At 35.3% G+C, this 288,358-nt stretch overlaps 1 protein-coding gene, 1 long non-coding RNA gene and 2 pseudogenes across 5 annotated transcripts; 3 read left to right on the top strand and 1 right to left on the bottom strand.

The window, feature by feature from the left end:
* Positions 1-32,013: 32,013 nt before the first annotated feature.
* LOC309611943 (uncharacterized protein) lies at positions 32,014-71,152 on the top strand. 2 transcript variants are annotated; one of them, XM_082357007.1, is made up of 3 exons: positions 32,014-48,638; positions 49,778-49,881; positions 50,780-71,152. In XM_082357007.1, the coding sequence occupies exons 1-3, from the start codon at positions 48,346-48,348 to the stop codon at positions 50,800-50,802; spliced, it is 420 nt and encodes a 139-aa protein (XP_082213133.1). In that variant the 5' UTR covers positions 32,014-48,345; the 3' UTR covers positions 50,803-71,152. The 2 variants fall into 2 exon arrangements, with proteins under 2 accessions (XP_082213133.1, XP_082213132.1); XM_082357006.1 differs by having other exon boundaries at positions 49,778-49,999.
* Positions 71,153-118,541: 47,389 nt separating this feature from the next.
* LOC309611953 (pleckstrin homology domain-containing family B member 2-like) lies at positions 118,542-130,223 on the top strand (annotated as a pseudogene). The gene is made up of 2 exons: positions 118,542-126,391; positions 126,529-130,223. The product of its transcript is annotated as a pleckstrin homology domain-containing family B member 2-like (transcript).
* Positions 130,224-132,234: 2,011 nt separating this feature from the next.
* On the bottom strand, positions 132,235-244,726 carry LOC309611964. Its single transcript, XR_014234863.1, has 2 exons — positions 243,421-244,726; positions 132,235-146,627 (listed from the first exon to the last, which is right to left on the bottom strand). It is a non-coding gene; the product is annotated as an uncharacterized lncRNA (long non-coding RNA).
* LOC309611951 (NADH dehydrogenase [ubiquinone] flavoprotein 3, mitochondrial pseudogene) lies at positions 158,397-191,169 on the top strand (annotated as a pseudogene). Its single transcript has one exon. The product of its transcript is annotated as an NADH dehydrogenase [ubiquinone] flavoprotein 3, mitochondrial pseudogene (transcript).
* Positions 244,727-288,358: the final 43,632 nt, after the last annotated feature.

Genomic DNA, 288,358 nt, shown 5'->3' with positions numbered 1-288,358 from the left:
GAATAGAAGGTATGAGACACTTGAGTCAGAGAAAAAAATTATTATTACTCACAGTACAGGTAAGCAGCATGAGCATCATGTTTCATGTCAGTTTAACTTGTCCCCAAGTTCCCCTTGGGAGTGACATGGAGGTGGTCAAGTTGAAGAGCACGTGCATGGTAACCTCGATTTAGGAAACCCAAATCTTTTATAATTGATTGAAACAAACATGGAGGGCATTTTTCCTGGAGGGATAAATTAACTTTATTATACTGGGCATTAAACAAGCACTTCTTTTGCTTCAGAGGGAGATACTTTCTCTATCTTCCAAGGCTGTTCAACATACAAACTACTCTGAAAAGATAGTCCAGAGTGATGTCCAACAATGTTTCTGCTCAAAGACAGTGGTGTGAGAGCACCATGGAAGACTGTCTTCCAAAAAGAGTAGGACCTCAGCAAAGCTGCCCTGAACCTATAGCATGATCTAGAAATAAACTTGTAAGGTAAGCAGCTGTGATCTGGGCCACTCATTATGTTTGCTGGAAATCATATGACTTCTTACTCTTGATCCATTTACCAAATTGTCACCAGCTAACTAATTCCAACAAATTAATGATCCTTCTACAGCCCAAACTTATAATAGTTGCAGTCAGTCTTCAACAGGAAAATGAAGGAAGAAGATCTACAAAGAGGATTCCCCTAACACTCTCTTGATATATATTTGTGTCAAGCTGTAAAGTCTCAACTGCCTGGATGACAACTAACTTGTAAATCACTTACAAATTACTTGAATTAATGAGTATAAAATTAATATTTGAGCAATTGATACATTGTAAATATTTTATAAGGGATTTATTTGCTATTAGTCATAATTGTATGTATTCTGTTACATGATAAATCATTTCAAAAGACTAGTGTGTCTTGTGAATGATTTATAAATATTTGCAAAAATTTGTCTCATACATTGGCCCATAAATAATTTGTCTTTTACATGTTACCACATACTTATAATCTTCTGTTTACCATAAATATTTGAATTTCTGAAAATGCATTTAATGCTACTGAGCTCCAAAATGATCTTTTGTAGCTTGCTGTGACTGAGAAGAATAGAAATAGCTTTGTGGGGGTTTGTTTGTTTGTTTTAATTTTAACAATTACATATATATTTATGCCTCTAAGTGTTTAGAGGATGTGACTATTAATGGTGAGATTGCTAATTTTTAACAATAACAAAGAGTTTATAAAATTAATAAACATCAATTTTCAAATTAACATTTTTGGAGACCTACATTCTTTATCAAGAAATGTTCCTGTTTCAAAATTCACTTCTGAAATCCTCTTTAGAGTAGTCTTCTTCATAAACTTGAACTTTTTCTGTGTTTAGTTTATAAACCTACCAAATTTATTTAAAAAGAAAATTCCCAAATTTCTCTAGTTTCCTCTCCATGTGCTATTTCTGTCACTTACAAATAACTTATTTCCTTATTACAACATTCACTCTTGAACACACTAAACCTGTGTTCCCCATCAGTCTTCCATCAGAAATAGTTTTTTTAAATGATAACAAAATTTCTCATATATATATATGTATATATACATATACATATATATGTATATGTATATATATATGAGTATTTTCTAACTGGAAAAGTAACATAGATTCACCATAGAATTTTACACAGTACAGAAAAATAAAAATAAGCAAATCTTTGCCATTAGAAATATATTCCATTGTTACTTTGATGAATATCCTACATTCTGTAGTCTTTCTGTTTTTTGTAAGTATAAATGTATATATTCTTACACAAATTTGCAGATGACACCAAATTTTATATTTATTTGCAGGCTATGAAGATGGTCTTTGAGGACATATACTGATTCAGAAACTGGGAATCTAGCAAATCTAGCTGAGGAAACTAGCGAATCTTAGACAGTGTATTTTGAGCATTTTTAGCTGTGATCTATATTAAGAAATATGTTTTTCATTGTGATCAATTATACACACATTTATACACACATTTTTAAAAAGTGTCATAAAACAATTCCCATTGTAACATCACTTTTAATATTTTCTACTCTATTTTCTATTTTAAAGTAACAAACTTTAAAATAGTTTCATTAGTAGGTTTCATTAGTAGGTCGTGGACAGTGGGTCACAAATTAGTAGTTTAGAAAACAATAATCTATGAGATGATTTATTTCCAGATCTGATAATAGACTCCTAAGTACTAATTCTGTTATCTTTGGGAGCTCATGGCTTCATTCAGTTTATCTGTTATAGCAGTCTCCAGACCTCTGTGACCACCTGGAGTGAATTACCACTGATTCAATCTCTGTTCCAGAGCAGAGTTTCCCAGTATTTGTTTCAGTTTTAATCAGTTTATGTCCTGACCTTACTAGTCCATAGGTGTTTTAACAAATCAAAACACTATATCTCAACAGTAGTACTACTGATGTTTTGGGTTGAATAATTTTGTTATGGAGGGCTGTCTTCTACATAGGATGTTTAGTAACATTCTTTTTTTTTAAATTTTTATTGGAGTATAGTTGATTTAAAATGTTGTGTTCATTTCTGTGGTATAGCAATATGAATAAGTTATACATATACATATATCAACTCTTTTTTAAGATTCTTTTCCCATATAGGTCATTTCAGAGTATTGAGTAGAGTTCCCTATGCTATACAGTAGGTCCTTATCAGTTATCTATTTTATATATAGTAGTGTATATATGTCAACCCTAACCTTTTAATTTATCCCTACTCCCCTGCTTTCCTCCTTGGTAACCATAAGTTTGTTTTTTACATCTGTGACTCTATTTCTGTTTTGAAAATAAGTTCATTTGTACCATTATTTTTTTTTAGATTCTACATATAAGTTATATCATATGATATATGTGTTTCCCTGTCTGACTTACTTCAGTCAGTATGACAGTCTCTAGGTCCATCCATGTTGCTGAAAATGGCATTATTTCATTCTTTTTTATGGCTAAGTAATATTCCATTGTATATATGTACCACATCTTCTTTATCCATTCCTCTGTTGATGGACATTTAGGTTGTTTCCATGTCCTGGCTGCCCTAAATAGTGCTGCAATGAATATTGGGGTGCCTGTATCTTTTTGAATTGTGGTCTTCTCTGGATATATGCCCAGAAGTGGGATTGCTGCATCATATAGTAACTCTATTTTTAGTTTTTAAAGGAACCTCCATACTGTTTTCCATACTGGTTGTACCAGTTTACATTTCCACAAACAGTGTATGAGGGTTCCCTTTTCTCCACACCATTTCCAGCATTTATGTTTGTAGATTTTTTGATGATGGTCATTCTGACCAGTGTGAGGTGATACAGGTTCTGCCTGTTTCCCTCTAAGAGTTTTAAAGTGCCTTACATTTAGGTCTTTAATTCATTATGAGTTTATTTTTGTATATGGCATAAGAAAATATTCTACTTTCATTCTTTTACATGTAGCTGTCCAGTTTTCCCAGCACTACTTATTGAAGAGACTGTCTTTTCTCCATTGTATATTCTTGCCTGCTTTGTCATAGAATAGGTGACCATAGGTACATGGGTTTATCTCTGGACCTTCTATCCTGTTGCATTGATCTATATTTCTGTTATTGTTCTAGTACCATACTGTTTTGATGACTGCAGCTTCATAGTATAGTCTGAAGTCAGGGAGCCTGATTCCTCCAGCCTCATTTTGCTTTCTCAAGATTGGTTTGGCTATTCAGAGTCTTTTCTGTTTCCATACAAATTGTAAATTTTTTTGCTCTAATTCTATGAAAAATGCTATTGAGGGACTTCCCTGGTGGTGCAGTGGTTAAGAATCTGCATGCCAATGCAGGGGACACAGGTTTGAGCCCTGGTCTGGGAAGATCCCACATGCCACAGAACAACTAAGCTCGTGCACCACAACTACTGAGCCCACACGCCTAGAGCAGGTGCTCCACAACAGGAGAAGCCAGCACAATGAGAAGCCCACGCAGAGCAACACAACTAGAGAAAGCCTGCACACAGCAACGAAGACCCAACACGGACAAAAATAAATTAATTAATTAATTAAAAAAATGCTATTTATAATTTGATAAGGATTGCATTGAATCTATAGTTTGCTTTGGGTAGTATAGTCATTTTGACAATATTGATTCTTACAATCCAAGAACATGGTATATCTCTCCAACCGTTTGTGTCATATTTGATTTCTTTCATCAGTATCATATAGTTTTTGAGTATAGTTTTTTGTCTCCTTAGGTAGGTCTATTCCTAGGTATTTTATCCTTTTTGATGAGATGGTAAATGGGATTTTTTCCTTGATTACTCTTTCTGATCTTTCATTGTTAGTGTATAGGAATGCAAGTGATTTCTGTGTATTAATTTTGTATCTTGCAACTTTTCCAAATTAACTGATGAGCTCTAGTAGTTTTCTGGTAGCATCTTTAGGGTCTTCTATGTATAGTATCATGTCATCTGCAAACAGTGACAGGTTTACTTCTTCTTTTCCAATTTGGATTCCTTTTATTACTTTTTCTTCTCTGATTGCCATACCTAGGACTTCCAAAACTATGTTGAATAAAACTGGGAGACTGCACATCCTTGTCTTGTTTCTGATCTTAGAGGAAATCCTTTCAGTGTTTCACCATTGAGAATGATGTTAGGTTTGTCGTATATGGCTTTTATTATGTTGAGGTAGGTTCCCTGTATCCCCACTTTCTGGAGAGTTTTGACCATAAATTGGTGTTGAATTTTGTCAGAAGCTTTTTCTGCACCTATTGAGATGATCATATGGTTTTTATTCTTCAATTTGTTAATGTGGTGCATCACAGTGATTGATTTAAGTGTATTGAAGAATACTTACATCCCTGGGTTAAATCCCACTTGATCATGGTGTATGATCCCTTTAGTGTGTTGTTGGATTCTGTTTTCTAGTATTTTGTTGAGGATTTTTGCATCTATGTTATCAGTGATATTGGACTGTAATTTTCTTTCTTTTTTTTTTTTTTTTGTCATATTGTTGTCTGGTTTTGGTATCAGGGTGATACAGTCAGCCTTCATCTCCCCAGGAGACACTTCAAGACCCCTAGGTAGGTTTAGCCCAGGTTCCTATGGAGGTACTGCCTTGTGGTTGTTCCCAGTGCATGTGAGACCTTGTGTACATCCTCAAAGAGTGGAGTCTCCGTTTCCCCAAGCCCTGTGGAACTCCTGCACTTAAGCCCCACTGACCATCAAGGCTAAATGCTCTGGGGGTTCTTCTTCCTGATGCCAGATCCCCAGACTGTCTTGGAGGGCTATTTTTATTTGGGAATGTCCCTGTGTAGCCTGAGTGGGTTTAATGCTTTTTGGTGTGCGTGCTCTTTTTGTTATAGATATCTGCCACCTCTTTCCTCAGTGTATGCTAGCCACTATCCCCTTGCTAGGAGGTGTGACTGATGTTGTGGTGACTAGAACCTGCCCTGGATCTTGAGCAGGTTCTCCCCTTTGCTCTGTTGGTGTCACTGCCCTGTCAGGAGCAGGGTCTGCTCCCTAGTTGTTGGAGCAGAGGCCCCCAGATCTGTTTCTTAGCTGTGTTTCTGATCTGCAGTGTGAGGTAGGTGGAATTGGAGCATTCCTACTGGGAGAGAAGCCACTGAGTGTACCTCCTTTGGAGCCGTTTACCTGTGGGTGTGCTCTGTTGTGTCACCTTTTACCCATTTTGTGAGCTCTCAGATTACACTGTTGTTGGCACTGCTCTCAGCCCCACCTTAATCATGGAGATGTTGGCAATTGGCCCTGGTGGCTCTCAGGCATTGTTTTCCCCAGGCCACCAGCTCAGATTCACTGAAGTCAGGTCCTGGAATTGCAGTAATCATGGATCTTGGATCTGGACATGCTATGGGCTCTATGGGGGCAGCTCAGATTCTGGCCTGGCCCTACCCCTGTGTGTACTTGCCCACAAAGTCTACAGCTGCTTAAGTTAGACCCATCTTGGCTGCAGGAGCACTTGTTGTCTTTTCATATGTACTGTAGGTGATGAGTTTACAAAACCAGTTGTGGGTGTGGCAGTCCACAGTTTGTGCAACTGTGAGGAGAGATTTCAGCTTTTCTTCTTTAGTTGTATGGCCCCTGGGGCTCGGCTGTGGTTTCAGCTCCACCTCTGCGTGTGGACCACCCACAGGTATCTGCTCCCAAGGCTGCCCCAGAGCACACAGCCCACCCCGGCGAGGAGGGGGGAACTGGCATCCAGGGCACGAGAGAACCTGCCCCAGTGGGGATGGGGCTCAGAAGAAGAGGCGGCTGCTGCCAGGGTTGCAAGAGCACCTGCCCTGATGGGAGCCTTTTCTAGTGCTCAGGAGGCAAGGGCTGGTGCATGGGAAAAGAAGCTGCAATGGCAGCCCCACCCTTCGTGCATCACTCAACAACGGCACTTCACTTTTATGGCAGTCCCGGTTTCCTCCACAAGCATTCCCGGTTGTGGATTTCCTCACTCCCATCTCCTCAGGCCATGCCCTCACAGCCAACAGCAGTCCTCTCCCTGGGTCTGCTCTCCAATCCCCATGTTCTAGCAACCAGCCTCTGTCCACACTTGTGGACACACCTCTCAGGATGGACTGTGCAAGGCTGTGGTAAGGACCATCTGTGTAAGTCTCACACTGTCCTGCCTGCCACAGATAAGTTGCTGTGCCCTCCTCCAATAGTCCCTGAAACTTCCCTTCTGTCCCAGCTGATCTTCCCACTGGTGAGGAACCTTCCCAGGATATAGGAACCTTTCCTCTCCTTCAGCTCCCCCGCAGGGGTACAGACCCTGTCCTGCTTCCTCTCCTCTTCCTTTTCCTTCTTCTTTCCTTCACGCTACCCTGTTATGTGGGGATCTTTCTTACCCTTTTAGGTGTGCGAGGTCCTCTGCTAGCGTTCAGCAGGTGCTCTGTGAGAATCGTTCCATTTGTATATATATTCTTGATACATTTGTGAGGAGAGATGAACTCCATGTCCTCCTACTCCTCTGACATCTTGACTCTTCTCCTAGCAACATTCTTGTCCTCTACCTACTGTATGCCTATAATAATCCTTGACATATGCCATTTATGATAATTAAAAATATTCACATACTTTATCAAATGTGCCCTGGGAGGGTGGGAGCAGAGCCATTCCAAGTTGAGAACCATAGCTCTATATGGTCAGGCATTTAATCAGGAAAAACTTATAGGGAGACAAAAAATGAAATTCAAAGTCAGCCCCACAGTAGGTCATTGTCATAGCCCCTACCATAACCCCAGCCCTTACCACCTTTTGTTTAGCTCACAAGTACCAGGAGACAATATGTTCACCATGGGCCTATATCATATAATTCTGGTGTGAAAGAGAGTAATAATAGTAATAATATACATTTATTATGCACCAGACACTGCTCTATATGCTTTAGATAACAACCCCATCCATGACTTGGAAAAGAACAGGGCACTTAAATGTCTTGTTTATTATGACCACAGAGGTCTATTAAGGATGGAGCCAAGATTTGAACCTAGGCAGTATGGCTTCAGAGTTTACACATTTACCTATCCTAACATAATTGTCTCAAGAATTCTGCACCTATAACTTGATTTTTAACAGACTGGTTTCTAGACATCTGTGCTCTCAAATGATCAGATGTCTGCAGAAGAGGGTTCCTGCAAAAGGGAGACACAATTCTTCCACTATCATCTGGCTATAGATTGTCCCTTTAGTACAATTCTTAACTAAGGTCATAGGGAGTAATTAATTCAGTACACTCTACCCATATTTTACTTAAAACTTTGCCCTCAGTGGATCTCGTTCTCTAAAGAATGTGTGTAATATTAAATTATCTCCTGGTATGGTAGAATCCACTTTGCTTGCCAGCCTCATTCAGCCAACCTTTCACCTCCACATGTATAATCTGACAGCTCACATACAAACCACAGACTGTCTGTGGTCTTAAGAGAAATGTCTGATGGATTCTTGGCTAATTAGTGGACTGGTTGATCTTGAGTGACAATATTTCATGTTTTATTAATTAAGCCTGCGGTGGAGGATGAGTTGGTGTAAGAGGGTTCAAGTGATACATCTCTTCCAGTGTCTGAGCAAGGCAGTTATATTGAACTAACTGTATTTGATTGGAAAATTGATTGTCATGTACAATTCAGACAGCCATCCCTTTTCCCCCAGTCTGTATTTCCCATGCTTCCATCTGAATTACATTAAGATCCAATCTCTTAGATCTAAGTTAATTTTTCTAGCCTTAGAGAAAAATACAGTCACAGTTTGGCTAGAAGGCAAGAAACATGTTTGAGTGTCTGTGCTATGATACATGTCATTTTCCTAGGCCGTGTTCAAACTGCCTTCACCTTCTCAGGTGTGTCTCTTTCTTTTTGGACGGAAGATTTTTTGTTTTTGTTTTTTTTTGGGTTCTTTTCTGACTGTGATAAATATGTAACTCTATTTTAGAATCTTCTGTTTTATGAGTCTTCCAAAAGCAGGAGCACTCTCAAGCATTGAAAATTTCATTTGTTTTAGACTCATATACATTGTTACAGTATATTTTTCAAAAAGATAAATTGTGATTCCAAGGTAAATATCAAATGAATACATGAAAATATTTTACTTAACTCATTAATTAATGAGGAAGCCAGTAAGATGTTATGGCCAGTTCAAAAAGCATTTAAGGAGAAACTTATTTATAGTCTATTTGACAAAGAAGTATCAAATTAACCTGCAAGTTAGAGAACTTTGCTAAGTCTGGGACCTTTAATAAAAAATAAACAATGAGATGAACTACATATATAACCCCAGTCACTTCTTGGGTGGCCTTTTCTGCCATATAATATTGAAAGATTGTGTCACCTACCTTTTCTGCCTTATTTCCAATACATGTGTAATTTTTGTATAGTATTAAAGTCTTCTCTATCATGAAATTTTTTATGAATTCCAAACTTTTGGAAATAAAGTGCACACAACTCAAGATTCAATTCCAAGACATAGAATCAAAGATCTAATTACATTTCCTTTCATGCCTTCCTTCTAATTTGTCCTTTGTAACACTTACAAGTATGCTTCCATGAAGTATGTATTTTCCCTTAAGCATAGATCTTGCCTTTGAGTGTGGTTCCTGTCTCATCATTATTTGCCCTTCTCAACTCGGTCTCTAAAATGCCATTTTTGTTTAATATTTTATCCAAGCAAGAGACCCAAAAGATAAGTGAGTATGGTATTTGATGAACTTGGACCAGATTGCACAATAGAATATTTGGAGTGTTTATGAACATGTATGTGTGTATACGTATGTGTATTACTTAATAACTGGAAGGAAGTATCAGATAAATTGTTATATATAATACCTACTACATTTTTTTACCCTGAATCAAAAGTTTTACATCATACTAGAAGCTGATGCCAAATGGATCTGAGGCTGCTAAACATTCAGTGGATGGTCGAGTCTTGACCATTTAATCTATATTGGCAGAGATGATCTAAAGCCCCCTCATAACTTATTCTTCTGTAGTAGCATGTCTATAAATGTAAATGCTGCAAAATTGGAAATATTGTTAAATGTGTACTTCAGGGACAAAAGAAGTAAATCTGCCATAGCACTTTTTTTTGGGAGTCATTATGTCACACCAATGAATCTGTGACAAACAAGACTTGGAAGCATATTCTGTAGACACTCATGCATGTTGAACAGAAATTTGCTTTGAGCTGTACTCCAAGTAGAAGGACAAGCACATTATTTGTTCTGAGAGATCTACCCACGTGAAGAGCTGCTGCTTCATACTTGTGACTCTCTTGATCTCCTTCAATTCTCGGGAGTTACTGAAGTTTTTGGTTTTAGCTCTAAGACAACCAACAATACCAGAGATGGTGGCTGCTCCATCATTCTGTGTCTCTTAGTACCTAATGATTAGCAGAGCCCCCTGCCGGCATGCAATGGGCATACAGAATGAACAAGAAATAAACCTGTGCTGTTTTAAGCCACTGAGATTTGAAGATTTTGTTACTGCTGTATACCCTAGCCACTCCTGAGGTAATACAAAAATGGTTTTATCATTAACTTAAAAGTCAATGAATAAACAAGTAGAAATAGACAAAACAAGCAGAAAATAGTCTGTAACAATTATTCGTTTCCTTAATGTGTATCAGAATCACCTGGAAGGCTTGTCAAAGCCCAGATGGCTAGGTCTCACTTCCAGAATTTCTGATTCAGCAGGTTTGGGGGTGGGGTCCAGGAATTTGCCTTTTCAACACACTCTCAGGTGATGCTGATGCTTCTGATATGGAAATCACACTTTGAGGACCTCTAGCCAGAAATACTTTCAAAAGAATATTAATGATGGTGAGAATGCACATATATTATCATAAAATAAAATTCCAATGATACAAGCAGGCTGGTTCTCTGATACCAAGGAATACATAAGTTAATGAATTGACTAAAAGGAGCAAAACCATATATAATAATATATGTATATGTTTTACTATTGTGATCTAAATACAAAATGATTTTAATTTCCTAAAACTAGTAATAATTGAAAGCATATTTCCTCTTGAGCAACTGACCTTTTTAATGATACCTTCATCTGATATATTTATTAAAAGAAAGTCAATTGAATTTAAAAAATAAGTTGTATATATAATTGAAAGTTTGCTCTCTTCTCCACAACTTTCTCATTCCCAGCTTCAGTCTGAACTTGCGGAGGGAAGGTCATCTCCCCATCAGCAGTCACAAACTTGCTTCCTGGTATCTGCTTCTCAAGTTAGAGTTAGAGGGAGTACATTCACTGTGACTGTCTGGTGTGTCAGCTGACCTCTTTTTGTTTGTTTGTAATTGTTGTGATGTGAGCAATTGCATATCTGTGTGGTGGCAATGATCTTAAAATGGTTATCTGTAAGGCATTAGGCTTTGAGTGTTGGTGAAAACCCTATGAAAGATGATTATTAATATGATGGGAAATTTAAACCCAAGCTGCTCAGCTGGTATTTGTGGTTCTTGGTAGTACTCAGCTATCTTCAGGCTCACCCATTCATTTCTTTGAAGCGAGTTTCTCTTCATGTGTGCCACTCTATCAGTCCAGCACACCTGCAGAGCCAGTTTCCACTGTTCCATGCTTTCTTATATGATACCAGGGTAACTTTTGGGGTCTGCTTTGATTTTTAAGTTCTAAGTGAAGAGATGATCCTTTTCTTCAAAGGTGTTACTTAAACTTTTCCAGAACTCTTAAAAAGTAATGTAGGAAAGCAGCAATTTTGTCCTGACGAGGGCTGCTACTCCAGGGAGACAGTCCACAGAGCTTCATGCCTTTAGAAACATTCAGACCAGAGAAAAACACTCACTTCTATGTTTAAGAAGAGCCAACATTCAGTGGACACACATTCAGCATAAATGTTCATCACTCTGACCTGGAGAGGGAGTAAGGCTGCTGTAGAGTTTTAAAAAGCAACACTCAATATGAAACTTCTAGGCTCAAAGTATGTCCTTCCTGATTCTGACCTTCTCTCTCAATGTCTCCTTTTTGACTTTTCCTAAGGTCCCTTATATTGCTCTTGAGGTGTATTGGGAGTCATTTTGCCAAGAACCAGACATACATTGAACTTGGCCTTGGAAAATTTGGTAATTTTATTTTCAATAGGCCAATTTTCTCCAAGATGACTCCTATTATACTTTGTAAACTCCCAGAGCAAAAAGAATCTTAATACTTCACACCATCATGTTATATAGTACAGTTATAGTGCATTACTTGATAAATGTGATGTTTTTACTTAGTGAGGAAATAAATATTTCATATTGGGTCCTGAAATAATTGATTAAAACTTTGAAGAAAAAATATATATTGAGGGTAGCTTATATTTACTAAATGTTTACAAAGCTTTGTGCTAAAGCCAATACTTTTAATGTCTTATTTGTTCCTCACAGTAAAAACAAGAAGTGAGTCATATAATCAAGGCCACATTGCAAATAAGGAAACTGAGGTTTGTAGAGGCTAAGAAAAATCATTAAACTCTTGGTTCTGATTGCATGTCCAAAGTGCTTAACCAGGTGGTTATAAGTCAAAGTGAGTTCTAGATGAATTTTAGGCATAAAAAATGAAGCCATAATAAACACAGATGCACTTACATGTGAAGATGATCATACTGCTTAGATAGACAGTAAATCAGATCAAATTAACTACATAAAAATTTAATATTAACAAAAAAATACATCTGAATTTCTGTGTTGGCTTAGATCTGGATATATCTGAAATAGATTTCAAAAAAAGAAAAAAAAAAAAACATAAAACATTCTTATCCCAGATTTGTCATCATCATCTGTGGAACTCATGAAATGATCATTCTTGACATAAGGTCTTTGAAATAGTGATTAGAATGGTAAGATATGGAACCTCCCTGTGACGACCTGTGACTATAAAAGAATATTATGGATAACTATTTTTGACATAGAAAAATATTAGTAATATGCTAGAAACAAACAAAAGTGAGTATGAAAACCATTTTGAAAATTTTAAAAAAATATTTGTACCAAAAGTAAAAGCAACAAAATAAAAAATTTAAGAAGGGACTACATCAAACTAAAAAGTTTCTGTACAGCAAAGGAAACCATCAATGAAATAAAAAGGCAAGCTACTGAATGGGAGAACATATTTGCAAATCAAAAATATTTGTTAATATCCAAAAAATATATATAAAGGACTCATACAACTCAAAAGCAAAAAACCAAACAGTTAAAGTTAAAAATGGGCAGAAGATCTGAATAGACATTTTTTTTTCCCAAAAAAGACATACAGATGGCCAACAGGTACATGAATGGACGTTCAATACCATTAATCATCCGGAAAATGCAAATCAAAACCACAGTGAGATATAACCTTGAACGTGTTAGAATGGCTATTATCAAAAAGACAAGAAATAACACGTGTTGGTGAGGGTGTAGAGAAAAGGGAGCCCTTGTACACTGTGGGTGGAAATGTAAATTGGTGAAGCCACTATGGCAAACAGTATAGAGGTTCCTCAAAAAATTAAAATAGAAATATCATATGATCCAGCAATTTCACTTCTGGGTATTTAACCAAAAATTATGAAAACTCTAACTCAAAAAGGTATAAGCACCCCCATATTTACTGCAACACTATTTACAATAGTCAAGATATGGAAACAACTTAAGTGTCCATCAACGAATAAATTGATACATTATATATATATATATATATATATATATATATATATATATACACACACATTATTCAGCCATAAAAAACAATAAATTCTTGCCATTTGCAACAACATGGATGGACTTTGAGGGCGTTATGCTAACTAAAATAAGTCTGACAGAGAAAGGCAAACACCCTATGATCTAGCTTACATGTGGAATCAAAAAACCAAAAACAAAAATAACAACAACAACAACAAATCAAACAAACAGAAAATCTTACAGATGCAGAGAACATATTGGTGTTTGCCAGAGGCAGGGGTTGGGGGGGTGGGAGAAATGTGTGAATGGGGTCAAAGTTAAAATAAATAAATAAATACACACACACACACACACACACACACACACACACACACAAATCTTAGATGTATTTAGTAGTTTTTTCTTTTCTGGACTATAGAGATCATAAAGAATTGTTTCTTCATATTTTCCTTTTTTACCCAAGAGTTCTACATTTCAGTAATAATACTCATAATTAGAAAAAATGATTTTTAAATTCTTACTATATTTGCTCTCCAATGTGTTATTTAACCTCTTTTAGAAATATTAAAAGATAATGTTGATGGAAATGGCAATTATGGTACATGTAGTGGAGGAAATGTGAGGAAGATAGGCCATGCACGTCTGAATTACTATACCTCTGCTTTTCCAACACCTGTTCTCAGACACCAATTGAGTGTCCTACCATTCAATTTAATTCAACTCTGGTGTTAACTGCCCAGAGTTAGCACAGACCCCACGGGTCAAGGATTCAGTCCTACAAGACTGCCTCCATTTTAGATGCTAGCCACAATTGGGGTTCCCAGGCTACCCACACTTCTGTCTGACTCATCTACAATTTTAGGGATGCCCATGAATCCCCTTCAAGTTCAATAATTTGTTAGAGTGACTCACAGAACTCAGGAAAGCACCATACTTACCATTACAGCTTTATTCTAAAGGATAAAACTCAGGAATAGCCAAAGGGAAGAGGTGCACAGGGCAAGGTAGGGAGGATGGTGCAGAGTCAGGTGCTCTATTCCCACAAAGAATCAATGTGTTCTCCAAACAAGAAACTTCCTGAAGCTCATTGTTAAGAGTTTTTACAGAGGCTTTATTACAGAGACATGATTGGTTAAATAATTGGCCATTGCTTACTAAACTCAATCTCCAGCCCCTCTCCCCTCCAAAGGAGTTATTAGGGGGCAGGACTGAAAGTTATTGGTTGTTATGGCAACAGACCCTATTCTGAAGCTACCTAGCCTCCCCACTCCCCACTGCACAGGAGTTACTCAAGGATTTCAAGGATTTGTGCCAGCAACTGGGAGGCAAGGACCAAATATATGTTTTTTGTTATACTACAGCCACAGTTAAAATCTATTAATTATTTGGTGAAAGATATATTTATAATGATTTCTAGAGATAAAACAAGAAAGATCTTAGTAAGCAAAAGCAAACAAAATGGGACTTCCCTGGTGGCACAGTGGTTAACAATCCACCTACCAATGCACGGGACACAGGTTTGATCCCTGCTGGGAAGATCCCACATGCCACAGAGCAACTAAGCCCGTGCACCACAACTACTGAGCTTGTGCTCTAGAGCCTGTTAGCCACAACTACTGAAGCCTGCATGCCTAGAGACCATGCTCCACAACAAGAGAAGCCACTGCAATGAGAAGCTTGAGCACCGCAACAAAGAGTAGCCCCCGTTCGCCACAACTAGAGAAAGCCCGTGTGCAGCAATGTAGACCCAACACAGCCAAAAATAAAAAAAATAAATAAAGTAAGTAAGTAAGTAAATTTATTAACAAACAAACAAACAAAAAACAGAAAACAGGATTTCAAGCCTTCTCTGTAACCTGGAAGAAAATCAGTAAAATTTAAATCTCCAATCTCCAATGTAAAACTTAGTAAAGCTGTCCTTCCTAGTCAGCCAAATCATGATGAACTTTGTAGCACAGAAAACACAACTTTGATATGGGTACCATGGAAAATCATTTTTCTCTCATTAAGAGGTTTAACCACTTCACCTGCCATCTAACATCTGATGGACGATTGTGAGTTATTGAATCTCCTCTTTTTAGACTTTGTGAACCAAACAATGTAGGATAGATGGCCTGCTCCCCACTGTGGCCACATCCTCCTTGAACAATTCCTATCTTTTAGCCATTTTGGCCTGTCTCCTTTATTTACAAAATTCTTAAAACCCATTCAATGAATTGATGATTAAAAATCGATACTTAGGTATTCTTTGCATCATTAAAGCAAGGAGCAGTTAAAATGTTACCATCATTGACTATGTTTGTCCAACAAGTTCTAAGATTGTAAATAATCTTGGCATCACAACTTAATTGTGATCAACCTGTACATGGGCATGTGGGCATATACCTTCGGGGTACTTCATCCATTCTGGGTACAAGCATCTACACAGATTTGTAGAACTATATAAAATTGGGAGGTTGTTATTAGCTATATGTTTTATGAGACTTTTTAAAATTACATTTTACTATGCAACAGGCTTTATGTGTTATAGAGATTCTGTTCTGTAAGAGTTTAAATGTTAGGTAGGGAATCAAGAGTTACAAATAAATTATGTTAAACAACAATATAGAATTAATAAATGTCTAAGACAATAATAAAAGGGGCTTATAAATTGGTGTCTAATTAAGTACAAAATGAACAGTACAAAAAATAGCAGGAATTTAGAAGGAGAAAAGAGCATTTAATGTGAATCTATTTTTGCACTCAGAATCTTAAAGTATAACCTTTATCAAAAAAAGATGATCACTGATTTGTAATTCAATCTAAAAAGGAGTATAAGTCATATTTTTAAAAATTATTTCCAGTTTTGCAGCACCCAAATGTATCTGTCTCATCAACAAACACTACAATTTATAAACCAACCATAATTCTTGCTTCAAAAGGTAACTGTTTACTACCAAATTAAAGACAATTTAAGCAGGTGTCACATATAATTTAACAGTTCATTATATTTCATTATTTTCTTATCTACACCTTGAAGAAATCACATTAATATTTGGGTTGATGTTTTAAATTTTTGATGTAGTTGTACTGTTCTCTGTTAAAAAAGAGATTGAAATTGAAAGGTTATAAAGTCTTGACAATATATTTTCATAAAGGACAATACTTGGAAAGGAAAATTACTTCATTCATGCAGCAGCAAGTCAATAATTCCCAAATTTCTACACTGAGAGTAGGATAGAGTTACACTTATCCAGTAACAGTACTTCAAATCCTGAAGGATCTAAAAAGCTGATTGTAAAGAAGTAATGATTTCAAATATAGCTAGTTCATTAGCATACATGCAGGCAATTTACTTTGCTCTTTGACATAAGTAATAAGATCTTGAGAATAGACATACACATATTAAAGCCATATTCCAAGCAAAGTAATTTATCTTACTTTTGAGGATACATTATTTTAAGTTCTGTGATTGATCTGGAGATAATTTCTAATGCCATGGCAAGGGAACCTGTGTCTCATCCCTTTTGATAGACTCATATTAAGAAGGCAGATTCTAAAAGGTGAAGTATTCTTTGAAAAACATGGAAGGTAGATAAAAAAGACAAAGAGCTTAAAAACAAATGCAACATTGAGAAAAGTAAGTGTACCTTTGGGATGGGTGAGAGCAATCAAGGGATTTTTGAGGAAGAAAATCAGAAAGGATCATTATTAAAAAGAGCATTTAAAAATACTACATCAGTGGATGAAAGGGGACTTTCAAGATGGTGGAGAAGTAAGACATGGAGATCACCTTCCTCTTCACAAATGCATTAAAAATAAATCTACATGTGACCACAATGTTCATTGAAGCTCTACTTACAATAGCCAGGACATGGAAGCAACCTAAGTGTCCGTTAACAGATGAATGGATAAAGAACATGTGGTGGCACATATATACAATGGGATATTACTCAGTCATAAAAAGAAATGAAACTGAGTTATTTGTAGTGAAGTGGTTGGACCTAGAGACTGTCATACAGAGTGAAGTAAGTCAGAAAGAGAAAAACAAACACTGTATGCTAACACATATATATGGAATCTAAAAAAAAAAAAAAGTTCTGAAGGACCTAGGGGCAGGACAGGAATAAAGATGCAGATGTAGAGAATGGACTTGAAGACATGGGGAGGGGGAAGGGTAAGCTGGGACGAAGTGAGAGAGTAACAATTGACATATATTCACTACCAAATGTAAAATAGATAGCTAGTGGGAAACAGTGGCATAGCACAGGGAGATCAGCTTGGAGTTTTGTGTCCACCTAGAGGGGTGGGATAGGGAGGGTGGGAGGGAGATGCAAGAGGGAGGAGATATGGGGATATATGGACATGTATAGCTGATTCACTTTATTATAAGCAGAAACTAACACACCATTGAAAAGCAATTATACTCCAATATAGATGTTAAAAAAAAAAATACATCTACATGTGGAACAACTCTTACAGAACACCTACTGAATGCTGGCAGAAGAACACAGACTTCCAAAAAAGCAAGACAATCTCCACATACATGAGTGGGGCATAATAAAAAAAGAAAAAAAAAAAAAGACAAAGGAATAAGGATGGGACCTGCACCTCTGTGAGGGAGCTGTGAAGGAGGAAAAGTTTCCACACACTAGGAAGCACCCTCACTGGCAGGGACAGTCAGGGGGAGCTTCAGAGCCTCAGAAGAGAGTGCAGCAACGAGGGCATGGAGGGCAAAGTGGAGATATTCCCACACAGAGGACCGGTGCCAAGCAGCACTCACCAGCCTGAGAAGCTTGTCTGCTCATCTGCTGAGGTGGGTGGGGGCTGGGAGCTGAAGCTCAGGCTTCATAGATCAGACCCCAGGGAGAGGACTGGGGCTGGCTGTGTGAAGACAGCCTGAAACTGGCTAGTGCACCACAGCTAGCCGGGACTGCTACCACTGCCACCATTGCCACCAAGGATCCTGTGTGCAAGTGCAGGTCACTACCCACACCCTCCTGGGAGCCTATGCAGCACGCCACCGCCAGAGTCCCATGATCCAGGGCCAAATTCCCTGGGAGAACACACAGTGTGCCAGAGGCTGTTGCAACTTCATGCTGACCTCTGCCGCAACAGGCATTCCCCACATCAAAATTGTGACTACCATACCTCTCCCTCTCCCCATCCTGAGCAAACAAGAGAACCCTAATCAGCCGCTGCTTTAACGCCCTGATGTCTGTGTGGGGAACAGATGCCAGAGGGTGGCCTACATGCAGAGGTGGGGCCAAAACCAAAGCTGAATCCCAGGAGCTGTGCAAACAATGAAGAGAAAGGGAAATTTCTCTGTGCAGCCTCAGGAGCAGAGGACTAAATGCTCTCAATCAGCTTGGTAAACCGTGTGTCTGTGGAATACCTGAATAGAAAACAGTTGTTCCTAAAATTGAGGCTGTAGACTTTGGGGGCAACTGTGGACTTGGGGTTTGCTTTCTGAATTTGATTTCTTTTTGGTTTTATGTTTATCTTAGTTTCGTTTTAGTGTTTGTTTTCATTTGTGTGTTTTCATTTGTGTCTATTGGTTTGGCTGAACTCTTGCTTTTTTATTTTTCCCTTTTTGGGAGTGTGCGTTTGTATGTTCTTTGTGTGTTTTGGCTGTTTAGTTTTGCTTTTACCATTTGCCTTGGGGTTCTGTCTGTTCATTTTTTTTCTGCCTTTTCTTCCATACCATGCAGCTGGTAAGGTCTTGGTGCTCCAGTTGGTTATTGGGCCTGAGCCCCCAAAGTGAGATAGCCAAGTCCAGAACACTGGACCACCAGACACCCCCCGGCCCCATGTAATATTAATCAGCAAGAGCTCTCCCAGACATCTCCATTTCAACACTAAGACCCAGCTCCACCAAATGGCCAGCAAGCTCCAGTGTTAGACACCCCATGCCAAACAACTAGCAAGACAGGAACACAACCCCACCCATCAGCAGACAGGCTGCCTAAGTCATAGTAAGTTCACAGACACCCAAAAACACAGCACCAGACATGGCCCTGCCTACCAGAAGGACAAGATCCAGCCCTACCCACCAGATCACAGGCACCAGTCTCCTCCACCAGGAAGCCTACAGAAGCCAATGAAACAACTTCACCCACTGTGCACAGACACCAAAAATAATAGGAACCATGAACCTGCAGCCTGTGAAAAGGAGACCCCAAACACAGTAGTTAAACAAAATGAGAAGACAGAGAAATATGCAGCAGATGAAGGAGCAAGGTAAAAAACCACGGACCAAACAAATGAAGATGAAACAGGTAGTCTACCTGAAAAAGAATTCAGAGTAATGATAGTAAAGATGATCCAAAATCTCGGAAATAGAAAGGAGAAAATACAAGAAACTCTTAACAAGGACCTACAAGAACTAAAGCTCAAAAAAAAAAAAAATTGATGAACAGCACAATAAATGAAATTAAAAATACTCCAGAAGGAATCAATAGCAGAATAACTGAGGCAGAAGAACGGAGAAGTGACCTGGAAGATAGAATAGTAGAAATAACTGCCACAGAGCAGCATAAAGAAAAAAGAAGGAAAAGAATCCAGGAGACTCTCAGAGACCACTGGGACAACATTAAATGCACCAACATTAAAATTACAGGGGTCCCAGAAGAGGAAGAGAAAGAAAGGGTTCAAGAAAATATTTGAAGAGATTATAGTTGAAAACTTCCTAAACATGGGAAAATAAATAATCAATCAAGTCCATAAAGTGCAGAGAGTCCCATACAGGACAAACCCAAAGAGAAACACACCAAAACACATGTTAATCAAACTAACAAAAATAAAATACAAAGAAAAAATATTAAAAGCAGCAAGGGAAAAGCAACAAATACCATACAAGGGAATCCCCATAAGTTAACAGTTGATCTTTCAGAGAAACTCTGCAAGCCAGAAGGGAGTGACAGGACATATTTAAAGTGATGAAAGGGAAAAACCTACAAACAAGATTACTCTACTCAGCAAGGATCTCACTCAGATTTGACGGAGAAATTAAAACCTTACATACGAACAAAAGTTAAGAGAATTCAGCACCACCAAACCAAACAAATGCTAAAGAAACTTCTTTAGGCAGGAATGACAAGAGAAAGAAAAGACCTATGAAAACAATCTGAAAACAATTAAGAAACTGGTAATAGGAAGATACATATCGATAATTACCTTAAATGTAAATGGATTAAATGCTCCAACTAAAAGAAATAAACTGGTTGAATGGATGCAAAAACAAGACCCGTATACATGCTGTCTACAAGAGACCCACTGCAGACATAGGGAAACATACAGACTGAAAGTGAGGGGATAGAAAAACATATTCCATGCAAATGGAAATCAAAAGAAAGTTGGAGTAGCAATACTCATATCAGACAAAATACACTTTAAAATAAAAACAGTAACAAGAGAAAAAGAAGGACACTACATAGTGATCAAGGTATCAATCCAAGAAGAAGATACAACTGTAAATATTTATGCACACAGCATAGGAGCACCTCAAAACATAAAGCAAATGCTAACAGCTATAAAAGGGGAAATCAACAATAACACAATCATAGTAGGGGACTTAAACAACCCACTTTCACCAATGGACAGATCATCAAAAATGCATATAAATAAGGAAACACAAGCTTTAAATGACACATTAGACCAGATGGACTTAATTGATATTTATAGGACATTCCATTCCAAAAAAACAGAATGCACTTTCAAGTGCTCATGGAACATTCTCCATGATAGAGCATATCTTAGGTCACAAATCAAGCCTCGGTAAATTTAAGAAAATTGAAATCATATCAAGTATCTTTTCCGACTACAACGCTATGAGACTAGGTATAAATTACAGGAAAAAAACTGTAAAAAATACAACAGATGGAGGCTAAACAATACACTACTAAATAGCCAAGAGATCACTGAAGAAATCAAAGAGGAAATCAAAAAATACCTTGAAACAACTGACAATGAAAACACGACTACCCAAACCTATGAGATGCAGCAAAAGAAGCCCTAAGAGGGAAGTTTATAGCAGTACAATCCCAGGTCACGAAACAAGAAAAATCTCAAATAAACTACCTAAACTTACACCTAAAGCAATTAGAGAAAGAAGAACAAATGAATAAATAAATAAATAAATAAATAAAACAAAAACAAAAGAGCAGAAGGAAAGAAATCATAAAGATCAGATCAGAAATAAATGAAACAGAAATGAAGGAAATGGTCACCTTATTTTTGATAAAGGAGGCAAGAATATACAATAGAGAAAAGACAGCCTCTTCAATAAGTGGTTCTGGGAAAACTGGACAGCTACATGGAAAAGAATGAAATTAGAACACTCCCTATCACCATACACAAAAATAAATTCAAAACGGATTAAAGACCTAAATTTAAGGCCAGACACTATAAATCTCTTAGAGAAAAACATAGGCAGAACACTTTATGAGATAAATCACAGCAAGATCCTTTTGACCCACATCCTAGAGAAATGGAAATAAAAACAAAAACAAACAAAAGGGACCTAATAAGACTTAAAAGCTTTTGCACAGCAAAGGAAAACAAGAACAAAACGAAAAGACAACCTTCAGAATGGGAGAAAATATTTGAAAATGAAGCAATGGACAAAGGATTAATCTCCCAAATTTACAAGCAGCTCATGCAGCTCAATATCAAAAAAACAAACAACCCAATCCAAAAATGGGCAGAAGATCTAAATAGACATTTCTCCAAAGAAGATATACAGATTGCCAGCAAACACATGAAAGGATGCTCAAAATCACTAACCATTAGAGAAATGCAACTCAAAAGTACAATGAGGTATCACCTCACACCAGTCAGAATGGCCATCATCAAAAAATGTACAAGCAATAAATGCTGGAGAGGGTATTGAGAAAAGAGAATGCTCTTGCACTGTTTGTGGGAAAGTAAATTGATACAGCCACAATAGAGATCAGTCTGGAAGTTCCTTACAAAACTAAAAATATAACTACCATATGACCCAGCAATCCCACTGCTGGGCATATATCCTGAGAAAACCATAATTCAAAAGAATCATGTACCACAATGTTCATTGCAGCTCTATTTACAGTAGCCAGGTCATGGAGGCAACCTAAATGTCAATCGACATATGAATGGATAAAGAAGATGTGGCACATATATACAATGGAATATTACTCAGCCATAAAAAGAAACGAAATTGAATCATTTGTAGTGAAGTGGATGGACCTAGAGACTGTCATACAGAGTGAAGTAAGTCAGAAAGGGAAAAATGGATACTGTATGTTAACACATATCTATGGAATCCAAATATAATGGTTCTGAAGAACCTAGGGGCAGGAAAGGAATAAAGACGCAGACATAAAGAATGGAATTGAGGACATGGGGAGTGGGAAGTGTAAGCTGGGATGAAGTGAGAGAGTAACAATTGACATATATACACTACCAAATGTAAAATAGATAGCTAGTAGGAAGCAGCCACATAGCACAGGGAGATGAGCTCAGTGTTTTGTGACCACCTAGAGTGGTGGGATAGGGAGGGTGGCAGGGAGATGCAAGAGGGAGGAGATATGGGGATATATGTATATGTAGAGCTGATTCACTTTGTTATAAAGCAGAAACTAACATACCATTGTAAAGCAATTATACTCCAATAAAGATGTTTTTAAAAAAATAAAAAAGAAATGAAGGAAGCAATAGCAAAGACCAATAAAACCAAAAGCTGTTTCTTTGAGAGATAAACAAAACTGATAAACCATTAGTTAGACTCATTAGGGAAAAAAAGGGAGAAGATTCAAATCAACAGAATTAGAAATGAAACAGGAGAAGTAACAACTGACACTGCAGAAATGCAAAGGCTCATGAGAGGCTACTACAAGGAACTATATGCCAATAAAATGAACAACTTAGAAGAAATGGACAAATTCTTAGAAAAGTACAACCTTCCAAGACTGAACCAGGAAGAAATAGAAAATATGAACAGACCAATCACAAGCACTGAAATTGAAACTGTGATGAAAAACCTTGCAACAAACAAAAGGCAGGACCAGATGGCTTCACAGGTGAATTCTGTCATACATTTAGAGAAGAGCTAACACTTGTCCTTCTCAAACTCTTCCACAATATAGCAGAGGGAGGAAGACTCCCAGCCTCATTCTACAAGGTCACCATCACCCTGATATCAAAATCAAAGTTTTCACAAAGAAAGAAAACTACAGGCCAACATCACTGATGAACATAGATGAAAAATCCTCAACACAATACTAACAACCAGAATCCAACAGCACATTAAAAGGATCATACACCATGATGAAGTGGGGTTTATCCCAGGAATGCAAGGATTTTTTGATATATGCAAATCAATCATTGTGATACACCATATTAACAAACTGAAGGATAAAATCCATGTGATAATCTCAATCGATGCAGAAAAAGCTGTCGACAAAATTCAACACCACTTATGATTAAAACCCCCCAGAAAGTGGGAATAGAGGGAATCTACTTCAATGTAATAAAGGCCATATATGACAACCCACAGCCACCATCATTGTCAATGGTGAAAAACTGAAAACCTTTTCTCTAAGATCAGGAACAAGACAAGGGTACCCACTCTTACCACTATTATTCAACATACCTTTTGAAGTTTTAGCCATGGTAATCAGAGAGAAAAAGAAATAAAGGGAATCCAAATTGGAAAAGCAGAAGTAAAACTGTCACTGTTTGCAGATGACATGATACTATACATAGAGAATCCTAAAGAGGCCACCAGGAAACTCCTAGAGCTAATCAATGAATTTGGAAAAGTAGCAGGATACAAAATTAATGCACAGAAATCTCTTACATTCCTATACACTAACAATGAAAAATCTGAAAGAGAAATTAAGGAAACACTCCCATTTACCATTGCAACAAAAAGAATAAAACACCTAGGAATAAACTACATAAGGAGACAAAAAACCTGTATGCAGAAAACCATAAGACACTGATGAAAGAAATCAGAGATCATAAAAACAGATGGAGAGACATACCATGTTCTTGGATGGGAAGAATCAACATTGTGATAATAACTATACCATACAAAGAAATCTACAGATTCAATGCAATCCCTATCAAACGACCAATGACATTTTTCACAGTACTAGAACAAAAAATTTTACAATTTGTATGGAAACAGAAAAGACCGTGAATAGCAAAAGCAATCTTGAGAAAGAAAAATGGAGCTGGAGGAATCAGGCTCCCTGACTTCATACTATACTACAAAGCTACAGTAATAAAGACAGTATGGTACTGGCACAAAAACAGAAATATAGATCAATGTAACAGGATAGAAAGCCCAGAGATAAACCCACGCATATATCATCACCTTATCTTTGATAAAGGAGGCAAGAATATGCAATGGAGAAAAGACAGCCTCTTCAATAAATAGTGCTGGGAATCTGGACAGCTACATAGAAAAGGATGAAATTAGAACAATTCTTAATACCATACAAAAAAACAAACTCAAAATAGATTAAAGTCCTAAATGTATAGGCCAGATAGTATAAAACTCTTAGAGGGCAAAATTGGCAGAACACTCTATGGCATAAATCACAGCAAGATCGTTTTTGACCCATCTCCTATACTAATGGAAATAAAAACAAAAATAAACAAATGGGACCTAATGAAACTTAAAAGCTTTTGCACAGCAAAGGAAACCATAAACAAGACGAAAAGACAACCCTCAGAATGGGAGAAAATATTTGCAAATGAAGCAACAGACAAAGGATTAATCCCCAAAATAAACAAGCAGCTCATGCAGCTCAATATCAAAAAAACAAACAACCCAATCTAAAAATGGGCAGAAGACCTAAATAGACATCTCTCCAGAGAAGTTATATAGATTGCCAACAAACACATGAAAAGATGCTCAAAGTCACTAATCATTAGAGAAATCCAAATCAAAACCACAATGAGGTATCAGCTCACACCAGTCAGAATGGCCATCATCAAAAAATCTACAAACAATAAATGCTGGAGAGGGTGTGGAGAAAAGGGAACTCTCTGGCACTGTTGGTGGGAATGTAAATTGATACAGCCATTATGGAGAACAATATGGAGGTTTCTTAAAAAACTAAAAATAGAATTGCCGTATGACCCAGCAATCCCACTACTGGGCATATACCCTGAGAAAACCATAATTCAAAAAGAGTCATGTGCCACAATGTTCATTGTGGCACTACTTACAATAGCCAGGACATGGAAGCAACTAAAATGTCCATCTACAGATGAATGGATAAAGAAGATGTGGCACATATATGCAATGGAATATTACTCAGCCATAAAAGAAATGAAATTGAGTTATTTGTAGTGAGGTGGATGGAGTTAGAGTCTGTCATACAGAGTGAAGTAAGTCAGAAAGAGAAAAACAAGTACAATATGCTAATACATATATAAAGAATCTAAAAAAAAAAAAAAAAGGTTCTGATGAACCTAGTGGCAGGACAGGAATAAAGATGCAGATGTAGAAAATTGACTTGAGGACACAGGGAGGGTCAGGGAAGGGTAAGCTGGGACGACGTGAGAGTGTAGCGTTGACATGTATACACTACCTAATGTAAAATAGATAGCTAGTGGGAGGCAGCTACCTAGCACAGGGAGATCAGCTGGGTGCTTTGTGACCACCTAGAGGGGTGGGATAGGGAGAGTGAGAGGGAGGCTCAAGAGGGAAGAGGTATGGTGATATATGTATTCATATAGCTGATTCACTTTTCTATACAGCAGAAAGTAACACAGCACTCTAAAGCAACTATACTCCGATAAAGATGTAAAAAAAAAAAAAATAGTGTAAAAATAAATAAATAAATAAATAAATAAAAATACTGCTTCAGTGGATGTTAATATTCAGAATTTGTCTAATTTAATACTAAAGTAACTGGCTAAAGGTCATAGAGACCTCCTTGTATGTAACTGAGAAAGTAAGTGTAGTTTGTGAATATTTTGGTATTAGTATTAGTCATAAGAAGCTAAGCTTTGCAGCAGTAACAAAACCCATCCATTCTCGGTGGCTTGGCACAAGATTCCAAATACCAGAGTTGTTGGTTGTGTTCAGGTGGCTGTATTTAGAACCTGCTCCTTCCTTAATGGTAACTCAGGAAGCCAGGATCTTTCCACAAGCCCTGGATAGAAAAGAGAGAGGATGAAGAATTCAATGAAGAATTCCAACCTGTTTTTAACTGTCTCAGGCCACAAATAACAGATGACTTTCACTCACTTTTATACTGAGCAGAACCCAATCATATGGTCCAAATTTAACCATCAGGGCTACTGAGAATTGTAGTTTTTCAGCTTTCCATAGGAAAGGAAAATGTTGTGGTAAACACATAACATAGTCCCTACCACAGTACTCTGGGGAATATAGGAAGAACTAGGTGAGTTACCAAAGGCTTTAAAAAATATAAACTTGAAAGGGAAAATTACTTCATCCATGAAGAAGCTAGTCAACATTTCACAAATTTCTACACAGAGAGTACAGTATTTTGTTTAATTAGTTGATACAGCATTACAAATTTCCAAAAGCAAGCTTCCTTGGGCCATATATATATTCATTAATTTGTTTTACCTACCAGGAGAAAGTGGACTTAAATATGTAAATTTAGACATACAAGTTTACCAGTGAGGAATAAAGGGGAAGGACAGATGAGAATCATTCTTCTAAAAGGAGAAATATATTGATTATATAGTATACTATAAAAAAGAGCATTGTTAAGTGCTGTTGTCATAGAAATTTGTGTTAAGTATTAGTCATATAATTTATGGGGCCCAGTAGGGGCCCAGAAGTCTTAGTAACCACAGACAATGTTTATTCTGTTTGGGTTTTTGCTTTGGTTTGAATGTTGAGACTGATGACACCTCACAGGCACCAAGAGGGTATGAAAAAGTTTATTACTCACATAATGAGACTTTCTGGAGAGAAAAGGGCAGGCTCCCAAGCTGGTTCAAAAATGGTCTTGAGCAAGCAGGGAAAGGAGAGTGGCATGGGATTTATGGTAGCTACAGGGTGGGGCTGGGCTTGGGTCCCTGCATACAGGATGGGGCTTGCATGGTTTTAATTTCCCACTTGCTCCAAGCATTCAGGTTTTCTTATTAGCTAACCCAGGTGTAGGAGAGAAGGGCAAAAGGGAATGGTAAGAATTCAAAACTATCATCTGTCAAACATAAAAATGGTGTCAGACTTTATGACAGTTTTTCTGGATCTCATCTAGTGTGTTTCAGTCATAAATAAACAGCATCTAATCCTACTCTTACTCAACATTTCAAATTGTGTGTGTTTTGGGGGAAGGATTATAAATATTAATAAGATATTGGAAAATTTATTTTTTATGACCTGAAAAGATTCCTTAAGCAAGCTATAGAAATTGTTACAAACATATATATTTAATATTAAAGGTAAAAATTATGAGACTACTCAAGTAATCATTCTGTTTCTGGCAGGCAGGGTCCTTGATATTCTTTGGGGTAAAAACCCACAATGGAATAAATACTGGAAAGTATTATGCAGCTAGAAAATTAAAAAGATCTGTATTCATAAATAGTATCTTCACACTGATTTCAAACATGAAAATTATACCATGGATTTGTTTTATTCTTTCATTTCTAACAAATGTTTATTGTATACCTACTATATGCCAGGCTCCAGAATCTTGGCAAATTTGAAAACACCTGAATAGTTCATATTCAGTTTGAAATAAGTACTGTAGAAATTCCCTAGTCATTCAATATTTAATTTTGAGACTGGAAAGTTTGACAAATAATACATGTTTTATTATACTTATCCCACCTAGCATAACTGCATACCAAATTAAAAATTAGTAGAAATTGAAACTGACATAAATGAACTTCAGGATGTGTTCTCTCATCTCAAGTACTGAAAGTAATCACACAGTTTGGGAATCTGGGGATATATATCATTTTGCCTTTAATGGAAAAATGTACAGCATCATTAGAATTTAGAAGGAACCAAGATGTCATTTAGTTCAAACTCCTAACTATTGCAAACCACTTTATACACTATTCTAGCAGTTGGACATCAGATACCCACGTTAATATTTGTACTAACAAGTTTTCACTACTTGCCAAGACAGGCCTTTATGTTATTTGTCAAAGCTGGAAAATTTTTTTCTTCAATGAAATCTATAATTCTTGTTATCCTGATGTTTTTCCAGGTAATCCTTTTGATTCTCCTTTAATGGCACTTTTTCTGTTAACTAGGGTTTTGATATGGTCCCATATCAAATATACACACAGTCCATGATCCATTTATACACACAGTCCATGATCCATTTCTTCAATTCCCATGGATTCAATATTAATACACACAGTCCATGATCCATTTCTTCAATTCCCATGGATTCAATATTTCCTTCTCGATATACACACAGTCCATGATCCATTTCTTCAATTCCCATGGATTCAATATTAAATGCTAATATACACACCCCTACCATTCTTTTTTTTTTAAACATCTTTATTAGAGTATAATTGTTTTACAATGGTGTGTCAGTTTCTGCTTTATAACAAAGTGAATCAGTTATACATATACATATGTCCCCATATCTCTTCCCTCTTGCATCTCCCTCTCTCCCACCCTCCCTATCCCACCTCTCTAGGTGGTCACAAAGCACCGAGCTGATCACTCTGTGCTATGTGGCTGCTTCCCACTAGCTATCTATTTTACGTTTGGTAGTGTATATATCACCCTTACCATTCTTAATTTCAGATATATCTATCTCGCTAGTCCCTGAATTGCACTAGTTGAAAATTCTCAAGTTTTTAAAAGTCAACAAGTCCAAAAGAGAATTCATTATTTTCTACCACAAACCATGTCATTCCTTCTGTGGCTGCTATCTTAGATAATAATATCATAATATGTAATAATATGTTCTTAGTTGCTCAAATCAGGAATATGGGCACTATCCTCAGTACCTCCCATTTCCTCAATTTTTGCCTGCTCCCAATTGCATGGTCCTGCTGCTTCTACTTCCTAGAAAGCTCTCATGTGAAGTCCTAAAATGTCATAGAGCATAGGTGCTAACAGAGCCTCTCTCTTGAGGAGACTTTCTGGATTAGAATAATGCTTCTGTGACTTACTACCTTAACTTCTCCATTTCTTGCATTCTTATCTGTAAAATGAAGCTAACGGTAGTGACTATATGTCAAAGAATTGTTGTGGGTCATTAAATACAATTATTGGAACAGTGCATGGTACACAGTAAGCACTTTATGAATCTTTACTATCCTCTCTATAGTTTTCTGCTCTTAACTCCCACTGGCATTTTCATAAGTCATTCATCATCTCTCAAGTGACATATTGCAGTAGACTCCTAACTGATCTCCAAGGTTCTCGTCTGTCTCACTTCATCCAGTCTTCATACCAAAGCCAAAATATGTTTACTATTCTTATTAAGATCCATTTATGACACCCTTGTTGCTGGAGTATAAATTCTAAACTTAAGTTAAAGCCCAAATGCAGCATAGCTGCCTTCACATTGCATGATCTGGCTTCTGATTACTTTTCTAACTTCACTTTATACCACCTCTTTCTTCACTTACTGCATTCTGTTTCCTTGAACCATTCATGTTCTTCTTACCTCTGAGTACTGTTGCCCTCTTTTGAAAACTCTTTCCATCTTGCCGACCCTCAATGCGGTATTTCCACTCTTGCCAATTGTGTCACTCTAGTATGTGTTCCAATTCTATCCCATTCTTTATTATAGCACTTCTGACATGGAACTAAAAATTGCCATCCAGAATTTTTCATCTGGGAAAAGGAGCAAGCACACTTCCCCTTTTTATATTACTATCATCTCAATCATTAAAGACAGGAATGTTTTACCCTACCTGAATCTCTTCTTTATTCTCAGTTCTCCAGTTTATTCCACAATACTGTTATGATTTCCAACATCCCAAGAGTCTACTCATCATACTCTATGTGAATTTCAAAGTGTAAGAAAACACAGTATATCAATTATTTTCAAACCATGATAAAATATTGAGAACTGAGATACTCTGTGTAGAAATTGGTACTCCATGCATTGTTTGTATAATATACTCTGACAAAAAGCTCAAAATATTTACTTTGATGACAAATTAGATAGCTCATTTTTAGAGTAGAATATCTTCCAGAAAGTTACATTTTTAATGTGAGAATTTTATACCCACACTAAATTCTCCTATTTCTCTTCCCTTCATTGGATAGCTCTTCATTAGGCAAAAAATGTGTTCCTAAATGTACTCTGTGTAAAAGTAACTCTACAGGTCTCAATAACTGTTATTTCAATGAAGAATATTCCAAAATTCAATAACGTTTGGGAAATAATGGATTCAAGCACCCTCTTTACTATAGAAATTCTCAAATATTTTAATATATCAATGAGCATTGAGAATGTCTGAGAGGGTGGATAAAACATATGACTTTCCCTTAAGGTTACTTGACCTTGGAACACTTTTGTGCAAAGCACATCATGGGACTAATGTAAAACCAATTTGGGACTTTTTTTTTTTCTAAGTGATAGATTTCTTTAAGAACTCTAAGATGATATATAAAACTTTCTTAATTACCTCCTCTGATGACCTTATTAAGATCTATATTAATACTTCATGTGGCCAAAACAAAGTAGATCTATATTATCTATAAATATATTTAGAGTTCATACTCACTCAGAACCCCAAATAAACTGCATTCCCCTCAAGAATTCTTCTTCTAGAATAAACTGGCTCTTTCCCATATATAAATAAATAAAGTGATTCAGTTGAATCATTCTAGTAGGTATCCTGCAGCTGATGTTTTTCTTGGTTTGGTTTGGTTTGGTTTCCTGTCTGCTATCGACTGAACTGCATTCCCACCAAATTTATATGTTGAAGTCCTAATCCCCCCAATGAGTCTGTATTGGGAGATGGGGTCTATAAAGAGGTAATTAGGTTTAAATGAGGTAATGAGGGTGGAGCCCTGATCTGATAGGATTAGTGTATTTATAAGAGGAAACACTAAACAGTACATTCTCTCTGCTGTGTGTACAATATCAAGAAGGTGGCTGTCTGCAAGCCAGGAAGAGAACTCTCACCCGAAAGCAAATCATGCTGGAGCCTTGCGGTTGGGCTCTTCAGCCTTCAGAACCATGAGAAAATAAATTTTTGTTTAAGCCAAACAGTTTATGGTATTTTGTTATGGCAGCCTGAGCAGAGTAATCCATTGCCTGATTAATCCACACATTAGTCATCCTCCATCAGATTTCCTCCATTATCTAAAATCAAGTGAGTGCCCTGCTAAAGGGGTACAGCAAAACTCAATAATTTTGATAATATGAATATTTTTGACTCCAGGGAATACTCATCATATAGTTCTTCCATCATTTCCATTAGGGTAGCTTTTATAACATGTACAAAATCTGAACTCATGTCTGATCTCCTTTCAATGCATTTTTATTCTTATATTATTTTGAAAAGCAAACAATAATGAGCATAGGAAATCTAAAATCCTTTTTAACACTGCAATTAATTCCTTGGATCTGCTAAGGAAATGACTTAGATAAGATGAACCAAGGCCCATGTTTGGTCCTCTCACCTCCCCTTCTACCAGCAATCTTATTTCTTGTCTGAGGGTAAACTCTAGCCCAGAAAACACAGATGAATAAATGACATCACCTGAGGCTAGTGACTGATCAGGAACTTGTCAACTCACATAATAAAGGCTTCCCACATTACTGTGTGCTTTTGTTGATTTATTATGATTTTCCAATGCCTTACACAGCAGAAACAATGGGCCTAATCTCCAACAAGGGAAGAGGAATGTCATATATGGAGAGATCTATTAAATATTTTCCATTCATGATACCAGGGTCTTATCATATTCATTCTCATTTAATCCAGATGAATTTGACATATGCTCTGTTACTAGAGAGATTAAAATATATTGTGTTCTTAATTTAAATAAAAGCCTCACTGAATCTCAGAAGTAAAGAGTACATTATGTTATTTGTAAACATGGAAATAGTTATTTGCAAAGGCACATGCTTTCCTTGATGGGCAAAGTAAGAGCATTCTTTAAATCAACATTTACAAACTCAGTTCTATAGAATATTAGTTCTGAAGGATTTTGTTAGGTAGTAAATTAGAGAAGGATATTGTGTTGGGACACATCTATTATAGAAAACCCAGGGTTAAACAAAGTGAAATGGGTTTCTTGACCACAATATTTCTGATATCTTTAAATGTTATAGGGTCTTGTGAATTTCCAAAGGGAGCATGTCATATGCAACATTTTATGAATTTAATTTGAACATAGGAACCTCTTTTGTTGTTGTGGTTGTTGCTGATGTTTATTTTTTGTTTCTTTGCTTTTATAGAAACCATCTTCTGTTAGTATTACACAGCACATTATAGAACATGCTCTGTACAGAAAGGTATAGGCCTCTCATGTTACGTGATTGCATAATGTTTCCACTTAAGTCAATTCTTATTTTAAAGATTCATTTAACATTAAATTCTAAGTAAATATGAAATATAAAGTTTGAGTCCTCACACAGAGTCATCAGCCTACAAGAATATAAATATCTATGCTCTATAGCAAAGTGGTTCTCAAAATGTTGTCCTCATACCAGCAGCACTGACATCACCTACTAGGAATGAATATTATCAGACTTCACCCCAGACTTAATGCATCAGACGTGCTGAGGGTGGGGCCCACCAATCTGTTTTAAAAAGCCTTTCAGGTAATTGTCATACATGCAACATTTGAGAACCTGAGAACCACTGATTTTGCATATTATAATCTAAACAGTGACTCAGACCTTAATCGAGTAGAATGGGCAGTTTTTTTGAAACTGGATTGTACCCCACCGTAGTACAAGCTCAACAATAGTAGACAGGGAATTGAGTAGCTAGCTAGCAAGGTATCATATCAAGAGGATAGAGCACCTGCCCAAGAGGTACTACAAGCAGAAGCAAAGGCTGCAGCAGGGCACATTGGATGTTTGAGAAACTGAGGTCATTTAGAGATCAGCAAAGCAGGTTTGGTAACAAATGACTGGGATTCATAGGCAGAAATCAGGTGCCTAGTAATATGGGCAAGAAAAAGACATTGTTCAGCCTTGGAGGAACCTGGATCCTAGAGATGTGCCAAGGCAGAGGAACTCAGAACTCCAGGGAACAAAACAGAAGGCAGTTACAGAATTTTGTTATAGGAACAATGCCGAGGTCCTGACACTACATGCATGCACTTGGACTAAGTAAAATTAAAACTTAGTTTCAATGATAGATAACTTGAGTTTCTGAACTTAGACTGGTGATGCTGGTTATGCTCTTCTGATTTAAAGGCAATTCAAGGTTATACAACATGCAGTATGGTAAATATGCCTTTATGAGATGCCATGAGGCTTTAGAAATTAGAGAGGTGTAGAGATGAGGAGCTTGACAAGGATCTAGGCTGGTTATTGCCATGAAAGTCTTGGAAGCATCAGCTAAATAATCAATTACTAACACTGTGTGGCTGTCATGGGCCTGTAGAGCAGAATGAATTTTCTTCCTTTGCTTCTCTTCACTGTTTGATTATCTGTAATTCTTTAATAGCTTCATCCAATAAATGGTCCTGCTTTCAGTGCTTCAATAAGCAAGGATATATGCTATGGATTGCATAAATTTCAATATTCTGTTTATTATTCTTGTAGATGTCTCCTTGCTGATATAACACTGATACTGAATTCCAGGTGTGGTTTGACTAGTAAAGCTTAGATTCAAACAATAACATTCTCTATTTTGGACATCTCTATGACTTGTTTTCTTTGGTGGTCTTGTTGTAATTCACATGCATTGATTGCTCAAAAAACACAAGGGTTTACAGATTGAGATACTACATTTTCTCTCCTTTCTTAGTTTCATGACAGGGATCACTTTGTAGTGTAGATCTACCACAACTTCACTCAAGCTACTGGCAAAAGTGTGGCATGAAGGCCAATGGCAGATGCCAGGGGCATCCTCCTAGAGGTCTCCTTCCCCTCACACTGTTTTATTATTGAGTGAAATTATTTGAAATATTATGACTTAGTCTACTTTTAATTTTCAAAGTATTTGGGTTTTTGGCATTCTGCAAATGATGACTCATCATTTACATCTTTAGTCTCAGAAGGTCATATATGAAATATTGTGAGAAGAGCTACAATAGAATGAAATTTAAACAGATATATATATATATATATATATATATATATATATATATATATATACACACACACAATATTTATAGTTTCTGATTTTAGATATTTCTTTATTGCATAATACAATAAGTAAAAGCAAACTCAGCATTACTAAGAATATTTATGAAAAATGTAATCAGAATGTTCGAATAATTGACCATTCCAGTCTGTATGTATCACATTCATAATTCCGTTTAGGCATGGTTTTCATGTCCTTGCTCTATAAATACTCCATGATATTCCTCAACCTGCATAGCTTTCAGAGGTTCAATAAATATTATAGTATAAAATCAAATTACTAATCAGGATGGTCTTGAAATAGAGCATAACTTGTTTTAGGCTCTTTAACATTTTAACATGAAAAATAAGTAAAATCAAAATAATTCCTGACTTTTAGAAGACAGTAAAAAAAAAAACCTTATGTTAGCTATAAGTAGAGAAAAAAAAATCAAAACGTCTCTAGAGGTGTGATATATTTCTTCCACTGTACGCTAGGAAAATACTAAGTGTGTTGTTTGACTCATTGAATGCCACCTTTTAATGGGGCCACAATCCCAAATTTAAAACTCTCTTCCATGTTGAGGGAGAAGGGGGAATCTAGGGCAATCAGTTTGCATAGCACTTGAATGAACCAGACATGGTGATGAAAGTGACCTGAGGGGAGAAGTTTGCTCCATATCATTGAGGAGTCCAGACAATAATTTAGTCTGAGTGGTGACTAACAGAAACCTTGCATCCTCCTTGTTTACACCAGGCTTTCAGCATAGATATGATTGACTTTTGTGTTTAAAGGATGAATAATCCAATATTTGGTTCTTAAGTCATCTGCTGAAATATCACTAATTTTTTCAAGAAGCTGTTTTCTCTAAAGATCTACTTGATCTCTCATACAATATCAAGCTTGAATTTTTCAGTTAAGAACTTTTCTAAGCCTACTTAAGCAAAGATGTTTTTTAGGTTTTTTGGTTTGTTGGGTTGGTTGGCTGGTTTGGTTTTTTGTTTAATCATCAATAGAGTTCCAAAGCTCGGTATAACTTGTTCTGGCATATGTAAATGCTATTAAAAAAAATATTTGAAAGTTTTCCTATTCAGAGGGTATAGCATTGTCATAATGTTGTCTGTTTTGTTAGCAGTTCAGTATTTCACATTAGACTTGAGGAAACAGTTGACCAAATATGGCAGTTTTAAATAACATGAAGAATATTATCAATGTAGGACTCTCTTTTGTTTACAAGAAACAGAAATAAACAGAATAAATTGTTGATATAAGCCAAATTTGGTCAAGATTTTTCAGGTATGACCTCTAGTAAATCACTTCAGGCAGGGGTGGGGTGGCAGATGGGATATATGGCTGATGTTGGATAAATGGAGAAGGTGGGAAGGGTTAAGAGAATCCTTGTAATTTGGGCAGGCACTCCAAAATGTTCTGCTACAAATCTGTTAAATAATTATTAAATTAAAAAATCAAAATGCCAAAGAACTATCTTTAATTTTTAAACTCATAGTCAATTCATTCTACTTGAATAATTAGGAAACATGGCCAGATATAATATAATCCAAATTTATAAATGTTAGCAGGAAGGTTACAAGAATCTGAGAGCAATAGCCTGTGTTCCAATGTGAAAAACTTCCTTTGATTTAATTTTCTTTAATATGACATAATTGTTTAATCAATTAAGATAGAATTTAACTTCAAATCTAATTTAAAATCATAGTAAGACAGAATGACTTTGAGAAAAAAAAATTCTTATACTTTATGCTTGTTTACTTTGATGTGAAAGTAATTGACAAAGCTCTTTTATTATTATTTTAGGAGAATTTGGAATTAAATGGATGCCAGCTATCTATTTAGTTCTTCAGAAAACCCACTAGTACCACCACATACTAGCACCATTCAGAATGCAAAATCTCACTTAATAAAGGATGACATAGACTATATAATTTCAATTTGTTTTAAAATATCAAATCAGACCAGTGGTTAGATCAGGATAATGTCCATAGTGAATCAGAGAATTGATGAGATATAGCATCACAGACTAAGGAAGTCAAGTGAAAATGGTTCAACTGATGTGTGCATAGGTATTTCCTTTGTTAAAAAAATGGGTGATCACTATGCCTTTTTCAGATTAGTAATCAATTTCCGCACAGTTCTCGCTCTCCTAGAAGATCATTCAACCTCTAACCCTTTCAAGGACACTTACTTTTTTCTCATATTGTTATTTAATTCTGTTTGAGTTACATCATGTCTCCAGAAGTAATTATGAATCCAGTTAGTTCATAAGGTATCTCATACTTCTTTTTTCAGGACTTCCTTACCTGAGGGTGGAACATACAGAAGGCACTTGATAGATACCAACATATTCTTCTTAAATTGCTCTGATATAGACTAGAAAGATTCTATAATATAGAGACAAAGCACTCAACATTAGGTGGGCTGTGGTGTACCAATTGCAAAATAATATGTTCATTTTTCTAACATTTTTTTTCTTTTATTGATAAAAATTACACAAAAGTTAATTGATAATTAATTTAAAAACCAAGGTTACACATTATCTTGTGTTTAGAAATTTGTAGCTTGGCAGTTTCATTCATTGACCACATGGCCTTTGTTCTTCATATACCCCTAGTCCAGGTGAGAATATTTCTGGTTGTCTTCTCATTTGGAGGTCTTCACGTCTTTTTATTCACCTCTCACACAGTGAAAGCTCACAGTGAGGACTGCCAGTAGGAAAAAAAAAAAAAATCAAAACTCACATTGTATACAATGTGCCTTGAAGGATCATTTGCCCAGATTTTGTTGGATTTTCATTCCAGTAGCTTTGTCAAACTTTGTGGTCAACTTTATTTCTTTGTGGTCTGTGGTACACCAAATCTTCTTTTGGTACAACATAAGTTTGAACACCCATGTTTAGAATTGGGAACAGAATTGCTTGACCAGGAAAAAAAAATAAAACAAACCAAACATGAACAAATGACATTTTTAAAAGAAAAATGAAATGAAAGCAATTTTAATAATCTGTTACACACACCTAACAAGGAAAACTGTATTGTTTCCCCAACTTCCCACCCACACCTGGTTTGATGCTCCCCCCACCTCCCACCCCCTGTGGTTCTCCAGCCCAGGAACCATGCAGTGTAGAAAAAGCAAAATATACAAACAAACCTATAGGTAGCTAAGGTGAAATCTATTTTTATAAGAACTTGACACTTTTACTATTTATATCCAGGAACATTTCTGTTTGTATGCTTTAAAGCAAAGAGAATTCTGTAGTTCTCCTGGTTATGCTGCAGGTGCATCCACTGCCCTCTTTAAGCAGTTTTTTATTTGTTTGTTTCCTTTCGTCTATGTCATAAATGTCTTAGGAACGATGAGCAGGCTGGATTGCGTGATTTGGACACCCATTCTCCTTTAAAATGAAGGCCTTCCTTCCCCGCGTCGAGTTCCCCAATGAGGAGTTAGTTGCCTTTCACGTTAGTTTGTTATTCTCTCAAGGTAAATGGCTGGGGCTGCAGACCTGGCTATGGTGGCGACGAAGCTGTGGTCGGGCCCGAGCTCCAGGCTGGGAGTTTCGTCCTGCTCTGGAGACACTGCTTCGTAGTCCTTGTTGACATGGAATGGCTGGTGAGCTTGGCAGTACCTGATCACCGGCTGGTCGTAGCTATAATATGGCAAGGGCTTCACGTGGTGTAGGATCTGGTTATGAGAAAGAAAGATACTGATTATAAAAATGCTTTGGATGAGAAGATGACACTCCTAGGATTGTATTTTGTTCTCTTTCATGGTGTTTTAAGTCATCACTTTCTGATCCAACTATAAATAAACATTAAACAAAATAACGCTTGTTAGTATGTAACTCAGTATTGTTTTGTCCATTATATATCATTTTATGTACAAATTGTATATATACCTTGTATATGAAATCATATATAAAGACTTTTCAGTGTGTGTCCTATCATCTGTCCATCCATCATTTATCATCTATCAACATAGCAGAAAGTTAGAAACAACCTAAATTCCCATCAAAATTTAACATAATTATGTTATGTTAAATAATTTTAACATATATTATGTACATGTACATTTGAATGCAGATAATACAAAGATTGGGGAATATCAACCTGTGTAATATGGTAAGATATGATATTAAGTGGAAAAATTAAGTTGTAAAGAATGTATAGTAGGATCCATTTTGTGTGAATAAAACTGTGAACATATACATTTTTTTTTTACTTTCAAAAATATCTTTATAAATCATTGAAATCTTTATTATGGACATATATAACTTTTATTTAACTTTTTTTTAAATTACAGTTTCTCACATATTATTACTAACAATTCTATAATTTCTGAACAAAAGTACTCTAGAATCATGAAAGTTGGCACATCTTTGCATTTGTAATAATAATGTTGTTGATTTTAAGCTAATAAGCTAAAATGTGTCTAATGTTAGAATAATAAACCTGAATAATGGTCTATAGAAATCTCTTTAATAGGAAATGCTGAAAATGTTAAAATTATAGTAATTTTGATTCTCTGTACAGCTTTTAATTATATCACAAATTTCCGATAAAGAAAAATGTCTCAAAACTAGAAAAAGGAAAATGATGATTGCTTAATTCTTGCTTTCATGCTACAGCATTTCTCATAACTCACTAGATCCAATATGACTCTTGATAACAGTCCACAAATGATAAAATTGCAAACCCTTCACTGTCCTGTAAGGTTAAAGGTAGTAGTGGCCTAAACCTTTGTCTCTTGGCTCCAGCCCCAGTTCTGTAGTTGGCTTTATGATGCTGGGCAGGGGCTTTGCAAATCACATTTCTGTTTTACCTGCTGCTCCCTGTTAAACTTTGCCAGTGGGGACCACTGGAGGGAGATGGCAAGACTAGAGAAGATAGAAGGACTGCTCTCTGCTTTTTCCTGCTCCAGATATTTACCCCAATAACACTTCTTCATTCTGGCTGCAGCAGTGCCTTTCCATAACAGCAGGTGATTCTGGTTTGTAATCTTTTCAACATTTGCATTTCCAACATTTGATCTCATCATGTCCCCCACAGAGACTCTAGCACCAGGGAAATATGAGGTTCATCTCCACAAAGCTCCTCCTCCAAGTGTTTGATTTTTAATGATTCCAACATGTTCCTTTAGTTCCTTAACTCTATAGGTGGTAGGAGTGGCAGTATTTCCTGAAGTTGCTGTCTATGTTATACTATGACACTGTCTTTTAGCCTTTTCATGAACTTAGCAAAAATTCTGTATTTACTTAGCACTACTTTATAAAATTCTTTGTGAAAATCTCTGATAGGTTGTCTGTCTCCTGACTGGGCTATATCTGGCTCTTTCTGTAGGTTAAACTGTGGAAAATGATAAGTTGTTATAATTTTATAATTTAGTAGAGAAGTTAACTGTGGCTTAATTGTTCTGTAGGAAGTTAACTAGTCTTATATCTCACTTAGCAACCTTATTTTCAGAATCCATTCCTCCAATTACTATATAAATACCTCAAATGCTCTTTAAACTAGGTCTTGTGTTTTCTTCCTGATATCCTTATTAATGTGTTGAATAAAATGTTGACACAAATTCACTGTCTGTTTGTATGAGAATTATGTTTTTAACACTCTATACTTATTAAGATAAAAGTCACCTCCTCACATTTTTAAAGATATAGATCAAAGCAATGTTTTCTATGGCAGATCACAACTCATTAGTGAGTTATAAAATCAATTTAGTGAATCCAGATAAACATTTTAAAAATAGAATTAATTAGAATAGAAAGTATCAGAGTATATCATACGAGTAAAGGTAAGTTGTTTCATAAAACTTTTGTTTCACATTTGTGTGTACATATGAGTATGTGTCTACTGAATCATACTGTGATTTTTTAAAAAATTGGGAATCACCATAAAAGATGCTTTTTAAAAATAATCAGAAAACATATTCAGATTACAGATTATTATAATGTGATTAGCGATAGCCTGAATAAATTTCCATCCTGCTTTTAACTATTCTTTTTTTCCTAACTCATAATTCACTGTTTTTCTCAATGAATGAGAAAATTAAACTAATATATATTGCTTTGTTTCTATGATGAGGCATATTTACTTCTAATGAAAAGCAAACACTGTTTTCATCAAGTATTTTAAGAAATATTGAGGAAGAGGTAACTTCTTTATACTTTGATATAACCTGAATATACAATTCCATCCTCAAAAAAAAATCTGAAAAAAATACATACTAGGTCAAAATTGGGATTTATACAGAGATTTTTTTAGACATTAGACATTAATTTCTCTGCTCATAGTGAAAGCAAGGAACAAATTATAAGACAACATGGCCGAATTACCAAATACTAAATATAAAGTTAGGTCTACCCCAAATCAATAGTTTTTTTTTTTTTTTTCTTTTTTTTCTTCTTACTCATATAGACCTGTGTTTGTCAGCAAGTTCTATTTCAGGAAACCTCATTGGATTTTGAAGTGTGTTGGATAGGTTGAGATATCTGTGATTGGTGTCATGGATCACCAAAACTCTGAAAAAGTGTAGAAATCAAATCATATTATTCTGACATTTCAGCAGGAAGAATTTTATGAAGAAGACCTCCTTACGAGTTACATAGTCCACTCTTACTTTTGTTGTTGTTGTTGTTGTTGATAGGTGAAATAGTATTACTTGAAAATATAAAAACTTTCACCAAATCATTTCCAATGACAGCAACATTCACTGGGTATAGAACATTTTTTGCACACTTTCATTTAAAGGAATGACTCATTATCTTCAAATTAACCAAATACCAAAAGACATCAAAATAAACATTAAGCATGGATTGTGATTTTGTTCACCATCTTGTATCCTCATGTATAGTCTTTCTCCAGTCATTGCAGTGAGAAGACACTTGAATCTACAAACATGTATGAGCAGAGAATGTGAGAATAAGACAGGGTCTTAAAGACCCTTCTGAAAACCAGGTTAATCTACAGATGAAAACCATTAGCTCATTTGTGAACATGGTTGAATTTCCAGTATAAAATAAAATCCCTAAAGTTGAACTATAATAGGAAAGAGCAATCCAATATCTAAGATACCGTGGTATTTGTCTTCAAACTTGTCAAGGGACTTCCATTAATTTCAGAGGCTTAGGTTTACATATTGCATCACCTCTGAACTCAGAAAATTTGTTTTGCTGTAACAGCTGTACCAGTTTATTTTTATGTCAATGAACAAGGGCTTCTGCCATTTTCTCTATTGTTTTTGAGACAAGCTTAAAACCTCTAGCAGAGTGAAAATATTGTAAAGTTATCCTGCACAGCAGCCCGATAGCAAGACTTCAAAAGCCAAGTGAATTGGCAAGCTCTGAAAGAGTATCTGCGATGTTTGCTCCTTTACATTTAAAGTCTATTCTGTAGGGCATTGTGTAATCAACTCACTTTGTGGTTTCTGAGGAACTGAGAGACTGAGGTTTTGTACTTCATAATAATAATGTACAGTACATTAACCACCTGGGTCCCTGTGTGTATCGTTGTTTCCAGCAGTCAAAACAAAGTATGCTTAAGTTCCTCTTAATGTGTATTTGGTATTTTTGTAAATGTGTTCTTAGAGCTTTTCCAATGGTCCCCGTGTTCCATCAGCTCTCTGATGGACTTCACTCTGTAGCACAGCACAACAACATTGCTTAAATATGGCCTCATTCACATGCTTGATTGCTCATTGACTGCCTTGGAAGCTGCACTTTATTTACAGATACTGGGTGTATTATGTGGAATGAAGGGAACTCATTGGGGGAAATATACTAAAATTCTGTTTGTTTCTCTCGAGAATATGAATATTTCAACTCAATTGCATTTAAACTTTTATAGAAATATATAAACTTCTATAGAGACATATTTCATAACTAAATTTGAGGTAGGTTACAAAGGGGAGGAAACATTATTATCACTAATTATGTCTCTTTAATTATCCCAAGTTTCCTGTGAATCCACTGAAAGAGGGAACAGTAATGACACCTCTTTTACCTCTAGAAATTTCAGATAACTCTGAAAGTACTCCCTGGTTCTCAAGAAAGAAGAATATACTGAAAAGGCATATTCCTACACAAATTTTACTCAACTTTGATAGTGTCTTTCCTGGAAACTGTGCCCTGTCTTTTGTTTCTATTCAGAGAGATGCAAGGACATGAAGGGTCACAGAGTGGCCCATTAACAGGGGCTTTCATTCCTACTTTGTGCATTCAGAAGCTTAACATCCTTAGTCTGTGTGCCAGTTTTCTAAAAACATTATTTACCTTTTGCCTAGAATATGTTTTTCTTCCAACATACTGAAGGGAATATAAAAGGACACACTTGTCTCAATTACAGTGGCCCATAGTGTTAGAGATTCAAAGAGGGAAGAGGAAAAGGGGATATTTTTAAATCTTAGGAGAAAGAGCAAAATTATAGAGGGATATGTGGCATTTCAAAAGTCTGAAAATTACTTCAGATCCCAGAGTTTTATATCCATAATAATTATATTTAAAATGAGAAATGAATGTCTCTAGTTAGTGAATGTGAGAGCAATGTGGACTCTTGATACATGTGATCATGAAAGGCTTTTGAAGTTCAGTTTTGTTTTGAGCATGAAATTCCAATACCATTACCCTCTTTTCTCAAAGGTATTAACATTAGTTATAAGTAGTTTAATAGCCTGATCATTCTAAAATTACTATGCACTATCATTAGTTTTATTTATTAACTTTTCATGAACATTGTTCACATTTCAGTATGAGTTCTTTCAGTTGAAGTCATAAAAAGTTGATTTTCAATTTCCTAAATGACATTCGGTCTCTAATTTTTAGAATTAAAGTGTAGTGTCTGACTACTCAGACCATCTAAAAAGTACCATCTTACAAATCTGGATGAGGAATTAAATATAGTTGAGTTGCTTAATGAAGATGGACACTTGGTTTATTGGAAATAAAATTGAAAAATGAAGGGCAATAGCTAAATGAATATATAACTTAGCCTTTATTCTACTTAATATATTAGTATTAGACAAGAATGGACAGGGAATAAGAAAATGTAAACAAGTTTGGGTACAGGTTTTTGCAGGATTTTGATACAAGCTGATAGAACCTCAACTCATTTAAGTTAGTTAGGTAAAATGGAGACAATTGACTCATAGACACAAGAAAGGATTTAACAGCAACATTGAGGGAAGTTCAAGGTTACCACTAAGTCTCAGGAGCAACTGAAACTAGGAACACAAATGTTACCAGGGTCCTCTCAGTCAACCATGCCTTATAATCTCTGCAAGTTATCTTCATGTCCTATCAGTTTCTCCTACATGACTACGACAGCTCCAAAGCTGTACATGTTCCAGACATAGTAGATTCCATAAATGACCACAGTTCTTAGTAGCTCCTTTCATCCAGAAATTAGAGCCTATTTCTCTTTGCCTTTAATACTGGCTGTCCTTGTAACTCTCTTTGGGCAATAGAAAAGTGGCGGCAACACTGTTTGGGTTGCAAGGCACTTAGGATCCTGGCCAGGCTAGCCACCACCATGAGAACAAGCCCAGGTTAGACCATTGAAGGATGGAAGGCCTTGTGGATCAACTGAGGCATCTTAGACTAGCTAGCACCCGCTACAGTCCAGAGAAGCTCATCACAGGCACATAAGCCAAAGAGCAAAAATCCCAGAGGAGGTTATGAGCATCTGACTGAGCTGTAAAATTAATAGTTCCTACAAACCTGATTCCATCCTTCACGTCTCAAGAGAGAATTAACAGTTACCTTTTCATAAATTTTACCTCCTTGGGTTTTGAATATCTAAAGACATTTATAATATAAAAGAAAAGAGACACTATAAGTAATGAACCAAAATAGTTTTATCAAATGACATTTTTAATCCCATTCTACAATGAAACATTCTTATTCATTTTATTTTTAAATACAGGCTTGCTTCTTCATTAGAAAACACTGATTATCTAAGCATTTAGTTTCTGCTAATTAAAAAGTAAAACTTTTAATATCACATGACATTAAAAAAATAGAGATGTTTGTGTTTTTCTATCACCATATCAAAGACTCTGAGAAATTCCTGCAAGACAGACAGGAGAATGGATCAAAAGAAAACTTTACTAGCATATAATTCAGTGCAACTGGAGGAAAGCTAGTTTGGGCTGGGGAAAGGTCCTTTGCAAACCTATGAGACACTCACCAGCTTTGAGTATCCAGGATGGTAAGGAAGGAAGAAAACTCAGGATTTTGAACAATTCCTTGGCCAGGAGTAAAACCAGAGAGAGATGCAAGAAGAGAATAAGCCGTCACTCCCAGGATTCACAGCGTGGGACACGAAGTCAAGCAAGGGTGTGCCTGAACCAGAAAATTCACCTTCTATTTTAGAAAATGGTGAGTTTTTCAAGTGACAAAAGTGAAACAAAACTCTGCCTGCTGTTTTATTTCTTGTTGTTCAGCTGCCTTCACCAATAGCTTCTCTCTCTGTGACCTACAAACTTCAACTAATTCACTAATTAATCAAAATCTATACACACACACAAAGACCTTCCTCCCTAAGCAGTAACTATAACAGTGAAGAATCTCCAGAAACAAGAAAGATTCAAGAATTCAAGAGAAGATGATAAATCAAGGGATTAAAGGGCAAGATTTGCTAAAAATGAACAAAAATAATTTTAAATGCATTCTTATTAAACTTCATCATCTAGACACTGATTAGGTACGTAGTAGGTATTCACATATTGATTGAATGAAAGAACAATAAAAATCTTATCTTTCCCCTACTTTGTTTTAAAGATTAAAATAAGTCATAAATGTGAAAAACGTAAAATAATCTATTAATATTTGTTAACTACACTCATTAAACATATGACCTTTGTTTTAGAAAAACTTTAAAGGAAAACAAAATGATAATGGTGCAAATTAATAACTGCCCCACTTCCATTTTGTTTACAGGTTTTAGCTTGTACACAAAGGCTTGTACACAGAGTTGTGTGTACAGTAACTCTGGCACGTAAAATGCACAATGCTAGACACACTGCATGTTGACTTTTTATATTGACTGGACTCTTTGGACCATTTCAAACTTAAGTTCTGACAAAATTTACATGGTAGCATTTGTTTTTCTTTTTCTGGTCTTATTTAAAAGTGGGAATGTGTAGTATTTGTGCACTCATGGTTGTCCAAATTCTAACTTTTAAGTCAGTGATGGGAAAACAGAACAGAACATCCACTTACAGCTTTATTGCTCTCTTACCAGGATGCCATGTTTGTGAGGTGTCCAGAGAGTTGATTAAGTTAATGAATGAGTACTAGCCATTCTTTGAAGTTCACTTTGACTGCATTAACAGGGAAGATTATTACATTAGCAGCACTCTCAGCATTCACTGAGGTTTTGGACTAAATAGCTGGGTTAAGTAGCTAATATTAACATCTAAAGGCTTTCCTCCTGTAGCTCTGGCCCCTGAATTTGAAAAAGTAAGGTGTCCCCAATAGTGCAATGAAAATGAACATACTATTTAAGTGAAATCTATATAAATTTGCTTCCAAAACACTTAAGTAAAAAATAGAGACAATAAAATATCAAAACCCACATTTTTCCCCTAAAAAAATATGGAAGTTTCAATGATATACAATGATGTGCAAAAGACAAGTCTTTTCTATAACAGAACTTGAGTCTGAATCTACTTCCCAAAACTTGAAAACAAAACTATACAAAAGAAAACAAACAAAAAGAAAAACAAAACATCAGCTCATGAAACACATTCAATTTAAGATTTACTTTGTAATCCTTTCTCAGAAATTTGGAAAAGGAAATAAATAAAAGGCAGCAGGAATGCCAATACTAGGAAGGTGCAAGCAACAGGCATTAGAGCCATTTTCTTTCCAAGTTCACTTCCAGTTTCTCCACACTGTTCAGAGTAGCTTATTTCTAGTTTCCATATGAAATTTTGTAGTATGTATTTTGTATGGTTTTTTTGTTAAATCATTAATAGTGTCTTTAACTTGCTTTATACAAGAGTGTATCTCTTCCAAATGTGACCTGTTCTGTTTTTGAAGATATACTCACTTTGTGATCCTCCCAAATAACCAATTCAAATAGTGCAGTGAGTATTCAGTAAAAGCTAGAATATGTTTAAAAATGTAAAGATAAAATGAAATGAAATTCACAAATAAGGAAGGTGATTGAGTTTCTTGCAGTCATGTATCTTTTCAGAGCAGAATTGTGTATCACAGGGTAAAATGTTAGAACCAAATGACGAAAGCAGAAGGAAGAAAACCCCAGAAGGACATACACATACTTGATAGAATGAGATGAGCAACCTGAGATGAGTAACAGAGTTTAAATAGAACTTTGGGGGGAACTGGCCGATCCTCATGAAAAAGAAGCATGGTGATGTATGTTTACTTACAAAAATCAGAGAAGCCCATTTAGAAAACAAAAAGTTTTTATTCTGGTTGAATTTTAGACTAGCACAGCAGAGTGATGCACAAGTCATACTGGTCTCATATTTTTTAATAAAATGTGTTAAGACTGAAATTAATGCCTGGATCTCTGCCATGGAGTACTTCTGAGGAGTAATTACATAAAAAGTAAATTTGCCATTATAGTTCATTTATTTATGCATTCATTCATTTACATGAAAATTACTTGTCACAGAGGTTGGCAAACTTTTTCTGTGAAAGGCCAGTAGTAAGTAGTAAGTAAGGCTTGTAACCCATATAGTCTCTGCCATAAATAGTCAACTCTGCCATGATAGCATGAAAGTACATAGGCTTTGACAAAATGTAAATGAGTGAGCATGGCTCTATTTCAATAAAATTGATTTATGAACATTGAAATGTGAATTTGATATAGTTTTCAGGTGTCACAAAACATTTCTATTCTTCTGTTTTTTTCAACCATTAAAAAAGTAAAAATATTCAGGTAGTGATCAATTTACTGTATACTATGCATTGTAGTAAGTAAGTATCTGCGAGGTATCTGAAGAGGAATAAAATAAGGGTATTTTACTCAAGGAGCTTATTCAGAACTGATAGAATGAGGCAAACCCAATTCCACTTCCCTGTGTTTTATATTGCATAACCCAAATCAAGAAAGCAGAGGGAGAAAAGTGTCCAGCCAGCGGGAATTGCAGGTTTCCTTGTGAAGATCCAGGTCTTCCACTTAACAGCAAAGCTCTCAGCTGATCCAGACAAAGAGCTGGACTTACACAACCTCGGTACTTAGAAGTCAGACTTAAACCTCCAGGTGGGAGTTCTGAAGTCACCATTCAAGTCATTTAGAGCAAACATGCTTGGGCAGAATAAACACCCAATGACCCTTTAGTGAAGACCTTAAGCAACACTCTTAAGCCAGTGAACATGCCCCTAGGTGTATGATGGTTTATAATGCAAAGCCCAAAAGAACTTTGGTGATTTTGTAAAAGAGGTTAGGTTCACAGGTCATCTAATTATAAACAGGTTTTTGTTTTGTTTTGTTTTGTGAAAAAGTTAAAAAGCTTTCTTTTCATTTCTCAATCTCACCAAGCCTTTTTCCATATCTGGGTCTCTGTACTCACCATACCCTTTGCCTGGGATATTCTTCTTCCAGCTCTTTGCAGTGAAATTATGTTAATCTCTTGGGGCACAGTTTAAATGTCATGTTTCTAGAGGGGCCTTCTCCAATCACTTTGTCTAAAATGCCATCCCATCCTTATTCACATACGTAAGCCATACCTTGTTTCAATTCTCTGTTGTTGTTTTCCCATCACAGCATTTATCAAAATGTTAAATATCCATGATTATATTTTATTTCTGTGTTGGGAACCAGCTGCAAGCTGACACAGTTCTTGCAGCTTAAAGCATGGCAAAGTCCTGCTTAATTCTTGACAGGACCCGAAAGAGTTATTAGAAAAGATATGAGTCTTGGCCCGTGAGGTTGCTTGAGGTTTCTCTAACTATAGTTTGTCCTTGGCATGTTTCGGTAATCACAGTCTGTTCTCACGCATGTTTATATTCTGGTTCGCAGAATGTTTTGTACTATAACTTCAACATTAAGGAAATACTGTCTGATGATTCTGTCTTGTGATTTTAACAAAAACATGTATTGCCTACTGCAATCTATAAAAAGGGTTTTGATGGGAGATAAAGTGTGTGTGTGCTTGTACACCACCCTCCTGACCCCGTCTCTTCTTAATCCCCTCACCTGCTCTCAGGACTTGTTCCTCAGTCTTACAGCGACTGACAAGTGGCGCCCGAACAGGGACCTGAGTACGTGGGCTGTTGAGAGGGACCCCGGAGATACTTCGCGTGCACGCATAAGGTAAGTGAGATTGTGCCAGGGGATGTTTTAGATGTAGTTTTTCTTTCTGTTTTGTTCTCATCAGGAGTAAAAATGGGGCAAACTGGATCTAAGGAACGACAACTTTTCGTTCAGCTACTGTACTCTATGTTTTCCACTCGGGGCGTTAAGGTTACGCATAAACAGCTTGATCGTTTTCTTCATTTTGTGCAGGAAATTTGTCCATGGTTCCCGGAAGGAGGAACTGTTAATATTCAAACATGGGAAAAAATAGGTCAGCAATTGAAAACTTTCTATTCACTTCATGGACCTTCTAAAGTTCCTGTAGATACTTTTTCACTTTGGAATTTGATAAGGGACTGTCTTGACCCAACTCATGGGATTCACAAGTTATTTAAAGCAGCGTCTTTATGCCGCTCTCCTTCTGCTCCTCAGTTACAAAATTTGTCTGAGGAACCTGAGCCTGTCTCTCCTACTGCGCCTCCCTTGTCGGTGAACGTGCCATCCTCAGAGTCCCTGGAAGACGATGATAAATTATCCTCAGAGGATGAGGCTGAATTGGAGGAAGAGGCTGCACGATATCACAATCCTCATTTTGATGATGGCATTTTTGCAGCCCTTAAGAATGCACCTGCGGGATCTGAAAACTTCCCTATATTAGATAAAACTTCATTTACTGCTCTAGCCCAAGCTTTAACTTGTGTAAAACATTTACATGATGTTACTCAAGATGCTTCCCTAGCCCCTGTTGGGCATTCTTCTGGTTTTTCCTTGCCAGTGAAAGTTCCTGATGAGTCCCCCTCAGTAGATCAGGGGTCTGTTTCTGTTTCTTCTACTTCCTCTCTGCCTGTGAGTCTTTCTTTTCCACTCCAAACTGCTTTATTTCAAGCTTCTAAGCAGGGGGAAGATATATCTTCTTTGGGGTTTAAAATAAAGAAGGGGGAATATACCACAATCCCGCACAATTTATTGCAACGTTCTTTATATACTTTAAATTTTTTGAATGTAGATAAGCAAGGACAGACAGCTTCAGAAAGATTTTGGCATCCTGGTGCCTTGCCTTTTGCTGAAGTCCGTTGGCAGGATCCTCTTACTAATCAATGGAATGGTCCAGATCCTGTATTAATATGGGGACGAGGGCATGTTGGTGTGTTTCCTAGGGACGCTGAGGATCCTCGTTGGGTGCCTGAGCGCCTGGTGAGGTTCTATGGATCCGGACCAAATGGAGAATTCCCTTCCCTGCATTATGGATCCGGACCTGATGGTGAATTCCCTCCCCCACCATATGGAGAGAATGCGACTCGACAGCATACTGTTAGGAATTTAACCGCTTTTGTTATGGCTTGTGTTCCATCACACTATGCTATTCTTACTGGTTCTGTGTACGTTTTCCAAAAAAAAGAGTTTGATGACATACGTTGTGATAATTGTAATTTGACAAATTGTATACCCACGGGGGAGTCCAATCTGAGATTTCTTCTTGCTCATCAGCCTCCGTTTGTTATGCTCCCTGTAAATGTTGCAGGTCCTTAGTATTCTAATTCAGGTTTGCAGGTCATACATGAACTTTCCCTTCTTTTACAATGGTCAAGCGATTTTTGGGGCTACTTATAGCTGGAATTACAGCGCTCATTGCAGTTATCGCTTCTGTAGTTGCTTCTGCTACTGCGCTGACTCAAAGTATCCATACTGCCACATTTGTGAATAACTTAGCCACTATTGTCTCTAATGCTTTGGGAACTCAAGAATCTATTGATAGAAAATTAGAAAGTCGTGTTAATGTGCTGGAAGAAGTTGTTCTTATTCTTGGAGACCAGTTAGCTGCTTTAAAACTGCCTTTTCTATGCGTTGTCATGCAGAATTTTCTGCAATCTGTGTAACCTCTAAGCCATATAATCATTCGCAATGGCCTTGGCCTCAGATTAAGAATCATTTATTGGGAATTTGGTCTCATTCCAATCTATCCCTTGATATTGTTCGTTTACATGAGGATATCACAAATATCCAGCATGCAGCTCCCCTAGATGTAAATCCAGTGGAAATTGCTCAAGACATATTTACCCAGATTACACATACTTTTGCCCCGAGTTCTCTTATTAACCTCCTTTATCCTATAATTGTTATTGGTATTTTAATATTATTGTGTATTTGTTGTTTTCCAGTCCTCCTGCGAACTGGCTTATGAGCAATTGCAGAACTCCGAGTCGGAATCTACAACCTTACATTAAAAAATAAGGAAGGGGGACATGTCGGGAATCAGATGCAAGCTGACACAGTTCTTGCAGCTTAAAGCATGGCAAAGTCCTGCTTAATTCTTGACAGGACCCGAAAGAGTTATTAGAGAAGATGAGTCTTGACCCATGAGGTTGATGGCGGTTTCTCTAACTATAGTTTGTCCTTGGCATGTTTCGGTAATCACAGTCTGTTCTCATGCATGTTTATATTCTGGTTCGCAGAATGTTTTGTACTATAACTTCAACATTAAGGAAATACTGTCTGATGATTCTGTCTTGTGATTTTAACAAAAACATGTATTGCCTACTGCAATCTATAAAAAGAGTTTTGTTGGGAAATAAAGTGTCTGTGTGCTTGTACACCACCCTCCTGACCCCGTCTCTTCTTAATCCCCTCACCTGCTCTCAGGACTTGTTCCTCAGTCTTACAGCGACTGACATTACTGTACTGTACTGTTTTCCCCCAATACTGTCAGAGAGCTTTTCTGATTGGTTTGCTGCTTTCTGGCTAGAATATTCCAATAAATACATGGTAAAAGAATGTATGAATTTATGAGAAGTATTAGAGAATTGGGTTTTATTTGGAAGAGGTTTGTCTCAGAAACTGTGAACTCCTCCCTTTCCTTTCTCTCTTTCCACTGTCTGTCATCCATTCTCAGCTTTGAATATAAAAGAGATGTACGATAACACACGAACATTTCTATCTACAAAAATTTGCATGCCTGGCATTGTGCTGAGACCTAAAGGTATGAGTATGACTACAGGTATCCATGACCTTAAGGAATCTATAGCCTAATATGGAAGACAAATGTGAGCAGATTTACAATGTAACATCACTTGTGGTAAAATGCAATACTGGAGGTGTATGAACAATGACAAGGAAGGAAAGAAGAGAGAATAAGATGCTTATCAAGTGGTTCCTGATTCAAAGAACAAATGTTTATGGAGTCACCAAGAGAAAGCCTGGTACCACATGTAGCTTCAATATAGAGTCAGCACATACATATTGCCATGGCACATGGCTTCCTAAGTGCCATTGAGAACCTACTTCCCAAGTGGTGTATAACAAAAAGCTACTTTTTAAAAAATCTTAGCAATCTACCCAACTTACCCACAACTTGCCCTTGTACAGAATGGATTCCTCACCCTCAGTCTCTTCAGCCATTGTCCACACCTCTCAGGTCAACACTGCAAATGAAGTGTTGCAAATGAAGCATCCCAAAGTTATATTAGGCAATGAGACTTACCATAACTCTGGAATATGGAGACAGCAGGGCATTGCTACAAGCTGCTTTCTCAGCTGTTGCTGAGAAACAAAACAATCAACCCAAGCCACCCTTAATGGAAGCCAAAAAGTACTGCACTTAAAGCAGTAGTTCTCAGGCCTGGCTGCAACTTTGACATCTGTGATGATTTTTAAATACTTATGTCTCATCCCTACCCCAGATCAACTAAATCTGAATTTCTAGGGTATGGCCTATTAAAAAACAAACAAACAAAACAACAACAAAAAACAACAAAACACCTCAGGTGATTCAAATGTGCAACTACGGTTGAGAACACTGCTTCTTTTTAAATTTAGAAGCCTTTCCTTTAAAGAAGTAGGCCCAACAGGGAGTATACAGTTTGATTTAACTAATTTCCCACACCTGCCTGGCTCAAAACAGAGCTGATTACTTCCCAATCAGAAGTTGACATACATGTGCACATAGGTGTGCCTTCTTTTTTTACCTTTCCAATTAAGTTTTTCTTAAGTTCAATTCATTACTGCTAATTATTCTGTCTCACCAATTTAAGCTTCTTCACTTGGCCCTATTCATATTCTTGTTGGTGATTATTCTGTCATCCTTTTAGTTATCATCAATTTGGCTATGTATATATTCTACTCTTTTGTCTAAAGTTAGGTGTAATTCAGTTAGGTAGGTTTAACAACTATTATTATACACATGTTTTTTTAAATAGCTACTTGTAGGGTGAATTTACCTTGCCTTGATGGCGAAGTGCCCATAAATGTTCAGTCAGCTGGAGAACTCCTTTGGCTAAACATTTTCACAATCTATTTATTTTCTTTTTTTAAAGTAACTTAATTTACTGGGATGGTAGTAATAGCCCATTCCACTTTGCACTATGGGTAAGAAAGGATAATTTTATCTACTTAAAAGATAATAAAGTCTCCCACTGTTGAAAAATATCCACACCTCCCAATTGTTTCCATCAAGTGATAAATTTAAAAGAAAAGAAAAAGAATTAAAACTCAAAAGTGTTAGCAAGTAAGCAATAATGACTAAGAAAAATCTTTGGGTAGGATCACTAAATTCATCTTTGCTTTAAAGCAACCTGATACTCAATTACATAGGGGGCTGTAAAAGGGGATCTTCTACTGCTGAAATTAGTAAGAGTTGACTTATAATTGATGAAATTCACTATCTGTGGTAGTAAATCAGAGGAGGAAATGATCTGCAGGTATGAGACTACAGACATCAGCTTGAAGAAGCTGTTCTTCCACCCTCCACCCATCACACCCACTGTCAGCTGCCACCTACCCCAAAGATCACAGGACTTATTTACTTGCCTCTTACTACCATGTTCCACAATGGGCCACCAGGTACACATGCTTATAGTTTCCCAGCACTACGGAGTATTAACTTTTATAGACTACCTCCATAGGTCCCTATTTTATTTATTTATTTTTTAATTTAATTTTTTAAATTGAAGTATAGTTGATTTACAATGTTGTGCCAATCTCTGCTGTACAGCAAAGTGACTCAGTTATACACATACATTCTCCTTTTTATATTCTTTTCCATTATGTTTTATCACAGGATTTGAATATAGTTCCCTGTGCTATACAGTAAGACCATGTTGTTTATCCATCTTATATACAGTAGTTTCCATCTGCTAATCCTACACTCCCAGTCTTTCCCTCCTCCATCCCCCTCCCCCTTGGCAACCACAAATCTGTTCTCTATGTCTGTGAGTGTGTTTCTGTTTTGTAGATAGGTTCATTTGTGCCATATTTTAGATTCCACATATAAGTGATATAATATGGTATGTCTTTCGCTTTCTGACTTACTTCACTTAGTATGATAATCACTAGTTGCATCCATGTTGCTGCAAATGGCATTATTTTGTTCTTTTTTATGGCTGAGTAGTATTCCATTGTATATATGTAACACATCTTCTTTATCCTTTCACCTGTTGATGGACATTTAGGTTGTTCCATGACTTGGCTATTGTGAATAGTGCTGCTCTGAACATAGGGGTGCATGTATCTTTTTGAATTATAGTTTTGTCCAGGTATATGCCCAGGAGTGGGATTGCTGGATCATATGATAATTCCATTTTTAGTTTTCTGAGGAACTTCCACAGCGTTTTCCATAGTGGCTGCACCAACGTACATTCCCACCAACAGTGTGGGAGGGTTCCCTTTTCTCCACATCTTCTCCAGCATTTGTTATTTTTAGACTTTTTAATGATGGCCATTCTGACCATGGGAGGTGGTACCTCACTGTAGTTTTGATTTGCATTTCTCTAATAATTAGTGATGTTGAGCATCTTTTCATGTGCCTACTGGCCATCGGTATGTCTTCTTTGGAGAGATGTCTATTAAGGTCTTCTGCCCATTTTTTGATTGGATTGTTTTTTTTGTTGTTGTTGAGTTGTATGAGCTCTTTGTATACTTTGGAAATTAAGTCCTTGTCTGTCCCATCATTTGCAAATATTTTCTGCCATTCCATATGTTGTCTTTGTTTTTTCTTTTTAATTTTTTAAAAATAACTATTTATTTTATTTTATTTATTTTTGGCTGTGCTGGGTCTTTGTTGCTGTGGGCAGGCTTTCTCTAGTTGCGGTGAGCAAGGACTACTCTTCGTTGCAGTGCACCAACTTCTCATTGTGGTGGTTTTTCTTGTTACAGAGCATGGGCTCTAGGCACACGGGCTTCAGTAGTTGTGGCTCACAGGCTCTAGAGTGCAAGCTCAGTAACTGTGGAGCATAGGTTTAGTTGCTCCACAGCATGTGGGATCTTCCTGGACCAGGGCTGGAACCTGTGTCCACTGCATTGGCAGGCAGATTCTTAAGCACTGTGCCACCAGAAAAGCCCTGTTTTTTTATGGCTGCCTTGCTGTGCAAAAACTTGTAAGTTTGATTAGGACCCATTTGTTTACTTTTGTTTTTATTTCTGTTACCTTGGGAGACTGCATACATCCCTATTTTAGAATGAAGCTAAATTGAGTAGCTGAATTGACACAATCCAGAGGAGTTGGGTGAATCCATCATTCTGTGGTTCATTTTTTTTTTTGACCAACACCCAAAATCTAAACTCTTCTGGGTGTCTAAACCCACTCTACACCATGACTATAAAAGTATTTTCCCCAACCCAAATTTCTTTTCTATATTTCCTAAAAAATTCCACCCTGGCTTCTTGAATTCTGATTGGATCATTAACTACCCTTTATCTTAAACCACTTCAGTGAATTGCATGTAGCTTCCTCAGCTGTTTGTTATAATTCACATACCTTTTACTTCTGACTATCTCAGCAGATCACTTCTAATCTACTGTTGTGTTCTAGTTTTATCTGTTTCTCCTAGATCCTGATTTCTGGGTGCTTGAACCTAGTCAAGGTATTTAGCCTAGATTCCTAATTTCCCACTGCTCTTAATAGTTCGATTTGAAAGCTCTTATTTCTGAGCTGTATCTTAATACAGATAAATCATAACATTTAACAAGGAGGCTGACACTTAGTGAATATGACTAAGAATGTTCAATAGAATGACTAATTTTTTAAGTGCCAACTTAATTGTGGTTTACTGGTTTACTGTTATCACTAATAATACTTATTATTTATAATAGTGTTATAAATAAGCTTATATATAACATATTAATATAAGTTGTATTATTATTTCATCATGAATTTAGACCCTCAGAGAAGCTCTAGATGCCTGGAATGGAGTCTAGCATTGAGAATTTGGTAAAAAAAGAAATCACAATATTCTTGGAAACATTTAAATTTTTTTTTTTTTTTTTACATCTTTATTGGAGTATAACTGCTTTACAATGGTGTGTTAGTTTCTGCTTTATACCAAAGTGAATCAGCTATACATATACATATATCCCCATATCTCTTCCCTCTTGTGTCTCGCTCCCATCCTCCCTATCCCACCCATCCAAGTGGTCAAAAAGCACTGAGCTGATTTCCCTGTGCTATGTGTCTGCTTCCCACTAGCTATCTATTTTACATTTGGTAGTGTATATATGTCCATGCCACTCTATCACTTCATCCCAGCTTACAGTTCCCCCTCCCCACATCCTCAAGTCGATTCTCTACAACTGCATCTTTATTCCTGTCCTGCCACTAGATTCTTCAGAACCATTTTTTTTTTCTAGATTCCATATATATGTGTTAGCATACGGTATTTGTTTTTCTCTTTCTGACTTACTTCACTCTGTATGACAGACTCTAGGTCCATCCACCTCACTACAAATACCTCCATTTCGTTTCTTTTTATGGCTGAGTAATATTCCATTGTATATATGTGCCACATCTTTATCCATTCATCTGTTGATGGACATTTAGGTTGCTTCCATGTCCTGGCTATTGTAAACAGAGCTGCAACGAACATTGTGGGACATGACTCTTTTTGATTTATGGTTTTCTCAGGGTATATGCCCAATAGTGGGATTGCTGGGTCGTGTGGTAGTGCTACTTTTAGATTTTAAGGAGCCTCCATACTGTTCTCCATAGTGGTGTATCAATTTACATTCCCACCAACAGTGCAAGAGTGTTCCCTTTTCTCCACACTGTCTCCAGCATTTATTGTTTGCAGATTTTTTGATGATGGCCATTCTGACTTGTGTGAGGTGATACCTCATTGTAGTTTTGATTTGCATTTCTCTAATGATTAATGATGTTGAGCATCCTTTCATGTGTTTGTTGGCAATCTGTATATCTTCTATGGTGAAATGTCTATTTACTTCTGCCCATTTTTGGATTGGGTTGTTGTTTTTTCATTATTAAGTTGCTTGTAAATTTTGGAGATTAATCCTTTGTCAGTTGCTTCATTTGCAAATATTTTCTACCATTCTGAGGTCTGTCTTTTTGTCTTGTTTATGTTTTCCTTTGCTGTGCAAAGCTTTTAGGTTCCATTGGGTTCCATTTGTTTATTTTTGTTTTTATTTCCATTTCTCTAGGAGGTGGGTCAAAAAGGATCTTGCTGGGATTTATGACATAGAGTGTTCTGCCTAAGTTTTCCTCTAAGAATTTTATAGTGTCTGGCCTTACATTTAGGTCTTTCATTCATTTTGAGTTTATTTTTGTGTATGGTGTTAGGGAGTGTTCTAATTTCATTATTTTCCATGTAGCTGTCCAGTTTTCCCAGCACCACTTATTGAAGAGGCTGTCTTTTCTCCATTGTAGGTACTTGCCTCCTTTATCAAAAATAAGGTAACCATATGTGTGTGGGTTTATCTCTGGGCTTTCTATCCTGTTCCCATGATCGATATTTCTTTTTGTGTGCCAGTACCATACTATCTTGATTACTGTAGCTTTGTAGTATAGTCTGAAGTCAGGGAGCCTGATTCTTCCAGCTCCATTTTTCGTTCTCAAGATTGCTTTGGCTATTCGGGGTCTTTTGTCTTTCCATGCAAATTGGGGAATTTTTTCTTCTGGTTCTGTGAAAAATGCCATTGGTAGTTTGATAAGGATTGCATTGAATCTGTAGATTGTTTTGGTTAGTAGAGTCCTTTTCACAATGTTGATTCTTCCAATCCAAGAACATGGTATATCTCTCCATCTCTTTGTATCATCTTTAATTTCTTTCATCAGTGTCTTATAGTTTTCTGCATACAGGTCTTTTGTCTCCTTAGGTAGATTTACTCCTATGTATTTTATTCTTTTTGTTGCAATGGTAAATGGAAGAGTTTCCTTAATTTCTATTTCAGATTTTCATCCTTAGTGTATAGGCATGCAATAGATTTCTGTGCATTAATTTTGTATCCTGCTATTTTACCAAATTTATTGATTAGCTCTAGTAGTTTTCCGGTAGCATGTTAAGGATTCTCTATGTATAGTATCAAGTCATCTGCAAACAGTGACAAATTTACTTCTTCTTTTCCAACTTGGATTCCTTTTATTTCTTTTTCTTCTCTGGTTGCTGTGGCTAAACCTTCCAAAACTCTGTTGAATAATAGTGGTGAGAGTAGACAACCTTGTCTTTTTCCTGATCTTAGAGGAAATGGTTTCAGTTTTTCACCATTAAGAACGATCTTGCCTGTGGGTGTGTTATATATGGCCTTTATTATGTTGAGATAAGTTCCCTCTATGCCTACTTTCTGGAGGGTTTTATCATAACTGGGTGTTGAATTTTGTGAAAGTTTTTTCTGCATCTATTGACATGATCATATGGTTTTTCTCCTTCAATTGGTTAATATGGTTTATCACATTGATTGATTTGTGTATATTGAAGAATCCTTACATTCCTGGGATAAACCCTATTTGATAATGGTGTATGATCCTGTTAATGTGCAGTTGGATTCTGTTTGCTAGTACTGTGTTGAGGATTTTTGCATCTATGTTCATCAGTAATATTGGCCTATAGTTTTCTTTCCTTGTGATATCTTTGTCTGGTTTTGGTATCAGGGTGATTGTGGCCTCGTAGAAGGAGTTTGGAAGTGTTCCTCCCTCTGCTATATTTGGAAGTTTGAGAAGGATAGGTGTTAGCTCTTCTCTAAATGTTTGATAGAATTCTCCTGTGAAGCCATCTGGTCCTGGGCTTTTGTTTGTTGGAAGGTTTTTAATCACAGTCTCAATTTCAGTGCTTGTGATTGATCGGTTTATATTTTCTATTTATTCCTGTTTCAGTCTCAGAAGGTTGTGCTTTTTTAAGAATTTGTCCATTTCTTCCAGGTTGTCCAATTTATTGGCATATAGTTGCTTGTAGTAATCTCTCATGATCCTTTTTATTTCTGCAGTGTCAGTTGTTACTTGTTTTTCATTTCTAATTCTATTGATTTGAGTCTTCTCCCTTTTTTTCTTGATGGGTCTGGCTAATGCTTTATCAATTTTGTTTATCTTCTCAAAGAACCAGCTTTTAGTTTTATTGATCTTTGCTATCATTTCCTTCATATTTTTTTCATTTATTTCTGATCTGATCTTTATGATTTCTTTCCTTCTGCTAACTTTGGGTTTTTTTTTTTTTTTTTTCTTCTTTCTCTAATTACTTAAGGTGTAAGTTTAGGTTGCTTATTTGAGATGTTTCTTGTTTCTTGAGGTAGGAATGTATTGCTTTAAACTTCCCTTTTAGAACTGCTTTTGCTGCATCCCATAGGTTTTGTGTCACCCTGTTTTCATTGTCATTTGTTTCTAGGTATTTTTTGATTTCTTCAGTGATGTCTTGGTTATTTAGTAGTGTATTATTCAACCTCCATGTGTTTGGGTTTTTTTACAGATTTTTTCCTGTAATTAATATCTAGTCTCATAGCGTTGTGTTAGGAAATATACTTGATATGATTTCAATTTTCTTAAATTTACCAAGGCTTGATTTATGACCCAAGATATGATTTATCCTGAAGAATGTTCCACCAGCACTTGAGAAGAAAGTGCATTCTGTTGTTTTGGGATGGAATGTTGCATAAATATCAATTAAATCAATCTTGTTTAATGTATCATTTAAAACTTGTGTTTCCTTATTTATTTTCATTTTGGGTGATCTGTGCGTTGGTGAAAGTGTGGTGTTAAATTCCCTACTATGATTGTGTTACTGTTGATTTCCCCTTTTATGGCTGTTAGCCTTTGCCTTATATATTGAGGTGTTCCTATGTTGGGTGCATAAATATTTACAATTGTTATATTTTTTTCTTGGATTGATTCTGTTATCATTATGTAGTGTCCTTTGCATCTTGTCTTTATTTTAAAGTCTATTTTGTCTGATATGTGAGTTGCTATCCCAGCTTTTGATTTCCATTTGCACAGAATATGTTTTTCCATCCCCTCACTTTCAGTCTGTATGTGTCCCTAGATCTGAAGTGGGTCTCTTGTAGACAACATATATACGGGTCTTGTTTTTATATCCATTCAGACAGTCTATGTCTTTTGATTGGAGCATTTAATCCATTTACATTTAACATAGTTATCAATATGTGTGTTCTGATTACCATTTTCTTAATTGTTTTGGGTTTGTTATTGTAGGTCTTTTCCTTCTCTTGTGTTTCCTGCCTAGAGAAGTTCCTTTAGCATTTGTTGTGAAGCTGATTTAGTGGTTCTGAATTCTCTTAGCTTTGCTTGTCTGTAAAGGTTTTAATTTCTCCATTGAATCTGAATTAAATCCTTGCTGGGTAGAATAATCTTGTTTTTATGTTTTTGCCTTTCATCATTTTAAATATGTCTTGCCACTCCCTTCTGGCATGCAGAGTTTCTGCTGAAAGTTCAGCTGTTAACCTTATTGGGATTCTCTTGTATATTATTTGTTGTTTTTCCCTTGTTGCTTTAATATTTTTTCTTTGTATTTAATTTTTGATCGTTTGATTAATATGTGTCTTGACATGATTTTCCCTTGGATTTATCCTGTATGGGACACTCTGTGTTTCCTGGACCTGATTGACTATTTCCTTTCCCATATTAGGGAAGATTTCCACTATAATCTCTTCAAATATCTTCTGAGTCCCTTTCTTTTACTCTTCTTCTCTTGGGACAATTATAATTTGAATGTTGGTGCGTTTAATATTGTCCCAAAAGTCCCTGAGACTGTCCTCAATTCTTTTCATTCTTTTTTCTTTATTCTACTCTGCTGTAGTTATTTCCACTGTTCTATCTTCCAGGTCACTCATCCATTCATCTTCCTCAGTTATTCTACTATGGATTCCTTGTAGAGAATTTTTAATTCATTTATTGTGTTGTTCATCATTGTTTGTTTGCTCTTTTTCTTCTAGGTCCTTGTTAAACGTTTCTTGTATTTTCTCCATTCTATTTCGAAGATTTTTGATCATGTTTACTGTCATTACTCTGAATTCTTTTTCAGGTAGACTGCCTATTTCCTCTCCATTTGTTTTGTCTGGTGGGTTTTTCCTTGCTCCTTCATCTACTGTGTGTTTCTCTGTCTTCTCATTTTGCTTAACTTACTGTGTTTGGGGTCTCCTTTTCACAGGTTACAGGTTTGTAGTTCCCATTGTTTTTGGTGTCGGCCCCCAGTGGGTAAGGTTGGGTTGTGTAGGCTTCCTGGTGGTGGGAACTGGTGCCTGTCTTCTGGTGGATGAAGCTGGATCTTATCTTTCTGCTGGGCAGGACCATGTCTGGTGGTGTGTTTTAGGGTGTCTGTGACCATATTATGATTTTAGGCAGCCTCTCTGCTAATGGGTGGTGTTGTGTTTCTGTCTTGCTAGTTGTTTGGCATAGGGTGTTCAGCACTGTAGCTTGCTGGTCTTTGAGTGGAACTGGGTCTTAGCATTGAGATGGAGATCTCTGGGACAGCTTTCACCATTTGATATTATGTGGAGCCAGGAATTCTCTGGTGGACCAATGTCCTGAAGTCAGCTCTCTCACCTCAGAGCCACAGGCCTGACACCCAGCTGGAGCACCAAGACAGTCTCAGCCACACAGCTCAGAAGATAAGGTAGAAAAAAAGAAAGAATGAAAAACATAAAATAAAATAAAATAATTGGAATAAAAAATTACAAAAAATATTAAAAATAAAAAAATTAAAAAGTAATTAAAAAAAGAAAGAAAGAAGCAAGCAACCAAGTCCAAAAACAAATCCACCAATGAAAACAAGCACTGAAAACTATACTAAAAAACAAAACAAAACAAAAACGGATAGACAGATCCCTAGGAAAAGTGGTAAAAGCAAAGCTATACAGACTAAATCACACAAAGAAATATACACGTACACACTCTGAAAAAGAGGAAAACGAAAAAAATACATATCTTTATACTTAGAATAAAAAGGAAGAGAGCAACCAAATCAATAAACATATCTACCAATGAAAATAATCTCTAAATACTAAACTAAGAAACGTAAAACCAGAAACAAATTAGATACAGAAAGTAAACTCCAAGTCTACAGTTGCTCTCGAAGTCCACCGCTTCAATTTTGGGATGAGTCATTGTCTATTCAGTTATTCCAGAGATGCAGGGTACATCAAGTTGATTGTGAAGATTTAATCCACTGCTCCTGACGCTGCTGGGAGAAATTTCCCTTTCTCTTCTTTGTTCGCACAGCTCCTGGGGTTCAGCTTTGGCTCTGGCTCCACATCTATGTTTAGGTCAACTGAGGGTGTCTGTTCTTCTCTCAGACAGGACGGGGTTCAGGCAGCAGCTGATTAGTGGGCTCTGGCTCACTCAGGCTGGGTGGAGGGAAGGGTACAGAATGTGGGGCGATCCTGTAGTGGCAGAGGCTGGTGTGACATTGCAACAGCCTGAGGTGTACTGTGTGTTCTCCCCGGGAAGTTGTACCTGGATCACAGGACCCTGGCAGTGGCAAGCTGCACAGGTTCCTGGGAGGGAAGGTGTCGATAGTGACCTGTGCTTGCACACATGATTCTTGGCGACTGCAGCAGCAGCCTTAGTGTTTCATGCCCGTCTCTGGTGTCTGCGCTGATAGCCATGGCTCACGCCCATCTCTGGAGCTCATTTAGGCTGTGCTCTGTATCCCCTCTCCTCACGCACCCTGAAACAATGGTCTCTTGCCTCTTAGGCAGTTCCAGACATTTTCCTGGACTACCTCCTGGCTAGCTGTGTTGCACTAACCCCCTTCAGGTTGTGTTCATGCAGCCACCCCCAGTCCTCTCCCTGGGATCTTACCTCCAAAGCTGGAGCCTCAGCTCCCAGCCCACACCCACTGGTGGGTGAGCAGACAAGCCTTTCAGGCTGGGGGGGATCCTCTATGTGGGGATCCTCTGTGCAGGGATCTCTGTGCTTTGCCCTCTGCATCCCTATTGCTGTGCTCTCCTCCATGGCTCTGAAGCTTCCCCCCACCACCTCCCATCTCCGCCAGTGAAGGGGTTTCCTAGTGTGTGGAAATTTTTCCTCCTTCACAGTTCCCTCCCAATGGTGCAGGTCCCATTCTTATTCTATTTTCTCTGTTTTTTTCTTTTTTCTTTTGCCCTACCCACTTACGTGAGGAGTTTCTTGCCTTATGGGAAGTCCTAGGTCTTCTGCCAGCGTTCAGTAGGTGTTCTGTAGGAGTTGTTCCACATGTAGATGTATTTCTGATATATTTGGGGGGAGGAAGGTGATCTCCATGTCTTACTTCTCTGCAATCTTGATGGTCTCTTGGAAACATTCAATTTTATATGGCCTCTTTAGGCAACCTAAGTACCATTTTCCAGGATGATAGGAAATTTGTGTTTAACTAACTAAAAACATGAAAAGGCCCATTATTTTTTTAGCTAAGCATGTAGTAAAACCTCATCGATTCAGATAAATAGATGATCACTTAATGAGAATTATAAATTATGTAGCATTTTTTAAAATGTAGTGAACTTCATTGAGTGAAACGGAAATTTGTTTCCCTAACCTAAGGTCAACAAGCTACTAGTGTATGTAGACCATGCACTTTCCTACCTCCATCACCTTGATGGATAGTGAGTTTATGTTAAGGTTAATTAAGATTAAATGAGCTTATAATGGTTGGGGTCCTGAATTCATAAGATTAGTGTCTTTATAAGAAGAGATGCCAGAAAGCTTGCTCCCTTTTGCTCCATGTGCACATAAAGAAAAGGTCATGTGAGCACACAGTGAGAAGGTGGTCACCTACAAGCCAAGAGAAGGAGCCTCAGAATGAAACCTACCTTGCCAGCATATTTGACTTACCAGCTTCCAGAACTGTTGTTTAAGTCAACCAGTCTGTGGTATTTTGTTATGGCAGCCTGAACTGACTAATATAGGCACGGTCACTACAGAATGGTGAGGTTTTGCATGAATATTGCTGGATGCTCTCACAGTGATGGAAGAAATGTGGCTGTAGTTGATGGATCATTTTGTGAGAAAGTATTGTTAATTCTTCTACAGAGATCCAGAAAAAATTCTTAAGAGAGATGAGTGAAATCCTGCTATTTAATAGCAGAGTACATGGGTTTTAGTTGTATTTATCTGATTTCTCAATGCTGGACTGCAAAGATCAATATATTGACTCTCACAAGATGCTGAGATCTCTCTCCTAGAAAAATATCTATGAGTTTAGGACAGAAATAATAGGAGCATGATGATTTGTATTCTTTTTTGAACATCTTCTCCCTTCCTCCATTATATAATGTTAATCTTTGTACTATTTAAGTGAAGCTAGAGGTGGGAGGGGGTTATATATGAGGGGATTTTTTTCCCTTCCTTCTGCCTTATTTTTAATGTTCGCTTGGAATCCAAGCTGAAGACATTTTTATACATCTAAGCTGTAGTTCTCATAGTGTCCAGCTGGGGACCTGACATCGATACAGTTTCCTAGGAACCTACAAGTCATGGTGCTCCTTGTCTTTTCATGTTACACCAAAGGCTTATGACTACTGCAAAAGGGACCAGGTAACTCTAATTTAATGCATGCCTTTGGACTGTAAATAGATTATTTTCCTTTTGTCCCCTCAGAATTCTTTCTGCTCTTCCATACTCTGCTATACCCAAAGAATCTCAATTTATAACTAGACTGCTTCACCAAGCTCTCTTGCTTTCCAGCTTTGATTAGTTTCAGTAATGAGAGGTATCCACTTGTGGTGGGAATGGTAGGTCAGAGTATTTAGTACTTGACACACATTCTGGCCTTACTACAGTTCTGCAGTGTCTGGTTCTTCTACAGCAGTGGTTTTCAACCTGGAGGAATTTTATCCCCCACCCTCATCCCAGGAATATTTAGTGGTTAATATCTGGAGGTATTTCTATTGTCGAGACTGATGCAAGACAAGAGATTGTCAGGCCTGAAATATTACTGGAATCTAGTGTAGAGGCCAGGGATGCTACTAAGCATCCTACAATGCACAAGACATCCAACAACAACAACAGAGGATCATCTGATTTAATGTTGAAGTACCACTGTCAAGGCGCCCCGTGCTGTAGTTACAGCTCCTTTTAAATGGACCCTTTTTCACAACTATAGTGCCTACTTAGATCTGATCACACTGTATCTTCCCTCTGCTCCTTCAGGCCTTGGGGGTAGGAGGTCAGGAGAAGCTTCCAGCTTTTTCTGTTTGAATTCTTCTCCATGCTTTGCAGATCTCCCATTAACGCTGCTCTCATTTCTATACAATTCCCTTCACTAAACTCTCTTTGATTAAAACTTTTAAGTGTACAGTGTTTCTTTGTGGGATTCTAAGTGACATGGAATTTTAGATTTACATGTAGCAATTGATATGAATATTTAACATCGTGTTCATTTTGCTTAAATTAGAAACTTCCACCAGTACTAATTGCTAACAGTTATTGAGTCGTGTCTTTGGTCCACCCATCTTTATAAGTGCTTGATGTGATCAACTCAATGTTCACAAGAGTTCTATGATTTGGGTGCTAATGTGATTTTCATTTAAAAGATGGTAAAACTGAGGCACATGGGTGAACTGACTTGAACAAGGTCACATACTGAAAACGGCTCTCAAGCCTGGGTGTTTACTACCTCAAGCAGTGCACTCTGTCTTCAGAAAAAAAAAAAACCAAACTGTATAATATCTATAACACAAGAAGCTATAGTTGGTGCTAGTGAATCATTCAAATAATCACAAAGAAATTTTCAGAGAAGCATCCAGGGCAACTCTTGGTGGCATTCTATACTCCACTCTGCATGTCCTTTGTTCCTCTTTCCTTTACTTCTCTGTCTTTACCTTCTTCTTGCCTCCTATCTTTCCTCTCATTTCCTTTTTGTTTCTCTTTTCCCTTTATTCTTGCATGCCTCTCCATTTCCACTCTTCCCTCCCATTGCCTTGCCTATTTTAACAAAACTTGGTCTTTCTCTGGCACCTAAATGTTAAAATAAACTAGGTTCATTTCTTAGTCAGAATGGCATTCAAACCATCAGGAACAGAAAGAATGTATGAAATATTAATTAAAGCTATTCGTGGGATTTAATGAAATGTTAAATATAAAATCAAACTTTATTTTTCCAAGTGCTAGTGTCTTGAAGCAACAATATAGCCAATTTCATAAAGAATTTTTGTTATGTAATCAATTGAATCTTAAAGCTTATACTTTAAAAACACAGAAAAAGCAGGTTTTAATTTATATTCATATTATATAGAGATATGAAGCTTTTTTAAAAGGAATAGTTTTTTTTTATTATGAGGGCTTTGTTTTGAAAATATGAAATGCTGATATTTAAAAGTAATAGTTTCTTAGAAAATACTTTTTAAAAGTGGGCAAATTGATTCATTCTCTAAGGAATTATGACGGTAAGGGAAAAAGTATACTCGTGTTTTACATGCAACAATCCTAAATATGTAACATTTTCTATCCCTTTTTTATAACAAATATGTACAGTACTTAACACCAAAAGCTGAGTTGGCCTGACACTTTGATAAATGGATGCATTGGTGGATGAGTGAAATAAGATTTTGTCTTAGAGGAAATACTGGCTTTTTATTAGGTCAACTGAGAATTTATAGTATGCAAAGAATTGGTGTTATTCTAAAAGAGGTTTAAATACTCTTTCTAAAGATATACAAGTTATTTTTTCCTAGGGAAATTATTTCCAATTTCTATGACTAATTGAGAGCAATGCACAACATGCTTGCCCTAAACTTACATATAGAAAGAGTTAAGACTGGAAGTTTATGCTTGTAAATTCAAAGTGCTCTTCTAACTCTGTCTTCTTTATGGACAAAAGTAAATCCTCAGAAATAAGAAAACAAAGCACTCTATTTCTCATGGCAATTTTCTCTGTAAATAACCCTCTCACAAGTCAAAAACAAAGCATTCTCTTGGCATTTCAGAAATTTAGCTGAAATCAGGATGTGATTCCTCCTGCCTAAAACTATCCAGGATAACTGAAGAATTGGGAGAGATTAATTGCCTTGTTCATTCTTTGCAGGGAATAGAATGTGCTGGGGACAGGCTATATTGAAATTCACGTGAAACTGACACAGAGAAATGTCTCCTTTAGATGTGTACAGCACTCTAACTAATGTTATAAAGAGGTCTGAACAAAGATATCAAATGAAGCATCCTGTGGTACTGCTTAAGAAATGACTCATGTTTCTTTGACGGCTGCTCATAATCACCAACTAGTTTCAGGCACAGTGAGGCTATAAAGTATGTATTTCAATTAATTGCCATAAAAAGAGGCAGGTGAAGATCATTAACTTCTCCATAGGACTTGAAGGATCATTCTGCTACCTTGGTTTCATAAACTGTCATTGTTACCTAAGGAACTCCTCTTCATTAAAATGACTAAATGTACCCTGAAAAAAACAAAAATATTTTTCTAAAATGATTCTACCATGTTCTTCTTATTCCCAATCTGATGTAGAACCAGAAAAAAAAATACTGATAAGTAAAATGAAGGGATTAATTTAGAAGATATTTAAGGTCCACTTTGACTTATTCTATGTTTTCTGTGAATACAAAAAAATTTTTTTTTTCTTTTGGGAGTAGTTGACAGTGATAATATAACTGAAGTAGTGAAATTAATTAGATGAATTTGGAATTTGAAATTTAAAAGAAGTTCATTTGTTACTGAAAAAAACACTAATATTTTTGCTAAGGTGATATATTCAATGTCCTTTAACACCTCGCTCCTAGTAGTCTAGTCCACACCACCTAGGAGCTTGTTGGAAATGCAAAATCTCAGGTCTCACCCCAGACTTAGTGAATCTGAGTCAGCATTTCAACAAGGTCTCTAGATGCTTCATATGAATGTTCAAGTTTGTGCCACACTGCTTTAGCAGATCGTTTCATAGCAATCATCTACCAGAATGGTGATGGTATTTATACTGGATAACCCCAATGTTTCCATCATGCCTAGATCAAAAAAGAAAAAAGAAAGAAAAGAAAAGGAAATCATTTTTTTTAGATTCCAGAGAAGTGGTCGTCTGGACCAGTAACAACAGCATGACCTGTTAACTTGTTAGAAACACAAATAATTGTACCCCTCTCCAGACCTACTGAATCAAACCTATGGGTTCAGGGCCCAGGAACCTGTGTTTGAACAGGCCCTACAGGTGATTCTGATGCACAATGTGACTATGAGAATGGGAGCTGAAGACTCACCAGATGTAGGTAATCAGGATGAAAAGCGGTTAACTGGAGTTACCAAATAAGAAGAAAACAGAAGTTCCAAAAAGAGGCTGAGAGTAAAAGGAAATATTTCCAAAAACAGTGCCATGTTTTAAAAGATTAGTAACATAATATATGCGGAATGGACTATGATTGTTATATTTTCTTCAACTCCATAAATTTTCCTTCAAAACTCATAAAATACTAGCTTCTTTAGAGAACCCATTTCTCCCAAACAGCATTGCTTTCTGTTCTGAACTCGCATCCCCATTATCTGTACAAGGAACCCTGTGGGATTGCTTCAAATATAAAAGTTTTAGAGGGCAGATATTTGGTCTTATACCTATGTAGCCCCCAGGCATCTAGCACTATACCTGGGATACAGTTGGTGTATAATATGTGTTTTCTATTTATTTGTTAATGTTTTGTTTTAGGATGAAAAGGCCTATTTATTTTCCTGGTTTAGAAGTCATCCTATTTTTTTTAAGATGAATAACTACCTGTAAAATACACTGAAGTCCTCTGATTAAAAATAAGCTATGTTAAGAATTTCTCCTTTTATATATTAAGCATTAAAAAAATCCACGAACAAAGTCATAGAAGGTCTTTTACCCCCCAATAGTACAATTGAAACATTTGACATAACATAAAATATGTCTCCATTTTCATCCATTTAAATTTCTAATTGTTTCTGGGTCCCTTGGAGAGCTTTTCTAGGTCAACTAAGTACTCACACTGTGCTACATGTTCCAAGAGTCCAAGTTAGTCTCATCTCTGTAATCCTCAAAAAATAGGATGCGAACAAATGCTCCTCATTTATACAACAGTTTGAAAAGATCTAAAGAAAAATTTGACTCTTCGTTAAATACAAGCCCTTGCAGGTATTAGGTTTCTTATTAACAATGTTATTCCTAGCTCTCTAATAATTTCCCTTTTCTCAGGTTCAATCCTGAAAAACAAAACAAAAATCATCAACAACAACAAAATGTGACAAACAATTGTTAAAAATACAGTGATATGATCACAAATGCCTAACCCTCATCATGTCTCACTTTCAACTCAAAGAAATGATTAAAGGATGAAAAAGTGTGTGTGTGTGTGTGTGTGTGTGTGTGTGTGTGTGTGTGTGTGTATACATGCAGGGGCTGGAATCGCTGTACCAGCTATTTGGAAACAGTGTAAAGTATTACCTTTTTGCCATGACCTTAGAGGACTTTGGGGCAATTTAATGCAACAAGAGACAGATAGAAGGAAAACAATGGCTGATTCAGAACTATTCAGTCTGATTTAGATGAGATTGACATAAAATCTCACTAAAATGACCTTATTCATGAGAATGAGGAATGGAAGTGGGGTGGGGCAGAAGCAACAGCTCCATGTGGAATCCTTTTAACAGCCATGCTTCCACAGTATTCTTAAGTAGCTGCCTGGGAGGTCCGAGACCCATTGCTGTCACTTCAAACAACTTTGGCTAGAACGCTTCCCTGGAGCATCAAGAAGGCTGTGTGCTGCACCTTGAATCATTGCCAGATGAATTGAAAAACAGTTTGGTTTAAGACTGACCTGGAATACACCTCGTGACAAATACAGTACAGAAGTGAGTCCAAACCAACACAGAGAGGACCTTTCTCTTGACAGACCCCAGGGACTGATCTCTTTCTTTGCCTCTAATGCTATAGAATCCTGAATTTAGAGTCCCTTCCACCTAATATCCAGAAGGACTCATGCTCTCCATGGGAGCAATGAGGGATCTGAGGAAAAACCCACCCAGGTGATTTTGATGGAAATTTCAGCCCAGAATTTTTCTCATGTCCTCAAAGAGAGAGGAAAAGAACAAAATAAACATGAAAACATAGATGCCAGGTGTGAGACAAATGCAAAAATTTACAGGAAATTACTTAAGAATAAGAAAGAAGTTGTTGTGGGCAAAAAGAACAAGAAATTTAGCAATGTCTAAATAAATGTTGATGGTGTACTAAGTACTAAAATAATGGAAAAGAATTATGGAAAAAGACAAATATGTAAAAGAAATAATAAACTGACCAAGAGAGCCTTTGTCTTCCCCTAAGCTGTACTAAACTTTGATCCTTCCAGACTATAGGCCACGTCCTTACCTTTTTTTAGAGCATTTACTTTAGAAAACTTGAAATTATAAATTCTTTCTCTGCGCTTGTGAGATGTAAGTCTTCTCCCAGCCTCTTGGCAGTTTTACAACCCAGGAATATCTTTCTCAAGGACATGGAGCCACACCTTTGAAATATACTCATTAAAAAATGGCCTAATCATATTAATCAATCTCCCCCGAATGTCCTCCAGTGACTTTCCACTAGCTCACAGAGGGCTTACAAACTGTCTGGTCTTTGTTTCAGCAGAGTTCAGTTCTATCTCTTTTCCTTGTTGCTGCAGTCTTTAGTAAAATCTTTCTTGCCTATTTAAGTCTGTTTAGTGGAATTTTTCTTTGACAAAACATATATATTTTAATAAAATCTATATATAGTATGGACCACATACAGTATATGTGGGTGAGTAAAATGATAAAGTTTTCATCACCATTTCATACAGGTATGTAGTTTCACTCTAAAAGTTGAACTGAAAGAAAAAAATGCTAATTCCAAAGTAGAGTCAAAGGAAAGAAACAACTAAAAATAAAGAATAAAATGTAAAAATTTAAATTAAATTAAATTTAAATTCTCAAAGTTGTGATATTTACACAGAATAGTACATCAAAGAAATATATAAAATCAAAATATTTTAGGGGAAAAATCCCTAGAAACTCAATGAGAAATTGAATAGTTCCTTTCAGTTTTCCATAGACCATGTGGACAAAATAATAAAGGCTATAAATGGTTTAATCATGGAATCAATGTTTTGTTTACTAGGAATAATACAATTTTAGAATTCTTAAATTCTTTTGTTCTCAAATATATCTTAAATTTAAGATGAGGATAGTTGTCCAGAGGGAAAAATTAAAATATAATAAATACAACCATATTAACATTGATTTTAAATTAGTTAATGATTTCTGAAATTTTAAATTGTTGCTGGGGAAACAATTTAAATTGTGAGGGCAACATATATTAGAAATGGGGATATACCAAACACATAGCAATTACTTAAGCCTTTATTAAAATTTATAAATTCATTAAAAATGGCTTTTAACCTTTATTCTTTTTTTTATTCTCTAAATGTGTATATATATATATATATGTATATATATATATATATCTTAGAGATATTCATGCTTAGGTGCAGGGAGTTACATGTACAAGAACTGACAGAGAACATTATTTACAAATGGCCAATGTTAATTACTATTGGGAACAATTCATATCCCACCAACACAGAATCAATAAATAAACTGTATCATTTTCATTTAGAGGAAAATGTAGAACCTTAATTTTTTTTGGTATTAAATAAATGAAAGCAAGCAAACTTAACATTTGCTTCAAGAAACTAAAACAAATTTTAAAAGATAATGAAATAAATCTGTAAGAGAAAAAGATATCTCAAGAAGGGATTTAACAAATTATTGAATAACATAAAAGAAAACAATTAAATATTAATAATTTAATTTTTTCTCTGAAAACTGCTATAAAATAATGACAAATATATTTTCCTTCTGTTAATCCATATATTCTCTTTTTTTTCCTGCAGTATTTAACAAATACCTTATTTAACAATTATTTAATTGCACTTTCCACTAAATCAGACCTTGGGAGATAGATACATGGTAAACAAAACAGGCAGGGTTTCTGTCTTATACAATGATGTTATATGATCAAGTAAAAAGGTCGGGTTGGGAAGATGGCATTTCTGGCAGAAGAAAAACAGGTGCAAAGGCATGAGGCAAGAGAACACAATAGCATTTTTGAAAGAAATTCAAGGTGACAATACTTGTGTGTGTGCATGTGTGTATGTGTGTGTGGTGTACTTTAATTGCAATGTTCAATTAGTGTTTCAAACTGAGATGGAAGAAAGATGTGTATGAGCTTATAGTAAAAGGACTCATAACAAAAGTGACTAGTAATATATAGATTATTCATTTATTCATTAGGAAAAATGTAGAACTGGAGGGTTAACAAAATGTTTGAATTTTCAAAAAATGTAAAATTGTCTTGCATTTTCTTTATTTTATTGTGAAAGTGAGAGAATGCAAAGAATTATTTTTGGAAACTAATTTCCAAATAAGCTTTTATATTTTGAATTAAAATATCCCTAATGTTAATGATATATTCACATTTATCTAATTTAATGTTCAGTCATAACTATAGATGTATCACAATAAAAGATGCATAGGTACCACTAGATTAATATTTCTGAAAAAGAATCCCAGTTTCTTCAGTTAAGATGTTATTCAGATAAATAACATATACTACATTAATTTATGCATTGTAATCCTATGCAGATGGAAGATTATGATGGAAACATATTTAAGGTCAGGAAAAAGCTTTCATATACATGCCAAATGAAAAATGGAGATCAGAAATTACTATATTTCCATTAAAATAAATCCAGCACATATGCCTGTGCATAGATATGTGAGTATTGTGTTTTTCACTGGGTGATGAATTTGAGCTGATTTTTGTGCTCTTCTTTTATAATCACATAATATGAGTAAATGCTATCTTTTTAAAATTATTTATTTTATGTAATTTCATTTATTTAAGTTGTATTTATTATTGGGTACCCCTGATTTTGAAATGATAAATGTAATGTTCTCCTCATTTCATGCATGAAGAGCTTCCCATAATCTTATTAATATCATAATTACACATCTGAATAACTTCTTAAAATACCAGTAACTGTGTTGGCCAGTAATTTTGTGAAGACTGAATTTCTTTCCATGTCATTTTTTATTTACTCATTTTCACAAAAATAAAATATTAAGACAGTTAAGTAAATATGCCTTAAAGAAAACTGCTCAGCCCAGCATGTAGTGAAATGTTTTAATTGTGAAATCAATTATTTTGCACAAAATTCAATTCAAATAGAAGTTCACAATAACTTAGTGGCAGACTGCACTGTAGGATGCATTGTAGCAATTTGGGTCTTTGTATTCTATCCCATCCTAATCCCTTAGAGGCAGTGTTCTCTTGTTGTTTACAATATGACTATATCAACATTCAATTATTTCTGCAGTTGAAAATAAACTATCTAGATGTTAGTCCTCCAAAGATTTCTTGCTACATGCATTCTTGAAGAAGAATGTAAGAAAGTATAAACAACTATTTGAAAATTCTGATCTTGTGTTTACATTGGTGTCTATATTTTGAATAGTCTGAATAAAATTTAAGAATAAGAACTTTTTAAATAGTTGAATAGCAGTATTGTAATGAGAAAAATCTTTTCTCAAATGTCTGGCTACAGTTTTCTTTCTGAAGTTAAGCATGTGGTAAAATTAATAATTTGAAGGATTAAGCAAAATAGAGCATTAATTTCTAATTTTGTGCTTTATAATATCAATAGTATTTTTTAAGTGGCTCAAGAAAACTTCTAATAAAGCCAAATTTCATGAGAGTGAATTTTGTTGGAAAACCAAATAGTCCATATCATATTTTAGAAGCAGATCATCACTAATCACCTTTTGTATGGTAATCCTGGAAGGATCCTTTTTTATTTAATTTAGAATGTGTTTCTATTTTCTACCAATAATTTAAATTATATCTATATAACATATTATTAATAATCTTTTTTCATAAAAACATATAAATAGAGTAAATTGTTTATGGTATATATTAAAATATTAAAGTAAAAAATATTTTTTTACCCTCTCAGATTTATATAATTGAGTTGCTGCAAATACCTGGTGGAAAATAAAATTGATTTTGATGTACGAGAAATTTAACAATTCTATATTTAAACTGTTAGCACGGCTTGAATCAATCATGTTCATGAATTTATTTATAAAGAAGGGCATTAAAATGCAAAGACCAGACATATAGAAATCTATAAATTTGGATGAGGAAGAAAAAGTATTGCCTGTTGGTCAACCAGAAACAAAATGAACCATGAGTAGAAATATCTTCAACAAGAGTTAATCAGTGACAGTGCACTTGACTGATTTCTGAGCAATATGCACTTTAGCTGAATGATACCTAGCTGCTCCTATCTCTTTAATAGTTTGTGACTCCAGAAAACATAAGGTATATGAGTATCTTGGCAAGCTATATCTTCAACCCTCACCCCAAATTCAACTTCATCTGGGAAACCTGCCATAATTGATTGGAAAAGAAGTACAAAGTTTTTCCTATTCATAGAGCAATAAAGAAAGCTTCTAGCTTATTTTCCAAAATGAAACATGAACCATTAATAAGCTACACTTAACCTTTTCCAAGTGATCAATTTTCCTTAGATTATAAGTTTGAAAATGGCAGAGAGTATATTGATTGTGAATATTTATAACATGTGGGGAAAAAATCAAGAAAACACAAATTATAAATGAGTAAATTGATTGTCTGGTTTCCCAACATCTCTAACACTTTCTTAGCAGTATTTGTATAATATTTTCAATTCTATCATAGGTTTCATTGTCATAACATTCTAAGAATAAAAATTAGTTGTAATTAAATTTAATGAAAACTTTGAAAATTTCTAATGTAACTCTTTTAATCCTTAAGGGAGTTGTCTGATTCAATTTTCCTTTACCTTTTCTCCACTCTGTCCTACAGAGGAGCAAAATAACAAAAGACCTCAGAGTAGAGAGGTAAATTAGTTTTAAAAATATCTACGGGAGGTGTAGATGAATTCAGACAGTTTCTATCACTTTGATTCCTGCTCTCTAAGTGGCCTCCTTTCAATTTTTTATCTTGTGTCAACAGGCTATGTGATTTCTGCAAAGTAATACAACATTTTCTTCGTTGACAAAATAAAAATAGCTTGCTTAAAGAATGCCGAGGGAACAGCATTTTCATACTGTTTCCCTTGATGTTTTTCTTTTTTTTCTTCATGCTAATAGCATCATAGTGAAGCCATTCTAGTCAGCAAGTTCCTGACACTTTGATTGGCTGAACACAGTGAAAACTTGCTGAGGAGCAAATTTGACTGTCACTTTTCTATTTCCTTCCATGGCCAGGTGACTTGGAGACCCCCAAAGGCATATGGAAGGGAAATACATATGAGTGCTCTGGGGAAAATTCCCATCTTGCTATCCACAGCTGGAGAAAGACAACATGTGACCAGGGAAAGGAAAAACAGTATCCATGCTATAAAGGAAGCAGTGAGCTGTCAGGTGGCCAATGATATCTCTAATAGAAAAGAGAGAAGAGTGTGGAAAATAAAAATGATTTGGAAAACATGATGGTTGGATAGAGAAAAATCGCTCCAGAGGTAAAGAGTGAACAACTGGTATAAGGAGATTTGATTTGCGCTAATAATATATAACTTGCCATTATTGGCAATTTTCAGCCTATGCTGATCTTTATCTCTTTAGATTATTCCTGTGTTGACATATGCAACCTGCTCTGCATAATCTCACCAATGTCAACAATTCCAGAGTTCAAGATCAACAGGTAGGAGGCCCATTATCTATTGAGTTCAACACAGAATATTTAATGATTAGGTGTTGAGTTGAAAATAGAGAGTGGGGGTTAAACACATGGAACAGGAAAAAAAAAAAAAGGAATCTTTTATGGAGTGAATAGGAAAATTTAGTACTTTGGTTAAATTTAACAAAGATAGCCTATTTTGTGAAAATTAAAAGAGTTACAGGGAAAAGTCTTTGTTTCAGTGGAAAATTATGCATTTCCCAGAGTATACTTTTCCAGGTTATCTATTCCTGATCCCACAGGAGTTATTTTACAACTATGTAAAATGATTCTTATCTATAGACAACAAAGACAGTCTTTCAGATGGAGGTTCAGTTGACTTCTTTTCCTCTCCATGGAAAAAGCCGCTTTCTCTTTATAAAATCATTTCAACAGTCCTTTATATAAATTTTGTGCTTCTTTAACTTCTTTGAACAAGTTGTAACATCTGTCTAGAATCTTCATTATGAGTTAAGTAAAATCTTTAACACATGTTCATTTTGCCTGTATGAAGTTCATGATTTTACCATATAAAAATTATTTTTTAACAGAGTTAATATGTGTAAAAACAATCAGAACCTCGTCTGGTATAAGGAGAGGTGAATAAATGTTGCAGTTGTTACTATTATTTTTTATGAGCTAGCATTCGTGATTCTACGTGATGGGCCCAGTCATGATTAGAACTGAAGAAGGTCAGAGCATAGTGAGATAATCAATTAAATAAATAGTTCCAGTACAGTGTGCTAAGAAATGTAATTGAGGTAAATGTAAGTTCCTGTAGAAATGTGGATAGAACAGCAATTGACTCTGCCTTAAGTTCAAGAGAAAAATGGGTTTGGGCTAACGCAACATTTGAGAGTTAGTTTAGAAACAGAGTTAGCCAATCACATTATTGTACCTAGCTATCCTTGATAAATAACTATAATCAGACATTGTAATATTAAACACAGAATCAGGACAAAGGCAATGAGTGAAAAAACTCTCTTTCACTCAATCAGAACTAAAATGAATTTGAACACAAGGTCACATTTACTAGAACTAGGAAGTGAGCAAAAGTACTAAGTGTTCTCTATTTGTGTAGATTTAGGAGTAGCTGAGATTAATCACAGCAAAGAAACACAAAAGACATAATTTAAAAATAAGTGCAAGGAAGCTTACAAAGCAAGGTTAAATTTAGATAAAAATTTAAGGCCAACTTTTTTTAAGGGTAATTACATAAGAAGGAAATCACATAAGGAGGAAATCACATAAGAAAAAAGTAATAATGCAAATTTGAAGCACTGTGTCTCTGTTCAATGTCCTCTTATATAATTATATCACTGTAACCTTAGAAAGAAGATCCTGTGAATTCATGTGAAGAAGAGAATATTAAAAGTTTTATTATAGTTGAGGACTCATAAACATAGGTTTTTATGCTAAGATCTGTGATAATAATGCTAAATGCTTTTATGTATATGGAACTTATGGTCTCAAAAATATTTTCTGTATACAATATTTCCTTTAAATCCCTAACCACTGTTAAAAAAGAAATTTTATTGAGAAAACTGAGTCAGACAAATAAATGCTCTTATACCAAGTTAAACAGCAAATACATCCTGCTTTTCTGGTTCTGCATTCTGTGCTTTTTCTACTACAAGCTACTTCTCAGTAAAAATGGAAACTTATGCTCTGGAGATGCTTTGGGGTCATAGAGTTCAGGGTTGAGGACCCATTAGGGATAAGGATAGAAGCTTTGTCCCTAATTCCTAACTTCTTTGAATTCCAGAAGAAGGGTGGGACAGAGATGGCAGAGGAGCCAATAAGTTACCCTTCTCTCTTGTCCCACCCTCAGACCATGATACCTAGAGGCAATAAAGAAGAATTGCATGTTATAATCTTTTATCCCAACACTATTATAGTTAGTTTACTTTTTGCCTTCTAAAAGAAATGCATTTTCTTTTTTAAAAAATGACACAGCATTTTGTTTTAGTTTACAGAAAACATGTAAAGATCAAGGCCAATCTTAACAACCCCTACATAACCATACTGGTTTCAATAAGGTTATTGTTTAACAAAGAAAACTGTGTAGTATAAGCCTATAGCTTTCTTGTTTATCTTCCTTGTATAGGACCAAGAATGCTAACTTGTTCTCAAATTCAGTTTGGGACATTGTTAGATGATGCATGCCTGGGGTATTGACTAATTTATCAACTTGCAGAACCACCACCTAGGATTTGTCAGGCTGTGCCCTTCAGAAATTGCCCAGACAAACAAATGAGGGAACTCAATTCCAACCCACACTCCACCTACACTTTCTTCCCCATGGGGAGCACCTGCCTGGAGTTGGACTGCAATTATTTGGAGGAGATGTTCACTGTTATTTTATTCCCACTGAGATTCTGTACGTGCTAGCATATGTAGTGATGAAAGGGAATACAAATAGCAGGGAAGACACTGGAAAAGTGGTCAAGGAGGTGAGGTTTGTCTTTAGAAACCCCTGCTTCTCTTTCCCAAACCCCTTCTGTAGTTCAACAGTCTCTTCTCCTCCTCACTCACTTCCATTCTAGTGTTCTCTCCCTCTTCCAATAACACTCATCTTCAAAGAGTAACTCAAAAAACATGATTCGTCTAATAATCCTTCTTTGGAAGGGCTTCTCCATTGCTAAATAAATCACTAAAGAGGGAAATTCTGAAAGTTAATGGGATTTAGTTTTTAAGCTTCAGTGACATTCTAACTTTATACAATTTTTATTTATTTTTTATTTATTTTAGCTTAGTGAGAACTTAAATTTCAGGAGGAGTTTATGACATCTCCGTAATGGTTGCCATGCACCATTCATGCTTGAATATTAGTCACAGTCATGAAGAAAGAGTGTTGATCTGGAATAGCCAAATTCTAGGTTCCCAAGCCTATGGTTAAATGTTTCAATGTCATGGAGCTAAAGGGCATGATCTCTTTCCATTTTTTAATGTCCTTCTCTTCTTAGAAACCTGATTTGGGCAATAACACCTTCTGAATGGACCCCAGAGAAGATCATGGTAATCAATAAATACTGTGCTACTACAATGGCAGGGCATGTTTCTTTACCTCACTCTAAATATGGAAAAAGGAAAAAAAAAAAACTCTCCAAAGTTCTTTTCTCAGCTACGTGATAAGCCAGTTTGATGTTACAATGACAAAGAGATAATTTACCAGGGATATAATTTGTTGGCTATTACTCTGATGGCCTCAGAGGACACAGAATCAATATTCCCTTGCATCCAGTGAGTTCCCTGAAGTAATGCAGGGTTACCTCTTCTCAAGTCAAAATTGGAATCAGAGAATGATAGAACCAGAGTCCATTAAAGCTGCAAGTGATCAAGGGAAGGATCTTGCCAAAACCCTGTTACAGCTAAGATATGTGGAAAGGGCTTCACAGAACACCTTCTAAACTTCTATGGTAATCATTTCAACAATTCTAGAAGTCAGTGTTAGGAGGCATTATCTACTTGAGGAAACAAAGCTCCTTGCCCAAGTCTATCCATGCTCTTTAATAGATTAGAAAATCAAGAGAAGGGCTTTTGATTACAAAATTGGAATATAAGACTCTTAGTTGATTATTAAATAATTTATCAGCAAATTTAGAAAAGAAGTAAATGAGAATATCATGTAAACACCAAGATACCATAAAGAAGACAAAGGGCTCAGGAACTTAGGGCCTCTACTTCAATATAAATATTCAATAGAGCAATAAATCCAATCCTACCAGACATGTAGGAAAATACAGTAGGACACAGTGGATACTTCTGAATTGTATACAAAGTTTTCTTAAACTGTGAGGATCAGCTTAAGACACAATTTCAGTACCTTTTATGTTCTCATATGGAGAAATGTCATAATGCAAATTGGTGAGAGAATGAGCTACGCAGAGTTACACCTTCTATGGATACACAACAGAAAGGAACTTCCGGTTTCAGAACTGTATTTATTTATTTTGCCAAAAAATTTTGTCATAGAGAATCAAGTCAAAACATTGTAACAAGCTAGTTTCCAATATGAAGCTTTAAAATCCCAGAGAATTCTTGGGGAAAAGCAAAAAATAAAAACCAAACAAAAACTTCTTAACTAGCTTAGCTTATCACCCACTCATGTTTCTGTATCAGATCTGGGTCATAAATTTTATTACATTTCAGTTTTCTCTATTATAGTGTTCTATTTCAGAAAGAAAGTCAGCTCTTCTTTATCTAAGCACATAAACCTAGAGGCAGGCAGAATACATAAAATACAAATGTCCATATTTAATAAAAGGGGGTTTTTCTGGTCATAAAACAAAGAACTTGCAGACTAAGAAAAGAAGATCAGATATGTGGTTTTTGATATTATGCTCCACCTATATGTAGTATTAGTTTGTCTCAGCATTTTAAAAATGTATATTAAATCATCTCAGAAAGAAAAAAAAAATCCATAATAACAACACCTTCTTTCTGGGCAAGAAGGAAGTCACTTTATACATTAAATTAAATACTAGCCCCCAGAGATTAGGAATATATAGAAATTCTGCCAAGTGCCATAGAATGCTAGTGTTCAACTCCAGGAAACATTTATTTGGCATATAGTCTGTACAAAACACTTGTTAGGAACCATGGTTGATTTAAAAGTAGAAAGACATATACCCATACTTTAAGAACTTAGAGTATACTAAGAAAGACATGTGTGTGTGGGCATGTGTGTGTGTGTGATGGCACAAGGTAAGCTTTTCTAAGTCTTCTAGTAGCTATCAGAGAACAGAGTATTCCAGGCAAGAAAAACTGCCTTATGAGTAGCAATGTTGATGCCGTGAATGGTCACTCTTCTGCTGAATTCTTGATGGAGACCCTCTACAGATCTCTGGAATTCTCTCTTCCCCCTTTTTAGTATTTTTTCCTGTAAGTGCTAGTAGTTACAGACACTCAGCTCTGTTCCTTAATTCAGGGAGTAATCTGGGGTGTCCCTGGGTACCCCCTCGCTGAACTGTGCCCTGGAAACTCATTCAAGGCAGTAAGCCAGAGCAATCACAGGGTTCACCTTGTTTGTCTCCATATCTCAGGGATCAATGTCTTTCATTGCTTGATGTCTAGTATCTCGAAAACCATTGTTTTATATATCTTGTCTGAGTTTTTATTTGTTCTGAGTGGGAGGGTGAAACCTATCTATCTATGTCACTCCATCTTGATGGAAAGTAGAAGTCTTCATTGATTCTATACTCTCTTAGAAGAAATTACTCATTTGCCAGTGAAGAAACCAAAGCTTTATCAATATTAAATAACTTCCTGAATTTCACACAGAACATGGAAGTATGAGTTAGTATTCACACTCAAGTTTTTAAGAAAGTAGGGTGCAGGGTCCTATATAATGAAGTGAATGGCTTATTCCATTTGGTTTCAGGGAACTTGCTCTCCCCTTGTTATGCTTCATATTTGTTCAGCTTTCCTTGACTCTTCCCACTATCAGAGTACTTAGATACAAACAATATTCTTTATTCTCAAAGCCTGCTTTCTTTCTGGGAGTCTAAAATCTTGATCATGGTGATTTTTTTCTGTATGTCATAGGCTTGGTTTTCAAATTTTTTATAGTTTCTTACTTATTTGGGTATATTGTTCTAACTTTATTTTTCTTAATTATCTATAATGCACATTCACTGACTTTTCATAATATTTTCTGTCTACATAACTAGTATATATGTACATTGTTTTTGAAAGAAACAATTCATAAACTCATAAAGAAAAGAATCACCTAATATCCAATCAAGAGTTGTCCTTTTCTTTATCTCTTGATGCGTACACATACTTTATGCTTTTTTAAAATTTGCAAAATTGCTGTCAACATTATTTTGGCACACTTTTTTATTTTCCTGAAAAGTAAAAACCAGTATTTTGAAGGCCACTACCAAATTTCTAGAATTGGTACAGAATGATTTTGGAATCTACCATTATGTGCATCAGTGATGTGGAATGTTTCATGGCCAGTGACTTTTCTTGGAAAACATTTAGTCAGGAAACTCAAAAATGCTATGGATTACTGAGAATTTTCTGCTGGAATTTTTTTAATGTTCAACACAGAAAATAGATGGTAATCTTCTTATTTTAAAGAATGTTTTCTTCCATTTCTTTCCCATTTTAGCAGAGACAGTAAAGAATTCAAATTACATAATATCTCTGTCCTCTAGACCAGCTGTGTTTTGTTTGTTAAATGTTTCAAGTGATTTTCAAACAGCTGGGCTTTCTCAGCCATATTTTACCCCAATTATATTTCTCCATGATCTCAGAGCTATTTGAAATGATTTTCCCCTTCATTCAATACACATGTTTACAGTAAAAAAATTGGAAAATGGAGAACAAAGTGATGAAGAAAATCAGTCAACTATAATTGTACTAACCAGTGATAAATAACGTAAACATCTTTTTATCACTAGTAATTTTTCTATACACATACACACAAGTGCAATCCTATTGTACATATTGTTTTATACAATTTATCCCACATACTATAGCTTTAACAGTTTCCAATTTTGTTACATATTCTTCTAGAGTATGAACATTAATATTTGCAATTCATTGCTACTACTCTACAACCACCTTCCTTTCCAAGGTCTCCCCCTGTCAGTTATGCCAACTTCATACCTCAATTGCTCATGCTTAAACCATGGACTCTTCCATGACTCTTCCCTTTCACAACCCACATCCACTCATCTTTTTAACTTTACCTCAAAAAAATCCATAATCTACACACTTCCTACCCTCCACTGCTAACTCCTTAGGCAGACAATTTTTTTTTTTTCCTTTTCTAGTCGACAACAGAAGGCTCCCTTCTTCCGCTTTACCACTCCTACCATTGGTTAAATAGGTCAGACCATGTACTCGTCTGCTTAGAATCCACCAGTTCCCTTCATCACACTGACAGTAAAACCCCAAATACATGCCTTGGCCTACAAGAACCTGTATGACTGTCCTGTGGCTCCTCTTTGATCAATCTTTATCCTTCTCCCCTCTCTCACTGGACTCCAGCCACAGCTGTTTTCTTAAGGACGCTTGAACATGCTATACTTCCTTCTGAGAGCCTTTGCACTTTCCATTTGCTCTGGCTTTAAGATCTTTTCCCAGACCCTCATGGCTCCTTTTCTCACCTCATGCAGTTCCTATTCAAATGTTATCACCTCAGATACCAACCTATAAAAAATATCACCTGTGACTTGCTGTTCTACATTTTGCTTTATATTTCTTCACAGCATTTATCACCAGCTGATATGGTATACATTTATGTACTTGTTTTACTTACTTTCTATATCCTTCATTAGAATGTAAGCTGAATGAAGATAGTGACATTGTCAGTTTTTGTTCATTGCTATATACCCACCACCTTCAAAGTGAGTGACACACAACAGTCACTCATAAATTGATTAAACCATTTTCTTTTAACTGCAGTTTTTATTTTCTCTTATAGACAATGATTTTCATCCTTAATTATAACTTAACAGTAAACCCTAAGAAGTAAATTACATCATTTAAAAGATGTTAACATTTTGCAAAACGTTTCTTAATAACAGGTTTTCCTAATTTATGATTCCACTAATAGGGTATGAGAATGCCTATATTCCCATAACCTATGAACGCTGAGCTTTATCATTTTTTTCTCTTATATTTTCCATTTACTTGTGAGATAAGATATTGTTTTTGCATTTTAGGTATTACTAATGAAACTGCTTTGAGATCATTTATGTAAACGGCCTGCTACATAGTGAGCTATCAGTACAGGTTAGTGATTCAAAAAAAAAAAAATTATAAATGGTTGTTTTTCTAAAAAGTCTTAAAATCTAAAGAAATTGTATTCCAAATATAAAAGACAGGTTTTCAGCCTGTTGCAACAACTTGCTTACTGAGTTTCTCGATAAAAACTGTGCCTTGAGATCAATGGATAAGCCACATTACAAAAGCATGCTGATTAGGCATGAATGTGTTTTCTCAAGGAACTAAAATCCAGGAGGCTTATTTCTAGTTATTATTCAATATTACAAACTCCCTCTTAGCATTTATGAATACTTGGGGTTATTTTGAGAGATACTGCACTATTTCACTAGTGTGGTAATATTGTAATCTTTCATTAAAATATTATGAACTAGATCAACTGAAAATAAATCAGGAGATATTTGGACATGATTCATTTGAGAGAGATATGGAAATGAAAAGTCCTTCTTATTTGGACAAAGTCCTCCAACCATCCCACCCCCACCTTAGCCCCATTGTTTCTTTAAGGTGCCAGCCACAGACCTTGAAATTTCTACATTTAGAAGCATTTCTTTCTGTTATGGCTTTGATCCAAAAGGCTATTATCAACATGCTTGAATAGAGTTCCTGACACCTTGTAAGCAACCCCAAATTTTCTTGAGTATTCAAGAATCTATGTTATTAAAGAAAAACAAACATCAGCACTCCATAACCCCTTAGCCCACATATTTTATCTAATTTCATAGTTGTCACAAAGCAGCTTTCAGAAGCTTGAAGCCCTAAAGACAGATGAATAGACATTTTGAAGAGTGAAAGATAAATGAGGGCAAACCAAAATGGCTGGGGGCTCTTGGGCTTCCAAAAGGCAGCAAATGTACACTGACTACTTGAAAGGAGGGCCGCAGGCCACCTGAAAGCCCAAGGGAACAGCCACACCATCACATATCTCTACATTGTGAGTTTATTTAAGTGTGAGTTTATTTATTTCCCTTCTACCTGAAGGGAAAATCCATTCCTTCGTGGCTATCATTTTAGCTAGGTTTGTCTGCCTTTGTTGCTGCAATGTCTATATCTGGTAGATGAATGCGTTCATGCAAGAAATCAACATAAGAAAACTGAACACCAACAGAACTGACTTCATGTGTGTCTGAGCTGTGTCCCCCCACACTTAGAAGGGCCTCATGCTTGCTCTTTTAATTATTTGTTGAACAAAGGCCTCACGTTTTCATTTTACTGATCCTAAACACGAAGGAGGCAGAGAATTAGAATCCAAATTCTCAATGGTTGAAAGTAAGCCTTCATTTCATTTGGAAGGTAGGAGATCGCAGGGATACAGTTGGAAAAAAAAATCACACACACACACACACACACACAGAGAAAAAACTGTATGTTTTTCTACCATGATCCTATTCATTGTTTTTATTACATAGTAAGTTTACTCCTTTACTTTTCTTATGTTAATCTCCCATTTTCCTTACTCCCATTATACTAAATATGTTTCATAAGAATTAAATTTCAAACACTGACCTTTTTTTCCTATAGCAATAAAACATTAAAATAACTTATACTTCTTTTGATAAATGGAGTTATTTGAACTTCATAAAGCACTAAGAAAAAATTTATAGTGTAACTGAATAATAAACACAGGTAGTAGAAGTCTTTGAGGTCTGGAAGGAGGAATGAAACAATGTATACTTCCTCCCATTTCATATATCTAATCCAATTTTCAGATCTAGGATCCATTCTAATCACTTAAACACCACATAAACTTCTCTGACATTTAATTATATTATGTGTATGCTTGGTACTATAGAAAGACCGACAGAATGAAAACTTCATTGAGTGTTTTCCTGGTTGCCAACCAATGAAATGCTCTGTAAGAACGGACAGTGGTTAACAAACACCTGGCCTGGCAGTAAATTCTCCAGTCTTAAGAGAGTTTTGGAAAGGTCTGAGAGAGGCAGCTTGCTAGAATGTGGTTTAAATTGACTGGGGATACTTGTTAGGATTGAAATGAGATCTAATAGGCTCGCACAACCTTGATAAGAGCCTGTTTCACCAAGAGACACAATTCAGAGTAATTATTGGTTTTTAATTATACTTGGGTCGCCTCCAGCCCCAGTGCTTTCCTATGAAGGAGACATGAAGAAGCTGTTTTGCAATAAGGTAGACTTTTTGTGCCTAGGCTGAAGGTGGGATAAATATTTAATCTGAAATGGTGCATTTACTGCATTTCTGCATTAAAATAGGCTTTTTCCAAGGTCAGATTTAGAGAAAGTTTGCATATGTTTTTGCTAAAAAATACTCAGATCCATTAAAGGAGGAATATGTATACATATTTCATGTGGAAAGGTGTGCATCAGGAAATCACCTCACTGGGGAATTGTTTATAGGAACTATTTTTCTTTACTTAAATCATGAATGGTATAATCTTGCTTTTGTCAGACGAGGCCTATCTCTCATCAGCTGTTTCATCAGATGTCTTTCATCAACCCTGGGCTTGCCTGACTTTCTCTCATTTCAGGGGAATATAAAAGCCCTGGGTCTGTCTCAAGACATGAAATCCCCAAGACATAGAGTATGAAAATATCTATTAATATTTTGTTCTTTTTAATTTGTCATATTCTTTCCATTAAAAATATATAATTCATGTGTTTTAGATGTAAACTACTCATTTATGTGAGCAGTAGAATAAATAATCCCAGGCAGCAAAAAATAATTAAGTAGTCCAAGTTAGCTTTTTGCACATTTCTTTCCTTTTGAATTTCAGATTAGGTTTGGTTGACAGGCTTTAGCTTTTATTACCCCTGCAGTGGTAGCAGGGGGCAGATGAGGAGGAGAGAGGGGTGTTATTTTTTAAATAAACTTTTTTAAAGAATAGTTTTGGATTTACAAAAAAATTTAGAAGAATTTTTACCAAAAAGATAGTATAGAGGGTTCCCATATTCTGCACAGTCTGTTTCCCCTATTCTTAACATCTTAGATTAGTGAATCCTTGGTATTACACTGTCACAGTTAATTGGCATAATATTATTCACTAAAGTCCATTCAGATTTCCTTATTTTTTACCTGATGTCATTTTCCTGTTCCAGGACACTGCATTACATTTAGTCTTTATGTCTCCTTAGCCTCCTCTGGGCTGTAGCAATGTCTCAAACTTTTCTTGTTTTTAACGACCTTGACAGTTTCAAGGCGTACTGGTAGGGTATTTTGTAGCATGCCCTAAACTGGGATTTGTCTGATGTTTTTCTCATGATTATACTGGAATTATGGGGTTTTCAAAGGAACATCACAGAGGGAAAGTGCCATTCTCATCAAATTTATCAGGGGTACATAGTATCAACATAACTTATCACTGGTGATGCTAATCTTGATCCCCTGTTTTAGGCAGTGTTTTTTGGATTTATACACCATAAAGTTACTCCTTACTCCCACCCCTTTTCCATACTGTATTTTGTGGAAGGAAATCACTATGCATGGCAACACTTAAGGAATAGGAAGTTATGATCTTTCTTCTTGAGAAGGAGTGTCTACGTAAATTATTTGGAATTCTGCACTGGACATTTTTCTATTCCCTCTCATCTCTTAATTGATCACGCATTAATATTGGTATGACTTCATGGATATTTATTTTACACTTTGGCTTACAATCTATGATGTTTATTTTGTTGTTTAAATTGTTCCAGTTTTGGTCATTGGGAGCTCTCCAGTTGGCTATTTTTATCCCTCTGACATGGGTATATGTTTTTTTAATAATATAATAATGATAAAAATAGTGAAAAGGCTTAAAAATCTGAAGAAATGCAAATTTATCATTCCTCTGGTCAAAGCTAAAGCAGAGGTTTTGGTGAAAAGGATGTTTTTCAACTTCTGCTCACTCTTTACATCAACTCTTACTGTTTTATTTTTGTTTTTTTTTTTAACTTCTTTATTGGAGTATAACTGCTTTACAATGGTGTGTTAGTTTCTGCTTTATAACAAAGTGAATCAGTTATACATATACATATGTTCCCATATTTCTTCCCTCTTGCATCTCCCTCCCTCCCACCCTCCCTATCCCACCCCTCTAGGTGGTCACAAAGCACTGAGCTGATCTCCCTGTGCTATGGGGCTGCTTCCCACTAGCTATCTATTTTACATTTGGTAGCATATATATGTCCATGCCACTCTCTCACTTTGTCCCATCTTATCCTTCCCCCTCCCCGTATCCTCAAGTCCGTTCTCTAGTAGGTCTGCGTCTTTATTCCCATCTTGCCCCTAGGTTCTTCATGACCATTTTTGTTTGTTTGTTTTTTAGATTCCATGTATATGTGTTAGCATACGGTATTTGTTTTTCTCTTTCTACTTACTTCACTCTGTATGACAGACTCTAGGTCCTTCCACCTCACTACAAATAACTCAATTTCATTTCTTTTTCTTACTGGTTTTAAAATCCCCAAGCAATGATAAAAGGAGGTAACACCTCCACTACCCAATTATTTCATATATGTTTCTCCACAAATAATGAGACTATTGTGAGAGAACACTCTCTCACCAATTGTAAGAATATTAACAAATTCCAGGACCTATCCATAGATCCTAGGTTGAAAAAAATAGTATATTTACCATGTAAATAAAACACAAATGAAGAATAAGCAATCCCTATAATGTACACTGTCTCTAAGTCAGATGTAGGAAACATCTGGTGTTGACATCACCAAGTGTTTATCTTTTTTAATTTTTATTTTATATTGGAGCATATTTGATTAATAATGTTGTGTTAGTTTCAAGTGTACAACAAAGTGATTCAGAAGACCTAAACAGACTTTTCTCCAAAGAACACATAAGATGGTTAAGAAGCACATGAAAATATGCTCAACACCAAGTGGTTTTAATGGTGTGAGTTACTGGCAGGTGGAAGTATAAAGTGGGTCAAATGTGTCCTTGAAAGCAACTCTTCCCTCTTCTTCTTTCCTGCTTCATTTTTTTCCTATTTCAGCAGAAAATGCCTCACCCCAGGGCACTTAGTGATTTCTGGCTGCCAATTTGACCCTACCTGTCATAGAGAAAAGCATCTGGTAAACCAAATAACAGAGCACACAATAAATCACCTAATGCTTTGACTTATTACTTAATGCAATTTCACTTGGCAGACATTTATGGAGTAGCAATTTTATGCTAAACAGGGGAATCGTGGAAAATAGCACAGCCTAGCAAGTGAGGCAGATACATACATAATCATGATTCAGTGAGATTAGAGACATTTAGTACGTATGCCTCCCTAAGATTTCATTTTTACCAATGGGATTTATGCGTGTTTTTTTTATTATTATTATTCTATAATATTTCAGGTGAATCACTAATTATAGAATTTTAGGCCTTAGAGGGTGTGATGATATGGAATTAAAAATGGGCATTCCCTTCATCTCACAAATGAAACCTAGAAAACTGACTATAGGTATTGTTTTAGTTACATGGGACTAATCTTTTAAACACCTCTTCATATTCTCACACACATGTGCATATTTATCATTGTATCCCTAGTACTTAGCACAGAACCTGATAATACATTTTTATAATAGGTATATATGCAATAAATATTTTTTGTTCATATACCTTTTTTGTTTCTTTTTATTTCACTTGGACATTAAAAATAGAGTGTATTTTTTAGAGAAGTTATAAGTTCACAACAAAACAGAGCAGAAAGTGCAGTTCCCAGATACCCTTGCCCCTACAAATGTACAGCCTCCCCCACTATTAAAATTCATTTGAGAATGAGAGGGAGAAAGGAAGAGAATTCGAGAGGGAGGGAACAGGCTGAAAGCAATGGTGAGTGCCAGGAGTAGGCATGGTTGTTTCTAGCATAAATGAGCAAGCAGTCTCAATAGCCTGTTAATTCTTTCTGATGTATAGTGGGCAATGATATTTCATGGGTAATATGGGATCAGATTGGAAGTTCAGGTTAGGTTGTTGCTGAGTTTGAGGTTATATAAATGTACCAAAGTCGACATGATTATTATAGAAGTAAAAGACATGAGGATTGAGGCCGTGTAAAATGGAGTTGGGGTCAGGATGTAGAAGAAGGAGCAATTAACTAACATTTATCAAATTACAATGCTGGGAATGGAATGAGTAATACCTTGTTTAATCCTCACAAGAATGGAAGAGGTTAAGTAACTTATCCAAGGTTGCACAGCTAGTAAGTTTATGAAATCACATTTTGTTATTCCATTCTTGACACTAGGAGTTCTGGGGAGCAGTTAGAATTGTAGCCAGAGAGTAAGGCTATGCCCATAACATATCTACTCAAGTCCTCAGCAACGTTCTTGGAAAACTTCCTTTAGTATCATTTTAAAATGCAAAGTGTTTTAAAATACTACTGTATGCTTAAATACTCTTTGAACAAGAGACATTTTTAATAATCCTATCAAATTTGCATTAATGAATCTGGGCTTCAGAGTAACATCATCTTGCTTCAGATATTCCAGTTTTATACATTTCAGGTGAAAGGACTGGTTTTCCTCTGCAGGGAAAAAGAGCTGTCATATTTATAATAGAGCATATCATCATTCATAAAATATAATCATGTTGGACATAACACTACAGGGTTTTATGCTCTCTTAAACTCTGAATGAATGAATATCCAGAGCAAGTTCTTTAAAACGTTAAGGATACAGATAGCAATAGAAGCATGGACATTGTGGTTTGTAGCCTTTGGTCAAGGAAAGGAAAAAATAAAAGCTACAGTGCATTATCCTTTGTAATATATACTTAAGCTGATGACATATTTCATAACCCTTAAAGATACTTTTCAATTTAAAAAATAATAAGACAAAAAGCAAATTAAAATTAAAAAGTAAAGTTAACTTTTACTTTTAAAGTAAACTTTTAAAGTAAAATTAACTTTTTAATGGAAATGTTTTCTTTAAACTTATGTTAAAAACATAGTGTTTTATTGATTTGTTGTGTTCCTTTAGTCAGTGAAAAGTACAGTAGAATTTACTTACTAGGACATACCCTCATATAATATCAAATTTCTACTTTAAAAACTCAGAAAAAAATACATGAAAACTATGATCTCCTCAGAGCCACGACCCATCGTATTACTGAACATGAAGTCTGAACTAAAACAGTCTCTCAAATTCCTCAGCTAGAATGAGCAAATGCTAAGAGGTAAAATGTATTGTAGAGTGAAAGGAAAGTGGTAACCAATCCTCCCTTTCTCAGTTCCTTACAAATAAAATATTGATACGTTCCAAATGTGCTCAATTCAATTAATATTTAAGGTCATTAAGGAGATAGCCTTGAACATGAAAGTTCACTCATGTATCACCACACCCACACCTGCAGACAGCCCTCTACCAGACAGATTATTGTCCACATATGTTTTCTAAGAATATCATTTTTAAAAAACTGGTTAATCCTCCCCCCAAAAAATAAAGAGACAAAAATCATATACACTACATAAAATTAAAAGATGAGAAGTCATATACATTAAATATTAGTGAAACAATTAAAAATAATGTCCTAAATAATTGTTGACATGGTTATGAAACAAAGCAAATAATAGAACAGTTTTTGAAATACAAAAAATGCAATAATATTGTGTTTAAAATTCCATATTATATTATCAAAAATTGATAAAATAAAATTATTAGTCTATTTTTATAGACTAAAATAAAGCTAAACATATTACTTTATAATTTGGGAATAAAGGTAATCAGTAATAATAATAGCCAGTATTTATTGCTGTCTCATACCATATGTGCATTACTTCATTTAATCTTCATTCAATAAAATCACCTGAGGTAGTTAGTAATATTTTCTTTATTATACAAATGAGAAAGCTGAATCATAGAAAAGTTACATTATTTGCTTGAGGTTATAAAAATAGTATGTATACATCCCAAATCAAAAGGCATAAATAGCAAATCAAATGTCATCCTCAATGTAGCAAAACAGAGCTAAGGAAACTAAGAAAGAACAACAAAGCATTTTGTAATTAAAGTAAAAACTGACCAATTGGGCCTGGAAAGCAAAGCAACAAGCAAACTGTATCTTAACATTCTGTTGATAAGTGAGGTACTTAAACATTGGTAGATATCACTTCATAACATTAAAAATATTACTATTTCAAGAAAATAATGGGTAAAATTGAAAATCAAAGACTTTGCCACCCGACAGTGATACTTTCATAATTTTCCACTCCTAAAACTGTGATTCACTTTCTAGATTGCTATTCTCAGCCTACCACTGCCATTAAACCTTCAATTGAGAAAATTAATATCACATAGAACTTGCTCAGATGCCAGCCATCCCAACTAAAATTTAATTTTCATGTGCAACCATCCTTTTTTCCTTCCTCCAATTTTAGTAACCTCCCTGTGAAAGGCCAATCTATCAACTTTCTGCTTTTTCAGGAATTCCAAACCATCAGTATACCCACTCTGTGATCTGAATCTTCAACTTCTCTATCTCCTTGGCACATTTTAATAGTGCCCATTTTAGCAACAATGGCAACTACAACAAGAAAAACTTCTGAATCCCACATGCCTTTCCAGGTACACATCTCACAGTTCTCTTGCCCTTTAGTAGAATGTCTTAAGCAAAAAAACAAAGGAAACTTAACATAATCTACTTCTCTTATTCTCATTCTATTTAAATCAGGCTTTTGCTCATGCTACAACAATGAAATTGCTTTTTAATTGTTACTAAGTTTAATTGGTGCTTTTAAAGTTCTCATCTTGCATGGCCTCTCTTTCAAACTCTGTTGGGTAGGCAGCCTTCCTACCTGGCCTCTCAATATTGGCATTTCTCAGGTCTTCATCTTGGGACTCACTTTCTTCTCATTTAACATTCTTTCTCTGGGCTCTCTAACTTCCTGCTGCATCAAATTAGAAAAGACAGTACTGAAGGCCAGATCAGGGCCAGGGCTATAGTTAATTCAGTCGGATTGGAGGAGACTGGAGAAGTTAAAGATTGCGTCAGACCTCCATAGGAGTGGGAGTAAAAGCAAAACAGAAATCTAGGGTAAATCATGGTTTCCTATTTAGACTTAGTTACTGGGAGGCAGAATCACTGGAAGAAATTTGTCATAAAAACAATGGACTATGTTTTAGATATGTTAATCTTTAAGGAATTATGAGACTTCCTTGGTGGTCCAGTGGTTAAGAATCTGCCTTCCAATGCAGGGCATGCGGGTTCGATATCTAGTTGGGGAACTAAGATCCCACATGCAGTGGGTAACTAAGCCCATGTGCTCTAAAACCTGCACACACAACTAGAGATAAGCCCACATGCCGCAACAAAAGATCCTGTGTGCCACTGACACAGCTAAATAAATAAATATTTAAAATAAATCTTTAAGGAATTAGATAGATCTGCTTACCCAACTATATATGACTATCTTTAGTGTTTTTTGCTTATAGAGAACTACTTATAATACATCGTCAATTATCAAAAATATTAATTGAGACTGAAACTCTTTGTTAAAAATAATAGAAAAAGTAAACTTAAGTATCAAGCTGGCAATACTGCTAATGTTCAGTTATAATCTAATACTATATAAAACCATGAATGCTATTATTGCACTAATAAAATAAAAAACCACTGAGGCAAAAAAGGAGCTGGAAGCCATTACAGCATATTAATTCTCCATGATATCCATTCTTTGGAGACTGGAAATAAGGGCAAACCAGTAGGATATCACCTAATGCATTTGACATTCATTTTCTGAACTAAAAATGAGGTGATTAGATGTATGTTTTGATGTAAAATCATGGGTTATATCAGCATACTAAGCATGGTGCTATATCCCAGTGATGCTATGAATATAAAAACTAGATGATTTATGTCATAGAGTGTTCTGCCTATGTTTTCCTCTAAGAGTTTGATAGCATCTGGCCTTACATTTAGGTCTTTAATCCATTTTGAGTTTATTTTTATGTATGTTGTTAAGGAGTGTCCTAATTTCATTCTTTTACATGTAGCTGTCCATTTTTCCCAGCACCACTTATTGAAGAGACTGTCTTTTCTCCATTGTATGTTCTTGTCTCCTTTATCAAAGATAAGGTGACCATATATGTGTGGGTTTATCTCTGGGCTTTCTATCCTGTTCCATTGATCTATATTTCTGTTTTTGTGCCAGTACCATACTGTCTTGATTACTGTAGCTGTGTAGTATAGTCTGAAGTCAGGGAGCCTGATTCCTCCAGTTCCCTTTTTCTTTCTCAAGATTGCCAAAAAACCAAAAAAACAAAAAACTAGATGAGGTGTTGATGAATATAAGAAATAAATGGAAACTGATTTTGAGCAGCCTGTGACCAAGGTAAGAAAAAATGAGTTGCTGCTACAACATAATGTGTCATATAATTGTGTAGCAAAATAAGGCCAAGCTTTTATGGAAGCACACATTTAAGAAGGGATGTAATCATCCCTTCTGCTTTGTTTAAATGCATTTTGAAACCAAGGTTCAACAGCTTGAGAAAATCATAAAAAGTGAGTAGGATAATTCAGATTTCTGGTCCTCTCTTCTCCAAGTGAAATTAAATTAAAATGGAAGAAAAATTGAGTGCATCCCTGGGTATTATGTACAATTGAGGATAGATGTCTGTCACCATGCTGCCCTGAGTTTTAATGTAATTACTGTGGGTTTTTTTTGTTTTTTTTAGTTTTCATAATTTCTGAAACATGATGTATTCATCTAGGTATAAAGCTCATAGAACCAGAATGAAAGACCTCAGAGACCAAATGCATTTCAATGGAAATCAGGAATCCAGTGAAATAAAAATAAATAACAGATATTGACATAATTTTGCAGCACCTGGCATGGATCATTTCCTTTGACTCTTCAGTCCCCTTGGTTTTAACTACTTTGAAAAGAAGTACACTAAGGAAATAATGTGCTGGTACATCCAGCAAATGCTCATTACAGTAGGGGAAGTGAAAAGGTGGGCTTTCTCCCTGAAACAGCTTCATTCCTACCTTATTAAAGTGGAGTATAAAGAAAATACAAAAATTTTACCAAATATGAGGGCAAAAAAATGTACCAAAAAATTTATTTATTGACCATCCTTATAGTGTACTGCCCGGTGTGTATTGGAACAGAGTCTAATAACTTTTTTTGAGGAAATCCTAAACAAATTAATCTATTCTGATTTTGGAAAATAATAGAACTAAATAAATGCTTACAATTTAATGAGTGAAAAAAAAATGAATTTAGTCCATGAAAATATTCAGTAAAATTTTGATAGAGATGATAGTCCAGATTCAAACAAAAATCATATATTCAGAAAAAAATGCTTTAGAAAAACAATAATGGGGAAATGAGAAAAGCAGAAATGGGACAAAATATAAATAGTTTTTATTATTTTACATTGAACAGAGTGAAAAGATCATATATTAGTCTTGATACAATGATTACAAAATGAAATGATCAGGTAATAAAGTAAAAGTTACCATGGTAAAATTTAAAATAGGTTACACAACATACAAATCACAAGAGGAAATTAAAGAAGCATACCTTGTCCTTATAGCAAAAGACTGGAGAAAATATATCCAGGTAGAAGAGAACAGAGAAACAAGTAAACTAGAAAGAATTAAGATGAGAAAGTATGACCAAATAAAACATCTTTAACTAAATTGACTAAAAACTTTAATTAAAATAAAAGGCTCTCACATTCAGTTAATGTGGTGATTTAAAAATATATTCACAGATTCTCTTATACTGCTCCCTTCAAGAGGTGAAGGCTAATATATTATAGTAATGCAAAAATAATTATTATCCATAGACATGAAAATTCTGTCTTGTCTGGTAGAGATTTAATTGACTCTTCCCAAACTCCCTTTCCAGTTTTTCCTCCATTTACACAATCATTCAATATTCTTGATCTATAAATATATCTGTTTTTTGCATTCTCTTTTGACCAGTTATGATATCTACCTGGTTTCCTCATAAATTAATGAGTAGAATACAAATTAGAATGTGTGTATTTTATTTCTGCATTATTGCCATAATTTTATTTTATTTTCGTGAAAAAAAATTGACATGTTTGCTTCAGGGAAAAAGAAAAGCTATTTTCCTTCAACTGATACTCATAGACCCTTATAAATATAATGTTTTCAGGTTCTCACTGGAGTGTCTTCATGTTCAACCAATTAATTATAAGCCATTTAATAAATTCTTATTTTGAGTGGTATCAATACACTCACTTCATTAAATTAAACAAACACAGTAGTTAAACAAAATAAGAAGACCAAGAAATATGCAGCCAATGAAAGAACAAGGTAAAAGCTCACCAGAACAAACAAATGACGACAAAACAGGCAATCTACCAGAAAAAAGAATTCAGAATAATGATAGTAAAGATGATCCAAAATCTTGGAAATAGAATGGATAAAATACAAGAAACGTTTAACAAGGACCTGGAAGAACTAAAGAGCAAAAAAAAAAAAAAAATGATGAACAACACAATAAATGAAATTAAAAATACTCTAGAAGGAATCAATAGCAGAATAACTGAGGCAGAAGAACGGATAAGTGACCTGGAAGATAGAATAGTGGAAATAAATACCAAAGAGCAGAATAAAGAAAAAAGAATGAAAAGAATCAAGGACAGTCTCAGAGACCACTGGGACAATATTAAATGCACCAACATTCAAATTACAGGGGTCCCGGAAGACGAAGAGAAAAAGAAAGGGACTGAGAAAATGTTTAAAGAGATTATAGTGGAAAACTTCCAAAACATGGGAAAGGAAATAGTCAATAAAGTCCAGGAAGCACAGAGTCCCATACAGGATAAATCCAAGGAGGAACATGTCATGACATATATTAATCAAACTATCAAAAATTAAATACAAAGAAAAAATATTAAAAGCAACAAGGTAAAAGCAACAAATAACATACAAAGGAATCCCCATAAGGTTAACAGCCGATCTTTCAGCAGAAACTCTGCAAGCCAGACGAGAGTGACAGAACATATTTACAGTGATGAAAGGGAAAAACCTACAACCAAGACTACTCTACCCAGCACAGATCTCACTCAGATTCAATGGAGAAATTAAAAGCTTTACAGACAAGCAAAAGTTAAGAGAATTGAGCACCACCAAACCAGCCTTACAACGAATGCTAAAGGAACGTCTCTAGGCAGGAAAAACAAGAGAAGGAAAAGACCTACAGAGACAAAACCCCCAAATTAAGAAATTGGTAATAGAAGCATACATATCGATAATTGCCTTATATGTAAATGGATTAAATGATCCAACCAAAAGACACAGACGGGCTGAATGTATACAAAAATAAGATATATATATATATATATGCTGTCTACAGGGGACCAACTTCAGACCTAGGGACACATACAGACTGAAAGTGAGGGGATGGAAAAACGTATTCCATGCAAATGGAAATCAAGAGAAAGCTGGACTACCAATACTCATATCAGACAAAATACACTTTAAAATAAAAATTATTACAAGAGAAAAAGAAGGACTCTACATAATGATCAAGGGATCAATCCAAGAAGAAGATAGAACAACTGTATATATTTATGCACCCAACATAGGTACACCTCAACACATAAGGCAAATGCTAACAGCCATAAAAGGGGAAATCGACAGTAACACAGTCTTAGTAGGGGACTTTAACACCCCATTTATTACCAATGGACAATCATCCAAAATGAAAATAGATAGGGAAATACAAGCTTTAAATGACACATTAGACCAGATGGACTTAATTGATGTTTATACAACATTCCATCCAAAAGCAGTAGAATACACTTTCTTCTCACGTGTTCATGGAACATTCTACAAGATAGATCATATCTTGGGCCACAAATCAAGCTTTGGTAAATTTAAGAAAATTGAAATCAGATCAAGTATCATTTCCAACCACAATGCTTTGGGAAAAGATATCAATTACAGGAAAGAAACTGTAAAAAATACAAACACATGGAGGCTAAACAATACGTTACTAAATAACAAAGAGATCACTGAAGAAATCAACGAGGAAATCAGAAAACACCTAGAAACAAATGACCATGAAAACACGACGAGCCAAAACCTATGGGATGCAAAAAAGCAGTTCTAAGTGGGAAGTCTATAACAGTAAAATCCTACCTCAAGAAACAAGAAACATCTTGCTTTAGAGAAAGCAATTAGAGAAAGAAGTACAAAAAAACCCCCGAAGTCAGCAGAAGGAAAGAAATCATAAAGATCAGATCAGAAATAAATGAAAAAGAAATGAAGGAAACAATAGCAAAGATCAATAAAACCAAGAGCTGGTTCTTTGAGAAGATAAAAATTATTGATAAGCCATTAGCCAGACTCATCAAAAAAAAAAAAAAGGGAGAGGATTCAAATCAACAGATTTAGAAATGAAAAAGTAGAAGTAACAACTGACAATGCAGAAATACAAAGGATCATGAGAGATTACTACAAGCAACTATATGCCAATAAAATGGAAAACCTGGAAGAAATGGACAAATTCTTAGAAAAGTACAACCTTCCAAGACAGAACCAGGAAGAAATAGAAAATATGAACAGACCAATCACAAGCACTGAAATTGAAACTGTGATTAAAAACTTTGCAACAAACAAAAGCCCAGGACCAGATGGCTTCACAGGTGAATTCTATCAAACATTTAGAGAAGAGTTAACACCTATCCTTCTCAAACTCTTCCAAAATATAGCAGATGGAGTAACACTCCCAAACTCATTCTACAAGGCCACCATCAGCCTGATCCCAAAACCAGACAAAGATGTCACAAAAAAAGAAAACTATAGGCCAATATCACTGATAAACATAGATGCAAAATCCTCAATGTAATACTAGCACACAGAATCCAACAGCACATTGAAAGGATCATACACCATGATCAAGTGAGGTTTATCCCAGGAAAGGAAGGATTCTTCAATATACGCAAATCAATCAATATGATACACAATTATAACAAATTGAAGGATAAAACTCATATGATAATCTCAATAGATGCAGAAAAAGCTTTCGACAAAATTCAACAGCCATTTATGATAAAAATTCTCCAGTAAGTAGGCATAGAGGAAACCTACCTCAACCTAATAAAGGCCATATATGACACACCCTCAGCCAACATTGTTCTCAATGGTGAAAAACTGAAACCATTTCCTCTATGATCAGGAAAAAGACAAGGTTGCCCACTCTCACCACTGTTATTCAGCATAGTTTTGGAAGTTTTAGCCACAGCAATCAGAGAAGAAAAAGAAATAATATGAATCCAAATTAGAAGTGAAGAGGTAAAACTGTTACTGTTTGTAGATGACATGATACTATACATAGAGAATCCTAAAGATGCTACCAGAAAACTACCATAGTTAGTCAATGAATTTGGTAAAGTAGCAGGATACACAATTAATGCACAGAAATCTCTTGTATTCCTATACACTAACAATGAACAATCAGAAACAGAAATTAAGGAAACAAGCCCATTCACCATTGCAACAAAAAGAATAAAATACCTAGGAATAAACCTACCTAAGGAGGCAAAAGACCTGTATGCAGAAAACTATAAGACACTGATGAAAGAAATTAATGATGATACAAACATAGGGAGAGATACACCACATTCTTGGATTGGAAGAATCAACGTTGTGAAAAATGATTATACTACCCAAAGCAATCTACAGATTCAGTGCAATCCTTATCAAACTACCAATGGCATTTTTCTCAGAACTAGAACTTAACATTTTACAATTTGTATGGAAACACAAAAGACCCCGAATAGCCAAAGCAATCTTGAGAAAGAAAAACGGAGCTGGAGGAATCAGGTTCCCTGACTTCAAAATATACTACAAAGCTACAATAAACAAGACAGTATGGTACTGGCACATAAACAGAAATATAGATCAATGGAACAGGATAGAAAGCCCAGAGATAAACCCACAAACGTATGGTCACCTTATTTTTGATAAAGGATGCAAGAATATACAATGGAGAAAAGACAGCCTCTTCAATAAGCGGTGCTGGGAAAAATGGACAGCTACATGTAAAAGAATGAAATTAGAACACTCCCTAACACCAGACACAAAAATAAGCTTAAAATGGATTAAAGACCTAAATGTAAGGCCAGACACTAAAAAACCCTTAGATGGAAACATAGGCAGAACACCCTATGACATAAATCACAGCAAGACCCTTTTTGACCCACCTCCTAAAGTGATGGAAATAAAAACAAAAATAAACAAATAAGATTAGTGAAACTTAAAAGCTTTTGCACAGCAAAGGAAACCATAAACAAGATGAAAAGACAACCCTCAGAATGGGAGAGAATATTTGCAAATGAAGCAACTGACAAAGGATTAATCTCCAAAATATACAAGCAGCACATGCAGCTCAATATCAAAAAAAGAAACAACTCAATCCAAAAATGAGCAGAAGACCTAAATAGACATTTCTCCAAAAAAGATATACAGTTTGCCAACAACCACATGAAAGGATGCTCAACATCACTAATCATTAGTGAAATGAAGATTAAAACCACAATGAGGTATCACCTACACCAGTCAGAATGGGCATCATCCGAAAAATCTACAAACAATAAATGCTCCAGAGGGTGTAGAGAAAAGGGAACCCTCCTGCACTATTGGTGGGAATGTAAATTGATACAGCCACTATGGAGAACAGTATGGAGATTCCTTAATAAACTACAAATAGAACTACCATGTGAACCAGAAATCCCACTACTGGGCATATACCCTGAGAAAACCATATTTCAGAAAGAAACATATACCACAATGTTCATTGCAGCTCTATGTACAATAGCCAGGGCCTGGAAGCACCTTAGTGTCCATTGACAGATGAATGGATCAAGGAGGTGTGGCACATATATACAATGGAATATTACTCAACCATAAAAAGATACAAAATTGAGTTTTTTTTAGTGAGGTGTCTGTCATACAGAGTGAAGTAAGTCAGAAAGAGAAAAACAAATACCATATGCTAACACATATATATGGAATCTAAAAGAAAAAATGGTTCTAATGAACCTAGGGACAGCACAGGAATAAAGAAGTAGATGTAGAGAATGGACTTGAGGACACTGGGGAGTGGGGGAAGGGGAAGCTGGGATGAAGTGAGAGAGAGCATTGACAGACATACACTACCTAATGTAAAATAGATAGCTAGTGGGAAGCAGCAGCATAGCACAGGGAGACCAGCTTGGTGCTTTGTGACCACCTAGAGGGGTATGAGAAGGAGGGTAGGAGGGAGGCACAAGAGGGAGTGAATATGGGGATGTTTGTATACATATAGTTGTTTCACTTTGTTATACAGCAGAAACTAACACAATATTTTAAAGCAATTATACTCTAATAAAGATGTTATAAAAGGAAGTATTTAATTTTTCTCATATATTAAAACAAATCCAAGAAACGAACACTGAATTTGCTAACCTAGAGTAATTGATAACTTTGATAAAATAAGTTTCATTGTATCTGAATGGATGGAATTCCACTTAGACTGTTGAGGAGACAATGAGAAATAAGAAAGAGGTGGTTACATACCAGCAAGTGTTATCTAAATGTTTTGCTATAAAGAAGACCAAAGAAATGCCATGGTAACTGCACAGAACATTTTTCCTTAATATTGAAGATGAAGATCATTACCAAATGCAATTGTTAATGACACAAAAAATTAGCAAACCTAACAGAAGAAGATTACAGAAAAACCACCAAGTTGTTTATTATAGCAGCAAAGAATTTAGGCTTACGTGTAAGAAGCAGCTGGTTTTGAATCCAAGTATCCCTGCACACTGCACGCATCTTAAATAAGTTACATAAACCCTTTCAGCATTATCCAATCATTCATAAAGGGAAAACCTTAAGTTTGACAATATTAAGGACTACACCAATATACTCCTTAAGAATTTGGAAAGTTAGAATATGCATTGTCATTGAAACATAAACTGCTACATAGAAATAAATAAATAAGTTTATTTATATATATGCAATTTATATATTATATAAAAATGGATATATATAAAACATATAATGGATATATATACACACACATATACATACAATATGCATTTTGAAATTCATCTGTAGGAAATAGAATATCTACAAAGCCAATATTTAACAGTACTTAAATGAATTGCATTAAACTACCTAAATAATCTTGTAAATAATCAGCCATTGAAGCAGAAATAAAAGGAATGTCACTGGGGAAGGTGCTGATCACAGTGATTCAAATACAATGCAAAAACAAGTGTACATTAGTCATCACCCCCAAACATCTCTGTTTCATATGGAAAGTCCATCTTTGGAGTAGAAATCACTATATTGTTCTATAGCCAAGGGGATGTCTGTTTCCATTTTTGAAAGGAAACTCATCACAATAGCAAGGGTGGCTTCTAGCTTTCTCAGGCAGGCACACTAAGCTTGATTGACTCCATTCCCTTGTTCTGTTTCCATGCTCACCAAGCCATTCTCATGCTCTTGTACACATCTAGCTCATGAAGAGGAAGTCCTGATGTGATGGACCTTTGAGTATTTCTCTGTCTTGAGACCATTAGTTCTTGTGGTAAATCAATAAAGTGGTTTCTAATTTCGATTTGGCTTCCCATAGCATTGTATGGCAGAAGGGAAAATGTGCTTATCACTCTGAGTTCAAGTATTTCCTCATCCTATGACGTTATTTTCCATTGTAAAATAATAAATCAGAAATTTGTGCATGTTTCAACTCTGGAGACATTTGAAATAGTCTCTCACGACCTAATTCTTCCCATGTACTTGAAGAGAAAGTTTTTGAGTCTTAAAAGAGCTGCCTCAAATTTCAGGGGTTTGTCCTTATGATTCACCTGCCCTACTGGTTACTGATTGTGAGTCTCCATTAAAACAAAAACACATACTGCTTCATTCTTTCCTTTGAATGTTGCTCAGATTTAGTCTAAGGATTATGATGATACTAGAAATTACACACTATGATGACTATGTCTTGATGGATTGACATGTATTTCATGGCATTGAGAAAATTTCTCATCTGATTTCTGAAAATGTGTTATTTAAATTGACCATATTTCAGATTCATGTACAAAAAGTTGTATATGAGGATAATGAATTGAGACAACTAATTTTATTTCTTCGATTGTATATTTAAGATCAACATATTGTGTACTGATAAAATTAGAAATACATTGTTGTAGTTTTAGGCAATATTAATATCTATCAAGATACCTTGTGCCAGATTTTAAAGTTATTTCTTCATGGGAACTAGATAGTTATAGTACTACTGTTATTGTTGCTTTCTCTCAGGAATCAGATTTTCCATTTTCCACAGTTAATTATTCTAAATATAACATCCTAGTTTGGGAACACAATAGAACAAATGAAATGTTATTTTCAAAATACACAGGAAAATGTCATTTGCTTTGACTCTAATTTGCTGTCTATGTTAGAAAAGTCTTGCTTAGACTCAAGTGTTTACATTTTGGATTTAATGAAAAGAACAATCATTCCTTTCATCATTTCTTTATTACTACCATTTTTGGAATAGAATTATCTCCTGTGTGTTTCTCCTTAACATTGAATGATCTGATGTAAGTGGTTGCCTGATTGCCTAAGCATGCCATTTAGGACACTACAGAGCACTCTAAAGAGTTGCTTCTCCCTCCCAAATTGCAGTTAAGTAGGAAAGTTCTTAAAACTTCAAGAGGCAAAGGCCATCTCCATTTCAGTGCTTCCATAATTGCATCTTATTTGGGCCCAAATGCCTTATGTGTAGTGTATAAAAATGGAACAGTAATATGAAGTGGAAGGGTTATCATCGTAATGCACATTTTAAAGAAACAGTGCTATTTCTCTTGACTTCCTATGCTTTGAAGTGTTCAGAGAATGAAATGATGACACTTATGAAGAATCTAAAAATTTCCTTCTTGGGGAGACATTCAAGGTAGTGGAGGAGTAAGACGTGGAAATCACCTTCCTCCCCCAAAATACATCAGAAATACATCTACATGTGGAACAACTCCTACAGAAGAGCTACTGAACATTGGCAAAAAACCTCAGAATTCTCCAAAGGCAAGAAACTCCCCATGTACCTGGGTAGGACAAAAGAAAAAAGAAAAATCAGAGACAAAAGAATAGGGGCGGAGCCTGCCCCTCTGGGAGGAAGCTGTGAAGGAGGAAATGTTTCCACACACTAGGAAGCCCCTTCACTGGCAGAGACAGGGTGTGGCAGTGGGAAAGCTTCAGACCCATGGAGGAGAGTGCAGCAACAGAGGTACAGAAGCCAAAGAGGAGAGATTCCCACACAGAGGATGAGTGCCAACCAGCACACACCAGCCCAAGAGGATTGTCTGCTCACCCGCTGGGACAGGTTGGGGCTGGGAGCTGAGGATCCGGCTTCGGAGGTCAGATCCCAGTGAGAGGACTGGGGTTGACTGTGTGAACACAGGCTGAAGGGAGCTAGTGCACCACAGTTAGTCAGGAGGGAGTCTAGGAAAAAGTCTGGACCTGCTTAAGAGGCAAGAGACCATTGTTTTGGGGTGTGCTAGGAGAGGGGATTCAGAGCACTGCCTAAACAAGCTCGAGAGATGGGAGCGAGCTGTGGCTATCAGCGTGGACACCAGAGATGGGCATGAAATGCTAAGGCTGCTGCTGTAGACACCAAGAAGCCTGTGTGCAAGTACAGGTCACTATCCACACCTCCCCTCCCAGGAGTCTGTGCAGCCCGCCACTGCCAGGGTCCTGTGATCCAGGGACAACTTCCCCAGGAGAACACAGGGCACGCCTCAGGCTATTGCAACATCATGCTAGCCTCTGCCGCCGTAGGCTTGCCCCACATTCCCTCCCCCTCCCTCCCCCTGGCCTGAGTGAGCAAGAGCCATCTAATAAGCTGCCACTTTAATCCCATCCTGTCTGGGGGGCAATAGATGCCCTCAGGTGACCTACACACAGAGGTGGGGCGAAATCCAAAGCTTAACCCCAGGAGCATTGTGAAAAAAGAAGAGAAAGGGAAATTTATCCCCGCAGCCTAAGGAGCAATGGATTAAATCTCCACAATCAACTTGATGTACTCTACATCTCTGGAATAACTGAATAGACAGTGAATTATCCCAAAATTGAGGCAGTGGACTTTGGGAGCAACTGTAGACTTGGAGTTTGCTTTCTGCATCTAATTTGTTTCCGGTTTTATGTTTACCTTTGTTTAGTATTTAGAGTTTACTATCATTGGTAGATTTCTTTATTAATTTTGTTGCTCTCTTCCTCTTTTTTTAAAACATATATATATATATATATATATATATTTCCTTTTTCTCCTTTTGTGAGTGTGTATGTGTATGCTTCTTTGTGTGATATTGTCTGTATACCTTTGCTTTTACCATTTCTCTTAGGGTTCTGTCTGTCTGTTTCTTTTGTTGTTGTTTTTTTTTTTTTGGTTGTTTGTTTCTGTTTATTTTACTATAGTTTTAAGTGCTTTTTATCATTGATGGTTTTGGTTTTTGGTTTGGTTGCTCTCTTCTTTCTTTTTCTTTTTTTATTATTTTTATTTTTAATAAATATTTTTTATTTTAATAACTTTATTTTATGTTATTTTTTCCTTTCTCTCTTTCTTTTTTCTTCTCCCTTGTCTTCTGAGCCATGTGGCTGACAGGGTCTAGATGCTCTGACTGGGTGTAAGGCCTGTGCCTCTTAGATGGGAGAACCGACTTCAGGACATTGGTCCACCAGAGACCTCCTGGCTCCGCATAATATTAAATGGTGAAAGCTCTCCCAGATACCTCCATATCAGTGCTAATACCCAGCTCCACTCAATGACCAGCAAGCTACAATGCTGGACACCCTATCCCAAACAACTAGCAAGACAGGAACACAGCCCCATCCATTAACAGAGAGGCTGCCTAAAATCATAATGTCACAGACACCACTGGATGTGGTCCTGCCACCAGAAAGACAAGATCCAGCCTCATCCACCAGAACACAGGCACTAGTCACCTCCACCAGGAAGCCTACACAATCCACTTAACCAAGCTTAGCCAATAAGGGCAGACACCAAAAACAACAGTAACTACACACCTGCAGCCTGTGAAAAGGAGACGCCAAACACAGTAAGTTAAGCAAAATGAGAAGACAAAGAAACGCACAGCAGGAGCAAGGTAAAAACCTACCAGACCAGACAAATGAAGAGGAAATAGACAATCTACCTGAAAAAGAATTCAGAGTAATGAGAGTAGAGATGATCCAAAATCTTGGAAATAGAATGGAGAAAATACAAGAAACGTTTAACAAGGACCTAAAAGAATTAAAGAGCAAAGAAACAATAAATGAATAATACAATAAATGAAATTAAAAATTCTCTAGAAGGAATCAAGAGCAGAATACCTGAGGCAGAAGAACGGATAAGTGACCTGGAATATAAAATAGTAGAAATAACTACTGCACAGCAGAATAAAGAAAAAAGAATGAAATGATTGAGGACAATCTTAGACAACATTAAACGCACCAACATTCAAAATATAGGGGTCCAGAAGAAGAAGAGAAAAGAAAGGGACTGAGAAAATATTTGAAGAGATTATAGTTGAAAACTTCCCTAATATGGGTTAGGAAATAGTTAATCAAGTCCAAGAAGCACAGAGAGTTCCATACAGGATAATCCAAGGAGAAACATGCCAAGACACATATTAATCAAAATTTCAATAATTAAATACAAAGAAAAAATATTAAAAGCAGCAAAGTAAAAACAACAAAAAACATACAAGGGAATCCCCATAAGGCTAACAGCTGATCTTTCAGCAAAAACTCTGCAAGCCAGAAGGGAATGGCAGGACATATTTAAAGTGATGAAAGGCAAAAACCTACAACCAAGATTACTCTACCCAGCAAGGATCTCATCAGATTCAATGGAGAAATGAAAACTTTATACCCAAGCAAAAGCTAAGAGAATTCAGTGCCACCAAACCAGCTTTACAACAAATGCTAAAGGAACTTCTCTAGGCAGGAAACACAAGAGAAGGGAAAGACCTACAATAACAAAGCAGAAACAATTAAGAAAATGGTAATAGGAACATACATATTGATAATTACCTTAAAGGTAAATGGATTAAATGCTCCAACCAAAAGACACAGACTGGCTGAATGGATACAAAAACAAGACTCATATATTTGCTGTCTACAAGAGACCCACTGCAGACCTAGGGACACATACAGACTGAAAGTGTGTAGATAGAAAAAGATATTCCACGCAAAGGGAAATCACAAGAAAGCTGGAGTAGCAATTCTCATATCAGAAAACATGGATTTTAAAATAAAGATTATTACAAGAGAAAAAGAAGGACACTACATAATGATCAAGGGATCAATCCAAGAAGAAGATATAACAATTGTAAATATTTATACATCCAACATAAGAGCACCTCAATACATAAGGCAAATACTATCAGCCATAAAAGAGTAAGTCGACAGCAACACAATCATAGTAGGGGAATTTAACACCCCATTTTCACCAATGGACCAAGCATCCTAAATGAAAATTAATAAGGAAACACAAGCTTTAAATGATACATTAAACAAGATGGACTTAATTGATATTTATAGGACATCCCATCCAAAAACAACAGAATACACACTTTCTTATCAAGTATTCATGGACATTCTCCAGGATAGATCATATCTTGGGTCACAAATCAAGCCTTGGTAAATTTAAGAAAATTGAAATCATATCAAGTATCTTTTACAACAACAATGCTATGAGACTAGATATCCATTACAGGAAAATATCTGTAAAAAGTACAAACACATGGAGGCTAAACAATACACTACTTAATAACCAAGAATTCACTGAAGAAATCAAAATGGAAATCAACAAATACCTAGAAACAAATGATCATGAAAACATGACGACCCAAAACCTATGGGATGCAGAAAAAGCAGTTCTAAAAGGGAAGTTTAGAGCAGTACAGAACTACCTCAAGAAACAAGAAACATCTCAAATAAACAACCTAACCTTACACCTAAAGGAATTAGAGAAAGAAGAACAAAAAAACTCCAAAGTTAGCAGAAGGAAAGAAATCATAAAGATCAGATAAGAAATAAATGAATAAGCAATGAAGGAAATGATAGCAAAGATCAATAAATTAAAGCTGTTTCTTTGAGAACATAAACAAAATTGATAAACCATTAACCATATTAATCAAAAAAAGGGGAGAAGACTCAAATCAATAGAATTAGAAATGAAAAAGGAAAAGTAACAACTGACACTGCAGAAATACAAAGGATCATGAGAAATTACTACAAGCAACTACATACCAGTAAAATGGACAACCTGGAAGAAATGGACAAATTCTTAGAAAAGCACAACCTTCTGAGACTGAACCAGGAAGAAATAGAAAATATAAACAGACCAATCACAAGTACTGAAATTGAGACTGTGATTAAAAATCTTCCAGCAAACAAAAGCCCAGGACCAGATGGCTTGGCAGGCAAATTTTATCAAACATTTAGAGAAGAGCTAACACCTATTCTTTTCAAACTCTTCCAAAATATAGCAGAGGGAGGAACACTCCCAAACTCATTCTATGAGTCCACCATCACCCTGACACCAAAACTAGACAAAGACGTCACAAAGAAAGAAAACTACAGGCCAATATCACTGATGAACATAGATTCAAAAATCCTCAACAAAATACTGGCAAACATAATGCAACAGCACATTAAAAGGATCATACACTGTGATCAAGTTGGATTTATCCCAGGAATGCAAGGATTCTTCAATATACACAAATCAAACAATGTGATAAACCATATTAACAAACTGAAGGTGAAAAACCATATGATCATCTCAATAGATGCAGAAAAAGCTTTCAACATAGTTCAACACCCATTTGTGATAAAAACCCTCCAGAAAGTAGGCATAGAGGGGACTTACCTCAACACAATAACGGCCATATATAACAAAACCACAGCCAACATTATTCTCAATGGTGAAAAACTGAAACCATTTCCAATAAGATCAGGAACAACACAAGGATGTCCACTCTCACCACTATTATTCAACATAGGTTTGGGAGGTTTAGACACAGCAATCAGAGAAGAAAAAGAAATAAAAAGGATCCAAAATGGAAAGAAGAAGTAAATCTGTTTACCTTTTGCACATGAGATGATACTGTTCATAGAGAATCCTAAAGATGCTACCAGAAAACTACTAGAGCTAATCAATGAATTTGGTAAAGTACCAGGATACAAAATTAATGCACAGAAATCTCTTTCATTCCTGTACATTAATGATGACAAATCTTAAAGAGAAATTAAGGAAACGCTCCCATTCACCACTGCAACAAAAAGAATAAAACACCTAGGAATAAACTTACCTAAGGAGACGAAAGACCTGTATGCAGAAAAATATAAGACACTGATGAAAGAAATTAAAGATGACACAAAAAGATGTGGAGCTATAGCATGATTTTGGATTGGAAGAATCAACACTGTGAAAATGACTATACTACCCAAAGCAATCTACAGATTCAGTGCAATCCCTATCAAACTATGAATGGCATTTTTCACAGAACTAGGACAAAGAATTTCACAATTTGTATGGAAACACAAAAGACCCCAAACAATGAAAGCAGTCTGGAGAAAGAAAAACGGAGCTGGAGGAATCAGGCTCCCAGACTTCAGACTATACTACAAAGCTACTGCAATCAAGATAGTATGGTACTGGAATAAAAACAGAAATATAGATCAGTGGAACAGGATAGAAAGCCCAGAGATAAACCCACACACATATGGTCACCTTATTTTTGTTAAAGGATGCAAGAATATACTATGGAGAAAAGACAGCCTCTTCAATATGTGGTGCTGGGAAAACTGGACAGCTACATGGAAAAGAATGAAATTAGAACACTAGCTAACACCATACACAAAAATAAACTCAAAATGGATTAAGGACCTCAATGTAAGGCCAGACACTATAAAACTCTTAGAGGAAAACGTAAGCAGAACACTCTATGACATAAATCACAGCAAGATCCTTTTTGACCCACCTCCTAGAGAAACAGAAATAAAACCAAAAATAAACAAATGGGAGCTAATGAAACTTAAAAACTTTTGCACAGCAAAGGAAACCATAAACAAGACCAAAAGACAACCCTCAGAATGGGAGAAAATATTTGCAATTGAAGAAACTGACAAAGGATTAATCTCCAAAATTTACAAGCAGCTCATGCAACTCTATATCAAAAAGCAAACAAACCAATCCAAAAATGGGCAGAAGACCTAAACAGACATTTCTCCAAAGAAGATATACAATTTGCCAACAAACACATGAAAGGATGCTCAACATCACTAATCATTAGAGAAATGCAAATCAAAACTACAATGAGGTATCACCTCACACCAGGCAGAATGGCCATCATCAAAAAATCTACAAACAATAGATGCTGGAGAAGGTGTGGAGAAAAGGGAAACCTCTTGCACTGTTTGTGGGAATATAAATTGCTGCAGCCACTTTGGAGAACACTATGGAGGTTCCTTAAAAAACTAAAAATAGAACTACCATGTTACCCAGCAATCCCACTAGTGAACATATACCCTGAGAAAACCATAGTTCAAAAAGAGTCGTGTACCACAATGTTCATTGCAGCTCTATTTACAATAGCCAAGACATGGAATCAACCTAAGTGTCCATCAACAGATGAATGGATAAAGAAGATGTGGCGCATATACACAATGGAATATTACTCAGCCATAAAAAGAAATGAAATTGCGTTATTTTTGGTGAGGTGGATGGACCTAGAATGTGTCATACAGAGTGAAGTAAGTCAGAATGAGAAAAACAAATACCGTATGCGAACACATATATATGTAGTCTAAAAAAAATTTAAAAGTTCTGAAGAACCTAGGGGCAGGACATGAATAAAGATTCAGATGTAGAGAATGAACTTGAGGACCCAGAGAGGGGGAAGGTTGTTGGGATGAAGGGAGAGAGTGGCATGGACTTACATATACTACCAAATGTAAAATTGATAGCTACTGGGAAGCAGCCACATAGCACAGGTAGATCAGCTTGGTGCTTTGTGACCACCTAAAGAGGTGGGATAGGGAGGGTGAGAGAGAGACGCAAGAGGGAGGGGATATGAGGATGTATGTATATGTATAGCTGATTCAGTTTGCTATCAAGCAGAAACTAACATACCATTGTAAAGCCATTATACTCCAATAAAGATGTTAAAAAAATTTTTTTTTACATAAAATAAAAAATTCCTTCTCAACTATTTAATGCAATGCTCCCTTTTGAGAGAGGACAAGGGAAAAGTGTACAGATCCATTAGGGAGTTAACAATTTCTTACTACAACTATGACGCTGTTGGTACCATGAATGTATGACTGAATTTTCCTTTGTGTTTTCAAAAACAGACCTTACCTCTTTACTTGCAAAAGACACTTTAACTAATTTAAGCTCATGTGAACACAGTGTCTACTGCATCCTCATAGAAAGTGAAAGCAAATTCATCTTTGAGCTCCCAGATTCTTTTCATTTTGCAGCTGTAGAAGAATGGAATAAATTTACTATGCCTACTACAAAAATTCTCTGCTCAAATAACCCCAAAGCTAACTTCCACTGGAGATTGGGTACACAGGCTTAATATACAGCCAAGGAGCAACTGATGGCTGGGATTGAGACAGTTATAGGTTGAGGGTGTCCATACCCATGTGTATGATGCTTGTCGAATGCAGGAAAACCTGGAGGTAGGAAAAGAAGGGAAGCAAGATGCAAGCTAGGTGTGACCAATTGCACTCTTTCTCCAATCCCACAAATATTAGGGTCTTTCCTGCCTAAAGTATTCAGCTTAATTCTACAATTTCTTAACTGAATTGGTCATTTTATTTCATAGAGAAGCTGCTCACCTATGACATCCGAGTTCATAGAATCTGCACTACAATCTGGTCCTTGATCATAGACTGTCAAGTGATTGCTTTTTGATTGGTTATGGCCTCCCTTTACCCTCTGTAATTACATATAAATTGCTTTTTTTTTTTACTGTTTAGTATACTGTTATGCATAAATCAATTACTAAGTTCATTTTGTTATATAAATGTACATGGAGAACCAGGCTTATGTTTAAATTAATCTGATTTTCTCTTCCATTTTTCTTTGGGTTGTTGATTTTATTAATGTGCCCAGGAAAAGTAAAAACAATGTGTCCTAGTGGTTTAGCAGCTTCTTGTTCTTGACTCCCCTAGAGTCCCCTGGACCTCTGCCTTACATTTTAATTAATCAGGATTGTAAACTTCATAGCTTTCATTTATACATTTTGAGGAAATTTATTTTTAGAATAGAATCATGGAGAATGAAGAAACATGAATGGCCATTTTGTTTACTCCCCCTTCTTTGGCAGGAATCCAGTGTCCTTGACAGATGTCCAAAGATTAATTGTCCATCCAATTAACCTTAGACTACCAGATGCATATATTGCAGGACTCTGAGCAGTTTTAACCGACCAATGTGTAATAAAATCCTCCCAGAATAGAAACAAATCTCATAATTTTACATGTAAGAAGTAACAGGAACTTGATTATCAGGGCTAGTGTTCTTTCATGGGAGAGTCTTAGAGACCCCAGATTCATCTGTGCCCAGTGTCCACATGAAACATTGTTCTTACCGTCATCAAAGTATTCACATTTCTATAAACTATATTATCTTATATTTAATTCCGCTATGTCCATTCTACTTTTATCCTTTAATTTTTACCTTCTAGGATTTTTATTTTCTCATTCCTGCAAAGTAATGGGAAAGGAATAATTAAGACTAGAAAGAAATTTCAGCCCTGCTTCCTTTTTTGTTGTCTATGTTTCTATGTTTAAAATTAGTTGTTTGCATGTGCTTTTGAGAGAGAGAGGGAGAGTTTGTGGGTGCATGCGTGTGTGTATAAGTGCTCCAGGGAGCATAACTATGGAATGGAATGGAGAATATTTGTATTTTTTGAATTCTGAAATTGTGTGTTTCAAGATTTTGTGTTCATATTAATATTAGAATCCTTGTTACAAAATTAAAAATTAAGCTTTGCATTATCAAAAATTCTTAAAAACAATGTTGTTATGAACTAGCATTGAAAAACATAAGAAAAAGAGTGTGTTTATTTAAAAGTAGATAAATTTTTATGTAAACTATTTCTATTTAAGGTAAAGCAAATGGAACAAATATGGTGAAATGTACCCAATGTTAATTTTAGTTTGTTTGATTTTTAGATCACAATTTTAGCTGTTATTATATATCTCTGATTCAATAAATAAAATATAAATATATAAACAAATGCTATAGTTCTAGTCATAGTTATCTTTAAAAACAGAGTTTTATGTGGTTACAATTTAGCACAATTGGTTTAAATTACTAGCCAATTACTTATTTTAAGGAGATTTTTATTTGTTTTTATAAATTTAGCAACGTTCCACCCCCTGCCTTGTTTAAAGGTGATGTTACTGGTGAAGATTCTTTATTTCTATTTTGTAATTGCACAACAGTGTATCATCGTTAAAAATATAATAAATTGTATGTGCCTCTATATATATATGAATAAAATATACAATGAATATATCTACAATGAACACACATACACACAACTATACACACACACACATATATATATATATGAATATATATTAAGAATTTCAGGTGGTTTGCAACTACTAAATATTATTTGCAACTTTAGTATTTCTGCCTATGTACTTTCATTTGTGTGTGTACATGGTGCACAAGCATTCTTTAAAAATAGCCTCTCTACATGGTCTCTGCATCTCTACCTCTCTGTTCTACACACATTTAAGAATACTTTAACCATTCCTTTGCACCCACTTAAATGGTTCCCTAATGTGTTTTCTGTTTACAATAGCTTTGCTGTGGACCCTCATCTATTTAATTCCTTCTATAGCATATATAATCCCGAACATAAAATTCATTAGCTAATAAAAAGGAGTATCCCTTGATATCTGATCATTCAGTTTTCAACCTTTGCTATAATGACTTGCAAAATGGAATTCGTGATCCATATTGTAACACTGCTATAACGAATATGTTCATATATCAGTGGAAATGTTGACATCTGAAAGAAAGGATGTTAGTATACTAACACCTTCGTTCAATCCCTCTCATGATATCCTATTGTTGTTACTAACAATTTCCCCATTTTTCCTGAGAATTTAGCCCTTATTGGGCTTCAATATTGCATCTACCAAGCACCTGTGGGCACTGTCAACCTGGGCGCAATTCAGACATCATCTTTAGTATCTTTACCATTTCTCTTCTTTATTTTTAGAATTTATATGGTGGCGCATGTTTGTTGCAGTGCAGAAAACAAATGCAATCTATAGCTGACACAGTATTGTATCTTTGTATTCTACATGTAAACATATCCTTTGGGGTTCATTAAACGTTAAATAATTTTAGAATTGGTATCTTAAGAACATTCTATTCTGCAGAAATCCTCAATGGATTTTTATATTGGTGGTTAAAAACAGTTTAAAGATTTGCAGGAAGATGTTTGGGGGTTTGGATACATTTGGAACCCATTCTTTTCCCTCAGTTTAAAATAATGCAATGCAGTTTACCACTTTCTGAAAATTTGCTCTCCAACACACTGGCAGACACAAATTAGGTTTTTATACTTATAGATGTCTATGCTCTACTTTATCTTATTGCTTTTATTTAGCATGTCTGAGTTTCCTATCACCAATGTAATTGTAAATCATTTGGAAATTTATCTTAGGCTTCTTTGCATCCGTATTGAGTCTAAAATGTGTTGCATGTGAAACAGGCACTTTACGCATATATTCAAGTTGATTAAAGCTTCACACACGCACACACACACACTCACACACATGGTTTCCCTGACCACCACGTGGATTGCTAATCTTATGTTTTCCTATAGTCTATTTTCAGATACATCATTTAGTTGCATCCTTGAAGTGATTCTTTTCTCTATCTTGTTTAACAGGGTAGAGAAGACTAAGAAACTCTTAGATCCTGGATGAAAATTTGTTAAAAGGTGAATTAATATTTTTACTTTTTCTATAATGTTTGAATTTTCTCACTGTATATCCAATATATTATATCAAAGATGTTTTAGAATGAATGTATTTTGATATTTATAGACTGAATTTGAATAAAAACATTCTAATTCCCAAGTCTTGCCATTTTAAATTAACTATAACTCATAGATGAGACAGTGTGATTGATTCAAAGCCAGCTATAACACCTCTAGTGTACTTAAAGATGTCCAAGACAAAGAGGACTGCAGGTCTCCAGGTATGATGTGATAAGGGCTTGATTAGAGTGCAAGGTATTGCAATAGAAAGCTAGGAAGGATTAGGAAAAGAGTCAATAGAACATGCTGATTGAGCTAACTCAGTAGGTAAAGAGCCCAGAGGAATTTAGACACCATCAAGTTGTTAATACTGAGAGAAAAGGGAGGATGTGGTACACTAGACACATTTTGATGCTATTAACAACATCAGAAAGTTAGAAAATAGAACATGTTTATTGGGTTGGGAGAGTTATGGTGGGTTATTTTAAGTTTGTGGTGACTGTTAGATATCTAAGTGGAACTGTGTATGAAATATGCATCTGGAACTTGGGTGAGTAAGCATAGTTGGAAATACAGATTTGGGCGCTGTAAGGCATAGAAATAACGGTTGAAACCATAAAAGTAAATGAACTCTTCAAGGGAGTGATCATAAAGCGTGAGAAGTTTTATTTTAAAGCTCTTATTTTCCTTTAAAAGAATCCTCTGTGACTTACCCATCCACATCCAAGCAGCAAACTCTGATTGTAAATATGCCATTTGTCTTGCAACTTTATATGGATGTTTTAAGTGAGTCAGAGTACTTGAATCCATAAATTTTTCTATGCCCAATATATTTTATCTCAGAATTGGAGAAAAATTATAAAAAACTTAAAAATAACTTAGCTGTCCTTATATACGATGCACCTTTCAAGTATATGATAGTCTGGTCACCATAAAAACTAGTAAAACTAGTAGAATAAGGTTGATAGTTAACTTTCTCAGTTTAACTATGTATTGGAATATCCACTTATAAATTTATATTAGTAGCTACATATTATCAATAAACATAATTTTATAATAAATTATAAAAATGATGTTACTAAATTCATAATAAAGTTTTAATTTTGTTAGTCTTTAAAGTTATTTAACTTCATCATAATGATGTTTGTAAAACAATTTAAATTATAAAAATTAAAATATTTTCTTTTTAGAGAAATTAAAAAGATAATATTTTGATATGTCTATATTTTAAATATATTGCTCTATTTAATTATAAGTAACAAAGATAATTTTTGCACTTTTCTATCTTTCTTTTTTCTCTTTTCCCTAATGGCATTAAATACCCTTCATATAAGTAGTTTTTAAAGAATGTGTAATACTCCATTGAACAGATAACCATGACATCATTGAAAGAGCTCTTATTTTTGGACTTAAAGGCAATTTCCAAGTATCAGTTACTCTAATTCTTCAATGAGAATATTTGTGCTTAAAATCTGGTTAGTCTTCTCTTTGCATATATTCCTAGACTTAGAATAGTGAGTCAAGGCTTGTAGGTGTACTTAAGGCTCTTGGTCCATATTGTTGCAATCATGTAAGAATTTCAGGTTCTAGGAATGTATGTAACGTTGTTGTAAGTAATTGGATTTTTGCCCATGGCCTCAAAGAGCAGACTTCTTTAATAGCTGTACAAGGTAGATTTAAGATCAGAGTACAATTAAGAGTCTCTTCATGCATTTCTATTCTGCTTGCTTTTTTTTTTTCTGAGCAATATATCATTCCATCATAATCATATTCATCATCTCTTTTATATAATATGTCATTTGACATGGATATGCTTTCTCCATGGTCAGTGGCTCAAACTCCTATTCAAAGATTGCTATTCAATTCTGAGCTAGGATTTGTGAGAATATCAAAATATTTAGTTTGTTAGCTTATACACTACTTGTATAGATGGTGCATATATAAAATGTATAGATCTCTTTAGAAAGATGATTCATATACCAAATTCATGAAGTAAGAATAGAAGAAACACTATGCATAATGTTACACAGCAATACTTGAATAAATGCCAAATGAGTGTAAACAAAGAAAGTTACCAGCTATTACATGGATCAAGTCATTAGCCACTGCAGCTGTTGACCTACAAGTATACCCAAAAAGGAATTTAGGATGAAGCATCCTGTGTTTTGGATACATGGGCCCCTAGATAGATGAAATGGAAGAATTTCAATGACCCTCAGATTCTTACATCTTTTCGTATATAGATAAGCACTAAAATCATTAACTGAGATATCTGATCCACATGACTAGCAGTAACATTTTACCAAGATGTATGCTTGATAACATGTATTTCTTACCTGAAAAAAAAAAATTATATATATCCAGGATGTTCCCCTACCTCTGTGGAGCAGTTTCTTAGCACTCCCGGAGAGGCTGTCTCCTGGGCTATAGTCCTCATTAAGTCTCCAAATAAAACTGAAATTCACAGCTCTCACATTGTGTGTTTTTATTTCAGTCAACATGAGTGATTTCAAAGAAGACCAAGGTCACCACTAGACCATGACCAATAAAAGGTTTTTCTTGGAAGACCATAAAGTTCTGATCTTCCCTTTATATGTGAAAAAGTTAATAATAGAAAGAAGACACATCAGTTCAATGACTAAATACTGTGATTTATAAGAAATATATATTTGGTCATTCAGATATGTTTGGTCTTTGTCCACAGTTCCTGGATCACAGGTCCCAAAACCCTTGAAATTTCCTGAGTGCTAAAAATAATGGAAGCATCTTTTGTCATAATATTTGGTCTCTTGTTATCACTTCTTGAAATCGCTTCAGAGCCAAAAATATAAAATGGATGTCTTGTTATTCATAACGCACAACAACTGGGTTTATCTTAATAAGGGGACTTTTGGAAGGCATGTAATGATGGGAGACTGTTTGCCAAGGGAACCATGAATAGACAGCTGGAGCTTTCAGTCCCACCTCCTGACCTTCTGGGAGGGGAGAGAGGCTGGAGATCGAGTTCAGTCCCCAATTGCCATTAATTTAATCAACCAAGCTTGTAATGAAGCCTCCATAAAACCCCAAAAGAGAGAGCTCTGGAGAGCTTCCAGGTTGTTGAACAAGTGGAGATGTAGAGAGAATGGAGCATTCAGAGGGCGTGGAATCTCTGTTCTCTCCATACTTTGCCCTATGCCTCTTTTCCATCTGGCCTTTCTGGAGTTATATCCTTCTATAATAAACCAATAATCTAAAAAGTAAAAAAAATTCTCTGAGCTCTGTGAACTGCTCTAGAAAATTACTTAAACCCAAAGTGAGGGTCGTTGGGACATCCAATCTATAGCAGGCCAGTCAAGTGACAACCTGGAATTGTGACTGGTGTCTGAAGTGGAGAGGGGAGGTAGTCTTGTGGGACTGAGCCTTTACCTGTGGAATCTGTCATTATTTCTGGGTAGATAGTGTCAGACCTGAGTTGAATTATAAGACAACTAGCTGGTGTCTGAGCATTGCTTATTGATATGGGGGAAAACCCCTCACCTCCATGTTGGAATTGGGTGATCAGAACTTTTACTATTTCAATGTTTAGTAAACTAGATGGTTTTCAGGAACTAATAATATCAGGATCCTTATAGTCTAACTCTGGTCTTATGTACATATTTCATCAAGAGTATCATCCCCATGGTAACATCATAAGCAGGATGTAAGAGACCAGTAATGGTTTAACTTAGCTTAAAGGAATCAAAATATCTGAATATTAATTCTTCCTTGTCAGTAATTTATTAGATATGTGACTTTGGTCCAACTACATAACTTTTCTGAGCCTCAGTTTCAATGTTTCAAAGACTCTTGGCATACTGCAATTTCTCCATAAATATTAGCTTTCTTCTTTGCTGTTTTGTTAATGTCTTTGATTATGCCCATGCCAACATTTGCAAGCACCTACTCCAGGGCATTCTCCATGCCTTCCTGTCTTCTTTCTCATTTTCATTTTCTTCCATACATCTTTCCAACAGGTCTCCCTTGTCTTGTCCTTTTGTTCCATCTTTAGTTGTAAAGACATGATAATGATACTATTGATAAACAGTTATTGAACAGTTAATATACACTAGAGACTGTGCTAAATGCTTTACATTCATGTCACTTAATTCTAATAACCCCATATGGTAAGATCTACTGTTACCCAAGCTTATTCTCTTATTCCATTAATCTCATAGATGGAATAAAGGTTCAGAAATAAGTACTGTCTTCAGTGTTACACAGCTGGGATTCAAATCCATATGTGGTCAGAATCCAAGATCTTGCACAATTCAGCATAGAATGTGTTTCACAAAGTCTAAGGAGGTGGAGAGAAAGATGTAACTAAAGTTTATGTTTGGCCATTAGTTGTTAAGATTGGTCCCATAGAAGTTGTTTTAATTTGTCTTTCCCTTCTGTTCCAAGAACATTTTAATATTAAGTTATATATAGTAAATAAAAATAATATATAATGTCATGAAATTAGAGGATTTTCCCCGTGTTGTATACAAGCAGGTGAAATGTTAGGATGGGATCATTCTGTCACCCTAGAAGTTAAGAATGAAGATAGAAGCAAAAATTTGGGGATGTTTAAGCATTTTAGTATTACTTAAATTTACATTCTCAAAAGTGTCTTAAACATCAACTATGTAATATACCAGAGATGCTTAATTGCATTTATCATTCAATTTATATTACTGTAAGAAATTATTTTGGTTGAGTTACCCAGAAGCATATTTTCAACTTGTTTTCTCTGCACAATATTTATAGTAGTTGTTTTTCTACTTCTAAGATTGTAATTAGTTTATATAAGAAGGCTTTCTGCAGTGTTTAATGTATACCCCTAAATCAAGAAGAATAACTCACTGAGTAGGAACAAATAATGTAACAATTTCAGACTCTATCCTACTGTTCTTCATGACAGTGTAAAAAAATTCAGCTCGTGGAAACCACTTCTAATTTTGTAACCTCAAGTGCTTTTGCAAATTAGTTTTAGAATCCATTTCCCATTTCCCCACCCAACCTCTATTGAAGTAGAGAGTGGCATTTTGCTTCTCATTTTACTTGAAACTGCTATTAACACTTACAAAGTTCTGAAATGTTATAGTCAGTTTCTTCTCTGAATCACACCTCCAATAACATCCAGAAATGTATGAAAATACGTTTTAAGTAATAGACGTTATTTTAATAAAAAATGATATTCTTGAATTGATAATGACATGGGACGTGTTAACAAGAGCTCATTGATAGACTTAAAGGGCTAAGTAACCCAAATATCACTTTTAAATTTGATCTGGGAAAATTTCATCAATATATGCTGGATTTAATTATCAATTATTTCAGGATACCTACTTTTTGTTCTGCAAACAAACCCATCCATTCAATTTGTCTTAGTTTACGTAATTATTTTGTTTTTACCCAGAACAATACTAGCAATAAAGTGTATAACATCCATTACTCAATAAAAAAAGAAAGGGAATTTGGATACCCATTATGGGAGCCAGATCACCTCAAGTCCTCTGTAATGTAAATATTCTGCACTAAAATATTTTTGTAGCATATTTCCTAAGGACATTTACCATAATATAGAGTTAATTATGAAACTGTTAAAAGATAAAAATAAATTAAGAGGCAGTGTGAGGAAAATAAGAAGTACTCTCCCAAATAATTGTTGACAACAGATGGAGAGTCAATGAAGTAGAGAGATACAGATATTTCATCCTCAAATGACAATTTCTGAAAGGGAAGTTCTCTAAGTATAAACACAAGATTGCATTAACAGTTCTAACCAGATCTCAGAGAATGTAAGACTCACAGAAGACAGGAAAGAAATTCTTAATTAATCTTTTTATAACTAAAAACATTTTACTGTCCCTAAATTCTCAAATTGTAATCTTAAATTAATAAGAAAGCAGTGAACTATTTTTACTGTACAATTACTTGACAATTTACAAACAGTATCCATTTTCCTTATAATAATTAATTATATTTTCTAATATATTGCACATCAATTGCACATCAAGCCTTCCTGATAGATCATTTTGATCCTGTCATTTTCAATTAATCATGCCTGTTTGCTGGTGATGTTTATCCTGGAAAACTGTCATAAAAATATTATTCTAGCACAGTATTTCCTACATCATAGAATAGATTATTTCCACTATTATTAATAGTAGAAAGTAAATATTTGCATATATCATATAACTAATTTCTTTATCAAATAGTTTATTATGCTTATAAACATATTTGAATAATTCAAGTAATTTCTAAATAAAATTTTATTTTTTAATTGCTGAATCTTGTAAAACTGCACAAAGGAGTATTTGTTCTATCAGTATGAGGAGTAATCTCAATGTCAGTGTCACACTATGAAATTCTTGTTTTATCAAATGGTTCTGGAATTCGGAATTTTTCTTTTATTCACTTAGTAAGAATTATTGAGTGTCTACTGTATGCCAGACACTGAGCCTGGCTCTGAGGACACAATAATAAATAATGGAGACTCACCTGCTGTCCAAATATTGTTTCTATTCCTGAAGGACCCTCCTTTAACTTTGCTTTTTAGGTTCTGATAATAGTGTTCTTTTGAATATCATCAATAGTTAAAAAACATTGTTTTCCCTTTGAAAATGAATTTCTTAGTAAGGAGGGTTATGGGACCAAGACAAAGTGGGCTAACAGCCATTTGTTATTTTAAATTAAGTTTAGTGAAATGCAGAATGCTCACATTGTCATTGTTCCTTTTTTTCAAAATCATAGATTAAATAAAATACAGTGGGAGCAAAACAGGTTCTGAGGGAAATTGCAAAAATAATGCCAAAATTGTTTGAGCAAAGGCATCGTCTTAGAAGGCATATTCCACAAATGCAGCCTTTCACAGCTAGTAAAAGAGCTTTCCTTTCCTTTTCTTGCATCTCTCAGAACACAGTCTGGGCATCCAGCAAATGCTTTGGTGTACTTGTTGGAATGTTCACCAGCACCTGACAAGGTCATAGAGTATAACTGTGAATATCAAAATTTTATCTGCTGGTTCTCACATACAGAAGACAGGATCATAAAACAAAACAAAAACAAAAGACAAAACAAAACAAAAACCAATTGGTTGGGTTTTTGCAGATGTCCTGCATACATGTAGTTTTCTATTTCCTATGGTAACAGGTAAGAAAACAAAAAAGAGAGGATGGAGTTGGTATTGATATCTGGATTCTTGTTTCTGGTCATAAATTTGCCATCTCTCTGACCATACATCCAGGAAAATGTCACTTTCAATTTACTGCCTTTAAAAGGCCTTTGTAACACTGGGGTGTGATGGGAATTCATTACAATGAAGTACTTTGAAATCTTCAACTTTTAAATACCATACAAGTCCAATGATTATTAGTATTCAAGGCACACAATGCCAGTCAAAATATAGAAAGTTCAGAGCAGTTTGGTAACCTGGAAAAAAGGGAAATGAAAAGTGTACTGTGTACATATGATAAAAAAGCATTCAATATAAAAAAGACAAATGCTCCAATACAAAAATGTAAAAAGTGTGTAAACATTCATGAGACAAATGAAATAACCAATAAAATATCAAATACTCAACCATACTATTAACCAAAGACACACAACTTAAAGCAAGAGATATTATTTTCACATATCAAATGGGCAAACATTTAAAAGGATGTCAGTGAGACTGTGAAAAAAATGGACTCACACATACACTGCTCATAGGAGGCAAAACTTGGACATTTGTTATTAAAAATTGAGCATTAATTATCATTAAAAACATATTTGGAATTTAGCTTCAACTGTTTAAAACTTCTCCTTCCCATATTTCATTTGAAATAATATTAAAATAAGGAAAATTCTGGATTAGTGAAAAATTAAAATAGGGAGGAAATTGACCCTCTCTTTTCTTATGAGTGACATGTGATTAGGGTAAATCTTTATGAAATCTATCTATATTAAGGGAGACTAGCTACTTTTTATAAATATATAGTTGGAGTTAGCTGTCACTTCTATGGATTCAGATGCAGAGAGAAATTTCCTCTGCTTAGAAATGGCCCATAGGCTCAAAGTTGTGCTCTAAAATATGTGAGAAAATTTATACATTGCCACTCTTTTTCTTTTTTCCATCAATAACTTCAACACCATAGTGTGGTTTTGCTTGTTATCATTTCTGAGTGACAAACAGGTAATAGTCATCTTTTTGGGCAACACAAATAGGTAAATATGAGTGAGGAAGAAGTGAGAGCAATGGGTCTGGATAGAGGGAGAAGAGAGAACACAAAGGAGGAATCCAAAGATGGTCAGAGTGTGATTTACAGTTTTTCCAGTCTCAATTTTATTTTTGTATTTGCCCTTGATGACTTTTTGATGACTTAGATTTAATGCATATTCCCAAAATCTAAAATTGTATTGTAAAATATCTTATTAAAATGAATATATATATATATATCTTACCTCATTTAATCCTCAACCCCCCTTTCGGGTGAGGCTTTTAACCTCATTTTACAAATAAGAAGAATGAAGCCATACAGAAGTAAGAGGAAAAATAAGGCCTAAAATCAAGTTCTTATTAATGGATAATTGGAAATATCCATGTTGACTGGATATTTGATGATAATAAATTATTTTAAATTTTACATCTAATACTGATGTTTTGGTTAAGTTAATGAGTTCTCATTTTAAAAATTACATACTGAAATACTAACATATGAAATGATAAGATTTCTCAGATACATTCAAAAAAATTTGAAGGAGGAAGGTTGGAAGGGGGTGAGGTTAGGGTAGGACTGGCCAAGGTTGATGGTAGCTGAATTCAGGTGGTAGGTAGATGGCAATTTTTCATACAAAACTATTTATGCGTATGTTCAAAATTATCCATTATGAAAGTTAAAACAATATCAATACTAAATATTTCCATCTCCAAACCCCATGCTTTAAAACACACACAATAATTTCTTTATTAATATTTACTTGAAAAAGAATCACGATTTCTGTTTCTCTCCTTGTTTTTTGTTCCCATCTTTATGTCAGCAAAAGTTGAATTAAATTATTTCTTTATCTATTACTACATAATTTAGTTTTTAACTAAAGTTTCACAAATAAGCAAAGAAACAAACAAACCATGTATCATCTCCAATAATGTTGTTTAGAATTGGTGAGTCCCAGGTTAAATGTATTTTACCATTATTTCTATTCACAAGGAGGGTTAAACTGTTTTAGAAAAAAAGATTATTTGATTATAATGTCTCTTAACCTCCACTTCTAAAGTCATTGAACATCTTACTTAGTGGTGGATCACTGTTGTGTAAAGATTTTAATGAGAAAATCTGATATAATGCTACCAAACCCATACACATTGTGTAGTTGGATTTCAGCCTAGAGGTTGCTTAGTCATTTTTTAAAAAGGAATGTATTCCCTTCATTTGGAGAAATGACAATGGGATTCTTTTGTTACCAATTAAAAGGCAGTCGTAAAGAGTAGGGAAAGACATGCTGGCAGGGCTTGCTTTAAGCAGAGGTATGGTGAGTTTGCAAATGTGAATTCATTTTAGTGATGCAAGTGAGAATCCCGGCCCCCAAATCTATAACTTCGGTTCCTCTATTATAGTCTGTTTGATGTCAGAGAATTAAAGATTCATGATTTATAAAACAAAAGTCTGGAGGTGGAAAAACCTGACTGTAAAGAAATTAAAATGCAATCAAGGTGATAAAACCAATGCATATAAGACAATCGAAAAACCACAATAAATAAGAAATTAAAGTGTATGTAACAAACTAAAAAACACAGGGTCTACTGTGGACAGCAAGGTGAGTGGCAGCTCCCTGTAGACGTGTGAAGAAGAATCCTCCCCAGGAGGCAGGTCTCAACTGGAGGCTGTAGATGGACTGTGGGATCAGGTCACACCAGCAGATGCACTGAGGTGGAAGTGAACATTGAGGACACTAAAAAATGCATTCCTTAGTATGCAGGCATTTTTCTATAAAATTCAAGTACTATCTGGGGAACTTAGATGAATTTTTTTCAGTCTTTTTATCTCAAAAATGAAACAGCTATTTATAAAGTTGTCTATGTGATAGCATTCTCCACATGAACAGTGCAGAAACAACTGGAGCTTTGATAAGGAAATAGGACAGAAAAACTCCTAAATATGATTGGGGTTCAGTGCTCTAGTTCAGGAGGACATCTCAGAAGCTAGGCATCATGGGAGGCACTGGAAATTTGGAAGAAAGCTGATAAGGTAGTGAGGTAATTCCAAAACTGGGCAATTGCAGATACCGAAGTGATATGAGTGAGGTACCTAGGGGGCAAATTTAAGGTTGCACTCATTTTCAGGGGCTGACCCCACACTTGTACCACCCTGATGAGGACTTCCTTAATATTTGTGCCCTAGGTGCCTTCCTCCCTTCTGTTTGTCCTGATCCACGTACCATTAAAAAACGTCAACTAGAGTAACATTCTACTCAAAACTAAGGCTATGTGTTCTGTATAAATGTATTTGTACAGATTTTATCAGATTTTCTCCCTCTCTCTCTCTCTGTCACCTATCTCTCTTTATGTATTATCTATCTATCTATCTATCTACCTACCTATCTATCTATCTACCTATCTATCTATCATCTATATATCTGTTGACAGGAAAATCATTCAATAATGCTATACTAATTCAGCACAGAAAAAAAGAGAAACACTTTTAATTACAAATATTTCTGGATAATTAGAATATTTAGTTGGTTTACCTGCTCTGTACCATTAGATTCAAATACTAATAAATATTTTCACTTTTTCCTCAACTATATACTAAGAATAGCTTTATATGTTGGAAACACAAAATTGGATCTACCTAGAAACCTTCCTGAATTTAACACACTGTTTAGTAGGTGAAAGATAAATATTTTGTAAAAAAGTAAAATTTGAGCTAGATTTTGAAGGACAAATGAACAACTACTTATTAGATCAGTGCTTTCCAGATAGACCAGATATCAAGAACCAACTAGGAACATTTTATTTTAAGTGGAGTCCTTAAAAAGGTATAAAGAAATAATTTATTAATTCTTATTTTCATGACAGATGTATCCGGGAAAGATTGTAAGTTTTGTAAAATAATATGTTTTGAACTTCTATCCATCTATCACCTCACTCCCGACGTACTTGTGCCTCCTTGCCAACACAAACAGTTTGTATTGAAAATTCTACTGGACTTAATATGTTTTCTTTGGAATAAGCTGTCCAACAAAAAGATGCTTTCTGTAACAATGACCACAAATTTAATATTAGAGAGATTTTTATAATAGTACTTAAAATTCTAAAATAAATACTGCTTTCATTTTATAATTTCCACATGAAAGTAACTTTCCTGTTCTTCATCATCTCTTCTGCAGCACCCTGTCTCCATTTTTAATATAGATTTTCTCCCATTTCTCCCAAAGGTATTTATCAATGCCTTTCTATGTTTATGAAAGGTGTATGGCCAGCAGGATAGGTTGAGTTTCTATAAAAATTATTTTAATTTTATTATTTTCTGTTACTTTCATAAAATAAAATTCTGTTTGAAAAAGAAAAGAAAAAATGTCATTGGCTTAATTACAAAGGAGAATAAATATTCTCGTGTATTTTAATATTCTGTTTCATACATATTTTTAAATATTCTACATTTGCACAATTTTGTTTATCTTTATTAAGTACTTTATAAGAAAATTTATTGATTATGCATATTAACTTTTGTCAATTTCAGAATTAGATACTCATTAGACTTTTAATGGGATTTCATAAAAACTTTAAGTTAATTTATTTTAAAAATTGACATCTAGGGCTTGAGGCAGTCGGAGCCGAGGCGCCGGGCAGCGTCCTTGCGCTCCCGCCCTGCTTCTGTGTGCGGCTGCGGCCGGAGGCTTTGCAGGTGAAAATACAGCGTTTGTGAAGAGTGAATGGTTTCTGAGACAGAGTACTATTTTGAAGCGCTGGAAGAAGAATTGGTTTGACCTGTGGTCAGATGGTCACCTGATCTATTATGATGACCAAACTCGGCAGAGTGTAGAGGATAAGGTCCACATGCCAGTGGACTGCATCGACATCCACACGGGACATGAATGTCGGGATATTCGGCCTCCAGATGGGAAGCCAAAAGACTGTCTGCTGCAGATTGTTTGCCTAGATGGGAAAACCATCAGTCTTTGTCCAGAAAGCACAGATGATTGTTTGGCCTAGTAATTTACACTTCAGGATTCCAGGACAAACACAGCTTATGTTGGCTCTGAAGTCATGTATGATGAGACTGCCGTGGCTTCCTCCCCACCTCCTTACACAACCTATGCTGCACCAGCCCCTGAGGCATATGACTATGGTCCATACAGTGGTGCATACCCGCCAGGAACTCAAGTTGTCTATGCTGCAAATGGGCAGGCTTATGCTGTACCCTATCAGTACCCGTATGCCGGACTTTACGGACAGCAGCCTGCCAACCAAATCATCATTCGTGAGCGGTATCGAGACAAGGACTGTGACCTGGCGCTGGGCATGCTGGCTGGAACAGCCACAGGCATGGCCTTAGGAGCTCTGTTCTGGGTCTTCTAGGGTCCTTGGAACCTGGATGTGCATAGCTTCTGATACCCTGGGTGCAATAATATACTTTGCAAGGCATTTCTGTTTGTTATAAATGTTTTTAATAACAGTTTTAGTAGTTCTTTTGAAAGAAGTGACATCATACTTATAACTAATCCATATAAGTACCACAGAGAAGGCTTTGGACTGCTGTTTAGCTAAAACATAGACTATCTGGGGGCACTGGCTCATTCTAGGAGTTTTTTTATGGAACTCTCAGAATACCTTATTTGAACACACCTGTTTGTAAAGGCCATTTTCTTTTTAGAGTTAGGCCTTAGTGCTTAAGGGATAATTTATTTTAGTGTTATGCTAGTAACATGGTGATGTATGAGTGAGCGAGTGATTGTGGCAAGAAGAACTGCAGCTGTTTTGGTTTAATGTCAGACTTTGAAACCTCAGACCAGAACTGGTTGCACGTTACTTCAGGAGTTGTAGGATGGAACCTTCCTGAGGCAGCCGTGTGATATCCCCACAGCCTCTGGGGCTCTGCAGACTTTCAGCAAAGCTGACTGCTCAGGATGATGGGCTGGATGGCAGATACCCCCCTTTAAAATGATGCTTTTTCATTTTATTCTTACTAGTTTGTTTTTGGTAGTGATCCTTGGAAAACATCCCAAATTAGGAGTAGACTTGAGTCTCAGCGTTTTAGGGCTTTATCATTTAAAACTTGAACAAGGCAAAACAATTACAAACAAGTGTGTGGAGGTAGATTTGCTTTATTCAGAGATATCATGTTTTTAGTGTTTGCTTTGGGCGTTTTTATTGCCACTTCAGCCTACTTATAGCTTATTTTTCTACCTGTTGAGAAAGTAATATTAAGAGAATGGTGAGGAAAGTGGAATGAGAGCCATAGTTACAGTGTTACTGTTTCAGGGGATTGGGCTGCACTAAGGATTCTCTTTTCCACCCTTCTGAAGGCTGTTAAAGAACCCATTTCCTGTCCTGTGCAGGACTGGGGCACTGTGGCTCTCCCGGAGCACTGGGGTGCCTGGAGCCCTGGTGATGGCATGGTGGGGTAGAGTCAGGTTACAGATGGGAATTGCAGCCTAAAGACATGAATGACCTGTGCAAGGTATTACCCCACCTGACTAGGACACTAGCCTTGTTTTTATTCTTCACTCAAATGTCACAGAGTCACTTAAACCATTTAATTTGAGCCCCAACTATGTGTGAAGCTCTGGAAAACTGAGAGTCATGCATTTTTGTTATTTCTTTATTTATGTAAATTTTAAAATTTCAATTATTCCAGTTTTCTGTCCTGCATGCTTTAAAAAATTTACTTTTTACAAAGGCAGTTTAGCACATTGAAGGTCTCTGCCTCTATACTCCATATGGCCCTATTTTCCATAAAATACACTCGTAGTAGCACAAATTCTGTTTTAATCTATGTGGCCAGTTACATACATAGTCATTTGTTTCACTGATCAACCCACTCCATCTCTAAGGCAGACTTAAATGGATCTATCTCCGTATGAAACCAGATGCCAAATGAACTTTGTGGTGACCACAGGTCTGTTTTCCTAGCCAATTCTATTGCACTTGTTGACACTGGAGAGTTTGTTTCCAGCTGAAAAGAAGTATACTTGGCTGTCATCTCTTCGGATGTTTGACATGGTGGAAAGTTGCCATATGTGATGTGTGACAACACTGGTTTTGATGGTTAAAAGTGTTGCTTTAGTTATTTTACATTTATGTAATAAGAATGGTTTTCTTCAGATGGTAATCATTATTTGAGCTGTATGCTTTACTTACAAAATACTAAACTCAGTTTTTAATGTTACATCGGGGTATTAATTTTGAATTTGGTGTTACTGGAACCACAGATACCAAATTATGTCTTGAGTTATGTCAGTGAAATGCCCTTGAAGCAGATGGTCTCCCTGTGTTCCCCTGGCTTCCCTCTGACAGAAGGGGGAGAGCTATGGACTGAAGCTTGGGCACACATGTGCCCCCCCATATCCAGTCCCTGTCCCCAGTGGGGCCAGCCCCACTAGGCAACTATAGTTGAGTCTTGAAGTTCACTGTCACTAGTGACTTGATCCTGAGAGGAAATACATACTCGGTATAAGGATGGGCTGAGATACTTCATTTCCCTGACCCCAACTCTCGTAGATGCCAATGCTTAGGTAATCCTAAATCAAGAAGTTAGGTGAGTTGGAAAGAACTTGTTCAGGTTTAGTCAGTATTTTACTTCCATGTGTACTTTTAACTAGTTGGCCATTGACATTGCACACATGCCAGTCTGCTTGTTTCTTAGCTCTGTTCTTTGAATTCCTTGAGTTAACTTCATGGTCTTAGATGTAAAGAGAAGGGAGAGACCCGTGGTTGTGTTTCAGATCATCATTCATGAAACAGACTAGACCGGGACGCAAGATCTGTATCATGGGAGAAGTTCCTGCCATTGAGACAGAATGACCCACATTTATTTTTCTACATTAATTGTGATACTATGTGATCTTTCTTTCTCCTTCCCAAGTTTATGTAGACACCAGCATGGGATGCAGTTCCATTTTTTTCCCCTAGGGTTGATCTTTTTCTCTGATTGCTTGCCTGTCTCTAGTATTCTGTTGTGTCCTCAGAAACTATTTTTCCCTGTATATGAAAATTGTGTATTTATAAGTGATAATGTTAATACATTAAATGATTGTTAACCTTAAAGCATAAAAAAAAAAATTGACATCTAAAATTCTCATATCTCAGTACAAGTAAAAGTCCTTATAAGGACATTCACTCATCCAGTTGCCCATTCATCTGCAAACATACTCCCTCTGGAGCATTCAAACGAGGCCATGGGTTCCAAAGATTGATAAAGAATTGGTCACCAATCCCAAACAGCTCAAGAAGAGACAGACACTTAAACAAGTAAAATAATAAACAATGCCTGATCAGTAGAATATGGAGTGTAGCAATTATGTTACAGTGGTGGTCCTGGATCTGAAGAACAGTTGTTATTTGAGTGGGTTGTGAAAGATTTTATGTAGTGGAATATAACTGAGTTTGTGAGCTAGGCTAATTCATAGGGGTTGAGGTCAAGGGTGAACACAGTGGGTGATAAAATGTGTAAAGGGATCTCCATTGCTAAGTCAAAAAGACATGGAATAACATGTAGCATTAAGGGATTTGGTTAGAGATTAATGCTACAGGTATGCCATTCTAGATGATGAGGTTGGAAAGGGGAAAAAAAGGACCTATTCATGGGTGATATTTTATGAAATTTTTGAGAAATACAAAGATAGCTCTAGTCAGACATGGAGATGTACTGACCAATGAAGCAAGAATCAAAGCAGGGCTGAATCTTAGAAAAAATTCAATGGTGGCGGTTTTCCAGAGATCTCATTTATATATTTTTCCTTTTGATTCTTTTTTCTTTTCTTTCTTTCTTTTTTTTTTTTTTTTTTTTTGAGTGGATATATGAGTGACTTTTTCTCCTACTATATTTTGATTTCTTATTGCTCTATACATATTGATGCTATATGTGAACAATATAACTTTTTTTTGAGGTTTTAATTTTTATTGGAGTATAGTTGCTTTACAGTGTTGTGTTAGTTTCTACGGTACAGCAAAGTGAATCTGCTATACATAGACATATATCCCCTCTTTTTTGTATTTCCTTCCCATTTAGGTCACCACAGAGCACTGAGTAGAGTTCCCTGTGCTATACAGTAGGTTCTCATTAGTTATCTATTTTATACATAGTATCAATAGTGTATATATGTCAATCCCAATCTCCCAATTCATCCCATCCCCCCTTTCCCTCACACTGTTCTCCATAGTGGCTGCACCAAATTAAATTCCCACAAACAGTGCAAGATGGTTCCCTTTTCTTCACATTCTCAACAACACTTTTTATTTGTTGCAAGTTTTAAATAATTGCTATTCTGACAGGCATAAGGTGATATCTCATTGTGGTTCTGATATGCATTTCCCTGGTGATTAGTGATGTTGAGTATCTTCTCAAGTGCATGCTGGCCATCTGTATGTCTTCTTTACACAAATATCCATTCAGAACTTCTGCCTATTTTTAAATCAGTTTGTTTGTTTGTTCTTTTTTTTGATGTTGAGTTGTATGAATTATTTATATATTTTGGATATTGACCCCTTATCAAACATATCATTTGTAAATATCTCCTCGTATTTAATATGTTGCCTTTTCATTTTGTTTTTGGGTTCCTTTGCTATGGAAAGCTTTTTAGTCTGTTGTAGTCCCATTTGTTTATTCTGCTTTTGTTGCCCTTGCCTGATGAGACAGATTCCCCCAAAAATATTGCTATGCTATATGTCAAAGGGCTTACTGCTATGACTTTTTCTAGGAGTCTTATGGTTTCATGTCTTATACTTATGTCTTTAAACTGTCTTATTTTTGTATATGGTGTAAGAAAGTGGTCTACACTACTTTCATTCTGTTGCATGTAGCTGTCCAATTTTCCCAACACCATTTATTGAAGAGATTGTCTTTTCCCCATTGTATATTCTAGCCTCCTTTGTTGTAGATTAATTGACCTTATAAGGATGGGTCTATTTCTAGGGTCTCTATTCTGTTCCATTGATCTATGTGTCTGTTTTTGTGCCAGTACCAGTTTGTTTTAATTACTATAGCTTTGTAGTATAGTTTGAAATTAGGCTGCATGATATCTCCAATATTGTCCTTCTTTTCAAGATTGCTTTGGCTATTTGAGGTCTTCTGTGTTGTGTTCCATAAAATTTTAGGATGATTTGTTCTAGTTCTGTGAAAAATTCCTTTGGTATTTTGGTAGGAATTACATTGAGTCAGTAGATACCTTTGAGTAGTATGGACATTTAAACAATACTAATTTTTCCAATCCATGAGCACAGTATATCTTTCCATTTATTTGTGTCATCTTCAGTTTCTTTCAATGATGTCTTATAATTTTTAGTGAACAGGTCTTTTATCTCCTTTATTAAATTTATACCTAGGCATTTTATGCTTTTTTTATGCAATTGTAAATGGGATTGTTTTTCTTAATTTCTCTTTCACATGGTTAGTTGTTAGTGTAAAAAATGCAACAGATTTCTGTATATTAATTTTGTGTCTCGTAAGTTTACAAAAATTATTATTATTTTTTGGTGGTGTCTTTGGATTTTCCATATACAGTGTCATATTATAGGCCAATAGTGACAATTTTGTTTCTTCTCTTCCAATCAGGATGTATTTTATTTCTTTTTCTTGTCTGATTGCTGTGGCTAGGATTTCCAATACAATGTTGAATAAAATTGTCAAGAGTGGGCATCCTTGTGTTGTTCCTGATCTTAAAGGAAAAGCTTTCACTGTTGACTATGTTAGTTGTGGGTCTGTTACATATGACTTTTATTATGTTGAGGTATGTTTCCTCTATACCAACTTTGTTGAGAGTTTTAATCACAAATGGGCACTGAATTTTGTCAAAAGATTTTTCTGCATCTGCTAAGATGATCATATGATTTTTAATTACCTCCATTTTGTTAAAGTGGTTTATCAGACAGATTGATTTGTAGATATTGAACCATCCTTGCATCCCTGCATTCCAGTTAACCATGGTGTATGATCCTTCTAATGTATTGTTAAATTTGTTTTACAAATATTTTGTTGTGGATTTTTGTATCTGTGTTCATCAGGGATATTGTCCTCTAGTTTTCTGTTCTTGCACTGTTTTGTTTGGTTTTAGAATAAGGGTAATGCTGGCCTCATAGAACATGTTTGGAAGCATTCTTTTCTCTTCAATTTTTTGGAATTGTTAAGAATGATAGGTGTTAAATCTTCTTTAATTATTTTGTAGAAGCCATTTGGTCCTGGATTTTTGTTTGTTGGGTTTTTAATTACTCATTCAGTTTCATTGTTAGTAATCGGTCTGTTCAAATTTTCGATTTTTTCCTGATTTACTCTTCTAAGAGTGTATGTTTCTATGAATTTATCCATTTCCTTTAGTTTGTCCAATTTGTTGCCATATAATTATTTGTAGTAATCTCTTATGTTTGTTTGTAATTCTGTGGTATTGATTGTAAAGTCTCTTTTTATATTTTGAATTTTATATATTTGGGCCCTCTCTTTTTTTCTTGTTTAGTTTTGCTAATAGTTTGTCAATTTTGTTTATCTTTTCAAAAAACCAGCTCTGAGTTTTATTAATCTTTTCTAAATTTTAAAAAAAATTTAGCCTCCCTTTCATTTATTTCCACTCTGATCATTATTATTTCCCTCCTTTTACTGACTTTGGGCTTTGTTTGCCCACCTCTTCATTGATAAACACCTTTATCATTATGTAATGCTCTTATTTGTCTTTTGTTACAATCATTGTTTTAAAGTATATTTTGTCTAATATGAGTACTGCTACTCCAGCTTGTATTTTTTTCATTTTTATGTGTATGTAATATCTTTTTCCATACCTCCACTTTTAATTCATGTGTGTCTTTAGTTCTGAAGTGAGTTTCTTGTAGGTCTTGTTATTTATCCACTAATCTACTCTATGTCTTTTGATTGAAGTATTTAGACAGTTTACATTTATAGTGATTATTGATAGGTATGCACTTATTGCCATTTTGTTAATTGTTTTCTGGTTGTTTTTGTAGCTCTTCTCTGTTCTTTTCTCCTTCTCTTGTTCTCTTCCCTGGAGGTTTGATTTTCTTTAGTGTTTTGTTTGGTTTCCTTTGTTTATTGTGTATCTATTGCAGGTTTTTGGTTTGTAGTTACCATGTAGTATATATATATATATATATATATATATATATATATATATATATATATATATATATATGTAAAATAGTTTATCTTAAGCTGATATTCACTTAACTTTGACTGCAAATTAAGCTAACTTTAGTTGTGAATTTTCTTATTTAAATCTCCAGTTCATCATTATTTTAAAGCTGGTTTCCATTACTATTTTATTTTATTTGAAACCCATGAAATTATCTTTGTATAACGTATGCTGAGGATTTCTAAACTATTTTCATACATGTGAATATTAATAGCAATTTCAAAAAAGGGAAAAAAAAAACTTTTCCTGATGGACAAATGTTTGGGGAACATGTGCTTATACTAAGTGCAAATGTTTATTTACAGTAAAATATTTGAAATATTAGAAAATTTACATTTAATAGACTTTATTTTTATTGCAGGGCAGAAAAGAGTATGCAAGATTTTGGAAAATTAATTCATGAGAGCACGCTCCTTGATGGACATGCTTTATACCAAATATTTTGAGGAGTCCTAGTTACCAAATACCCACTGGTAAAAGTTCTGACAAGCAAAATCTGTATTCTCTACCATGCCAGACCTCATTTTCCCCCAGATACTGTTCTTATATTAAAATTTACCTTTATGAAACAGATTGTAAATAAAGAAACAGAGTGTAAGCAGAATGTAAATACAGGTTTATTTTTCAGGATTAAATAATAGTACAGAGTTTTAATCAAGGCTTAATAAGTGCTTTGAGAATGGTATAGAGATGGTGGTGCAAAGGAGAGTGAGTAGGTTGAATTAAGGAAAGGCAATCATGTGGAGGGCTATTTCTCTTTTAATAAGGTTCTTGCCTTTGTGCTCAAGACATGCATTATCAATGTGATCCTCCTCTTCCATCCTTCTTTGAGACAGCAAGACTTCTCCTCTTGGAAAAATTAAAATATCTCAGCTGTGATGTAATGTTTCTTCTTTGAATTAAGGAAGGCTGAAAACACAAAGTTGGATTATTTCCTGTTTTGTGAAAATATATAAATATATCCTACAGAAGAAATTGTCCAAAATAAATTCTATGCATTTGTAAGAATAATGAATGGAAATGGGAGGAAAAGTCTTCTTAAAATGAATGCATTGTTATACTTCTATAAAAGGTGACTTAAAAAATCTTTTGTGCAAAATATATAATCATGATTATCAGTAATCTCTACCAAATTCTTCTTTAGAAAATAAGTTCCAAAAGTAAACTTTCCTAAATTTTTAATGAAATCAAAACAACTTATTTACAAATATCTGCAACTAGATTATAATCTCCTTGTATTTAAGTCTGTATTATAATTTCAGTTATTTCACAGTATTTAAAATAATGTTCAGTAATCCCTTAGAGGTTCAAACAATTTTCTGAAAAGAAGAAAAAAAGAAGTGATAATGATATGTTCCTTTCATACAAAGAAGTGATTTACAATAATATTTTCCCTTCTTATTCACATGAAAAGTATAGTGATTGTTGGAGGCTGGTAAAAGGAGTTGAATCTTAGAGCATAGGTATGAATGATGATGGAGCAAATATGTCCTCATGCACATAGTGACAATCATTTGGTACTAGTGGATAATTATTAGCCCTTGAATTTTGAAGTCTCCACTATTTTAGATCCTTCTCAATCTAATTTCAATTTTCCAACTTTCTATCTGAAAAGTCTTCAAGTTAAACATATTATTCTAGACGTTTCTGAGTTTTCCTGCTCTATCCAAATCCTTTGTGCCCATCTGTATTTCATGCCATATCTTTTTCTTTCTTTACAATCATTCACATCTTATCTATCTTTCAAGACCTACCAAAAGTTCAATATGTTCCATGAAGAGATGTATTTACCAGAAACTCAGTGAAAAGGAAGCAGTTGTGCTGTAGACAGATCAGAAAATGACAGTGTAGCAAGACCATGGATTAGGACTAAGAAAAGTAGATTCAAATATTCGTTGCATTAATAATTCAGTGATGTAAAGCAAACTAATGAATAGTTTTAATATTAGGTTTTTCCATTTGGTAGTTGAGAATAAAAATAAGTAGGATCCAAAATTGCTAACTAGATTAAATACCATGTTTAAGTAAGAAATATGAGAGGGTAGGAAAGGGAAGGTATGCATATTTCTCCATTATATGTTAAGTTTTCTGCATGTGGTAGGCCCTTGACACATGTCACTTTTCTCTCCCCACCTCTGCTCAACTGAAGAACAAGAACGACATCACCATGTCATTGGATGTGTGTGTGTGTGTGTTTGTACAGACGCTTTGTAGTGCTGGGTCCAGTATTATATACATAATTTTCTCAATAAATAGTCTGTTAATGCTTGACTGATTCTAAGAATTAAATTTGTCAATTCTTAATAATAAAAGGGGAAATGGAAAAATGAGAGAAAGCTAAAAATGGATCATATATCACAATTAAGACTTATGGGAGAGACCTTCAAGATGGCAGAGGAGTAAGACGTGGAGATCACCTTTCTCCCCACAAATACATCAGAAATACATCTACATGTGGAACAACTCCTACAGAACACCTGCTGAAAGCTGGCAGAAGACCTCAAATTTCCAAAAAGGCGAGAAACTCCCCACGTACCTGGGTAGGGCAAAAGAAAAAAACAGAGACAAAAGAATAGGGACAAGACCTGTACCTCTGGGAGGGAGCTGTGAAGGAAGAAAAGTTTCCATACACTAGGAAGCCCCTTCACTGGTGGAGACAGCAGGGGGCGGAAGCTTCGGAGCCATGGAGAAGAACACAGCAATAGGGGTACAGAGGACAAAGCGGAGAGATTCCCGCACAGAGGTTCAGTGCCAACCAGTACTCACCAGGCTGAGACACTTGTCTGCTCACCTGCCGGGGCCGGTGGGGGTTGGAAGGAGAGGCTCCAGCATCAGAGGTCAGAGCCCAGGGAAAGAAGAGGGTGTGGCTGTGTGAACACAGCCTGAAGGGGGTTAATGTGCCATAGCTAGCTGGAAGGGAGTCCAGGAAAAAGTCTGGAACTGCCTAAGAGGCAAGAGACCATTGTTTTGGTGTGCATGAGGAGAAGGGATTCAGAGCACTGTCTAAATGAGCTCCAAAGACAAGAGCAAGCCACAGCTATCAGCGCAGACACCAGAGATGGGCATGAAACACTAAGGCTGCTGCTGCAGCCACCAAGAAGCCTGTGTGCAAGCACAGGTCACTATCCACACCTCCCCTCCCGGGATCCTGTCCAGACCTCCACTGCCAAGGTCCCGTGATCCAGAGACAACTTCCCCGGGAGAACACATGGCACACCTCAGGCTGTTGCAATGTCATGCTGGCCTCTGCCGCCACCGCCTCATCCCACATACTGTACCCCTCACTCTCCCCAGCCTCAGCGAGCCAGAGATCCCTAATTAGCTGCTACTTTAACCCTGTCCAGTCAGAGCAAAGAACAGACGCCCTCTGGTGACATACATGCAGAGGTGGGGCCAAATCCAAAGCTGAACCCCAGGAGCTGTGCAAACAAAGAAGAGAAAGGGAAATTTCTCCAAGCAGCCCCAGGAGCAGCAGATTAAATCTCCACAATCAACTTGATGTACCCTGCATCTCTGGAATACCTGAATAGACAACAAATCATACCAAAATTGAGGCAGTGGACTTTGGGAGCAACTGTAGACTTGGGGTTTGCTTTCTGCATCTAATTTGTTTCTAGTTTTATGTTTATCTTAGTTTAGTATTTAGAGTTTACTATTGTTGGTAGATTTGTTTATTGATTTGGTTGCTGCCTTCCATTTTTAAAAAAAATATATAGATATATATACTTTTTCCCTTTTCTTTTTTTTTTTTGGTGAGTGTGTATGCTTCTTTGTGTGATTTTGTCTGTATAGCTTTGCTTTTGCCATTTGTCCTAGGGTTCTGTCTGTTGTATATTTTTTTCTTTTTTTAAGTATAGTTTTTAGCACTTGTTACCATTGGTGGCTTTGTTTTTTGGTTTGGGTGCTCTCTTCTTTCTTTCTTTCTTTCTTTCTTTCTTTCTTTCTTTCTTTTTTTCTTTTCTTTATTACCCAAAATTTTTTTTAAGAACGTTTTAATTTAATAACTTTATTTTATTTTATTTCATTTTTTTCTTTCTTTTTTCCTTTTTTCTCCCTTTTCTTCAGAGCCATGTGGCTGACAGGGTCTTGGTGCTCCAGCCAGGTGTCAGGCCTGTGCCTCTGAGGTGGGAGAGCCGAGTTCAGGACATTGGTCCACCAGAGACCTCTGGGCTCTATGAAGTATCAAAGAGCGAAAGCTCTCCCAGAGGATCTCCATCTCAATGCTAAGACCCAGCTCCACTCAACGACCAACAAGTTACAGTGCTGAACAATCTTTGCCAGACAACTAGCAAGATAGGAACACAACTCCACCCATTGGCAGAGAGGTTGCCTAAAATCATAATAAGGTAACAGACACCCAAAAACACACGACCAGACGTGGTCCAACCCACCAGAAGGACAAAAGCCAGCCTCGTCCACCAGAACACAGGCACCATTCCCTTCCACCAGGAGGCCTACACAACACACTGAACCAACCTTAGCCACTGGGGGCAGACACCAAAAACAACAGGAACTACGCACCTGCAGCCTGCATAAGTGAGATCCCAAACACAGTAAGTTAAGCAAAAAGAGAAGACAGAGAAACAAATAGCAGATGAAGGAACAAGGTAAAAACCCACCAGACCAAACAAATGAAGGGGAAATAGGCCTTCTACCTGAAAAACAATTCAGAGTAATGATAGTAAACATGATCCAAAATCTTGGAAACAGAATGGAGAAAATACAAGAAACGTTTAACAAGGACCTAGAAGAATTAAAGAGCCAAAAAAATGATGAACAACACAATAAATGAAATTAAAATTACTCTAGAAGGAATCAATAACAGAATAACTGAGGCAGAAGAACGGATAAGAGACCTGGAAGATAAACTAGTGGAAATAACTACCACAGAGTAAAATAAAGGAAAAAGGATGAAAAGAATTGAGGACAGTCTCAGAGAACTCTGGGACAACATTAAATGCACCAGCATTCGAATTATAGGGGTCCCAGAAGAAGACAAGAAAAATAAAGGCTTTGAGAAAATATTTGAAGTAATTGTTAAAAATAATTTGAAGTAATAGTTGAACACATCACAAATAGAGGAAAGGAAATAGTCAATCAAGTCCAGGAAGCAAAGAGAGTCCATTACAGGATAAATCTAAGGACAAACATGCCAAGACATATATTAATCAAACTAAAAAAATTAAATACAAAGAAAAATTATTAAAAGCAGCAAGGAAAAAACAACAAATAACATACAAAGGAATCTCCATAAGGTTAACAGCTGACCTTTCAGCAGAAACTCTGCAAGCCTAAAGGGAGTAGAAGAACATATTTAAAGTGATGAAAAGGAAAAACCTACAACCAAGATTACTCTAACCAGCTAGGATCTCATTCAGATTTGATGGAGAAATTAAAACCTTTAGAGCCAAGCAAAAGCTAAGAGAATTCAGCACCACCAAACCAGTTTTATAAGAAATGATAAAGGAACTTCCCTAGGCAGGAAACACAATGGAAGGAAAAGACCTAAAATAAAAAATCAAAAACAATTAGGAAAATGGTAATAGGAACATACATATCGATAACTACCTTAAATGTAAATGGATTAAATGCTCCAACCAAAAGACATAGACTGGTTGAATGGATACAAAAACAAGACCCATATATATGCTGTCTACAAGAGACTCACTTCAGACCTAGGGACACATGCAGACTGAAAGTGAGGGGATGGAAAAAGATATTCTATGCAAATGGAAATCAAAAGGAAGCTGGAGCAGCAATTCTCATTAGACAAAACCTACTTTAAAATAAAGACTATTACAAGAGGCAAAGAAGGACACTACATAATGACAAAGGATCAATCCAAGAAGAAGAAAAAATAATTGTAAATATTTATGTACCCAACAGGGGAACATCTCAATACATAAGGCAAATGTTAATAGCCATAAAAGGGGAAATCGATAGTAACACAATCATAGTAGGGGACTTTAACACCCCACTTTCACCAATGGACACATCTTCCAAAATGAAAATAAATAAGTGAACACAAGCTTTAAATGATTCATTAAACAAGATGGACTTAATTGATATTTATAGGACATTCCATCCAAAAAGAACAGAATACTCGTTCTTCTTAAGTGCTCATGGAACATTCTCCAGGGGAGGTCATATGTGGGGTCACAAATCAAGCCTTGATAATTTAAGAAAGTTGAAATCATATCAAGTATCTTTTCCGACTACAGCACTATGAGACTAGATATCAATTACAGGAAAAAATCTGTAAAAAATACAAACACATGGAGGCTAAACAATACACTACTAAATAACCAAGAGATCACTGAAGAAATCAAAGAGGAAATCTAAAAAAATACCTAGAAACAAATGACAATGAAAATATGACGACCAAAAGCCTATGGGATGCAGCAAAAGTAGCTCTAAGAGGTAAGTTTATTGCAATACAATCCTACCTTAAGAAACAAGAAACACCTCAAATAAACACCTTAACCTTACACCTAAAGCTATTAGAGAAAGAAGAGCAAAAAAACCCAAAGCTGGTAGAAGGAAATAAATCATAAAGAGCAAATAGAAATTAATGAAAAAGAAATTAAAAGAAATGGAATACAAAGGCTCCTGAGAGATTACTACAAGCAACTACATGCCAATAATATGGACAACCTGGAAGAAATGGACAAATTCTTAGAAAAGCACAACCTTCTGAGACTGAACCAGGAAGAAATAGAAAATATAAACAGAACGATCATAAGCACTGAAAATGAGACTCTGATTTAAAATCTTCCAACAAACAAAAGCCCAGGACCAGATGGCTTCACAGTAGAATTCTATCAAACATTTAGAGAAGAGCTAACACCTATCCTTCTCAAACTGTTCCAAAATATAACAGAGGGGGAACATTCCCAAACTCATTCTGTGAGGCCACCATCACCCTGATACCAAAATCAGACAAAGATGTCACAAAGAAAGAAAACTACAGGCTAATATCACTGATGAACATAGATGCAAAAATCCTCAACAAAATACTAGCAAACAGAATCCAACAGCACGTTAAAAGGATAATACACCATGATCAACTGGATTTTATCCGAGGAATGCAAGGATTCTTCAGTATACACAAATCAATCAATGTGATTATCCATATTAACAAAGTGAAGGAGAAAAACCATATGATCATGTCAATAGATGCAGAAAAAGCTTTCACAAAATTCAACACCCATTTATGATAAAAACCCTCCAAAAAGTAGGCATAGAGGGAATTTAACGCATAATAATAAAGGCCATATATGATAAACCCACAGCCAACATCATTCTCAATGGTGAAAAACTGAAACCATTTCCTCTAAGATCAGGAACAAAACAAGGTGGTCTACTCTCACCACTATTATTCACATAATTTTGGAAGTTTTAGCCACAGCAATCTAAGAAGAAAAAGAAATAAAATGAATCCAAATCAGAAAAGAAGAAATAAAGCTGTCACTCTTTGCAGATGACATGATACTGTACATTGAGAATCCTAACGATGCTACCAGAAAACTACTAGTGCTAATCAATGAATTTGGTAAAGTAGCAGGATAGAAAATTATTGCACAGAAATCACTTGCATTCCTATACACTAATGATGAAAAATCTGAAAGAGAAATTAAGGAAACACTCCCATTTACCATTGCAACAAAAGGAATCAAATACATAGGAATAAACCTACCTAAGAAGACAAAAGACCAGTATGCAGAAAGTAATAAGACACTGATGAAAGAAAATAAAGATGATACAAACAGATGGAGAGATATACCATGTTCTTGGATTGGAAGAATCAACATCGTGAAGATGATTATATTACCCAAAGCAGTCTACAGATTCGACCCAATCCCTATCAAGCTACCAGTGGAATTTTTCACAGAACTAGAACAAAAAATTTCACAATTTGTATGGAAACACAAAAGACCCCGAATAGTCAAAGCAATCTTGACAAAGAAAAATGGAACTGGAGGAATCAGGCTCCCTGACTTCAGACTATACTACAAAGCTACAGTAATCAAGACAGTATGGTACTGGCACAAAAACAGAAATATAGATCAATGGAACAGGATAGAAAGCCCAGAGATAATCCCATGCACATTTGGTCACCTTACTCTTAGTAAAGGAGGCAAGAATATACAATGGAGAAAAGACAGCCTCTTCATTAAGTGGTGCTGGGAAAACTGGACAGCTACAGGGAAAAGAATGAAATTAGAACCCTCCCTGACACCATACACAAAAATAAACTCAAATTGGATTAAGGACTCCAATGTAAGGCCAGACACTATAAAACTCTTAGAGGAAAACATAGGTAGAACACTATGACATAAATCACAGCAAGATCCTTTTTGACCCACCTCCTAGAGAAACGGAAATAAAAACAAAAATAAACAAATGGGACCTAATGAAACTTAAAATCTTTTGCACAGCAAAGGAAACCATAAATAAGACGAAAAGACAACCCTCAGAATGGGAGAAAATATTTGCAAATGAAGCAACTGACAAAGGATTAATCTCCAAAATTTACAAGCAGCTCATGCAGCTCAATATCAAAACAAAACAAAACAAAACAACCTAATCCAAAAATGGACAGAAGACCTAAATAGACATTTCTCCAAAGAAGATATACAGATTGCCAACAAACACATGAAACAATGCTCAACCTCGTTAATCTTAGAGAAATGCAAATCAAAACTACAATGAGATATCACCTCACACCTGTCAGAATGGCCATCATCAAAAAATCTACAAACAGTAAAACAGTAAATGCTGGAGAGGGTGTGGAGAAAAGGGAACACTCTTGCACTGTTGGTGGGAATGTAAATTGATACAGCCACTATGGAGAACAGTATGGAGGTTCCTCAAAAAGCTAAAAATAGAACTACTATACTACCCAGCAATCCCACTAGTGGACATATACCCTGAGAAAACCATAGTTTCAAAAGTCATGTACCACAATGTTCATTGCAACTCTATTTACAATAGCCAGGACATGGAAGCAACCTAAGGGTCCATCAACAGATGAATGGATAAAGAAGATGTGGCACACATATACAATGGAATATTACTCAGCCATAAAAAGAAACAAAATTGAGTTATTTGTAGTGAGATGGATGGACCTAGAATCTGTCATACAGAGTGAAGTGTAAGTCAGAAACAGAAAAAAAAATACCATATGCTAACACATATATATGATATCTAAAAAAACCAACATGGTCTGAAGTACCTAGGGGTAGGACAGGAATAAACTTGCAGATGTAGAGAATGGACTTGAGGACATGGGGAAGGGTAAGGGTAAGCTGGGATGAAGTGAGAGAGTGGCATGTACATATATACACTACCAAATGTAAAGTAGATAGCTAGTGGGAAGCAGCCACATAGCACAGGGAGATCAAGTCGGTGCTTTGTGACCACCTAGAGGGATGGGATATGGAGGATGGGAGGGAGACGCAAGAGGGAGGAAATATGGTGATATATGTATATGTACAGCTGATTCACTTTCTTATAAAACAGAAACTAACACACCATTGTAAAGCAATTATACTCCAATAAAGCTGTTTTTAAAAAAAGACTTATGGAATATTCGTTTTCCCCTATAACTTAGTGTAGACTCTTTTAAGATACCTGAAAGATTGACACTATTTCTATATATATTTAATTACCAAAGCTCCAATTGATTTTGGCTAAAGAGCAGCAGCCCGTTTGGGTAAATCTAGAGCCCTTCTTGGGCTGAGGGCCCAGTTTTGCTAACAGTGCACATTCTGGGAATACTGTGAGCAATTCTGTTTATCTAAGAGTTCAGCCTCATGCTTGACTTTGCAAGTGCAGCTGTAAATTTCAGGTGATTTACAGAGTGGAAGCACACCAAATCTGAAATTATAATGGAGTTCAAGGCTCACAGCATCTTTTGTTAGATGCTCTGGTTTTATGATTTTGGGTTGATGCCACCACATTTTTCTTCCAAGTGCAATAAAAAATGATGCCATTCAAGCTGAAAAGCTTAACAACCACTTTACTTTTATTGAATCTGTAGCTAATGTACTGAAATAGCAGGGGTTTTGCTGCAAGTATAATTTTGGGTTTTGTCTGGGCATCTCTTTATGCCTTAAAAATGGGTTTGCATTGAGGACAAGTGAGTTACCTAAAAGATCTAACGATAAAGACGCAGGACATGACCTTATTTTGCTGACAGATGCCCACCTAGAACCAGTGAGAAAGAAACACTGGTTTAGAGATCATGGGGATTGTGAAGCCATCTCCTAAAAACCATCATACAAGACTAACTATTTGTAGATTTAGGCAGTTGCTTAACCTCTGCAGGTTTCACTTTTTCTTATCAATAATTTGATAGAGTTTGTGTTGATGACCTTCAGTTTCCTTCAAAGTCCAGCAGTGTACTCTTTTAAGGAAACTTTCATGCTTAATTTGTTTGTTTGTTTATTTGTTGATTTGACACTGAATGTTTTCCTAAAAACTTTTCCCAAAAGTGATGTTATCTTCCTGGGATATGGAAAATTAAGCACAGGTTTTTTATTCCTATTTATGTTACAATTCTGATTACAATAAAAAATTACAATTTTTGATCCCATTTGCTAATCACATAAGAAACAGTCTCTATATCTGTAGAAGCAAAGGGAACAAGGGAAAGCACTACTTTCATGACTGTGGAGTCTTAATATAAGTCAGTATTACTTAAGGTTGAATCATACTGTATGTATGATAAAGTCCCAAGGAAACCTCATTTCTTCTAATCCTATTCACATTTAACTAATAATTTTGAACACTTACTATCTCTTACACATTATCCTAGGGAATTATACCTGCATTGTTGAATGTTATCATCAAAACAGCCTTACTGAAGGTCACAGGTGAGTAAGAAGATTCTAACTCTGATCTTCTAATTCCAAACTTAGCAGTCTTTCATAATACCTTTTCTATTAAATCCTGCTTCTTACTACCACTCAGCACAAACTGGAGGCAGCATTCAACCTAGATTCCTACCATAATCTTAGCTTCATTCCATCCTCAAAATCATCTATGCTTTTTGGAATTGTTTGTTGTCATTCTGTCCTAGGCTATGCAAACTTTACACTTACATTAACATTCAAATGATGTTCCAATCCTCGTCAGGAACTCTTAATAATAATTACATCAGATTTCACCAATTCCCTTTTCTGAATATTTTTAGTGAATTTTGTCTGCATCACTTTTGGATGCAATTTTAAGCTCTCATATTATTATTTATTAAATTAGTGTTTGCTTATAAGCTCCTTTTCGAAAAAAGCATATTTCTCTGGCCACACATAAGATTTATAATAATTATTGTTTAACCCATCCATTTGTTCAATAAAATTTTTAACATTCTTTGCTCTGAAACATGCAAATACAATAAAGTATTCTTAATACTTTGGAAATTCAAAGAGTAAGATAGGGTTACAGACACTCAAACAAATAAATTAAAATATTACTATAGGAGGAGCTTCAAGATGGCGGAAGAGTAAGATGTGTAGATCACCTTCCTCCCCACAAATATATCAGAAATACATGTGGAACAACTCCTACACAACACCTACTGAACGTGGGCAGAAGACCTCAGACCTCCCAAAAGGCAAGAAACTCCCCACATACCTGGGTAGGGCAAAAGAAAAAAGCAAAAACAGAGATGAAAGAATAGGAACGGGACCTGCACCAGTGGGAGGGAGCTGTGAAGGAGGAAAGTTTTCCACACACTAGGAAGCCCCTTCACGGGCAGAGACTGCAGGTAGCGGAGGGGGGAAGCTTTAGGAGCCACAGAGGAGAGTGCAGCAACAGACGTGCAGAGGGCAAAGCGGAGAGATTGCAGCACAGAGGATCAGTGTCATCCAGCACTCACCAGCCCGAGAGGCTTGTCTGCTCACCCGCCGGAACTGGTGGGGCCTGGGAGCTGAGGCTCGGGCTTCGGAGGTTAGACCCCAGGGAGAGGACTGGGGTTGGCTGCATGAACAGAGCCTGAAGGGGGCTAATGCGGCAAGGATAGCCCGGAGGGAGTCCAGGAAAAGGTCTGGAACTGCCGAAGAGGCAAGAGACTTTTTCTTGCCTCTTTGTTTCCTGGTGCATGAGGAGAGGGGATTAACAGCGCCGCTTAAAGGAGCTCCAGAGAAGGGTGCAAGCCGTGGCTATAAGTGCAGACCCCAGAGATGGGCATGAGGTGCTAAGGATGCTGCTGCAGCCACCAAGAATCCTGTGTGCAAGCACAGGTCACTATCTACTCCCCTCTTTTGGGGAACTGGTGCAGCCTGCCACTGCCAGGGTCCCGTGATACAGGGACAACTTCGCCTGGAGAACACATGGCATGCCTCAGGCTGGTGCAATGTCACACCGGCCTCTGCCTCCACAGGCTCGCCACACACAACGTACCCCTCCCTCTCCCTGGCCTGAGTGACCCAGATCCCCTGAAGCAGCTGCTCCTTTAACCTCATCCTGTCTGAGCAAAGAAGAAATGCCCTCAGGCGACCTACACACAGAGGTGGGTCCAAATCCAAAGCTGAACCCCAGGAGCTGTGCAAACAAAGAAGAGAAAGGGAAATTTCTCCCAGCAGCCTCAGGAGCAGCAGATTAAATCTCAACAATCAACTTGATGTATGCTGCATCTGTGGAATACTTGAATAGAAAATGAATCATACCAAATTGAGTAGATGGACTTTGAGAGCAATGATATATATATGTTTTCCCTTTTTCTCTTTTTCTGAGTGTGTATCTGTATGCTTCGGTGTGTGATTTTGTCTGTATAGTTTTGTTTTTACCATTTGTCCTAGGGTTCTGTCATTCCGTTTTTTTTTTTTTTAGTATAGTTTTTAGCACTTGTTATCATTGGTGGATTTGTTTTTTGGTTTGGTTGCTCTCTTCTTTCTTTCTTTCTTTTTTTTTTATTACATGTTAAATTTTTTAATAATTATTTTTTTATTTTAATAACTTTATTTTATTTTATTTTACTTCATTTTATCTTCTTTCTTTCTTTTTTTTCCTCCCTTTTATTCTGAGCTGTGTGGATGACAGGTTCTTGGTGCTCCAGCTAGGTGTCAGGGCTGTGCTTCTGAGGTGGGAGAGCCAAGTTCAGGACACTGGTCCACAAGACACCTCCCAAATCCATGTAATATCAAATGGCAAAAATCTCCCAGAGATCTCCATCTCAACGCCAAGACCCAGCTCAGCTCAATGACCAGCAAGCTACAGTGCTGGACACCCTATGCCAAACAACTAGCAAGAGAAGAGCAAAACCACATCCATTAGCAGAGAGGCTGCCTAAAATCATAATAAGGCCACAGACATCCCCAAAACACACCACCAGACGTGGACCTACCCACCAGAAAGACAAGGTCCAGCCTCATCCACCAGAACACAGGCACTAGTCCCCTCCACCAGGAAGGCTACACAATTCACTGAACCAACATTAGCCACTGTGGACAGACACCAAAAACAACGGGAACTACGAACCTGCAGCCTGTGAAAAGGAGACCCCAAACACAGTAAGATAAGCAAAATGAGACGACAGAGAAACACACAGCAGATGAAGGAGAAAGGCAAAAACTCACCAGACCTAACAATTGAAGAGGAAATAGGCAGTCTACCTGAAAAACAATTCAGAATAATGAGAGTAAAGATGATCCAAAATCTTGGAAATAGAATGGAGAAAATACAAGAAACATTTAACAAGGACCTAGAAGAACTAAAGAGCAAATAAACAGTGTTAAACAACACAATAAATAAAATTAAAAATTCTCTGGAAGGGATCAATAGCAGAATAAATGAGGCAGAAGAATGGATAAGTGACATAGAAGATAAAATAGTGGCAATAACTACTGCAGAGCAGAATAAAGAAAAAAGAATGAAAAGAATTGAGGACAGTCTCAGAGACCTCTGGGACAACATTAAACACACCAATATTTGAATTATAATGGTCCCAGAAGAAGAAAAGAAAGGGACTGAGAAAATATTTGAAGAGGTTATAGTTGAAAAGTTCCCTAATATGGGAAAGGAAATAGTTAATCAAGTCCAGGAAGCACAGAGAGTCACAAACAGGATAAATCCAAGGGGAAACACACCAAGACACATATTAATCAAACTAACAAAAATTAAATGCAAAGAAAAGATATTAAAAGCAGCAAAGGAAAGACAACAAATAACACACAAGGGAATCCCCATAAGGTTAACAGCTGATCTTTCAGCAGAAACTCTGCAAGCCAGAGGCAGGGCATATTTAAAGTGATGAAGGAGAAAAACCTACAACAAAGATTATTCTATCCAACAAGGATCTCATTCAGATTAGACGGAGAAATTAAAAACTTTATACCCAAGCAAAAGTTAAGAGAATTCAGCACCACCAAATCAGCTTTACAACAAATGATAAAGGAACTTCTCTAGGCAGGAAACACAAGAGACGGAAAAGACTTACAATAAGAAACCCACAACAATTAAGAAAATGGTCATAGGAACATACATATCGATAGTTACCTTAAATGTAAATGGATTAAATGCTCCAACCAAAAGACATAGACTGGCTAAATGGATACAAAAACAAGACCTGCATATATACTGTCTACAAGAGACCCACTTCAGACCTAGGGACACATACAGACTGAAAGTGAGGGGATGGAAAAAGATATTCCATGCAAATGGAAATCGAAAGAAAGCTGGAGCAGCAATTCTCATATCAGACAAAATAGACTTTAAAACAAAGACTATTACAAGAGACAGAGAAGGACACTACATAATGATTAAGGAATCAATCCAAGAAGAAGATATAACAATGTAAATATTTATGCACCACACATAGGAACACCTCAATACATAAGGCAAATACTAACAGCCATAAAAGGGGAAATTGACAGTAACACAATCATAGTAGGGGACTTTACCACCCCACTTTCACCAATGGACAGATCACTCAAAATGAAAATAAATAAGGAAACACAAGATTTAAATGATACATAAAACAAGATGGACTTAATTGATATTTATACAACATTCCATCCAAAAACAACAGAATACTCATTCTTCTCAAGTGCTCTTGGGACATTCTCCAGGATAGATCATATCCTGGGCCACAAATCAAGCCTGGTAAATTTAAGAAAATTGAAATTGTATCAAGTATCTTTTCTGACCACAATGCTATGAGACTAGATATCAATTACAGGAAAAAATCTGTAAAAAATACAAACACATGGAGGCTAAACCATACATTACTAAATAATCAAGATATCACTGACTAAATCAAAGATGAAATAAAAAATTACCTAGAAACAAATGGCAATTAAAATACGATGACCCAAAAACTATGGGATGCAGCAAAAGCAGTTCTAAGAGGGAAGTTTATAGCAATACAACACTACCTTAAGAAACAAGAAACATCTCAAATAAACAACCTAGCATTACACCTAAAACAATTAGTGACAGAAGAACAAAAAAACCCCAAAATTAGCAGAAGGAAAGAAATCATAAACATCAGATCAGAAATAAATGAAAAAGATATGAAGGAAACGATAGCAAAGATCGAAACAACTAAAAGCTGGTTCTTTGAGAAGATAAGCAAAAGTGATAAACCATTAGCCAGACTCATCAAGAAAAAAAGGGAGAAGACTCAAATCAATAGAATTAGAATTGAAAAAGGAGAAGTGACAACTGACACTGAAGAAATACAAAGGATCATGAGAGATTACTACAAGCAAAGCTATGCCAATAAAATGGACAACATGGAAAAAACGGAAAATTCTTAAAAAGATACAAAGACTTCCAAGACTGAACCAGGAAGAAATAGAAAATATGAACAGACCAATCACAAACACTGAAATTGAAACTGTGATTAAAAACCTTCCAACAAACAAAAGTCCAAGACCAGATGGTTTCACAGGTGAATATTATCAAATACTTAGAGAAGAGCTAACACCTATCCTTCTCAAACTCTTCCAAAATATAGCAGAGGGAGGAACACTTCCAAACTCATTCTACAAGGCCACCATCACCCTGATACCAAAACCAGCAATGATGTCACAAAGAAAGAAAACTAGAGGGCAATATCACTGATGAACATAGATGCAAAAATCCTCAACAAAATACCTGCAAACATAATCCAACATCACATTAAAAGGATCATACACCATGATCAAATGAGGTTTATCCCAGGAATGCAAGGATTCTTCAATATATGCAAACCAATCAATGTGATACACCATATTAACAAACTGCAGGAGAAAAACCATATGATCATCTCAATAGATGCAGAGAAAGCTTTTGACAAAATTTAACACCCATTTATGATTAAAACCTTCCAGAAAGTAGGCATAGAGGGAACTCTCCTCAACATAATAAAGGCCGTATATGAGAAACCCACAGCCAACATCATCCTCAATGGTGAAAAACTGAAACCATTTCCACTGAGATCCAGATCAAGACTCTCACCACTATTTTTCAACATAGTTTGGATGTTTTAGCCATGGAAATCAGAGAAGAAAAAGAAATAAAAGGCATCCAGTTTGGAAAAAAGAAGTAAAGATATCACTGTTTGCAGATGACATGATACTATACATAGAGAATACTGAAGATGCTACCAGAAAATTACTAGAGCTAATCAATGAATTTGGTAAAGTAGCTGGATACAAAATTAATGCACAGAAATCTTTTGCATTCTTATGCACTAATGATGAAAAATCTGAAAGTGAAATTAAGAAAACACTCCCGTTTACCATTGCAACAAAAAGAATAAAATATCTAGGAATAAACCTACCTAAGGAGACAAAAGACCTGTATGCAGAAAATTATAAGACACTGATGAAAGAAATTAAAGATGATACAAATAGATGGAGAGATATACCATGTTCTTGGATTGGAAGAATCAACATTATGAAAATGACTCTACTACCCAAAGCAATCTACAGATTCAAAGCAATCCCTATCAAACTACCACTGGCATTTTTCACAGAACTAGAACAAAAAATTTCACAATTTGTATGGAAACACAAAAGACCCTGAATAGCCAAAGCAATCTTGAGAACAAAAAATGGAGCTGGGGGATTCAGGCTCCCTGACTTCAGACTTTATTACAAAGCTACAGTAATCAAGACAGTTTGGTACTGGCACAAAAACAGAAATATAGATTAATGGAACAGGATAGAAAGCCCAGAGATATACCCACGCACATATGGTCACCTTATCTTTGATAAAGGAGGCAAGAATATACAGTGGAGAAAAGACAGCCTCTTCAATAAATGCTGCTGGGAAAACTGGACAGCTACAGGGAAAAGAAAGAAATTAGAACACTCCCTAACACCATACACAAAAATAAACTCAAAATGGATTAAAGACCTAAATGTAAGGCCAGACACTATAAAACTCTTAGAGGAAAACATAGGCAGAACACTCTATGACATAAATCACAGCAAGATCCTTTTTGACCCACCACCTAGAGAAATGGAAATATAAACAAAAATAAGCAAATGGGACCTAATGAAACTTAAAAGCTTTTGCACAGCAAAGGAAACCATAAAAAAGACGAAAAAACAACCCTCAGAATGGGAGAAAATATTTGCAAATGAAACAACTGACAAAGGATGAATCTCCAAAATTTACAAGCAGCTCATGCTGCTCAATATCAAAAATACAAACAACCCAATCCAAAAATGGGCTGGAGAACTAAATAGACATTTCTCCAAAGAAGATATGCAGTTTGCCAACAAACACATGAAAGAATGCTCAACATCATTAATCATTAGAGAAATGCAAATGAAAACTACAATGAGATATCATCTCACACTGGTCAGAATGGCCATCATCAAAAAATATGCAAACAATAAATGCTGGAGAGGGTGTGGAGAAAAGGGAACCCTCCTGCACTGTTGGTGGGAATGTAAATTGATACAGCCACTATGGATAACAGTATGGAGGTTCCTCAAAAAGCTAAAAATAGAACTACTATACTACCCAGCAATCCCACTACTGGGCATATACCCTGAGAAAACCATAATTCAAAAAGAGTCATGTACCACAATGTTCATTGCAGCTCTATTTACAATAGCCAGGACATGGAAGCAACCTAAGGGTCCATCAACTGATGAATGGATAAAGAAGATGTGGCACACACATACAATGGAATATTACTCAGCCATAAAATGAAATGAAACTGAGTTATTTGTAGTGAGGTGGATGGACCTAGAGTGTGTCATACAGAGTGAAGTAAGTCAGAAAAGGAAAAACAAATACTGTATGCTAACACATATATATGGAATCTAAAAAAAAAAAAAAAATGGTCATGAAGAACCTAGGTGCAAGACGTGAATAAAGACACAGGCCTACTAGAGAATGGACTTGAGGATACAGGGAGGGGGAAGGGTAAGCTGGGACAAAGTGAGAGAGTGGCTTTGACATACATCCACTACCAAACGTAAAATAGCGAGCTACTGGGAAGCAGCCACATAGCACAGGGAGATCAGCTCGGTGTTTTGTGATCACCTAGAAGGGTGGGATAGGGAGGGTGGGAGAGAGGGAGACGCAAGAGGGAAGAGATATGGGGACATATGTATAACTGATTAGCTTTGTTATAAAGCAGAAACTGTCATACCATTGTAAAGCAATTATACTCCAATAAACATGTTAAAAAAATGTTACAATACAATTCATGACTAAAATTGCCTTAAATGTTATTATAAGAATATATATGGAAAGTAACTTTGTTAAGGGTATCTTAGGTTTGAGAACACATCAATGAGGAGGCTGGAAATTATGAAAAATTGAGCTTTCTTTTAGATAAGAGAGGATTTCGTTAGAAGAAAAAATGTATGCAAACACAAGTATGGTATATTCTCAGAAGAGGATGGGAATCTGTGTACTATAGCAAGTTGAATAGTAAGAGATGACACAGAACTCACAGTTTGGTACATGTCTCTTGAAAGCTTTATGCTATGCTGAAAAATCTAGGCTTTATCTTAGGAGATGCTGAAGATTTTTCAGTTTTGTTTTGAGTTAGGCAGAGCTTTGATGTGAAAATTTTGGTGTTGGAGAGATAAGGTGGGTACAGTGTGGAGGATGCATGGGGAGGAGCTGTTGTCCCTGATATAGTTGTGGTGAAGAAGGAGAGGTAAAAAATTGATTCAAGAGATGTTTAAGAAATATAATCAACAGAACTGACTGAATTGAGATAGGCTCTCTGTCCCCCTAGATTTTTTAAAAAATATGTCTGCCTTTATTTCAACCTCCAAATTATTGAGAGCACCTATCACCTTCTAAATAGAACACAATTGCTTTCTTGCTGATTTTTTTCTGGGACAAACCAAACACTTGTTTTTGCCCTTTGGATATTAAAGCTGTCTTTGAATGGGAATACTGTTCAGTTGTGGATAATTTGTCTAAGAAATGCTACACAGAACATATACTTTAAAGTGACTTCCTTTAGTACTACTTAAAATAGTCTAAGTGGCAAATATAATACTTGTGCACAGCAAAAAATTGTTAATCCTAAAGAAGATCTTGAAAGTAGTACTTTAACTCTTTTCCACAGTGGATATCAGGCATATAACACATCAAAAAAAGTGTTAAGATAAATCCCAGATGAAGTCATTTTCCAGAAAGCAAAGAAAACAAAAAATATAGAATTGATTAGTGTTCTGTAAGGACAAATGCAATGACAGTGTTACAGCTGATCCTACATGATGCTGACCTGCCATACGTGATATCTAAAGGAATGTGTTTTCTCAGTGACACAAAATTCAGTTGCCTTTCCCTCTCAGTTGTGGAAATTGTTGAAAATTCATATGCATCTGCCTCTCCTCAAAATTGCAGGTGCTCATTTGTCTACCCATTAATGAGTTCAGTACTTAAGAAAATCTTTCATCATGGTCTGCCTTTAGTAGTAACCACTCTGAGTTGGCAATCTTACAGCCTTCATACTCCACTTCTTTCCTAGCAACTAATTCTTGATTTTGTTCAGGGATGCAATTACATTTCCAGTAGATGAGTTATGACTACTCTAAGGCAATAGTAGTGGAATATTTCCCATTGCTAGACATTCACTGTCACAGTCTCCTGTGCAACTAAAAGATGGTCCTGTGACAAATATGGGCCAATGAGAGGTTAGCACTAATCTTTTAAGGAATATCTGAGAGAGCCTTGGCTGTCTGATAAAAGAACTAGTCATGCTGAGAGTTTGCTTTCACTTTCCTTCAATAAACACATAAATCTTAAAAAGAGTCATGATACAGCTGAAGTGGCAGTCATCTTTCAATCATGAAGTAACAAGCACAATAATCCAAATCAATAAGCATGGTAGAAATAAAGGAATGAAAAACTTGGGTCCAGAGGGATGTTGATAAACCACTTTTTGAGAGCAAAAAGTCATGATTTGTATTGTTTATCAATTTTAATGGTGTAAATATTCCAATTATCACTGAATTGAAATTACCAATCACTGAACATGTAGCACGCCACAGACTGGGTACCTGATGACAAAAATTGAACTACTGAGCCTGCTCTAGACTATCTACTTTAAGATATCTCTATTTATTTGAAAAATATTTATTGAACATCTACTACATGCCAAAAGTTATTCAAGGCATTTGGGATACATCAGTGTGCAAAACAGAGAAAAATATCTCTGCCCTCATGGAGGTGAGATTCTAGAAGAAAGGGAAAGATAATCAATGATAAGCATAATACACAACTGAATTATATAATATTTTAGAAGTTGATAAGTAGTACTTTAAAAAGAAACAGTAGATCACAGAAAGGAAGATAAAGAGAGTCTAGTGGCCAGAAGAGGTAAATTGCAGTAATAAATAAGATGACTCAGATAAGATGCATTGAGACAGTGACATTTGACCAAAGGTTTGAAAGAGAAGAAAGATTCAGCCAAGCAGATATCTGGGACAAGAGTATTCCAGGCAGAGAGAATTGTTAGAGCAAAGGTTTTTGGTCAGAAGCCTGGGAGGCCAGATTGAGGAGTCACCAGGAGCAAGATGAGGGAGAGGAGAGGGAGAGTAAACACTTTTCCCAACTGTTTACCCATTTAATGTATTTGTTCTTCTAAACACTGCGAGACAGGATGGGAACTTTAAAGGTGGAGCATAGAGGACTTAGGCACAGATGGCACATCCCACAATCATATTGCTAGAATACTGTGAAGGAAGAGCTCTGAAATCACAGCCCCCACTGCCCTGATGAACAATTTACAGGACAGGGTGTGTCAGGAGGAGAAATGCCCATTGCGACCAAGGGGAAGCCTTTGTGAGAAGATTATTTCAGGATGTTCCCCGTTAGCCAAGCACACCCCTGATCCTGTGCTCGTAATCAATCTAGAGACTGTGAAATGGTCAAGTGGGGGTTTGTCTCTTCCACCTCTGTCAGCAGCATCTTAATTTCTGCATCATATGAAGATTTATTCAGGCCAAGCATCTGTAGGTCACATTCCAGACTGATCAGGGCTTCACACAGCACCACCGCCCCATCACGGTCCAAGCTAATCCATTCCAGGTTCATGCACCTCAGTGATTTGCAGACAGTGAAAGCCAAGGCCAGGTCCTCACAATAGGCAGAGGTGAGCTCACACATCTCCAACCCAAGATTCTCTAATTTACACTTAGGATGCTTCAAAGCTTCACATAACTCTTTGACACCAGCATCATATATCTTATTGTTCCCTAGTTTCAGAGTTTTTAGTTTTTCACTGTGAATAAGTATAGTAGCAAGGTCCACACAGCAAACAGAAGTGAAGTAACCACCCATCAACCACAACTCCTGTAGTCTGCAGTTTGGGTGCTTCAGTGATTCACATAGAGTTATCACTCCATCATCTTCCAGGAAATTTAAGGTAACAGGTCAGGGAGGACTTTTAGGTTATGAGTTGTTAGGTCATCGACCATCATTGCCGAAATAACTGAAGAAAATTACTGATCCATATCTAGGACATAGATTGATATTTATGAATGCCCGACCTCATACTCTTTGACAATCCTTAAATGCTAACTCATGCTCTGTGAGATCAATTTCACCTTAGGACTTAAAATATTCCACAAGAAAACGTTTTCTCCTTAAATGATGGTTAGAGCTAAAGCTATTAAAATCTTATATATTTTCCAATTTGTTATAAAAGGAAACATACACTCTAAAATTTTATCTTATTTGACAGATAGTAAAATCATATAAGATACTTTATAAAGTTTCCTTTAAAACCAAACAGCAATGGCATGTTACTCAGTCATAAAAAGAAACAAAATTGAGTTATTTGTAGTGAGGTGGATGGACCTAGAGTCTGTCATACAGAGTGAAGTAAGTCAGAAAAAGAAAAACAAATACCGTATGCTAACACATATACATGAAATCTAACAAACAAAAAAAAAGGTTCTGAAGGCCCTAGGGGCAGGACAGGAATAAAGACACAGACGTAGAGAATAGACTTGAGGACACGGAGAGTGGGAAGGGTAAGCTGAGACAAAGTGAGAGAGTGGCATTGACATATATCCACTACCAAATGTAAAATAGATAGCCAGTGGGAAGCAGCTGCATAGCACAGGGAGATCAGCTTGGTGCTTTGTGACCACCTAGAGGGGTGGGATAGGGAGGGTGGGAGGGAAACACAAGAGGGAGAGGATATGGGGTTATATGTATACATATAGCTGATTCACTTTTTTATACAGCAGCAACTAACACAACAATGTAAAACAATTATACCTCAATAAAGATGTTAAAAAATAAAATCACACATTCTGTGAATAGATTATTGGTAGAGAAAAAAAATTTCATTTATCCTAGTCTCTTCTTTTGCTCTCCACACTGTTTAATGAAACCACAAAAAAACATAAAAAATCAGATTATTTTAAAACAACATTAAAATTAAAACCAGTAAATAATAACATCAGTATGCCAAAATGTAAAAAAAATAGGTCTGAAAACATATAATGTGGATAAATCTAAAAAGTGAATCTGAGGGTATTAACTCAGAAGAAGAGATATCATCCTGCTGTTGGCATATGTGGGTACTGTGTGAGGTTAAGGGACCTTGATAACAAGGCCGCCAACTGGCATGTGGAGATTCAAGAGAAAGCACAAATAATAAAAAAGAGAGAGAGAGAAAGAAAAAAAAGCACAAATAATGCTGCTGTTGAAAGGTGAGAATAAATAGTAGATTTAGATAAAGACGTTTCTGGAATTTTTTAAAGTGGGAAATTGAAATAAACAATTCATAGAAGAACTACAGTTGGTTACTCTGGTAATCATTCAATTACTCTGATAATCAAAGAAACAAATTAAGAAAAAATGAGGTGTTATTTTTATTTTTATATATTTAAATTAATATTACATTGGGTATATACCCAATATACTTGAAGTGCAGGTTAAGAGGTCTCTTATGTATATAAATGTAAATATTGCAATAGTAACACTTATTAATGAGAAATATTAAGCCACATGTAGCAAAAGCATTATCAGTACACCTAGAATTTATCTCAGAAATTTGATTTCTAGGAATTTCCATTAAAAGGTTAATATTGCTTTATGTAATTTGTGTAAAAGTGTCCTTTTAATAGATAAAAATAGGAAATGACCTAAGTGTTTAATATAAGTTAATACTTAAATTACTACCTATTTATCAATAAAATATTTTATTTTCCATTTAGAGCATATGTATTAAATGATTTGTGAAAATGTCCTTGTATATCATTAAGCTGAATGTGTTTTAAACCTGCATAGTGTTTTTTTAAAAAAATATATATGTCTATAATCAAAATATTAAATATATACATATGGCTGAAATAAAGTTTATACAATGATACAGCAAATTTAGAATTGGTCATTGCATTATTTTTGCTTCTTTGCTTTCTTGCTTTTCTCTTTCCCCTCCCAAGTTTTGAAAAATAAACATACATGTCTTCTGTTCTTAAAAAAAATCATTAAAACAAAATAAAAATTTACAGCAAAAAATCTTCAAAATTCTTGTTAACAAAGTATGTTTCTCTTACTGCTCCAATATATAAATGTCTCCATTACCCTTTTTGTTTGAAACACATTTATTTACAAATTTATCAATATAATATACATAGAAATACATAATTTTTATTCATATATTCATATTAGTGTATTCATAATGCAATATTTGGACACTCCAAATAGTGGACAACTTCTGGGAGTTCAGAAGTTCAAAAGTTTGCCTTTTGTAACCTCTAGGCAAAAGGCTACAATTACTGGTTTTCCAAGGCAGAAAACCTGGCATATACAATTGCCCATATTGTGTATTTACATGTGACTTTTTACTGTCTATTTATTTTGCACTTAATCCTACCCTGCAATATGTTAAGGAAATGCTAAGGATACTGGCACAGGAGTTGAAAGAGAGTGACTTCAAAATCCTGCTTTGTCATTAATCATATCTCTTGGCTTTTTGTACATCATTTGAACTTTGTGTCTCATTATTCCATTAAAAAGCAATACTTGTGGGCTTCCCGGGTGGTGCAGTGGTTGAGAGTCTGCCTGCTGATGCGGGGCACACGGGTTCGGGCCCTGGTCTGGGAGGATCCCACATGCCGCGGAGCAGCTGGGCCCGTGAGCCGCAACTGCTGAGCCTGCGCATCTGGAGCCTGTGCTCCACAACGAGAGGCCACGATAGTGATAGGCCCGCGCGCCGCAATGAAGAGTGGTCCCCACTTGCCGCAACTAGAGAAAGCCCTCGCACAGAAACGAAGACCCAATGCAGCCAAAAATAAATAAATAAATAAATAAAAATTAAAAAAAAAAAAAAGCAATACTTGTTATTATAAATAACATTTAACATTTATTGAGTGTCTAATACATACTGGGCAGTATTTAGTGTGTTTAATGGGTAATACATACTGCTCAAAACAACCCTATGAAAAGGTTTCTATTTTATAACCAAAGAACTGGGGGAAGCCAGAATAAATAGCTTTAAGAAAGAAACAACAAATGACAAAGCTGGGATTCAGGCTCTTTCTGATTCCAATATCCTTGCACTCAACCCATATCCTTCACCTCCTCACTAAATTAAATACAATTCTTTTTAGCCCTTCCTGCTTTATAGTTTTTTTTAATGAAGTACGATTACATGATAATACAGAAAATTGTTTTGGAAAGTATAAATAGCTATGCTTTAAATACAAATTCAATAGCAGTTACTCTTCTGTATGTTGGGTTTAAAGAAGCCCCACAACACAGTCTTTTGCCAGAGAATAGTTATAAACTGGCTTCCAAGACACCTATGTGAAGACATTTTCTTGGGGACTGCACAAGAGTCCTGATGTTCCAGAAACTTGAACTATTCAGTATCCGAAGGATCTGGGGACTTAAAATGTCGGCTCATATAAATTAAATTAGCAGGAAGCGTTTGGTGCTGTGTAGTGCCTCTGCTTAAGTGGCTGGTAAGGTCTGGCAGTAGTGGGTATTTGTACTCTTGGAACACAATCCCTTTCAGGTTGAGAGTGTGTCCTTGGGATGTGAGGAAGCTTAGATTAAATGGTAATTCACAGCAGTGCTCAGAAAATGGTTTTTTGAATCTAGCAATCACTTATTTGTTGCTTCTACCTAAAATTGCTGTGAACTTTGTTCTTTATTCAGGGAAGTGCTTGGAAAGGGTGATAAAGCCAGCTGCCACTTCTCAGGTGAGAAACAAATGCTGAGAAATGCTATTGCCCTGAAAAGATCATGCTGAAGGTCATTGCTCTGGACCAGACACAACAACAGACAGTAGCAGCATGACCTTCCTGACTGAAAGAAAAGGAAGGTTGTACTCTGAGGAGAGGGAGGGAAATACTATATACACATGTATTTATTATATTTATTATATATAGTACATATATACTATGTATATCATAAAGCAATGATATTATATATATGATATATAGTACATATATACGATGTATACCATAAAGCAATACTCTGTAAATGCAATTACTCTGTTAAACTGAATTCTATTGATCCATGCTTGAACAAAGTAAGAACTGAAAATGAAGATCTTATTCACATATATTTGTTGACTTTGAAGGAGGACTGGCCCGCGCCCGAGTCACGGCCATGGCAGCCTCGCTTTTGCTGGGGCAAGGTTGAGCCGGGGTGCTGAAGACTGTGTTTCTAGAAGCAGGAGTGTTTCGAGGAGTTGTTCCTATAGTTTCTCTCTCTGCAGAATCAGGAAAGAATGAAAAGAGATTGCTAACGAATCCCAAGAAGCAAAAAGTCCACCAAAAAGCCACTGCCCTTGCTGAGCCATTTGACAACACCACCTACAAGAATCTCAAGCATCATGACTACAGCACATACACCTTCTTAGACCTAAACCTGGACCTCTCGAAGTTCAGGATGCCTCAGCCCTCTTCAGGAAGAGAGTCACCTCGCCCCTGAGAGCTCAGTTTAAAGATTAAACTTCCTGTGTCTTTCTGCATTCTTGCCTGCAAAAATAAAATCTGCTCAGCAGTCAAAAAAAAAAAAAAATTGGAATTAAAAGAGAGAAATGTGATTTTAACAAATGAAGACATCTAGCTGGCAAGATGGATTCTTATGGTTGCAGAAAACCACGTGGTTAAGGATGGCACCATCTGAATATTCTTTTGTGTAATCTAAAGCAGATTCTACTTCCAGACTATATTTCTGCCCTCCAATCATCTCCTTTGCCAGGGCAGAATTTAAGTCATACACCATCACAACAGTATTCAAAACTGGAAGCATTTTGTTGGTGACTTAAACATAACCCCTCTGGACATTTCTACCTCTCACCTACTCACCACTTTCATTCAAATTATTTTATTATTTGTAAAATTGTCCATCTCCTCCAGGTTATTATAAACTTCTGGTAAGAGAGAAAATCTAACTGCCAAGAGCCTTGTATTTGTATGTAATCATTCAGTTCACACAATATTTTGGTATATAATTGAGAGTGTGTGTGTGTATGTGTGTTTCCATGTCAGAAAATTAAGATGAAAAGGTTAGTGATGTACTCTAGATCACATAGCTAGTGTAGCAGATATAGTAAATGAATCCTGAACTGCCTGGCACTAAATTTACATTGCTTCCTCTATTCTTCACAGCTAAAAGTGTTTTATATATCTTTGATTCCTCCCTTTCATTGGCTAAGGTCAAGTCCACAGTTTTTCAAATAATAATTTTAAATAGATGCTAGTTATACACAAATAACTAAAACACTCCCCAGAAATTAATAGAAAATACAGAGGAAGAGAAAGTCATTTTCCTTACATGTTTATTACCAAGTTAATTTTTCACAATTTTCTGATGATGTAGAAGGTAAGACAACCATATTTCACAAGTCTAACACTCAGGCATCTGAAATACACTGGGTGACTGAATTAGACTCCAAAGTTCTTACCTATTTGGAATATCAGGTGGCATCTAATTAAGATGAAATTTAATAAAAATTAATGTTAAATACTACACTCTGATTTTTTTTTTTTAAATCTGCAAGACTTAAAAAGATTTAGGCACATCTAGCCTAAACTTGCTCACTACATTTTAGCATGGGAAACCAAACAAATTATATCCCATTTTTAGAATGATGGTCAGGGTTACTAAGTAAATTGGGAATATCCCATCAAAGGAATTTTGCTTAAGAGAATAAAAGTCTTGGGGAAAATATGATAGTCTTCTTGCTGTATTTTGATATGGTCATGTGGGATAAAAATTGAACTAATTCTCCTTGTTTTTATAGTGGTAGAATTCAGATCAAAAGGCAGAACATGGAGTCAAAAATTTCCTCTTACTACATAACCAAGTTGGCCAAAGACAGAATGAAATACCTGGAGAGTATAAATTTCTTCACTCCTTGAATTTTTTATGCAGAAACTTAAAAACCATTTGTTGGGGATTTTTAAAAAGGGATTTCAGTGTCAGACAGTGCTTATAATCCCATCAAAATCTTGATTATTACTTATGTTCTTCATATTCTTGTAGGAGAGAATTGTTACTGGGACTCTGACAACATTCTCTACCTTCATTCCTGGTTAGGTTATGTTGCCTCACCACACTCTCCCATAGCACAAACAACCATTGTGTAGCACTTTGCACACATGCTGTTTTCAGAAGTTATTTAGCATGTGTGTTCAAATCCTTTCACTTTAGACTATATGCGCCATGAGGGCAAGGATCATGTCCATCCTGATATTCATGGTTTACCCACCTTTTTGGAGGAAGAAGTTGGTTCCCTTTTCAGAAGCCACTTCTAGATATTCTCTGGTAGTGAAAAAGAGTCAAAGACCAATGGAGTATTGATGCCAACAACACCATGGGATCTAGGGGATGGGCATGGCCCACCTATCTCATGGGTTATTTTGAATGAAGTTTATAAAATTAAAGTCTTTTCCAAAATAGCATTTTACTTTTTTGTACCTAGTTTTCATTCACATTTGTTACTTTATTAGAGAAGTTATTATCCATTAATAAAACTCGTATTCCTAATTTGAAGAGGTCAGTTTTTCTAGGCTTTTTCCTAACTTCTCATTAAGCATCTGGGCTAACAGGATTTTGAGCTCCCTCCCATAATTGCTAAAAGTCAAGGTTTAAATATTTTAGAATCAAGGGGATCACTAAGATTCAACCTTACTTTAAAGGAATAAATTAGGCAGAAATACACATACTTAGGATATAGATATTGACTAAATAAAGGGCAAAGACTATACATTTAAACAAAGAGAGAGAGACCTGTTATTACCTGATGACCCTGTTTAGTATTATATAAAAGGAAGATGTATTAGCACTGTCACATTGCATATTACTAGACAGCAAGTAAGAAACTAAATCAAATTTATCTTTAGACCTCTGAAGATTAATGTTAGAGTCCAGAATACTACATCACATTATGACAAATGTTGTATATATCAAAACTCCCATATTCAAATCATTCAAATTACTTTGAAGAAGGCACATGTTACTCTTAGGGTGATCAATACAAATTTCACAGAAGACTTTACTTAGCAGCTGGAGTGAAATGAGCAGGCGGGGAGGAGTCTTGGTAGGTACTATACCACATCCCATCCCTGAATGCAAACAAAATAGAGGAACTTGGTACTATTCCTTCCAGAGCAGGATAATGCTCTTGCCAAAGAATAATCCCAATTACCTACCTCCCTTCAAGATTTATCCAAAGTTAAGGAATTAAATTCCTTTGAGGATCACTGAACATTTCAGAAGTTAATTTAAACCTCTCTGCATGCACTTCAACTGCGGAACAATCTCAGTTCCCACCATCCTTCTCTTTGAAGCCTTGACAAACTCACCAACATGAAACGATTATGATGATCTCATTCTGAACATTTTCCTCAGGGTTTTCATCAGCTCTGCTGGTTACCTTTCTTTCCTTAGAGCAAATTCAATTTCCTATGACTCAGCAAGCAACATTGGATCGGCCCTTCATCTTTTTTTTCCTAAGACGAATTTAAAACCTTTCTCTTCCAAAAGACAAAACTTGGAAAACTCTGCACTGCATCCTTTTTCAAACAATCCTTGATTGATGTGTCATGTTGTGTCACATCACTTTAGGTAACTCCTGTCTCCTTGCATTGTACCCATCAATGAGCAAGTGAGAATGATGGACTGAACTGAACAAGAAACATTAGGATGCAATGTGATGCTTGTTGGACAGGTTTCTTTGAGGTTTTACAACAAATTCTGCCAATGAATACAAATATGAAAGACTTCAGATCATGTTTGCAAACCAAATTGGATACAAATAAGGCCAAGTACAAATGATTTAAAGATTAAAATGCCTGGGACATAGCCCAAACTCTGGAAACAATTTTGCTGTTCATTTCTTCTGGGTATCTTTGGTGAGGATGATGTGTGTTTATTTTAATTTTTTGTTTGTTTCCTTTTATGAATGTTAGAAGTTAGTTACTATAATAAATTCTTTAGAGATCTTTCAGTTGGGGAGATATTTGCCATTAGGTTAGTGTGCAACTGATGCTACAGTGGTCCTAAAACCACAAACAATATACTCCCATCACTGTTCATAGATTTTCCCCTATTTGGTAACACCACTTTAGTATGTAATCACTGACTTAACCTTTTAAAATAGGGTGCTCTTGTCAATTTATAAGTTTTGGCACTATGAGGCAGATGTTGTCTGGAATAGAATATATTTTCTATCAGACATATACCTTCCTATAACACACACAAGTACACATATACATGTATATTTCTTGTCATTCTAATTAGCAATGGAAATTCCACCAAAGTCCCAAGATACATAGGATTGAGGTGTTAATGGCTTACATAGCCCTAGGAATTTTCTAGAGATTAGCTTCATGAGAACTTCTTGTTAATTCTTACTGCCAAGTTAACAAAAAAAAGCCCTACAGGGTCAGTTCATGTGTGGGAACATTTCCTGTTGATAGAGATGTTCTGTCCTACACTGGTCTAATGTGAGTATCACAGGTTGAGTCAGGAAAAAAAATATAAAGTCATCTGATCGAATTAAGTATTTTTTTCAACTGAACTCAGTCAATCTATAGAAAGATTTTAGACATAGACTCTCATGCAAAAATCTCAGAATAAAGGTAGATTTTTCTGATATTATTATTTTTTACTTGATTGATTAAATTAATAGCTCATGAAGGCATCAGATTTAAGATCTAGTCTGTACTCCTACATGAATCTGAATCACATTTATTAAAATTTCAGTATCTTCTATCTACAGACATGCCACGGTCAGTTTTCAACAAATTTTTTCTAGTGTGAACAGGATAAGAAAAAATATCTCTCATTTATATAGCACCTTTCAATCAGAATGTTCTTTATACACTGTACATGGTAAATTTTTCCTCTCAAAGACATGCATTAAACTCCCACAGATCTATCAGCAATTTCAAGGGCCTATTTTAGGATTATGTTCGAGAAGGGCTTTAGCAGAATAAGAAAGCCTGGTATAGCCCTCACTCAACTTAAGGAAGTTCAAGCTATTTTTATATTGTCAAGTTCTATGCAGAAATATTGTTAAGAACATAATAAAAAATATCCAGTGGCTTTGCAATAGGCAATATGTAGGAGGGAGCCCTGTCACTTAAATAAAAAGAAGCCTAAAATTTTAACTGAGTCAGATCCAGATGAAAGAGGACAAAGTTGACCTCTGATCTTTTCTGGGCAGTCCTTTTTGCCCCCATTTAATCATCCTTTGTCTCTTCCTATTCTCAAGTACCTGAATTCTCATTATATTTTCACTGGTCACCCTATTAAAATTGCTTTCAGGAAAGGACAGGGAATTTACTCAACCCTATATATGTGCAAGTGTTAACAGTTTTATTTGACCTCTCTGGGGTTTTATATTTTAAAAGCTAATAAAACTTGAAGGTGAGGAAGATAATTTCAGGTAGCAAGTTGAAGAGACTGAGCCTTCTCTTTGTCTTTCAGATTGTATAACAGGATAGTCACCAGTTTCATGTATTTTTTTATGTTAGGCTTGTCTTAACCTTATAAATGCAGACTGGCAAAGCTCTGAAATCTCACAGGATGGTTTGGCTTATTCTGAGGCTGATTTGAAAAATGAATTAGAGGTGAGAAAGGGTAGATGATTGATATTTTTTAAAAAGGTCAGATCTTTTTGGGGAACTTAAAAAATGTCTGCCAACTTCAGATATACTTAAGTACATGGTTGGCATTATGTGTGATATAAGTAAATGTATGCTATTAAAACCAAATACAATATAATCAAAGGCAAATTGAATTTACTAAACCTAGGAAGTAGAATTGAGAGTTTATATTGCATGATTATAAGATAATTTGAAAGAAAACTACAAACTAAAACAATACGCAAGGAAGGACAACAAAATATTCTAGCAGGCAACAACGTATAAATTAATAATAATAATGATAAGGAACTAGTATTATGAATGTGCACATTATTTGGCATTTAACACATAAATTTACAATTACCTTCTTATAATATGCCCTTCTAGGTGAGTGATAGTGTAATCCATTTAGGACACAAAGTGAGACATTTTCAATATAAATGGAAAGGAAAAAGAGATTTAGGGAGACAGAAGACAGTTACCCAAAATGGAATTTTGTCAGAACACATAGATTAACAGTCCTTTCCTGGGAGAAGTATCCTGGGATCTTTAATGCTCACTAGTAGCCAGGATCATTCTTTTATTTTTCACTGGAAAGACATATGATATTTTATCCTACTGAAATCTTCCAGTGTTTACTGTTTGCTCAGCATTTTTGCATACCAATGCCTTTTACTGCCTTCTCCAGGAAGAATATATAGTTTACATTTGGATCTGCAGAGTTGCTGAGTAGTCTGACAAAGTCTTTTTGAAAAGGTTGTGTGCTGGGTCATATAATAAGAGATATTATAACCCTCTCTGGCATCTCTCTTTGAGTACTGCAGGACAGTACATTGTTGAATAATGATTGCATGAGCATAGCCAGAACACCCCCAACTCCATCCTTAGTGTTTCCCAAAAGAAAAACTGAAATCTTTGGATAAAATATTTTCTTTGGGAAAAAAAGAAGCTATAGAGAGAGGTTAGATAGCAAGTGCAGGTATACAGCAGGGCAGGTGAATGAAATTTGTCCAGTATATTTGATTCTACTGCTAAACAGAGTAGTGGCCAATTCCTTTCCTATCATTTTAGATCTTTTATTTTTCTCCATTTGTACACATGTCAAACTTCATGAAAATGTTGTAACTCAGCTGCTCCCCAATAATACACAATTTAATCATCCTACCTTTGTACTAATCTGTTCTCTGAATGAATCCAGGGACACTGCTTCTGATTATGTGTACAGAGTTCTACATCTTACAGACTACATAATTAGGTTGCAACACAGTACAATGTAGGTTATAAAATCGTTGAAAAAAATCAGCACAACCTCAGCTTGGTTACCCATACTTTAAAATGGCATATTCTATACTGTAAAGAACAAACATTGTCTCAACTTTCATTTCATATAGAGTTGCAAAGGTAGAAAAAAAATGAACTTCCACTTAAATATTTAAAACACCCTTTTGCCAAATTTGCCTTAAAAGTTCAGATTACTGTATCTGATGCACAGTAATAAGATATTAACATTAAAATGATTTCTAGTCCAATCTCTTGATATTATAGATAATGAAACTGGGCATAAGTGGAGTTGAGGATTTGACTAACATTGTGTAGTAGTTAGTAGAGCATCTAGAGTTTATACTATAGTCTCCTTTTACCAGTAACCAGTTTAGCAATCTAAATAGTCTTACCACATCTTCTAGTCAAGGATATCTCAAGTAAATGCATATATTGAATTAAAAATTTTGTGTTTCTGCCATAATTTATGCATCTCACTTTAGCATATAAAACTTGTAAAATTGTGTGGTAGAGAGACTCTGAGGTGGTTCCCCAATGATTTCTTCCTCTTTGTACTAATGTCCTTGTATAATCAAGTGGGCAGGAATTGTGACTTGCTTCTAACTAACAGAATACAGCAGTTGATGGGCTATTATGCATGATTGTAATTTTTGTCTTCCTAACTAAAAGCCTGCTGCTCATTTTATGAGCTGTCCTATGAAGAGACCTGGGTGGAAAGGAAGTGAGAGCTACCTCTGACATCCAGTAAGGAATTCAGTCTACCATTCACACAGTACGAGGAATTTAATCCTGTCAACAGCTGTGTAAGTAAGCTTTCAAGAAGATTCTTCCCCAGTCAAATGTCAGATAAGTCCTCAACATAGGCCAGAACCTTGACTGAAGCCTTGTGAGAGACCCTGAAGCAGAGGACCCAGCTATGCCATGCCTGAACTCCTGACCCACAGAAATGGTGAGGCAATAAATATGTTTGCTTTAAGCTGTTAATTTTGAGATAATCTGTTATGCAACAATAGATAACTAATACAATTTGCTTTGGGTAAAATAGCAAGGTACAATGTTTAAAGGAGATAAATCTTGTCTACAATCAAGGGAATGTAACTGCAACATACAAACATTAAGTTTTTTCCATACTTCAGGGTAGGTTAAAATCAGAGTCATGAAACCCCTATTAAAATGATCATAAAACAATTGCATAACCATGAATCAGTAAAAACAATAATAAAAATGGAATTAATAATAGAAGTAAATTATAATTACCTTCCAAAATGTCTTTACACACAACAAATGGTTCTTTGAATGTCACTCTTTACTTGCCTATAGATCCCCTTACTGAAGTGCTCAGATTGTCATCTCCAGGAAGCCACCTTTGACCTCCAGTGTCTGTGTATGGTCTTGGCTTCATTTGCCCTCCCTAAGAACTTACTGGTTGTATCAGTTATGCAGCACCTAAAATATGTTACTGATAATACTGATGGGTGCACAGACCCATATCCTGTCTCCCTAATATGCCCTTCTAAGTAAGTGAAACTTCCTGAGGTCATGTATAATATCTTTTACCTCTCTAATACCAGCATAATATATAGACATTTATGACAGACAAGATGCTCACATATCTGTCTTTGTAGGTTATGTTGCTGATGTTATCAATAGAAATAATGTCTCTTTTATTTAAGGGAAAATTCAAATATCAAAAGTTTTCAAGACATGAGGAAGTCTATTTGCATTATAGTAGGAAATTAGGTAGTTTGCTTAGTATTTTCAGACCTAGACCCTCCTTGACACTGGTGTATTTACCATCACCTAGTCAGCCACCTATGCATTATACACAGCTTAGTTGTAAAACCAGCTCTGAAAAAAAATAGCTAGTTCCTCTGAGCAATTATTGATTTTTCTTCTGGCATTCAGGCAGCTAATTAGACTAACACTTTATCCCATCTTTAAATTTTGTGATAGCCTTGTGACCCTGGCATGAGTGAGACCAACATGCTACTAGGTAGCATTTTGCTATATGACCTTATGGTTAATCATCAAGGTATGCTGCTTGAAGTCACAAATTTTACTAGGAGAAACACATGAAATTGGTTGATAGACTGATACCCCAATCCTGATGCTAATGCATTTAAACACAAGAGGACTCATGAACAGTGTACACAATAAATTTAAGTATTGATTACTTCTTTTGAAGGTCAGTCTCCTCTAATCCTTTGAATCTGTTGAAAATTTGTAAGGTTAATTACTCCTAATTTAATAGCAAATCATGTTTGTCATAAACAAGATTTAATAAAAATTTTTAAACCGAGAAAAAAGTTATAAATACCAACCAAAAATCTACCTCTCATAGAGAATCATTGTTAGTATGTTGGAGTACTTTATGGAAAATTCAAATCATACTGTATAGGAAATGTTTGTGTTTTTCTTTGGACATTGGCATATAATTTTTCTTCTGTCTGGAACATTCTTCCAAACATTCTTTGTCTGCTTAAATCCTATTCATCCTTCTTGTCTTATACTAGACAACCATTGAGGAAGTCTTGACAAATCACAGTTGATTTTGACCCAACAAGCTGTGCTCACCAAATTTTTATTATGTTCTCTTAGTACCTTTCTCTTTTATCTCAACAAATACACACACAATATCACATTTAAATTGCCTGATTCTTTGTTTAACTCTAGAGCTAGGCTACAATCCTCATGAGAGCAAAGACAATGTTTTGCACAAAACTGTACTGCCAAAATAGGCCTGTATCAAAATAGTAATAAACATTTCATAAATGAATGTCTTGGCAAATGAATGGCCTGTTTTAATACATAAATTAAATTATGAGTATATTTGATGATGATCAAATATTGAGAATAATATTTTGAATAGCTGTGTAATATTCCATCACATGAATGGACAATTGTTTATTGAGAAATTCTTTTTGGTTGGTCATTGATGTTATTTCTAATGCTTTGCTATTTTAGATAGCAATTCAGTGGTTCATTTTGTAATATAATACTAATCTCTTCTTCTGATAATTTCCATAGAATATATTCCTACAAATAGAATATTTTTAAGCCTCTTGATACTACTGCCAGATTAGTTTTTTTGGAAAGAGTAATGATTAGTAATGTTAACAGTGTGTATAATTTATTTCTTATCATTTTCTTATTTTATATGTGACAGCATCAGTTTTCATGTTATAGTTAAGTGATGAAGGTCAAATATTCTGTTCATGTATTTATTGCTTATCTGTTACAATAATTTACATGTCTTCATTTATTATAATTATTTCCATTTCTCATCTATAGTTTGTCTGCCAATATCCCTGGTTCATTTGTTTATTGGAGTGGCATTTGATTTGTGGAATTATTTTTATGCCTGTATATTCTGCTACACAATGGCAGAAACTAGAAGCTTCTACATGAGCCAAGTAGCATACAGGTTAAAATAAACACATGTTCAGATCCACCAGAGGACAGACAGCAGAAGCAAGAAGAACTACAATTCTGCAGCCTGTGGAACAAAAACCACATTCACAGAAAGATAGACAAGATGAAAAGGCAGAGGAATATGTACCAGATGAAGGAACAAGATAAAACAGCAGAAAAACAACTAAATGAAATGGAAATAGGCAACAGTCCAGAAAAAGAATTCAGAATAATGATAGTGAAGATGATCCAGTGTCTCAGAAAAAGAATGGAGGCAAAGATCGAGAAGATACAAGAAATGTTTAACAAAGACCTAGAATTAAAGAACAAACACTTAAAATAATTAAAGAAAAAACAAACAGAGATGAACAACACAGTAAGTGAAATGAAAAATACGCTACAAGGAATCAATAGCAGAATAACTGAGACAGAAGAATGGATAAGTGACCTGGAAGACAGAATGGTGAAATTCACTGCAGCAGAACAGAATAAAGAAGAAAGACTGAAAAGAAATGGAGACAGCCTAAGAGACTTCTGGGACAACAATAATTGTAACAACATTCGCATTATAGGGGTCGCAGAAGGAGAAGAGAAAGAAAAGGACCCGAGAAAATATTTGAAGAGATTATAGTCAAAAACGTCCCTAACATGGGAAAGGAAATAGCCACCCAATTCCAGGTAAAGCAAAGAGTCCCAGGTAGGATAAACCCAAGGAAAAACATGCTGAGACATATAGTAATCAAATTGGCAAACATTAAGGCAAAGAAAAATTATTGAAAGCAAAAAGGGGAAAATTACAAATAACATACAAGGGAACTCCCATAAGGTTAACAGCTGATTTCTCAGCAGAAACTCTAAAAGCCAGAAGGTGGTGGCATGATATATTTAAAGTGATGAAAGGGAAAAAGCTACAACCAAGATTACTCTACCCAGCAAGGATCTCATTCAGATTTGATGGAAAAATCAAAAGCTTTACAGACGAGCAAAAGCCAAGAGAATTCAGCACCACCAATCCAGCTCTACAACAAATGCTAAAGGAACTTTTCTAAGTGGGAAACACAAGAAAAGAAAAGAACCTACAAAAAAAAAAAAATGACAATTAAGAAAATGGTAATAGGCACATACATATCGATAATTATGTTAAACGTGAATGGATTAAATGCTCCAACCAACAGGCTCACTGAATGGATACAAAAACAAGACCCGTACACATGCCGTCCACAAGAGACCCACTTCAGACCTAGGGACACATACAGACTGAAAGTGTGGGGATGGAAAAAGATATTCCATGCAAATGAAAATCAAAAGAAAGCTGGTGTAGCAATACTCATATCAGATAAAATAGACTTTAAAATAAAGAATATTACAAGAGACAAGGAAGGACACTACATAATGATCAAGGGATCAATCCAAGAAGATATAACAATTATAAATATATATGCACAAAACATAGGATCACCTCAATACATAAGGCAATGGCTAACACCTCTAAAAGAGGAAATCAACAGTAATACAATAATAGTGAGGGACTTTAACACCTCACTTACACCAATGGACAGATCATCCAAACAGAAAGTTAATAAGGAAACACAAGTTTTAAATGATACAATAGACCGGATAAATTTAATTGATATTTATAGGACAATCCATCCAAAAACAGCAGATTACACTTTCTTTTCAAGTGCGCACAGAACATTCTCCAGAATAGATCACATTCTGGGTAACAAATCAAGCCTCAGTAAATTTAAGAAAATTCAAATCATATCAAGCATCTTTTCTGACCACAATGCTATGAGATTAGAAATCAATTACAGAGAAAAAAACATAAAACACATGAACACATGGAGGCTAAAAAATACGTTACTAAATAACCAAGAGATCACTGAAGAAATCAAAGAGGAAATCAAAAAATACTTAGAGACAAATTACAATGAAAACAAGATGATCCAAAAAATATGGGATACAGCAAACACAGTTCTAAGAGGGAAGTTTATAGTTATACAAGCCTACCTCAAGAAACAAGAAAAATCTCAAATAAACAATCTAAACTTACAGCTAAAGGAACTAGAGAAAGAAGAACAAACAAAACCCAAAGATGGCAGAATGAAAGAAATCATAAAGATCAGAGCAGAAATAAATGAAATAGAAACAAAGAAAACAAAAGCAAAGATCAATAAAAATAAAAGCTGTTTTTTTGAGAAGATAAAATTGATAAACCATTAGCCAGACTCATCAAGAAAAAGAGGGAGAGGATTTAAATCAATAAAATTAGAAATGAAAAAGGAGAAGTTACAACAGACACAGCAGAAATACAAAGCATCCTAAGAAACTATTACAAGCAACTCTGTGCCAATTAAAGTGGACAACCTGCAAGTAATGGACACATTCTTAGAAAGGTATAACCTTCCAAGACTGAACCGGGAAGAAATAGAAAATATGAACAAACCAATCACAAGCAATGAAATTGAAACTGTGATTAAAAATTTTCCAACAAACAAAAGTCCAGGACCAGATGGCTTCACAGGTGAATTCTATCAAACATTTAGAGAAGAGCTAACACCCATCCTTCTCAAACTGTTCCAAAAATTGCAGAGGAAGGAACACTCCCAAACTCTTTCTATGAGGCCACCATCACCCTGATACCAAAACAAGACAAAGATACCACAAAAAAAAGAAAATTAAAGAACAATATCACTGATGAATATAGATGCAAAAATCCTCAACAAAATACTAGCAAACAGAATCCAACAACACATTAAAAGGATCATACACCATGATCAAGTGGGATTTATCCCAGAGATGCAAGCTTTCTTCAATATACGCAAATCAATCGCTGTGATACACCGTATTAACAAATTGAAGAATAAAAACCATATGATCATCTCAATAGATGCAGAAAAAGCTTTTGACAAAATTCAACACCGATTTATGATAAAAACTCTCCAGAAAGTGGGCATAGAGGGAACCTACTTCAACATAATAAAGGCCGTATACAACAAACCCACAGCAAACATCATTCTCAATGGTGAAAAACTGAAAGCATTTCCTCTAAGATCAGGTACAAGACAAAGATGTCCACTCTCACCACTATTATTCAACATAGTTTTGGAAGTCCTAGCCACGGTAATCAGAGAAGAAAAGAAAATAAAAGGAATACAAATTGGAAAACAAGAAGTAAAACTGTCACTGTGTGCAGATGACATGATACTATTCATAGAGTATCCTAAAGATGCTACCAGAAAACTACTACAGCTAATCAATGAATTCAGTAAAGTTTCAGAATACAAAATTAATGCACAGAAATCTCTTGCATTCCTATACACTAATGATGAAAAATCTGAAAGAGAAATTAAGGAAACACTCCCATTTACCATTGCAACAAAAAGAATCAAATGCCTAGGAATAAACCTACTTAAGGAGACAAAAGACCTGTATGCAGAAAACTATAAGACACTGATGAAAGAAATTAAACAGATGGAGAGATATACCATGTTATTGGATTGGAAGAATCAATATTGTGAAAATGACTATACTACCCAAAGCAATCTACAGATTCAATGCAATCCTTATCAAATTACGAATGGCATTTTTTACAGAACTAGAACAAAAAAATCATAAAATTTGTATGGAGACACAAAAGACCCGGAATAGCCAAAGCAGTTTCGAGGGAAAATAACGGAGTTGGAGGAATCAGACTCGCTGACTTCAGACTATACTACAAAGTTACAGTAATCAAGACAGTATGGTACTGGCACAAAATAAGAAATATGGATCAATGGAACAGGATAGAAAGCCCAGAGATAAACGCATGCACCTATGGTCAACTAATCTATGACAAAGGAGGCAAGGATATACAATGGAGAAAAGACAGCCTCTTCAATATGTGGTGCAGGGAAAACCGGACAGCTACATGTAAAAGAATGAAATTAGAACACTCCTTAACACCATACACAAAAAAAAACTCAAAATGGATTAGTTACCTAAATGTAAGACTGGACAGTATAAAACGCTTAGAGGAAAACATAGGAAGAACACACTTTGACATAAATCACAGCAAGATATTTTTTGATTCACCTCCTAGAGTAATGGAAATAAAAACAATAATAAACAAATGGGACCTAATGAAACTTAAAAGCTTTTGCATAGCAAAGGAAACCATAAACAACACAAAAAGAAAACCCTTAGAATGGGAGAAAATATTTGCAAATGAATCAATGGACAAAGGATTAATCTCCAAAATATATAAACAGCTCATGCAGCTCAATATTAAAAAAAATAAAACAACCCAATCCAAAAATGGGCAGAAGACCTAAATAGACATTTCTCCAAAGAAGACATACAGATGACCAAGAAGCACATGAAAGCTGCTCAACATCAATAATTATTAGAGAAACGCAAATCAAAACTACAATGAGTTATCACCTCACACCAGTTAGAATGGGTATCATCAGAAAATCTACAAACAACAAAAGCTGGAGAGAGTGTGGAGAAAAGGGAACACTCTTGCACTGTTGGTGGGAATGTAAATTGATACAGCAACTATGGAGAACAGTATAGAGGTTCCTTAAAAACCTAAAAATAGAACTACCACATGACACAGCAATCCCACAACTGGGCATATACCCAGAGAAAACCATAATTCAAAAAGACACATGAACACCAATGTTCATTGCAGCAGTATTTACAATAGCCAGGTCATGGAAGCAACTTAAATGCCCATCAACAGATGAATGGATAAAGAAGTTGTGGTACATATATACAATGGAATATTACTCAGCCATAAAATGGAATGAAAGCAGGTCATTTGAGACATGGATGGATCTAGAGACTGTCATACAGAGTGAAGTATGTCAGAAAGAGAAAAACAAATATATTAACGCATATATGTGGAACCTAGAAAAATGGTACAGATGAACCAGTTTGCAGGGAAGAAATAGAGAAAAAGATGTAGAGAACAAACCTATGCACACCAAGGGGGGACAGTGGTGGTGGTGGGAGGGGAGGTGTTGTGTGATGAATTGTGAGAACGGAATTGACATATATACACTAATATGTATAAAATGGATAGCTAATAAGAACCTGCTGTATAAAAAAATAAATAAAATTAAACAAAAAAACAAATAAACACATATTCATTTATTTGTAATGATGCACACATGACGGGCATGTATTTTTCTGAAATAAAGTAGATAACTATTCCTATGGTAAAACTTATGAGACAATAAAAGATGTGTCTGCTGCAGATATCAGCTAATTCCTACCATGTTCTGATATATTCTAGGACCTTTAAGTGAAATAGCGCTCCCTCTTTAAAACTTCTCAATGATTTCTTCTTCCTTAATATTTTTTTATGATTTACACAAACTTTTCACATTCACTCATCATATTGCTTTTAGATTATGCACTGATTTAATTTTATTCCTCTGAATGACCAGGAAGCCACCTTTGTAATCTCACATCTAGCCCATATCTGACAAATTTTGTTAAGATATGTAGTTTAAAAATTACTGAATAATGAGTGAATGAATCAGTCAAGTAATTAAGATGCATTTCCATTTATATTGTCATTGCAGATAGTGGGTGTATAAAGGAATAAGAAAACCAAATTTTGATGACTGGCATATGTTAAGAAATATATAGACTCTGACCTTTGTCTGTGTCTCTATGGGTTTTTTTTAGCATCTTTTTTTGAGTATAATTTCTTTACAATGTTGTGTTAGTTTCTGCTGTATTACAAAGCGAATCAGCTATACATATGCATATATCCCCATATCTCCTCCCTCTTGCATCTCCCTCCCACACTCCCTATCCCACCCCTCTAGGTGGACACAAAGCACCAAGCTGATCTCCCTGTGCTATGTGTCTGCTTCCCACTAGCTATCTATTTTACATTTGGTAGTGGGTATATGTCCATGCCACGCTCTCACTTCTTCCCAGCTTCCCCTCCCCCTACTCTTGTCCTCAAGTCCATTTTCTAGGTCTGCGTCTTTATTCCTATCCTGCCCCTAGAGTCGTCAGAACCAATTTTTTCTTTTTTTTTTATATTCCATGTTTATGTGTTAGCATATGGTATTTGTTTTTCTCTTTCTGACTTACTTCACTCTGTATGACAGACTCTAGGTCCATCCACCTCACTACAAATAACTCAATTTCGTTTCTTTTTATGGCTGAGTAATATTCCATTTTATATATGTGCCGCATCTTCTTTATCCATTCATCTGTTGATGGAAACTTAGGTTGCTTCCATGTCTTGGCTATTGTAAATAGAGCTGCAATGAACATTGTGGTACATGACACTTTTTGAATTATGGTTTTCTCAGGGTATATATGCCCAGTAGTGGGATTGCTGTGTTGTATAGTATTTCTAATTTTAGTTTTTTGAGGAACCTCCATATTGTTCTCCATAGTGGCTGTATCAATTTACATTCCCACCAAGGGTGCAAGACAGTTCCTTTTTCTTCACACCCTCTACAGCATTTATTGTTTGTAGATGTCTTGATGATGGGCATTCTGACCAGTGTGAAGTCAGATTTGCATTCTCTAATAATTAGTGCTGCTGAGCATCCTTTCATGTGTTTATTGGCAATCTGTATATCTACTTTGGAGAAAAGTCTATGTAGGCCTTTTGCCCATTTTTGGATTGGGTTGTTTGTTTTTTTGATATTGAACTACATGAGCTGCTTGTATGTTTTCGAGATTAATCCTTTGTCAGTTGCTTCATTTGCAAATATTTTCTCCCACTCTGAGGGTTGTCTTTTCATCTTTTTAATGGTTTCCTTTGCTGTGCCAAAGGTTTTAAGTTTCATTAAGTCCCATTTGTTTATTTTTGTTTTTATTTCCATTTCTGTAAGAGGTGGGTCAAAAAGGATCTTGCTGTGTTTTACGTCATAGTGTTCTGCCTATGTTTTCCTTAATAGTTTGACAGTGTTTGGCCTTACCTTAGGTCTTTAATCCATTTTGAGTTTATTTTTGTGTATTGTGTTAGGAAGTGTTCTAATTTCATTCTTTTACATGTAGCTGTCCAGTTTTCCCAGCAAAATTTATTGAAGAAGCTGTCTTTTCTCCACTGTATATTCTTGCCTCCTTTATCAAAGTTAAGGTGACCATATGTGCATGGGTTTATCTCTGGGCTTTCTCTCCTGTTTCATTGATCTATATTTCTTTTTTTTTGTGCCAGTACCATACTGTCTTGATTACTCTTGCTTTGTAGTATAGTCTGAAGTCAGGGAGCCTGATTCCTCCGGCTCTGTTTTTCTTTCTCAAGATTGCTTTGGCTATTCCAGGTCTTTTGTGTTTCCATACAAATTGTGAAATTTTTTGTTCCAGTTCTCTGAAAAATGCCAGTGGTAGTTTGATAGGGCTTGCATTGAATCTGTAGATTGCTTTGGGTAATACAGTCATTTTCACAATATTGATTCTTCCAATCCAATAACATGGTATATCTCTCCATCTGTTTGTATCATCTTTAATTTCTTTCATCAGTGTCTTATAGCTTTCTGCATACAGGTCTTTTGTCTCCTTGAGTAGGTTTATTCCTAGGTATTTGATTCTTTGTGTTGCAAAGGTAAACGGGAGTGTTTCCTTAATTTCTCTTTCAGATTTTTCATCATTAGCTTATAGGAATGCAAGAGATTTTTGTGCATTAATTTTGTATCCTGATACTTTACCGAATTCATTGATTAGCTCTAGTAGTTTTCTGGTAGCATCTTTAGCATTCTCTATGTATAGTATCATGTCATCTGCAAACAGTGGCAGTTTTACACTTCTTTCCCAATTTGGATTCCTATTATTTCTTTTTCTTCTCTGATTTCCGTGACTAAAACTTCCAAAACTACATTGAATTATAGTGGTGAGAGTGAACAACCTTGTTTTGTTCCTGATTTTAGTGGAAATGGTTTCAGTTTTTCAGCATTGAGAATGCTGCTGGCTGTGGGTTTGTCATATATGGCCTTTATTATGTTGAGGTAAGTTCCTTCTATGTCTACTTTCTGGAGGGTTTTTATCATAAATGGGTGTTGAATTTTGTTGAAAGTGTTTTCTGCATCTATTGAGGTGATCATATGGTTTTTATCCTTCAATTTGTTAATATGGTTTATCAAATTGATTGATTTGCATATATTGAAGAATTCTTGGACTCCTGGGATAATCCCCACTTGATCATGGTGTATGAACCTTTTAATGTGCTGTTGGATTCTGTTTGCTAATGTTTCATTGAGGATTTTTGCATCTATGTTCAACAGTGATATTGGCCTGTAGTTTTCTTTCTTTGTGACATCTTTGTGTGGTTTTGGTATCAGGGTGATGGTGGCCTTGTAGAATGAGTTTGGGAGTGTTCCTTCCTCTGCTAAACTTTGGAAGAGTTTGAGAAGGATAGGTATTAGCTCTTGTCTAAATGTTTGATAGAATTTGCCTGTGAAGCCATCTGGTCCTAGGTTTTTCTTTGTTGGAAGATTTTTAATCACTGTCTCAATTTCAGTGCTTGTGATTGATTATATTTTCTATTTCTTCCTGGTTCAGTCTCGGAACATTGTGCTTTTCTAACAATTTATCGATTTCTTCCAGGTTGTTCATATTATTGGCATATAGTTGCTTGTAGAAATCTCTCATGATCCTTTGTATTTCTTCGTTGTCAGTTGTTACTTCTCCCTTTTCATTTCTAATTCTATTGATTTGACTCTTCCTTTTTTTCTTGATGAGTCTGGCTAATGGTTTATCAATTTTGTTTATCTTCTCAAAGAAACAGCTTTTAGTTCTATTGATCTTTGCTATTTCTTTCCTTCATTTCTTTTCCATTAATTTCTGATCTGATCTTTATGATTTCTTTCCTTCAGCTAACTTTGGGGTTTTTTTGTTCTTCTTTCTCTACTTGCTTTAGGTGTAAGGTTAGGTTGTTTATTTGAGATGTTTCTTGTTTCTGGAGGTAGGGTTGTATTCCTATATACTCCCCTCTTAGAACTATTTTTGCTTCATCCCATAATTTTTTGGGTTGTTGTGTTTTCATTGTCATTTGTTTCTAGGTATTTTTTGATTTCCTCTTTGATTTCTCCATGATCTCTTGGTTATTTATCTCTATGCTTTTTAGAAACATCATTTTCTTTATTAAGCACTTATGTCAAGTTACCATTAATAATATAGAAATCTTGATGTGTTTACATGGGTTAAGTATTTTTTTCCTCCCATGACCTTTCAGATGTTTCTGGTCACTTTATATCCTCAGCGGAAACTATTTTTCCAAAGGCAATAATGCTTTTTAAGACAGTGTATGGTGGGGCTATAGGCAATCCTTGCAGGCAAACTCTTATTTCCACTGAATTGTGTCATAGCGCATGGTTAAAAATGTGTGTTTCATTAGAGTGTTGCTGACCTGGGAGCACATTTTCAGTAAGAGTATTTACTAAGTTGGAATACCATTTAGAGTTAAAAAAAAAAAAAAAAAAAAAACCCATCTTTTAACTTTTTTCCATATTTACAGTAATTCAATTTCATGAGTGTTTCTTTAGCCGTCCACAAGGAATCTACTCTCTAATCAAGTCTAATTGGTGTTTTCCCTGGAGTTAAGAATTATACACACAGAGTAAAGAACAAAGTCGGCTTAAAGATTTTAGAGGAAAAGGGAGGAATTTTTTGAGAAATGAGTAAGATTTGGATTGATTATTGTTAAATCCTGACGTACTTACACCTAAGTTCAAAATATTGTTCATTCACAATATCTCTGAACTCAAAAGACACTTATAAAAAACTAATGAAGTATTGGATGTTAGTGCTGGGTCCAGAGGCATAACACTACCTAAAAAGATGGCATTATTGCATTAAGATTAGAAATTGTTAGATATTTTTTGCTAGTTTAAAGTCCTGGGAAATGTACTGAAATGAATTTTTTTTTTTTTTTTTTTTTTTTTACTGAAGTATCTCTATTAGACATAATATTATAAGAAAAAAATTTAATTTCCATTATCCTTAGATAAAAATATTAAAAAACTCAAAGGATAATATAATGAGTATCTACATATCTGATGCTCAAAATTAACATATAATGTCTATGATTTTCATATTTGCCTCAGAACATTTTTGTTAATAAATTCTTATACACAAAGTTGAACATCATTCTTGATTCTCTTGCCCTTACTCCCCTCCTGTCATCCTACTTTCCTCCTTCATAAGAGGCAGCTACCATATCATGAAATTTTAATATATCTCTCCATGTTTTTATATATTAAATGCTTATTGTGATTCTAAAAGTAGTATATTGTATTTTTATTTATGCACTTTAACCTTTAACTCTGGCTGAATTTTTTTCTTGGCTTATAAATAAAAAAATTGCTCTGGAACTTGGTAAAAAATAACAGATTGTTGGTTTACAGAGATAGAGGTTGGGGAGTGGGTGAAATGGTTGAAGGTAGTTCCAAGGTACAAACTTCCAGTTATAAAATACATGTCTTGGGAATGTAATGTGCAGCATGGTGACTATAGTTAAAAATACTGGATTGTATATTTGCAAGTTGCTAAGAGAATAGATCTTAAAATTTCCCTTCACAAGAAAAAAATTGTAAATATATGAGATTATGGAAGTTAACTAGACATATTATTGGCCATCATTTCACAATATATACATAGATCAAATCATTGTGTTGTCCACCTGAAACTAGTATTAATATGAAATGTCAATAATATCTCAATAACAATTTTTAATCTAAAAATAAAACAATAATGGATATAAATTGATGACATGCAATAGAAAGGAGATGATGGTGCAGTGAAGACCACATTGATAAATTGGTTAAAATAAAGGTTTCCAGTCTTTAGTTTTTCAAATTTTAAAATTAACATTTTTTATAGTTTGTACACTAAAGAAGATACAGGCATACCTTATTTTATTGCACTTCACTTTATTACGCTTTGCAGATATTGTGTTTACTTTACAAATTAAAGATTTGTGACAATACTGTGTCAAGTTTATCAGCGACAATTTTCCAACAGCACTTGTTCACTTTGTGTCTCTATGTCACATTTTGGTAATTCTCAGAATATTTCAACTTTGTTCATGATGTTTTTATTTGTTATGGTGATCTGTGATCAGTGATCTTTGATAGTACTTTTGTAGTTGTTTGGGGGCCCCCCAAACCACACCCATATAACACAGCAAACAATCATAAATGTGTGTTTTCTGACTGCTCCACTGACAGGAGTTGCTCTCTCCTTCTCCTTGGGCCTCTCTATTCCCTGAGATACAACAATATTGAAATTAGGCCAATTAATAATGCTACAATGGCTTCTAAGTGTTCAGGTGAAAGGAAGAGCCTCATGTCTTTCTCTTTAAATCAAAAGCTAGAAATGGTTAAGCTTAGTGAGGAAGGAATGTTGAAAGCTGAGATAGGTCAAAAGCTAGGCTTTGGAGCCAGTCAGCCAAGCTGTGAATGTAAAGGAAAATTTCTTAAAAAAAAATGACAAGTGCGACTCCAGTGAACACATGAATGATAAGAAAGCAAAACAGTCTTATTGCTGATTTGGAGAAAATTTTAGTGGTTGGGATAGGAGATTAAACCAGCCACAACATTCCATTAAGCCAAAGCCTAATCCAGAGCAAGTTTCAACTCTCTTCAATTCTGTGAATGCTGAGAGAGGCAAGGAAGCTACAGAAGAAAAGTTTGAAGCTAGCAGAGTTTGGTTCATGAGGTTTAAGGAAAGGATCTGTCTCCATAACATAAAATTATAAGGTGAAGCAGCAAGTGCTAATGTAGGAGTTGCAGCATGTTATCCAGAAGACCTAATTAATATAATTAATGAAGGTGGCTAAGCTAAACAATAGGTTTTCTATGTAGGCAAATCAGCCTTCTATTGGAAGAAGATGACATCTAAGACTTTTATAGCTAGAGAGGAGAAGTCAATGCCTGGCTTCAAAGCTTCAAAGGACAGGTTGACTCTCTTATTGAGGCTAAAGCAACTAGTGGCTTTAAGTTGGAGCCAGTACTCATTTATCATTCTGAAAATCTTAGAGCCCCTCAGAATTGTGCTAAAGTTAGTCTTCCTGTGCTCTATCAGTGGAACAAAAAAACCCTGGATGACAGCACAACTGTTTACAACATGGTTTACTGAATATTTTAAGCCCACTGTTGAGACCTACTGCTCAAAAAAAAAAAATTCCTTTCAAGATATTATGCTTCATTTTTTCATAGACAATGCAACTGGTTACCCTAGAGCTCTGATGGAGATGTACAATGAAATCAATGTTGTTTCCATGCCTGCTAACACAACATCCATTCTGTAGTTCATGGATCAAGGAGTAATTTTGACTTTCAAGTCTTATTATTTAAGAAATACATTTCATAAGGCTATAGCTGCCTTAGTGATTCCTCTCATGGTTCTGGGCAAAGTAAATTGAAAAGCTGCTGGAAAGGATTCAGCATTTTAGATACCATCAAGAATATTCATGATTCATGGGAAGAAGTAAAAATATCAACATTAACAGGAGATTAAAAGAAGCTGATTCCAATCCTCCTGACAAACATTGAGATATTCAAGATTTCAGTGGAGGAAGTAACTGCAGATATGGTGGAAATAGCAAGATAACCAGAATTAGAAATGGAGCTTGAAGATGTGACTGAATTGCTGCAATCTCATGATAAAACTTTAATGGGTGAGGAGTTGCCTCTTATAGATGAGCAACAAAATGGTTTCTTGAGATAGAATCTACTCCTGGGGAAGATGCTCTGAAGATTGTTGAAATGACAACAAAAAATTTAGAATATTATGTAAACTGAGTTGATAAAACAGCAGCTGGATTTGAGAGAACTGACTTTGAATTTGAGAGAAGTTCTACTGTGAGTAAAATGCTGTCAAACTGTATTGCATGCTCCAGAAAAATCATTCATGTCAGGGCTTCCCTGGTGGTGCAGTGGTTGAGAGTCTGCCTGCCAATGCAGGGGACGCGGGTTTGAGCCCTGGTCTGGGAGGATCCCACATGCCGCGGAGCGACTGGGCCCATGAGCCACAATTACTGAGCCTGAGCGTCTGGAGCCTGTGCTCCGCAACGGGAGGGGCCGTGATGGTGAGAGGCCTGTGCACCGCGATGAAGAGTGGCCCCCACTTGCCACAACTAGAGAAAGCCCTCACACAGAAGCGAAGGCCCAACACAGCCAAAAATAAATAAAATAAATTAATTAATTAAAAAAAAAATGTACTTAAAAAAAATCATTCATGAAAGGAAGAGTTAATGCATGCTGAAAACTTTGATATTGCCTTATTTTAATATATTGCCACAACCACCCCAATCTTTGTTACCCATGACCCTGATCAGTCAGCTGCCATCAACATTGAGCAAGACCCTTCCCCAGTAAGAAAATTACACCTTGCTGAAGGCTCAGATGATGGTTAGCAATTTTTAGCAGTAAAGTATTTTTTAATTAAGATATTTACATTGTTTTTCTCAGGCATAATGGTATTGCACACTTAACAGGCTACAGTATAGTGTAAACATAACTTTTATATGCATTGAGAAAGCAAAAAATTCCTGTGATTTGCTTTATTGCAGTTGTCTGGAATTTAACCTGCAATATCTCCAAGGTATGCTTGTATTTTAAACTTAAATTATTTTAAATTTTGGGAATTTTCATCTAGAATGTATCAGAGGTTTTGAAAAATATAAAAGGATCTTACAACTTTTAGCATTTAACACTTTTTTAAAGAGTTACAAGTATATTTTATTTAATTAATTTATTTATTTATTTATTTTTAAAATTTTATTTATTTATTTATTTATTTATTTATTTATTTATTTATTTATGTCTCTGTTGGGTCTTCGTTTCTGTGCGAGGGCTTTCTCTAGTTGAGGCAAGTGGGGGCCACTCTTCATCACGGTGCGTGGGCCTCTCACTATCGCGGTCTCTCTTGTTGTGGAGCACAGGCTCCAGGCGCGCAGGCTCAGCAATTGTGGCTCACGGACCTAGTCGCTCCGCGGCATGTGGGATCCTCCCAGACCAGGCTCAAACACGTGTACCCTGTATTGGTAGGCAGATTCTCAACCACTGCGCCACCAGGGAAGCCCAAATTTTATTTTATTTTGAGCAGATTCTGTCTACTCTGCTTCTTTGGTAAAGTTTTTTTATTAATTCATTTATTTTATTCAATTTTAAGTGAGTAGTCTGAAAAAGTTGGTTGAAAAATGATATTTTATTAGTTAAAATATCCATAATTTTGTGCAACTTTGAAAAGGAAGAGTTTATACATTTTTACAATTATTCCTTTAGATTTTTAAATTTTTTTGCTGCTTAAACTTCTAAATCTTTTTCAGAAATTAGTGACTATTCTACCTTTATGAACAATGGTTAATCAACTAAAGGATCAGCACTTTATAATTACATGTTATTTAGTGTAATTAGGGTGACGTAAAATAATATCTATGTCTATTGGAATTTTAAATTGAAGGTAAATGGTCAAATTAAAAATGTCTTAGGTTGTGTTTTACATTCTAATATTAAATTAGTATTTAATATTACAGGCTAATATTTCTATGTTTATTTCAGGAATATAAAAAAATTCCCAATTATTTTATTCCTTATCAAAATTTTATTTTCTTCCTGATAAAAACTTTATCAAGGTCACTTAGATATAAATCAAATATAAGATCTAATTAATAAAAAGAAAACAACTGAGGTTTTAAATTTGAAGTCAGGGAAACATTCCATAATATATAGTTTACAGGGATGGAATAGTCAAGGGAAAAATTAAAAGACTTGGAGAATCAGTGAAGTAAATCCAATATCTGTGTAGAGGTATTCTAGAAAGAGAGCACTAAAAAAAAAAAAAAAAAAAAAAAAGGAAAAAGAAGGAAAGGAAATAGCCACAAAACTATTGGAAGAAAACTATTTGGGGCCATAAGAAGACAAGCAGCTTCAAACTGATCAGACTTCTGGACCCTGGAGCCTGGTGAATGGACACAAGCCCATGACTAGAGAGAAAATCAAATTAATTTGTCCCATGACCACAGCTACTACAACAGCAATGTCACAGCCTGCTAATAAGTGAATTGAGAACCAATTTGGGATTTGACTTTTCATTAGTGACCATGAAGGAAGGCAGAAAGAACATTGTCATCATCCTTAAAATAATCAGTTTGAACCCCAAATTCAGTAGAGCCTAATTAGCAATCAACTGTGAGGGCAAAAAGGAAACATTTTCAAACATTTAACATTTCAGATAGTTTACTATTCACACATGGTCTATGAAATTTTTTTTCTTTTGTTAGTAGGTCACTTTTTTCCATTACATTTATAATGATAATTTATATCTGGTATTATTGTTATTATCTAAGAATGTAACATTTTTGCAGTGAAGGTTTGCTTTGTTCTTTTAAATGTGTTCTTATTCTCTTTTACTTTATGTTTTTTAGCCATAGATATTGAATTTATATTAATGTTATTGTTTTAGTAAATTTTAGTAAAGAGTCTATTTTAAATTCTACTTGTGTTAACTTTTAGGGAAAAAAAATTAATCCTATTTTTTCTCTAATAACCATCATCCAAAATGAATAGAACTTTGTTTAAAATTGAATTTCTAGTACAAAATTCTTTTTCAACCACACTTAGGGTTTGACGCTCTGCTTGTACTCTGTGCATAATTGCTTTCTACTACGCTGTTCAAACTAGATTATGAATGTCCAAAGATGAGAGGCTGTGTCCTCTTTATGTTGCATCTCCACCATGTGGTAATGTCTAGAACATAGTTAAGTGCCCATAATTTTTTGTTGAACAAAGGATGCATTAATTGGTATCTGAGTGCTACCCTTCATCTGCAGAACTTTTCCAGCCCTTAAGCTCTTCTTCAGACCCAGGAGGACTTTCTCCTGGAAGGTTTCTACCACACTGCTATACCCCAAAACACCAAGAATACCAGCCCTGGAAGGTTATTTTAATAGCAACCCTACACATTTATTTAAAAGGGAGGAATGGTAGTGCTAAACTTGCAAGAGGATTTTTGTAGCCAGACTAAGCTGCAGTTTGAGAGCCAGATTCCATGAGCTCAACCAAAAAGGTAATCACACAATCCCAACAGGATATGTATGGCTAGGGTAGTGGAAGGCGGACAAGAGAAGATCCTATTAGCAAACAAAAAAGTCAAAAGTGTCTCATTGTACTCCACTCTTCCCCTCATCCCACTTTTTCTTACAAATCCTTACCTCAGGAATTGAGAAGCTTGGAGCAGTCACTGTCCCTGAAAATTACTTTATCAGCCATCTCAGCTTCAGTAATCTGGGAGAACTAAAGTTGAGTACTTCAGAGAGGCTCTAAATCTCTAAATGAGTGTGAGTTGGTTGAAAGAAAAGTCTTTTATACTGATCCTAATGTAGTCAAGATTTAGATGTTTTATTGGTACCTGATTTAGACTAAGCAAGCCAACTAAGGAGAATGTGACTTTTAAAAAATGCCTTTGCACCTTAATATTGTTGAGCACTTGATTTTATAACAGGCACCATGCTAGACTCATTGTTATATTATTTCATTGAATTCTCACAACAACCCCATGAAGAGAAGAAGAAAGAAGCTTAAAGAAGTGAAGTAGGTTGCCCAAGTCATGCAGCTAGTTAAAAGTCAGGGAATCCTAAACCAACTGTCAAAAACCAAATCATAACTACTATGACAACTACTTTAAAATTTATATTATGTATAATGCTGAATATTGGAAAAAGACTAAATTCCAATGATGACAAATGTTTAAGCAAGCTATAATTCTACCCAAAGATTATTATGTGCCTATTAACAGATTTACACATAAAGATGTTTTTGTTAGGCCAAAGAAGTAGAATGTAAAATTGTATATAAATTATGATTACAACTACATATCTGATTAAAACAACAACACAACAAAATCCTCCTGCATGGGGGAAAAATGAAGCAAAATCCAAAACAATCTTTCTATTCTTTGGTAATATGTACTGAAAGCTTTTTAAGTGTTGAAACATTTAACCCAGTAATTCTATTTCTTATAATCTGTTTTAAAGAAGTCATATAAAAAGTGGATAAACACTTGTGAATAAAGGTGCTCATCAAAGTGAAAAAATGTAAACAACTTAAATATCCAACTGGGCACGTTCAAGAAAATTATTGTGCACATAGGATGTAATTTTACATAGTTATTATACCTTCAAAACCTTTTTAATGGCAAGGAAAAATGCTTGAGATATAATGGTAAGCAGAACTGCAGTACGCAAAATTGTATGTGTGGTATGATTATAAAATATAAGCACAGATAAAAGACTGGAAATACAATAAAAACACTAAAATGTTACTAGTGGTTTTCTCTGAATATTTGGATGATGATTGATTTCCATGTTTATAACTTTCTGTATTCCACAACTTTTCCACAATCCCCATATTTTATTTATATTTTTTAAAATGTCACTCCATGTTAAATAAATAAATAAATACATAAATAAATAAAAAGTCACTCCAAATTCCAAACTTTCTCTATTAAGTATGATTATTTTTATGAAGAACTAAGCAAATTTAAAAAGATATTGAATGGTGACTTGTAAAATAAAGTCCTTCCCTATTAGACTGTAGACACTAAAATGCAGCCACAGCATGTTAATAATATGTGTATTCCCTTAACTTACAACTGTGTGCTCAATAAATGCTAATAGAATCAATCAATCAACAAAAGGCATGGAGGATTTGATCTGACTGATAAACAGAAAGGGAGCTTTGACTAAAAAAAAAGTCTAGAAAATATCATGAGGCTTTGGGAGTTTTATGGAAAATACATATGAACTTTCAACTAATAAATAAGAATTTTGTATGTAAACTTTTCCAGCTCCTAAGACATAAATCTTTTCAATTCATTGCAAGAAGCTAGCAACACCTCAGATAAATAAATGTGACAAAAATAACACTTTCCAAAAAACTAAAAGTATAGTACATCATATCAAATAGAATCCATTTCTAAACTTAAAAAATGTTCAACATGACTTATTAAACCAAAGGTTAAAGCTAAAGGCATTGGAGAAAAGTCAATATCCTGAATATAAAATCAAAGAAAAGCAAAGCCAAGCTAAGACAATTAAGAAAAAAAAAAGAATATTAAGAAATAAAAAAATTATAATACATTTCCCTTACTGTGATATAGAATACTTATCTCAAATAAATAACAATATTTTATTTAATAACGAGCAATAGTCTTAAACATTTGAGTCCCAAACACTTTTGAGTCTTCATCATTAATGATAATTAAACACCCTTAAACTTGCACATACGCACATTTTTACGTGATATCTGGGGGTATGTGGATTAGCTTGAATGTTAATGGAACTCAGGTTAAACACCTCTGCTTTAGAGAAGTTCCCTTTATAGTTAAGTATAAGTAAGGATTCCCATGATCAGCACTGTTATGGTATTTTTCTCTATCTCATGCAATAAAACCAATAGTGAGATAATATGAGTGAATATGAAGGAAAAAAAAGAGACATATCTTTAGGTCAAGATGATATAGTTTACTACCTGGAAAACCCATGGGAAAAACTGAAAAGCCAATAGACTTAATAAGCGTGTTTATAAAAATGTCTGGTTACAAAAATAAAAAAACAAACATAACTTTCCTAGATACTAAAAATTATCATTTAGAAAATGAAGTGTTTAAAAAAAAGATTGGCAGAGAAAAATATTAAACACCTGGTAATGTTAACACTACGTGTGTAGGATCTGTACAATCAAAACTGTCTCATTCCTGATAGATTTAATAAATAAAATAAATGAAAATCTTTTACTATACTATAAAACAATGAATGAAAGATTCAACACAAGAAGGGTATTAATTCCTCCAAACTGATCCATAGGTTTCATAAATGTTTTAGCTTAATACCTTGATATTCACATTTGTCTGCAAATCTAAATGTGTATTTCAGAATTTTTCAAAGTTATAGTAAAAGAGGACTTGCATTGTACTATTATTGCATCACAATTATTTACTTTTAAAACTGGGTTGCTAATACCAGAATGTATAGAGAGATCTATAAAATGAAATATTAATCAAAAATACACAGACAAGCAAATACTTTTCAATAAAAAATAAATTATTCAAAATAAGTTTGAATTAACTGTTTAACTCATTAAACAGGAAAGAAAATAATTATCTAGTATCATATGCTAAAATAAATTTGAGCATTAAAGTATAATGTGAAAGTAAATGTGTAAAATATTTTAAAAACTTGTCATATTTAATTTAATTCAGTAAATCTTGTATGTATACAAGGGAATCTTTTTCTAAGGCTCACAGCAATGGCAATAATCAAAAGAAAAACATGGTAGATGTAAATATATGACCAATAGTACCATCACTACAAAACAGTAACAGTGACAAAAAATTACAATTGATACTCTTAATTTATATATATACACATAAACATATGTCATAAATATGTATATATTGTATATACCCATAATATGTTTATGTATGTATATATGTTACTATATATATGTATAGACACATTTCAAAATAAAATACAATAGAGGATAAAGTTAGAAAATGCTTCACTATTGAAAGTTAAGAAATTCAAATGGCTGAGAAAAGCATGAAAAGATAAAATAACTTACCTAGTAGCCAATGGAATGTGACCTAAAATAATGATGAACTACTTTCACTTTTTGGCTGTCAAATTGTCACGACTAAGAAAAAAATAATGCCTAAGTTATCAAGTGGAAGCCTTAACATTCACCTTATGAATGGATAAGATAACAATCTACTTGGAGATGAACTTGTTGCTGTTTATCAAAAGCCTTTAAAAGTGTATACACTTTGAATCATATATTATATATGTGGGTAAATATACATATATATATTCCTAATGTCTGTTATTGTGTGGGTGTATATATATATAACATTAAAGAAAAATATATAATTATATGTATGTACATATATATAATTTTAAAGAAGAAATAGTTTAGCTGCTAATGTATTTTTGGAATAATAATGAAATGCAAGAAATAACCCTGAAGCTCATTATCATATGCATATATGCATTACTGTATAATGTATAATATATAGAGATAACATATGTTTTGTTCCTGTACATACACACCCCCGCCCCCCCCCCACACACATTTGAAAGGTTATATTCTAAAGTTTTACAATTATCAACTATGGATGGCTAGATTTATTTTCTTAACGTGCATGCATATCTTTCACTGTCAATAAAAATATATTTAAGGCTAAAACTAGCTTACTTCAAGCAAGGAAATTAAGAAAGGCATTCTGATTTGTTGAGATGGCAGATGCTTGTAATTATTCTTATAAATCAAAATTATCACCTTAGTTTCAAATTCTATTCAAATTTAAAAGTTCATTTTAATTATCTAATGCTTTTTTTTCCCCTAAATTTTAGTTTAGATCACTGCTTTCCTTGCCTCTTGTGTTTTGTATTTAATAATATTTATTTTGTTGCACATTTTTCTTTTGCTATTCTGGAGAAATAATGTTCATTCTTTTGCATCTAACACCTGGTTGCCATGTCCAAAGAATGATTGTTCTTTTAATGATTTGTTGATTAAATCAAGTTAATGCTTTTAAAAAAATGATGCTTATTTTGACAATCCTGCTTTCTCCTTTTTAAGAGAAAGACTGCAATTCTAAATTTTTCAATTAAGGCATGTCAGGAACCTAATTTCAACAATCTTTTTTTTCTTAAGGAAGCGTATGTTTCGATACTTAAATATCCCATGGTAATACTTCATGTTAACTCTGAATTAGAATGACAATATCACACAGGTAAAAACAAACAAAAACTATCAAAAATTGAATTTGAAATAGACTATTTGTTTTTCTTTTCATGGAGGAGAATTAGGAACATTTGATCTTTGCTTTGGTTGGGTTAACCATGCAATTGATGTAAAATTAATAATATTATCTTAATCACCATTTTACTCATCTGTTCATAAACTAAGGTTTTGATTTTAGTTTTGAACATGCTTCACCACAAACCTCTCTTAGCTAGATGAAGCTTAGATTGAGAAACCAGATATTGATTTTGAGGAATAAATATTTCTATATAGACTAAAAATACTGCTTTTTATGTGTATAGTCTTAAAAAAAAGAAATGAGAACGTCTTACTGAAAAGAAGTGAGAAGAGCCTTTACTTGAAGTATGTCTTTCATTTTCATTAGTATTAAAGTGAAAAATCCACTATCACTTCTTTCTATATCTTCATTATTCTTAAAGATATTAGTGTTTAGTATATGATTTATGAATTTAAGAAATGAAGGTGGTAAAGATAGGCTAGAAACCTGGCAACAGATACATAAAAATAATTTGACTCCAAAGATCCAAGGATACAGATTGAAGCAAATGGAAGGTCAAGTTAACTGATGATCCAATTAGCAAGGTGGCAGGCAGGCAAAAGGGCTGCACTTTAACATGAGCAGTAGCCCCCACCACACTCTCAGTGCCTGTTTAAATTACATAGTAGAAAAATTATTCTTGCTTTTATCTTTCTTTGTGTTTCTTTCACATAGGAGAGGAAAAGAGACAAATAAAATGAGGAAGAAGGAGGAGAAAGAAACAGAAGGTAGAGAGTGAGATTGAGATAGAGAGAATGATTGCAAAAATGAATAATCAAGAACTTGCAAGTGATGGCCAATGGCCACAGGTACTGAAGCACTATTCACCTCAGGGCATTCTGTTCTGTGACCTATTCTTAGATGAATAACTGCAGGGATATTTGGGGAGATCAGTCATTCCATCAAGAGCAAAAAGATCTGAGGTCATTTGCTGGTGAATGTCCCAACCACGATCAATGAAAAGAAGTAATTGTAGCACACACACCATCAAAAACAATATAAAAACTTAGACTCTTAGAGTTGGATTTCATCATCCCACCACACCAACCAATAACTTTATTCTGATAAAGCCAAGGTTCATGATTGTGAAGCATACACAGCTAGCTGTCTAGCCCTGAGTGGTTATTAGAATCTAGGTCTCATGATCCAACAGTGTTTTTAGTTCATAGATTATTACTCCTGCAAATTAAAATTTCAAGTGGGGATGAGCCAAAACCTCACAAGTGAAGTGAGAACAAAAGATATTATGTCCTGACCATCTTAATATTCTACTCAACAAGTTCTAACATCATGGTTAAGTATGATTTATGTAATTATCAAAAGTTGCTTCAGAGGCCAAAGGTCTTGCCAATGTTAATTACATTTTCTTTAGACTGTTTCATGACCATATTTCCTCAAACTAAGTTAATGCACATTGAAAATTTATGACTTAACAAAACAAACATCTGAAAGAAATAGAGAAAAAAACTTTAAAATATATATATGAAAACTGTATATACAATAGTAAAGAATGTAATGTTTCCATAGGACAATAGGAGCTAACTCAGCTTTTCAAAAATCATACATATCAACAATAGCAAATACAACTGACCATAATCCATACCTAATACATAACTGATAGAAAGATAATGCTACAAAGTTGAACTTATATAGAACTATTGCAATAAATAACTTAAGCAGAGCCAGCTCTGACTCATATGCCGAAAAAGAGGGTTAGGAAGAGTCTGGGTAAAGAAAACGGCTCCAGAAGCCTAACATAGGCAGAAAACCGGTGAAATCACTCTTAGAAAGAGAGAAGCATACCCTGATGGGCAAGATTCAGAACAGATCTGAGACTGATGGGTCTGAGGAAAGATTACTGACAAGGCAACAGGAAGCTTTGAAATTTCAAGGCACTGAAAATGTCAGTCTTAGGGCACCACTTTAAAGACAAAGGAAGGATGAAGTCAAAGGAGGAGGCATTTAAAGACTTAGTGAAGGAAAAGAAGGAAATTAAAGATTCTACAAAACAAAAAGAATCATATAGGCAGAAGACATTCCAAATAAAACAAAAACTACTTAAATATAACAACTGGAGAAGATCTCAAAGAAATGTAATAAAACAACTCAACCACTTTTGCCTAAAAAGAATAACCTATTATTGCTTGTCCAGAAAATTATAAGGACTTTCAAAGTAAACAAAAGAGTAGATGACATCCTTACAAAACTACCTAAGGAAAAAAAAAAGAAAAAGAATCAGTATTCAGCTGCTGGAATGGAGAAAATTCTTACAAAACTACTCCATGCAAACCATCTCCAGCCTTAGAATATTTTACAAGAAAACTCTATCAAGTTTTCAAAAAAACATAATCACAATATTATTTTACATTTTCCCAGAGTATATGAAAATAGAATAACATTCAGATTCTTTATATGAAGCAAAGTTAACATTAATGCCTAAACATATATATGCACACTTACTCACATAAAATTACCAATCTCACTTAAGCATATTTATGCATAATAAATTATGTAAGATTAGTTTAATATTCATAAATCTTTTGACTATAATTTACTAGGTTAATAGATCCAAATAGAAAATTCATGATTATCCTTGTAGATGTTGAAAGGGTCTTTTATAAAATTCAATACATATCTCTGAAAAAAACAATAAAATAGGAGTTGATGGATACTTGCTTTACATAGTAACAAATGTATGCCTCAATCCTAAAGCCAGCATTTTACTTATTGAGGAACACTAGAGGCATTCCCACTAAGGAGATACAAAAGGTAAGGATGCCCATTATCTCTTCTAATATTTAGCACTGATTGGAGGTGTTAATGCAGCAGTCCCCAAACTTTTTGGCACCAGGGACTGGTTTTGTGGAAGACAATTTTTCCACGGATGGGGGCAAGGGAGATGGTTCAGGTGGTAATGCAAGCAATGGTTCAGGTGGTAATGCGAGCAATGGGGAGTGATAGGGCGTGGCAGATGAAGCTTCACTTCTTCACCCACCGCTCACCTCCTGCTGTGCAGGTCTGGTTCCTAACAGGTGGCAGATGGGTACCAGTCCACAGCCCAAGGGTTGGGGACTCCTGTGTTAATGAACACACTCAGACAAAAGATTAAACAAAATGAACAGAACACAACCAACCACAAACTAGCAGAGTTGTAGCAACTGGACAAAAAATAAAAAGACTTTTTTCCAGATGGCCACTTATTACTGGCAACTGAGGACAGGGGGTCAGCAAACTATGGCTAGCAGCCTGGTCTTCTGTTTTGTAAAATCAAGTCTTTGTATATAAAGTTTTACTGGGACACAACCATGGTCATTGATTTACGTATTGTCTGTGCCTGCTTTTGTACTACAACAATAGAGTTAAATATTTGTGATAGGAAAGTCATTGCCAAGGAGGCCTAAAGTATTTATTATCTGGCTCTTTCAGAAAAAGTTTGCTAACCCTTTCCTTAGAGAATCAGTGATAAGATTAACACAAACAATAACACTTATTTAGGTGGTAGAATATGAAATTGTTAGGTAGTTAGTCAGACATTAGCAGCAAGGAGGCAACAGTGGTGAAAAGACAAGAGGGGAGTAGTTGAATCATACCCCAACCATCTGGGGACCCATCTCTGACCCCACCCAGAATGGGTGAAACTATGGTCGCGTGGTGGGCAACTTTTATCCTGATAAGAGGGAGCACAGTAACACGAGGGAACTTCCCCAGGCTGAGCACGCCCAGACCAGACAGGCATATCACCTATAGTAAACCCAAACTCATTACACCATCACTATAATAAAATCTGCATGTGGTTTTGCTCTCCCATCTCCCTGCCCCCAGGTGTGCTTGTCTTAGCAAATCAAGGGTAAGGGCATGCACAATAATGAACTTGTTACACAACTCAGGACTGTCAATCAAATACTGATCCCCTGTCACTCACCCATGATCGCACCCTATCTCCTTGCAAATCACTCCTTATAAACACCCTTAAGCCTGTTCAGGAGGGCTGGTTTCACTTCACAGAAACAGCCCGCTCTCCCTCTGAGAGTGTAACTATGCTTTAATAAACTTTGCTTTGCGCTTAAGCCCAAAGTGGTAGTCTGCAATTCTTTGCTTGCTATCACAAGGACTGAGATTGCTGGTCCGGGTCTTCCATCGACCTCCTTGGTTAAAGCTATTTGACACAACACTCACCAACCTGGTGACAAACTGACCAGGCAAAAGTCAGTAATGTTTATATATAAATAACATCTAGTTAGAATATTGTAAGTGTGAGCCCAATTTATAATAGCAATATGAAAAAAACACTTTTTTTTTTTTTTTAACCACCAAAGGGAACTCTCCTACACTGTTGGTGGGAATGTAAATTGGTACGGCCACTATGGAGAAAAGTATGGAAGTTCCTTAAAAAGCTAAAATAGAGCTACCATATGATCCAGCAATCCCACTCCTGGGCATATATTTGGAGAAAACCATAACTCAATACATACACCCCAATGTTCACTGAAGCACTGTTTAAAATAGCCAGGACATGGAAGCAACCTAAATATCCATCAACAGAGGATAAAGAAGATGTGGTATATATATATATATATATATATATACACAATGGAATATTACTCAGCCATAAAAAAAAATGAAATTGAGTTATTTGTAGTGAGGTGGATGGACCTAGAGTCTGTCATACAGAGTGAAGTAAGTCAGAAAGAGAAAAACAAATACCGTATGCTAACACATATATATGGAATCTAAAAAAAAAAAAAAAAAAATGGTTCTGAAGAACCTAGGGGAAGGGCAGGAATAAAGATGCAGACATAGAGAATGGACTTGAGGACACGGGGAGGGGGAAGGGTAAGCTGGGACGAAGTGAGAGAGTGGCATGGACATATATACATTACCAAATGTAAAATAGATAGCTAGTGGGAAGCAGCTGCATAGCACAGGGAGATCAGCTCAGGTGATTTGTGTCCACCTAGAGGGGTGGGATAGGGAGGGTGGGAGGGAGACGCAAGAGGGAGGGGATATGGGGATGTATGTATATGTATAGCTAATTCACTTTGTTATACAGCAGAAACTAAAACACCATTGTAAAGCAATTATACTCCAATAAAGATGTTAAAAAAAAAAAAGAAAATAAGTAACTTAATAGGGCTGTTGTACTACTCAAGTTTCCGTAAGATATTAATGTGTAAACTGGAAAAATTAAAAGAGATTTAAATTCTCAGTTATTATTTGAAGAATTCATGTAATAATCTCTTAAAATATAAATGCTTTAAAGTAAATTGCAACTGGTATATATTTCTGGGCAGTTTCTAATAGTAAAATCTGTGTCCAATAGAGTAGGAAAGTTTTTGGAAGATGGTTGTATATTTGGCTATCTGGGAAATAATTTACATATCTTTAAATTCTTATAATACTACTAATAATATAAGCAACAAGAATAATTGTTATTATTTTAGAAAGCCTAATATGCCCCTGTTTTATGCACTTTCATATATATCTCCTCTAAGGTAATAGGAACCTGAGAAGTTTATCATCTCCATTTATACATGAGGAAATGAAAGCAGTAGTTGAGTAACTCACCAACGTGCACAGCTGGCAGTGGGAGTTTTGGGTCTCATCCTGGCTACAGTATTGTACTTGATGTCCAGACCAACAGAAAAGCAGGCTTCCACCAGAATATTTGTGGCCTCTGTTGCATCTCTTAATATCCTCAACAGAGAAAGAGACCAGAGACTGTGGAGTAATCAGACAATAAACTCAGTCTTCTAACTGGAACCGAGCAGAACCCTGGGTGTCCCCAAGTACAAAGGCCCCACCACGTCCCCTGCCTCTTATTTGTAGAAAAGATAAAGTCTCCCAAAAGAGCAGGCTCAAGCAGTTAATGATTAGGACAATAGAGTTACAGAATCTTTCAGTGTCTGATGCACATTCCTGAGTCATTTTACAGGTACTATAACTGCCACCAGAGGGAAAAAGCTAACTGCATTATGACCAGACTGCAGCCATGAGACAAGCTGCTCCATCTTGAGCAGTACTGTGTCTATGGCTAGCACAATTCCAAGAACTGGCCTTAAGAGAATGGAATTAACACTATTGCTCATAATAATCTAAATCTTTGTGGGTATCAAAATAATTGTAGCTTGTCCTGCCAGTATATGTAAGCAGGCAACTAAAATAGTCAGCAAAGAGACGCTACAGACCCATGTTGACATCTTCCACTCTAAGAATATGGCACCCTATTTCAGCATGAAGGAGTTACAGAAGACGGACCTTCACCCCTAAACCCATAGAAATGAAATGATGTTCTGACAAGTGCGGATTTGTAGGCAGCTTTTGGCAGAAAGAGCTCTTTGCAGGAAACAGCTCTCTGCAGGAGGCCCCTTTTGTCTTGTCTCTTTAGCAAAGCTATATTGTAACTAACCTAACTTTAAACCAGGCACCCCCATGCTCTACTCATCTCCAGCCTAAGCACCTTTCAAATCTTTTGATCACACAATACCTTGCATATTGGTTCTTTCCGTAGATCAAAGAAGTAGAAATGAAGAATAAATAATTAACAGATGACCAGATCTCTTCCTTAGCTTCCCCTTCAGCAATCTTGTGAACAAATTGTGTGAACAAGATAACATTTAAAGAAAGATCACAAGGAGTTGACAAGTCTGCACGCAGTGGGAGATTCTGATCTCCTATCTCCATTATTAACTGAGATTACTTCCACTTTTCCCTTTAAAAACTTTTATGGCTGAGCAGAAATTTTGGAGTTGGTTTTGGGAACACGAGCCAGCCTTCTCCCCAGATTACCAGCTTTTCTGATTAAAGCAACTTTCCTTCCCACCAACACTTGCCTCCTGAGTATTAATTTTCGAGCAATGAGCATCCAGACCTGAGTTTGGTAACATAACTGCTGAACCCAAACCATACTCCACTCTCTAGGTAACATTTCCATCCTGGGACACTGTTCACTTGGTTACCTTTCTGGTTCTATTTGTCCTTTCTGATACAAAATTATAAGCTGGATTTATCATTTATTTGTCAAATATATATTTTGATTATTTTCTCTTCCAGTTTTGGACCTTCAGCAATAGTCCCTAGTTTTCTAGTTACTTGATGGTAGCACAAATTTTCCATGCTGACAGCCCTAGCTGTTTCATTCTGCTTTCAAAGTTGCTGCCAGGTCCATGATGTAAATGTTATAATGTGGTATAATGCTCATACCATTTTTATTGCTTCTAGAGTAGATTTTTAGGAAGTTAGAAAGAGTTAATAGACCCCTAAGGCATAGTTTCTCCCACTTTAGGCATTTGAAAACTGATTTAAGTGTAAATTACTTTTTTTGGCAAACCTAAAAACAGTGATGAATATCAGGAATTCCCAAAACATGTTCCAAGGAACCACAAAAGTCAATAAGTTTAATTTTAAGAGGAAAAAAATCAGTGTGTGAAGTGGGGATTCAAAATGAAATATATTTAGGAAAAGCTGGGTGATTTTGCATTGTTTAAACTTGGAAAATCACAGCACTTTAAATATTCATTATTACCCTCCAAGAGGGAAATGAAGTATGTAGTATTTCCCAAATATATTTTCCTCACATCATTTTTCAAGGAAGATCTTAATGGATTAGAATTCCTCAAAAATATCTTTGGGAAATATTGACTTCGAAGGAAATATGATAAGAAATATTGAAATGACACTTCAGTGGTATTCTTTGGGGATTATTAAAAATCTTTCCTACTGACATATTCAAAGTTGTCCCAAAAGCATAAAAAGATGTTGGAAATCATGATTAGAGGACTATTACTTAATTTGAACCTCAGAGAAACAGACATAACTATTATCAGCAAAAAACAAGCAAAATAAAAATCAGTGGACAAAAAATTAATGAAAAACTGACTATAGAATTTGAATTTATAAATCAACCATTTAGTGAGATTAAAGTAGTAATATTATTCTATTATTTAGTGACAAAAATCAGTTAGTTTTGTTTTATATTAAAGGAAAAAACTTTTGCACTTGACTTTTAAAATAAATTCAGATACATATTGTTCAAAAGACATACAAGGAATTATATTTTTCTAAAACAAATTGATACATGTTGTTCAAAAGACATACCGGAATTATATTTTTCTAAAGTCACATTCAAATAAAAAGGAATACTTTTCCCAAAGAGGGTGGATTTTCAAAAAAGCTATTATTGACCTCAGTAGAGGTAGAAGAACTTTAATAACCTAATAATCTCTGATAAATTTGATAATGTTAATTTTAAAGTTTTAAAGAATTAAAAATCAAATGGCATTCAAAACAGATAATTCTTGGTGAGTTATTTCAAACCTTCAAAGAGCAGATAATTTATAGTTTATTTGGTCTATTTCAAGGCAAGAAAAAAATGTGTTAACAACCTCAAAATATTGTTCCCAGGTAGATGAACAAGCTAAGAAAAACAACACAAACAGGTAAACTCCAGGACAATTTATGGCATGGTTTAGTTGTGTATTTGTTGTTGTCATCAAAATGGTACTGATTAATGTATATACCCATGCACAGAGGGAAATTTTACTGGAATTCCACAGGGATCTTGATTCATCCTCATCCTATTTTGATGTGTGTGTTTCTGTTTCTCTTTATGTGTGTATACTTATACAGAATATCAACTTTAGTGTAAGCTGATGTCCTCTGCTCCAGTTAAGGCATGGGTCTTCCAGGAGTCTATTTGTTTGAAAGAGAACTCATCCTAAGGACACTGACATATTTCCTGACATGAATGGTCAGGATCAGAGATAGAGAAGATTCTAGTTGTGTCAATGCATTCTGTCCTTATTTTTTCCATTAAAAATGTCACACACTCATCTCTGAGTCCCAAGGATTAAAAACAAACAAACAAAAAAACAAACTCTAAATAAGATCTAAAACAGCTGTTTTACTCAAAATAACATATGTATTTAGTACACACTGTGTTTGTACATTTCATGTGTTTAACACTAGAGAGCAGAAAGACATTTTTTATTATTTAGTCATGAGTCAGTGTGCAGCCAACAACTTTTCCCTCTAAAATATGGATGATTTTTCATGTGAGAAGAACTTTGACAGATTTTAAATGGCCTGAACTCAAATAGCACATCTGGTTCAGTCAACTATAAGTAACTCTCCCAATTAGATAAATTCAAATGTGCATATTATACTGAAAAATGGTTAGCTACTTTTATGTAAAAAGGGTCTTTATTAATGTCTGTTGTTAAAGATATGAAAAGATGACCAGTGGATGGAATTTACAGAGAGATAAAGTTTGACTACTTAAAACTTTTCTTAAAATTAAATGGTGTTTACAATGAAGTTGGTTTCCTTGAGAGGCAGTGGGCTTTCTTCCACATGCTAGAAAACCATATGATGATAATGCATTAGCAATAATTCAAGCACTGGTGGATAATTGGATTATATGGCGTATCACATCCCATTGGGCCTGGGATTCTAGAATTCTATGATTCTTGTTTGTAGAAAGTACTGAGTCATTTGATCCCTTATATCTTGATAGAGGCCATGTCTACTTATGGTTTCTAAATTGACCGCTTTTGAGGATAATATGTTTTTGTGCTTTTTTTAACATCTTTATTGGAGTATAATTGCTTTACAATGGTTTGTTAGTTTCTGTTGTATAACAAAGTGAATTGAATCAGCTATACATAAACATATATCCCCATATCTCCTCCCTCTTGCATCTCCCTCCCACCCTCCCTATCCCACCCCTCTAGGTGGTCACAAAGCACCAAACCGATCTCTCTGTGCTATGTGGCTGCTTCCCACTAGCTATCTATCTTACATTTGGTGGCGTATATATGTCCATGCCAATCTCTCACTTCATGCCAGCTTACCCTTCCCCCTCCCCGTGTCCTCAAGTCCATTCTCTATGTCTGCATCTTTATTCCTGTCCTTCCCCTAGGTTCTTCAGAACCTTTTTTTTTTTTTTTTTTAGATTCCATATATATGTGTTAGCATACGGTATTTATTTTTCTCTTTCTGACTTACTTCACTCTGTATGACAGTCTCTAGGTCCATGAGGATAATATGTTTAATTCATCTTATTAATTAGCTTGTTTGTAATCGATTGAAACTTTCAGACTGTTAGGTTGTTACAACAGCTTACAGTAGCAGATCAGCTGATTTTTAATATGGTGTTTGTAATTAAACGGTATTTTGCTGGAAAATTATGTTAATGTTCCTATTTTCAAAATGGGCCAAATGTTAACTCTTTTGTAATACTGAATTCTATTTGGTGAAGGTTAAAAAAAGCACTATAATAAATCTTTGCAATAGTTTGAATTACATTATTTTTTCTTTTAGTAAACTGGCAATTCAACTCAGCGAATAGTTTTGAACACTTGATTGTAAGCTTGCTTGACAGATATCTATATGTAAATATCTGTATATGCATGTGTGAGATATACACACACATATAGTATGTATGTGTGTATATGTTTATATATGTGTGCATGTGTAGGTAGGTTTATATACATATATAGGTTTATATATATACACACACATTGTTTATTTACAATGTATGTGCACAAATACACATAGCTATACTAGATAGTTAAAAATAATGCAGTTCAATAACAACTTGATTTATGCATTATAATAATATTAATATTATATATAATTAATATATAATATATACTATATATTATACTATATACTATATATATTAACTAATATATATAATATATTAATATATGTCTCTTAAAATAAATTATAATCTTGCAACTGTCACCTCTTTAGAATATTCACTTACCAAATATTAAAGAATGACATTTCATTTTTAAATGAAACAAGGAAAAATACTTTGGCAGACAATGCAATTTTTAAAAAGAGCCAGATTTAATAGGACATTCCCAGGTAGATATTTTCCCACTATAAAATTTTAGCACTTCATTTGCATTTCTATTTGTAACGTATCTACTTTTTTATAACATTCTGTGTTACTTTCCAACTCTATTTATATAAAACTTGTGGAAGATGTTAGACTGATTTGCTATGGATAAAAATACCTCATATTCAAATAGGCTTTATAAAATAGATTACCCATAAGTTCTTTACTAGTGAATCTATTCTCAAACTGCAGTAACATTTATCCATCAAAGAGAAGGAGTGGTCATAATAAAAACAGTGCTTTATGCAGTATTTATGCTGCATAAAGCAGTATAATTTATATTACACAATTTATAAATTTATACAATTTATAAATCAAGGTCACAAATATTATCTCATTTTGATATAGAGTCTCAGAACAAAGGCAGACATGGTGACAAATCAAGCTAAAATTACTCATCCTCTGAATCAGTGGGTATGGAATTGAACAAAAATACAGGCCTCGGAATTTTCTTCCCTCCCAGTCATGGTTTCTGATGAAGAGAAGCAAACAGATTGTTAGAGATTTAAATATTTCTCTACTTTTAGCTTGAACTCTATGTATGTCCATTATCTGTCCATAAATCCAGCACACTCTTCAGATTGTACAGTTAAGAAGAGAATAATCTGTGCCTTTATCACTCCATCTGAATGGAATGTGAAGAGCCACAGGGGCAAACACAATGCAAAAAATGTATTGGTGGTTTTAAGCCTAATTCTGTCTTTTTATAAATAATTAAGAAAATGACTAACTTCCATGCAGACTAGGAAGGGTGGCGACATAACCCCAATTACTTGCATTGACAAATGAATTAATCTTCTTCTTTTCTTTTTCTCTTTTCAATAACATATGGGCTCCACTCAGCTGTGGAATATGATGGAACCTCACTGGGATCACATCTGTCAGGTTTACAGGGTAAATAAAAGCACTCAGCAGGTTTGTGTGCTACTGTGTGTGAATACAGAGGTGGATAAGTGCCAAGTCTATGTCCTTGGAAAAACACTTTAACTTGTCCCAAAGAAGTTAAAGATCATTATCTATTACATAGATGAACCCCACAAAATATCCTTTATGGGAAAATTCCAAGAAGAAAAATGTATCTAAAATGGCTTACACTAAGTTGGAATTTCTCTGCAGCTGACACATGCTTAGTTTAGACTCTGTTATGTTTTTCCTATGGTGTGGCAAAAAATCACTTGATCAATAACTTAGACAATAAACACCATACCTATGCAGTCACAGTTAATTAAAATGTAATAGAATAAAAAAGCATATTGCTTTGAATATAAAAGTAACAGTTTTCATCAGGTATAGACATATTCTAATTTCTACCTGACCCTGGCCAGGGAACTGAAAATTTTATTCTTTTGTATGAAAAAAATTATCAAGCTTGAACAATCCATGTGGCTTATCTCAGGTGCAATTTTTCATGATATGGCAAAATTTTTTTAAATTAAGTATGCTATATTTGGCAAAAGTTTATATGGTTCAAACTATAAAACCTACATATCAGTTATTTAGAGTATTCTCAGAAGATAATCACTTTAGTTAAAACTGAATCTCTTTATATTTTTACTTAGTTTATGAAAGTGTCATCTCATCAAATCTTTGAGTCAGTCTGATTTTCAAATCCTTTCATTTCATAGCAAGTGCTTATTGAACACATTCTGACAGTACCCTTAGGGATTATGATTGCTGTACACGATATACATGATGTGTTCCTAGTACCAGAGGCTCATTATTTGGCAACACTAGTTATACATAAAAGATAGAGTTAAATAATTATATAATGCAATTTCTAACAAACTAATGTTATTATACAAAAAACATGGGCTATACATGTGAGAAAGGAATTAGAAGAAATCTGGAGTCTGTACTTTTAATTTTCCTGAATTTGGGAGAGAGAATATTCTGACGAGAGTGCACTTAACTAAGTGCACTTAACTAAGATAGACTTTCTTAGGTTAAGTTTCAAAAAGGAGGTGGTTGTTTAGACAACTCTACAGTCATTGCTCTAATGAGTCTGAAAGAGCCCAAATTCTCTGAGAACTTTATATAAGAAGGCAAGCTTTGAGCTGAATTTTAGTTGTTTATCCAGTGCAGAGAATGGGATGGTGTGGGGTTGCCTGATAATGCAATCACCTTCCCTCCTGCATTTAGAGAAAATTTAGCTCTCTGAAATTTAAGTTCATGAGCAGACAGTGGAAAGAAATGTCACACAACACCTGTGACATCTCAAATTTCATCTCCATATCTAAAATAAAGTAAGAGTTTGTATGATAACCAATACCTACTTTTATTACTAAGTCTATTGGGCATAAAGGCAACAAAAATGAATCAATTTGAATTTTCTCATGGAATTTGTACATTGTGCTTATTCTCTATAGAGTATAAAACATTATAACAAAATCACCTTTTATTAATCTTTGGTAAATAAGCATAATATTAGATGTAAAGAATAAAAAGAGAAAAAGAGTAAGATGAAGTCTTGAATTCTTAGATCTTAGTCAATCAAAGATGGTCATCATAGCTGTTGCTCTATGTATATCCATTTTTAACCTCCAATTAGTACAACGAGGAGGTAATACACTTTAGGCAAAGACAAATGTTTTCATCACTGACTGGGCTATGGCCAACTGAATGCCATTTCCTTCAGTGTCTGGGGCTTGGCCATATGTTAATGGTAACATTTCATAGGTTCAGGCTAGTCATTTGCTCTGTGGACCCTTGTCCTTGAATCCTACCTCTATTCCTGCCTGGCCAATTAATAACAACAATGTCTTTCATTCCGTAGAGGAAGGAAGAACAAAATAGGTTTTTCATATTAGTAGAATTAAGCCATCAAAAGGGAAGACAATCTAAATAGGGAAGACTTTATATAGAACAAATATTCTAATGTCTTTACTTTTTCAAATGTAAACTCCAACCCTTAACAAGATGGCCCAGATTTGTTCCTTTGCCCAGTCTTCCTTCAGAGTTTCTCTGTAGATATGGAATAAAAAAGGAGAGGGCACAAATGAATGGCTAAACACCCTCTAGTATCAGAAAATTTAGCTAAAAGAAATGTGACAAATTCATACAGGCTCTCTTCCCTTATAAATAAATTTGCCTATGTATTCTAAAGCAGTTGTCCCCAATTTTTGATATCAGGAACCAGTTTTGTGGAAGACAATTTTTCCATAGACGGGGTAGGGGGATGGTTTTGGGATGATTCAAGTGCATTACACTTATTGTGCACTTTATTTCTATTATTATTACACTGTAATATATAATGAAACAATTATACAACTCACAATAATGCAGCATCAGTGGGAGCCCTGATCTCATTTTCCTGCAACTAGATGGTCCCAGGGGTGATGGGAGACAGTGACACCCTAAGTGTGTTGCTTATGTCCAGCCTACTCCATAAGATGCAGCTTAATTGTCACTTGCCACTCACTGATAGGGCTTTGATATGAGTCTGTAAGCAATTGATTTATTATGGTCTCTGTGCAGTCAAACCTCTCTGCTAATGATCTGTATTTGTAGCCACTCCCCAGCACTAGCATCACCGCCTCAGCTCCACCTCAGATCATCAGGCATTAGATTCTCATAAGGAGTGCACAACTTAGATCCCTTGCATACGCAGTTCACAGTAGGGTTCGTGCTCCTATGGGAATCGAATGCCACCACTGATCTGATAGGAGGCAGGGCCCAGGCAGTAATGTGAGCAATGAGAAGCGGCTGTAAATACAGATGAGGCTTCGCCCACTCGCTTGCTGCTCAGCTCCTGCTATATGGCCAGGTTCCTAACAGGCCACAGACCAGTACCTTCCGTGGCCTGGGGGTTGGGGACTTCTGTTCTAAAGGATGTATATTGCTACTTATATACATTGTGTTGTACTCTTGGTTGTTTCTGCTTCTTAATTCTGTATAAATAAAAAATATGTACTCATTATATAGTGACTATGTATTTGTTTTTAAATACATAGGAATGTCTCTGCAAAGCTATTTTCTTCTGTTATATGGAATATTTGCTAACAAATTTTCAGGGATCAGCAAATTATATAGCTATACAGTATTTGAGACAATGTGACAAACAACCATTAAAATAATTTCCTCTTGTATATTGCAAGTCAAAATTTTACTTCTGTAGAAAAGGGTAATTTCAAAACGTTCATAATGGTACATTCACAGTACGGTAATGGGTGGTGGTACCGGATAATGCAATTAATGTCCCCTGTTCAAATCTGTGTTAATATTTTTATTATTCACAATCATGTACAGTTTCCTGAGCAAATAGCTCTAGGGATATGGCATCTTATGGACGATGTCTACTAGTTCTAAAAAGAACTAATATAAGAGTATAAGATACATATAGCTTTCTTTGTAATTTTTACACACATTGTACACCAATTATTAATTTCTACTTTTGATTCTAATTTTTAGTTTAGCTTTTTTTTTTTTTAAACATCTTTGTTGAAGTATAATTGCTTTACAATGGTGTGTTAGTTTCTGCTTTATAACAAAGTGAATCAGTTATACATATACATATGTTCCCATATCTCTTCCCTCTTGCATCTCCCTCCCTCCCACCCTCCCCATCCCACCCCTCTAGGTGGTCACAAAACACCGAGCTGATCTCCCTGTGCTATGCGGCTGCTTCCCACTAGCTATCTATTTTACATTTGGTAGTGTATATATGTCCATGACACTCTCTCACCCTGTCACATCTCCCCCCTCCCCCTCCCCATATCCTCAAGTCCATTCTCTAGTAGGTCTGTGTCTTTATTCCCGTCTTACCACTAGGTTCTTCATGGCCTTTTTTTTTTTTTCCTTAGATTCCATATATATGTGTTAGCATACTGTATTTGTTTTTCTCTTTCTGAGTTACTTCACTCTGTATGACAGACTCTAACTCCATCCACCTCATTACAAATACCTCCATTTTATTTCTTTTTATGGCTGAGTAATATTCCATTGTATATATGTGTCACATCTTCTTTATCCATTCATCTGATGATGGACACTTAGGTTGCTTTCATGTCCTGGCTATTGTAAATAGAGTTGCAATGAACATTTTGGTACATGACTCTTTTTGAATTATGGTTTTCTCAGGGTATATGCCCAGTAGTGGGATTGCTGGGTCGTATGATAGTTCTATTTTTAGTTTTTTAAGGAACCTCCATACTGTTCTCCAGAGTGGCTGTATCAATTCACATTCCCACCAACAGTGCAAGAGCGTTCCCTTTTCTCCACACCCTCTCCAGCATTTATTGTTTGTAGATTTTTTGATGACGGCCATTCTGACCGGTGTGAGATGATACCTCATTGTAGTTTAGATTTGCATTTCTCTAATGATTAGTGATGTTGAGCATCCTTTCATGTGTTTCTTGGCAATCTGTATACCTTCTTTGGGGAAATGTCTATTTAGATCTTCTGCCCACTTTTGGATTCGGTTGTTTGTTTTTTGGATATTGAGCTGCATGTGCTGCTTTTATATTTTGGTGATTAATCCTTTGTCAGTTGCTTCATTTGCAAATATTTTCTCACATTCTGAGGGTTGTCTTTTGGTCTTGTTTATGGGTTCCTTTGCTGTGCAAAAGCTTTTAAGTTTCATTAGGTCCCATTTGTTTATTTGTGTTTTTATTTCCATTTCTCTAGGAGCTGGGTCAAAAACGATCTTGCTGTGATTTATGTCATAGAGTGTTCTGCCTATGTTTTCCTCTAAGAGTTTGATAGTGTCTGGCCTTACACTTAGGTCTTTAATCCATTTTGAGTTTATTTTTGTGCATGGTGTCAGGGAGTGTTCTAATTTCATAGTTTTACATGTAGCTGTCCAATTTTCCCAGCACCACTTATTGAAGAGGCTGTCTTTTCTCCACTGTATATGCTTGCCTCCTTTATCAAAGATAAGGTGACCATATGTGCATGGGTTTATCTCTGGGCTTTCTATCCTGTTCCATTAATCTATATTTCTGTTTTTGTGCCAGTACCAAACTGTCTTGATTACTGTAGCTTTGTAATATAGTCTGAAGTCAGGGAGCCTGAATCCCCCAGCTCCATTTTTTGTTCTCAAGATTGCTTTGGCTATTCAGGGTCTTTTGTGTTTCCATACAAATTGTGAAATTTTTTGTTCTAGTTCTGTGAAAAATGCCAGTGGTAGTTTGATAGGGATTGTTTTGAATCTGTAGATTGCTTTGGGTAGTAGAGTCATTTTCATAATGTTGATTCTTCCAATCCAAGAACATGGTATATCTCTCCATCTATTTGTATCATCTTTAATTTCTTTCATCAGTGTCTTATAATTTTCTGCATACAGGTCTTTTGTCTCCTTAGGTAGGTTTATTCCTAGATATTTTATTCTTTTTGTTGCAATGGTAAACGGGAGTGTTTTCTTAATTTCACTTTCAGATTTTTCATCATTAGTGTATAGAAATGCAAGAGATTTCTGTGCTTTAATTTTGTATCCTGCTACTTTACCAAATTCATTGATTAGCTCTAGGAGTTTTCTGGTAGCATCTTTAGGATTCTCTATGTATAGTATCATGTCATCTGCAAACAGTGACAGCTTTACTTCTTCTTTTCCGATTTGGATTCCTTTTATTTCTTTTTCTTCTCTGATTGCTGTAGCTAACATTTCCAAAACTATGTTGAATAATAGTGGTGAGAGTGGGCAACCTTGTCTTGTTTGTGATCTTAGTGGAAATGGTTTCAGTTTTTCACCATTGAGGACAATGTTGGCTGTGGGTTTGTCATATATGCCTTTATTAGGTTGAGGAAAGTTCCCTCTATGCCTACTTTCTGCAGGGCTTTTATCATAAATCGGTGTTGAATTTTGTCGAAAGCTTTCTCTGTGTCTACTGAGATGATCATATGGTTTTTCTCCTTCAATTTATTAATATGGTGTATCACGTTGATTGATTTGCATATATTGAAGAATCCTTGCATTCCTGGGATAAACCCCACTTGATCATGGTGTATGATCCTTTTAATGTGCTGTTGGATTTTGTTTGCTAGTATTTTGTTGAGGATTTTTGCATCTATGTTCATCAGTGATATTGGCCTGTAGTTTTCTTTCTTTGTGACATCTTTGTCTGGTTTTGGTATCAGGGTGATGGTGACCTCGTAGAATGAGTTGGGGAGTGTTCCTCCCTCTGCAATATTTTGGAAGAGTTTGAGAAGGATAGGTGTTAGCTCTTCTCTAAATGTTTGATAGAATTCACCTGTGAAGCCATCTGGTCCTGGTCTTTTGTTTGTTGGTAGGTTTTTAATCACAGTTTCAATTTCAGTGCTTGTGATTGGTCTGTTCATATTTTCTATTTCTTCCTGGTTCAGTCTCGGCAGGTTGTGCATTTCTAAGAATCTGTCCATTTCTTCCAGGTTGTCCATTTTATTGGCATAGAGTTGCTTGTAGTAATCTCTCATGATCTTTTGTATTTCTGCAGTGTCAGTGGTTACTTCTCCTTTTTCATTTCTAATTCTATTGATTTGAGTCTTCTCCCTTTTTCTCTTGATGAGTCTGGCTAATGGTTTATCAATTTTGTTTATCTTCTCAAAGAACCAGCTTTTAGTTTCATTGATTTTTGCTATTGTTTCCTTCATTTCTTTTTCATTTATTTCTGATCTGATCTTTATGATTTCTATCCTTCTGCTAGCTTTGGGTTTTTTTTGTTGTTCTTTCTCTAATTGCTTCAGGTGCAAGGTTAGGTTGTTTATTTGAGATGTTTCCTGTTTCTTGAGGTAGGCTTGTATTGCTATAAACTTCCCTCTTAGCACTGCTTTTGCTGCATCGCATAGGTTTTGGGTCGTCGTGTCTCCATTGTCATTTGTTTCTAGGTATTTTTTGATTTCCCCTCTGATTTCTTCAGTGATCTCTTGGTTATTAAGTAGTGTATTGTGTAGCCTCCATGTGTTTGTATTTTTTACAGATCTTTTCCTGTAATTGATATCTAGTCTCATAGCGTTGTGGTCAGAAAAGATACTTGATACAATTTCAATTTTCTTAAATTTACCAAGGCTTGATTTGTGACCCAAGATATGATCTATCCTGGAGAATGTTCCATGAGCACTTGGGAAAAATGTGTATTCTGTTGTTTTTGGGTGGAATGTCCTATAAATATCAATGAAGTCCATCTTGTTTAATGTATCATTTAAAGCTTGTGTTTCCTTATTTATTTTCATTTTGAATGACCTGTCCATTGGTGAAAGTGGGGTGTTAAAGTCCCCTACTATTATTGTGTTGCTGTCGATTTCCCCTTTTATGGCTGTTAGTATTTGCCTTATGTATTGAGGTGCTCCTATGTTGGGTGCATAAATATTTACAATTGTTATACCTTCCTCTTGGATCGATCCCTTGATCATTATATAGTGTCCTTCTTTGTCTCTTGTAATAGTCTTTATTTTAAAGTCTATTTTGTCTGATATGAGAATTGCTACTCCAGCTTTCTTTTGATTTCCATTTGCATGGAATATCTTTTTCCATCCCCTCACTTTCAGTCTGTATGTGTCTCTAGGTCTGAAGTGGGTCTCTTGTAGACAGCATATATATGGGTCTTGTTTTTGTATCCATTCAGCCAGTCTGTGTCTTTTGGTGGGAGCATTTAATCCATATACATTTAAGGCAATTATTGATATGTATGTTCCTATTCCCATTTTCTTAAATGTTTTGGGTTTGTTATTGTAGGTGTTTTCCTTCTCTTGTGTTTCTTGCCTAGAGAAGTTCCTTTAGCATTTGTTGTAAAGCTGGTTTGGTGGTGCTGAACTCTCTCAGCTTTTGCTTGTCTGTAAAGGTTGTAATTTCTCCATCACATCTGAATGAGATCCTTGCTGGGTAGATTAATCTTGGTTGTAGGTTTTTCTCCTTCATCACTTTAAGTATATCCTGCCACTCCCTTCTGGCTTGCACAGTTTCTGCTGAAAGATCAGCTGTTAACCTTATGGGGATTCCCTTGTGTGTTATTTGTTGTTTTTCCTTTGCTGCTTTTAATATGTTTTCTTTATATTTAATTTTTGACAGTTTGATTAATATGTGTCTTGGTGTGTTTCTCCTTGGGTTTATCCTGTATGGGAGTCTCTGTGCTTCCAGGACTTGATTAAGTATTTCCTTTCCCATATTAGGGAAGTTTTCAACTCTAATCTCTTCAAATATTTTCTCAGTCAATTGGTTTCTTTTTCTCTTCTTCTTCTGGGACCCCTATAATTCGAATGTTGGTGCGTTTAATGTTGTCCCAGAGGTCTCTGAGACTGTCCTCAGTTCTTTTCATTCTTTTTTCTTTATCCTGCTCTGCGGTAGTTATTTCCACCATTTTATCTTCCAGGTCACTTATCCGTTCTTCTGCCTCAGTTATTCTACTACTGATCCCATCTAGAGTATTTTTAATTGCATTTATTGTGTTTTTCATCATTGCTTGGTTCCTCTTTAGGTCTTCTACGTCCTTGTTAAATGTTTCTTGCATTTTGTCTATTCTATTTCCAAGATTTTGGATCATCCTTACTATCATTATTCTGAATTCTTTTTCAGGTAGACTACCTATTTCCTCTTCATTTGTTAAGTCTGGTGTGTTTTGACCCTGCTCCTTCATCTGCTGTGTGTTTTTCTGTCATCTCATTTTGCTTATCTTACTGTGTTTGGGGTCTCCTTTTCACAGGCTGCAGGTTCGTAGTTCCCGTTGTCTCCTTTTCACAGGCTGCAGGTTCGTAGTTCCTGTTGTTTTTGGTATCTGTCCCCAGTGGCTAAGGTTGGTTCAGTGGGTTGTGTAGGCTTCCTGGTGGAGGGAACTAGTACCTGTGTTCTGGTGGATGAGGCTGGATCTTGCCTTTCTGGTGGGCACGTCCACGTCTGGTGGTGTGTTTTGGGTTGTCTGTGGCCTTATTATGATTTTAGGCAGCCTCTGTGCTAATGGATTGGGCTGTGTTCCTGTCTTGCTAGTTGTTTGGCATAGGGTGTCCAGCACTGTAGCTTGCTGGTCGTTGAGTGAAGCTGGGTCTTGATGTTGAGATGGAGATCTCTGAGAGATTTTCACCGTTTGGTATTACGTGGAGCTGGGAGGTCTCTTGTGGACCAGTGTCCTGAAGTTGGCTCTCCCACCTCAGAGGCACAGTCCTGATGCCTTGCTGGAGCACAAAGAGCCTTTCATCCACACAGCTTTTGGGAGGTCTGACGTTTTCTGCCAGCATTCAGTGGGTGTTCTGTAGGAGCAGTTCCACTTGTAGATGTATTTCTAATGTATCTGTGGGAAGGAAGGTGATCTCCGCGTCTTACTCTTCCGCCATCTTCTCTCCCATAGTTTAGCTTTTGAAATGTTTTGAAAGACTGATTTTCCTTGGAAACAGGACCTAGTTTATATAAGAATGTGCTCTTTGATTAAGTTACGTTTACAAACCAGTAGAGGAAAAAAGGTTTATGATCAAATTGTGTTGAAAAATTGGTTAACTCCACATTTGAAGAATTATAAGACTCTTAGCTAACTCCTTACACCAAAACAAATAATTGTTTAATTGAGATAGAACTAAAAATTTAAATGAAATATAGGTGAATATTTACAAACTCAAGGTAGGAAAGAACTTTAATAGTTTAGTCAACAAATATATAGAGAGTGATCATGTGGATACAGAGGTGAACAAAACTGCACAAATACCTGCCCTCTAGGAGCTTACATTCTAGTGGAGGGGAGATAGAACAATAAGCAACATATCTATATACACTTTACTTTAGAATAGTAGATGATAAACACTATTAAGAGAAAGGATAAAAACTGTTGATTGTGTACTGTTTAAGAGTTGTTACAAGACTGGTCATTGTTAGGCCTTATGAGGATGATATATGAACAAAGACTTGAAGGAGGTGAGGGATAAATCCTAAAAATTCTTGGAGGAAGACTCAACATGAAGGAAACAGCCAATGGAAAATGCCTAAGGTGAGTTCATCCTGGCATATTGAAGGAACAAGGAGGATAAGGGAAGGGAGAGAAGGAAGGAAAGTAATAGAAAAATTATTGAAACTATAGATGGATTTACTGAAATGATTGATAGGTTTAATTATATATGCATTTACAACTTTCTGGACATTAAAGACATTGAATAAATTAACAGACAAACGACAAATTGAGATCATATGTTGGGAACAAATATAACAAAATGTAATACACTAGATATCAACATCTATGAAAGCTAGAACATTTTTTGGTTCACTGCAGCAACTCCAGAACTTAGAACAGGACATTTTGTATGATGTCCACACTAAATACTTCTTGTTGTTTAATAACTTTCTTGTGGCTGTAGAATATGGATTTCTTTGAGGTATTAGAGAGTTAGAAATACCTATCACAAGTCTCAAAATTTCATGCTGTTAAATTCAATTATCATCCCTATTCCCTCATCTTGTATTATTTTCAAAGTAGTCAGTCTTAACATTATATTTTACATTTATTTTATTATAATGTATCTATTAGGGTAACAGTTTTGTTTGCTCTTTCCTGTATGCCTAATTATAGAATAGTTCCTGGTACATCACAGCTTTCTATAAGTACTTTGTGAATAAATGAATAAACAATTGTACTTCTAGCAAATAATCCAATTGAAATAAGGAATACAAAGATCTATGTAAAAGGATGTTCATTACAGCATAATTTACAATAATGAAACAATGGAAAACCTCACATTTACAAAATAAAGGTAATGATGAGAAATTATTGCATATCCATTTGATGGAATATCATATAGGAATAAATCTTCTTTACAAAGAACATTTAATATTACAAAATAATGCTCACAATATGTTAAATTAAAACAGTGCAATTCTAAATCTAACGACATTCAATTAACACTTATTGAAATTTAATCATATATTAGCAGATGTTGACTAGAACTGAATTTCAGAATTGTAGAAGCCTAAAAATACAGTTAATCCAGGCATTATCTAACATTTCTCTCTCTCTCTATCTCTCTTTGTATACCTATTCTCTTATTCAAGAGAATTTTTAATCAGGATCTTAATGAAAAAAATCACATTTTAAATGGAGTCACTGTCACTGTGATTCAGAGAAGGGAAAGAAGAGGATGGTGTGGGAAAGGCCCCGTGTCCTAATTCCTGAAATTCCATCCTCCTATTCCCATCTTGCTGTCCACAGAAAGCTCAGAGGCAACACTAAGATTCTGAGGCTGCCTCTGAAATTAGTGGAAAAATTTTTTCTGGTTTAATTGAGATCCAAAAGAAGATACTGAGACTCAGAATGTCAAGTTATTGTCTGTGGATATGTGTCTTTTTTAAAAAAATAATTTTAATTTAATATATTTTATTTATGACAGTACATAAATTTAATGTGTTACCAAGTACAATGTGTTACTTTGATATATTTATATATTGTAATATGATTGTTCTGGTAGTGATATTTATCACATTACATTATTGTAGTACAATATTATTATTTATATTCACTATACTGAACATTATTAGATCTCTATGGCTTATTTTCTACCCAGCAGGGCTGGGTTCCTTCCTGGAGATTCTAGATAAACTGTAAATTCTTGCCTTTTCCAGCTTCTAGAGGCTAGCTACATTCCTTGCATTCCTTGGCTCATGACCCCCTTCCTCAATATTCAAAGCCAGTAACATTATATCTCTCTCAACTATTCTTTCATAGTCACATCTCGCTCTCATTTTTTCTCCTCCTCTTCTTCCACTTAAAAGAGCCTTTTAGTTACATTGGGGCATCCACATAATCCAGAATAATCTCCCTATTTTAACCTGGATTCCATATATAACCTTAATTTCCCTTTGCCAGGTAGCCTAAATATTCACAGGTTCACAGAATTAGAACATGGACCTCTTTGAGGGATCATTAGTCTATTACAAAGAACAGTTAAAGAAAAATTCCCCAATATATCTCACTTTTTTTTTAATACCCAACACATGCACATATGCATGCATGCACACACACACATTTTCATCCACACACAGTCTCTTCTGTAATGCAAGGAATTTTCAGATTTCCTTTGGACCAAGACACATAGAAAAGCTGTAAAAATGTGAATTTTATTTAAAAGAAAGTTATAAGTGGAAACCTACTTAATTGATCTCTACTTAACATACTCACAAAATTGATGGTCAATCTCCAAGTCTTCTAAAAAACATAGTGTCTTATTTACAAAACAGAAGTAGAGACCCAGATGTAGAAGACAAATTTATAGTTACCAAGGGATAAATTAGGAGATTGGGATTGACATATACACAGTCCTATATATATAAAATAGATAACTAATAAGAACCTGTAAAGCACAGGGAACTCTACTCAATACTCTGTAATGGCCTATATGAGAAAATAATCTAAAAAAAAAAAAGAGTGGAGATATATATATATATATATATATATATATATATATATATATACCTGTATATATATATATATATATATATATATATATATATACCTGTATACCTGAAACTAACACAACACTCTAAATCAACTATACTCCAATAAATTTTTTAAAAAAATTTAAAAAAAGAATGTGAGTCTTCTACAACATCCTGACCACTGTAGCTACACCTGGATATTCCTATTCCTACCTATCACACTATAAGCAGACCAGGAGTCATTTATGTTTCTCCCTTTTTAATCTACCTTTCTTAAAATTAAATAACCAGTGTTTTTAAAAAAAATATTAGTATTAACCAATATCTATTCAATCAGACTTGAGAAATTGTCCACATTAATGTTTTAACAAAAATTTCTGTATGAAATCACTTCTCGTAAACTATGGGACTGTTGGAGAAAAGAACACAAGGCACGTGGATTTTGATGACTGAGAGGAGTCTAGAAAGTTTAGAATTTAGGGGCAGAGATGGAAGATGATAGCCAAGAATGAGGGCCTCATAGGACCAGAAATTATAAGGGGAGCCCTAGGGAGACAGTTCCTGAATGAGATTTGTGCCAGTTAGTAAACTTTGCCTATTTTAAGTTTTATCTGGGCTTGCGCTCTCTTTTAAGTTCTGTTCTGCACCACCATTTTATTTTTCATTGAACACTTATCTAAGATCAAACTGCCTTAGTTTTAAAATATTCTACTGTTATACTTTCACTGATCTCAAATTGATAGATTTCCCTGGTGCATTTGAAAGAAGTTTTTGAAAAAGTTACCATGCTCTTTGCGTTCTTACCATTTCTTGGTGTCTCTGAATATAAAGTTCTATTTCCAGGGACTGACTTTTTCTATAATAAATTTAAGAATTGGGTGGGTCAAGATTAATGTAATTTTAAACTGTCAATAAAATTCCACAGCTTCTCAGCTCATTAGTATATACTGAACTGTTTCAGTTATTTTTCAACCAGATTTCATTAAAACTACAAAAGCTTATTTTATCCAAGCTTGGTAATGCTTGTTGATGACATTGCTGTCTAGAGAAATTAGGAATCTGAGCAGCAGTCAAAACATGATATTCTTGCAACTGAGATACATTAAAAAGTGAAACATCCATAAAGCATTTTCATCATTTCATATTTCCTTGGGTTTCGAGTATCTGTAGATCCAGTTACTAATAAAATGATCATAGAAAAGTTGCATTCTGGAAAGGTGATATGCTACTTTTCTCAACTATGTAATTTTTCTTTTCATTATAACAGAAGCCCTTAGTAAATAGATTATTATTCTATTCTATCCATTCACTTTATACTACCATGTGTAAAATAGATAGCTAGTGGGAACCTGCTGTATAGCACAGGGTGCTCAGCTTGGTGCTCTGTGATGACCTAGATGGGTGGAATTGGGGGGGTGGGAGGGAGGTCCACGAGGGAGGGGATATATGTATACATATAGCTGATTAACTTCCTTGTACAGCAGAAATTAATACAACATTGTAAAGCAATTATACTCCAATTAAAAAAATATATTTAAAGGAAATCCCTTAAGTGTTTCAGAATTAAGTGGCCATTCTTCAAATGTAGGAATACAATGTAATGAAAATGTGAAAGCCAGGTGCTCTTACGTTTAATCTTGGCAAGGATACTGGACGACAGGTCTTATTCCCACCTACTGCTAAGGAACTGAAATCGAATGGAATGAAGTTACTTCCCAGGTTTGCATAGCATGGGAAAATCAGGATTCAGTTAGAGTACTCCCAGTTCAGTGCCATCTATTACTATTACAATTGCCCTTGAGGCAAAGCAGCTTGTGATTCAACCTCATAGGATGTCTTTTGTTGTATAATTGGAGTATGCTTAGCAGATCTTCCTATCTTCCAATTAAGCTATTTCAGTTAATTGCCTAATAGAATTTCACCAATTTATTGAAAACAAAAATGGCCTTCTTGGAGAAACCATGGGGGAAAAATATAAGAGAGAGAAAGAGGCTTTTGCTTATAGGGAAGATAGAATGAATTTTTAAAAATAATAAAAAAGAGCAAAGGGAAAAATGACAAAACTTGGGTTGATTTGGGATAATCTGGAATACTACATTTTTAAAAAAGAGAAAAGTAAAAGAGGAAATCAGTTTTTATTTTTTATTAAAGTATAGTCGATTTACAATATTATATTAGTTTCAGGGGTACCACATAGTGATTCAATATTTTTACAGATTATGAACCCTTAAAAGTTATTACAAGATAGTGGCTATAATTCATGGTACTATAAAATATATCCTTTTTGCTTATTATTTTATACATAGTAGTTTGCATCTCAGTACCATGCCCCTCTCTCCTTTCCTATCCCCTTTGGTAACCACTAGTTTGTTTTCTATATATGTTTGTCTCTTTCTGTTTTGCATATACATTCATTTGTAGTATGCTTTAGATTCCGTATATAAGTGATGTCATATGGTATTTGTCTTTCTCTGACATTTCATTAAGCATAATATTCTCCAGGTCCCTCTACATTGCTGCAAAGGGCAGAATTTCATTCTTTTTATGGCTGAATAATATTTGATTGTATACGTATATGCCCCATCTTCATCAATTCATCTGCTGATGGGTATTATTTTTGCCTCCATAATGTTATTGTAAACAGAGCTGTTATGAACATGGGGGTGCCTGTTTCTTTTCAAATTAGTGTTTTCATTTTTTCCACATGTATGCCCAGGAGTGGAATTGCTGGGTCATATGGTAGTTATATTTTTAGTTTTTGGAGGAACCTCCATATAGTTTTCCATAATGGCTGCACAATTTATATTCCCTCCAACAGTGTACGAGGGTTCCCTTTTCTCCACATCCTCTCTAGCATTTGTTATTGGTAGACTTTTTGAGGAAAGCAATTCTAACAGGTGTGAAGTGACACCACATTGTGGTTTTGATTTGCATTCTTTAATAATTAGTGATGTGGAGCATCTTTCCATGTGTCTGTTAGCTATCTGTATGTCTTCTTTGGAAAACTCTCTATTCAGGTCTTCTGTCCATTATTTGATTGGGTTGGTTGTTTATTTGATATTGAGTTATATGAACTTTTTGTGTATTTTGGATATGAACCCCTTGTCAGTCGCATCATGTGCAAATATTTTCTTCCACTCAGTAGGTTGTCTTTTCATTTTGCTAATGGTTTCTTTTGCTGTGAAAAAGTTTTTAAGTTTAATTAGGTCCATTTGTTTATTTTTCTTTTATATCCTTTCTTTAGGAGACAGATCCAAAAAAATGTTGCTAAGATTTATGCCAATGAGTGTTCTGCCTATGTTTTCTACTGGGAGTTTTATGGTTTCCAGTTTCATTAGGTTTTAATTTATTTTGAGCTTATTTTTTATATGTTGTGAGGATATGTTCTAATCTCATCCTTCTTCATGCAGCTATCCAGTTTTCCTGGCACCACTCCTTGAAGAGACTGTCTCTTCTCCATTGTATATTCTTGCATACTTTGTTTTAGATTAATTCACCATAGGTACATGAGTTTAATTCTGGGCTCTCTATTCTCTTCCACTGCTCCTTGTGTCTGTTTTTGTGCCAGGACCATGCTGCTTTGATAACTGTAGCTTTATACTATAATCTGAAGTCTGGAAAGGTGATATTTCCAGTTTTGTTCTTTTTTAATCAAGATTGCTTTGGTAATTTGGGGTCTTATGTGGTTCCATATAAATTTTAGAATTATTTGTTCTAGTTTTATGAAAAATGTCATGGGTATTTTGATAGAGATTGAATTAAATCTGTAGATTTCTTTGGGTAGCATTTCTATTTAACGATATTAAATCTTCTGATCCAAAAGCATATGCTATCTTTCCATTTCTTTGTATCATCTTCAATTTGCTTCATAAAAGTTTTATAGTTTTCATAGTATTTGTCTTTCACCTCCTTGGTTAAGTTTCTTCCTGGATATTTTATTCTTTTTGATTTTAAACAGGATTGTTTTCTTGCTTCCTTTTTCTGATAGTTAATTATTAGTGTATAGAAAAGTAACAGATTTCCGTATAATAATTTTGTATTCTGCAAGTTTGCTGAATTCATTTATTAGTTCTAATAGTTTTGGGGTGGAGACTTTAGTATTTTCTGTATAAATTATCATGTCATCTGCAAATAGTGTCAGTTTTACCTTTTCCTTCCCAATTTGGATAGCTTTTTGTTGGTCTGATTTTGGTGGCTAGGAATTCCAGTACTATATTGAATAGAAGTGGTGAGGGTGGACATTTTTGTTTTGTTCCTGAATTTAAAGAAAAGACTTTTAGCTTTTTATCATTGAGTATGATGTTGGCTGTGGGTTTGCCATATATGGTCTTTATTATGTTGAGATATGATCTCTCTTTAGCCACTTTGATGAGAGTTTTTATAATTGATGGATGTTTAATTTTGTCAAATGCTTTTTACGCATCTATTGAGATGATTATGTGATTTTTATCTTTCTTGTTGTTAATGTGGTGTATCACATTGATTTGTGAATACTCATCCATCCTTGCATCCTTGGACTAAATTCCATTTGATCATGGTGTATGATCCTTTTTATATACTGTTGGATTCAATTTCCTAATATTTTGCTGAGGATTTTGCATACATAGTAATCAAATATATTCATCTTTTGTTATAGCCTTTTTTAAAGTCTATTTTGTCTAATATGACTATTGCTACCTCCGCTTTCCTGTTCCTGTTTACGTGAAATGTTTTTTTCCATCCCCTCAATTTCAGTCTGCCTTTAGCCCTGAAGTGAATCTCTTGTAGGCAGTATATTGAAAGGTCTTGTTTTTTTTTATTCAATCACCAACCCTATGTCTTTATTGGAAAATTTAATTCATTGACATTTAAAGTAATTATTGATAGGTAGGTACTTATTGCCACTTTCTTACTTGTTTTCTGGTTGTTTTGCAGTTCTTCCCTATTCATTTGTTCTTTCTACCCTTGTGCTTTGATGATTTTCTTTAGTAGTAAGCTTGTATTCATTTCTTTTTGGTTTTTGTGTATCTATTGTATATTTTTGACTTGTGGTTACTATGGAGTTCATATATGTTCACCCATAATTATATATACTTGCTTTAAACTGGTAGTTATTTAAGTTCAAAAACACATTCTAAGAGATCTACATTTTTTTACTCTCTTCTAGGCACATTTTGTGTTTTTGTTATCATATTTTACAACTTCATGTTTATTATATTTTACAATTTTTTGTCTTTCAATCTGTGTACTTATTTATTTGAGTAATCTTCAATTCTTGCTGTATATTTGCCTTTCCTTGTGGGATCTTCCCTTTCCTGTAGATTTTTACCTTTCTTTTGCCTTTGGAGAAGACCCTTTAACCTTTCTTTTAGGGTACATTTAGTATTGATTAATTATTTTAGTTTTTGCTTGTCTGAGAAGTTCTTTATCTCTCCTTCTATTCTAAATGATACTTTTGCTTAGCTGAGTATCTTAGGTTGCAGGTTCTTCCCTTTCAGCACTTTGAAAATATCATGCCACTCTCTTCTAGCCTGCAAAGTTTCTACAGAGAAATCAGCTGATAGCCTTATGGGGATTCCCTGGTAATTAGCTCTTTGTTTTTCTCTCACTGCCTTTAAAATCTTCTCTTTATCTTTAACTTTTGTCATTTTAATTATAATATGTTTTAGTGTGGGGCTGTTTGTTTTCATCTTATTTGGGACCATTTGTGCTTCCTGAATCTGGATATGTGTTTTCTTCTTCAGGTTTGGGAAGTTTTCAGCCATAATTTCTTTAAATACATTTTTGATCTTCTCCTCTTCTCCTTCTGGAACCCCTACAGTGTGAATGTTGGAATACTTAATGTTATACTAGAGATCTTTTACATTGTTTTTATTTTTTTTCTTAACTTTTTCTGCTGTTCTGATTGAGTGATTTCCATCATTCTATCTTCCAGGTCACTTATGTGTTCTTCTGTATCACTTAGTCTGCTTCTAGTGTGCTTGTTATTTCAGATATTGAATTATTTATTATTGATTGGGTCTTTTTTATATTTTCTAGTTCCTTGTTAAAATGATAATTGTTTAACTAAATCCTTTTTCCTAATTTAGTTATCATTTTTGTTACCAAAGTTTTGAATTCTTTATCCAGTAAATTATTTATTTCTGTTTAATTATTTAAAATTTTAGGAGTTTTCTCTTGCTCTTTCAATTGAGAATAGTTCCTCTGCCTTTTCCTTTTACTTAACTTTATATGTCTCTGTAAATTTAGGTGAAACAGTTACCTATTGCTGTTTTGAAATGGTGCTTTTAAGTGGGACTGTTTCTATGCAGACTGTGTGTGCCTTTGGTAGGAGGGCTGGATTTGATGTGGAAACCAGTTGCATCTTTCCTCAAGGTTTTCTGAAAGCTATCACCTAAGTAGGGGGTGGAGCTAAAGATGGAGGGCTAAAGTCTGTGCAGGATGTGAAGCAGAACTTCTCTGTCCAGTAGCCATCACTGCCCTGTCAGAGGCAGGGTCTGATTCCCAAGTTGCTGGAGCAGAAGACTTGGGGGTCCAGCTTAGGCCTGCTCTGTTCTTTTTAAGTGTGTGTTTTCCCCATCTCCCTACACTGGGACCTTTGCCCCAGAGGAGGGCTGTACTGAAGTAAGTGGGACCTTTGTGTATACAGAGATCCAATGTGCTACCTATGTAGTCATCTGTGGCTCCACTCAGATGCAGCCCATGGCAGAGTTTTATCCCTGGTCTGGCTGCTCCAGATCCAGTCTGGTCTGTGGCATGGGCTGAGAGGGCCGGAGGGTTCACATGGTTTAGCCTGGGGTGCATGGTGAGGTGGTCATGAAAAACTTGGCAGCCTCAAGAGCAGACCTCTCTCTGACCTTTCTGGGGGAAAAAACCCCTTTGTTTCTCACAGTGTATCACTGGCCCCAGACTCTACAGCCCCTATCCTTTTACGGAACTGCTCTGCAGTGGTGGCAGGGCTTGGATGATTTTTCTGTGTGTATTGGGTGGTGAGCTGTGGCAGAGAAAGGGTCAAGAATGGCCACTGCCACCCCACCCAGATCCTCTGCCCCAGGATCTTGTCACCTCTGGGTCCCAAGTTTAAGCCATTTCCCCAGTCTTTGCCACCCCAGATCCAATGCCACACGGTGGCATGGAGTGAGTCGGAATGGAGCATTTGTTTGGCTCTGGCTGAGGTGCATGGTGAGACAGTCATGGGAAACCCAGCAGCCATTAATGCAGACCTCTCTCTGCCCTTCCCAGGGGCAAGCCAGCATGGGTGTACTCCTCAGAAGCAAAGTCCAGGTTTCTCCAGCCTTTCTATCTGTCCCAGCAGTTCTCCAACTGGCCAAAGGGGCTTGTTTCCTCAGTTAGGACACCAGCAGTAGGAGGCCCAGACTATAGCTTAATCTGCTAACTCCCCAGGGTGGATGTCCACTCATGCAATCTCCCTTTTCGTCAGATTTCCACTCACCCCAAGGTCACATATCCTGATATGATCACTTTTTTTCCTTTCCTGCTAATTACATGTGCATTTTTCCTACAGCCTTGGTTGTACAGGAGTCCTTCTGCCAGTTTCCAGTTAGTTTTCATTGAGAATTGTTCCACATGTAGATGTATTTTTGGTGTGTTCATGGAGGGAGGTGAGCTCTGCATCCTCTTAGCTTGCCATCTTGATCTCTGATAGTCTTAAGTTTATACCAACAAATTCCAAGCATTTTCATGTATTTATTATCCTCATTATTATACTATAATTTTTTTTTATAATCTTCATATTATATATGGAAACAACATAAGGTTCATGGTTTAAAATGCTAGGCTAAATTCATTAGATTAGAACAAAAAAATTGAGATGAACACACTTCTATATGTCTCTAAGTTCATACACTGTCAACTGCTTAACATTTTACATTATGCCAAACAATAATCCAGTGTGAGTTATCAATTGAAAAGTTAAAAAAATACTATCGTTTTTCAGAATCATAGTGATGATGTTGATACTGTAGTGGAAACATTAATAAATGTGTTTACAACTTTATGGAATTATAAATGAAAACATACAATTAAGGCTCAGAGTTTTAATGATATTAATAATGTGGTTATTGAAAACATTTGATGATGGAATTAATTCATATATCTACTATAAGTAGATCTTTTTTCAAGATTAATGAAAATATGCAGTGAAGAACTTATTAAAAATAACTACTTTAGAAAGAAAAAAAAGACTAAGACATTAGCAGATCTGACTCAAACAGGAACAATAAAATAAAGTCAGAGATTTAAAAGATACCCAAAAAAAATCTTCAAAGATTTAAAGACCTACTGCATGAAATAAGCCTTAAGTTTCAGGTTTGAATTTTAAGAAGGTATTTTTTCAGCTTAGCAGTAGGCAGGAACTACCAGGAATAAAGGCTATACAAGAAAAGAATGAGATACTTAATGAGCTAATCATTGCTGGAAGTTTTAATGGTGGGGCTTGGTTGGCATTTGTTTGCCGTGTTGTATGCAAGATTCAAACAGGCAAAGAAAGAATTGACAGGATACTTCTATGTCTCTTCCAACTCTCATTGCTTATGATTTTAATTTCACTATAGGGAATATCAATGTGAAAATACTTATTTACTTAATATTTATATTATGTAGATCAGTGCTTCATTTGCCAAATATTTTTTTTACCCCTTTGCGTAGGCCAAGATGGAAAAAATCTGTCATGAAGTTTCCATTACATAGCTAGCTAACTTCTGAGAAGAATATAACCTTATTCCTTGAGTAGCTGTACATTTTAAGGAGTAAAACATACAACCCTACTGATCACAGCAGATTTGATTCAGAGATTGTTGCTCAAGGAAGAAAACACTCACAGATAGAGTAGACGTGGAATCCTCCCGATTTGATGGGATTTAGTCACACACTTGATGTCAGTCTTATGTTTCACAATTGCATATATCATTACAACATTTTCATGATGGAAAATAAGCTGTGTTCCTTGCATACAAGCTTGAGAATATGACTGGCTGAAACAACGTGTATCTCTCAGCAGTGTTAATGTAAATCATTGTGAGAGTATAGAAGATTCTAAGTGTCTGTAAAGGACACATTTTCATATATCAGAGCAGTGAGGAATCTACATCAATATCTTAGAAGGCTGTTGGACCTGTAGAAAGAACATCTGCTTGGAAGTTAGAAAACTCCTATGGAAACTCCATCTACAATTAACAAGTTCTATGATCTGAGGAAATATCAAATGTCACACATGTAAGAAAACCGGATATAATGTATAAAACTATGCACCATGAAATGTCATAGTGAAAATAGCATGAGCCACTCACTTGTTGAAAGTGCTTTATTCTTAAATCTCTATTATTAAGCATAAATATTTTTCAGTTTCTCCTTATTCATAGATTAATGGAATACCTTATAAAAAGTGTGCAAGCCCAAGGATAAAGCTTGTGTCAAATTCTTTACTTACCACTCTAGATAATAACTTTGTAGTTATGAAAGAAGACTGCAATAAAATAGTCACAAAGATGCTGGAGGGCCACCCATTTCACAGAAATACTTTGTTATATGAAAACAACTGTGGTGTGAAATGTTAACTGATCTCATATGATTTCTCTTTCCAGCTTATTTCCTTTTCCCCCCAACATATAGTAGAACTATATCTCAATTCTTCTACTAGACATTATCTGTCTTTTTTGACTATTTTCATGCATTCTCCACAGTGTCTTAGACTAAATAACAAGAAAAGACACTGACGACCTTGATGGTATTGAGTAATAAATTGATCTACAAAAAAATGCTTTCACTCAGTAAAACAATCTATAAGATTGCTAATCTTTGCAGAAAATATGGAATTCACATTTGATTCATAATATTTACACATTTTACTTAGGGAATAAGATGAAAAAGAAATGTCTAAAAAAGTGTTCTTTAGTTAACAATGAATCATTTAGGAAGAATCATTTTTCTTGAATGCAGAGAATAAAGGTCAATTAGGTATTGAATTTGCAAAGGAAACCTGCAGTGAATAATATAATAGATGGATTTGTTGCAAAGCCAGAGTAGTAAAAACAACAAATATTTTATCATACTATTTGTTAATACAATAATAATTATTAGGATTTTCATAATTATTTGCTTTCAGTCCATAAAGGATTTATTGAAAATAAAAGTGCAAATCTTGTCCCTGACAGCCAAGAACAAATACTGTGACAGAACATAGTCTTTCTCAAGAAATGGTTACACACTCAACCATGGTGTAAATCTTTCCATCTGCAGTAATTCTATCAAGTGTTTCAAAAAAAATTCTAGTGTTTGAGAGTTACAGCTTTTTCCTACAGTTCATAGTTAATGAGCTATGGCTTTTTCCTATGCTTCTTGGCAGTGAGAGGTGAGACACTGGGCCATTGAATGGATCATTATGGAGCTCTGTTATGCTCTCTGAAGAGGAGAAATTGAGTATGGGAGAAGAAGAAAACAAAACAACAGAGAAAAGAGGAGTAATGGGGAAGGCAGAGAGGAATATATAGAAAAGGAAAGAAAGAAAGGGATACATAGAAATATCCCTTTATATTTAATTAATACTTTATTTATATTTATTTATATTTAATAGATATGTATAAAGACATGGAAATAAACTAGAGTGGGCTAATCATTTTTTTATGATAATATGTAATATGTACACTCAAAGAAGAACAGAAAAAATGAAAACATTGATATACAAACTTGAGTAAGTTTAAGGTGTACAATGTGTTAATTTGATGTATTTATATGTTACAATATGATGCTGGGGAAAAAAAGAAAACTAACGGTACATCACTTTGATGGAATTATATGCAACAGTTAAAAGTCACATTTTCCAATTTAAAAAAAAAATTAAAACTTTATGATTTGTATGTGTGTGTGTGTGTAGACGTGTATATGTGTAGTTTGAAATTTTCCTTAACCCCACCACAATGAATTAGAAACAATGAGTTATGATGTGTCTTTTTCATTAGGTGTGTGTATAATAATAAGTAATGCATTACACACACTACTTTACAAATGTTTTTCATTTACGTTATCAAAATTGTTATTCCATGTCAATAAGGATACTTCTGCAAAAATGATATAATATTGCATTTTAGGGATATGTCTTAGTTCAGTACATTTTTCAATTAGATTGTTTCCAATTTTTTGGCAATTAAAAATAGGCCTATGATGAATCTCTTGCTGTTTTAAACTTTAATCCACCCTTAATTATTTTCCAAAGATAAAATTTTAGAAGTAAAAAAACAGGCAATAAGTAATGCAAAAGACCTTTGGTAATTCCAAGACTGTTGTAACATTTAGAAATAATGCCATTCAGAATGCTCATGATGACTTAGGTTTTGCCAGAAAAATAAAGTTTTGATATCACAGGACCCAATTTCTTACCATTAGACAGTACTTATTATCATCATATAGTTTAATTTTTACAAATGAAAAACATTATTTATTTTGTAGCATCACTACTATTCATACTGAACTTGTCTTTACATCTATGTTTCTTCTACTTAGGCTATATGCTACCTTGATTCATTTTTCTTAGATGCATATGTTATATTTATTGATCTGTAAGAGATCTATATATTTTGGAAACATTAGAATTCAGCATTTGAAAAATTTTTGGTATGTTTCATGGTAAGCTTATTACTGGGTATATTTTTTCTAATGTAAATGGTATTTTTTACAATTATCTCAGATTATTGCTAATAAAGGAAAATTAATGTAAGTTCATTTACTTAAGTAAAATAATAGTGGTGATAGAAAACTTGTTTCTTTTTTAGTTTAGAGCATATTTTAGACTTTTGCCACTGTGTTTGAATATTGTTTAGAATCATTTAGAATTTTTTTTTTCCAGAACAGGATTTCCTTTCTTTCTCTCTTTATTTCTTCTTTCCTTCCTTCTCTTCCTTCCTTCTTTCCTTCCTTCCCTCCTTCTTTTCCTTCCTCTCTCTTTCCCTTGCTTCCTTCCTTTCTTCCTTCCTTCTTTCCAGTTTTATAGAGATATAATTGACAAGAGCACTATGTAAATTTGTCATACAGCATAATGATTTGACTTACATAAATCATGAAATTATTACCACAATAAATTTAATGAACATGCATAATTTCATATAGATACAAAATATATAAAAGAAAAAGAAAAATTTTGTTTTCCTTCTTGTAAGAGCTCTTAGAATTTATTATTTTAACAATTTTCATATATAACATACAGTAGTGTTAATTATATTAATCATGTTGTATATTATATCCCTAGTATTTATTTATCTTATAACCAGAAGTTTGTACCTTTTCACCACCTTCCTCAGTTCCCCCTCCATCCACCCCCTACATTTGTTTAACACAAATCTGATATCTTTTTCTATAAGTATTTTTGGTTTTGTTTGTTGAAGTATAATTGACCTACAACACTATGTTAGTTCCTGGTGCACAACATAGTGATTCCATATTTCTATACAGTACAAAATGATCACCACGGCAAGTCTAGTTACCATCTGTCACCATTCAAATTATTATTGACTATAATCCCCATCTATATTTTATCCCTGTGACTCATTTATGTTGCAACTGGAAGTTTGTACTTCAATCTCTGTCACCTATTTCTCTCCTTCCCTCACCCCCCTCTCCTCTGGCAACCACCTGTTTGTTCTCTGTATCTATGACTCTCTACCTGTTTTATTATGTCTGTTCATTTATTTTGTTTTTTTAGATTTCACGTATAAGTAAAATTATGTGGTATTTTATTTTCTCTGTCTGACTTATTTCTCTTAGCATAATGTCTTCTAGGTCCATCCATGTTGTCACAAAAGGCAAGATTTCATTCTTTTTTATTGCTGAGTACTATTTGATTGTATATGTATATCACATCTTCTTTACCCAGTCTTCTGTCAATTGACACTTTAATTTTCTTTACATCTGTGGCTATGCCATTTTAAAAATCATTTTATTTGTAAGAGGTTTGATTTCTTTTTGGTTTTTTAGACTATTATTCTTTTTGTCTGAATTTTCATTGTAAATAAAGATAGTATACTGTACTCCCTCTACTTTTTCTTTATATTTGGACATATTTTCCATTTTGCTTCATCATCTGGAGTAATATTTTTTAAAACTTCAGTGTTCATTTGAACAAGTGAATATTTCCTGTTCATATGGTAAAATTAGACTGTCTATTAAATTATGATTATTAAATATATTATTAAAACTCATATCACATTTGTGTCAACTTGAAAAAGTGAGCAGTATGTTTGAGTGAAAGTTAGAGAATTGCATGTTTTAATATCATTCGTTATTTCTGCTCTGACTCAACAAACTTCTATTCATTCTTGAAAACCCTAAATTGAAATTTTAAAGTAGTATATGTCTCATTTTATATAATTCCATTTCTACGATTTTTAACTTAAACTTTTAATGTTTAATAATAAAGTTTAGATTAATTTCAAAGTTTAACTCAATTTGTTGTTCATCAACATAATTATAATTACTTCTTTATTATATTCTATCTATAGTTACATATTAATTAACAGCAAAAATTATAAATCATAAAATAACTACTGTTTACTAGGAGTAGTTAGGAAATTTCAGGTATCTTATGCTTATTAACTAAAAGTTAAACACTGATCATTTTCAGTGATGTTGAAAGACTGTGCACCTGGGTTTTGTAAGGAAACTGAAGAAATCCACCTTCTGAATACCCAATAAAATATAACAAGAAATAAGAACTGTTGCTGGATCTGGGAAAGTGCCATCAAAATGTCAAAACATTTTAGGAGTGTCTCAAAAAATTTAAAATGAGACCAAAAAAAAAAAAAAAAAGAAGAAGAAGAAGAAACAACCAACTGGAGATTTACCATATGCAAAAATATATTTGCCTTGGGAATGAGGTGGATCCTGGGAGCAAACTGGGTGATGTCATCCTGATTGGAGTGGCCAAAGGCAAGAACAAGTGAGCTAATGGTTTATAGTGTAAGAGAGAGTATCTATTCTGAGTCCTCACAGAAAGTTCTGCAGGTAAGTGAAAGTGATATGAAAATGAAATCCAGTCCTAACAGTTACAACAGACCTATGCCTTGAGGGTTGGTCTGTTTAAAGTCGCGTCTTTTTTAATAAGAGAGACTGTCCCAGATAAATTTGCAAGATTTATTTTTAGTAAAGAGGCAAAGATCATCTTCTCCAGCTACTGCAAGCTGTACAATTCTTTTGCCTCTAAAGCTCAGGCTTCTGACATTTAACTAAAGATAATGATTAAAGATAATGATTAAAATGCAGGTATTTGGATAAGTTTACCTCTTTCCCTCAACTGAATTTGCATTTTTTTATTCTTCCATATTCAGAACATAAAGGAGACACGCAGGTACCTCATGTCATACCTGAAGGAAACCATCTCAACCATCTCCACTTATCTGGAACATAGTAAAAAAAAAAAAAAAAACCTCTTTCAGGGACTAAGTGAAAGTAAAAAATATTAAAATATGAAAAAAGAAGTTCAAATTAAAGGACACACTCTGGGGTAAATAAAAGTTATTATAAAATAAAATAAAATATAATATATATATTATAAAATATACAACATAAAAGTTATTATAAAAAACTGAAGAAAACTATGAAATATCTATTTAATATTTTCATAAAGATTCAAAACTGTAATTAGATCTCACCTCACATCTGTCAAAAAGGCTATCATCAAAAAGATGAGAAATAACAAATGTTAATAAATAAGGTTGTGGGAAAAAGGGAACCCAAGTACACAGTTGGTGAGAATGTAAATTAGTACAGTCATTATGGAAAACAGTATAGAAGTTCCTCAAAAAAATTAAAAATAAAACTACCATAAATCCAGCAATTCCACTCCTGGGTATTTATCTGAAGAAAATGAAAACACTAAGATATATGCACCCCAATGTTCATAGCAGCATTATTTACAATAGTCAGGATATGGAAACAACCTACGTGCCCAACCACAGATGAATGGATAAAGAAGATGTGGCACACACATATATATACACACACATGGGAACGTTACTCAGCCATAAAAAGAATGAAATATTGCCATTTGTGACAGAATGAATGGGCCTAAATGGTATTATGCTTATTGAAAGGCAGACAGAGAAAGATAAATACTGTATGCTTTCACTTATATGTGGAATCTAAAAAAGCAAATGAAGAAATGTAACAAATATAGCATACTCACAAATACAGAGACAATCTGCAGTTGCCAGAGGGTAGAAGGATAGGGTGGGGGGAGGGGTGGAATAGGTAAAGGGGATTAAGAGGTACAAACTACCAGTTATAAAATAAATAAGTCACAAGGAAGTCATATATAGCACAGGGAATATAGTTAATATTTTTGAAAAATTTTGTATGGTGTGTAATCTATAAAAATATTGTATCATTATGTTATAAACCTGAAACTAATATAATATTGTAAGACTACCATACTTCAATAAAAAAAGTTTTAATAGCACATTATTTCTATGAAACTAGAACAATTATTATATAATAAATGATACATTTTACTGAGAAAAGGATTATTGGAAAATAAAAAGTTAATCTTTGCATTTTTAATCTGGTAGTAAGCCTCAGATTAGTAACTGAAGAAAACAAACCAGTGCATTTGAAGATATAGACATTTTCTCAGCAATCAGAATTCAAAAATAAAGAGATGGTAGTGGTGAGAGGGAAAAGTGACATGTAGAACAGATTCTGGGGATAAATTATATTTAAAATATAAATTCCAGAGGAAAGAATAAAACACAGGGATTCTGATAATTTAACCAAAGAAGTGGTAGAGTTTTAAAGATACATACGATCAACCAAAATTAATAAAAATTTACTAGCATCTCACTGTACCCAAGATTTTGAAACTACATGTAATTTCTTAAGTTGAAATCCAGGAAACACTTGGGAAGGTGTTTTTATTTTTCCTGGGGTGTGTCAATATTTTTCCTGGGGTGTGTCATACACAGGTCCCCTTTGTTAACAAATTCTTTTTGGTGCAAACAAGGGGTTGGCCAACTTTTTCTGTACAAGGCCAGATAGTACATATTTTAGACTTTGTGAGCCATGGGGCCTTTGTTGCAACAACCCAACTCTGCCATTGTAGCATAAAAGTAGCCATAGACATTAATTAAATGAATAAATATGGTTATATTCCATTAAATTTTTATTTACAAAAGCAGGAGGCAGACTTGATTTGGCTCAAAGGCTATACTTTGCTGACCCTTGATATACTAAGTTCCCAGAACTCTTTCCAAAGACTTTTAATTTAATTATTTTTATATTGGATTTCATAGCACTGTCATCCTTGAAAACAGTACTTGTGTTCCTAACCAGAGGTTCATGCATTATGTATCTCCATTGGATGTCTTAACTTTTCCTAAGTTCTGTTTTTCCCTCATTTTCACCCAAAATTGTTGGATAATTTTCCAGGACATTTACCTACATAGAAAATTCAGGGAGATTATTGTGCATATATCACTATATGCCCATCTCTGTAGTGTTGCTAAATACCATGAATCAAGATAATAAAACCACACTCCAAATTTCCTCTCAAGTTCGTGTCATACTCAGTCATGTCCCTAAGAGTCTTCCCTGAGAGGGTAGAATTGATCCTCATTTCCTATTCTTCCTCTATTTTTTCTCTTCTCTACTCCCATTACTTTAACTAGTGCCCACGACCCCACCCCCGACATTACCCTCATTTTTGTATTGACAAGGCTTTATTTTGAGGGAAAATGTATTTCCAAATCCTTCTGCCTGATACTTAGCCAGGCAAAATGTACCATCTTTTTCTTATTGGGGCAGGGAAGATGGATGAACACACCATTCGATACTTCAAGGTATTAGTTGATTTCCCGGGATTAATACTTAACATATCACCTTTATTGCAAAACAGTAACAATGCTATGTTAATAAAACTATGAGGGGGTTTCCCTGGTGGTGCAGTGGTTAAGCATCCACCTGCCAATGCAGGGAACATGGGTTTGATCCCTGCTCTGGGAGGGTCTCACATGCCGTGCAGCAACTAAGCCCATGTGCCACAACTACTGAGCTGTGTGCCACAACTACTGAAGCCCGCGTGTTTTAGGACCCGTGTGACGCAACTACTGAGCCTACATGCTGCAACTACTGAAGCCCCCATGCTTAGAGCCTGTGCTCTGCAACAAGAGAAGCCACCACAATGAGAAGCCTGTGCACCACAATGAAGAAGAGGTCTCGCTGGCTGCAACTACAGAAAGCCCATGGGCAGCAACGAAGACCCAAATCAGCCAAAAAATATTAAAAAATAAAGCAATGAATACTAAAAATTGTAACAACACACCAGTATTTAAGAAATACACTTTCTTGAAGATTGCCTGCCCTTCTAAACCATTTATGAAAGTTCTACCAGTTGCTGAATTAAACATTAAAATCACAAAACAGCAACAGGCTTGCAGCAAACAAATATTAAGTTTTAAAATAGTATTTAATGTTCAAATACTTTTTTTTTTTTTACTTGTGGTGCAATCAAATGACATTATGGCATTTTCTTTCTGTCTGTTCATATTTAGAACTGTCGTGTACCAATTTGGGATAAATGTTTTCATACAATTCAGAATTTCACCTTTAGGTCCCATTTTTAAATTTTTTTGACTTTTGTCGGGAACATATTTGGCTTATCACATAAGTCAGAAGTGTGGGACATGAAGGCTTAGCCATATACAAAAATGTAAAAGGGAGGAGCTTCAAGATGGCGGAAGAGTAAGACGCGAAGATAACCTTCCTCCCCACAAATACATCAGAAATACATCTACAAGTGGAACAACTCTTAGAGAACACCTACTGAACGCTGGTAGAAGACCTCAGACCTCCCAAAAGGCAAGAAACTCCCCAATTACCTGGGTAGGGTAAAAGAAAAAAGGAAAAAACAGAGACAAAGAATAGGGACAGGACGTGTACCAGTGGGAGGGAGCTGTGAAGGAGGAAAGGATACCACACACTAGGAAGCCCCTTCACGGGCGGAGACTGCTTGGTTGCGAGGGGGTGTGGGGGAGGGTGGGGAAGGTGGAGCTTCAGAGCCACGGAGGAGAGCACGGCACCACGGGTGCAGAGGGCAAAGCAGAGAGATTCCTGCACAGAGGATCAGTGCCAACCAGCACTCACCAGCCCGAGAGGCTTGTCAGCTCACCCGCCTGGGCGGGTGGGAGCTGGGAGCTGAGGTTCGGGCTTCCATGGGATCCCAGGGAGAGGACTGAGGCTGGCTGCGTGAACACAGCCTGAAGGGGTTAGTGCACCACAGCTAGCCAGGAGGGAGTCCAGGAAAAAGTCTGGAGCTACTCAAGAGACAAGAGACTATTTCTTGCCTCTTTGTTTACTGGTGCGTGAGGAGAGGGGATTACGAGTGTTGCTCAAAGGAGCTCCAGAGATGGACGCCGGCCGTGGCTATCAGCGTGGACCCCAGAGACGGGCCTAGGATGCTAAGGCTGCTGCTGTAGCCACCAAGAAGCCTGTGTGCAAGCACAGGTCACTATCCACACCTCCCCTCCCCGGATCCTGTGCAACCCACCACTGCCAGGATCCCGTGACAACTTCCCTGGGAGAACACACGGCACACCTCAGGCTGGTGCAACATCACGCCGGACCTGGCCACCTCAGGCTCGCCCCACATCCGTACCCCACCCTCCCCACAGCCTGAGTGAGCCAGAGCCCCTGAATCACCTGCTCCTTTAACCCCGTCCTGTCTGAACGAAGAACAGACACCCTCAGGCAACCTACACGCAGAGGTGGGTCCAAATCCAAAGCTGAACCCCGGGAGCTGTGTGAACAAAGAAGAGAAAGGGAAATTTCTCCCAGCAGCCTCAGGAGCAGTGGATTAAATCTCCACAATCAACTTGATGTACCCTGCATCTGTGGATTACCTGAAATGACAATGAATCATCCCAAATTGAGGAGGTGGATGTTGGGAGCAACAATATGTATATATTTTTCCCTTTTTCTCTTTTTGTGAGTGTGTATGTGTATGCTTCTGTGTGTGATTTTGTCTGTATAGCTTTGCTTTTACCATTTGTTTAGATTCTGTCTGTCCAGTTTTTTTTTTTTATTACTTAAAAACATTTTTTTCTTAATAATTATTTTTTATTTTTTATTTTAATAACTTTATTTTATTTTATATTCTTCGTTCTTTTTACTTTTTTTTCCACCCTTTTATTCTGAGTCATGTGGAGGACAGTTTATTGCTGCTCCAGCTAGACATCAGGGCTGTGCCACTGAGGTGGGAGAGCCAAGTTCAGGACACTGGTCCACAAGAGACCACCCAGCTCCACGTAATATCAAATGACAAAAATCTCCCAGAGATCTCCATCTCAACGCCAACTCCCAGCTCCACTCAACGACCAGCAAGCTACAGTGCAGGACACCCTATGACAAACAACTAGCAAGACAGGAGCACAACCCCATCCATTAGCACAGAGGCTGCCTAAAATCATAATAAGGCCACAGACACCACAAAACACACCACCAGATGCAGACCTGCCCACCAGAAAGACAAGATCCAGCTTCATCCACCAGAACACAGGAACTAGTCCCCTTCACCAGGAAGCCTACACAACTCACTGAACCAACCTTAGCCACTGGGGGCAGACACCAAAAACAATGGAAACTATGAACCTGCAACCTGCGAGAAAAAGACCCCAAACACAGTAAGTTAAGCAAAATGAGAAGATAGAGAAACACACAGCAGATGAAGGAGCAAAAACCCACCAGACCTAACAAATGAAGAGGAAATAGGCAGTCTACCTGAAAAAGAATTCAGAATAATGATAAGAAAGGTGATCCAATATCTTGGAAATACAATGGAGACAAAACAAGAAATGTTTAAAAAAACCTAGAATAACTAAAGAGCAAACAAACAATGATGAACAACACAATAAATGAAATTAAAACTTCTCTACAAGGAATCAATAACTGAGAATTGATAATAACTGAGAATAACTCAGAATAACTGAGGCAGAAGAACGGATAAGTGACCTGGAAGATAAAATAGTGGAAATAACTACTGCAGAGCAGAATAAAGAAAAAAGAATGAAAAGAATTGAGGACAGTCTCAGAGACCTCTGGGACAACATTAAATGCACCAACATTCGAATTATAGGGGTCCCAGAAGAAGAAGAGGAAAAGAAAGAGACTGAGAAAATATTTGAAGAGATTATAGTTGAAAAATTCCCTAATGTGGGAAAGGAAATAGTTAATCAAGTCCAGGAAGCACAGAGAGTCCCATACAGGATAAATCCAAGGGGAAACACGCCAAGACACATATTAATCAAACTATCAAAAATTAAATACAAAGAACAAATTTTAAAAGCAGCAAGGGAAAAACAACAAGTAACACATAAGGGAATCCCCTTAAGGTTAACAGCTGATCTTTCAGCAGAAACTCTGTAAGCCAGAAGGGAGTGGCAACACATATTTAAACTGATGAAAGAGAAAAACCTACAACCAAGATTACTCTACCCAGCAAGGATCTCATCCAGATTTGACAGAGAAATTAAAAGCTTTACAGACAAGCAAAAGCTAAGAGAATTCAGCACCACCAAACCAGCTTTACAAGAAATGCTAAAGGAACTTCTCTGGGCAGGAATCACAAGAGAAGGAAAAGACCTACAATAATAAACCCAAAACAATTTAAAAAATGGGAATAGGAACATACATATCGATAATTACCTTAAATGTAAATGGATTAAATGCTCCAGCCAAAAGACATAGACTGGCTGAATGGATACAAAAACAAGACCTGTATATATGCTGTCTACAAGAGCCCCACTTCAGACCTAGGGACACATACAAATTGAAAGTGAGGGGATGGATAAAAGATATTCCATGCAAATGGAAATCAAAACGAAGCTGGAGTAGCAATTCTCATATCAGACAAAATAGAGTTTAAAATAAAGACTATTACAAGAGACAAAAAAGGACACTACATAATGATCAAGGGAGCAATCCAAGAAGAAGATATAACAATTGTAAATCTTTATGCACCCAACATAGGAGCACCTCAATACATAAGGAAAATGCTAACAGCCATAACAGGGGAAATCGCTAGTAACACAAACATAGTAGGGGACTTTAACACCCCACTTTCACCAAAGGACAGATCATCCAAAATGAAAATAAATAAGGAAACACAAGCTTTAAATGATACATTAAAAAAGATGGACTTAATTGATATTTATAGGACATTCCATCCAAAAACAACAGAATACACATTCTTCACAAGTGCTCATGGAACATTCTCCAGGATAGATCATATCTTGGGTAACAAATCAAGCCTTGGGAAATATAAGAAAATTGAAATTGTATCAAGCATCTTTTCAACAAAAGCTTTCAACAAAATTCAAAACGTATTTATGATAAAAACCTTCCAGAAAGTAGGCATAGAGGGAACTTTCCTCAACATAATAAAGGCCATATATGAAAAACCCACAGCCAACATTGTCCTCAGTGGTGAATAACTGAAACCATTTACACTAAGATTAGGAACAAGAGAAGGATGCCCACTCTCACCATTATTATTCAGCATAGTTTTGGAAGTTTTAGCTACAGCAATCAGAGAAGAAAAAGAAATAAAAGGAATCCAAATTGGAAAAGAAGAAGTAAAGCTGTCACTGTTGGCAGATGACATGATACTATACATAGAGAATCCTAAAGATGCTACCAGAAAACTACTAGAGCTAATCAATGAATTTGGTAAAGTAGCAGGATACAAAATTAATACACAGAAATCTCTAACATTTCTGTACACTAATGATGAAAACTCTGAAAGAGAAATTAAGAAAACACTCCCATTTACCACTGCAACAAAAATAATAAAATATCTAGGAATAAACCTACCTAAGGAGACAAAAGACCTGTATGCAGAAAATTATAAGACACTGATGAAAGAAATTAAAGATGATACATATAGATGGAGAGATACACCATGTTCTTGGATTGGAAGAATCAATATTGTGAAAATGACTATACTACCCAAAGAAATCTACAGATTCAATGCAATCCCTATCAAACTACCACTGGCATTTTTCAGAGAACTAGAACAAAAAATTTCACAATTTGTATGGAAACACAAAAGACCCCGAATTGCCAAAGCAATCTTGAGAAAGAAAAACGGAGCTAAAGGAATCAGACTCCCTGACTTCGGACTATAATACAAAGCTACAGTAATCAAGACAGTATGGTAGTGGCACAAAAACAGAAATATAGATCAATGGAACAGGATAGAAAGCCCAGAGATAAACCCATGCACATATGGTCACCTTAACTTTGATAAAGGAGGCAAGAATATACAGTGGAGAAAAGACAGCTTCTTCAATAAATTTTGCTGGGAAAACTGGACAGCTACATGTAAAAGAATAAAATTAGAACACTCCCTGACACCATACACAAAAATACACTCAAAATGGATTAAATACCTAAATATAAGGCCAGACACCATCAAACTCTTAGAGGAAAACATAGGCAAAACACTCTATGACACACAGCAAGATCCTTTTCGACCCACCTCCTAGAGAAAGGGGAATAAAAACAAAAATAAACAAATGGGACCTAATGAAACTTAAAAGCTTTTGCACAGCAAAGGAACCCATAAAAAAGACCAAAAGACAACCCTTAGAATGGGAGAAAATATTTTCAAATGAAGCAACTGACAAAGGATTAATCTCCAAAACATACAAGCAACTCATGCAGCTCAATATCAAAAAAAAATCAACCCAATACAAAAATGGGCAGAAGACCTAAATAGACATTTCTCCAAAGAAGATGTACAGATTGCCAACAAACACATGAAAGAATGCTCAACATCATTAATCATTAGAGAAATGCAAATCAAAACTACAATGAAATATTATCTCACACCGGTCAGAATGGCCATCATCAAAAAATCTATAAACAACAAATGCTGGAGAGGGTGTGGAGAAAAGGGAACCCTCTTGCACTGTTGGTGGGAATGTAAATTGATACAGCCACTATGGAGAACAGTATGGAAGTTCCTTAAAAAATTAAAATTAGAACTACCATACAGCCCAGCAATCCCACTACTGGGCATTTACCCTGAGAAAACCATAATTCAAAAAGAGTCATGTACCAAAATGTTCATTTCAGTTCTATTTACAATAGCCAGGACATGGAAGCAACCTAAGTGCCCATCAACAGATGAATGGATAAGAAGATGTGGCATATATATACAATGGAATATTACTCAGCCATAAAAAGGAACGAAACTGAGTTATTTGTAGTGAGGTGGATGGACCTAGAGACTGTCATACAGAGTGAAGTAGGTCAGAGAGAGAAAAACAAATACCACATGTTAACACATATATATGGAATCTAACAACAACAACAACAAAAAAAAACAGGAAAAAAAAAAAGAAAATGGTCAGAAGAACCTAGGGGCAAGACGGGAATAAAGATGCAGACCTACTGGAGAATGGACTTGAGGATACGGGAAGGGGTAGGGTAAGCTGGGACAAAGTGAGAGAGTGGCATAGACATATATACACTACCAAACGTAAAATAGATAGCTAGTGGGAAACGACCACATAGCACAGGGAGATCAGCTCAGTGCTTTGTGACCACCTAGAGGGGCGGGATAGGGAGGGTAGGAGGGAGGGAGATGCAAAAGGGAAGAGATATAGGGATATATGTATATGTATAACTGATTAACTTTGTTATAAAGCAGAAACTGACACACCATTGTAAAGCAATTATACTCTAATTAAGATGTTAAAAAACAAACAAACAAAAAGATTCAAAAAAAAAAAATGTAAAAGGAATAAATGAGACTGACCAAAAAATGGGGAAGGAGGGTAATGTAAAGATATAGAGGAACCAGAAATCATCTGCATCATTACTCTTGGTGGCCTAATTAACAGCTATTTCCTTGCCTTATTTTCCTTCATAACAACTTACCTCACATGATAGAGGCTAAAACTGCATCATTCTCATTTTAGCCTCAGTTAAGCTAGGAGTGGCCCTGTGACCTGCTTCTGACTAGTACAAATTAATTCTGGGAAAGATACCCCTCTGTGATGAGAAGAGACATAAATGAGAATATTGTCCTCATTGCTTCCCACTTCTGACACCAACTTTTCTGGGGTTCCCCAAGACCACACTCAGGATCAATCATTAGCTAGAAAGACTCACAGGACTCAGAAAAGATGTTATACTCAAGGCTATGGTTTATTATAACAAAGTGAAAAGATGCAAAGAGTGGAATTCAGGAGAAACCATGTACAAGCTTCTAGGTGTCCTTTCTCAGTGGAAGCACAGTAACATGCTCAATTCTCCCAACAATGTGTGAAACACATGGAAAATGTTGCCACCCAGGGAAGCTCACCCAAGCCTTAATGTCCAGGGTTTTTATTCTTTTTGGTGGTGGGGTGTTCAGTCACATAGGCATGCAGCACCTCTATGACTGACCTTAGCTATTCAGACTCCAAAACCCCAGAGCAAAAACAGGCATTCACCATAAACCATATTGTTAGCATAAACTGTCTAATCAAACTGGCACTTCATGGCACAAGGCCTCGGGCATACTAAACAGAACACAAAATATTTTTAAAACGCAGCTGGAATATTCCAAGAGCTCGAAATTTATCTCCCAGGAACTAGTCAAGGGCCAGTTCTGAAGGCAAAACTTTCTTGGGAATGTGCAGGATTTGAGCCTTTTTTGATATGATTTACCACCTCCAAACCACCCTTCTGTGAATACCTTGAATGTGAAATATACTATTAGGCTCTATCTTATTTGGCTATTCTCTTTGGTTCAGCTAAATGGATCTTAACTGATTCAGTATCTAATGTATACCATGACATACACGTATATGTTTTTAAAACATATATATTCTGATACAATTGGCTCTTAGATTGAATATCAATATGGCGGAAAGTCTGTCTTCTTGTCCTGTCTTCTTCTGGTCCTCTGTCTAGTGCTAAATATATTCAATAACTGCAATATCTCTATTGCTATAATTCTGAGAAACTCACATTCTCTTTTACTCCTTTATATTTCCTTGAAATGTTATTTCCAATAACCTAGCCCAGTGTTTTTTATAATGAACTCTCAATAAATACATTGAATGTTGAATTTCAATTCCGATTCTATGTTCTTCCAATGAGATTTTGCCACTTATCTCTCTCAAAAGAACAATTCAAAATCCTTTTCTGCCATCTACAGATAATAAAAATTAATTTGCAACAGATACTTAGGACGTAGTTTTGATAGAAATGGTCAATTTGTAGCCATTCCACATTTTTCTATTTTCTCTTCATTTTCAATAGAAATAAAAATATTTTTCCTCAAAAGAATAAACTTTGATGTAATTCTCTGTTAGTTTCAGATTAGCTGCATTAAATCCTAGCTAACCTGAAGTTTCTTTCACAATACTTTTAATCCTTCAGCACAGTTTTAGACTATAAACACTCCTTTAAAATCAGGATTGAATGCCTGGTTTTGAAATAAATGTTTAGTTTCCCATAAAATTCTGAAGGCTTTGCACTTGTGCAAAAGAAGGACAATGAGGTTTTAGCAATTGATTTCAGAACCTGGAGAAGACTTCATTTTCATACCTGTCACACTTGGTGTTATGTAGGCCCTAATAACATTCAAAAGTTGTCAATTTGATATATTTTTAATTTGGGAGACTCAGCTGTTACTTATTTAGAGCTGGTTTGTTGGTTTAGAGGTGTTTTCTTTTTTGTCTAAATATAGAATGATGGAAAAGCAAAAAATAAAATATATGTAAAATGAAGCACCTAGCTCAGCCCATGGTAGATTCTCAACAAATGGTCTTTGCTTTTCATTTCATTTGCCGAAACACCATTATTCTAGGCCATATCTCTACCACATTTAAATTAATTCATATATTTGAAACATTTTTTTCCTAGTATCTTTCTTTGATTGTTTTCAATTTAAGTAAATTTTTTACTTTAAAAAACTTTAAATATGGAAAAGTTATATAGAGATAAGTATAGAGTTCCCATATACCACTCACCCTATTTCCCCCATTTTTACCATCTTACATTAGTATGGTGGATTTGTCAAAATTAAGCCAGCCTCAGTATAATATTATTAACTGAACTCTATACTTTATTCAGATTTCACTAACTTTCACCTACTGCCCTATTTTTTATGACAGCCTCCCACCCAGGATATCACATTAAATTTCGTCATCATATCTCTTTAGCTTTTTCTTGGCTAAGACAGTTTCTCAGACTTGGTTTATTTTCTGTGACAACCTTTTTGAGGAGACTTGGTCAGGTATTTGGTAGAATGTTGCTCAAATTGAATTCCTCTGATGTTTTTCCTTATGGTTAGGCTGGTGTCATGGGTTTCTGGTAGGAAGACCACAGAGGTGAAGTGCTTTCTCATTATTTCATATTAAGTGTACACTCTATTAAGATGACTTATCACTGATGATGTCACTTGTGGTCACCTGGCAGAGGTAATGTTTGCCATATTTCTCCACTGTAGTTACTCCTCTAACCCCTGCTTTTTTCATGTCCTGTCCTTTGAGAGTAAGTCATTAAGCACAGCCCACATTCAAGTGAAACTCCATCTCCTGGAGCAGGTAATATCTATATAAATGAATTGGAATTCTTCTGTTTGGGAGATTTGTCTCTTTCTCCCATTTGTTTATCTATCTAACCTTTTATTTATGTCAGTATAGATTCATGGACATTTATTTTATACTATAGGTCATATTATTTGTTGGTTGCTCAAATTTTTCCAGGTTTGGCAATGGGGTTTCTTTCATGTTTCTGGGTCCCTTTGACATATCCCAATTTTTTTTTTATTTTTGAGCACTTCCTTACTTTCTGGCATTACAAGATGATTCACGCTCCTCTTGTATATTCCTGCTCCAGCCTTAGAATCAGCCACTTCCAAAAGGAGACCTGGGTCTTTTTATTGAAAAGAACATTGGAAGCTAAGATCTGGGTGCTGGATGTGCTCATTGATACCAGGCTCATTTTTATTTTTGTCACAGAAAATTTCAAGCATATACAAAAGTAGAAAAATTATTGAATCCCTCAGTCTTTCACTCACTCAATAATCAATACAGGCAGGAGGAGCTTCAAGATGGTGGAAGAGTAAGACACGGAGATCACCTTCCTCCCCACAAATAGATCAGAAATACATCTACATGTGGAACAACTCCTACAGAACACCTACTGAACACTGGCAGAAGACCTCAGACTTCCCAAAAGGCAAGAAACTCCCCACGTACCTGGGTAGGGCAAAAGAAAAAAAGAAAAAACAGAGACAAAAGAATAGAGATGGGACCTGCACCAGTGGGAGGGAGCTATGAAGGAGGAAAGGTTTCCACACACTAGGACGCTCCTTCGCGGGCGGAGACTGCAGGTGGCGGAGGGGGGAAGCTTCGGAGCCATGGAGGAGGGTGCAGCAACACGGGTGTGGAGGACAAAGCGGAGAGATTCCTTCACAGAGGATCAGTGCCGACCAACACTCACCAGCCCGAGAGGCTTGTCTGCTCACTCGACGGGGCGGGCGAGGGCTGGGAGCTGAAGCTCAGGCTTCGGTGGGATCCCAGGGAGAGGACTGGGGCTGGCTGTATGAACACAGCCTGAAGGAGGCTAGTGTGCCACAGCTAGCAGGGAGGGAGTCCAGGAAAAAGACTGGAGCAGCCCAAGAGACAAGAGACTTTTTCTTGCCTCTTTGTTTACTGGTGCGCGAGGAGAGGGGATTAAGAGCACCACTTAAAAGAGCTCCAGATACGGGCATGAGGCGCGGCTCTCAGCACAGACCCCAGAGACGGGCCTGGGATCCTAAGGCTGCTGCTGCTGCCACCAAGAAGCCTGTGTGTGAGCACAGGTCATTCTCCACACCTCCCCTCCTGGGAGCCTGTGCAGCCCGCCACTGCCAGGGTCCCGGGATCCAGGGACAACTTCCCCAGGAGAACACACGGTGCACCTCAGGCTGGTGCAACGTCATGCCGGCCTCTGCTGCCTCAGGCTCGCCCCGCATCCGTACCCCTCCTTCCCCCTGGCCTGAGTGAGCCAGAGCCCCTGAAGCAGCTGCTCCTTTAACCCCATCTTGTCAGAGTGAAGAGCAGACGCCCTCAGGTGACCTACACGCAGAGGCGGGTCCAAATCCAAAGCTGAACCCCGGGGGCTGTGCAAAAAAAGAAGAGAAAGGGAAATTTCTACTTCAGCTTCAGGAGCAGCAGATTAAATCTCCACAATCAACTTGATGTACCCTGCAACTGTGGATTACCTGAAAAGACAACGAATCATCCCAAATTGAGGAGGTGGACTTTGGCAGCAACGGTATGTATATATTTTTCCCTTTTGCTCTTTTTGTGAGTGTGTATGTGTATGCTTCTGTGTGTGATTTTGTCTGTATAGCTTTGCTTTTACTATTTGTCCTAGGATTCTGTCTGTCCATTTTTGTTTTTGTGTTTTTAATACTTCAAAAAAATTTTTTTCTTAATACTTATTTTTTATTTTAATAACTATTTTATTTTACTTTATTTTATTTTATTTTAACTTCTACGTTCTTTCTTTCATTTTTTTCTCCCTTTTATTCTGAGGCATGTGGAGCACAGGCTCTTGCTGCTCCAGCCAGGCGTCAGGGCTGTGCCACTGAGACGGGACAGCCAAGTTCAGGACACTGGTCCACAAGAGACCTCCCAGCTCCACGTAATATCAAATGGCAAAAATCTCCCAGAGATCTCCATCTCAAGGCCAAGTCCCAGCTCCACTCAATGACCAGAAAGCTACAGTGCAGGACACCCTATGACAAACAACTAGCAAGACAGGAACACAACCCCATCCATTAGCACAGAGGCTGCCTAAAATCATAACAAGGCCACAGACACCAAAAAACACACCACCAGACGTGGACCTGCCCACCAGAAAGACAAGATCCAGCCTCATCCACCAGAACACAGGAACTAGTCCCCTTCACCAAGAAGCCTACACAAGTCACTGAACGAACCTTAGCCACTGGGAACAGACACCAAAAACAATGGAAACTATGAACCTGCAGCCTGCGAAAAAGTGACCCCAAACACAGTAAGTTAAGCAAAATGAGAAGACAGGGAAACACACAGCAGATGAAAGAGCAAGGCAAAAACCCACCAGACCTAACAAATGAAGAGGAAATAGGCAATCTACCTGGAAAAGAATTCAGAATAATGATAGTAAAGATGATACACAATCTTGTAAATAGAATGGAGAAAATAAAAGAAACGTTTAACAAGGACCTAGAAGAACTAAAGAGCAAACAAACAGTGATGAATACACAATAAATGAAATTAAAAATTCTCTAGAAAGGTTCAATAGCAGAAAACCTGAGGCAGAAGAATGGATAAGCAGCCTGGAAGATAAAATATTGGAAATAACTACTGCAGAGCAGAATAAAGAAAAAAGAAAGAAAAGAATTGAGGACAGTCTCAGAGACCTCTGAGACAACATTAAATGCACCAACATTCGAATAATAGGGGTCCCAGAAGAAGAAGGGGAAAAGAAAGGGACTGAGAAAATATTTGAAGAGATTATAGTTGAAAACTTCCCTCATATTGGAAAGGAAATAGTTAATCAAGTCCAGGAAGCACAGAAAGTCCCATACAGGATAAATCCAAGGGGAAACATGCCAAGACACATATTAATCAAACTATCAAAAATTAAATACAAAGAACAAATAATAAAAGCAGCAAGGGAAAAACAACAAATAACACATAAGGGAATCCCCATAAGGTTAACAGCTGATCTTTCCGCAGAAACTCTGCAAGCCAGAAGGGAGTGACAGGACATATTCAAAGTGATGAAGGAGAAAAACCTACAACCAAGATAACGCTACCCAGCAAGGATCTCATTCAGATTTGACAGAGAAATTAAAAGCTTTACAGAGAAGCAAAAGCTAAGAGAATTCAGTACCACCAAACCAGCTTTACAACAAATGCTAAAGGAACGTTTCTAGACAGGAAAAGCAAGAGAAGGAAAAGACCTACAATAATAAACCCACAACAATTAAGAAAATGGGAATAGGAATATAAATATCGATAATTACCTTAAATGTAAATGGATTAAATGCTCCAACCAGAAGACATAGACTGGCTGAATGGATACAAAAACAAGACCCGTATATATGCTGTCTACAAGAGCCCCACTTCAGACTTAGGGACACATACAGACTGAAAGTGAGGGGATGGAAAAAGATATCCCATGCAAATGAAAATCAAAAGAAAACTGGAGTAGTAATTCTCATATCAGACAAAATAGACTTTAAAGCAAAGACTATTACAAGAGACAAAGAAGGACACTACATAATGATCAAGGGATCAATCCAAGAAGAAGATATAACAATTGTAAATCTTTATGCACCCAACATAGGAGCACCTCAATACATAAGGAAAATACTAACAGCCATAAAAGGGGAGATCGATAGTAACACAATCATAGTAGGGGATTTTAACACCCCATTTTCACCAATGGACATATCATCCAAAATGAAAATAAATAAGGAAACAAGCTTTAAATGATACATTAAACAAGATGGACTTAATTGATATTTACAGGACATTCCATCCAAAAAAACCAGAATACACATTCTTCTCAAGTGCTCATGGAACATTCTCTATGAGATCTCCCAAGATCATATCTTGGGTCACAAATCAAGCCTTGGTAAATTTAAAAAAATTGAAATCATATCAAGTATCTTTTCTGACCACAACACTATGAGTCTAGATATCAATTAGAGGAAAAAATCTGTAAGAAATACAAACACATGGAGGGTAAACAACACACTGCTTAATAAACAGGATGTCAGTGAAGAAATCAACGAGGAAATCAAAAAATAGCTAGAAACAAATGACAAAGAAAAAACAATGACTTAAAACCTATGGGATGCAGCAAAAACAGTCCTAAGAGGGAAGTTTATAGCAATACAATTCTACCTTAAGAAACAAGAGACACCTGAAATAAACAACTTAACCTTACACCTAAAGCAATTAGATAAAGAAGAACCAAAAAACCCCAAAGTTAGCAGAAGGAAAGAAATCATAAAGATCAGATCAGAAATAAATGAAAAAGAAATGAAGGGAATGATAGCAAAGATCAACAAAACTAAAAGCTGGTTCTTTTAGAAGATAAACAAAATTGATAAACCATTAGGCAGACTCATCAAGAAAACAAGGGAGAAGACTCAAATCAATAGAATTAGAAATGAAAAAGGAGAAGTAACAACTGACACTGCAGAAATACAAAGGATCATGAGAGATTACTACAAGCAACGCTATGCCAATAAAATGGACAACTTGGAGGAAATCGACAAATTCTCAGAAATGCACAACCTTCCGAGACTGAACCAGGAAGGAATAGAAAATATGAACAGACCCATCACAAGCACTGAAATGGAAACTGTGATTAAAAATCTTCCAACAAACAAAAGGCCAGGACCAGATGGCTTCACAGGCGAATTCTATCAAACATTTAGAGAAGAGCTAACACCTATCCTTCTCAAACTCATACAAAATATAGCAGAGGGAGGAACACACCCAAACTCACTCTATGAGGCCACCATTATTCTGATACCAAAACCAGTCAATGATGTCACAAAGAAAGAAAACTACAGGCCAATATCACTGATGAACATAGATGCAAAAATCCTCAACAAAATACTAGCAAACAGAATCAAACAGCACATTAAAAGGGTCTTACATTATGATCAAGTGGGGTTTATTCCAGGAATCCAAGGTTTCTTCAATATACACAAATCAATCAATGTGATACACCATATTAACAAATTGAAGGAGAAAAACCATATGATCATCTCAATAGATGCAGAAAAAGCTTTCAACAAAATTCAAAACTCATTTATGATAAAAAAAACCTCCAGAAAGTAGGCATAGAGGGAACTTTCCTCAATATAATAAAGGCCATATATGACAAACCCACAGCCAACATCATCTTCAATGGTGAAAAACTGAAACCATTTCCACTAAGATCAGGACCAAGACAAGGTTGCCCACTCTCACCACTATTCAACATAGTTTTGGAACTTTTAGCCCCAGCAATTAGAGAAGAAAAAGAAATAAAAGGAATCCACATTGGAAAAGAAGAAGTAAAGCTGTCACTGTTTGCAGATGACATAATACTATACATAGAGAATCCTAAAGATGCTACCAGAAGACTACTATAGCTAATCAATGAATTTGGTAAAGTGGCAGGATACAAAATTAATGCACAGAAATCTCTCACATTCCTATACACTAATGATGAATAATCTGAAAGTTAAATTAAGAAAATTCTCCCATTTACCATTGCAACAAAAGGAATAAATATCTAGGAATAAACCTACCTAAGGAGACATAAGACCTGTATGCAGAAAATTATAAGACACCTATGAAAGAAATTAAAGAGGATACAAATAGATAGAGAGATATACCATGTTCTTGGATTGGAAAAATCAGCATTGTGAAAATGACTCTACTACCGAAAGCAATCTACAGATTCAATGCAATCCCTATCAAACTACCAGTGGCGTTTTTCACAGAACTAGAACAAAAAATTTCACAATTTGTATGGAAACACAAAAGACCCCGAATAGCCAAAGCAATCTTGAGAAAGAAAAACGGACCTGGAAGAATCAGGCTTCCTGACTTCAGACTATACTACAAAGCTACAGTAATCAAGACAGTATGGTAGTGGCACAAAAACAGAAATATAGATCAATGGAACAGGATAGAAAGCCCAGAGATAAACCCACGCACATATGGTCACCTTATATTTGATAAAGGAGGCAAGAATATACAGTGGAGAAAAGACAGCCTCTTCAATAAGTGGTGCTGGGAAAACTGGACAGCTACATGTAAAAGAATGAAATTTGAACACTTCCTAACACCATACCCAAAAATAAACTCAAAATGGATTAAAGACCTAAATGTAAGGCCAGACACCATCAAACTCTTAGAGGAAAACATAGGCAGAACACTCTATGACATAAATCACAGCAAGATCCTTTTTGACCCACCTCCTAGAGAAAGGGGAATAAAAACACAAATAAACAAATGGGACCTAATGAAACTTAAAAGCTTTTGCACAGCAAAGGAACCCATAAACAAGACCAAAAGACAACCCTCAGAATGTGAGAAAATATTTGCAAATGAAGCAACTGAGAAATGATTAATCTCTAAAACATACAAGCAACACATGCAGCTCAATATCAAAAAAACAAACAATCCAATCCAAAATGGGCAGAAGACCTAAATAGACATTTCTCCAAAGAAGATATACAGATTGCCAACAAACACGTGAAAGAATGCTCAACATCATTAATCATTAGAGAAATGCAAATCAAAACTACAATGAGATATCATCTCACACTGGTCAGAATGGCCGTCATCAAAAAATCTACAAACAATAAATGCTGGAGAGGGTGTGGAGAAAAGGGAACGCTCTTGCACTGTTGGTGGGAATGTAAATTGATACAGCCACTATGGAGAATAGTAAGGAAGTTCCTTAAAAAACTATAAATAGAACTACCATACGACCCCGCAATGCCACTACTGGGCATATACCCTGAGAAAACCATAATTGACAAAGAGTCATAAACCAAAATGTTCGTTGCAGCTCTATTTACAATAGACAGGACATGGAAGCCACCTAAGTGCCCATCAACAGATGAATGGATAAAGAAGATGTGGCACATATATACAATGGAATATTACTCAGCCATAAAAGGGAACGAAACTGAGTTATTTGTAGTGAGGTGGATGGACCTAGAGACTGTCATACAGAGTGAAGTAAGTCAGAAAGAGAAAAACAAATACCACATGCTAACACATATATATGGAATCTAAAAAAAAATAAAAAAGAAAGAAAAAAAATGGTCAGAAGAACCTAGGGGCAAGACAGGAATTAAGATGCAGACCTACTGGAGAATGAACTTGAGGATAAGGGGAGGGGGAAGCATAAGCTGGGACAAAGTGAGAGAGTGGCATGGAAATATATACACTACCAAACGTAAAATAGATAGCTAGTGGGAAGCAGCCTCATAGCCCAGGGAGACCAGCTCGATGCTTTGTGACCACCTAGAGGGGCGGGATAGGGAGGGTGGGAGGGAGGGAGATGCAAGAGGGAAGAGCTATCTGGACATATGTATATGTATAACTGATTCATTTCATTATAAAGCAAAAACTAACACACCATTGTAAAGCAATTATACTCTAATAAAGATGTTAAAAAAAATAATCAATACAGCCAAATCTTGTTTCATCTACTCTTTTACTAGCTTCTCTCACATACTCCTGATGTTCTACTGTCCTTGCTTCTACAGAGTGTCTAAAAGATAAATACAGGTTTTAATGTAGCCACAATGCTATTATTAAACTTAAAAAAAATCATTCTGTAATATTATCCAAACTCCAATTAGCATTCAAGTTTAATTGATTGCCTCATATTTTTAAAGTTTATTGTTTTCTTCCTAAGCTTATATAAAATGTTTAGAAATCCAGGAATTTTATAATAGCTTTATTCGTAAATGGGTGGAAGATTATATTGCTAAACAGTTGCTTAGGCTATACAACCAGGAGTTAACTTTTTCAGTGACTGTCAAACAATACTTGTAATTTCTAGAACAACACATTTGCAGAGATTATGTGTATTCCTGATTATAGCTGCTTCTTGTGGATGCTTATGGTGTAGCTCCATGACCACTATGACAGAAATGTTGGATGCCTACGATTATTTAGGAAAGGACAGAGGTGATAAAGCCTGGTCACCAGATTGCTAGATAAGAGATGGCTGAAGGTAAGGTAAGACCACAGAGTGTTTTGTCTGGACCCAATAGGTTAGATGTTCAGCTCCTCTCTACTACTGGCTATAGTAGGCACTATGTAACTATTTGTTGAAGGAAATATAAATGCTTTTTACCAGAATTATGCTTTGTCTAACATTACTAGTATTTGTCACTGGCATTATTTTTTTCTGTTTGTATTACCTATATGGGCAGTTATTCATCCCTCTATTATTATTTTTAAATGACATTTTCTTTTAGATGCAAACAGCATTTAGTTGTTATTTGTTTTTGAACTTTTTTGGGAGTCACTGACTCTCATTAAAAATTTTACAAAATTAACCTTTTTTTCAATAATTTACAAACATATTCTTATTTTCATGTTTATTCTTACATTTCTTAGCCACTACATATTTTTCCTTATACTTTTTTCTATTGAGCAGTTTTTATTCTCAACCCCACACGTACCCCATATATTCTAGGAAAGCTTTTTCTTTGTTTATTAAATTATAGTTTGGCACTTAGTTTAGCCAAATCCCACCACACTAGTATAATGCACAAAATTCTCAAATGTGTGTTGTTTTGATGCTATTTCCTTACCGTATTTCACGAAGGCTAATTGAAATAATCTTATTTTAGTTATGTCAGTGGTAATTTGGTGCTAATTTGGATTAAATATATGGTCACTAGTCATCTTCAAAGAGGAATGTCTTCTTATTCTTTTTCACATTCCTGAAATAGTCACGTAGGATGATCCACACATGAGGCATTTTTAATATTGTTTCAGAGATGTAAAATATTCTTGACTTAGCTTGTTTTGACACTTAACCTGTTTTTGCTTATGTTCCTGATTGTCTTTCTGCAGAGGAAGTGCTATTGGGAGAATACACTGAAATTTCTTAACTAGAGTGGAGCCTTGATAGCTGGGCAGCATTTTATAAAAGATCAAGTGAGAAATAGAGACAAAACTATTTATGTGTTTCTGAAATTTTCTGTTACAGAAACTCATTTACTTTCAGAAACTCTCTTGTACCAAACACATTTTAAAACGAAAGCAAAATACACATAATAAATATCATAGTGGTTAGCTTTAAATTAGAACTCAGGTATCCAAACTGCACCACAGTGCCTTTACAATATATTTTCCTGAACTCTTCTCATTCGTTCTCTATGAGCTCTACATCATTATGTAGATAAACCACATATCCATCCCATTTCTCTTCTTCTTTGGCTCATTGGAGCCATGACCACAATTCAGCAAGGACTTGATGGATTGAAATAAAGCCCATTTGTGTATCTATTCCAAATCCAAAGACTATTCCAATTCTATTCAATTTAAAAGGTACTACAAAATTTCCATTCTACGCCAACGTTCTTTTAGGTATTGAAGGCAATAGATAAATATGTATAGTTCATTCTGCTATAATCTTTGTTTTAAAAATTCACATTAGTCCCAACACGACTGATATATTAAGGAACAACCTGAGCATAATACGAATTTTGCATTTGCTTATGCATGATTTAATCTGTGAGAAACAATAGCTGAATGCAGAAAACTGCACAAAGCTGAACTGAGCTACTGGGTAGGAATTCACAAAACACACACACGCACCTCAAACATCTACCAGCTACCTCCATTCACTACATGTGTTATAATCCCCATTGATCCACATCTTGTGTTAAAACTTTTCATCCAATTTCATGTAGCTCTCCTATCACCACTTCACAATAACTCACAAGCTGCAACTGTTCTGTTTTAATAGAATTCAAAGATGGCCTCCAGTGACTCATGTCTTTGTATTAATCCCTTCTCTTGAGTGGGAGGGACTTGTAACTTGCTTCTAATCAATAAAACATGTAAGAGGTGATGGGTTATCTCTCCCATGATCAGGATACATCATATGGTAATGGTGAAGGAAATTTTCCAATATAATTAAATTTGTTAATCAGTTAACTTGAACTGATTTAAAGTAGATTATTCTGGGTGAGCCTTACCTAATCATGTGAGGCTTTAAAAAGAGGGTCTCAAGGTCAGGGATGAAGGAAGTTAGAGCTCCTCCTCTCCTGCTGCGTTGTGAGCTGCCTGTGGGGAAGGGTGGCCTCCAGAAGCTGAGACTTCAATCCTGCAACCCCAAAATCTGGCCTGCTTACGTACTGAGTGGAAGAGGATCAGAGCTTTAGTAGATATCACTACCTCAGCTGACACCTTGATTTCAGCCTGTGAGACTATGGGCAGAAAATTCAGCTAAGCCGTGCCTGGACCTCTGGTCTATAGAACTGCAAGATTAATAAACAGGTGCTGTTTCAAGCCATGAAGTTTGTTGTGATTACCATGCACGCAATAGAAAACAAATGTTGTTTCTGATGCCCACATCCACAAACAAACTTCAGGCCATTTACAATGTAAAGTACCATTTTGGGAGCAATATTCATGTATTTCTTAATCATTTACCATGTGTGAAAGTATGCTACTGTTTTTATTAGGTTCCTATCTTTTCTTAAATGTGTCGTTAATGAAGTTCTTAAGTGTTGTGACCCAACCCCATTTTTCCAATAGGCTCTGTATTTTCTAGTGTGCAATTTTACACAGCATAGTGATTTTTAGGAATACATATGCCATCTTATATTAGAACTGGCTGTATTTGCAATATATTTGGGGACAAACCCTTTCACAAATATTTACAATGTAAACATCTTACAAAGAGTAAAAACTTTTTCTAATAGTATTCAATGTAGTTGCCATATTTACCCTCAAACTACCTTTTAAAGTAATGAACAGTTTGTGAGGCCTTCAGAAATAAAACCAAGTTATTACAAGGCTGCTCTTTCCAATCTCTACCCTCATAAACAAGATGTGAGTCTGAGACTTTATTTAGGAATTACTATAGTAAGTGAATTTTTTCTAAGTTCTACTTTTTATAAATTGAGGAATCTGATTTGTTTTCTCTTCTGAGGTTATAAGGTTCTCCATTCAGGGACTATTTAGAGGACTCAGTTAAATATGGAATGTATTTAAGAATACTTTCATGAAGGATTAACCAAGATCTTAAAAACATTCATTTTTCAAATACAGATAAAATAAAACTATTATAAATAGTCTTACAAAGAAAAACTCTTTAGGCAAGGCTATGCCATTGCCAGTCAACAATAGTACTGATTCACTCTATATTAGGTCCAATACATTTTATATATAACACATGAATTCTCTGGTTTACTCCCTCTAATGAAAGCCCATCATTGTCTACTACTGAAGAGTAAATTGATGGAGTAAGAGAAAACTGAATTACAGTTGACATTTTCATGAATTGTTATAAGTATGATGATAATGGTGCTTTCATCAAGAAAAAAGAAATTTCCTCTCAATTGCATCCACATACTGTTCTGTATCTTAAAATTTCCTCAAACTACTTCAGAAAAGCTCATATAAATATGAAATGTCTTCCTAGTTTCAGTAGGAACAAAGCAAAGGCATATGAACATGTGTCAAGATGATGAATGGAGACATAATATATTACGTCTGTTTAATTTATTTCTGCATTCGAATTGCAAATCAACAACTATTTATGGTGATTTTACTTATGATGTTTTCATTTATGTTTATTAATACTTAAGCTGTTTGCAGTAGTTAGGTTTTGTATGCTTGTAGTTGATTTCTACAGAGGTCTTTATCAGTGGTCATCTTACATTTTTCCTGGGAGCCCTCCCTTTGTTATATTTACATGACCACATGATGTACCGCTGTATTTATATACATAGTTTATTTGTTTTGGAATGTGAATCTGTCCCAAATTGAACCAATCAAATTCCTTCTTTGGAATTTTAGAATGTGAGGGGATTAAGATATCTGTAAAGGCCTCTCCAATGTAAAAAGTCCATGATATAAAACTTTGTTCTTCTTGATAGCTGTGATTAGCACAAGTCAAGTGTGAGGGATAATGGAGATAAGCCAGAGACAAACAGAGACAAAGATGAAATGGAAAAGACCTGATGGTAAATCTTGATTCTTGAAGCTACCCTCTTTCCCATGATCTGGTTTTCCAACAGTTATGTATTTCAAGAGTAAATTAGTTCTCCTCCACTAATTTACTTTGGTTTCTGCCATTTGCAATGGAATCCTAATTAATAAACTGTTACAGAGGTAACAAATGAACATATGTAATTTAGCTTCCCAGCTTGTGCCTTATGCTTTCTCAGTTTACAAGTTCAGTCTAATGTTTTGGTCTCTTTTTCTAGAGTTTTTCAGTTTTAAAGCACTGATATCTGTCTATAAGGTATTCAACAGTTGGGACAGGAGACAGTGAGGCTAAGCAGGTAAAAGGAGGTAACTCTCCTCTAATCTAAGCAATAAGGTTTATTTTCTCATAAGATTTATTACCTTGAAGGTCTTGTTTTTGAAAATCAATTACACTAAAGTGATTCAAATAAACTGACTAATTTTATAAAACACATACTCTAATTACCTTCCTAAATTTCATGCTCCTGGAAGGCAGAGAATGTGTCTTTCCAATTTTTATATGGCTTTACATCAGATATATAGTAGTCACATAATAAACGTTTGTTGAACTGAATAGAAGGACAGGAGCCATGTGGATGTGGGAATTTGGGTTTGTGACAAAAGTCACACTTTAGAATCACACTTCATCTCTAATGCTTTAAATCCTTTAAAATATTGATAAAATAAAAATTCAGTGTTAATTGGAATTCTCTATTTTGACTGTCAGTTCTCTCATTTAAAACATTAAAAGCGGTATAATGTATAATTTACTGAGTAACAGCAAAAGCCATCCCAAAGTGTTATGAATTTGTTTAAACAAGTGCAGGACGAGAGGCTGAGACGTAAAGACTTCTAATTTTGTGGTTTCAAGATCAAATTCTGCAGTGTGCCTGTAGGTCTGACCACTACTCATGCAGAAGCTTTGAGGATTTTTGATGATGTAGAACAATCAGTGGTGAAAGATCAAAGACTGGAACATTGAGGGCAAACACGGGTTCATGCATTTTAAAGGCAGTCATGCCCGAAATAATTTCAATGCATAGAATGAAGCTTCTGGTACTGGTGGAATGAGCATTTAAGGAAGCCAATTTACCTTCTCTTTAGATAAACGGGAAAAGAAAACTACAGCCCAAAATATTGTTTCTCAATTTTTTCAAGCTAGTTGAAAGACCTTTAATCAGTTCAAGGAATAAAAATGCTTGTCAAGGTTTCTGCTTAATTACTGATAATTTTCCTGATAATTCCACCTTTGACTTAACACCATGAAAAAAAATTAATTAAGGACTATCAAAAAGCAAGACTGTGGTGTAATCATCTTTAATATAAAATCATATTAAATCTATTTTCTGTGATTGGTTCTATGTTACTGTATTTAATTTCACATGAACTTTAGAAAGTTTTATGTAATGTAGTATGTTCTTACTTTTAGAGGGAGTTGAATATGGTTTTTGTGAGGATTACACTGCAAAAGTGGGCAGATGATCAAATTATAGGTTTAGGGTTCTACTGAAAAAAAAAAACCTCCTTAGGATAGTACTGACTGCACATTTTAACCAAAAGCTGAAGCTCACCAGCTCAGCTTCTTCTACGAGCTCAATCTCTGAATGCTTCAAAGAAATAAAAACAAATTAGACAACCAAAGAGTTAAGGGTCAGAAATATTAGTAAGAAGAAGAAAGAGGTTGTGGGGTTTTTTTGTTTTTTTTTGTTTTCCCTTTGTGGATTGTTCTCATTTGTTAAATCGTCTCTCCTTTTCCTCTCTTTCAATTCCATCATAGAGATGGCCTGGAGAACCCTCATACTAGGAGGAGCAGTCTACATCTGCTAAAGACCTAAAATGATCAGCAAAATAGGACCCATAGGCCACATCCTTCCTGTTCCACATCAAACCTGACTATGCTCATTGCTGCCATGGCAAAGATGAGTGGTTGCAACAATGGTCTTATAGCCCACAAATCTGAATTTGCATTTATTATCTGGACACTTACAGAAAATATTTGTTGACCCACCAGAGTTGGGTTCAGGTGGAAGAAGTATAAACTGAGAATTTTAAGCTGACTCTGCTCTAGTTCTTAGTTTTTTCTATCTTGGTTTTTCCTTTGAGACTTCCTTTGCCAATAGGGTGAGAAAATCTAAATATCCTAGTACAGACTTCAGGAAAAGTGAAAAGAGCAGACATGCTTCTAGTCCTGACTTTAAGTTAAATGTGCCAAGTAAGGTCTTAAACTACACACGTAGTCCAGCATAATTCAACAAGGCACAGACTGTGGGAGTTTAAAGCCAAGCTCATCTTACATAGCAATAAAGTGAACATTTGCCCAGCATTCCCTCCATGTAAATCCCTCATGGATCTAGTGTAGGACAGGTCTCAGAGTCCAGCCACATGCCCTAGCATCAGTGATCTGACTGAAAAAGCATACTGCTTCAAGATGAATGTTAAAGGAACCTCACATATCCTATCTTTTGAGCTTGTTCATTCATAAAGAATAGAAAAAACATAGGTGAATCTGTTTTGTAATAGAGCTCTAAAAATAAGTCAATTGCAATTGGAGTTGCTTTTATTTTTTTAAATTTGACTTATAGCGTATTTTTTTAGGATGAAACCAGTTTAAGTGGGAGAACTACCTCTAACTGTAGGATTTTTTTGTTGGTGATGTTTTTCTTTTTTTTTCATTTATTATCTCTCTGCAGAGAGATTGAAGATCAGTGCCATTTCGACTTCAGACTCTGTGTAATAATGGTGTAATTTCTAACAGCCAATCACAACAAACCCATGAAACTTGTCTTAATGGGATTTTACTTTGAGCACCATCTGTAATTAGGTAGGGGGTTACCACTGCAACTCCATTACTGTGATTTTTAGGTGAGTCTCTTGGGGCTCCTTTGGCCTCTGGGTTTCCAAGCTTCACAGCATTCACTGAACATTAGGTAAGCTTCTTCTGATGCTGAGGTGCACGTGCACACACACACACACACACACACACACACACACACACACAAACCATAGTATGGTTAATATCCATCAATAGTTCTGTAATTAGTAAATGTGTCTGTGCTGAAAGTTTTGTTCTTATTTTACTAATATTTCTTCCTTTTTGCACATATTGGCTCTTTTGATGTAAGTATAATCCAATCTAGAGACAGAAGTAAACGCAGATGCTGCACCAGAAGTATGCTGATGACACCATCTGCTTTCTGCAGTTCTCTCTTGGTCATTGATTTCTCTGAGAGATTTTCTTCAAAATAGTCGGACAATCTTATGGCATGTTGTGTGACATATGGAGTGCTTTTTCACTAGTGACTTCAGCGTGCTGAAGTTGAGAAAGCAAGGGATATGGAATCAGATGGATAGATAGATTTAGAAGTCTGGGTTGGTTTCCTCACTGGATATAGTCATGTGTCCTTCCTGTCCTTAGTCTTCTAATCTCTAAAATAATGACCAATGTCATGGAGATGCCTAAGAGGTGCTATGATAAATAACTGATAAAACATTGAAAATGCTTGATAAATTATAAAGTGCTATTTAAAAATAAATTATAATTGTATTTTTCTTACAGTTTTCTTAATGGAAGTCAAATCATCTCTAACATCAAAAAGGAAAGTTCTCACTCCAGCCCTAGTGATATTTATACCACTTCTGTCAGCATTGCTTAAAACTCATAGACCCTGTTTGATTTTTGTGGTATTAAACTTTTGTTTGAAGAATTTGCACACATTTGTTTTATAGCAGTATCTTAACTATGTAAGAAAAAGGCTATAGGATTATGGTACAAAATCAATGAGTAAGAAAGAGAGAAAAAATTGAGAGAAAAAAGATCCTTTGGAAAGAAAAATTAAGTAAAAAACATATCAAACTTCTTTATCAACTATGAAACCCATGTTATTGTGATATCTCCTACATCCATCAAATAAATAAGAAAGCTATTAAATAGAGGTGATTATTTGCATTCTGGGCATTTTTTTGGAGAAATATAAGCATACATTAATAAATATTAGCAATACTACTCATAGCTCAACATTATGTTAAACTCATCTTCTGTAATGAAATGAAGAAATATAGCATAGTGGAAACCATTTCCTTATTCGCCCCATAATTCTGTGCTTTGGCCTTTTGTCGTGCTGCTCTCCTTGATTTTTCCCTTGACAATTTCTTTTTTGATTCATAAGCAGTATGGTGAAGGCTTCCCTGATATGCCCATAGCTTGCCTGTATGTATTCTCAATGTTCTTTCTCGGTCACACTCTTACTCTCTCCCTCTTGCTCTCTTTTTTTCCCCCATTTCCTGATGCCTCCCAGCTGTGTTATTGATCAGAACAGTCCCTCCTTACTCTCAGGGTTGAATGGACAAAATCCAATTGGCTGGCTAAGTACATATGTTCTCTATAGGGCTTGATTTAAAGGAGTAAAGTAAAAAAAAAAAAAAACACAAAAAACCTATTTACACCGCAGGTCCAATGCACTTTCTTCAGTCTAAATTTACTACACCTAAAGCTGATATTTTGATACATATTTTACTCTTATTTTAGTTTTCAAATGATCCAGAATCATTGAGTGGGGGACTTATAACTAATTAGTACCTTCAAAAATCCAACAAATATTTTCAATATCAAGGTAGTTTTCATCAGGTTGAAAGAAAGAAACAAAGCAGAGCAGAGAGGCTAGTAAGTGAAAGAATAGTCTTAAGATGTACAAGTATGTCTCCAAAAATATTTGGCTCCAATTACTCTAACCTGGGAATTGATCACAACAATCACAGTGACTACTGTGTTATCCCCCTTTTCCCCTTATTTAAAGTGAATTTTATTCTGTTTATCCTGCTCATCTTTCATTGTATATTGACTGAGACAGAAACACGTACCTTGAGCCATGAGCATTACATCCAAATGTGACCACATCCCAAGTGGTTGGACTTTGAGCTGAAAACATGAATTAACTGAAACCTTGATGATATTGCCTTTAGGGAGGGAGAAAATATGTTCATATATGAGAAGGGCTCTGAACATTATCTCGGTGATCAAAGTACAAACTGATGAGAGAGAATTGTTGTCCCCCACTGATAACTCTTATCCACTCTTTCTCTTAGAAATAAAATCTCCAACTTATATCTGACACCAAGCTACCCATAATAAAGATATTCCCCTGTCTTCATCATAGCTAGGTGTGACCACTGTATTAAACTGTGACAAAGGAATGTGAGTAGAAGTAGTGGGTGCAAGGAATTATCCTTAAAGGAAGGAGGGGCACATCCTTCTTTTGTATTCAATATGTACGCTGGACCTCACTTGTCTCATTTGTAAATGCAAAGCCATTGTCCAGAATAATATCAAAGTTCACTACCAGGTCTGAAAAGCTTATCACTTTCTGATAACCCTTTAAAATCTGCCTCAGGCAGATATAGCCAGAATTTTCCACTAGTAAATTTTAAAGTAGATGAAGCTTTTTTCCAACAACTTCTTTTAGCTTTATTATTTTTGTAAAATGGCGTATTCACTATCAGAAAGGAAAGCTGTAAGTTATTTCTGAGAGTAGTGATGGTGGAGGAAGTGAGTGAATTCATATTAATGTGTTGGTGACTCACTGTATTAATCCCCTGGAGTGTTTGCCTTTTGAGGAAAATAAATACATACACACACATTACACACATACATATACTATACAGGTATTGCCCTCTTTTAGAAAGTTTGTGTTATGCCATTTTGCTTTTACAAAAGACCTACATTAGTACCTGTTTTTGCTAACCAAAAGAAATCTGAAAAAAGATTCTCACCTCTACGAAAAAGAAAATTGCTTCTTCATTTTAAATCATTTGGCTTAACAAAAGTTTTCATAGGAACCCTGTACTTCAGAATAGCAGGAGGATATACACACACCACATGTGCATTCTGTCTATATACATATACATATATGCATATGTGTATATACATACATAAGACAGGAAAATGCTTGCCTTAAAGAAATTAATTTCAAATGATGGAATTTTACACATTCAGTTGAAGTGCGTATAGGAAAATAATTTGAAATACCTGCATTTTCTTCAATTCCTCAAATCCTAATTTTGTGGACACAGGACTTAGCCAATAAGACAAATAACATTGAATGCAACAGTAAGTCAACTTATGATAAATGACAATAAATACATCTAAATAGCACATTTTGAAAATCTGTGAAATAACATCAATTCCTTTCATCTGAATTTCATATCAAAGTAATCACTGTAAGTAGTCACTTAGAAAGATATGCTTTCTTAAGCAATAGAATTGTACGTTATCCCATTCTACTATTGTAAACCTGCCAATTACTACATATTAAAAATATTTTTTCTGTATCCAAAATTAGGCGTTCTTTTTATGCTCACAGTATTCTATAAATAGCTGCTTTTCCAAAATTTGATCATATTTCTAGTACTAGAGTAAGAATCAAATTTTGCATATTTACCTAGAGTAATTAGAGGATGATAAATAGAATTGAGGTATGTAAAAGAAGTGCTTATTAATTTTTTAGAATTTGTTACTAAAATTAGCCTCTGGTATTAATGATTGCATAATTTTAGGATATCATGCTTTGAAATAAAAATATGCAGGGTTTGACCCATTGGTGTACTAGCAGTAGCTATTATACTGATTGAAAGCTGCCAGATAAGTCTCTCTTCATTTACAAGGTGTTGACTGGATCAGAGACTGATGATTTAAATAAATAAAGAGGGAGAAATTTCTGAACACAGCACTAGTGTCAGAATCAATGAATTGTTCCTGCTGGGTATTTGTTAGTACACCTAGAAATACTAACTTTAGAGGCAGCCATGACATTCCTGGGAAAGTTGATGAAAAGTTTAACCCTTCACTCCAAATTTACATTTTTCCCTTTCCTACTCTACTTGGATATTAAAGGTAGAAATTTAAAATATATTGGTAATAGTCTGCCCTACACAGGTACTTCTATGCTGAGAAATAACATCTTCAGGTCAGTGGCCAAGATGCCGACAGCATTCATCAATTGATTTACCAGTGTTCACCTTGCATCAGGACTCCAGTTCTCAAAGCAAGATTCTACATTAAATGAAAATAGAGCACTATGCAGAAAAATCTCATGAGGATTTCAACAAACTTGGATTTTTGTCCTTGTCACTCAGAGTTCCTTCAAAAATATCACTAGCATTTAATTATGCTAACCATGATAATTAATCCATTAGAGCGTGTATGTATATATATATATATATATATGTGCGTATATATATATGTGTGCACGCATATTCACCTGTATAACTTTATCACACAGATAAACAATATTGGAATACAATTATTTAGTGATACAGAATAACAACCCTGGAGAAGGGTGAAAAAATAAGTGAGTTTCAGTCAAAAAACCTGCATTTCTATCCAATTACACACATGACAGTCATGTGATGAGGTGTAAGCCAGCTAACATATTGGAATCTTGGATGTCTTATCAGTAAAATTCAAATTAGTGTACATTTTTCAAATAGTTACAAGACATACATTTAGTGATACGCTGATAAACATTTAACAACCAGTTGTCCAGGCCAAGAAAGGCCTCAATCTGTAGCAGTTGCCATTTTTTTGAGAGTAAATATTCCCACCATAGCCAATTTCAAGGTATCAATATGATAGCACTGAGCATGGAGGTGGAAAGGGATGCACAGAATAGATTTTGTAAGCTGGTGAAAGCTAGTTCCAGTACACACTGCTTCCTTTGGAAAACAGGTGAGCTGTAGTGTGAATCACAAAAAGCAGATGCTCACTAAATCTGTGTTGAGTGAACATGTGCATAAAAATATTCGTGAAGGTGATCAGCTGATGCAAATCAAAATCTCGTTAATCTAGCTATAAGACAAGGGGGGAATGGAGTATCTAGGAAGTTCTAGTGAAAGACACTTAGCATAACATTTTGATAACAGTTTTCCCTATATTGGTATGATAGAAAAAGTGGCAAAGAACCAGTGTGGTGGTCATTCTGATCTTTGGATGGAACTTTCATTTTTTTTTAACTTGATTTTGTTTAGGCATCAAATAATCCTTTTATTTTAATTAAGGCATTATGCAAGATGATAGGTGTATCTATCAATAGATTTAATTAAGGCATTATGCAAGATAATAGGTGGATTTTATCAATCACTGCATATTGTAAAAAATGCATAAGCTCTAATGACACTTGAGTAAATCACTGAATCAAAGTATCGCTTATAAGCAATAAAGTAATGTTGATTTTGTTTAACATTTGGGAGCTTTGGCTCTGCTTCATCAAGATTCTCCTGAGTGTTTTCCCTCCCCAGAATTTTTTAAATATCCAATAATAAACTTTTCATCCCAATTTGTTTTTTTTTTAAATAATTTCTGGTAAAGAAAATTTCTGTTGGCTCATGGCTGCATTTCATCAGTTCGTTTCAACAGCTTTGATTTTTTTCTCTGACATTCCTTAGTTCTAATTCCATCTAATTGGCAAGTCCAGAGAGAGTACAAAGATTAGTCCTGACACAGGTGTAGAGAACAAACTTATGGACACCAAGGGGAGAAAGTGACTGGGGGTAGGGGTTTGTGTGTGATGAATTGGGAGGTTGGGATTAACATATATACACTAATATGTATAAAATGGATAACTAATAAGAACCTGCTGTATAAAAAAATAAATTAAATTAAATTAAAAAATTCAAAACAAAAGAAAAAGCTTCATTTGGCCCTAACTGCCTGGCAAACTTAAGTATTTGGCAAACAATCATACAGATCATATTTTAGAAATTGGGACAAAACTATTGTGACATTTCTTAATTTCAGAGACAAAAGAATATAAATTATTGTAAAAAAGTATATCTCAAATTGTAATGACAGTTTTAGAACAATTTTCCTGATTATGGATCACATAATTTCATTAGAAAGAGCTTCTTCATAACTGCTTTTTATTGTTTGTAGTTATGTTTTGGGAGATGTGATTTGACACATGGTATGTTTGCATATGAGAATTAATGAACTAGATTTTAATGAGCCTCACTGAGTAAAATGAGATACTACATTTTGTGTGATGTAGAATTTGTATCTAACATTTTCCCTCATTTTTAAACAATTGTTCAAACAACTTTAGATTTAAAAGCTAAGTGGGTTTTGTTTTGTTTTGTTTTTTAGGAAGAATACTTATAATGCTGTTCTGTTGATCGTAGTTATACGCAAGCAGGAAGGCTATTATGGAAAGTTATTTTTGAAAGACATTAGTGTTTTTATAATATTATATCTGAAAAAAAATTAATAGGGAAAGCAAATAAAATGTTTTAAATTATTCATATTTTATTTATCTATATCATAAAAGATCTTATTTTCATCCTGTGTTCTTTTTATTTTTTAAAGTGTGTATATACAGTCCTATCTTCTAATTTTATGTATCACAGAGGATTCCAGCAAAGAAATGCCTGGGGAAAGCAAAGGAGCAAAGCAGATTTAGCATTCAATTGTTTGTTATTCTTTGTAGTAAAATTATTCTCTATAGAAACATCTTTGTCTATGAAGAATATTTGGAGGATCTGTTGGCAACAACTGTTGGTTAAGCACAGCTTTGGCATTCTTGCTCTGTAAAATTATTTGTGACACAGACCCTATGGGGATGACACATTTCTATTATGCTAATAGTAGAGAAAACAGATTATCATCTAAGAAATTCTATTCAAGAAAACTTGGAATCAACCTATATATCCTTTAACAAGGGAGGTGATGAATAACATTTCTGTACTCTATTCTTTCCCATTGCCCTTTTTCCATCCTCACTCTTTGTAGGAATGCTGTCTTTGAGCAAAATAATGCATTAAAATTCAGTCACATGAACCATGTTAAGAGAGATATCATTTCATATTAGATGTAGGGTTTACAATTTGGATGAGCCAAGGGTTTGAGCCAGAACGAGATTGAAGGAGTGACAGTATGAAATAGAATGAAATTGATAGCGAGATGAAAAGATGAAGCCAGGTGTTGGAGTGAATAAGACATGCTGACCAAAGACAAGGGTGAGGGAAATTTTACTGCCGATGTTAAACTAACTCAGCTAAGAATAAAAAACAACCACAGAGGAAGAGTGTACAAATCTTTGTATTATTCCCTGGACTCCAAGTGTATTAATAGTCTAGTGGTATCATATGGTTATTTCTGATACAGACTGTCATTTGGTCTATTCAAGTATTTTAGAGATATTCGTATAATAGCTGCCTTCTATCAGTGATGACGTGAACATTCTGTGAAGAAATTCCAAGCATTTTGAAAGTTAAAAAACAGAAAAAAATACAAATTAAATTTACTTAAGTATAGTATTAATGAAGAAGTATTACTTGTTTTATAAAAACAAATATTCCTAAAACTATCCTCTTGGTATTATAAAAATCAAATTTAATTGCAATAGACCACTCAAGTAACGAAGGACTCACCTCCCACTTGTCTTCATTGAATTGTGGGGTTATGTAACATATCCATTTTTTATTTATGTGTGTGTGGTCAAAGGAATATTTGACAGGGAATATGGAAATCTGGTGCCTTTTCATATATTTGTGACATTGTGAAAACATTTAACTTCTTATCTTCAGTTTATCTAGAAATCATGAGCTATACAATATGTTAAGTCATTTCCAGATATGAATTTTATGCCTTTTTGGATTCTCCTAGAGGTTCACTTATGAATTTATTTCACTTTGCATTACCATTGAATTCAAGTAGATCATTATTCAGTCATAATTAATATTTCATAAATTTTCTCTTGATTTCTATAGGATAAACTATTAAAATAAACTTGTTTAAATATTAAATATATATGTGAACGTGTTTATGCAAATTTATTCTTAAGTTTATATATGGAAAATTAAGTACTTATACAGTTAAGGTAATATTCTTACATATTTTGTGTTAAGACTTCTGGCATCCTACTCATTTAGGCATGAATCCAGAAGAAATGTAAGATGTAATATACCTTCTAAATAATAGAGTTCATATATTTTAGGCATTGGGCATATAATACATCTGGCCTCAATTTGCACATGTGGTTCACTGGAAATAATTTATTTGTAACCTTAAGCATAGTGTCTAGTGCATAAAGAGAACACAAAAGGTATGTATAATGCTATTGATCATTATGATAATAATAATAATGACAATAATAATGATAATTATACTATTCTGTTATGATTATTACCTGATACCTGCTGACTTCTATGAAAAACTCAAGGCTCTTGAATCCTGGTCACTTCATTCCCTGATGCCTCTCCACTCAAAAGTAGAAATATTAATAACATAGGATCATTGTCAAGGATGTTGATTATATTCCAATTCTAGATGAAGAGCTTTTAAGATCTAGTAAAGATCTAATGTATTCAAGCTCTTTGTTTCATTGTCATTATCTCTGTCCTAGCTGGAATATGGGATAATCAAAGGCCTTGAGTCTCCCTGCTTTCTGGGATATGCTTCTTTCTTAAGGCCTGCGACAGATAATTTAGATCAACCCTGCAGTAAACATTAGGGAAAATATGCACTTTCCTCTTCTTTTGCCTTAGACTTTTTCTTGCCATCAAAATAGTAAGATAGTTTTATAGATAAAATTTAGAGGAAAAAAGAACTAAGGAATCCATTAAATCTATTGGAGTTAAAATCTCAGGCCTACCTTCTCAACACAAGAGTTTTTGCATATCTATAGAGTCCAACTCAGTTCACTCAGGTCTGAGATTTAGGCCGACATGGAAACAAAGAATAAAATGTTCCTTCCTTGCTGTCCTCTGAATCTACATCTCCACAGAGAGACTTGTGTTGTAATAGTTGTGTTAGGATAAATTTCAGGAATGATACATATGTGGTCTTCTCTGAAAAATTTTCCATCAGGCCCATGGATTATAGAACCTCATAGATAACTTATATTTCTTTATTTATTTCAACCCACTAATGGTGATGCTTTTTGATAGCTAATGAAAAGGAGACTCAGAACAAAACAACGAACAATAAAAACCCAGATATAAGACATGGTAAGTGACAACATAGGAGTGACATGCCACTAACAAAAGAGCAGGAAAAGCTAAATCAGAGTAAGTGATTTTATTTATGACGAGTTGTTTCTGAGATTTGTGACAGAAAAACATAAACATTCTGTAGAATCTAGAAACTCCCCACATATTCCACTTTCTAGATGAACATTCATACTTCAAAAACTTCTATATTTACTAGAACAGAGGATAATACCTTCTAGCAATTTTTTAACTGGTCACTTTTTATTGGAAAAATTCTGGTGATCTTACTTTTAGAGTGCATTAACAAACTTTAAATTTTAGATAACACAGTAGAAATCTCTAACTCAGACAACGTTTCAGTGCAGTTTTTCCTGGGTACTTTCCTCTGCATGAAGATTCATGAATTCAGATTGCTTTCATCAAATGCTCTATGGTCTTGTAATCCACATTCAACATCAAATGAGGGAAAAATAGTGAAGACATACCTGCACCTTAAAAATCAGAAAATTTCATGTTTCACTTCTGCTCATATTCCACTGATGAAAGATAGCTCTCTCCCAGTGGTATAGTCATGTTATGGAAGATAAAATACATTTTTGGTAAATATCTACTGGCCCTGTCTTGGTATTCAAAGAATAAAAATAATATTTTGCCACTGTTCTGACAGATGCTGTGTTTCTCTCCTATACTAAATGACAAATTTTCTTCTGACCATAAAACTGTGGAACAAATTTTATCCAAAGTAATTACAGGTATTTCAGATAGTTGCAGATGGTCTGATTTTTAAGTGATATCCTTTTAATGAATCTGTATTCAGTGGCTTCTAACTGGCCAGAAATCATCAATAATTCTTAGCATTTTGCAGCAGATTTAGGAAAAAAAAATCATGGGTCATTTCTCCATATATAATTGATTGATACCATTGATTGTTATATTCAAATGAACACGTTACTGACAATTATTCATTATTTCAATGCCAAAATAGGGTTGGTTCTTCGACTACTCTGTTTCTTGTTTAGATGTACAGGTTCCAGATTATATTTGTTTTCTAGACCTCAGGAAGAGAGTTCCTGAAGAGGGTATGCAGTGTAAATCTCCACTCACCCTCCTTACACTGTGCTAACCTGGATCCCCTTCTTTTTTATGCCCAGAATTTAAATCTAATACCCCAGCTCTAGCAAAAATCATCCTTTCAATTAGAGTCCTTTTTCTTTCTCTCTTCTTATACAAGTCTAGCAAGTCAAGCTTCATACAGCATTTCACTACCTACTGACTTCTTACCACTTAGTTTTCCCTAGAGCCGAGGTTGATTCTCATAGCTGTGTTTAGCAACTCATTTTTTTTTTTTTCTTAACTTTATGTCTGGAGTTTTATTTGTTTTTTCATGGAATATAAGGAAGGAATGAAAAATAAGGTAAAGCACAATGCAGGAGAAGATAAATAAAAATGTATGCAAAATATTATTTCAGAAATAAGATCAAAAAAAGAAGGAAAAATTTAAAAAAGAAGAAAAAGTTGTTTCATGGGCTGCATTCACTAGCAGGATGTACATATACTATATGTTTCATACATTGAATCATATTTGATTAATTTTCAGGCAAAAATGGCTGTTTATATTAAACATTCCAAATACATTCAACTAAGAGTCAGGTGAAAGAGTATTATGATTTAGAGATAAATCGTGTTTTGCCCCCAAGGAGAACAGACAAAAGAATACATATTTCTAATGCTTAAATCTCTGTGCTAACTCTTCTTTGTTATAAAAACAATCTCAAACAGAGTTTCAGCCAGAAAAAGAAGGAAATGTATAAATTTGCATTATAAAAATAATGTGCCCAATAGGGCTTATGAACACTGGGTCTACCTGTTAATATATTTATAATGGGACCTTGGGCAAGTAAGCAACCCCTAGGATCAAGAGATTTTTATTTCAATAGTACAGGGTAATTATAGGTTTTTAATTTTTTTACTGCATGACATAATTTATATAAAACTCTTAATAAGAGTGTGGGGAGTACTAGGTACTAAATATATATTAATTTCTGTCTCAGGGTTTTCTAGTTCCAAGATGAATGTATCCATGAAATAACATAGTATTTTGTAAATGTAGGTAATTAATATTGCCAATGATTAAAACTACATGTTGCAATAAGTAGTTCTAAATCACATATCATTTGTCATAAACTATATGTCTACTGGTCCTTTCCCTTTGATAGGTAATAAAATTTTGAGAATTACAAATATACCATAAAGTTATAATCAGTAGATTTTAGTTCTGTCTTCATGTTAGAATTCCTGTAAAGCTGTTATAACACACCAATATCTGGATTCTGAAACCCTCAAATCCCCAGATTCTGATTTGATTTTTCTGTGACCAGGACAAAATATCAATATTTTTCAAAGCTCCCTAGGAGATTAATATGCAGCTAGTTTTGTGTATCACTTAAAAGATTCATTGGAAACAGTAATCATGACATGAAGAGGTGTTTACATTTATTTATGGTCTATACTTCCTCATTACAATTTATTCTTCTATCCATAACAATTGGATTCTGCTCTACTGCTCTTGTGAGCTCCAGACTTCTATATCCCACTGCCTTCTGGTTGGCTTCAATTGTATACCCTGCAGGAATCTAATCTTCAAAACACCACAAAATGAACATATTACTTTTGTCTCAGATCTACTTCTTCTCCTCTATTATGTACTTCAATAAATGGCAGTGACACACATTTGTTCTTTTAAGCCAAAAGCATAAGCATCAACTTTAATGTCTTGCTTTTCTTCTTCCTTCACACACAATCCCACACACCAGAAGTCTGATAGCTTCCCCTCTTATACATCTCCTGTATCTTTTCATACTCAGGTCCACTACCCTAGTACCACCATCTTATCTTTCCTGGACTATTCCTATAGCTTCATCATTGATCTCCCTGATTTCAGTCTTATTTGTCATCAATCCAAGTTCTATACTGAATCATCAAAAGAACATATGATCTCATCACTCTTTAACCTAAATGCTAATGTGGTCTCTGATGCCCTTTAAGATTGGCTACTTGTCTCTTAGGTCTCATTTCTCTTCTCCCCTATAAGTTCCAGTCACACAAGCCTTCATTCTGTTTCATGTATGGTCTTAACTCTTTGAACATGCTATCACCACTTTGTGAGTCAGAGTTCCTAATACCTCTCTTTCCTACTCCTGACTCATACTTTCATGCCACCTCCTCAAGGCAGCCTTCCCTGGCACTTAAATCCAGATGAAATTTCTTCTTAGGGACTCTTATGGTACTATACCTCCCTTCTCACAGTACTCACACATTGTATTGAATTCTCTATCTACTTGTTTATTTGTTCAAAAACACTGAAAGCTCTCAGATGGGACATAACTGCTTTGTTCCCAGCTACATCTCCAGTGATTTTCCCAATGCCTGAGAAGTAGTAATCACCCAATAAATAATGAATGAAGGAAAAGAAGAGAATACATTGTTTATGACAATGAAAGAACACGCCTTATTATGAATCATGTATGCATACATTCACCTACAGATAAGAATTAGTGGGAGACAAATGAAGATAAAATAGCTCAATGCTATTGTTTTCAATTTTGTTCTAAAACTATAGTCGTACTTATCTACTGAAAATTTAATTATGGTTATAGGATATTCAGTTAGTAAACTGAGAAGTGTTCTTCCAGGTGTTCTCAGAGTATATTTTAGAACACCAGACAGGAATTTCACCAAAGGCAAGTAAAAAGATATTCACAATGAATGAAGAGATAATCAAAGTTATGTATTTTTAAAGGTGTAAGTCTGTATTCACTGGGGACATTAATGAGTGTTCTTCAGCTCAGATATAAGAAAGGAGATGGCAAATTATGGGGTTTCTACAGAGCTTACTTGGAAGGTTGTTGCAGGAGTTCAGGACTCCTATAAAAGGGCACATAGTTTGTGGAATTTAGAAATCACCTGTGGAGTCAGGACCCAGATTTAAGGATTTGAAAATCCTAATTCAGGTTTAGGATAGTTGTGTTTTGTTTAAGGTCATGGGTAGAGTAAATAGCAAGACATTATGACATCTATAAAATGAAACGTAATTACCTAAAGGAGAATCTTAACCAAAATAACTACTTAATAGTTTCCCTTTTATCTTTGTAAAAAAAAAAAAAAAAAAAAAAGATAGAATATGCAAGTAACTTCAACTCCTTCAACTCCAAGGAATTGTTCATAAGATAAAGCAACTAGGATATCTAAATGACACTTTTTATATTTTCCTGAGGAAAATAGATTCACTTTAATGTATACTGATTGGTCTCAGAGTAACAACTTCTTCAGTGCAGAAAAATTTGCTGTGAAAATGTCACAATAATAAAATGTATGATGTTTTATTTTAGCAGATTGAAAATGGCCCATTAAGGCATGGGGCAATATTGGTGAAAATGAAACGTCAACTGCTGTGGCAAATGTACAGTGCAGTTGGTGGCAGAAAGAGGATCCAAGGTGTAATACAAATTATTAAATAACTCTTCATAGAATTAGAAGCAGCATTTGATTACAAAGATTTTTAACCTATTGGGCACTGAAAAAAAGATCTGCATATCTTTAATGCAATCTTTTTTTAAAGTCTTATAATGAACTTCAAGAACAAAGAGAACAGAAAAACAGTAAAATTTTGATTAATATATGTGGGAAACATTTGGGATAAAAAAATGAAACATGTCGAGCAATCATATTTTGAGTGAAAAAGTGTGTATTTTTTTTTCAAAGAAGCATTATGGAAGGTGGTTTTTTAAAAAATCACAACAACAAAACTGTTTTTTCTTTTACTTTTATTTCATTCAAATATGCAACCATAATTGTATCCACAATTGAGAAATTGTGGTAAGAAATTCATATATCCTTTCTCATGCTTGTTTTCCACTCAATTTCTCTTAAAAAATTTAAGGTTTCTCTTAATAATACTAATAGTAATTAAACTTTTTAAACAACTTATACTTGAAATCTCAGTGCAGTGTCTTTAAAGTGCAGCATTTTGTCATGTTTTCTAAATGTAGGCCCATTGCATCTTGACTCCATGGGTAACAACTTAGAAGCCAGTTATTTCCTTACACCTAAATACTTTCCTAAAAGATGGTTGAAAACCTTCTGGGGAGTAAATATTACAAGGAAATCACATTTTTAATTATGTTCAGTGGGATTGATATAAGCATATGTTCATAAATTTATACATTTATATTTTAGTTTGCATTATCTTTATAACTTGGTACAGACTAAATATTTGTGTCTCCCAAAATTGGTATGTTGAAACTTAACTCCCAATGTGATGGTATTTGGAGGTCATGAGGAGGGAGCCTTCATGAATGTGATTAGTGCCCTTATAAAAGAGATGCCAGAGAGCTACCTCTGTTCTACCATGTGAGAGCACAGTGAGAAAAGTGTGGTCTAAGAACCAGAAAGCAGGTTCTCACCAGACATCAAGTCTGGTGCCTTTATCTTGGACTTCCTATCTTGGACTTCTTCCAGAACTGTGAGAAATAAACTTCTGTTGTTTCTAAGGCACCAATCTACAGTATTTACTACAGCAGCCCTAACAGACTAAGACATAACTATAAAGGCAAATTCAAATCACAGTAAATATATGAAAAATAGAAAAAACTATTCTCAATTGCATGGAAAGAAGATGTCCAGTGTTCTTATGTGTTTGGAAATAAGGCTGTATATAAAAGCACAGATAAGACTTCAGTATTTGAAAAAAATCTTAGCAGTATAGTCCTAAAAACATACACTAAAAATCATGCACATTGGATACCTTTATCACTTCCTAATACTTAGTGAACTTACAAGTTATTATTTCTGAACCACAATTTTTTTCTTTAAAATTGAGATAATAATGTATGCATTGCTGGCTTCATTGAAGAAATAAATGCAACAGAATACATAAAGCCTGGCCAGTTTCAGCAGCCCCGTAGGCATGTAACAAATGTTAAATGTTTTGCTAATGCATACTACAGTAAGGATTTTGTCTATAATCTTCAAAATTATACAATATAAAAAGGAGAAGTTAATTTTTCCTCTAAAGTTTCATTGAAATTTTTAAATATCACTTGAATCATCATTCAATATACATGGATTTATTTATGAGCCATTACTCAAAGTATGTCCTTTCTGCCAAATAAGGTATACCTGGCATATACAGGTGAGGAAGAGAACAAATGTTAAGTTCCTTTCTTTTATTATAATCTTTTAAAAAGATTATAATATCACCAGGAAGTCCTGAAAGATGACATGTTTAGATAATGATAAAATGGTTGGAATGATAAATAAAACTTAATTCATAAGTGTGATGGAATCACCAGTTTTGTATTAAGGGACAGGGTTTTGAATTCTCAGTTCTTGATCTGGGAATTTCAAGGAAATATTGAGATTTGAGATGGAAAAAATGAAATTCTTAACATGTTAATGCACTTGTCAACTGAAAATCAATCAGGAGGAATAAGAGAGTAAGCTGATAATAATAAGTAGCAGCAGAAGTAGAACTAATAGTTATTGAATTCATTCAATGATCCTGAGGCTACAGTGAGGTACTTTATGCCTTATCTCTTTCAAGTCTCATAATAGTACTGTTACTAGTAGCCTCCCCATTGTAGAAATGAAAAAGACATTAACAAATTAGATAGGATACACAACTTGCCTAGAAGAACAGATCCAGTAAAGTGAACATGCCTGGATTTGAAGTCAGATTCTTCCAAGGAATGGTCATTATAAATTAAGTATAATAATGTAGGAATTATGACTTGTTTTATAAAGTCAGATTCATGCCTAACTTAGTGCCTCACCCCATCTTATCTAATTCATGCTTGCATGTTCAAGCAATCAATTTACAGATAAAACAGAAATGAGACATCTTCACACAGACACATGGACAAACTGGTAGACATTTGTACGCACTCATGCATGCAAGCATGCAGACACATACACACATACAAACAGCATTCTAATTTTGACAACTTACTTTAAAGGGCAGCTGCCCATTAGAGAGGAGTAGAAGTTGTAATGAATACAATACAACCACTAATCACAATGTCATTTATGCCTGTCATTTATGCCTTCCTTTTTATTCTTAGGTTTGAGAGAATAGGTATGCTTACGCTAGCTTCTTAGAAATGACCAAACAAAAGAAAGGAATTTCAATGTGACTCCTCAGATTAAAAAAAAGAAAAAAAAATTATGAGCTGCCCAGATAACTTGATCTTCCTTCCTCATGCCTTGGACTGGAGAATGTTTTAAAATTATGTACTATCAGTTGATTTCTGCAGTTTTCTCTTTTTGCAGATCCTCAACCTATTTTATTCACAAGATAGAGAGGAAGGAAACTTTGACTTAAGATAGAGAACTCCAAATACTGTGAGAGCTGCAAGTTGCACAGCAACAGCAAGTAAACACCAGCACAAATCTATTCAATGGCAAAAGGGATAGGGCTGTCCTTTGTTTCTTCCTGCCCTCATTACTTCCTGTTACTGTGAGCAGAAAATTTTACAGACAGAGGAGATGACAAATATACCTTGAGGCTATGTTCCTATTGTACCCATAAATCTTTTTCACCATTTAATTAGACTAGAGATATGTATAATCTACATGACTGAACTCTCTTGGGTTTGTAATGTGACAAGCCCAATTCTTTGCATTTTAATCTTTTTTCATTAAAGTCTACTGGACATATTTGCAGAGGAAATTTAATAATCTTACACTATTTAGAAATAGTTTATTTTTAGGATTTATTATCTTTTTTTCATTTATCTGACTTCCATTTCCAGTAGAACTGGTCATAGTAACTTCATTTGGAATAAATTCCTTGGTCTGATTATGATTCTGCAGGTGTTATGTAGTAACTTAATAATAGTTCTTAGGCAGTTATTTCACTAGAGATAATTTATAGTGGAAATTCATAAGGAATAATATGTTACTGCTCCACTGAATTTCAAAGGAATTCATTATGATTAATATTACAATAGCAATAGAAGGAAGTAATAAAGATTTGCCACAAGTTGTAAGGAATCATTGAATAGTTTTAATCTGACTATACTTAAACATTGAACTGAAAGTAAATTCAGCAATACTCAGTAATGAGATTTGGGATTCATAAAAATGCCATTAATCATAACTAGGTTTTGTAGATTTTAAGGCAAGGACTACATGATATCTGGAGGATTTGATTTAAAATATTTTACTGATTTTAAATTAAGCTATCTGTGTGAGATTTGAAGCCTGTGGTGATTAAGTCTTTACAAAGGCCATATTTGTTTTAAGTGATTGATAGGTTTAATTCTCTCTAGTGAATATTCCATATTTATACTCAAATTCAACTATTTCATACAATTAAGAGAAATAGAGTGCTTTAGAAAAAAATGAGCAATCTTTTAGCTAATAAAAATACATTTACACCCACGTCCCTGTTTCTTAGGCATCCCTGGCCCTTGGAGTTAACCTTAAATCTAGATGCATTTTTAAAAATAAGTTCAAGTAAATTAATAATTATTAAGTTTCTAGCTCTGTGTTAAAGACTTGGGATATAAGTATAAAGAAGTCAGACTGCTCACTCTCATAGAATTCCCAATAAAGTAGATGCAGAGCCATATACAACTAAATATAATACAATATAAAACCTTCTCTCCTAGAAGCTGGAAAATACCCCAAAGAAAGAACAATTCTTTCTGCTTGAATAGTTCACAGAACACTTCATAGATGAGAAAACATTTTCAGCCAGACTTGATGGATGAAAGGAATTTCAGCTGTTGGGGGAGACATGGAAAAACGTGCCAAAAATATTAGTAGAGACGTGGTAATGCTCAGTGACCACAGGATTTGGAAAGATCTCAGATTCTTCTTGTATATTCAGTCTCTTTGTGTTTCAGTTGACTTATCTATAAAATATGTTACTTCCCTGTTACTGTGATAATTTGCTCATATCTAACAGAATTATCATCAATGAACACATTGAGATAGTTGAAATTACCTTGTGATATTGTAAACACATTATTTATTTTGATATAAAATACTTATGGTGATAATATTAGAAAAATATAGACAATGCAATAACTGTTTCAACAGAAAAGTGGTAAGCTGCATTATCATTGACTGGTCAAGATCATAGACGAAGTCCCATTATAACCAAAATTAAGAGCCATGGAGAAAGAAATAAGTAGGAAAAATAAGGGATACGATAGAAAATATGTAAAGTTAGTAGAGAGTAAGAAGTCAGCAGTAAGAGGTGTAAGTTTGACAAGAATGAATGAATAGAGGCCTTGGTGCAAACAAAGAAAAGTGGATTCTCAAGGGATAGAAAGTGTAGTAAGAGTGGCAATTCTTGGGAAAAGGATCAAGCAAGCCCTTCCAGATTTCTGAGCATTTTTATGAGAGCTCACAAAATCTTAAAGAGATTTCCCAAGAAAAAAGTAAGAGCAATCCATAGTTCTGAAGAATAGCCTAGAAGTATATCATAAAAGGTCACCTCAGAGGCCTCTATGGTACCATGGCATTTTAGCTCATTCACATCTGAAGGCATGCCCATCAAGGTACTTCAGGTATTGTTATGAAATTGGTCACAAATACAACATAACCTCATGCTTAAGCAGCTCAATTTAACCTAGCATATGGCAGAAAAATTATCCAAACTCCATCTAATGCAATGTAAATGGTGTTAGTTAAGAAAATTCTATTAACCTTCTAAACTGTGAATATGGATATTGTATTTGAATTAAAAAGGTTAGAAAAGAACGGAATCCTTTGCTGGATCTAGTCAATACTGATTAATTTGTTTGAAATAATATCCTTTGAGCCAAAAGATATTTCTATCCAAACCTTCAATAATTATTTTTACAAATAGTTAAAAAAGACTACATTCTGTACATAGTCAAATTTGTGTCCCTATAAGAATATTTTTAATGTAGGAAAAAGGGAAATATTGAGACCTGACCCAATTCTTTTAAAAAATTAAATAATTTTTTTAAAGATCAGTTGTAGGTGAAAGTGTTTTCAAGAAGGAGTTTTGTCATAGTTAGATTTAAAGCACATGAAATTAGGAATTCTGTTTTGCTATTCTTTTCTTCATTGCCAATAAATGTGTGTTGGTTGAACAAATGGAAGTGTAGATAAAACATTATAAGACTAATTATACAGGAAAAAGTACCCTTCAAGTAAGACTGCAACTATTTCAAATAAATAAATTCTGAACATTATTCTTCCTTTCAAAATGTTAAAAATACTTTCTGTTCCAGTATTTTTAAGTTAGATGACAATTGGTGCCTGAGAATCAGTTGTCCTTGTGTTGAAGCAAATATAAGACAAGCTGATAATTTTAAATGTGCCAATGCCAGTCCCTCATAAAATAGACCTTCACTGATAAAACAATATGACTCTTCCACACCACTGAAAGCTAAAGAACATTAATTTATTGCTTCCACAGTTTATGTTTACATTTGAATGAAAAATGGCAAACATTCCCTAACTGGTTGAGTCATAAGTTTGTATCTTTACTAATGTATTCAGAATATAGTTTAGCTTTTCTATTTCTGGATAATTATAAAGCTTATCACAAGGACAAGCAATAAAAGTCTCATGAAACTATAAGATTTGGATTATTTAATAATAATGTCCTCCACACTGTTAATGGTTTACTGATTGGGAATTAATGAAATGCTATCTGGAAGCACATTTGTCTATTTGAATGGAAGCAATTCTGACTCAAACAATTACTAGGGTTTGCCTGCTTAGTGGCATATTCTTTTGCCTTCCTGGAAAGAGCTTTGTTATCACCATTAATATGTAGCATAATTGAGTTATTCAGGAGCTGTTTTGTCCAATATCTAAACATGCATCATTAATGAAGCTAAAATGAACTCAAGTTTCCCAGATGTCAGGAAAACCTCATTGTTTTCCTGACAATGTGTCTCCAGATATACCATACAGATGCATTCACGTACAGCCTGTTTTACTTAATTTCAACACTTTGGAAGAGGAATACATCAACGTGATTTAACAATAGGTCTACATATTAGCATTTTTCTATTTTAAGGAAGAAATAAAATATAGTAAGTATACCACATGTTATTTATGATGATTTTAGTCTAGAGGATTTATACAAAAGTCAATTGATAGATCGGCTGTTTTTTAAATAATAGCTGGAAAAAATTAAGTGAAAATACACATAAATAAATTCTTTTCACTTGTTCCAAAATTTAAAAGTAATCTTACAAGCACTAGGTAATAATAAAACTGGAGTGGAATGATGGAAGTTAACTAGACTTATGTATTTGATCATTTTGTAATATATATAAATATTGAATCATTATGTAGTGCATCTGAAAGTAATATAAAGTTATATGTCAATTATACCTCAATTAAAATATATAAATAAATAAAATAAATTTGAGTGATTAACAGACTGGAAGTGTCTGTTCTGTGATCCTGCTGATCAGTTTGTGGACAATATGAATGGCAAATGTGTAAGTATGATGATTAGGAGAGAAGTTGATTTGAGTTTTGTCTTCTTCTGGTCTTAAGGGTAGCTTCTTTACCACTTAGTTTTTAAGATGCCCACGTTATTCACAAACACATTTTTTTTCAACTGTACTCTTCATAATGAGAAAATATGTCTTTGGTTAATTATAGGAAAACAGGTCACTGGACCACATCTTCCTTCTACTCCAAATAATATTTTCTGGACCTTTTTTTCTCACAGTAGGGGAAACATAATTTAAGAATTTCAAGGTAAGGAATATTGTTTTACTTTCCAAAATAACAAGAAAATGTATTAACTATTCAAAATTTAAATCTAACTTTCACAATTTCAAGAGAATTCTTTATTTTCATTTCCATAATTTACCATTTAATCTAGGTCAAACTTGGGTTACCATATGCCCTTCCTGATCGATTTAAATTGATTTGGCAGTATTTTAGTGTCCACTATTGGAAAGTGAACTCTTTGATAAAATGACTAAATTCAACCTACTTTAACAGGATGAAAAGACTTGAATATGAGAAGTAATAATCCAAGTTTCTCACAATGGCACACAGTCATATAATTTTGGAATGACGACTTCTCAAAATATAGACCCTTATGATGTGGCTTTGTTAAATAGAGTAGATTTCCCTCAAGAGATATACACTTTTATTTTATTCAGGTTTAAGTCTTCTATTGTCATGGTTACAATTTCAGCTATTTTCAGCTGTAAATCTTGGGTACCTTTGTGACAGTACGGTCAGGTTTAACTGTTGATATGACTCACATGGTGGCAAAAAGTTGTCTTATTAACTACAAAATTTCATGGGATCAAACATTTCTCTACTCTTTCCATTAATATGAAATTAAATATTTATAGAAAAGCTAACCATTTGCACCCAGTAGCTAAGCAGAGGGCCTGTGCTATAATCATAGTGTTAAATTTCTTGTGAAAATCTCTTCCCGGGAATCCAGAATGCAAACTAGGAATAATTTTGACAGAATCTCTTGATTGATGAAAATTCTGAGGCTGATTTTGTAGCTCTCTGGCATGATGTGTTGATAAATTTTCCAACTCAAAGTGAGCAACTGAGCCCCATGATCATTGGAATAAGCAAACCTTGTAACACACCCACCCCCACCCAAAGGAGGGAAATATACTGAAAAAATTGAATGTTCCAATTAGAACACTTTTAAACTCCTAGTTCATCTGCTTTCATAGTTGTTTAAATATTAAATACCATGACAAATTAAATTTAGCATCCATTTTCATGGAAGATCATTCTGGTTTACAATGAGACCCTGAAGTAACACTTGAATCTCACCTATGTTCTTTGTGTTATTTGAACCAAGCAAATAAATCTTGGATTGCTTTCATGTTTCAATGAATATAAGACAAAACTATTCCTCTAAACTGATACTACACCGAGAATAAAATTATCCTCAACCAAGAATTGGTAAGATTATTCTGTGAAGGGCCAGATAGTAAATATTTTAGGCTTTACTGGCCAGATAGTCTCTACTGAAACTACTTAACTCTGCCATTGTAGCATGGAAGCAGCCATAAACAATAAGTAAATGAAAGGGCATTGTTGTATTCTAATAAACATATATGTATTTATAGAAACAGGCAGTAGGTTGGATTTGGCCTACATACCATAAAGTCTGACTCAGACCTAACTGAAACCTCAAAGGTCTGTTGTTACTTTCTTGATCAGCTAATGGAGTCTGAGGAAATCTTACCATTCATATCAGCTGTTACAGTCCCCTTCTGCTTTTTATCTCTGGGCTGTAGAGCTCAAAACTTGAGTCTACAAAGGTCCCAGAATCTTCTCCCTACCAAGCTTCTATATCAGTCAGTTTTTCAACTTAACCAAAGCTTCTGGCTCAGACAGTTCATATCCGTGAAGTAGGAGGACATGGCAGTGTGAGAAGATTCCACTCAGGCGGAGAACCTCAAGCACATATGAGGATCCAGTTAAAAAATAAGCACTATTTTGTAATTTAAATCAGTGTTTCTAAAAACCTTAGCAAGTACAAGAAGTACCTGAGATTCTCGCTTCTAAAACTGCAGTCACAATGATCCCACTCCCCAGATATTGCAGTTCAATATGTAAAGAAATCTGAATTTTTATCAAGCCACCCAGGCAATTTCAATATAAATGATCCACTGATTACACTTTGGGAATTATCACCTAGTCACCAAAACTGACTGAATACATACAAACCCTGTCAGAAATTATGTCACATGCTTTGGAACCACATGAAGATTCTAGTTATTAAGGATGATCCTGTCATGAAAAACAAAGACAGGTATTTCCATCTGTAAGGACTAATGACAGGTTATCCGTGAAGGAGTTCATAGGCTCCCTCAGAGAGCCTAGAAAATAATGGTAACTGATTTGGAGGGTGCACCCTATACAATCTTTTCCTTTATTCTCCCTTTTATGAATCCTTCAGGCAACGTATCAGTATGCCAGCTACTGGTGAGCCTAATGAGAGCCTGATCCAGAGCTGAACACACAACCCATGGCTTCCAGTTGCTGAAGAGAATTTTTGAAGGAATGTTCTAAGGAACTGTAGTCCTATGGAATAGTAATAGGTGTTAAATGAAAGAAGAATTGCATGCTTAGGTGGGAAGGTAGAATATGTAGTATTTCTCAAATTTTTAAATCTTGAAATCTCCTCATCTACACTCTGTTGCAGCAAGTATCTTGTTGGAATAGTTTTCCAAGCTTGTTGCCTAGAAAATGATCCTGTAGAAGGTGAAGAGCCCAAGGTGGGCTGTCCTCGGTGGTGAAAAGAGAACTCAGAGGCAATGGTCACATTATTAATGTTTCCCTGAGTGCCTTTTCTAGAGAATATTGAACTGTTTGTTGACGATGTCCAGCACCATGAGTATCTGACCTCTAAATCTAGAGTGTCCCCTTGGGTAATTATGATTTCTGTTACTTGATGCTGAAATTTGAAATTTCAAAATTTCCCCTAATCTTCACCCAAAGTAGTCTATTAAACTACTCTTTTTTTTTTTTTTTTTTTTTACGAAATGTGGACATTTATTACTGCAGATTTAACAAATGGACTAGAAAATACATTTACAGACAACTTGCTTAGCTCTTAAACCTAAGACATTTTAGTCTCAAAATAAAAAAGTTAATGCTATTGTACACTTTAACGCAGAAAGTAAAGTTTATGGAGGGTGAAATAAGAGTTACTAAATGATGCAGCTCAACTACTTTTACTACCTAAATGAAATGCAAAAGAGATTGATGGGGAACTCAAGAGAAAAAAAAAAAAAAAAAAAAGGTGCCTAGGCTGTAAGAGGTTTTTAGAAATTCAAGGCAATGATCTCAATAATGTTTATCCAAATAGGTCATGACATTCCATAAATCAAAATAAACTGATTCATTCCTTTTTCCATTTTAGTCAAGTGGAAATAAGCATTAAAAAAGATCCTCAACTCCCTATATATGGAACTTGCAAAATCAGTATCAAATGATGCTTTATTGCTATTTTAACTATTTAAATTGAGTAAATACTTAATTAAAATACTCTTTAAGATACTCTTGATAAGTTCTCAAATTTTAAAATTGTATCCAATGTTGTTCATAGTATTAATTAAAAATAAATGTCATGATGGAGAGAAGTACAATTTGAATATAAGGATCTAGCAGCTCCTTCCTAGAAAAATACTAAAATAAAGAAAACATCCTAAATATAGGAAAAGAAAACCCCACATCAATGTTAGCGATGGGGCATAGGCTGCTATCTAATAGCTAATATCACAAACATCAAAGCGTTCCTGGAAAAAGAGAAGACAAGATAGAAGACATAAGAAAAATTATTCCCATCTCAAAAATGAGTCACATCAGAAGTGCACATGAGAGTGTTACAAAAAAACAAACACTCAGTTTGAATAGGGAAGGGATCGAGAGGAAGGTAGTATCTGGAATAGATAAGGCACACATGTACTAGGAAAAATTTCAGCAGCGTATGTAAACAGCATGCAAAATAAGCTGTTCTAAGTATTTGATGTTGGATACACAGAATTTAAATATAGTATGTGATACAACTACTGTTCATTTATCTTGGTAGGCTGGAGGGTACAATTATAATGGTAGGGATCAGTGGTATATTAAGGGTTATGTGTGTGGGAGTCCACATCCAGGTAAGGAAGAGTACTATATCACTTGAATTGTTTTAAATGCCAGTACATGGTGATTTTTTTTTTAAGGAGGCTAACTCATTTTGTTTTATTACTATGTTAAAAATCTCTACAAATATTGCATCCCATTATTACCTGTACTTGGGGAAGACCAATTCCATTGTTACTACCTTCATAACCACTGGTTTATTGTGCATTAGAAATGAAAATATGACCAAGCAGAAAACTAGTTCTTAGAAATTGCCTGATGTGACAGTGACTTCCCAAGACTACAAGCAGAAAGAACACAAAAAGTGAGTTAAATCAGGAGGACCACACATACCACATCTTCTTCTCCATTCTCTTAGTTAGTAAACAGTAAAAAAAACTAATTAAATTCTTACATATTAAAAGAGAGAATAATATATCATTTTGAAAACTTTTTATAGGATATTATTTCATATTATGGATAAATGTTCCAAATATATTGGTTAGGTAAAACAATGTTACAATAGAGAATTCACAGTACGATCAACAATTTGTTAAAAAATACATATGCAGGTTCAGATCAAGATGGCAAAGTAGAAGGACATGGAGCTCCCCTTCCCCCATAAACACATAAAAAATACACCTATGTATGGAAAATTTCTCATGGAAAACTAACTGAAAACTGGCAGAAGAACGCCTATATAACCAAAGCTTCAAGAAAGATTTCCACATAACTGGGTAGAATGGAAAAAAGGCATAGGGTCAGGGCCTCCATCCCTGCAAAGGATCTGAAAGGAAGAGAAGATCCACATAAGCAGATACTTGCCCTGGGGCACGAGTGGGTTGAGCCAAAGTCTAGGTGTCCCAGTCCTAGGGTGCTATGTGAAAGAGACAAATGCCCTTGCCTTCTGGGAGAACTGCTTGGACAGATAGAAAAGATGGAGAAGTCTAACCTCCACTCGCAAAGTGTGTACAGGTGCTGGCTTGCCAACTAAAGGGTATCAAGAGTTCTGCACTGGCAGTGGCTACCTTGCCACCATCACCAATCCAAGCAGGTGAATACCCCAGCCCAGATTATTCCATACCATAGCTTGGAATGGGATCTGGGCCGACCCTAAGAAAACACTTGATCTAGCTACAGAGTGACAGCCTGGGAACCTGGGGTGTGGTCCAAGTGTGGAGGGGGGAGTAGCAGCTATTTTCTGTGCTTACTCAAGCAGTGCCACAGGAACAGCTCCAACCCCACCCACTCCACAACACAGCCTTGGACTAGATCTAGGATGACCACAAAATGGTAAGGGACACAACTTGGGCTGCATCTGAGCCGAGCCCTGGAAACCTACACAGGCAATGAATCAGACGTCTATGGGCTCATAAGCTTCATTTACTTCAGCACTCCCCTGCTTTGGGGCAAATGCACACTCAAAGGGAACAGAGCCTGATTGAGCTCAAACTTCAGGGCTTTATTTCCAGTAACTGGGGAGCAGACCGCATCCCTGACAGGGCTGTGATAGCCACAGACCAGAAAGGAAGTCCTGCCTCACACCTTGTGCAGCCTTTAGATCCTCTAACAGCAACGACACCCCCTATCAAGGTGATAGTGACCAGCACACCCTGAGGAACGATGTGCGTGGCATCCAAATCAAAACCAGCTCTCACCCCAAAGATATTGGACACACGCAGTCTACTTAGGGATGGTCTCACATGAAAACACCCCTTCAAGACCACAATACATAACTATTCATCTTAAATTCATAGACAGAGAAAGTTAAGTAAAATGAAAAGTCAGAGGAACTACTCCCAACAAAATGAGCAATAGAAAACCCCTGAAAGGACAAACAATGAAACAGAGATCATCAGTCAACCAGACACTGAGTTCAGAAAGATGGCAATAAAAATGCTAACTGAATGTAAAAAGATTATTGATATAAATGTGGGTCATTGTAACAAGGAACTAGAAACTTAAAAGATGATCCAATCAAAAATAGACAATTAATTTCTGAGTTCAAAAGCAATCTAGAAGCAAAGAATAGCAAAAAAAGTGACAAAGAAGAATGAGTTAGTGATCTGGAAGATAAAACAATGGAAAACACCAAGCAGAACAGCAGACAGAAAAAGAAACTTAAAAAAAAAGAAAAGAAAAGAAAGCAATATACAAGATCTATGGGTTAATATAAAACATGCCAACTTACACGTAATAGAGGTTGCAGAAGGAGAAGAGAGTGAGAAGGGGATCAAAAATGTATTTTAAAAAATTATGCCTGAAAACTTCCCAAACCTAAAGAAGTAAACAGATATCCAGGTACAGGAAGCACAAAAGGTCCCAAGCAAAATGAACCCAAATAGACCCACACCAAGACATATCATAATTAAAATGGAAAAAGTTAAAGACAGAATTCTAAAGGCATCAAGAGAAAAACAGAGTCATTTAAAAGGGAACCCCTACAAGGCCATCAGCTGATTTCCCTGCAGAAACTTTGCAGGACAGAAGGGAGTGGCATGATATATTCAAAGTCCTGAAGGGGAAAAATCTGCAACCTAATATACTCTACCCAACAAGATTATCATCTCTAGTAGAAGGAGAGATAAGAAATCTTAGACAAGCAAAAAATAAAAGAATTCAACAATACTAAACCTAGCATAAAGGAAATGTTGAAAGGTCTTCTCTAAATGGAAAAGTAGCAAGAATCTATAGGAAAAGAAAAACGCCAATAAGAAGACAAGTATATAGTAAGGATTGAAGACCATTGAAATAAGACAGTACATAGAATAAAAACCAAAAAATTACAAAAGCAACTATTACTACAATAAACAATAAAAGGATAAGCAAGAAGATGTAAAATAGGTCATCAAAAGATCAAAATGTCAGGGAGGGGAGTAAAAATGTAGATATTTTAGGCTGTGTTTGGACTTAAATGATTATCAGTTTAGAGCAAGTAGACATAGTTATGAGTCAACATACATGAACCCCATGGTAACCACAAATCAAAAACCTAAAATAGATTCACAGAAAAGCAAAAAGAAAGAAACATAAGCATACTACAGAAGTAAATCATCAGACCAAAACAGGAAAAACAAAAAGAAGAAACGAACAGAGTAGAACCACAAAAACAACTGGAAAACAAGGAATATAATGGCAATAAGTTATACCTATCAATAATTTCTTTAAATGCCAATGAACTAAATGCTCTGATCAAGACATAGAGTGGCTGACTGGATCAAAAAGAAACAAGAATCTTCAATATTCTGTCTACAAGAGACTAATTTCAGGGCAAAAGGCACACACAGACTAAAGGTGAGGGTATGGAAAAGATATTTCATGCCAAAGGAAATGAGGGTAGCAGTCATATCACACAAAATAGACTTTAAAACAAAGGCTATAACAAAAGACAAAGCAGGACATTACATAGTGATAAAGGGATCAATACAGGAATGGACTTTTACACTCCTTAAAATATAGGAACCCAATACAGGAGCACCTAAGTATATAAAGCAAATACTAACAGACATAAAGGAAGAAATTGACAATAATACAATAATAGTAAGAGCAGTTAACATCCCACTGACATCAACAGACAGATCATCCAGAAAGAAAATCAATAAGGCAACAAAGGTCCTAGATGACACAATAGACCAGTTGCACTTAATTGATATATAAAAGACGCTACGTTCAAAAAACAAGATACACATTCTTTTCAAATGCATATGGAACACTCTCCAGGACAGATCACATACTAAGTCATAAAACAAGCCTCAACAAATTTAAGAGGATAGAAATTTTATCAAGCATCTTTTCTGACCACAACAGTATGAAACTAGGAATCAACTACAGAAAGAAAAATGGAAAGAGAACAAACACATAGAGAATAAACAACATGCTAATAAAAAAACAATGGTTCAAGGATGAAATCAAATCAGAAATCAGAAAATACCTTGAGACAAAAAAAAAATGAAAACACAACTTTACAAAAATATGGGATGGAGCAAAAGCAGGTCTAAGAGGGTAGTTCATACTGAAACAGGCCTTCCTCAAGAAAAAGGAAATACCTCAAATAAAAAAACCTAACTACTACTTAAAATAATTATATAAAGAAAAACAAAGAAAGCCCAAAGTCAGTAGAAGAAAGGAAATCAGAAAGATCAGAGAGGAAATAAAGTAGACTTCAAAAAAAAAAAAGAAAGAAAGAAAAGATCAATGAAACCAAGAACTCTTTTTTTTAAAGATAAACAAAATTGAGAAACATTTAGTGAGACTCACAAAGAAGAGCAAAATCCCAAATACATAAAATAAGAAATGAAAGAGGAGATATAACAACTAATACCACATAGATACAAAAAATCATGAGAATAATGTGAACAGTTATATGCCAACAAATGGAACAACCTGGAAGAAATGAACAAATTTCTAGAAACACAGAGTCAGCCAAGACTGAGTCAGGAAGAAATAGATAATTTGAAAAGACTGACCACTAGAAATGAAATGGAATCTCTAAAAAAAAAAAAAAGCCCCTGCAAATAAAATCCAGGATTGGATGGCTTCACTGGGGAATTCTACCAAACATATAAAGAAGAACTTCTACCTATTTTTCTCAAGCTATTCCAAAAAATTGAAGAGGAAGGAACATTCCCAAATTCATTCTACAAGCCCACCATTACCCAGATAGAAAAACCAGACAAGACACTCCAATTAAGAAAAAAAAAAAAAAAAATACAGGCCAATATCTTTGATAAATATAGATACAAAAAGCCTCAACAAAATATTAGCAAACTGAATCCAACAATACATAAAAAGGATCATACATCATGATTAACTTGGATTTATTCCAGGGTCAAAAAAATAGTTCAACATACTCAAATCAATCAATGTGATACACCACATTAACAATAGGAAAGACAAAAATCACATGATCATCTCAACAGACACAGTAAAAGCATCTGAAAAATTTCCATATCCATTCAAAATAAAGAAGAAAAACTCTTATCAAAGTGGGTATGGAGGGAACATATCTCAATACAGCAAAGGCCATTTATGACAAACCCACAACCAACATAATACTCAACAGTGAAATTCTGAAATCATTTCTGCTAAATTCAGTAACAAGACAAGGATGCCCACTCATACCACTTCTATTTAACATAGTATTGGAACACCTAGCCACAGCAATCAGACTAGAAAAAGAAATAAATTTATACAAATTAAAAACAAAGAGGTAAAACCATCACTACTTGCAAATGACATGATACTCTGTACAGAGAATCCTAAAGTCTGCACCCAAAATCTGTTAGAACTATTAAATGAGTTCCAAAACATAGCAGGATGCAAGATTACTATATAGAAATTGGTTGCATTTCTATACAATAATAATGATATATCAGAAAGAGAATTTGTTTTTTTAAATCCCATTTAAAATTGTATCAAAAAATATCTGGGAATAAACTTATCCAAAGAGGTGCAAAAGTTATATGCTGAAAACTATAAAACATCGATAAAGGAAATTGAAGATGATTCAAAGAAAAGGAAAGATAGCCATTCTCTTGAATTGGAAGAATCAGTATTATTAAAATGGCCATAATTCTCAAAGGACTCTACAGATTTAATGCAATTCCCACCAAAATACCAAAGACATTTTTCACAGAAATAGAGTAAATAATTATAAAATTTATATGGAACCACAAAACCCCCAAATTACCAATGCAATCCTGAGAAAAAAGAAAAAACCTGGAAATATAACCCTCCCAGACTTCAGACTATACTACAAAGCTACAGTAATCAAAACAGCATGGTTTAGACACAAAGATCAAAGGAACAGAATAGAGAGCCCAGAAATAAACCCACACACCAATGGTCAACTAATCTATGACAAAGGAGGCAAGAATATACAATAGAGAAAAGACAGTCTTCAATAAGTGGTGCTGAGAGAATTGGACAGCTACATGTAAAACAATGAAATTAGAATATTCTCTAAAGCCATACACAAAAATAAACTCAAAATGGTTTAAAGACCTAAATGTAAGACATGACATCATAAAACTCCTAGAAGAGAACATAGGCAGAACACTCTTTGACATAAATTGTAGCCATATTTTCTTAGATCAGTCTCCTAAGGCAAAAGAAATAAAAGAAAAAATAAACAAATTGGATCTAATCAAACTGAAAAGTTTTGCACGACAAAGGAAGCCATAAGCAAAACAAAAACACAGAGATGGGAGAAAATACTTGAAAATAATGTGACCAACAAAGGGTTAATATCTGGAATATACAAGCAGATCATACAACTCAATGCTAAAATCATAAATAATCCAATGAAAAATGATCAGAAGACCTGAATAGACAGTTTTCCAAAGAAGACATAAAGATGGCTAACAGGCATATGAAAAGCTGCTCTGCACTGCTGATTATTAGAGAATGCAAATCAAAACCACAATGAGGGGCTTCCCTGGTGGCGCAGTGGTTAGGAATCTGCCTGTCAATGCAGGGGACATGGGTTCGAGCCCTGGTCTGGGAAGATCCCACATGCCATGGCGCAACTAAGCCCGTGAGCCACAACTACTGAGCCTGCCTGCACGTCTGGAGCCTGTGCTCCACAACAAGAGAGGCCACGACAGAGAGAGGCCCACGCACCGCGATGAAGAGTGGCCCCCGCTCGCCACAACTGGAGAAGGCCCTCGCACAGAAACGAAGACCCAACACAGCCAAAAATAAATATAAATAAATTAATTAATTAAAGAAACGTTTTAAAAAAAAAAAACACAATGAGGTATCACCTCACACCTGTCAGAATGACTATCATCAAAAAGTCTACTAAATATCAAATGCTGGAGAAGATGTGGAAAAAAGGAAACCCTCATTGACAGTTGGTGGGAATGTAAATTCGTGCAGCCACTATGGAAAACACTATGGAAATTCCTTAAATAACTAAAAATAGAACTACCATATGATCCAGCAACTCCACTCCTGTGTATATAACCAGAAAAAATGAAAACAGTAATTTGAAAAGATACATGTACCCCATTGTTCACAGGAGACCTATTTACAATAGCCAAGATTTGGAAGCAATCCAATTGCCCATCAACAGACAACTGGATTAAGAAGGTGTGGTAT

The sequence above is a fragment of the Balaenoptera borealis genome, assembly GCF_965194805.1.
Source record: "Balaenoptera borealis genome assembly, chromosome: 15".
Classification (NCBI taxonomy): Eukaryota; Metazoa; Chordata; class Mammalia; order Artiodactyla; family Balaenopteridae; genus Balaenoptera; species Balaenoptera borealis.
The sequence above is the reverse complement of the archived record's forward strand: the minus strand, read 5'-3'. Positions and strand labels throughout refer to the sequence as shown.

Coding starts and splice junctions, on each gene's coding strand:
- LOC309611943 (XM_082357006.1), top strand. CDS start 48,346: ATGTTTTGTACTATAACTTCAACATTAAGGAAATACTGTCTGATGATT. Junction 48,639..49,777: donor ACTTCGCGTGCACGCATAAG/GTAAGTGAGATT, acceptor TGTGTTTCCTAG/GGACGCTGAGGATCCTCGTT. Junction 50,000..50,779: donor GCTATTCTTACTGGTTCTGT/GTACGTTTTCCA, acceptor GTTGTTTTCCAG/TCCTCCTGCGAACTGGCTTA.